Here is a 220,211-nt window from a genome sequence, read left to right on the forward strand (position 1 = left end):
CAAGGCCAGGGACTGAGCAGTGCCCCTCGAAGGCCACTGAATTCAGGAGGTCTCTAATTATGCCTGAGAGTGAGTCTTTCAAAGAGGAACTACCCAAGCCTGTTCTATGGAGATTGTTCAGGCGGAAGCCCATCTTCTTGACGAGTTTCATGTCCTGCTTTAGAAAGTGGTTCTTCAGGAAGTAACAGATAAGAGGGACTGTACTGGCAGAGCACAGAAGATGCAGATCTACCAGTCCAGCTTTAGTTTCTTCTCTAGAACCATGCAGGCCTCCAAGGCATACAACGTGTATCTGGACTCATATTGAGATGACTCCTGCTATTCTCAAAGAAGGCATGTCACCACACTGGTTTTGCAAGGAGGCATTTGGTGCTTTTGTGTTTACACCTTCCCAACTCACAGATGACACACATTGTTTAAAGTCACACTGTTTTGATTAAAATAATAGCCCAGAGAGAGTTAGGTGTTAGAGGTTTGCAAATGCAAGTCAGCCAGGTAGTGGATAGTGGTCCTGACCTCATTTCAATAATTCTGAAGTATCTGGTGCCTTTTCTGGATATAGGCACTAACCACAAAATACAGTGTTATCAGTGCTGTTAGCCAATTCTTTTGCCAGTACCACACTGTTTTGATTACTGTATTTCATAGAAAGACTTGAAATCAGGTAATGTCAGTCTGCTGATATTGCTCTTCTTGTTCAATATTGTGTTAGTTATTCTTGGTCTTTTGCCTTTCCATATAAACTTTAGTATCAGTTTGTCTGTATCCAAAAATAACTTGGCTTGGATTTTGATTGGGATTGTGTTTACTCTATAGATCAAGTTGTGCCTTCTTAAATATAGAGCCTTCCTTTCCATGAACATGGAATATCCCACCATTCATTTAGATTGTCTTTGACTTGTTTAACAGTTTTATAGTTTTCCTCAGATAGACTGTGTATATATTTTGTGAGACTTATACCTAAGTATTTTATTTTGGGGGTGCCAATGTAAATGGTATTGTTTTAATTTCACATTCCAATTGTTTATTCATGGTATACAGCAAAGCAATTGATGTTTGTATATTAACTTTCTATCCTGCAACCTTATAACAGTTTATTAGTTCCAGAAGTTTTTCTGTTTCTTTTTGTGGGGTCATTTGTTTTGTCATTTCTTTGGGATTTTCTACATAGTCATGTCATTGGGGGAAAATGTTTTATTTCTTCCTATGTCAGGGAAAAATAATATATCTATATATTTATACATCTAGATATATAGATATACACACATATACCTTTCACTGTCACATTGCATTAGCTAAAACTTCCAGTCAGATGTGGAATACAAGTGGTGACAGGAGAGATCCTTGCCATGTTCCTGATCTTAGCAAGAAAGTTCCTCATTATTAAGTGTGATATTAACTGTAGATTTTTGTTGTTGTATTTGAGTAAATTTCCCTGTATTCTTGGTTTGCTGCGAATGTTCATCTGGAATTATCTTGGATTTTGTCAAATGCTTTTTCTGCATCTATTGCTATGAGCATATGACTTTTCTTCTTTAGCCTGTTGATGTGATAGATTTCATTAACTCAACCAGCCTTGCAAACTTGGGATAAATCCCACCTGGCCATAGTCTACTTGTATATGGTCTTTATTGCTGAATTGTATTTGCTAAAACTTTGAGGATTTTTGCCTCTATATTCATGAAGAATATTGGTCTGTAATTGTGTTTTTACTCTCTTTGTCTGGTTTTGGTATCACGGTAATAAATTGGGGGGTTTCCCTCCTCTTCTATTTTCAGGAAGATATCGTATAGGCATGGTGTTAATTCTTTCTTAAACAGTTGATAGAATTCTCCAATGAAACCATTTGGATCTTAAGATTACTTTGTTAGATTTACAAAATTATAAATTCAATTCTCTTAATAGTTATATGGTTAAATAATATATTTTATATTGGATGAGTTCTAGTAGTTTCTATTTTTTGAGGAACTGCTTCATTTAAGCTAAGTTGCCCAATATACGTGTCGGTTATTTGCAGTATTCTATTATCCTTTTAATGTCTGCTGGGTCTGCAGTGATATCCCTTATTTCATTCTTCATATTAATAGTTTGAGTATTCCCCTATTTTTTCTTTCAGTTTTGTGAGAGGTTTGTCAATCTTTTGGATCATTTCAAGGAACCAGCTTTCTGTTTCATTTGAGTTTCTCTATTGATTTTTGATCTCATACTTCATTCAATTCTACTCTTCATTAATTTTTGCATTCCGCTTGAGTTTATATTGTCTTCCCTTAATTTCTTGGAACTTAGATTGATTTGAGATCTTTCCCTTTTTCTAATGTATACATTCAGTGACTTGAATTTTCCTTTCAGTACTGCTTTAGTTGTGTCCCACAAATTTCTATACATTTTTTTTTCATTCAGTTCAACATATTTTTCTTTTTTAATTTCCCTTGAGAACTAAATCCATGGGCTATTTAGAAGTGTGTTACTTTCTAAGTGTTTGGAATTTTTTCTTTACGTTATTGATTTCTAGTTGATTCCATTGCATCAGGGGACACATTTTATATGATTTCAATTCTTTTAAATCCCTTGAGGTTTGATTTTGGTCTAGGAATGTTCTTAGTATATATTCTATAGGTACTTGAAAAGATTGTGTATCTATAAGTGTCATTTAGATTTTGTTGACTGATGGGATAATGTAGTTGAGTTCTATATCTTCGCTGATTTTCTACCAAATTGTTCTATAATTGTTGAGAGAGGAGTTTTGAAGTCATTAACTGTAATTGTAGTTTTGTCTATTTCCTTTCGTTTCTGTCACTTTTTTTCACATATTTTGTGCATAAATATTTAGCATTGCTGTCTTATGGGTGGATTGACACTTTCATCATTATGTAATATCCCTCTGTCTCTAATACTCTTTCCTCTAAAGTCAACTTTGATATTAATATAGCTATGTCTGCTTTCGTTTGCAAGGTGTGTCTTGTATGCCATCCTTCAACTTTCAACCTACTTATTATATGTGAAGTGAGTTTCTTATAGAAACATTGTTCATTTTTTGGGTCATATGGCTTTTTATCCACCCTGCCAATATCATTTACATTTAATATCTTTATAGTTAATGTAACTATGATGTGTTAGTGTTTAAGTGTGCCATTATTTTTTATTTTCTGGCAGTTCTCTGTTTAACATTTTTGTTTTCTTTTCCTGCTTATTTGTAGGTTAATTGAGCATTTTTTAGAAGATTCCATTTTGATATATCTATAGTGTTTTTGAGTGTACTTCTTTCTATAGTCTTTTGAATAGTTGCTGTGGTATTACATTATAAATATATATCTTATCCAAGTCTATTGATGTCAACATTTTACCAGATTGAGTGAACTATAAAAACCTTGTCTCTATACTCCTTTACCTTCCCATTTATAATTGTCTTAATTATTCCCTGTACCTACATAAAAAACCACAATAGGTAGGTTTTATGTTTTACTTTAACAAATTTAACTTAGAAAACTGAAGTGTGTTGTATTTACCCATATTTTTATTCTCTATGTTCTCCCTGATGTTCCAAAATTCCTTCTTTTATTATTCCCTTTTTGTTTTAAAATTTCCTTTAGTCATTCTTTGAAGGCAGATCTGCTAGAAACAAATTCTCTTAGTTTACTTTTATCTGAGAACATCTTGGTTTCTTCTTCATTCCTAAAAGATATTTTCCCTGGATATACAATTCTGCATTGACAGTTTTCTTTCAGCACTTGATAAGTATTGTGCTACTTCCTTCTGGCCTTTGTTGTGCCTAATGAGAAATTTGTCATTTGGTTTGTGTATGTCTTACAGTCTATGTGTCATTTTTTGCTGCTTTTGAGAAATTTTCTTTTTATTTTCAGACGTTTCATTATGATGTGTTTTGGTGGGGATTTGGGGTTTTATCCTGTTTGGAGTTCACTGAGCTTCTTGGCTATCTTGCAAAATCTGGGATATTTTTAGAAATTATTTCTTCAAATATTTTATCACCCCCACCCTCTTCCTCTTCTCCTGATTTGGTTATATGCTATATATGTCCCTTGGGCTCTATTTATTTTTTCAGCCTATTTTCTCTCTCTTGTTCAGACTGCCTAATTTCTATTGCTATATCATCAAATTCTCTGACTCTTTCCTCTATTTTCTCTATTCCGCTGTTGAACTCATCCATGGAGTGTTTTTTAAATTATTATTATTTTAATTTCTGTTATTTTATCTTTTGGTTCTAAAATTTCCACTTGGGGGGTGCCTGGGTGGCTCAGTCACTTAAGCGGCTGACTAAAGCTCAGACCATGATCTCACTGTTTGTGAGTTCAAGCCCTGCATTGGGATCTGTGCTGACAGCTCAGAGCCTGGAGCCTGCTTCAGATTCTGTCTCCCTCTCTCTCTGCCCCTCCCCTGCTCGTGCTCTCTCAAAACTGAATAAATAAAAAAATTAAATCTCCACTTGATTTTTCTTGTATCTTCTCTTTGTTGTGACTTTTTCATTTATATCAAGAGTGTTTGTAATTGTTTGTTAGAGCATTTTTATGACAAGCTGAGATCTTTCTGGACCTTGGAATAATAAGTGATATTTCATTGAAAGTTGAGCACTTTGGATATTATGTTATGAGATTCTGGATCTCATTAAATCTTGTGTTTTAGCCCTTCCCCCCGATACCACTCCAGTTGGGAAGCAAGGCACTGCCTCAGTAGAGCCAAGTGAAGATGGAAGTTTGGGTTTTCCTCTCTATTTTGAGTGACATACAGAGAGAAGGGAGGCTCCTTGGCACTCCTGGGAAGAAGTTGGAGTTCAGGCTCCACCATAGGCTATGGTGACATAATTCTGGCTTGGAAGGGGAGCACCTTGTATCCTCACTTCCCCATGTATCCTCCACTGAATGCAGGATGGTGGGTGGAAGTGTGTGAGTGGCCTCACAGTTCTGAGAAGTGAAGAAAAGTCCTGACTCTGTTAGGCTTATTTGATCACTTAATGTGAAGGGGGAGGGCACCTAACAGCAAAGGGGAGTGGAGCCTCATTATTTCTAGGTGGAGGCAAAAGTCCAGTATCCTCATGTGTTCTCCACTCACACTGCACTGGGGAAAGAATCTCTTACAACCCACATGATTGAGGCACATTGTTAGAATCTGGAAAGGGTGGAAGTCTAGGCTCTACACATTATCATTGCTGGTACTGGCTCAGTTTTTTCTGTGGTGTTTGGCTAGAGTAGAGCAGTTATGACATAAAAGTTTTTTGTCTTGTTAGGCTGCCCCTTTCCTGGTCCTTTGTCTACAGAGAGCAGGCTTTTCTTGGGCCTTTCTTTACTTGCACTAAGAATTTCCAGGGAACTCACTACTGTATCGTTCCTTGGTTCCAAGGACTCCCTTAGCCAGTCTTGTCTTCTCTTCCACCTTTCAGTGTCCTCTTATGTTTGTTTTATGTATCACATTCAGGGTTTACAGCAGTACTTAGCAGAAAGAAAAGGGAAAAGTCTGTCTACTCCATATTTTGGAATAAGAAGGTCTTTCTCTATTATTAGTGTCAGGATACTGTGGTAATTAATGTTTTTTAGAAACATTGATTTACAGATGAAACAATGTCTGGGATTAACTTAAAAATAATTTGGGGGTGGGTAATGGGTAGAGAGACAAAGCAAATGAGATTAGCTATGAATTGGTAATTGTTGAAGATGGATGATGTATGTATGGACATTCATTACTCTATTTTATTTTTGTATATGTCGAAATTCTCCTTAAAAAGAAAACCATTTCCTGACCACCCAGTCTAAGTCATATTATAGGCTCTTATCTATGCTCTCCAACACAGTATAAATGTGATAAGAAGGACCAGTCTATCTTGGTCATAATTACAGCTCCAAAGCTTAAAAGTGACTGGCATAGAGTTGGCATTCAAATTACCATGTTTCCTCAAATATAAGATGCCACAGATGATAAAATACCTTTATTTTATGTATTAAAAAAACCCACAAGTTAAATTATGACATAGCATCAATTTTTAAAAGTATTTGAATTTCAGATGCTACAGTGTGGGGGAAAAATGCTCATTTTCTAATTAACGAAGTATGGCATTTGTAGAATAAAGACTCAGTGAGGTCAAGATAATGATGAAAATGCTTCACAAGTATTCAAGATGAAGGTATATTTCTGAAGGTTTAATCAATTTTGCAGTGAATATATTTCTTCCCAAATATTGAAAATTTATGTCCTAGTTTATAGGTTATGGTTACAAACTTTAACAGAAAATCCAACATTCTGACACGATGGTCTCCACCCTTGCACCACCACGGATCCCTTTTATTATTTTATCCCCAAGGTCACCAGATTTTGAAATATTTTGATATCAAGTAAAACTCATTCGCTAAGCTAATTTTCTTCATTTTTCATAGATTAAATGTGTAGTAGTCAAACGGAGGTGATATAATCTCAGCTAAAATAAAAGAAACTTGACCTTTTACCTACCCTACATGGACTCACTACAGGGAAAAGTACATTTCCATTAGGAAATCTGCCTTTTAGTTTCCAGTGCTACCTTCTCAGAATCCAAGAACTGGTGGAACTGAGATGGCAGGTGCTGGATGGCAGCTCCTGTATTAAGTCAAGACAGGATACTAAGGTAGCCAGCCCATCTTAATGTTACACTGTAAGTTAGCCCATTTGTTTACACATTTCTCTGACACAGGAAACTGTGTAAAGGAGTTCAATGCTACAGTGAACTGACATGGTGCAGGGTCTATTCAAGTTTCTAAACTGACAGCACAAAAATTCAATTGTTTTTTCTAGGATGAACTAGAACAGAGTAGTGAGAAGAAAATACAATCTGTGAAGTTTTAGATCACTTCCCTTTGTGTGTCAACTTAGATCTGAGTGCAGAGGGCAAGTCATTCATCTTTGCACCCTGAGCAGAAACTTCAGTGGATACTCACAGAAGACACCTGTGTCTATGAATATGTGAATGGATGGAAGGACAGTGGTCCTCAGAACCTTCAAGACATCTTCCCAGACCCTGATTTGAGCTCTCTTAGAAGATGGGAATTAGGAAAAGGGAATGTACACCGGGAAACATTACCTTAGAAACCTGGAAGGGATGAAAAACTAATGCAGCCAGAATTCTCTTTACCTTTGGAAAGTTCCTCATGCCAGTGACTAACTCTACATTCTTAACACCTAATGTGGAATAAACAAATCTATACGTAAAAATTTTCACCAAATGCCTAAGACACACTCTACAATTTTAAGAGACTCTTCTTTTTTTTAGTGTTTATTTATTTTTGGGAAGAGAGCCACAGAGAGAGTGAGTGCAAGCGGGGGAGGGGCAGAAAGAGAGGGGTACAGAGGATCTAAAGCAGGCTCCACGCTGACAGTAGAGAGACCAATGTGGGACTCGAACTCACAAACTGTGAGATCATGACCTGAGCCAAGGTCATATACTCAACTGACTGAGCCACCCAGGTGCCCCCAATTTTAAGAGACTCTTAATAATAGAGAACAAACTGAGGGTTGATGGAGGGAGGTGGGAGGGGATGGGCTAGATAGGTATTAAAGAGGGTATTTGTGATGAGCACTGGGTGTTGTATGTAAGTGATGAATCACTGAATTCTACTCCTAAAACCAATATTGCACGGTATGCGAACTAAAATTTAAATAAGAAAATAAAATAAGAGCATGCACATGAACATCTTAAATGTAGCATAATTATTTGAGAAAAAAGAGGTAGTAACAAGGGGGTCAGAATTTCTTTATTCTCATCCTACAAAAATCATGTAAACAATAGCACAGAGCTCTCCTTATTCTCAAGTTCAAAATCATCATTACATGGTAACCCTATATTTAAAATAAACAGTCAGGGAAAATAAAACCAGTTATCAGGCAAACACAGCAGTTTTGGATGTCTTGTATGGGAAACTTTCTCCTTTGGAGGTTCAGTAGATCTGTGTGGGAATCTGATGATGGGGGACAAAGGACACTCTGTCATAGGCACAGAGAACAGCGGTGGCTCAGTGGATTTTAGTAGTTTCTTCCAATAAGTATTCATTCGGACCCCATTCCAGCCCCCAAACAAGAACAGGATTATATATTTGAACTCAAGTGCCAGCAACGGCTGGTCTTTCCCTTACCTCCAAAAACAACGGATTGGAGCAGATCCACAAGCCTGAAAGAAGAAAGTACAGGACTTCTAAACTTTACTTATCATTAAAGCAGACATACTAGGATTCAGGTTTTCCTTACATCAGAAAAAAGCCATAAACATGCAGCCACACAGATTGGAAAAGACCAAACAAAACAAAACAAAATAAAACAAAACAAAACAAAAAAACAAAACAAAATAAAAAACAACCCCCCCCAAAAAAAACCAAAAAAAAAACAGGCGAGAATCTATACAACTGCTTCTCTTCCTGTTGAAGTTTTTAAGAACGCAACCCAGCTGATTTTTGCTCCATCATATTCTTGCAGTGGGACAGCTTAATCAGTATTTGGTTTCCAAAGCAATAAATATTGGTTAAACACCTGGCAAGGCAATAATGAAGCCTGGTTAGATCTCCTTTCAATCTCCCCTTTGAGTACCAATTTGGGTCTGCCTGCCCTTAATGTCACTTCAACCAGCAAGAAAAGAAATAATTCTCTCAGAGATATTTTAATGCACCCCACTGATAACGTCATTCATTATGAAGAATAACTTATAGTAGGAACTTGGTAGAGAACAACAGTGTCAGAGCCTTTGCTCAGTCAGGTCTCTGCCAGAGATGATAGAGTAAGTTTCCTTTCACAAAGAACTTCTGGAGGTTGAGATGATGGTATTCCCTAACCTCTGGGCATCTGTTAGTCCATTGGAAAAATGGGCTAAAATATGCAAAGCAACTAGCACAGTATGTTATTACATACAGTAATACATACAGGAGGTGCTCCATAAATGCTTCCTGGTCAACTATAAAGACTGAAATTTATTGAGTACCAACTATGTGCCAGACCCCACGAACACTTCTTTATATACACTATTCCCTAATAAGTGCTAATAGCCCATTTTCTAGATGAGTTAAATAAGGCTCAAATATTAAATTTATTTAGAGAATTAGCAAGATACATGGCTAACACTGGAACCTAGTTTGTCTGATTTAAAATCTCAAATTTTTTCCATGACTCCACATTGCTTCCTTAAACTGTTACTTCATTTCAGTGAGCTAGACAGAAAGTGTAAAGCAAGTGAGCTACATTAACAACATAAGAATTCTAAACTAAAAATACCATTTCATGCCTCAATAGATGAAAGGGAAGGTAAACAACATGAAGGAAACAATAAGCCCCTAATAAAAGAGAATAAAAAGGTGCAGTTAAATGTCTTAGAACAGACACACGTTAATTAGAAGTCTGATTTTTTCCCTCTTTTTATAGAGGGCATTCCTCCTGCCTCAAAAAATGGACATTAGTTCTCTTTACGTTCCCTTTGATTAAACTGTCCCAATCCCCGAATGTACTGGGACAGAGTGGGCAGGTCTTCTTCTTTGAAGGCCCTCAAAAGAGTGAGGCACTCAGGTAGATGGCCAAGTCACTAAGCCCGTTCATCAATAAGAGTTGAGTCTTAGAGTCTATGTTCTGGAATATTAGGCTGGGTGGTCTTACCTGGATTTAATGATTTCTCTACCACATGAACCATCCTATACTGCTCCTGTATTGTTTTAAAGAACTGTTCACTTAGTCTTGGAGCTGGGTAAGAGGAAAATGATATGGAGACAGAAAAAAGAAATGAAATATAACTATGAATGCTTAAACAAAGCTCAGAATGGGTTGGGAAGGAAAGAGAAGACTTTAGCATCAGTAGAAATAAAGCCAGACACCTTGGATTTAGGGAGATGTTTAAAAATCTTAGTACTATGGTAAAGAACTTCATTAATGACAAGTGGCTGCTGTCAGGTGCCAAATTCCGAATAAAAAGAGTTGCAGACATTGGCCACAGCCCCATATTTTCCTGCCAATACTGACACCAGGAGTTTGGACCAGCTACCAAAATTTCTTACTACTAGGATTGGACCTCCAATAGCGTTTTCTGACAGTTGACTATAAACTAGAACTTCAACAGTAATAGGTTAGAACTATTTTAGAAATATGAATAAGTGCTTTGTGATTAAACTCTACTCTCAAAACAGAATCGACTTTTATTGAAACCTCTGAAAGACATTATTATTTGTTTGCCACCAGCTTTAAATGGATACAACTGTAAATAAATGATTTTAAACAAAGCCCCTGATAAAGCCTAAACCTAATCATTTCCTATAATTCCAGTTTTATTAGGGTGTTATGTGCTTGCAAACAGACACACTTAAAGAACATATATTTATATACATATAAAATATAGATGATATGGGAGTTTCTGACAAATGACTTGTTAATGAAAATTTATTAACTATGTAATCATTGAATACCAGAGAAACTTTAATATATACAAACCGTGTGAGTTCTCAGTTCCTAAACTTTGGTTATATGAATATGCCTCTAGCACCAGAGAACAAACAATAATTCTAATTTGAAAAGAAAAAAAATCCCAAGAAACAAAAAAAGCCTTCAACTCCCTTTGTTCTTTTCTTTTTAAAATGCCATTTGGGGAAACTCTTTTATTCTACATTTCCTTCCATCTTGATCAGTTTCCAAAAAACAGTATTAATAAAAATTGAACAGGGAAAAAAGTATAGACAAACCATTTTAGATAAAGGTGATGTCTCAAAAGAACTATATCTGGAAATTATTCTGTCTTAAATACAAAATCGTTTTGATCTAGGAGATTTACATTATGTAACATGTATAAAAAAATCCTCAACTCTTAATTTTCAAAATTCAAAAACTCAGGCAACACAATCTTAACAAGAGTTGGGGGTGAAAGGCTTACAGGGAGATCTTTAGCAAACCCAGTTAAAAAAGTTCTTGGTTTTCAACTTCTTCCCTGGCATCTGCTAGCTGCAGAGGCAATGTGCATAATATATAGGCATCAAAAGAGACCTGATGGACTGAGCACAACCCTTCATGGGATTTCACAGGAAATCTGACGGGCAAAAGAAAGAAAAGCTGAAGAATGAAGACTGAAATAGAAAAAAATGGAAACAAAATATATCTAAGCATATGTAAGTTAGGATGGAGGGGGCTTACATGTACAAACTGACAACTGCATATGTGTGGAAGGGACTGCATCCTTGCCCACAAACTGGATTATATACACATTTATATTAAATTAAGTCAGTTCGTATATTACACCTGACAATTCAAACAGGATGTTTCTGGTGAGAGGTGGAAGGAGGTTCTATTTACTCAGTTCCTCAGGCCCCAGTCCTCTGTCCTGGCTGGCTGGTGGTCTCTGTACAGGACTCCACGGCATGGTATATGAATGGATAAAGCTTGATGTCTGGTCCGGGGGTCGAACAGTTTCTGCATTCTTCGTTGTAATACCGTAGCAAGAGCTTATACACTTCTCCTGGAAAGTAAAGGCCAGACCAAAACCCCCATTAAGGTACAAAGGTGGATAAAACTACTAAAGAGCACTCTAGTTTTCTCTTAATCTAAAAAACATATGCTCATTTTTGGCTTTTGAAAATAGAGTATGAATTTCATATGCCTGGAAGGCTTTCCTGACATAAAGTTAAAAAAACAACAACACATAAGTACCTTAAAGAAACTACTTATTAGTTCATGATTACAACAGGCTATACATGGTATAGGTATATGTGGTATATCGGCCACTTATCATTTTGGGAGTTTGTGGCAACTTTACTTCTACATTCAGTTCCCAGGGTAGCAAGGCCTTTCAGGCCCAGCTGAAATACAGAAATGAGCATGCTGTTATGTCTGATAAATATGACTCAGAGTGAGACCTCTTAGACCTAGACTTACCTTCCTACAGTATCCCTCTTTTAGTTTTCTATATGCATAAAAGTAAAAATGGATACTAAGCACCGGTTTCTTGGCCTTATTTTAATAAGCTGACATACTCATTCAAGATTGCAGATGAAACTTTGCCAGAAAAGGATTCTGCAGACTTTGCCCATCTAAGACTTTGTCTGCCTTTCTCAAAGTCATACTTTTATTTTTTCTTATCCACTTATCCTGGATGGTGGACAATCTATCTAGACACCAAGTGTCAAGACTATCTCCTACTTACCAATGGTTAGTTTCCTTTCAGTAAGGAAAGTGTGCATGTTGTAAATGTCTCTCATCAATTCTGAGTCCCCAAAGGTGAAATAAACCACATCTCGCTCAGCTACAGCAGCTGCCATTATCTGTATTAAGGCTGTAGCAAAGAGAAAAAAACACAGCTATGTTATGACACTTTCCACTAAGACACATTTAGTTCTTTCAACCAGCTAAATTATAGCTAGTGTCCCACAGCTTTATCCTGAATTAAAGATTTATAAACCTAATATAATATACACATTATTAGAAATGGCAAATACAGATGGGTATAAATCATCTATCATGTGACTTTTCAGATATGCTGCTGAGAATATCATGAAGCCACAGAATTCCCACACAAGCACCTTTGTGGGGAAATAAATAAGGGAAGGTGCATCTAAGGCAGCACAATCAAGGCACTAAGTTGGTTGTATTGTTTTTTTTCTTCTTATGTTAATCTGGAACTAAACTTTTTGTTTGCTTGCTTGATTTATTTTGTCTTATTACATAGTCACCAGTCTTTTGTATCAGATGAGTCTCTGTGAATTTTCCTGACCAATGCACTTGGGAGGTTCTAATGCTCTCATTAACCCTATAGCAAGCATTCTCAAAATGGGTTAGAGAGCACACCCTCATCCCTCCTGCACTCCCAATTACTACAGCAGAGAGGGAATGTTACTGAAAACATTGAACAGTAACTCTAGTTACTGCTGGAATGGGACATTCATTGAGAACCACTGTCCCCAGGAATCAGAGTTATAAATCACTGAGCCTGAAATATATTCCTAAAAGTTAATTTCCTTTATTACCTTAATCTCAATAGACAAAACTTATTTTATTTTTCATTTAAAAAATTTTGAAGACTTTACTAATTTTAATTCCAGTATATTTAACAGATAGCATACAATATAGTGATTCATCAGTTCCATATATTATTCACTGTTCATCAAGATAAGTGTACTCTTGGGGCACCTGGGTGACTCAGTTAAGCGTCCAACTCTCTTTTTAAAAAAAATTTTTAATGTTTATTTTAGAGAGAGAGAGAGAGCAAGCAGAGAGGAGAGGGAGACACAGAATCTGAAACAGGCTCCAGGCTCTGAGCTGTCAGCACAGCTGAGCCACCCAGGCACCCCTAATCATCCAACTCTTCATATTAACTCAGGTTGTAATCTTGTGGTTATGAAATCAAGCCCAGCATTGGGATCCACTCTGAACTTGGGAGTCTGCTCGGGACTCTCTCTCTCCCATTCCCTCTACCTGTCCCTGACTCGCACTTTCTCTCAAAATAAATAAACTTTTGAAAAAAAAGAGGGAAGCCTGGGTGGCTCAGTCAGTTAAGTGTCCACCTCTTGATTTCGACTCAGGTCATGATCTCGCAGTTTGTGAGACTGAGCCCCACAGGCTCTGTGCTGACAGCGGCATAGCCTGCTTGGGATTCTCTCTCTCTTAAAATAAATAAACTTAAAAAAAGAAAGATAACTGTACTCTTAATCCCCTTCACCTATCTCACCCAACCTCCTCCCACTACCCCTCTGATAACAATCAGTTTATCCTCTATAATGAAGAGTCTGTTTTTTGGTTTGTCTCTTTTTTCCTCTTTGTTTTATTTCTTAAATTCCACATAAGAGTGAAATTATATGATATGTGTCTTTCTTAACTGGCTTACTTTGCTTAGCATTATACTCTATAGATCCAACCATGTTGCTGCAAATGGCAACATTTCATTCTTTTTTTTTAATGGCTGAATAATATTATAAATATATACATACATACATATACATATACATCTTCTTTACCTAGGATACTTGGGCTGTTTCCATAGTTTGGCTATTATAAATAATGCTGCAAAAAACACAGGGATGCATATATACCTTTGAATTAGTGCTTCCGTATTTTTTGGGTAAATAACCAGTACTGTAATCACTGGATCATAAGGTAGTTCTATTTTTAATTTTTTGAGAAACCTCCATACTGTCTTCCACAGTGCCCATACTAGTTTGCGTTCCCACCAACAGTGCTTGAGGGTTCCTTTTTCTCCACATTTTCACCAACACTTGTTTGTTTTTTATTTTAGCTGTTCAGACAGATGTGAGGTGATATCTCACTGTGGTTTTTATTTGTGTTTCCCTGATGATGGGTAATGTTGAGCATCTTTTTATGTGTCTTTTGGCCATCTGAAGGTCTTTGGAGAAACGTCAATAGACAAAATGTATTTTAGATAACAGTAAAACTGAATATAGGTATAATAAATGCTTTTCACTAGTTACATATTTTTTCCTTCATAAAAGGGGAGATGGGAATCAAACTAAAACATTTTGGAAAACAACTTCTGTAGTTTTGATTCTTGAGAGTATGTTAAAATTCTTATATTAAAAAAAAAATTAAAACAATAGGAATGGGAATGGAAAGGAGCCTATAACTGTAAACAAACAAAAACAAATTAGCCTAATTTTATTTCAAAAGAATAACATAACTTCACTGAAGGGAAAAGAAAAAGGAAAGGATGGAAAAAAGAAATAACTAATCCAAGTAACTTATGAACATAATATATGACTAATATACTGCCAGCCTTGGGCAAGGAGAAAAGAATTACAAACAAATCCCAATTCTTTTTACTAGGTTTGCTTACCATAGTAGTTCAAGCAAAACAATTTTGAAACTAGTTTTGAATATATTACAGGATTGAGCAAATGAGTAAATGTGTTGACAGTGTTGGGAGCTGGGGTCATTACCATGACAGAGGGGACACACAGACATGGAATATGGGAAGACAAAAGTAACTGTAGAGATGGATTGAAACAGAAGGCACTACTGTATACTCAGAGACTTGTAAAATACATACATTTGTGTGTGTGTGCGTGTGCATTCTTAGCCTTGTCTGCTAAAATGCTTTAAAAGAAGACACCCCAGCAGCAATGAGCACATCTAGTGCCCAGATATTGATCTCTAATACCATTCCCCTTTAATTTTTTTAATATTTATTTTTATTTTTGAGAGAGCGAGCGAGCACGCATGACTTGGGGGTGGATCAGAGACAGAGAGGAAGACACAGAATCTGACACAGACTCCACGTTCTGAGCCGTCAGCACAGAGCCCGATGCAGTGCTTGAAATTATGAACCACAAGATCATGACCTGAGCTGAAGTTGGATGCTTAACAGACTGAGCCAGCCAGGCACCCCTTTAAAAGAAGACAGCCCAGCAGCATTGAGCACATCTAGTGCCCAGATCTTTGTCTCTAATACCATTCCCCCTTTAAAGGAGCTGGATTCCTCAGGGAAATGCCTGATTCCATGGTTAGGACAGGATAGGTACAAGATAAGCCCAGGATATTTTGTTGTACCAGAAAGTAAAGAAAGTGATCAGGATACAGGAGTCAGTTTGAAGGAGTTCCCACCAGCCAAATCTGGACAAGCTAGGCACCAAAATATTAAGTATAGTAAATAAATTGCAAACCACTGAAAAAGTATGAATTGAGTCCACATATAATAAATAGATAATATATAATAAATAAATGGAGAAAAAGAATGAGGGGCTCTTGCTCACTGGAGAACGTCAAAGATTAAATGGTAAGCATGGAGGAAGTGATAGCACAGGATAATCCTCCTTTGCAACCATCATGGTAAAGACCGGATCAGGCAAAAATCAGTAAAAATACCAAATCTAATGGAAATTTTGTCTTAAAGCGTCTTCCCACAAATTGCTTATTAGCTACAAGGGAGAGGAAAAAACTCAGTATCTGTACAGTGGAGAAAGCAGACAACACCTTGACTGGGTAATCAAAAATAGCATCACCAATGGGGTCAGATGGCCATCAGGTGCCTCTATCACCTATGCAGTGCTGACTGAGAATGTATAACTTCAACCTAATTATGAGGAAACAGCAAACTCTTTATTTTTTATTCTTTAATTCTTTTATTCTTTAAATATGTCAATGTCATAAAAGACAAAGAAAGGCTATAGAAATACTCCGAATTCAAAAAGAGGCTAAAAGACATGACAACTGAAGGCAATACCTGACCCTGGACCCTGTATTGGAGGGCAAGAAGGATATAAAGGGTTTTTACGAGGGCACCTGACAGAATTGGAACATAGATGACAGAGTAGATAAAAATATTCTATCAATGTTCATTTATGAGTTTAATAACTGTGATGTGTTTATATAAGAAAATATTTTATTCTTAGGAAACACACACTGAAGAATTTAGGAAAAGGAGCATAAAGTACATAAATAACTTAAGCGCAAATGGTTAAGAAAAATTATGCATGTGTTCATATATATAAACGTCCATATATGTACACACACACACACATGCACACACACACACAGGGGTATTTATTTTTCCTTTTGTAACTTTGTATATATGAAACTATGTTCAAATAAAAAGTTTTAAGAATTATGTAAGAAGGAAAAATATATTTAAGTTGAACTAGTAAACTTGACATAGTTGAGTATTCCCAAATTTGGGAAAGAATCTAAGACTTTATAATACACGTGAGATTCTAAAACACCAAAGTATTTCCTAATTTCCAAACTAATATTTATTGAGTATCCACAACGTGAGGTGCCATTACTAGGCCTCATTAATCTTGGAGTATTGAAAGTAATTAATCTCAAATAGAGATTAGTTTTAATTAAAACTACTCAACCAATTTATGCATGTGTTAACGCTTTGGTACACTCGATTTTAAAAGGTTCCATGGGGCGCCTGGGTGGCTCGGTCGGGTAAGCGTCCGACTTCGGCTCAGGTCACAATCTCGCGGTCCGCGAGTTCGAGCCCCGCGTCAGGCTCTGGGCTGACGGCTCGGAGCCTGGAGCCTGCTTCCGATTCTGTGTCTCCCTCTCTCTCTGCCCCTCCCCCGTTCATGCTCTGTCTCTCTCTGTCTCAAAAATAAATAAACGTTAAAAAAATTAAAAAAAAAAAAAGTTCCTAATTAACCTAAACTACATATAAAAATGGAAAAATGAATTGTCATTTTCCTCTACCATGAAGTACCATGTCTTACCTTCTAGTCTGAATGAAAATTTGGCTTTAAGTATTTCCTATTTAAAAAAAGAGAGAGATCCAAAGAAAAACACTTTTAGTCTTATTTTCTCCTTATATACAGAAATACTAGATCACTGGTCATTTGACCGTTAAGAAAATGAAATATGAATAAAAAAACTTTCACAATTTATCTCCCTATAGAATTTATTTTTAAAATGCTGGAGCTAAGCTTGACAGAGCTACCAAAAAAAAAGGCCAGATCATGGGGCGCCTGGGTGGCTCAGTCGGTTGAGCGTCCGACTTCGGCTCAGGTCATGATCTCACAGCTCGTGAGTTTGAGCCCCGTGTCGGGCTCTATGCTGTCAGCTCAGAGCATGGAGCCTGCTTCAGATTCTGTGCCTCCCTCTCTCTCTGCCCCCAACCCACTCACATTCTGTCTCTGTCTCTCTCAAAAATAAATAAACATTAAAAAAATTAAAAAAAAAAAAAAAAAGGCCAGATCTTAATAAGAGAAACCCATTCTCACCACATTTTTGGTTTCACATCCATTTTGGGTACACACTGCAATCTGAGCATGTGCCAGACAGTTTGGGACTACAGACTGGAGACCTGAGTTCAGTCCTTACCCATCTGCTAGCTATCTAGGATCTATGACTTTGGTCAACTCACTTAACTCCCTTGCATGCATTTTTCCCAGCTATGCTATGAAGGAGTTAGATCAGACGATCCCTAAAGACTCTTTCAGAGCGTAGAATTCCATAATCCCTGCTATAATTTTTCTCCTTGCACTGGATATTAGACTATAAATACACAAGTGAAATTTTCAGAAATATAATCTTGACTTTATATATCAGTAATCACTAACAAAAGATAATTTTAAACAGAACTGTTTTCAGACCTTATTATGTACAATATCCTCAGGAACTTTGCAAATCTAAATAATTAAGTCTCATGATTTAGGTGAATTCTCTTGCATCACAAGTTAGATGAGAATAAATCACAAATCTAATAGGGTATGTGGACCGATTCCAAGTACGATATAAAAGCATCAAATTCTAACTTCAAGCACAACTAGGTGCCAAAATAATCACTTAAATTAACCTGCAGGGAGCTGGGTTTTAATTTTCTTTTTGGCATCAATGTTAAGCTATGAAGAAAATTCAAATAAATATAAATGACATCAAAAAGCAATTCATAAGGTCCTCTTGCAACAAATGAACCAAACCAAAAATGAGTAAAATGATGGATATGCATACCACAGGTGTGGTTTGAGGCCATCAGCATGTAATATTGGTAACAACTGCTACCACCAAGTTCTTAAACATGCTGAATGGTTCTAGCGGCTTTAAAAAGCACAAACTCAAGACTTACAAGAATTAACTCAGTTAATCCTTACAAAAACCGAATAAGGTAAATGTAAGTATTACGTCCATTTTGAAAATAAGGCAATATAGGTATCAAAAGGTTTAAGCAGTTTGTCTAGGGTCACAGACCAAAAAGCAGTGGATCTGAGGGTTGAACCCTGGCAGTCTTGACTCAGACGCACTCCCTCAACCACTACTCTGCAAACCTGTCATGCCAAGTCATTCTGCTCTACTCCAAGCAACATACCATGTGCCAGTCCGAAGAATTTCCTCATGTTGTTTACATTATTTAAATGCATGCTGGCAAATAAACCAAATAGTATAGATTTGAAAGTGTTGCTGATGTTTTTCTAACGAAACCCAAGGTGTTTTTTGTGCTCTCACACCCAGTTACACTGAAAGCTCAAGGCTTTTTGCTCACTCTTTTCAGCCAACTCTTATTCTGTAGTTGAGGTCTTGTTCTCTGGCTACTGTTTTTAATCAACATCACCGGCAACTTCCACCCCCGCCCCCACCTGAATATTACTAAAGGCCCCATCGTTGATCCTTCCACCTGCTTTAAATGCACTCTCTCTTCAAGAATTCAACCATCTCTAGAATGGCAAATCCCAAATCCAGATCCAGATTCAGAATTTGTGGCCAATGAAGATTAAACAGCAAGAGTGCGGACACTGGGCTCTAGGGCATCAACCCTGGTTTGTATCCTAACATTGCTGCATGCTATCCTTGTGACATTGGGCTACTTACCTCTCTCTGCCTTGACTATTTCACCTATAAAGATAAAAATAAAGCTTACCTAATACATTGTTATGAGCTAATATATGTAAGGAAAGCACTTAGTATAACAATTTCTGGAACATAGAATGTTTGTAGGCATTCTCAACTAACAACAACAACGATACAACAACAACAACATACTGGTTTTTGCGAAAGGCCAAATGTGAATTTTGATTCTGACTCCTACTAGGTCTCTCTTTGGGCTTTTTTACTAGCCTCTTTTTGAACCTTGGTTTCCTTATCTTAAAAATGTGGCTACAAATTGAAGGGTAACCATGCAAACTAAAGGAGAGAATGTAGTCTTTCTTAAACATGGCTGATCATCAGTATCTCCCAGACAGTTAAAATTTCCCAAAGCCATTTCCCAGATCCACTAACTAAGTGGCATCTCTGAGGTGCTGATGACAACCATTCCACTCACTCTAGACACCTTGAATGCATTATCATGTACAAGACCCCATTCTAGACACTGGGCCCATAGAAGAGGACAATGTAGAAGTGTTAAGAAAGGAATATTCTTATTCAAGTGTGTAAGAGCAAAAGGCTGAGAAAGAAATGGAGTGTGGTGTGTTCTGACAGAAGGAAGCAAGGTGATAAGAAGCCTGTGGTAAGAAAAACTGAACTGGCCCATATTTCTATTCTAACCTTCCATTTTTTATTGACAGTCACCTCTTCCCCAGTTCTACAAACAGACCTCCCACAAACCCCAGCCAGAGGGATAGGCTGGGCCAACGATAGCATGGTAGAAAATGATTTCTCAGAACTGTCCAGGTTTTCCTATCTTTTCTAGATCAATGATTTTTCTGGAGTTTAGCTATCTTGATTCCAAAATAGCAAAACAACCAGTAAACACATTATTTAAGTTTGGTGTCAATGGGATATAAGGTATGAAGGAAAATAAATTTACAAAAAGTTTATATAATTTCAGAGAAATTTTCATTTAATATAAATATGCAATAAAAATCAACTGAGGGGCACCTGGGTGGCTTAGTCGATTAGGCGTCTGACTTCGGCTCAGGTAATGATCTCACGGCTTATGGGTTTGAGCCCTGCCTCAGGCTCTGTGCTGATAGCTCAGAGCCTAGAGCCTGCTTCGGATTCTGTGTCTCCCTCTCTCTCTCTGCCTCTCCCCAGCTTGTGTTCTCTCTCTCTCAATAATAAATAAACTTAAAAAAATAAAAAAAAATCAACTGAAAAACTTCTGAATCTCACTGGGCATGTGTCCATTGTTTACTGACTTGCTGACTACAATGATTTGGTTCAAGAGATAGGAAAGCGATCTAAGTTGGCCCAATTTTTAAATGGAGGAGTTCTCCTTTCCACTAGGGTCACTCAGTTGCAGTACTGTAAACCTGGAACTTTTGGTCTCCAGCTCCTGCCATGGAGAAATAACCAATGGAAATAGAAGAGAATGAAGCTATCATCTTCAGAGAAGCAGGCATTGGAGAAACCAACACACAAGAGGAAGTGTCTGATCCTAGGACCCAGTAATCCCTGAGGCCAAATCTACCCAGTCTTTCTCTGCCATATCAGTAGACAGTGGCCATTCAGGCTTAAGTGATTAGGTAGATTAGCGTATCTTAAAACTAAAGAATCCTAATACAGAACTTGGTTGCAGTGTTGGCAGTTGGGTATAGGTAGGACAGGAAGGAGGATCTTTGTGGAATAGTTAACACTAGAGTACTGTCTTTTTTTTTTTTTTTTTTTAATGTTTATTTATTTTTGAGAGAGACGGAGACAGAATGCGAGTAGGGAAGGGGCAGAGAGAGAGGGAGACACAGAATCCGAAGTAGGCTCCAGGCTCTGAGCTGTCAGCACACGGGGCTCAAATCCACAAGCTGTGAGATCATGACCTAAGCCGAAGTCAGACGCTCACCCGACTGAGCTACCCAAGTGCCCCAGTCTTTTTCTTTTCTTTTTAAATATTTATTCATTTTTGTGAGATGGAGAGAGACAGAGCGTTACCAGGGGAGGGGCAGAGAGAGGGAGACACAGAATCTGAAGCAGGCTCCAGGCTGTCAGCCCAGACCCTGATGCAGGGCTTGAACCCACGAACCTCGAGATCATGACCTGAGCCGAAGTCGGACACTTAACCGAATGAGCCACTCAAGCACCCCTAGAGTGCAGTCTTAAAGGAATATAGGGAATTAGGCAGATGCTAATAGGCAATTTCAGAAGAATGTGCAAAACCCTAGATTAATGAAAGGCATACAGGGTTGTTGAATAAATTTGTTAAAGAGAAATTCCTTGAGCATATTTTATTTGCAAATCACTTTTAGGTAGCGAAGGTAGGGAATGGGTATAGAAAAGAAAATACACAAGAGTACAACATCAAGATACCTTTAATTACAGTAAACTAGCAAAGGCATAATTTTCTCAAGTCAGGTAACACAGTATGGAGAGATATAAAAAATAAACATTGAAGGAAATGGAAGGAGGAATTGACAAAAATATAATAGAACTTTAGAGTACCACTCAATACCTTCACAAAGCAAGCAGACAAAATTAGAGGGATACAGGGTCTGAGCTAATAAGTATAGAAGCTCATAGACATAGAATAAGTTCTACATCATTCAGAGACATCTTTTCATGTACCAATATAGCATCTACAACAACTGTTATGCCACCAAGAGTAGCTCCAAAAAAAAAAATTTAAAAATAGGTAAAAGAGGGGAGCCTGGGTGGCTCAGTTAGTTAAGCATCCAACTTCAGCTTAGGTTATGATCTCACAGTTCATGGGTTCGAGCCCCACGTCAGGCTCTGTGTTGACAGCTAGGGGCCGGGAGCCTGCTTTGGATTCTGTGTCTCCATCTCTCTCTGCCCCTCCCCCAACTCATGCTCCGTCTCTCTCTCTCAAAAATAATTTTTTTAAAAAAAAAAGAGGTAAAGAAACCATTTTTTTTTTTTAAACCAACCATTTCAAAATGGTTTTAAATTATCTCCTAAAAATCTCATGGATATCTGGTGGTACCCTTAGAGCAGAAGCCCACTTCAGTCTCTAACTGAGATGCGATGAATAAAGTCACAAAAAGAAGCTACTTCTAACAATGAAAAAACGCCAAGTAACCTACAGAATCTTACACTCTTCCTGAGTCTACTAGAGAGCTGTGTTGTTGCAAGGCAATCAAAGTATGACAACCCCCTCCAAGAAGATACAAAACAAACTATGATCTTTGAAAGAGCACAGGAGACAGAGGTAAGCACCATACAAATGGGTAAGAATAAAACAGCTAAAACTTTAACATAAAATTTAAAAGCCAAGTGTAGACTGGGGGGTTATTTTGGAATAATCAGGAGCCCGAGAAATAGAGAGTTCACACTCACTCAAAAGTTCTTTTTCATAGGCTTCCACAGGGTGCTCAGAAAGATGAAGGGCCAGGAGGAGGACAGAGAGAGCCCACATGGTAGCACAGGCACGCAGGAGATGACTGGCTGCTGGTGGGCGAAGGGCACCAAACCCCTCCCTCTTCCCCATGTCCCTTCTTTTCTACCCTCTAGTTCTAGGGACATGGGCTGCTCTGGGGCAGAAAGTTGTTAGTAAATGTCTGTTGAATGAATGAATATATGAAAAATATTATCTTAACAGCTGTCAGCAGAATGTATAATGAAAACAGTTCAAAATTAAATTGTTGTAAATTGCAATCCTCCCGTATAGTTAGGCAGAAAGCATATTAACAAATATTTAGTCTTATTGCTAATAAAAGAAATAGAAGTTTAAGGATCTGCATATGCCCATGTTTGCTCTCCATGGTTTTTTTTTAAAAACTATCCTTCCTTCCTTCTTTCTCTATTAAGGTAGGGATAAGCATCTGATGGTTCAAAGAGTCTTCCTGAAAGGTTTGGTAAGACCTAGGGACAGATAAAGATGGCCAGTCAAGAAAAAGTTAATATTGGCTGTGTCTTTATCTGCTCTCAAAGGGTTTTAGCTTTCCAACTTTTCTAACCTTGTATCATCTCTCAATACTCTCAAGTGGACCATAGCTTCTTGATTCCTTTCTATGCACCTGCTCTACCTCCCTAATACCAGGTCATTAGCAAACATCTCTTTATTGGTACTCTCTTCTTTTGGAGATTCATCTAGGATTTAAATGCCCGCTTTGCCCATGTCTACTATGTGACTGATGAGAAAGTGAGCTTATAAAAGAGGAGTTTATAATGTCTTGATGGCTGTTTTTCTTAACTGAGATATAACTGCCATATAAAATTATGTAAGTTTTCAAATATACACTATGATGATTTGGTATTTGTACATATTAAGAAATGATTATCACAATAAGTATAGTTAACACCCATCACCACACAGTTACAAGATTATCTTTACTTGTGATGAGAACTTTCAACATCTACTCTTTAAGCAATTTTCCAATATGCAATACAGTTATTACTAATTATAGTCACAATGTTATACATTATATCCCCATGATTTATTCATTTTATAACTGGATGTTTGTACATTCTAATCCCTTTCACCCATTTCACCCACCCCCATACCCCACCTCTGGAAACCACCAATCTGTTCCCTGTATCTATGAGCTAGGTGTTTTGTTTTTGTTTTTGTTTTTAATATTCCACATAAAAGTGAGATATACACTATTTGCCTTTTTCTCTCTCACTTATTTCACTTAACATAAAAATGCCTTCAAGGTCTATCCACGTCGTCAGAAAAATTTTTAGTAAGACTTTTTATTACAGAAACAATATAAGCTTAAAACAGAAAAGTACAAATTAAAAAAAAAAATCTATTATCACTCACCTAAAGACAACCATAGCTAATCTTTGCACATAAACAGATGAACACAGAGAATCTCAAATTTGTGATATTTTATATTTATCATTTGATTTTCAGAACTGTTTATAATACATATACTATGTATTTCCCCCATTTGGCAGTATTCTAAAAACATACTTCCATGTCGGCAGTTGTATTTCTGCAATAGTTCTAATGTCTACATAATATTTCGTTACATAGATGTACCACAGTATCTTTCTTTTCAAAATCAGTTTCAGTAAACAATTCCCCACTAAAGGATAAATAACTACTTCTAATTTTTATGATTATTCAAGTGAATGAAGGAGAGGGAATTGTCAAAAGGTCACTGTTAAGTTTAAATCTCAATAATTGGGAAAATGAACTACATAATGAAACTCTTTGAATACTATGCTTGGTACTCACCAAGGGGAAACAAAACTGTAATCGGAGAAAAATATTTTTATGCCACAAAGAAAAGAAAGGAAAGGAAGACATTTATAAAGCTTCTCAAATTGTCCATCACAAATGACCAAAGCTTATGGCAGACCTGGTTTTTTGGATTGATGACACGAATCTACTCATTCATTTTACTTCACAGAAAAACAGCAAAATCGTCTGTCATAAGATCAATAAGCCCAGAATGAAAAACAGGTTTCCTCAAATTGAGGATGATAAATAATTTCATAAAACCTAAAAATTCTTTCTTCTATAGATTTTCAAAACACTGAAAATAATAACATGCAGGTTTTGTTTTTGATTATGAAAAAAATGTGGGTGAAAGCCTTTAGAATGAAGGAAAAGATTTCTCTAAGCATGCCACAAATATGTAAACACATAAAAATTAAGTCCACGTGACAACAACCCAACAGGCTGAAACAAATGAAAAAATACCTGCAACATAATATAACAATTAATGATATTTCTTTTTTTTTTAATTTTATTTTTAAGTAATCTCTACACCCAACATGGGGCTCGAACTCATGACCCCAAGGATCAAGAGTCCCATGCGCTTCTGACCGAACCAGCCAGATGCCCCAATACTTCCTAATATACAAAGAGTTATTACTATCCATTGAAAAGTCAAAACTATTTCCAAAGAGCTAAATGGGCAGAAGAGTGAAAAAAACAATTCACAAAGCAAATAAAAATGGCCAATAAACATATAAAAACTGTTGAACCTCAGAGAAATTTTAAAAATTGACAAAAATCCCTTGTTAGTGAGGATTCTTATGCAGGGAAGACAATAGAAATTGATATAACCTTTCAGAAGTATAACTTGCAACAAGTATCAAAATATAAAGTATATATGCCTTTGGGTTATTAATCTCACTTCTAGGAATTAATCCTAAGAAAATAATCATATATAACATATGTAATTATATACTGCAGTATTGCTTATAAGATTAAGAAAATAAACCAACTGTCTATAAAGGGAGAACCAGTGAAATAAATTATGGTAAGTAGAAATACATACAACAGAATACTATATAGCTATTAAAAATGTTGACAGTACATTTACATTTGTATGGTTTTCAAAAAGAAGAGGTCAGAGCATAGACTGGTGTTATGTTATTAATGTCAAATGGTTACACAGATTAACAGGAATATCTGAAAAGATGATCACCAAAAACGTTAACAATGAACTCTGATGATTTTTACACACTTCATAATATTTTTCTGGATTAAAAAAATAATAAACGTGACATTTTTACAAAAATAACATACTCATACATAATGACAGACTCAACTATTTTATTCCCAGAGAGGTAGATTTTTATCTATATCTAGTTTGGCTATCAAGGCCAGTTGGCTGTTTTCTGTTTTATTTTATTACTTTATTAACTGTAGTATAACAAAGAATTTCAAAAACCTCGGAATTTCCTGAATGTCTTTGTTATGCTAAGGAGGACTCTGGGTGAGCCCCTACATAGCTACAGGATTGGGATTTTCAGCCACTGACTTCCAGCAAATGGAAGGAGAGTTGAAACTGAGTTCAATAATGGGGCCAATGATTTAATCAGAAATACCTATATAATGAGGCCCCAATAAAAACTTTGGACATCGGGATGCCAGGGCCATGAGTTCAAGCCCCATGCTGAGGTGTGGAGCCTACTTAAAAAACAAACAAGCAAAAACACTTTGGACATCAAAGGTCAGTGGAGCTTCTTGTTGGCGAACACACTGATGTATGAGGAGAGAGATGTGCCCTGACACCACAGCGAGAAGGCATGGAAGCTCTGTATTCCCTCACAGATCTCACCTTATGTGTATCCTTTATAATAAAATGTAATAGCACCTTCCTGAGCTCTATGAGTCATTCTAGTGAATTATCAAATCTGAAGGAGCTTGTGGGAACCTCCTAGATTGGTAGCCAGTTGGTCAGAGATGTAGGTGGCCTGGGGACACCCTGCCCCCAGACTTGCAGCTAGAGTCTGAAGTAGAGGTGGTCTTATGGAGGACTTTGCCCTTAACCTGTGGAATTTGCACTAACTCCAGGTAGTTAATGCCAGGATTGTATTGCAGCACACCTAGTTGACGACAGACCAGTTGGGTTGACACAGAACAGTATCCTTCTTAAGTAATGATACAATACAATTTTCTACGACTGATACTTTTGAGAGTAAAGTAAATGTCATAATTTGGTAAATGGCCAGTAGCTTTGATCAGATTTTGTGATTTTTCTACCATAAACAATAAAATGTAAGAAATGTTTATCTTCTTGGGTACCCAAGTGGCTCCTTATCTATGTTATTCATGCAGCTCTCCCAAGCTGTACTCCCACATATGTGCACCTCTACTAAAGCATTCACTACTATATTGCATTTTCTATGCTTCTCTCTCATATGCCAAATTGTGAATTCCAAAGCAGGGACTACATTTTATTCACCTTTGCATTCTCAGAGTCTACCACAGTGCCTACAACATAGCGGATGCCTCACAAGTTTGGTGAATGAGTGAGTCAACGAAATTGCTCTATCAAAATCACTTCTGTGAAGGAAAGTGCTTAACGGGTACTTTGGTTTGAAACTTCATAGTCATTCTGGACTCTTCCATCCCTCTATTCAACTAAATACTGGTCTGGTAGACTAAAGAGATCTTTACAGGGAAACAGCAAATAAAAATAAGTATTCCTTTAAATACAATAAGGAAAAAGAGGATGGTGTCAAAAACTGTTTTTTTCTTCAATCTTTGTGGTCTCTTATTATATAAAACAGAACATTAGAAATCCAAGTTTGAAGGACTTTTTCTCTGTAGTCAAATGCTTATCATTCTTACAACAACTTATTCACTTACCTTTTAATCTAGCATCACCGCCAAAGGCACCACAGCCCCAGTTTCCTGTGGCTACTGCAGAAAGATTCTCTGAAGAAACTCCAGGACGGAGAAATCCACAGTAAGCCTGCAGGATGAAAGAAACATCACAGTGTGTGAGTGACTAGACACTAACAGTATTTCTGACTGATGTACTAAGATCAGTGGCTATTACCAAGCTTATGCTCTATTTTCTTTTTCTTTTCTTTTTTTTTTTTTTTAGGGGCCAAAGTAGAGGGAAAACAAGAAAACCCTGGGATTATAGAAGAGAGTAAGAAATGATCAATTCTAGTATTTATTTGTTTTGATGCTGGGCCAAAGCCCTTAAACCAATACAGACAAGTCTCAGTTTCTTTGTCTGATTCAAACAAATATAAATGAAAATATCAAAGGTATTTCAAGAACTGATGGGATCCCAATTACAAACTATCAGGAACTGAAGGGAGGAAAGACACTTAACATATTGCTTTATTTGAAGGCTTCTGAACACCATTTTTTCCATTAAGGTAAAGAGTTATCACCACTGTGCTTCCTTAACACTTGCTCTCTCAGTTACTGGGACTTAAAGACTAGTAATTGTGTATGGGATTCCTATACCTGGTTATAAAACAATCTTTAAGGTCCCCTCTAGCTCCAAGATTCTCTGGTTTCACAGCTCTGCTTTAAGCTAGAATGTTTTAACATTCGCTAGTCACTTTGAGAAAAGTATGATCTATCCTGAGGACACTGGCTAAGTCTTACTTAGAGGAACATTTAATTTTGTACATGAGAAGACTGCAGTTTAAGCCCCAAAGTTGTAGATTTCCATTTCTTTGCTGCCAGCCTAGTGGGTCTTTCTCAGTTTTCTGAAACTATCAGACTATATTAAGAGGTTTAATGTAATAGCAAAGCAAATCTCCCCTGGGTTCTCTCAAGTAGCAAACAAAGCCTAAAATATAGCTTATGTATAATAGTAAATAAAATAAAAAGAATGATCTGTGACAAATGTTCCTAGAGAAAAACCAAGGATAAAGAAAGATGCTTCCATGAAACCCACACATAGAAATATAGTAAATTGCTCTCTGAAGTTTCCACAAAGGTATAAAAATTTATTTTACACACTGTCTGGATAGATTAACAAGGCTATTCCTTCCACCCCCTCCTAGGCTGTAAATCCTGACAGATATTAATTATAAGTTGGTACCAGACCATTATTCAATGCTGTGGTACAGAGCTTACACTAGAACTCACAAATTACCTGTATAATCAGATGCATGGAGCTTCTGAAAATCTCTTTCAGATCAAAAATATCAAGAGCTCAGGTTTGTTTGGGGTTTTTTTGCAGGTTCTTAAAAGACACAGAGTCTCTGCCTTTATGCCAAAGGGGGAGAAAAGACTCTGTCAGAATACACATAACTTTGCCGCTTGCTTCCCTGTCAAATTCTCTTCAACAGGCCTACATGAAGATGATGATTTCTTAGCCTCCTGTTAGTGCCGCCTCTCTTTTACACTGTCAGAATGGCTTTAGTCTCTTCCTATTGCCATCTCTACATATCTAGGCTGACTCCTCTTTAATGAGCAAACATACCTTGGTGAAACCAGAGCCTAACAACAGAGAATTTGAAATATTTATATTATTAGAAGAAAAGTCTAATGTAAAGTGCTAACCAATTGTGCTAAAAAAAAAAACCCAAAAACTCCACAACTATCTTGAAAAGTGGCCATAACAAAAACAAACTATAAAACTGAAATTAACCGGCATTTCGTGTTTTAAGCAAAACAAATCAAATAATACTTTAAAAAGTTAATCAGAAATTAAAAGATATAAAACAATTCAGAGTAATTAGGTACAAACAGTAACTATTTGAGGTGTGTGGGTGGCTCAACTAGTTGGTTGAGCGTCCGACTTTAGCTCAGGTCATGATCTTGTGGTTCATGGGTTCAAGCCCTGTGTAGGGCTCTACACTGACACCGCAGTCTGGAGCCTGCTTTGGATTCTGTGTCTCCCTCTCTCTCTGCATCTCCCCTGTTCACGCTCTGTCTCTGTCTCTCAAAAATAATTATTAGGGTGCTTGGGTGGCTCAGTCGGTTAAGTGTTTGACCAGCTCAGGTCCTGATCTCACCTTTTGTGAGTTGGAGCCCAGCATCAGGCTCTGCACTGACAGTTCAGAGCCTGGAGCCTGCTTCAGATTCTGTGTCTCCCTCTCTCTCTGCCCCGCCCCTGCTCTCACACACACACACACACACACACACACACACACACACTCTCTCTCTCTCTCTCTCTCTCTCTCAAAAATAAATAAACATTAAGAAAAACTTTTAAAAATAAACGTTAAAAACTTAAAAAAAGAATAACTATTTATAGTGATTAAATGCAAAATTCTTTTATTCTGTTTAAACCAAGTATTTCCAAGGTCAGACATAAGAGAGAAGCAGCAAGCTCTTCTAAGTCTCCTTTAGAGGAACAACCCATACTTCTCCCTTCTGCAGTAAGGAGAAATATCCCTCAAATGCTAGAGACCAGAGCAGGGTCACTAATCACGGAATCATTTCCTTTTACAGCAGTAATGAGTCCCTACAGTAACAAATAAAGATCAGATAAGGATAGAGACCTCAAAAGAGTGGAGTTGCCAAGTTCTTACTTCAGAGGGAAAGGTACTAGGAGTTCTCAAGAGCTCCATGCTGGCAACAAATACATCCCTCCCCCCCCCACACTCACCGCCAGAGAACTTGAGGCAATTTATCAGAGCAGTAAGAATAAAAAGAAAGCCAGCTCAAACTCTATAGTCACATCCTGACCATAATCACTAATGACAGAGCTATTTATTTTTTATTAATAAACAACTTTAAAGAGAAAAAGAGGAAGCATTCATACCTTAGGACAATAAGTAGAGAATACCAAAGAACACTCATCTCAGAATGAGTTTTGATGGGAAGGGAAGAAGAGAAGGAAGACAAAGGTAATTCTAGTATCCTGAAGGATACAATGGGGAGCTTTGAGAAAACCAAGAGGCAGGAAGAAAATACTGGTACCTAGAGGTAAAAACTAGAGCCCAGCCAGAAAGTGATGAGATAAATACAGAGATACAGGATGGAAGCAAAGAAAGTGAAAAATAAAACCAAGAAAACAGTTGTAAAAACCTACAGGCCCAGAACTGGACCTGGGAAATAGATGGTACTCAAGGGAATAGTCACAAAAATCCATGCACACACATGCATGAGCACACACACTCTTAAGTAAGAGCTCAGGCTTCAACATCAAGTTTAGCAGGCTCAAGTAGATAAAATTAAACTATGTCTTTCATTATAAGGAAATAGATTATACTGTTAGCTAGAGTAATAATTTACAATTATTATTCCCAAAGAGTCACTTATTTGGAGACAATCTACCACTTGTCTAACTTAAATTAATACAAAGTTGGTACCACTGCTGATTTTCTGAGGTCTTATAATATTGTGATCTCTTAAAAACAAACATAATATAAAAAGATCCTTAAGAATCTTGTGGAAGAAAATAAAATATTATTAATCAAATTGTCCTTAGAGGGGTGTCTGGCTGGCTCAGTCAGTACAGCATGAGACTCTTGATCTCAGGGTTGTGAGTTCAAACCCCACATTGGGCATGGAGCCTATTTTAAAAAAAAATTATCCTTAGATTAAGTAAAAACGATTTTGCAAAATTTTCATCTTTTGTAAATTATTATTTACAAAATATTTGTTATTTGATTAAATAACAAAGAGGTTTATTACTACATTACGTGTAATGAGAAAAACTTGGGACTACCAAGTTATTCAAAAATAGTAGTTCAATTGTAGTACACCAATCCAACCAGTTTTATCGCCATTAAACAAATTATTATGATGATATTAGAAAATGTGAAAAATATTTACAATATATAGTTGAATAGGTAAAATACAAAGTTATAGGCAACTTTTGAACACATTTTTATGAAACTATTCATGTGGAAGGACGTACAAAAATGAAAACAACTATTTGAAAGGTAGGATCACGAATGACTTTTTTCTCCACAAAATAATTGGGGGAACCTGGGTAGCTTGATCCTGGCTCAGGTCAACAGATCGAGGCCCCTGTGTTGGGCTCTGCACTGACAGCACGGAGCCTGCCTGGTATTTTCTCTCTCTCTGTCCCTCCCCAACTTGTGCACAAGCATGCATTCTCTCTCTCAAAATAAATAAATAAATAAATATTAATTGTAACATTACTAGATAGACTAAATAAAATGAAAGAATTATGCAGACCTTAGTTTCCTTATGTGTGAAATCAAAGATTGGATTAGATTATCTATGATTACTCTGATTCTTTATATTAAGAGATTTAAGAAAAAACTCACTAAAAATGACACATTTGGGGCTAATATTTCTGAAAAGTAAAGTGACACATACAACTGACCCTTGAACAAGGTGGGTTTGAATTGCATGGTCCACTCACATGCAGATTTTTTTGATAAATACACTAAAGTATTGCAAATGTATTTTTCTCTTCCTTGTGATTTTCTAAATAACATTTTCTTTTCTCTAGCTTATTTTATTTTAAGAATACGGTATATAATACATAAAACATACAATCTACGTGTTAATTAACTCCTTATGCTGTCAGTAAGGCTTCCAGTCAATAGTAGGCTATTAATAGTCAAGTTTTGGGGGGGGTCAAAAGTTGTATGTAGATTTTCGGCTATACAGAGGATTGGCACCCCCAATTTCTGAGTTGTTCAAGAGTCAACTGTACTTAAGAAAATATTATTAATGATCAGATGTTGAACTCCTCCTCCAGTTTAACACTCTCTCAACTGGGCTATCTAGGCTACCCCAGATGTTGAACTTAGAAATACCAGCATCTAGGGGCACCTAGGTGGTTCAGTGGGTTGTGACCAACTTCAGCTCAGGTTATGATCTCAGGGCTCATGGATTCAAGCCTCATGTCTGGTTTTGCGCTGACAGCGTGAAGCCTTCAACGGATTCTCTGTTTCCCTCTCTCTCCCTGCCCCTCTCCCACTTGCTTCTCTCTTTCTCTCTCAAAAATAAATAAACATTAAAAAAAAAAAAAAAAAGAAAGAAATACCAGCAGCCAGTATTGAATGGTTTTGTTAATTAAGCCCTGGTTTAATAACAACCTCTTTCCAAATCTGTTGATGGGTAATAACAAAAAAATCCATAAACAAAATGATTTTAAAAAGGGTAAATGGTGGTGATTTCCTGTTGGGGTGGTCTGTTTGCTTCGTTCAATTTCTGATCCAGAAACCTCTACGAAATGTATTCATTACTTAATATTACTTGAATGAGTCTAACATGGCTAAATACAACTTTTCACAGATGATTTCTTTCTTCCCTTGCTGAGCTATATGCCACTTTTGCAAGCTAGAGTCATAAATCCTTCCAACTACAAAGATAATTTTCCTCTACAGTGTCACCCAGCTGATCCCTCACAGAATTAAACACTGCTTCACAGTATCAGTTAAATAAAAGACAACAGACTCTTCCTTTTAAAAACCAACTCTGGGGGCGCCTGGGTGGCGCAGTCGGTTAAGCGTCCGACTTCAGCCAGGTCACGATCTCGCGGTCCGTGAGTTCGAGCCCCGCATCGGGCTCTGGGCTGATGGCTCAGAGCCTGGAGCCTGTTTCCGATTCTGTGTCTCCCTCTCTCTCTGCCCCTCCCCCGTTCATGCTCTGTCTCTCTCTGTCCCAAAAATAAATAAAAAACGTTGAAAAAAAAATTTAAAAAAAAAAAAAAAAAAACAACCCTGTCCAATAGGACAGGTGGAGCCTAGACGGAGCAAACTGTTTCCAAAGGGAATAAAGCACTTTGTGGGATTGCCCTTTCAGTTCGACCTGACGACTAATGCCTAAAAGTAGCAAAAGAGCCCACAGAATTCAGAGATCCACATTGAATTCTGATGGTGAAAACTGGTCTTATGCTCTGTTGCTTCCTAGATAAAATGAGTTTTCTGTTCCTGCCCACTTTCTCTCTGGCATGAAAAAAAGTTGAACTGTACAAGTCACCTTTAGAGTAATTTAATACAGACTCTTCTGCTTTAAACCCAAGTTTATCAAACACAGCAAGGTGTAAATCACTTAATATTCTCTCCAAGTTGTGTTGTCAGTTTATGTAAAACCCTGCCGCCATACTAAAATTCATAACTCTATTTTAATAGGTAAATGTAACCAATAAATGATGGAATGCTTTTATTTAGAAGACCCAAAGTTATTTAAATTAGTTCTCTAATTAACTTGCCAATGACATTTAACAAAATCATTTACTGCTTTCTTTTTTTCCAGTGAAAGAATTAGAAAACTAATTCTCAGGGGCACCTGGGTGGCTCAGTCAGTTAAGTGTCTGACTCTCGATTTTGGCTTAGGTCATGATCTCACAGTTTTGTGAATTCAAGCCCAGCGTTGGGCTCTGCACTGACAGTGTGGAGCCTGCCTGGGATTCTCCCTCTCTCTCTGCCCCTCCCCCACTGTGTGCGCACAGATCTCTTTCTCTCAAAATAAATAAATAAACTTAAAAAAAAAAGAAAGAAAACTCAATCTTGGCTAAAAGAGAAAATGTTTTGGAATACAGCAGTGAATGAAAGAACATATATTTATCAAGTGCCTTCCTGTGTGCCAGGCCCTGAACTAGGTGCTTGCTCAATGTTAGCCCATGTGCTAATGAGCTTACTCTACACCTGTGCTATTTTCTTGTCTTAGAGAATTTAATAAATAGGCTGATGGGGGGAAAGCCTTCAAAGTTCCTTTAAAAAGTATATCAAACAATAAAGGATACGGAGAAAAGCAATCAACTGGAAGCTTGCTCGCTGTTTAGGATTGTGATTTTAAGAGAAGAAAGAGGTAACCAAGGACATATATGCTTGCAGGAGATTGTTAACGAAATGCAGAGAATATTCTCAGTGATTTAAGATGGAAATAGGTAAAAAGTCTGGAAAGAAACCTAGTTATAGTAATATCTATGTGAAAGGAGTTACATTTTTTTTTTTTAACATTTTTTTTAACGTTTATTTATTTTTGAGACAGAGAGAGACAGAGCATGAATGGGGGAGGGTCAGAGAGAGGGAGACACAGAATCCGAAACAGGCTCCAGGCTGTCAGCACAGAGCCCGACGTGGGGCTCGAACTCACGGACTGCAAGATAGTGACCTGAGCCGAAGTCAGCCGCTCAACCGACTGAGCCACCCAGGTGCCCCAGGAGTTACATTGTTAAAAAGTAGTTTGAAGTCAGGGGAACCTGGATTCAAGTCCTGACTTCATCACTGCCCAGCTGTGTGACGTGAGGCAAGTTATTCAACTTCTTGAGGCTCCGTTTATGATCTCTAAACTGGAGACAAGAAGAGTATCTACACTTCCCTGGGTGGTTAGGATTAAATCAGACATCAAATTTAAAGTGCTAAGTAGAGTGCCTAGCATGTCATATGCAATCATTTAATGTTAGCTATTATTTTCACTATTGCTATTTGTATAATTAAAAATTTTTTCCACCACTATTTGACCGCAAAGAACCTTTTATGAACTATAAATTAGACTTACTTGCATACTGATATGAACAATGGCAGGTTGAAACAGAGAACTACATACTATCAATCCATCTGCTTCATATGGTTTCATCTATTCCATACTTGAATGGAAAGTAGACTTAGAGGCTTTATCTGGCACGTGAAGAATATTTAGGAAATATCTATAAATTTGTAACATTTTCAGTGATTTAAGATAATGTAATTATATCTTAAAAGTTTATCTTAAAAAACTGTGTTAGTAATTTCTAAGAAGTTTAATGTATCACCAACTAACGCATTTAACAAATATTTTTGAGAAGTTCTCATAAGCAAGGAAGTGCGCTTGGGACTGACTGATTTGAGTCAAATAAAACATCTACTGTTGCCAGGTTAAAGGCTCATTCTTTTTGTATGAAGTGAGTTTCCTAAGGACTCTACATTCTACAAATACTTATATCTAACTTAACCTATTCACATACACCAAGGTTTCATATCTTTAGCTTTCTGCTGTCTTTAAGGAGAGGCAAAAAGTTTAGTGCTATATAAATAGGTAAATGTAGAGAATACCAACTGGCCATGGGTAATTAAAAAAGATTTATTTATGCCCAGGATTATTTTTTAAAACTATATTTGCAGATAATTTCTAAATGTCTACCTCCAACAGAAAAGTATTTGTGAGAATATAAATTTTTATCCATAAGAATAAATTTTTATCCTTTAAATTTTTGTTAATGTGGGGCGCCTGGGTGGCTCAGTCGGTTAAGCGTCCGACTTCGGCTCAGGTCATGATCTCACGGTCCATGAGTTCGAGCCCCGCGTCGGGCTCTGTGCTAACAGCTCAGAGCCTGGAGCCTGTTTCAGATTCTGTGTCTCCCTCTCTCTGACCCTCCCCTGTTCATGCTCTGTCTCTCTCCGTCTCAAAAATAAATAAACGTTAAAAAAAAAAATTTAAAAAAAAATAAATAAATTTTTGTTAATGTATGATTATGGTTAAACACATTCCCTTTACACATATTTCTTTTTCAAACTACCTACTGCTTACATAAATGTCTTCTATTATCAGTGACCATGACCATATGACAAATTCATATGTGTTTAATAAGGAAGGAATATCTGATGAAAATCTAAAGATAAATCTCATTCTACTTGATATGCTATATAATAAAAATATCATGTATTTGGAAACAGGAATTTGGAATAGTGAAAGGCTTACATTTAAAATGTGCCGAACATAATAAAAGATATTTTGTTCTAGAATCTCTGACTTTCAGAATCAGGTAAAGGAGAGAAATTATACCAAACAACAGTCTTTCTGCATAGGTTTTCTGAGAAATTACTTTAAAAAAAAAAAAAAGAAAAAATATATACACGTGATTATCAGTTACCTAAGTTTAACTTTGGAAGATAGTGCATTTACTTACTTTTCAAAAAAAAATTTTAAACATTTTTTCAAGTTTATTTATTTGAGAGAGAGAGAGCACATGCGCAAACGGGAGCAAGAAGGGGAGGACAAAGAGAGAGGGAGAGAGAGAAAATCCCAAGCAGGCCCTGCACTGCTAGTGCAGAGCCAGACTTGGGGGCTCGGTCCCACAAACCATGAGATCATGACCTGAGTGAAACCAAGAATTCGACACTTAATGAACTGGGCCACCCAGTTGCCCCTACTCTTTAAAATTTTTAAGAGATCCTTTTGAGAACTGTAAACATTATAATAACCTAATAGATTACGTATGAGAAAACATTCAACAATTAGATTCTCAAGTAGATCAGAATACAAGATAATAAATGTATTTACACTCAAAATATATACCAATTTGTAAGAGTAGTAAAAGCCGCTGTGGATTATTTGGTTGTTTACTTTACTAACTATAAGAAGGGCAAGGTGTTTGAGCTAGGATAAGCAGAGTACCACAGAGAGGCCATTTCTGTGGTAAGACCAGGCAGAAACTGTGACAAGGATATACTTAATGCCAGAAGTGCCAGTCCCAGGGCACTCCCAATCCCCTTGCAATTGTACACTCAGTCTGCTGTCATAATCAAAAGTCTATGTAGGGACTGGCAATGTGTAGCCATGCAAAACCACAGATCTCATTATCTTAACAAACAATCTCATAACAATGTGAGTTAAACAATGGTTTTCAGAATTGGGTCAGTTTCCTTGGCTGTTAATTTGAGGATCTAAAATTATCAATTATTTTGGTAAAGCCCTAAATCTAGAGAACAGAATCAGTACTCTACTGTATGATAAGAGTTTATTTATATGGTTAACAGAAGTGAAAATCTGAATAATAGGTATGGCTCATTTTCATATTTCTGTAATACAATTAGACAAATGATTGTAGTAGACAGCACTGAACATCACAGAATTCTATCATAAATATGCCAAATTATCTAATCAATAAACAGTTTACAAGTGAATCTTACCTATAATAAAACTTAACTTTTATGGCTTATCTGCATCAATCCTAACAGCATACCTTTGCAGAGACATCATTGAAAGGTGTGAAAAAAATTTTTAGCACTCATTCACTTCTATATGGTTTTAAAATAATAATGTTCCAAAGCAAGTAAAAGTACTTGATGAGCTAAATGCATGTGTGGGGCTCAATATCAAGCAACAGTCTATCTGGCATCAGTAATCAAGCAATTACGAAATGGAAAGTACATCTTGTACAAGCTGACAGACCCATTAAATCAGGAGAGCTGTGGGCAGACATACTGACACTGCAAGAATTACCAGAAAGCATTAATTTCAGCATTAATAAAATGGCAGTAAATAGATGACAGTTGCCAGACGAACTAAGAAATGAGGTTACTGGCCTTGTTAAGCTCGCGTCTGATTTTCTCAGGCACAAACTGGTCGAGGTAGCGTCTGAAGTGAAGGGCATCAATGGCGACGATTTCGGTGCCACGCCGCTGCCAGGCGTCCCTGGGGCAGGAAGAAAGGGGCAAGATGACTAAGGAAAGACACTCACAAGGTATAACCTTTGTGAGGCCAGGTTTCTGAGAATTTGGCAGGGTTAAAATATTAAAAATAAACGAACAAACCAGTAGCCATAGGTCTCAGCAAAACAGGAGGGCAGAAAACACCATTTTATTCTTAGATTTCAAGACATTCACGTTATAGACTGTTAGGCATTAAACGGTAACATGAAAAATTATCAAGAGATGACAAACATGACCTATTGTAAACAGGTACATCATTTACAGTGAGTCTCAGAAGTTAAAGGATTTAGGGGCCACACAAAAGGAACTTAGCTCTTGGTTTTCCTCTAAGACTAACGAGACGTCATTTGTATCTTGACTAACGCCAAAAAAAGGGAAAAAAAAAAAAAAAAAAGGTCAAAAAGCTCATTCCTCCCTCATTCCTCCTTGGCTTTCAAAGACCTGCTCTTTGGGGCTTGGGTTTATAACATTGCCATGTATCACTATCATCCAAAACATAACCCCAAGAAGTCAAGTGTTACAAAAAATGTGTACTGTGCACAACTGCAGACAGTGCAAAACTATTTTTAAAAAGACAAACACAGTAAAGCAGACAGTAACACATTGCCTGTGGAAATAAGGACTGGGTGAGATGATTTTGGAAACGTGAAATTCCAAATATTCCAATATTCTCTTTACAGACTTACATAAATTGACATGCCAAGCAACTTTTTCATGCTGAAGAATGGCAACAGAAACCTTCATGTTAGTCTGTAAGTAATTATCAGCAATTAAACATCCACATAATTGTTGCAACCAAATATTTTAATCAAAACAACGAGAGAGAGACCAGGGGTTGGATTTGAGATATTACGAAGAATAAGTTTGCAAGGGTAGGTGGGCAACAGCTGATTCTGAAACAATGGCTCTTTTTCATACATACACACACACACACACACACACACACACACACACACACACACTTACTTTCAGGCACCATTTCTTTTTTCTTCCTTTCTCCAAATTTTTATTTAAATTCCAGTTAGTTAATATACAATATAATATTAGTTTCAGGTGATTCATTAGTTACAAACATCACCCAGTGCTCATCACAACAGCCCTCCTTAATCCCCATCACATATTTAACCCATCCCCCCACGCATTTCCCCTCCAGTAACCCTCAGTTTGTACTCTATAGTTAAGAGTCTGTTTCTTGGCTTGCCTCTCCCATCCCTCCCACCATGTTCGTTTCTTTTGTTTCTTAAATTCCACATATGAATAAAATCATATGGTATTTGTCTTTCTCTGATTGACTTATTTCACTTAGGATTACACATTCTAGTTCATTCGCGTTGTTGCAAATGGCAAGATTTCATTCTTTTTGATGGCTGAGTAATATTCCATTGTGTGTATATATGTATGTATGTATGAATGATGTATGTAGGTATGAATGTGTGTGTATATGTCAAATCTTCTTTATCCTATGACCCAGCAATTGCACTACTGAGTATTTACCCAAAGGATATAAAAATACTGATTCAAAGGGATAGATGCACCCCAATGTTTACAGCAGCATTATCAACAATAGCTAAATTATGGAAAGAGCCCAAATATCCATCAACTGATGAATGGATAAAGAAGGTGTGGTATATATATACACAATGGAATATTATCCAGGCGCCATTTCTATAAAAGTTCACCCATGTTAAACCAATTTTGTGAGGAAGCAAAAATGGCAAAGTATAAAAATATTTTTCAGTAAGAAATAAGGAGACAGGAACAGCAAAGTTTACTGCTGTTAACTGTTCTGTGGCATTAGGCAAGCTTTCTCAACATGTTTCCCCACCGACTTAATCTCACAGAAAAATTCAGGATAACTAAATAAGCCAGTTAAAGGCTTTAAGCTCTAATAAGAACTTATTCTAAATAAGTTTGGCCTTGGAAGTGAACCTCCACTGACTGCTTACAACCTGGAAGCTGAGAGGTAAAGAACAAGAGTCCTGGGGTGCCTGGGTGTCTCAGTCTGTTAAGCATAGGACTTCGGCTCAGGTCATGATCTCACGGTTTGTGGGTTCGAGCCCCACATCAGGCTTTGCACTGACAGCTCATAGTCTGCAGCTTGCTTTGGATTCTGTGTCTCCCTCTCTCTCTGGTCCCTCCCCTGCTTGTGAGCTCTCTCTCAAAAATAAAATAAACATCAAAATTAAAAAAAAAAAAAAAAAAAAAAAAGAACAAGAGTTCTGCCCTTCTTGTTCTTGGCTTAGACTTTTGGCTTTTATTTCTCTGTTCTTCTCTTTTGTATATGGAAATGGTAATACTATTTTAACTATTAATGAACCTGTAATACTGAACATAAAAAGGCAGTTACATTTCTGAAATAAGAGTAGATGGGAGACAGAATGTACTAGGTCAAGCCCACAATCCTTAGCTTTTGGTCAAGTGATACTAAAGTCAGAAATGAACTCACCTTTCACTCCCATCTTCGTGACTTCGGGCCCAACGATACGTTTCAGCATAGCCTGTGTATTCACTGTACTGTTCGGTACCTGAAACAAATAATCTGCCATTATTTTTTAGAAAGATTTTTCTTAAAAGCTGCATGTTCTAAAGGGTCTTGTTAATAAACTTACTTCTCCTTTCTAGAAATACCTTATTGGCAAATGTCAACTGAAACAAAAACCAAAAAACCCCACTGGTCTTAATGACTTGCTATTATTTTCTGTAAGGAAGAAAATGATACCTATAAAAGCCACTGCAATGTTTATTGTACACAGATAAATGTCTCGATCAACAGAGAAAACAAAATATGCTCTGTCATATTAATCTCTTTCATGAGGGATGCCTGGGTGGCTCACTCGGTAAAGCATCTGGCTCTTGATGTCAGCTCAGGTTATGTATCACAGTTTTAAGTTCAAGCCCCACATCGTGCTCTGTGCTGACAGCACAGAGCCTGCTTGGGATTCTCTCTCTGCTCTTCCCCCACTTGTGTGCTCTGTTTCTCTCTCTCACAAAATAAACTTAAAAAAAATTTTACATAAAAAAATTTCTTTCGTGAGGAGTGCAGTGACTTTTATAAAAGTTCAATGTCTTCAATATTAGTAATCTGATGGTAATATTTAGTTTGTACTATTTTTTTTTTTTCAACGTTTTTTTTTTTTTTTTTTTTTTTTTTTTTTTTATTTTTGGGACAGAGAGAGACAGAGCATGAACGGGGGAGGGGCAGAGAGAGAGAGGGAGAGACAGAATCGGAAACAGGCTCCAGGCTCCGAGCCATCAGCCCAGAGCCCGACGCGGGGCTCGAACTCACGGACCGCGAGATCGTGACCTGGCTGAAGTCGGACGCTTAACCGACTGCGCCACCCAGGCGCCCCTAGTTTGTACTATTGAGAAAGCAATTTTACATAACGACATTCCCTGCTAAGAAAAGAGTCATTAAAATTAAATCTAGGACATGCCTATCAACATGCAAGTGACTTCAAAGGGCATTTTAAAACCAGTATATTGTGATATGAGAAAGGGAGGGGAAAAAAGCATAATTAAAATTCACTTGATGAGAATGTGCACCAAGGCTGCCACTTAACAGAGATTTCTACTTTTATTTTTAAAAGTTTTTATTTATTTAAGCATAATCTCTATATCCAATGTGGAACTCGAACTCATGACTCTGAGATCAAGTTACATTAAGCTCCTCTGACTGAGCCAGCCAGGCACTCCCAGAGATTTCTACTTCATCAGACCTGAATGTCAGGAGGTATGGTGCCAAAGTGTCCTATTATTTAACTAAATAAAATCATTCCAATTCCTATGATCAGCTCAGTAATCACTTAATTTTCAAGAATCAACAAAACAGTAAAACGAAAAGCTGAAAACCCTGAGCAAGACAATACTTTTCATAAAGAAAAAAGAAATTAACAAAAAGTAAACAAGACAACACTGACAACTAATATTAGTGACATTTTTTTAGTCCAAGTGCCTTAATTTTGCCAGTAAATAAAATGCAAGCAGACTGACTTTTTCAATTTTTTTAAAATGCTTTTTATTTATTTTTGAGAGAGAGGGAGGGAGGGAGGGAGGGAGGGAGAGAGAGAGAGAGAGAGAGAGAGAGATCACCAGAGAGGCATAGGGAATGAGGGGATACAGAATCTAAGGCCGGCTCCAGGCTCCAAGCTATCATCACAGAGCCCGATGTGAGGCTCAAACCCGTGAACAGCGAAATCATGACCTGAGCTGAAGTCAGACGCTCAACTGACTGAGTCACCCAGGTGCCCCTGACTTTTACAGACAGCTAGAACACTATTTATTAACAAATGACTACTCATACTATAAAGGCCCAATACTGAAGATATCTGTGACAGACTTAATATTCAGGAAAAAAATGTTATTAGAATATACAATATTTCAGAAAAAAATATACTTTATAAAAATAGAAAAGAAGGAGGGGGCATCTGGGTGGCTCAGATGGTTGAGCATATGATTCTTGATTTTGGCTCAGGTCATGATCTCACTGTTCATGAGACTGAACTCCGTGTCAGCTCTGTACTGATAGCAAGGAGCCTGTTTAGTATTCTTTCTATGCCCCTCCCCCGTTCTCTCTGTTTCTCTCCCTTTCTCTCTCAAATAAAGATTTACCAAAAAAAAAAAAAAAAAAAAAAAGGAAATGGGGTGCCTGCCTGGCTCAGTTGGAAGAGCACGTGACTATTGATCTTGGGGTTGTGAGTTCAAGCCCGACGCTGGGTGCAGAAATTACTTAAATAAATAAACTTAGCGGCGCCAGGGTGGCTCAGTCAGTTAAGTGTCCGACTCTTGATTTCAGCTGGTGTTACGGTCTTGTGGTTCATGGGATCGAGCCCCGTGTTAGACTCTGCACTGATAGTGCAGAGCCTGCTTTCGAGTCTGTGACTCCCTCTCTCTCTGCCCCTACCCTGCTCTCTCTCTCAAAATAAATAAACTTATAATAATAAAATAAACAAACTTAAAAAAATTGAAAACATGTTTAATAAAAATAAAAATAACTTAAAATCAAGTCATGACATGCTAATTATGAACTGTCAATTCTTCATCCAAAAGAAAATTAATTTCATTTTGAGGGTCAGGTTAACTTCTAACAGGTTACTTAAACAACCTGAAGGTTTTATACACAAAGAGTAGTAAATGTTGTGATTAACACTGCAAATGGCCTCTACATTTAACTATTAATTTACAGACAGAGAACAGAGAAACATGTTAAATACCACCATGAAAATGTAATCAGCAACATTTAGACCATGGGAAACTCTATAGGACCAATAGTCTAGGCTGCTTACAAAACATTCATAAGGAGAGTAAAAGAGAGAGGAACCTATGAATTAAAAGAAGCAAATATGACAACACTAATCATAAGAAAGTGAGAGCAGTTATATTAATATTGGATAAATCAGACTTTATGTGAAGGAGTATTATGAAAGATAAAGAGGAATACTTCATAATGATAAAAGGGTCAATTCACCAGAAAGACATAACAATTATGCTTTTATTTTGAATTCACATTTGAAAAATTAATGAAATTCATCACATTAACAGATTAAAGAACCCCACATAATCATATCAAAAGTTGGGGAAAAAATAAAATTCAACATCCATCATGATTAATATTTTCAGCAAAACTAAGAATAAAAAAAAAAAAGAACTCCCTCAATCTGATTAAGGATCATTACATAAAAACTTACAACTACCTTCATACTCAGTGATAAAAACATTCCACCTAATTCAACACTGTAGTGAAGTCCTAGCGGCTGCAATAAGGGAAATAAATAAATAAATAAAATAAAATAAAAATAGAAAGAAAAATCACAAAGAGAATAAAAAAAATAAGACTATCCCTATTTGCAAATGTTATGACTGTTCATGTAGCAAATCCTAAGGAATCACTAGGAAAAGAAAGAAAGAAAAGTTACGGAAAAGGAAGAAAAGCTCGTAAATAAATGCAGTAAGATCAAAGATAAGTCTATATACTAGCAACAAACAATGGGGAAATAAAACTTAAAAATCCATTAACCATAGCATCAAAAACCATAAAATACTTAGCAGTAAATGTAACAAAAGATGTAGAAGACACCACTGAGAAAAAGTAGAGAAGATTTAAATAAATGGCGACCATGTTCAGGGGCTTGAAGACTCAATATTGTATTTCTCAATACTGTAATTGCAAATTTTCCTCAATCTTGTTAATATCCTTAGCAGGCTTTTTTTTTTTTTTTTTAATAGTAATTGAGATGGTGATTCTAAAATTTGAATGGAAATGCAAAGAACCTAAAATAATGAAAATACTTGTGAAAAAAGAACAGAATTGGAGGATTCAGCTACCTGAGTTTAAGATTTACTTAGTTGTGACCTAAGGAAAGACCAATAGATAGATCAATGGAAGTAAATAGAATCATAGATAAATCCACACTTGTATGGTCAACTGACTTACAACAAAGGTGCTAAAACAATCCATTGGGGAAAGGATCATCCTTCCGATATGCTATTGCAATAATTAGATATTCATACAGAAAAATATCATAAACTTTAACTGCTACCTCACACTATGAACAAAAATCATTTTGAGATAAAATAACAGGCATCAACATAAAACCTACAGTTATAAGACCTCTAGAAGAAAACACAGGAGAATGGCTTTAAGACGTTGGAGGTACATAAAAATTTCTTAAATAGGACAAAGAAAGCAGTAACCTTAATAAAAATTTTAAAAGACTAGATTAGGTCAATATTAAAACACTTTTAGGAAAATGCTTAGGCAAGACTGGAGGAAAAATATTTGGAAAACAACTATCTGACAAAAGACTTGTGTTCAGAATACTGAAGAACTCCTAGAAGTCAATAATAAAAATATACAAACAACCCAAACTAGAAAAATAAGCAAAAGACTTAAACATCACAGAAGAAGATACAAAATTGGCCAATGACTACATGAAATACTGGTGAACATCACTAGTCCTAAGGGGAATGCAAATCAAAACCCCAGTGAAATACCACTATGCATTTAGCTGACAGAACAGCTAAATCAAAAAGAATGACAAAACTAAATGTGGACAAGGATGTCAGCTTAACTCCACTTAACAGGTTTGCTTTTTGCAGTGGCAAGGCTTAGAAGTTATGAAATCACATTCTGTGTATTCTATCTAGGTTTATGCAAATGAGAAAAGAGGAAGGCTAGAATTTATGCCATGATGTTGGATGGCAATGAGAGGTACCCATAGGAATTCATGGTTGTTTGTTGGTATGTGTATGTGTGTGTGTGGTTAAACCATATACCTCCTGGCTCTGATGATGAAGGCATGGAAGCAATCACTCTCTTCATAGCAATAAGGAATAATCAATTCAATTCCTGATTTCTAAAAATTACTCTAAATCCAGGACTCCTTGGAGAAATGGCTGAATCTAGGGGCAGGGAATATACAAGATTGAGTTTAGAACATCTTTTTATGCCAAAAAAGAAGAAAGTGCATTAAAGAATGATTGGCGCATTGTCAAAGGAACACAATAGCCAACTGAAGGGGCTCTCACTGACCAAATCTGGAATAATTTAGCATTAAAACAGATGACAATAATGGATTATAACACATTGAATAAAGTAAGAATCCATGCATCTATAGAAATATTAATATACATAAATAAGAGAGAATGGAAAATCTCCCTTACAGTAGAGCGCCAACTACTAAATGCAGAAGGAATGATGGGAGTTAAGAAAATGGGTGCTAAAATTAGTGGCCAAATGTTTGATGAGGACAGGATATTTACACTTTCAAAGTATGTAAAATATATAACTACAAATTAATTAGAAAGGGAAAATACTAACTTATCAGTGGAGAACCTAGCACATCCTACCTCAACCAAGTCCTGACACTTAATATCACAGACACTGAAACAAAGTGGTATTACTATTCTCAAAGATACATTAGAGCAGGACACATCATTTCAGTAGGATTCCAACTAAAATGAATAAACTGAATCTAGTTACAAAGAAACATTGCGCAAACCCAAAATAAGAGACAATCTACCAAGTAATTGGTTTATATACTTTAAAAATATCAAGGTGAACAAATACCAGGAAAGGCTGAGAAACTATCCTGGTTGAAAGGAGTCAAGATGTGATCCACTACCGGAGTAGACTGGGGGGAAAAAAGCTACAAAGAATATAATTAGGTTAACTGACAAAATGAAAATGAAAATATTGAGTAGGAATTAACTCATAGTTCTTTATTAATGTTAAATTTCCAATTTTTATAACTTTGCTGTGCTGATTTAACAGAATTTCCTAGTTATTAAGAAATATACAACAAAGTATTTGGGGTAAAAGGGCACAAAGTTGGGGCACCTGGGTGGCTCAGTCAGTTAAGTGTCTGACTTTGGTTCAGGTCATGATCTCATGGTTCGTGAGTTCAAGCCCTGCGTCGGGCTCTGTGCTGATAGCTCAGAGCCTGCAGCCTGCTTCAGATTCTGTGTCTCCCTCTCTCTCTGTCCCCAACATCCCTGGTCACGCTCTGTCTCTCTTTCAAAAATAAACATTTAAAAAAATGGGGGGGGAGGGGAGTCATAATGTCTCCAACATACTCTTGGACAGAGATGAGGAAAAGAAAATAGAGAAAGAATGATAAAGCAGATGGGGAGAGATGTAAACTGGTGAATCTGGGTGAACAATATATGGAAGTTCCTTATATTACTCTTGTAATTTTCCTGAGTCTGAAGTTTCTCATACACACATAAATATAAAAATATCTATACAATATAAATATCTAAAAAGCTATGAAATACTCCGTTTTCACAGATGATTAAAATTTCCCATAACAAAAACTTAAAAGATTTAAACTCAATACTAGAGTTTCTAGTCTATTACTTAGCATACTGCTTCTTAAAAATAATTTTTCAAAAATTTAAAATAATGTATACTTAATTCTTATAAATTCATCTAGAATTTTGGATAAGATACTCAGCTACAAATTAAGAAAATAAACTACAGAATTCATGTTTTTTGTTAAGCCTTCCTGGACACCATAAGTAAAGTTGGTGGTCCCTTGTCTGTGCTCCACAATATTCTGCACAGAACATCAGTAAGGAACTTAGCATGTTAAATTGCAATCTGAAAGTCAGTTATATTTCTACCCAGTAGCAATGAACAATCAGAAACTGAAATTTTAAATATACATTTACACAGCAATAAAAAAATATGAAATACTAAGGAATAAACCTGAGAAAATGTAAAAGTATACAGTGAAAAGTATACTACTGAGAGAAAGTAAAGATGACCCCAATAAACAGAGATATCTCATTCATGTGTCAAAGACTAAATATTGTTAAGGTGTCAATTCTCCCCAAACTGATCTACAGATTCAAAGCAGTCTTGACTAAAAGTCCAGCAAGCTTTTTTGTAGATATTGATAAACTGATTCTAAAATTCACCAAAACAACTCTGAAGAAGAACAAACTTGGAGGGCTCACACTACCTGATTTCAAGAATTATTATAAAGCTACAGCAATCAAGACGGTATGAAAACAAAAAGAATAAATCAGTAAACTGAATTTCAAAATTACAAACTTCCATTCCTTAAACATCACTATTAAGGTCATGAAAAGACACACCACATATATCTAACGAAAGACTTGTATCTGGGGCACCCGAATGGTTCAGTCGGTTAAGCGTCTGACTCCGGCTCAGGTCATGATCGGACAATTTGTGAGTTCCAGCCCCGCGTCGGGCTCTGTGCTGACAGCTCACAGCCTGAAGCCTGCTTTGGAGTCTGTGTCTCCCTCTCTCTCTCTGCCCCTCCCCCACTCACACTCTGTCTCTCTGTCTCTCAAAAATAAATAAACATTAAAAAGAATTTAAAAATAAATTAAAAAATAAAAAGAGAAAGACTTGTATCCAAAACATATAAAGCATTTTCAAAAGTCAATATAAGAAAACAAACCCAATTAAAACATGGTGCAACAGTTTCATATATGTAGCCATATGTCAAAACTTCCCTAACTGTAAACTTTAAATATATAGTTTACTGTATGCCAATTATACCTCAATAAAGCTGTTGAAAATGTAATCTAACTCCCTCACTAGATTACCAGTTTCTCAAGGGCAGGATTATAAGTCATTAACATTTGTGTCTATATTAGCATTTTGTAACGCAAGTATATAAGATGCAGGGGTTGGCCCAGTTGGTGGAACATGCGGCTCTTGATCTCAGGGTCGTGAGTTCAAGCCTCACACTGGATATGGGGCTTACTTTAAAAAAAGAAAAAAAGAAAAAAGAAAAAAGAAAAAAGAAAGAGAGAAGAAGAAGAATATAGAAGCAATTAAGTACTTGCATAAACGTAATTATTAACAAACAAAACCGGAAGAACATTATATTAACTGAGGTTAAAATAATAAGTCCAGAAAGTACTATGCAATTGACACATATAAAAAATTTCACATTTACAAAGACAGGGTGGCATGGTAAAAGGAGCACCACACTGAGATTAGGAAACATGAGGGACCCAAAGTGAATCCTTAAGTAACCAAATTTCTCAGGGGACTTCCATTTCAGCATATGAAAATCAAGCTGGTTAATAATTTTTGTTTTGTTTATGTCATAGAATTGCTTGGAAAGCCATAGGAGTTTAAAAGTCTTCAAAACCATAAAACAGTTAGTATTGGTGTCATCAAACTTAACTTTATAAAGAGGTAGAGAAACCAAAGACACGTGATTTCATTTATGTGAAGTTTAAAAGCAACCTGGTCTCCTGACCTGACTGGAAATAAAGACAGCTATGAATAGTTCTGTTCCTTTCTAATTTTTGTCCAGCAGTGGACAAGCTCCATTTTCCTTATTTATAAAAAACAAAACAAAACTGCCTGCTCTGATCTCTTAACTACGAAAACAAACACCTATTCTCTCTTTTCAAAAGAAAGTGGTTGAAAAATATAAAATACCAATTATTATATTTCTATTTTAGGTTAAGATGATTTTAGTCTTCCTTCCTAAAAGAAACAAGATTAGATTTATTTCCTTCAGGTATGGGAAATCAAAGATGCATATACAGATGCTTTTGCTCTAAGAAAATTAAATCCTAGTTTTTCTGAGTAGACATCCTTCAAAATTATATCAACTGTCTGTTCTGAAAAACAGATACCCTTGTTTTAAATTCAAATTTATTGATAAACTATGATGAAACACAAAGGTAAATAGCGATAATAGCAAACAAGAGAAGACAACTGAATGACCTTTGTGGTAGCTCTCTGTGGGTATAGCCTATAAGACTTCATGCTCACAGACAAATCTTCACTTAAGGAAAAACGAGAAGGAACCCATTAAAATCTGTGCAAGAGCTCATGACAGACTAATGAGTTTTTAGATTTGGTAATACATGTTCTTATCTTCTCTTACAAATAATGAAAAATTTATGAAGAACTAAGGAAAAAATATTTGGAGACTGAAAAAATTCTATATCTATGGGTTGTGCTCTTGGAAAGAAGGTTTATATGAAAGCAAAGCCATCTACCCTGCTTTTCTTAGGAGCACTCATACAGTGGTGATTATGCAGGAGATAGAACATTCTTGACTTTCATTCCCATGATCAATAAAAATGAAGAGAGGCTAAACTCAAACTGAGTTTGGATCCTTCCCAGTGAGCTGGTATCATTTAGTTAGCAATGGGCTGTTTTTGTAGCGATGGGCCTTCAGTGTTGTTGTTCTATAAGAAGCATCAATACCATAAGCAGTGGTATCCACTTTTCTACTTTCTAGCAGATCTGCTGACGTTCACAAAAGATGTTAAGAATCTGTGATATCTGGGGCAATTCTCTTCACTAGAGGGCAGGTTTTATTTTAAAGGTACTAACATTCTGTTCAGTAAGTTTTATGTCTAGGCACCTGCTTTAAGCGCTCACCATACAGAAACAACAAAACAAACTCCCAGAACCATGATAACACCCTTTGGTAGTAAAGCTATTTTGCTAGATGAGGTAGAAGAACATGAAAAAGGGTAAAAAAGGAAAAGGTTGGGGCGGGGGGGGGGGGGGGAGACTGCAGTTTCTTTCCTTCTATCTGTATTTACTGAAAAGTTTTACCCATGGCTGCCTCCAGGGAGGATCACAGCAAATAGAGGGATAACACTATCTGGATAAACACTATTTGCCTGTTTGCATGACCTGTTTCATATTCATTTCAAAGTCTGATACCAACCAGATACCCCACAATGATGATAAATTTAATTTATTTCTAATTTCTCAAACTCTTCTACAGATTCAGGCAGCATAGTCACAGCCATTAGCTCATTGAGCCTGGATGAATCATAGAAGCAATGGAATTGATCAGGGAGATAGATTGCAGTGCATGGTTAAGAGTCTCCTAAGAAGGAAGATGGCAGAAATCCAACATCAAATAGATGATGAAATGGCCATTTCCATTAAGAGAACATCACATCACAGATATTAATTAGAAGGCACTATAATAGAATTAAGTGGATGTGAGGGAAAATGCTGAGTTAAAAGTCACCCCGGATGTCCCTAGCCTGAAGTAATTATAGATGTGAAGGTGAGTCATGGATCTGCAATTTTCCATTCATTTTACAATAGCTGTAGGTAAGGTAGAGAACAGATATAACTCCATAGTGATGATCCTTTTTTAGACAGAGGACAAACTATCTTTAAAAAAAAAAAAAAAAAAAAAAAAACAATTCTAGTATTTTCCTTTTACTATTCTCAGGAAAATTACATTTTTTATTTACAGCAACATTAATGGTAGATGATAAGAGACTTACTACTTCCCAAGTAAAAAAGAAATGAAGCAAATGAAACAAATTAGCTTTGAGTTTAAATGCCCAGCATTCTACCAACTTTTTTATTTTAAGGATGGAAATTCATCTTTAAAACTAAGGAGAGATTCTGTTCTGAATCTTTGGTTCAAATCTCATTTAGCTGCTAAAAATTAAAAATCTTTTAAAGTATTATTTGACACACCCAAATGCTGGAGGCAGTCACATTCCAGACATTAAGAGCTCTCTAAAACATAATGAGACTAATATTTAAAGTATCTATTGGCTTTGGGGCGTCTGGCTGGCTCAGTCGGTTAAGTGTCTGACTCTTAATTTTGGCTCAGGTCATGATCTCATGGTTCGTGAGATGAAGCCTTCCATCAGCCTCTGTGCTGATGATAAGGAGTCTGCTTGGGATTCTCTCTCCCTTTCTCTCTGCCTCTCCTCCACTTGCTCTCCTTCTCTCTCAAAATAAATATAACAACAACAAAATATCTATCGGCCCAACAATGGATTTAGACAGTTTAATTTTTTTGTTCTGCAATTCCTGTACTTTCTTTTCCCCTAATACATTCCAACTGCATCCTTTCTATCTGCACACATGATAAACAATAAATGCAGACAGAGGACCAATAAGTGAGTTGAGACAACAGTGAAAATAAAAGGTTTTTATCTTTACATTTCAGTATAATCTGGATCACAACCTCAGAATTCCAGATGAAATACTTCAGGTTATTAACTTCAAATAGTTGAGTTTTTATCCAAGAGGAAGTTTCTTTGCTGAGGCTCCATTCTTAATTTCCCATATAAACTTAAAACATTTAACAATTTACCTTACCTCACCAAAAAGCAGAATCACAGGGATATTATAAAAATAATAAGATATCCAAATACTGCACAATAACTTGGTGAAAGCCTTTTTCTTTTAACCAACAAAAACTTACAAAATATAAGGACACATCAGCAAAACTGATTAAGTAAAAACCTCTGAAAACTTTCTCCTCCATAAAAGCAATGAGAACACTGGCAAAAATTGTGAGAATCAACTTTTTATGAACTGTGGTAATAACCAAAGGCTTGTAGCAGTCTGAGGAGGGTTTATTAAAGAAAATTGGCTGAATCTTGGAAAAAACAATGAGTTTTATGATGTTTTAACTTTCCTTATTCTTATTCAACTCTTGCAAGCTCTAGAGTAGCCTTAAAATCCAACAGTCTGCTATAAACATTGGGGTACAAGTGCCCCTATGCATCAGCACTCCTGTATCCCTTGGGTAAATTCCCAGCAGTGTTATTGCTGGGTCATAGGGTAGATCTATTTTTAATTTTTTGAGGAATGTCCACACTGTTTTCCAGAGTGGCTGCACCAGTTTGCATTCCCACCAACAGTGCAAGAGGGTTCCTGTTTCTCCACATCCTCTCCAGCATCTATAGTCTCCTGATTTGTTCATTTTAGCCATTCTGACCAGCATGAGGTGGTATCTCAGTATGATTTTGATTTGTATTTCCCTGATGAGGAGTGACACTAAGCATCTTTTCATGTGTCTGTTGGTGTCGCACTCTCAACAATAGCCAAATTATGGAAACAGTCTAAATGTCCATCAACTGATGAATGGATAAAGAAATTGTGGTTTATATACACAATGGAGTACTACGTGGCAATGAGAAAGAACGAAATATGGCCCTTTGTAGCAATGTGGATGGAACTGGAGAGTGTGATGTTAATAAGCCATACAGAGAAAGACAGATACCATATGTTTTCACTTTTATGAGGATCTGAAATAAGCCATACAGAGAAAGACAGATACCATATGTTTTCACTCTTATGAGGATCCTGAGAAACTTAACAGGAACCCATGGGGGAGGGGAAGGAAAAAAAAAAGTTAGAGAGGGAGGGAGGCAAACCATAAGAGACTCTTAAAAACTGAGAATAAACTGAGGGTTGATGGGGGGTGGGAAGGAGGGGAAAGTGGGTGATGGGCATTGAGGAGGGCACCTTTTGGGATGAGTACTGGGTGTTGTATGGAAACCAATTTGACAATAAATTTCATATTTAAAAAAAACCAAAACACCAACAGTCTATAATCACAGTGAAAACCACCTAAGGGTTCAGAAAAAGGTTGAAGCTCCTTCAAAGCCCCATTCTCAGAGAACTGTCATCATCTAACCTATCTGGTGGTTCCCTGGAAGACCTCACTCACAAAGCTGCCTTTATTTTACCTGACTTGGAATTTACCCAGTATAAAAAACCTAATCCCCAAGGTTGTTCGTTGAAAACAATTACATGGAATTGCTTAGCAGTATGGCTGCCTGAGGCAGTAGATATCAGTTAGGGCAAGTAATAGCCTTATCAAAAAGTTTCAAAAGAAAAGCTGAGGAATGAGATATCTGTAAGGGGCTTTAAAAAGTTCTTAGTATTCCCAGGAATCTAGAAGTCTATATGTATGACCATGTCTGTGCACATGCTCAAGAAAGACCTGAGAAAGTCCTAAGCTCACTCCTCAGACCTTGAGGCTCTGTGCAAGCAGGAAGTGAAGTGTGAAGTACAAGCAGGAAGGAAGTGTCATTGGCCTGGTTGAGTGCTGAAGGTGAGCCCCAATGTCCACATAGAGCCCTTCACTAAAGACTGAAAGACTTATTGGCTCCAAACATTTAAGCAATCTTCGTCCAATCATTAGTTAACCACTAACCTAACCCAGCAGAGACTAATGGTCACATATAAAAAAAGAATACAGACTTTACAGAATTAGTTTAGAAAGGTTACGAAACAACAAGAGCAAACAGCAACAAAAACAAACTCTAGGCAAAGGGGAAAATCTGATTTTGAGAGTTGCTACATTATTCAAATGTGTGGTTTTCAACAAAAAATTGAGATATGCAAAGAAAAAAGAAAGTAGGCCCATACTCAGGGAAAAAAAGGGAGTAAACTATAACTGTACCCAAGGAGCCCAGATGTTAGACTTACTGAACAAAGACATTAGCTATTTTAAATATATTCAAAAAACTAAGGGAAATTATGTCTAAAGAACTAAATTAAAGTTTGCAAATAATGCTTCACAAATAGAGAATCTCAAAGAGAGAGAGAGAGAAATTATTAAGAAGAAAAAAAAAAAAAAAGAACCAAATAGAAATTCTGGAGTTGAAAAGTACAGTAATCAGAATAAAAATTTCAGGGGCACGTGGGTGGCTCAGCTGGTTGAGCATCCTTGACTCTTGATTTCGGCTCAGGTTATGATCCTATGGTTTGTGAGATCAAGCCTCATGTCTGGCTCTGTGCTGTCATCACAGATTGGGATGCTATCTCTCCCTCTCTCTCTGCCCCTTCCCCCCAACCTCAAAATAAATAAATAACCATAAGAAAAAAAAAGTTATAAACATTTTTCACTGGAGGGACTCAAAGGCAGTGAAAGGAAGCACAAAAAAGAATCTGTAAACTTGAATATAGGTCAAATGAGATTATCCTGTCTGAGGAACAAAAGAATAGAGAATGAAGAAAAATGAACAGAGCTTCAGAGACCAATAAGACATCATCATGTATACCAACATATGCATAATGGGATTCTCAGAAGGAGAAGAAAAAAAGGGACAGAAAGAATATTTAAAGAAGTACTGGTCAAAAATTTACCAAATTTAAACATTCAAGCAGCTCAATGAACCCCAAATAGGATAAAATCAAAGAGATTCTAAACACATCATAATCAAAATGTTCAAAGACAAAGAGAAAATCATGACAGTAAAACATAAGGAACAAAATGTTGATACTCTCTTGAAGGTTGTCTACAAATATATCTGAGACAAAGAGAGTGGCTTCAAGAGTAGATCTCAGAGTCTTAGTTCAGACACATACGTCTTTGGAGGTAAATTAGTTGAGTACAAATTTTATGTAACTCCTATGGAATGGTTTTGCTCTCACTGTAATTTTTCAGAATAACAATCAACCAAATTCTCCAACCCAGTTAAATATTTAGTTTCCCACACTAATCTCAAAGCAGCAACAGATTCAAAAAGGATAAGAAATCTTCTTTTGCAGAAAGATAGAGGCATCAGCAGCTGATGACTGATTATGGTTTTTATGTGGGAATGTTCTTTTAGGTACCTGAATAAAAGACTTAACTTATGTATAGTGGCTGATTAAGAATTTGAGAGGTGGGGGTTAATCACTAAATTTTTGGTAGCTGATTCACAAGAAAATACAGTGATATAGTTGTATCTCAAGGTAAAAAAACTTAAGAAAAAAATTTTAATCTCAATAATAGATCAAAAGTATAAATTTTACTATATTTCCCTCTCTCCTCCTTCCATATTAACTTAAATCAAGAAGAGGCATTTAGATCATCACACTTTTTCTCTCAGGATTAGAAATTAGGGTAAACATAAGGTTCCTGATTTATTACTATTCAATGAAAGCTCTCTGTTGTACTCTCTTTGAATACTGTAAGTATGCTTTTTAAATGTATATACATCTTCATATTGAAGTATAACAAAGCAATTTGGAAACATAATGGAAGAATAATAACAGAATACATGGTCAAAGACACATCACTATCCTCTTTTTAAGGGCATAACATAAAATTTCAAACTGGAGGGTAGCTTTTACCCTTGTTCCTCAGATAAAGATGTCAAGAATGAAAAGGTGGGTATCAAGTGTCTTACTCAAGACTAGGAAAATAGAACTGTAACAATTTCCAAAAAGCAAGAATAAATTAATCAATAAAAACATTGGGACTAAGGCCAGTGATAGAGAAAAGCTGTATCTGTGTGGCCTCTAGTCTTCATGATAGATACTCATAGGTGGGGAAAGCTACTTTATTGTACAGACTTCCCAAAACTAACCTGTAATGATAAGACATTCATTGTGATCCAGCACCTCAGTGAAGAGCCGTGAAACAATTAACTCGGGGTTAATTAAAAAGCGGATTTCTTCTTGCACAAGTCCTGCACCAGTTACACCACCTCCAACAAAACGGTTTGCAAAATCCACCTATTTGGAAAAATGTGGCATGTTAAATGATTATCTAAAATACCTACATATATGATAAAGAAGCACTTTCTCTCTTGCTTTCGTTTCCCGTATAAATCAATCCCCAAATTAGTAATCTTCCAATGGAGAACAGACTGTGGTTGACTGCACTCTTTCCATCTCACTCCAGGTAACATCTTTGCATACTTCTTTAGATTCCAAAACCTTAGAAGGAACCTGGAAAATGGAGCTTTTAGGCAAAAGCCTCAGTGTAATCATACAGACTCTTATTTACAAACCTTATATGTACTATAAGGGCCACAAATCAAAGGAAACTTTACCTGGAAAGGTTTCAAGATCATTTCCCTACCATTCACTACTCAATTTCCATTTATGGATTTCATATGACTCGAATATAATTATATCTTTCTTATATAATATGGCAATCAAACATTTGTCCTTAAAGAACTGAAAAATTTAGTCACTGCCCTTTTTTTTAAGTAATTGCCCTTTTTTGGATAACCTTTTTCTTCTGTGAAAGAATAAAGAGATAAAATTTCACCCTAAATTCAGATGCAAAGCAAACTACATGAACATTACAAACTGTTTATTTTTACTATACCTAAGGAGAAAAAAAAAAGAAAACAGGAAACCTAGTTTAACAACAAAGACTCATAAAATTGGCTATTGTTGATAATGCTGCTATAAACATTGGGGTGTACGTTTATGGAAAGAGCCCAAATGTCCATTGACTGATGGATAAAGAAGATGTTTTATGTATATATATACACATACACACATACACACAAACACACACACACACACAATAGAATATTACTCAGCCAAAAAATAGTATGAAATCTTGCCTTTTGCAATGATGAGAATGGAGTCAGAGAGTATTATGCTAAGTGAAATAAGTCAGTCAGAGAAAGACACATACCATATGATTTCACTCATATTTGGAGTTTAAGATACAAAATAAACAATCACAGGGGAGGGAGAAACAGAGGCAAACCAAGAAACAGACTCTTAACTATAAAGGGCAAACAGAGGGTTACCAGAGGGTAGATAGGCGGGGGGGGTGGGTTAAATAGGTGATGGGAATTAAGGAGTGCATCGTGGTGATGAGCACGGGTTGTTGTATCTAAGTGTTGAATCAAAAATTGTATAGCTGAAACTAATATCACACTGTATGCTAACTAACTGGAATAAAAAAAAAAAGTTAAAAGAAAAACCCAAAGGGGACACCTAGGTGGCTCAGCCGGTTGAGCATCAGACTTCAGCTCAGGTCATGATCTCATGGTTCATGAGTTCAAGCCCTGTGTCAGGCTCTGTGCTGACAGCTTGGAGCCTGGAGTCTGCTTCGGATTCTGTCTGTCTGTCTGTCTCTCTCTCTGACCCTCCCCTGCTAACACTCTGACCCCTCTCTCAAAAATAAACATTAAAACAAAAACAAAAAAAAGATTCAACTAAATTAATATTTCCAATTTAGTTTAAAATTACTCATAAGCTTTCTGTGGAGTACTATAATGGGATCCCCAAGCTCCTATTAATAAAGATGAGTTACACAATGCTCTAGACAAAGCAAATTCTACCTGTCAGTATTATTTGTCTTAAACTTACTAAGCACTCCAGCATGTCCAACATTATGTGAAGCTCTATGGGGCAATATGTAAGAAATGGTTTCCAACTTTTAGATTACTCTATTTGAGGATTTAGATTACATACGTACATAACACGTTGTATACATACATAGCCACCCACACCCACAAAGATTTTAGTAAGGCAAGAGAGGTTTGAATACTGTACAGAGAAAATACTCTCTTTCCTCTACTCCTACAGTACTACCACACTCACAACACGTCTGATGTCAGATGTATGGGTTTCCACACATAGAGCAATTCTGAAACACCAGCTGGGTGTCCTATAATTCAATTCGGTTCTGACACCATCTACCAGGAGTTAGCATCAGATCCAACAGGCTAATAACAATTCAGTCCCACAAGACTGCCCCACTGCAGACACCAACTGCACCTAGAAGTACAGTTGATCGGCTATAAATGGGGTTCTCATAATCTGCTCTTGTGGTTTGATAAACTCACAGAACTCAAGGTAACACTTACTTATGTTTACTCATTTATTAAAAAGGATATAATAATGGACAGAGATGAACAGACATATGAAGTGATAGGGCGTGGTATATGGTAAGAGGCAGAGAGCTACCTCTCCCTCTCCCCATGTTCACCAACTTCCACATGTTCACCAACCTGGAAGCTCTTTGAATCCCATACTTTTGGGTAGTTTGGTGGAAGCTTCATCACTTAGGCAGGATCATCAATCATTAGCACAGTCTCCAGTCCCTCTCCTTTTCCCAGAATATGGGGAGTAGAGTAGAAAGTTTCAAGCTTCTAATCATGGCTTAGTCTTTTTGGTAACCAGCCCCCACCCTAAAGCTCTCCAGGAGCTCACCAAAAGTCACCTCATCAGAACAAAAGACACTCCCATCACCTAGGAAATTACAAGGGTTTTACGAGCTCTGTGCAAAGAATAAGGGGCAGACACCAATATAGATTTTTTTCTATGATTTTACATATACTTTCAGACTACTGTCAAATGTAAGATTTCTTAAAACCTGTTTGTATTCTCAGGGCACCTGGGTGGCTCAGTCGGTTAAGCATCCGACTTTGGCTCAGGTCATGATCTGACAGTTTGTGAGTTCGGACCCTGCACTGGGCTCTGTGCTGATAGCTCACAGCCTGGAGCCTGCTTCGGTTTCTGTGTCTCCCTTTCTCTCTGTCCCTCCTCCTCTCCTCTCTAAAATGAATAAACATTAAAAAAAATTTTTTTTAAGTTGCTTATGTCTCTAAAGCAATTGTAATATTAAACAATACTTTGAAGCCTATTCTACAAAAGAGTAAAACAAGAATATGATTTTTTTTATATATAAAAATATATGTGGAAAGACAGAAACTAATAGAAGGTAAAGCAGTCTTCTTTCATTAGAAAAGAACTTAGAAAATACTGAAAAATATGACTGGACAAGATCTTGAAATGAGTTATCACAGAATCATATATAAGTTTACATTCAGACATACTAAATCAACACTAAAAAAAGAGTAATTCTGTAGCTTATATAGAAAAATAATTTTGATTCAACAAGTCCATTGATTAGAATTATTTACAACATATAAAGTCATTATGCATTGGGTGATTTATGACTTAAAATATTCAACAAATATTAACTGAATATTGTGCTGGGGACCATAAGATACAAAAATAAGTAAGACGTGGGCCCTGGCTTCACAGCATTTGTAATCTAGATGAGATCCCAGCACATAAGCAGAATGAAAAAATGTTTATTAACGAACCTACTAGAATATATTTGATCCTTTCCAAATAATAAAATTAACTAAAACTGGAGCATGCGGAGGAGAATAGGGGAGTTTACAAGAGGAGATGATATTCAATTTAGATTTTGCTGACATTCAGGCAGAGGGAATAACTGCACAAACACATAGGAAAAACACAGAGCTGTAAGCAGCTCTATGAAGAGTGATAAGCATGTTCCTCACGCCTATCTGCGATGTAGAGTATGTGAAGGATTATGGTTGGTGATAAGGTATTCTTGGAATGATTATAAAAAGAAAAGTTACAACTGGGCCTTACACAGGGTCCAGTTGTAACTTTAAACTCAGTCTAGAGTTTAAAGAATGAATTGGAAAGGTGTAAAATTAAAAGCAGAGAAGCTGGTTAGGTGACTACTAAATAGGTTTGACAAGAATTACTTAGGCCTCAAATAAGTCAGTGGGAAAGAAACTGAAGAAAAGAGAGGTCCAGCAAAAAATTAAAACAGACAGCACTTGAAAACCAAGAGACTAGCTACGTAAGTATAATGGTATCGTGAATACAAATGAGAAACAAAGTTTGAGATCAGCTAAACTTAATTTTTACTGGAACAAGGTACATAACTAAAATAAAAAGGAAGTTCTATATAATTTATGTATAACTTGGTAATGATAAATGAAATACATTCAATGTGCATACTATTATTCATTCTTTGAATAAAAGGCCAACATTTATTACTTGAAAGGTATGCATAGAAATAAATACGTTATACTAAACTCAATATGCCCCTGAAGGCAGGGGTCTTTTAAAAAAATCAAACTTTCCACTACTTAAAAAAGTTCTTAATAGAAGGCTTTCTATTACAGGTGAGAAACCTGTTCCAGAACATGAACACAAGCATATGAGTGCTTATTTTTAGCGATTTTCCAACTCACTTCACTTTAAAGCTACTTGTTCAGATTATTCAGTTTCTGAATTATAACTTGATGAAAAGAGAGAAATGATAACAACCCTTAGAGAGGTCTTGTTGTTGCCATTCAGCATAATGTAACTTATATGCTACACAAGGAACTTTTTAAGTTGCAATACAGTATTCTCCGATCTCCTGGGGATACATAGCATGGGTAGGGAGAATAATTAATAGAAGTCTTTATGGTATTCTATTAATCTACTGAGGTTTCACATTTCACCTATAATATATTCTAGAAAAGTGGGAAGAATCTCACCCTTGAATGTTGTTAAATAATTCCTTGCTGAATTGTATTGTGATGAAAGGTCAGCATTCCCACAGCGCTAACTAGCAGTAGCTTTGTTTATTTCATGTGTATTAAGACTCTCTCAGTCAATCTATTACTTTAATGTAGAAAAGAACATCATCAAAATGGAAATGTGGGGGAAAAGTAACATTCATTTGAAGTAAATTTTAAGCCTATTTCAAAATTATTATTTAACAAAAAAAGTAATGATTAAATACAAATTAAAAAAAATTTTTTTTAACTACCAGACAAATATTACTCCAGTTATCCTAAGTATTTCTATTTATAATCTCAAAAAAATCACTGGGAGATGGTGATTTAAAACAAAACATGGTTTGCCCCTTTGAAGATTTTAATTACAAATGTATCTTTTAAAAGGCCATTCTAAAAAGAATCTCAGTTTCATTAAGCACTTAGAGTATAAATATATAATAACTAGGCAAATGCAAATCAGTCTAGTAATTTTACAGTATACATTAAGTTATTCAAACAAGTTAGTCCACTCTCTGGAACCTGATTTAGATTCTGACCCAATATAAGCACCAAATAAGGATCTAAGAAGAAAAATCAGCAATTCCCAGAAGTGAAATGATGTATAAGCATCTTTCAAAGAAAACTGACATTGTGATGCTCTCATAAATGGGATAAGAACACAAATCACCAACATTTTGCCTCAGATTACTGATTTTTGAAAAAAGATCAGTATCACTACAAAGCAAAAGGAAAACATGTGTTAAGTGTTACAACAATTTAAAGCTAGATACACAGGGTGTTTTCTTTGTTAACTCCTTTTTCCAAAAATATATGTTTTTAAAGTGAAGGCAATGACACAGATAAATAACAAAGACTGAGAGATGGACAAAATAACCTGCTCTGAAACGGGGAAGAGACAGCAAGCATAGCTGGCTCACGTACCTAAAACTGTTACATATGGGAGAGACGACTTTCTTATCAATCAATTTTAGATGTCTGTGTCCTAAGACCTAAACAAGGTTGGTGGCAGAAAAACATTTCAAGCTGGTCATCATTTGGGGGCAGAGCAACAGCCTTTAAAGAAAAAGAACAAAACTGCCTAGTGATGGCTTGTCAAGACCATACCCTGGGAACTTTCCTCCACTGTCAATCTACAATCAATGTCTGAACTAAGAGGCCTGATGTTGTCCAGATCTTAAGATTTTCTGTCAAAGGCTTTTTAAAGAGGCACACGTAAGAAACAGTACACTGGCAAATAACAGCTCTACCAAGGCTGTCAAGATGATCTGTTTGGTGTTTTTCTCCATTCTGCTATCATGCTTCTTTGCATTAAATCAGTTTAGGAGATGAACAATAGGTTTTCAAATTTTCTTTGCTGTCACTCGATAAGAGAGAGTCCCAAACACACACACATTGTGATTCACCTACCTGTAGCATGCCTTGACCATTTCCTTCTATGGTACCTTCATAAGTGACATGCAATCGAGTCAGGAGTTTGTCACATCTATAATTTAAAAAGATAATCCTTTACTTTTAATGACAAATACTTCACTACAGAAAAATGTGGAAATATAGATGAATATAAAAGACAAATTGAAACTGTTTCGAATCTTAAAAGCCAGAAACAGATGCCTGGTTAACATTTTTGATATAGACGCTCCCAAACTTGTTCTTATTCAAATATTAAATACACATATTTAAATTAAAATGGGATAATATGCTGTTCTGAAACCCATTATTTCTCCTATAAAATATCAGTTTCTTTTCTTTAAGAGTTGAAAAACTTCTCAAAATATAAAAAAAATTTTAAGATCTATGAAATGTTATTATGCTACAGTTGGCAACCCAAAGAAAAATACAGAAAAATTTAGCAATAAATCATATATGATGCTAAGATAGGGTCTATTTTCACTAGTTTGATAAACATGAGTGTGTGTGGCAGGGGTATCTTGATGAAAATACATGCCACAGAAATTCTGATCTATTGTATTTTTATATTAATAAAATTGATGGATGAACCTAGTACCTCTAAGTCACAATTATTTTCTTTCCCTTTTATAAGCCATGGTCACTGAGGTCATGCCACCCTAAAACATGACACCATGGCCTAACAAATATTTTAAATTTGAGAAAATGGCAGAAACAGGAGGGTCACTCTGACCTCCCCTCCTCACAGTTCTTCCCTGTAATAAACCCCTCATGTGCAAGGTGCCCACCCTCTATCTGGAGGAAAGCAGTATCCTTATCTCCAAAGAAGAAGGGGTATCAAGAATCTAGCAAACAAGCCTTGCTAAGTTTCCCCCAGTTTACTACAATTACCTCATATTTCTTAATCTGTCATATTCCTTAGAGATGTTCACTCTTTATCAAACCTAGTATAAAGTATGTGGGTCTGTTTCTTTGGGCTTTCATTTCCTTAAGAAGGCTCCTGCGACATGTACAATTTATATTAAATAAATTTGTATGCTTTTCTCCTGTTAATCTGTCTTTGTCTGTTTAATTTTCAGACCCAGTCTGGGATCCTAACTGGGTTAAGAAACTTTTTCCTCCCTTACTGTGTTTACCTGTCTTACATTATATTAAACAATCAATTCCATTTTATTAATAGTATATGATGACGACATTTTTTGCTAATAGACTCTCCCCATTACTTACTTAATAAAGAATATAAGTTATAAAAGAATATAACAGATGAAATCCAAATCTCTAACTTACATAAGGGTGGCATTCATGTGGGGGGAATTACATATTTTTTATAATAATTACACATTTTTAAAAACAATTTAACTGGGGGAGTGCTATTTACTTTTTGGGATTTACATTCTTCCTGATTTCAAGGGGTCCAAATACATTTCTGGGGAAGCTCCAGTCCAGAAGACCGAGAGCCTTAAACTCAGCAGGCAATTCACTACAGATTCTAAGAGCTGCATTTGCATTAAACTCATTTAATCCTGATAGCAACCCCATTACCATCTCCTTTTACAGATGGGAAAACAAGACACAGAAAGCATTTAAGTAACCTAAGTCTCATAAATGAAGCAAAACAAAGATTTGAACCCAGGTAACCTAACAGTGGTCCAAACTCTTAACCAGTATGCTACACCTTTAGAAAAATTACTTTCCAAATCTCTTGTAGAAAGTAGTGACACAAGTTTGATTTTTTTTTTAACTTCCTTCGTTTGTTTTTTGATCCTATTTTCCTAGCCATTTTATGCTAAGAGAGACTATCCATGAGGATACTACTGAAAAGACAAGGAAGCACGATCCAGAAATCTCTAGTTTGTCAGCCAGGACTTCAAAACAAATCTCATCTGACATCAACTATTCTCCATGATGGAAGCTGTCAACATATAGTACAGCTCTCAATAAAATTATGAAATTGCTAGCCACTTTTTAAAAAAGCATCCTCTGGGGCGCCTGGGTGGCGCAGTCGGTTAAGCGTCCGACTTCAGCCAGGTCACGATCTCGCGGTCCGTGAGTTCGAGCCCCGCGTCAGGCTCTGGGCTGATGGCTCCGAGCCTGGAGCCTGTTTCTGATTCTGTGTCTCCCTCTCTCTCTGCCCCTCCCCCATTCATGCTCTGTCTCTCTCTGTCCCAAAAATAAATTAAAAACGTTGAAAAAAAATTAAAAAAAAAAAAAAAAAAAGCATCCTCCAACTTCCTGACAGGTGTCCCCTTTTGGCCCAAGCAAATCTTTCATACCACCGCACTAGGAATCAAAGACAGAGGACTGTAACTCTCTGTGATTAAGTAAGCCCAGCTAAGGTAGTCACTGGTGACTGCTGGGTTAACTGTAACATGGCAGAAGCTTGGAAATCAGAAAAACCTCCAACTTCCTGGCTCTCATTTAGCCCCTTGCTGTTTGGAACACCAACAATCCTCATCTCTTCTTTATCCTCCCTCTTAAAGTGAATGCATGTTTCTGGTTCTGTGGAATCTGGGAGATTGATTAGTTACATTCTCCAACTCACTTACGAAGCAGCTAAAACAAAAAGAGATCAATGAAACAAAAACGTTAGAAAAGTTATCAAGTCAAATTGTGCCTATCAAAGTTAAGGGGAGTATCTTGATCTTACTCAGTGGCAAATTTATCTCACTGACACAGCAGCCTTACCAATTGTGGTTGCATTTTGACCTATCCCTTCTCTCCCAGATGGTAATGTACAAATGGGTGTCCTTTCCCCTTAGTGCCAAATGAATGTCAGATGAAGAGCTGAGATCTACAGCTGAATTAAAAACAAGCCCTCTGCATGATCTATAAAATCTACACCAAAGTGAGATGAACAAAACGTTTGTATTCCTGTCAGATACTAACACAAAAGCTAAGAAAAGCAATCTGTACCCTGGCCTGGGCAGATAGCAGCAAATTGTTACTTTTAGTTGTAGACACCATATTTTAAGAGAGACCAATGGCCTGGAGTAGATCAAGAACAAATATAAAGGGTTTAGAATCCATATTATATGTGAAACAGAGAAAAGAGTAAGTTTAGTGTGTTACCTATGTGCACTGTTAGAGATGGGGGTGGGTCAAGAAAGCATTATGATGTTGAACGTCAACAATGGGACACACTGAGGTGAAAGAGTGAATTTCCCAACACTGAAGCTGTCTGTCATCTGTCACAGGTAGAGTTGACTGATACTACTGTAGACAGCTAGACCAGATGATTTCTTGGGGGTCCCTTTCATCTCTAATATGCCAAGACTCCAAAATGCTGTACATGTTCTCTTCCTTTCTGGCTCAATTTTGTTTTTGTTTTTTGTCTTCAGGTTGTTTAAACTTTTACCCACTTCCCTCTATTAATAGTCATCTCAGCCATGCAGTCAGCTCCTAATGTAAGTTTCTTTGTTTTTTTTTCACCTCACAAATAAACATCTTTGATGGATAAAAAAAAAGACCACAGGAAAGCCACTTAAGCAGATGTGTTTTACCAAGTTAACTTCCTTAAAAGTAAGTCCCTTTCGTCACTAATTCCAAAGGAAATAATTAAAAGCTATGATAAAAATTATGGGAAAATGAAAATGAGAGGCACTGGTCAACACGAATGCATATGCAAAATATGCATTTAGTATGTTTGATCATGTTCTCATGTGCAATGGAAAAGGTGATCTATTCCTCTTTAGGTGATATGGGGACCTGCTCTAGACTAGGGAAAGTATTGACTAGTTCAGGGCCCCAAGGAACTTACAAATCTGAATGAACTCAGATTGATTATTATTCTTCTCAATTATCTGTAGGTAAATAATAAGAAAAAAAGCCCCAGTAAATTAGCAACTTCCACAAAATCTGCATGTGAATAGCCAAACTTCAAAATTCTTGTCACTGAGACAAATTCTAAGTAATTACTATTTACATTTTAGTTTAGTGAAAAAATTTTCCAACATCTTGTCCTCCAGAATGAAAAGCCATAAAATACATATATACTAACCAAAAGAGGAGGTAAGACTGAACATTATATATTGGTTGTTCTAGTTAATATTAGTGTCTTCACACACAAGCTCCTTAATTCTAAATAAGATTTTGTTTCAGAAAACAAAAATAAAAAACAAAAACAAAAAAATCCACTAAGGCAAACAGTAGAAGTCAAAGGCTTGCAGGCCTTGATTCAGAAAGCATGGCCTTTCTAACAACGAGAGCTATCGATGGATCATTTATGATACGAAACTCCCCTAGCATTAGGGCAACTAAGAGGTTGGGAAACCATTTTTCCTGAGGTTGTGAAATAGAATCCTTGCATGGTGAAAGAGTCCTTCTAATTCTAGGATTCCCAGATTATTTTTATTACTATTACCTTTCCCACTCTGGAAAATCTTCAAGACTCTGTCTTGTAAATGTCACCAAGCCAGTAGGTTCTACAAAAGCAATAAAAGAAAAACACACCCAAAAGAAGTTTTGATTTTGAAAAGATTATATACATTCAGTAAAAGAATGGATCTAACAATGGTTGTAAAACGAATCAGAAAATACCAAGCTTAGTGTTAGAATACAACAGAAGATCGATTTAAAATAATATTATCCTTATAGTAGGAACTCTTGCTATAAAATCCTTACTGAAAAACAAAACTACACAAACAACAGCACAACAGTTGATACTTACTGGTAAAGTTTTCTAAACTGAATATACTTGTGAAAAATCATTGGAAAAAAAAGGTGCATTAATGGGTGTAGCTTATACAATAAAGACAAAACTGAATTTTAACCTATAGACTCCTTTTCAAAGAAAGGTCTTGATCCTACACCTGAAGATTGATGAATGTATACACATTTATGCATTTTATAATAAAATAAAATGTCTGCGATTAAAAAACAAATTGTTGGCATGCCCTTTGGAGTTGACATGGTTAAATCCAGGGTTTAGATGATATGCAATCGCTTTACTTACAAGGCACCTTAACTGGAAGGAGGAATTGCTTTGTTCTAAGAGGTTAGAGAAAAGAAAGACAACATAGTTGTCAAGGAGGGATAGATAGGAGGGGGATCAAAATGCAGTACATGTTAAAGGAGTATGATCCTTTTCTGTTAAGTTTACTTTTTTTTTTTTTTAAACTAGTGGCAAAAACAACAAATAAATCAGCAGGCCAAAAGTAATTTGATTCAAATCGAAGAACAAACTAAAAAGGCCAAGCCACTTCTGTTTTCTTCTGTTAAAAAAAAAAAAAAAGAAAGCAAGAAAGAAAAAAGCTCTTAAGCAAAGAGATATGTCAGGAACTATTAGTGATAATGGTGGTAGAGGCCCAATGAAAGCTTGACGATCGTTTCATTCCTCTGTATGATTCCACATTTCTCTGCTCTCAGTCACAAGCAGTAACAACTCAAAAATCATATGGAGTAGTTACTGTAGAAAACAGAATTTTGTTAATATGGGTTATAAATATTCTTAAGATTTCCTTAAGTAATTTCTCTAAGGCAAATGGATAGCATATTTAAAACTCATAAGTATGAGATCAAACAATTCAAACACCAGAGAAGCAATTCTATTTATAAGACAATAATGTCAGTATTATCATTCAGCAAATTAGCAGATAAATATGAATATTAAATGTCCTTCACATATTAAAATCCTTCATATATTAAATGTCCTTCAGATATATTAGGAGATCCCAAGAGAAATTCATAAATGAATATTGCTGGGAAAGCCAGAAAAAAGGTAGAACATGGTTCCTTAGATATAATTAATATCAGAAATACCTTGAGAGCATTCTTTTTACCTTTCTTCCATAAAAAGGTAACTTTTATGCTAGGTTAGTTTGATTAATAAAATATTTCCCTTAATAAAATCACAATATATAATGCACATGAATCCTCGATTTTTAAATACTCCATCTATAAGATACTTTATCCAAAACTATATTGAAATTATTTCAGAAAGCCCTTGAAAATCTTTAAACCTCAAGATCTCCATTAAAATATAAAATATAGTGGCACCTGAGTGGCTCAGTCGGTTGAGCATCCGACTCTTGAGACCAGCTCAAGTTGTGACCTCGCAGTGGTGAGATCGAGCCCACATCAGGCTCTGTGCTGACTGTGGAAACTGCTTGGGATTCTGTCTTCTCTCCTTCTGCCCCTCCTGCACACACACACCCTCTCTCTCTCTCTCAAAATAAATTAAATAAATAAATAGATAGATAGATAAATAAACAAATAAATGAAAGATAGACATCTGACAACATTGAAAAGTTGGTCCTGACAGAATTACATTTTATCAATTCTAAAAGGCACATGTTTTTCATGTACTAAACTTCTGAAACTGGGATACAGCTTTCATAATGGAACGTATCTAGCCTTTGCCACTGGTCTAGATTACAGTTGAATTTTTCCAGAGAAAATGTGCATCTGCTTCTTAGTCATCTGGGAGCAACACCAACCTGATCTAGATCTGAATTAAGTCCTCTGTTGCAGGCTTTTGTGGATCACACTGATAATATGACTTCAGACCCCACACTTGAGACTTGTGGTTCAAATTCTCAGGGGAGATTTTTTTGTCCTTTCTCTAGCCAGTGCCAAGGTTGGCACTTGCAGTTCCTTTGTTGTCTCCTTTTTGCACAGCCAGGTACATTTCTCAACTATCCTTACACTGAAGGTACAGACCTTTGGTGTATCAGCTTTGTAAGAGAGGTCTCCTATGACTGCCCATCCTGAGTGTTTTTTCCTTCTTAGTGGTACATAACATGACACTTTTTACCATCTACGATATCCTAGATATGATGAAATACAGTACTTTAAATAGGTTTTTACAGTTTCTATTCGGTAGACTTCAGAACTTCTTTGTAAGGTAATCCTTAACTTGTAAACCTCTTTTATACCACTACTTCCTCCTGAAGCCTGTAGCTTTCCATCCTAAAAACTTGTAAGATGTTTCATTACATTTCTACAAAAGACTAAATTACCATGTACAATGAAAAAGCCAGAAAATAAAATGCCTAATTATAATTTATTTTTTCAGCCTAATTTCTAATATTTATGATGGTTTATAAATTTCTAGTTGAAAAAACAAAATTTTAGCTTTTTCCCTCAAATAAATAAAATCCTAAAACTTAGGCAAATTAGTGTCTAGAGAAGACATACATAATTTGACTCCAAGGACAGAAAAGTAAACTCTGAATTACTTAGGTATAATAATGGAATTCATTCTGTTTAGCACAGTAAATTTATAATAGCAAAAATATACTCATCTTTCCAAAAAATTATTACAAATTCTAATTTGGCTTTATGTCTCACAAACACAAATGAGCCTTCATTTCCTTAATTATTTTATTCAGTATAATGAACAAAACTAAAAATAAATAAGAAATAGATAACTCTCCAAAGAAGCATGATTTTTTTCCTTAAATACCAAAATCCTGATAACTGATTTATTTCCAAAAATCTGAACAATGTTCAACAGCAATACCTTCAAAAAGAAAAAAATGCCAAGTACACTATAATGTGAGATTACATACTAAAGGAAGAATATGAGAATATTGACCTTAAAATGATTCAGTGATGTGCTTTAAGGCAAACCAACAACTGAATGGCCAGAACTGAAACTCATTTCACTTGACCAGAGTTGACTTTCTCTATGTAACAAAAGCAAACTTTGGGATGCTCTTGTTTCTCTTATAATCAACTTTTAGAAAAGGCCACCCACTGATAATAGCTAACATTTATTATTAAGTATGTAACTTCTCATTTAATATTTACAACTACCTTATGAGGTAATTATCATTATTCTTTGATTTTAGAGGTCAGGAAACTAAGGCTTAGAGGTGTTAAGAAACTTGTCTGGGTCACCCAGCTCCTAGGGTAAGAGTGCCAATACCAATCTATTATTAGCTGGTCGCTACCAGCACTGGTTATACATTTACCACTATTGCCTCAGGTGTCACAATTAGTATCTGGGAAAACAAGATTGTCAGGGTCCAACAGAAAAAGACAAACATGTAAACACTAAGTACAATACTGTTTTATAAGAATTCTATAGTGTGTAAAGGGGCCACAAAAGAGAGGGATGAGTAAGCAGGCAACAAATTGGCTGTCCTCTGCAAATAAACTAATTGTTAATAGTCAATGCTTCTTTAAATAAAGAACACCTGGGGTGCCTGGGTGACTCAGTCGGTTGAGCATCTGGCTCTTGATTTCGGCTCAGGTCATGATCTCATGGCCCTGGGATTGAGCCCCTCATCATTGGGCTCTGCAATGACAGAGCAGAGTCTGCTTAGGATTCTCTCTCTCCCTCTTTCTGCCCCTTCCCCACTTGGGCGTGCAAGCATACACTCACTCGCTCTCTCTCTCAAAATAAATAAACTTGGAAGGAAGGAAGGACGGATGGACGGAAGGAAGGAAGAAAAGAAGGAAAGGAAGGGAAGGGAAGGGAAGGGAAGGGAAGGGAAGGGAAGGGAAGGGAAGGAAGGAAGGAAGGAAGGAAGGAAGGAAGGAAGGAAGGAAGGAAGGAAGGAAGGAAGGACACTCGAAATGTATTTTTTGGTCAATATATTTTCTTTTCAAAGTACTAATTTACTGTTTTTAATTCATGAAAATTTATTAAAGTATGTTCCACTGTTCTAATGTCAGAGTATATAAAAGTCACACATATTCATAGCACACATTTAATGTACATACATAGCATACGCATAAAATCTGAATTATAATATTGAATTATTTGGTCTGGGCAGGAAGGTGTACTTTGAACACAAAATGTTTCTGACCTGTCACTCAATCTGAACTGTCCCCATCAGTGATAAAAATTATATTAAGAATGAAAGAAATTTACTTTTCTCTGTGACTCTTCTAAAATAGCAGAAGAGTGTCTTAAGTTTCTCTGGTTTCCTTGATGAACGTCCTTCAAACAACCTGAAAGAGATCAAAAATAAAGAAAATAAAAAAGGGTGGTTTAAAATGCCTTAATGAAAATATAAATATAAATAAATAAATACCTTAATGACCCACAAAACTACATCTACATTGCTACTAAGTAAAGGAAGGCAATTCTGTAATGACAGAAAACTGGAAAACTGGATTAGAACAGCATCTGGAAAAGACTAAAATCAACTAGAACTAGGCTTCTTAAAAGTTGTTCAAGTCAGATGGCACTCTCTAACAACCACATTTCTCCAATCTGTCCTTCTCCAGGGAGAAGGCACCATCTGGTCCCCCAAAGTCAATTAGGCCAGTGAGTAAATGCTTATTTTCCCAATGGCAAACACTAATAATTCACAATATTGCTAGGTAGTTAAATGACTGAACAAAAATGGTACCTGAAAAAAAATCCAAAGGATTGTATTCAGGGAGGGAGGGCAGTGGGTGGTGACAGTAATGACAAGCAGGTATGACAAAGTATTTGGGGCCTGACAGTCTTTGGTAATTAAACAGATACACCCTTTGCATAGTGACCAAAACAGTGCCTACTCATCTAGTTTCCAGTAACCTGGACTTGCACTACTTAATTTAGTTTCCTTTGAAATGATGTGGCATTGTTAATGGTAACACATAATGCAATTTATCCTGAGGAAAGAAAAGCAGGGCTTTGGAAGCATATGACCTGAATAAGTAGTTCACTAAAGGATTTCAAACACAAAAGCATGCTTTTGGGCATAAGATCAAGCTTTCCAAAGGCATTTAAAAATTATAAAGCAATTCTGAGCTATAAATGATGAGTTATTATTTATCTGCCTCTAGTCATATACTCTGGCTTTACAACCAGAAACCCTTCAAGTAAAAGTTCACTTTAATAAGTGCCGAAATGGGTGAAATTTTTCATGATTAGGAAAGCAGGCTTATGTAACTATGCAGAGAGGGAAAAGTTAATTCCATGAGAAAATCCTATTGAGCAACTGAAATAAATTAGGAAAAGGGAAGGAAATGTAGATTTCAAATGATCCTGCTTTCAATGACCTGAAATTCTGTATTCAGGGTCAAATTTCTGAGAAAACAATTTATGTGAATATTTATTTCCTGAAAAGAATACTAACATCAGAAAAGTATTTTAACTAAATTTAAAAGTGAACTAATTCAAAAAATAAAGTACAATAAAATTGAGCTGATTTTTAAAAATAGTTTAAGAGAGCCTATATGATCATTTTCACTCATTTGAAAGAACTTACTTTTCTAAAATGTTTATTACAAATACTCTTAAAATCCAGTTGCCTGCTGAAAGAAAGGATCTTTGAGAGAGCAGATTTCAGCTTGGTTTCTTATGCAATGTGTCAACCAGGATAGAGTTTATTTAAATCAAAATGATAGTCAAAATGAAGAAGCCACTTGGCAGTTTAATTAAACATCCAGTATCAAATAAATGTGATTTACTAAATGAATATCTTGGGAACCATTGCAAAATCCCTTTCTAGGTTTACTACTTAGTAGAGGGAAACAGTATGAATACAAAGGCAGCCACCATCTATTCTTAGAGATGAACTGATGCACTATGTGATTCAATTAAAGTAAAAAAGTTTCAATTCCACAGAACTATTGTGTAGTAAGGAGAAAATAGCTGTTGTCCTTAAGAAATAATTCCCCCAAACATAAAAAAGGGTCCCTTGCTTCTATTTGTGGTCAGTTGTTTATAAAATTGCATAGAAGTTCACATATTTCATAACCACAATGACAAATTAGTAACTCTAAGAGACTGTTGGGACTATAGATTTACTACCCTAGCAATACTGACTTTCCTGGAAGATTGTATGGCAGTCATTATCACCTACTACAAATGAGCACCACTGTTTATTTATTTTTTTTAATGTTTATTTATTTTTGAGAGAGAGACAGAATATGAGCGGGGGAGGAGCAGAGAGGGAGGGAGACACAGAATCGGAAGCAGGGTCCAGGCTCCGAGCTGTCAGCACAAAGCCCGACACGGGGCTCGAACCCACGGACTGCGAGATCATGACCTGAGCCGAAATCGGACGCTTAACCGACTGAGCCACCCAGGCGCCCCTGCTTATTATTTTTTTAATGTTTATTTATTTTGAGAGAGAGAGAGAGGGGGAGAGAGAGAAAGAGAGACATGGCACGAGCAGGGGAGAGACAGAGACACAGAATCTGCAGGAGGCTCCAGGCTTTGAGCTAAGAGAGAGAAAGAGACAGGGCACAAGCAGGGGAGAGACAGAGACACAGAATCCAAAGAAGGCTCCAGGCTTTAAGCTGTCAGCACAGAGCCTGGCATGGGGCTTGAACTCACAAACGTGAGATCATGACCTGAGCCGAAATCGGACGCTTAACCGACTGAGCCACCCAGGCGCCCCTGCTTATTATTTTTTTAATGTTTATTTATTTTGAGAGAGAGAGAGAGAGGGAGAGAGAGAGAAAGAGACAGGGCACAAGCAGGGGAGAGACAGAGACACAGAATCCAAAGAAGGCTCCAGGCTTTAAGCTGTCAGCACAGAGCCTGGCATGGGGCTTGAACTCACAAACGTGAGATCATGACCTGAGCTGAAGTCGGACACTTAATCAACTAAGCCACCCAGGCGCCCCAAGCACTATTGTTTATTTTGCAGGTCCTAACCTTAAAGGTACAAAATCAAAGAGAATCTCAATGTATTCTGTTTATTTGTCGTTCCAAGCCTAATTTCAAATCACTCTGTAACCAAATATCTGGATGGAACATGAAGTGCCATGTGACGTGGAAGGAATGAGAGACAAGAAGGAGGTAGGAAGTCAGGAAAGATGAAATAGGTTTAAAACCCTTGCATGAAGTCTAAAATTCCACAACAGGGAAGTCTGAAAGAACTATGCATAGACACCCAAATAAAATGAATTATCCTGGTATGAAAGCAAGTGAAAATCACATAAAAACAAGGACAAACAACATAAGCGAAAGTCACAAGAATGAGAGACAGAAATGCACCAGAGAGAAAAGGCACCCACAGAGAGAGAGAGACTCAGAGAGAATGAAGACCTTCTTATAATAATCAAGCACTTTCAGATTTTTTAACTTCTCAACACCAATTTCTTTTTATAGGTTTCCAAGTCCTGGGTGTGTATATTTGAAGGCCTATTTTGAGCCAGGAGGCATGCATATGAACATGCACATAAACTAGACCACAATAACCCCTCTACATGTAAGGAGGACATTTTGACATTTAACTGAGTGGTAATTAGAGAGTATTTAAAAAAGCAAGCAGGGGAGCCTGGGTGGCTCAGTGGTTAAGTGTCTGACTCTTGATCTCAGCTCAGGTCTTGATCTCAGGGTTGTGAGTTCAAGCCCCATGTTGGGCTCCATGCTGGGGATGAAGCCTACTTAAAAAAAGTTAAAATAAAATAAAATAAGCATACAGAAAAAGCCAGTCAGACAACCTCACTTTTTGTTATAAACAAAACTTTTTATTTTCAAGGAAATAAGTCAATTGAGGGTCAGATGCTTATTAACTATTGTTTTTCTTTCCATACATATAAGGAAAATCATAGTTCAATAAAATCTTTCCCCGAATAGAACATTGATAACATTACTGGAATTGGATTCTAGACACACACACGCACACACCCATGTGATTTCGAGTTAAGGATTAATCCCATTAGCACACAGTAAATCAAACCCAAAGCACTATAACTTCCACTTTAAAATGGATGCAAATAATAACCTGGAACCCAGCCACAAAGTCATTCTTGGCTTTTCTGTGAAGCACTCTGCCATATGGCCCCAGAAGCACTTTCAATCCAGGGAAGAGGAAGATGTAAAAGCCTCCTGGGCTGACCACTGCTGCAACCCACAATTAATCTCTGACCATCAGTTTCTAAGCAATCTCAGAAACATCAATGCTAATCACATTGGAAGCCTTTATATGAATGTTTAGGCCCTGAAAGGCAAGCAGGGGAAAAGGTCAGGGGTATTTAACATAACTAAGCAGGGCTGGAAGAACACAACAATAAATAAAAACAGGAAGACTTATTCAATTTATTGACATCAGCCTCCTACCACATACTCTTAACCATTTTTCTTATTCAATCAACTAGCTAGCCATAGCTCTTTTGAGGCTAAATACACTCACACACACACAACTCCCAACTGCCAGAAACTATAATCATAAATAGCAACTAGGCCAAAAAGAAAACACCACCACAACAAAATGCTCCATAATCAGCTTACCAAATGGCTCATCAAATTAGGTACTTGATCTTTCATAAGTCACATGAAAAAGGGGAACTTTTGGTTGTTTTCCATCTCTGGAGCATACTCAAGAGCATTTTGCTCGAGAAGCGAGACATAACGAAAAGAGCATGGAGTCTGATGGAAGACAGTGTCCTGCTTGTTCTGCTGACAAGTCATTTACTTTCACTGAACCTATTAGTATAGAAGATTCCCTACCTAGAAACTTCCACAGATAGAATCAAAGTAAGCTGTCAACAGACAGCATCAATGATCATGTATAGTCATCATTCCTGCTTTTTGCTAGTTTAGGTTTATTAAACACATACCATCTCAGTGAGAGCCAGGTGCTGCCAGGATTCCTTAAAACAATTGTGGTTAAGCCATACAGAGAAAGACAGATACCATATGTTTTCACTCTTATGTGAATCCTGAGAAACTTAACAGAAACCCATGGGGGAGGGGAAGGAGAAAAAAAAAAGAAGAGGTTAGAGTGGGAGAGAGCCAAAGCATAAGAGACTCTTAAAAAATGAGAACAAACTGAGGGTTGATGGGGGGTGGGAGGGAGGGGAGGGTGGGTGATGGGTATTGAGGAGGGCACCTTTTGGGATGAGCACTGGGTGTTGTATGGAAACCAATTTGACAAATTTCATATATTGAAAAAACAAAATAAATAAATAAATAAATAAATAAATAAATAAATAAATAAATAAATAAATAAATAAAATAAAATAAAATAAAATAAAGACTTATAAAACAATTGTGGAAACTACCACAGGCTTTACCTGCCCAACATTCTGGTGATCAAAAGAACATCTATCAGCCAGAAGACAAGAATATGCCTGGTTTCAAATCTCCAATGGATTAAACTCTCATTTTCTGAAAATACTATTGGGATACCATAAGTTTAAATCCCTCATGATCTCACTCCGGACTGATGAATAGTTTTGGTTCATTTTACAGACCAAGGATTATTTCTAAGGGTAGTTCTAGTTTCTGATTAGCTATGAGTTAAGAAGTATTAATCTGGTTCATTCAAAGGGAGGCTGGATAGCAGAATGGTTATGAGACAGCTTCTCGAAGCCAACTTTATCTTGAGTTTGAATCCCAATTGTACCAGTTAACTTGATGAAGTAATCCTACCCTCTCTAAGCCTCCATCTCCTCATGGGAAAAATGAGAAAACAATACCTAATTTATAAAACTGATGCATCAAGTAAAAAATAACAGCAAGGTGATTAACACATAGCAAGTACTTAATAAATATCAGGTATTGTTATTAAGAAATGGGGCACCTGGGTGGCTCAGTTAAGCATCCAATTCAGCTCAGGTCTTGATCTCACAGTTCAGGGGTTCGAGCCCCGGATTGGGCTCTGTGCTGACAGCATGGAGCCTGCTTCAGATTCTCTGTCTCCCTCTCTCTCTGCCCCTCCCCACTCGCGCTTGCGTGTGTGAACAATAAAAAAAAGAATTACTCATGCAAAAAAAAAAAAAAAAAAAAATCCAGATAGTGCTGAGATCTCAAGCAGAGATACTTGAGATGAAATAGGGCATTACGTAATGCCCAGCAAAAAAAATCCACTCATTTACATAAAATGCTTATATTGTTCAAATCTATATTCCCTTCATTAAGAAAAACTCCTCAGCCTCTTTTTCCATCAAGCCTAACAAGCTGACACTCAGAGCCAACCAGCTCAGCCTTCAGGAAAAACACCCATGCACAATGAAAAAGATAAACACGCCTTTGCCAAGACGTTCCAGCATTCTCCTGTCAGAAGTTTAGCTGAAAAGCAATGATGCTTTAAAATCAAAACATGTATTAAAATTGATATAAATTCTGGTAATAGCGGCAGGAAATGGGATGTCACAAAAGCCAAAGCTTCCCAAGACTTCTTGACTTCTACCTGTCAGCCGTTCCAAACCTGAGGTCCACATTACTGTTGAGAAAAGAAGGCTGCTAGTGTAGCAGGTGCCCAGCCCTCAGAGGGCCCTGTGGACTTGTGCTTCTTTCACACGCTGACTGTACACTGAGGGTGAAGGGGGGTTATGATACCCTATCTATGGGGTTATAGAAGGGAAGGAAGAAGCTACCCACATTAGCTGTTTGGGAAAGGCTCAAAAAATCTGTGGGCTTCCAACCTCAAAATCAAAGTACAAAAATCACCCATTCTTTTCATTAACTTTGATGATTGACTTGTAACTATTTTTCTTCTGATTATAAAAGTAATATATTCTTGTTAAAAACAATTTTAAAAATACAGTAAAGGATGAAGTAAAAGCATTAAATGTGTTTCTCTCACTACCCAACGGGAATCATACTTTAATTCATTTTCTTGTCAGTCTACTTTCCATGCTTATACATGTACTGATGTGAACATAGAGGTATGTTAACAGATACAGGTATTTTAACATAATTGAGATCATATTCTATACATAACTTTTCATTCCTTGTGAAAGCCTACAATTGCTAATTGAAATCATGCTTAATCTTCTGCTCTCTTTCTGTGCTTTTTCTTGTTTTACCTGATGAGGAATGTGTATTTGTAGTCATCCACAGAGAGCTTAAAGCTCTTAAAGAGGCAAGGGCTATAAACATTTAACCATGATACAGGACTAACATTATCTGTGAATAGTTTAAATACTAACTCTTTTTTTTTTTTTTTTTTTTTAAGTAAACTCTATGCCCAACATGGGGCTCAAACTCATGACCATGAGATCAAGAGTTGCATGCTCTACCAATTAAACCAGCCAGGTGCCCCTAAATACTGAATTCTTTATGGGTGAAACTTAACATCTGAAATTTGGTTATACACACACACACAGACACACACACATATAAAGTGGGGTTGGATAGGTGAAAATGGAGCAAAATAAAAAATTCTGGTTAGTACCAAACTTGGGTAAGTAAACATGGGGTCATGATACTGTTCTCTTTATTTTTTAGCATGTTTGAAAATGTCTGTAACAGATCTTCAAAATAACTTTTTTGGAGAAGAGTCTCTCTGAAAGAACCTTAACTTAGGAAGAGAATGCATAGCTCTTATCTAAAAAAGAAATTTAAAAGGTATATAATTAAGTCAAAGAATCAATCTGAGAAAGCTTATAACTAAGATATCAAAGGTTTATCTGAGGGACAATCAAGAAACATGTACTAGCTGACTACTCATCCTGTGGAAACAAACTATAAGTGGCTATGGAAACACTAACTCTAAAGCATTATTAACTAGACCTACTTCTTACCAAAATCAAAAATCAGAAAAACACAAAACCACTGGATCGGCCTTCAGAATTTTGGATAGAAATTTGAATAATTTACAGCATCCCTGGTGATCCTGGAGCTAATCAAACATTTATTCCAAATAAACAGAGAGACTACTTACTGTATGGAGATTTATAAATATAACTAATACTCTTCATGGAAACAGATAATTACATTTCTACAGAATTAAATTTCCATTGTTTACTTACATACCAAATTTGTCCATTTCCTTTTCTGTATTAAAAAGGAAAATCTGCAAGAGATGCATAGCCCTTAACTACAAGTGAGTAGAAAAAATTCTTTAACAATTTCTCAAATAAGCAAAAAAAAATTATATTTAATAAACAGGTTCTTTACACAATTGCAATTGCAGATACCAATGCTGTGTTTTCTCTCAATTCTATCCCAAATGCTAAAGAAATCAAAGGCAAAAACTTGAACTATATATGGCTTAAAAATAAAATATCTCCTAATTGCTAAAGATGAAGTTTGAAAAGTAAAAGACAATAGACTAAGAATGAAGGATCTAGTTTTAATCGTAACACTCTTCCACTAACCAGTCAATTTCTCAAACATTTCATCTATAAATTTTATTTTCATTCACTCAATGTGGATTTATTGAAGGCCTACAATGCATGAAATTTAATGAAAGATTCAGATCCCACTGAAAGGATTAAACAAGCAATTATAAAGAAGTAGGGTAGGTGGTACAGCAGGAAAAGTAGAGAACACAAAAGGCACATGCCTAGTTGTACAAACCCAGAAGAACCCTGGATGCCTCTCTTCACCCACTCACAGATACAGTATGTCACTATCACACTGACTTGTTCTTCAAATATCATCACACCCCTACCCCCACTGCTACACTATCCCAGCTATCAACCTCTCCTTCCTAGTGCATCGCAATAGCCTCTCCAGCTGGGTAAACTCACTGTACTTCGGCCCCTCTCCACTCAGTACCCACATGTAATCAGAACAAACTTTTGAAAATGTAAATCTGATCAGGTGCATCAGCTTCCCCCTCCTCCCATACCAAATCCTTTAATGACTTTTTATTACCTTAGGAGGGCCTTGCAGGCACAGTAGGATGGCCTACTGGCCCCCATCCCCTGCAGCCTGTCCTCTCTCTGTGCTGCAGCCACACTGGTCTTCTCTCAGGCTCTGGGCATGTCATGTCCTTCTCATCACAGTGTCCCTTTGAACATGCTGTACCCCTCACCCAGAATGTAATCATCTCTCCTTTCCTCCTTGGTAAAAACTCCTACTCACCCTTTGTACTTAGTTCAAAAGTTATTTCCTCAAGAAAAAATTTTACTAAACTATATTAAACTATTATTAAAGTATATTAACCTTTGTCAAACAATATCCTTCTATAATAGAGTATCATAATGCTATGTACCTCTTTTTTATAGAATAGAGGTACCTATAGACCATCATATGAACCCAGGGGAATAACAAACCTATCCTGGCAAGATCAGAGCTATCAGAAACAGTGATACTTGAACTGATGCTCGAAGAAGGAATAAAAGCCTCGTGGAAAGACACAGAAGTCAGAAACTGGTTTGTCCTTTCTCTTATAAGGCACTTAACACACTATGAAGAATACTGAAATTGCTTACTGTATATTTGAACTAAATGACTAAATACTATTCTCTTAAAACAAACTTAGCTAACGTACTGACTCAAAACTAGGTTAACAACATGTCCCTCACAACTGGCATTTACACAAAGAGAATATGGTATAAAATGGGTATCTCCTATTGGGATTTTAAATAAGTTTTCTTATACAAATGACATTGTTTTTCATTGTTTCCCCATTCCTTTCTAGTGTTGATAATGGAGAGTAACTATATAATAACAAAGATTTTCATTGAACTTTAATGATCTTGCCTACAAAATGGCAAAAATACCACTTAACTCACTGCATTATAAAGATTAAATTAGATAATTGGACATAAAATGTTTGGTCTATGGCAAATCACTGGACAAATATTAGTTCCTTCTACCCTTCTCTATTTCACTGTTTAAGAGGTGTTCTCTGAAAACATACCGATTGAAGTTAATGTCTGGGTAGCTAGAATACTCGGATTTCATCTTAGCATTTCGCCGTGGAAATGTGCAGAAGAAAGCATTAGCTAAAAGACTGGCAATCTGTTCCTGTGACATTGTGATGGAATGATTCATCTTCTGTTTCAGGAGCGGTATTGGCTGATAGAGGAAACAAAATATACAGACAAGAAGAGCCATAATTAGTTTAGCAATTTCAAAAGCAGAGGCACCAAATTGCATTTGCTAAATTAAGGCAGGAATAATTTCAGGCCACTCTTGAGTTCTTAAATCAGCAACACTGTTGAAGTCAAGGGCAGTTCATCAAGGATGATTGGAAAAGTGTACTTGTTTGACAAACTGCAGATTTCTAATCAATAATGATGATAATGAAGAGAACACAAAACATTACTTATTAGTGGAAAACAAGATTGTTTTAGCAAGTAAGAAATAAATACACATTATCCATGTAATGAAAAATTAAAACAAAAGATGAAACGGGAAATTGCAACACCGAATGGAGCTATTATAGCATATGCTAAATTTTATTCTCACTCATATTAAATATTGCTGGACGGAGCAATTTTTCTATTGTAGTCCTAAATAAAATGATGCTAAGGAAAATAATTCAATAAATAAGTCTTTTCTTTCCAATTCTGAATCACACTTCACTTTGACAATTTCTTTGAGACCTAAATCTAATTTTATTAAAGCAATTAATAGGACATGTGTATACACAAGTATGTATAATGTGTAAGAAGATAGGTATTTCCTTTATAATCATTTTAAGTCAAGGAAGATACAGGACATTTTTCCTTCAAATTTTTTATGACTGAAACGTCTTCTAGTTGTCCCAAACCCAAATTCACTGATCTTTTCTTTTCAGTAAATTCACAGGACCTAAGTATTGTATTCAGTGGGTTTTATTCTACTTTAAATGTTTAAAATATATGTTTTTAAAGATATGATAGTAAAGCCAAAGACCAACTGCCAGTATACATGTCAGTTTTTAAGTTTTAAAATGCTCCAGCATAATATTTAAGGATGCTTTTCTTTCTACCTTTCAGTAAGACCCAGAACTAAAAATCCTGGATATGTGCATTCATCTCAAACCGGTATACTATACATAGACGACTGTCCTGATCATACTTCAGCAATCAACACCAAAGTGAAACAGAGGAAAGGCAGGCAAGACAAATCAAAAGTACAATGATGTAGCAACTTTTTTCTAACAGAAAATGTACATCAATGCTCGACTAAAAGTTTCCTAGAAAAAGGTTAAATTTGCAGTTCAACTATTTCCCTTGTGAAAATACAAAGGTAAACAAACAAGGGAAACCTAAAGAATCATTATAGTTTCCAAAAATCTCTCCTTTTAGGCCTTAGCAATTACCATTTCTAAGAAAGAAGAAACAGAGACCTCATATTGATTTCCATTTCCCACCCTATGCATTTATTTACAACTCAGAAATGCGTTTAGAAAAGGTGACAATGTATCAATGATTTAAAGCAAACTGTTAGTTTTAGCTAAAAATGAGCTTTTAGGGGAGCAAGGGTGGCTCAGTTGGTTAAGAGTCCAGCTCTTGATTTTGGCTCAGGTCATGATCTCACAGTTTGTGGGACTGAGCCTCATGTCTGGCTCTGCGCTGACAACACACAGCCTGCTTAAGATTCTCTGTCTCCCTTTCTCTCAGCCCTTCCTCCCAGTGCATGTGTGAGCACTCTCTAAATAAACAAACATTAATTTTTTTTAAAAAAGAGCTTTTAACTACTATTTATGAAGTTATCCATAAAAAGGAGTTTAAAAATTAATGGTGATATTTTAGGCTTAATGAATGATAAATGCAAACATTCTTCACCCCCAAATAATCAACAGTATGATTTTAAATAGAATAACTGGGGCACCTGGGTGGCCCAGTCGGTTGAGTGACTGACTTCAGCTCAGGTCATGATCTCATGGTTTGTGAGTTCAAGCCCCACATTGGGCTCTGTGCTGACAGCTCAGAGTCTGGAGCCTGCTTCAGATTCTCTCTCCCTCTCTCTCTGCCCCTCCCCCACTCATGCTCTGTCTCTCTCTGCCTCAGAAATAAACATTAAAAAAAATTTTTTTTAATAAATAAATAGATAGAATAACTGATTTCTGTTTTCTTAGAGGAGAAATCCTAAAAAGTCATACTTGGGGAAAACTGAAGGATGTAAATTTTTTTTTTTTTTTTTAAATAGGCTCCATGCCCAGTGTGGAGCCCAATAACCAGGCTTGAACTCACCACCCTGATATTAATGCCTGAGCTGAGATCAAGAGTTGGGTGCTTAACCAACTGAGCCACCAAGGCACCCTAGAAGATGTAAATCTGATTATCAAATGCTTAGCTAGATAAAAATAAGAGTGGTTTAATATGAACCAAGATGTTTCAAAAAGTTCATGTCCAAAATGTGTTTCCTTTAATTTCCTTTTTAGAAATCTAAAATTTACCTTTTAGATTTGGTCTAGAGAATGTTGATGTGATAAGTCATTAAATAACAACATATGCAGCTCAATTTGCCAAAGATATACTTTGATATCAAACTGAAATGTTAATTTTCACAGCAGAGATTTACTTTTCTTTTTTTTAAGATATTTTTTAATGTTCATGTATTTTTTTTTTTAATTTTTTTTTTTCAACGTTTTTTTATTTATTTTTGGGACAGAGAGAGACAGAGCATGAACGGGGGAGGGGCAGAGAGAGGGAGACACAGAATCGGAAACAGGCTCCAGGCTCCGAGCCATCAGCCCAGAGCCTGACGCGGGGCTCGAACTCACGGACCACGAGATCGTGACCTGGCTGAAGTCGGACGCTTAACCGACTGCGCCACCCAGGCGCCCCTGTTCATGTATTTTTGAGAGAAAGAAAGCAGAGCACGAGTGGGGAGGGGCAGAAAGAGAGGGAGCCACAGACTCCAAACCAGGCTCCAGGCTCTGAGCTGTCAGCAGAGCCCGATGCAGGGCTCGAACCAACGAACTGCAGGGTTATAACCTGAGCCGAAGTCAGACACTTAACCAACTCTGCCACCCAGGTGCCCAGCTCATGGTGCTTTCAACTTTTAAAAATGAAAGAAAGAATCTGGTATTAATCAAGAGTCAGTTAAGTGTCCAACTCTTGATTTTGGCTCAAGTCATGATCTCACAGTTTGTGATTGGAGCCCTGTGTTGGACTCTGTGTTGGACCCTGCACTGACAGCACAGAACCTGTGTGGGATTCTGTGTCTCCCCCTTTCTCTGCCCCTCCCCTGCTTGCCAGCTCTCTGTCTTTCTCTCAAAATAAATAAATAAACTTGAATTGTTCTAAATCCATTAGTATGTTTTGGGATAATGACCTCTTTTTAAGTTAGAGACTGTTTAAACAAAAAGAGAATAGGAAGTCTAAGTAAGCAAATATCAACAGAGTAAACTGAAGCTCAGAAATTGAATGCTGCATTTTTAATGTCCTTTTGCAGCATTCCCTCTAGCCTCTAACCCTTTCTTCAGTATAGCAAACTCCTCATACTCTTTGACACAAACTGTTTCCTATCTCTCTCTTCTCTCTCTTCGACCCTGACCATTAGAGTTTAAAAGAAATTCAGTTGTGAGTCTCAAGAAAGCTACTGGGGAAAAAGTTATTTCTACTAACCTGGGTGCAAATATTTGGCAAACAGAGTGCAATTTTCACCATGTCAGGCAAAATCGACTGATATAAATGTTGAGCTTCTGCTTCTTCAAGTACCTGAAAACCAATAAAATATTTTAGTCAATAATAACAAATGAACAGATGTTTATTATGAAATTAAATTACATACCTGCTTTTCACAGGATCCCATAACATACATTATCAGTATCATCAAACTCATGTAAAAGTACACCAATATGAGCACTAAGGTGAACTCAGGTAAACTTACAAATTCATTTTCAAATATATGTAATTTACCTCAATAACCTCTGAAAACTAATTAAGTATCCCAAATATCACATCTCTCTCACATCAACATTTATAATTAAATAAAACACTTGCAAATAAAAAACAGTACATCCTGCCCTTGCTTACAATTAAAAACTGCTAGACCAGTAAGGATTCTCTCAGAAACCTCAAGAATCCATCTAGCTTCAATAGTCTATAACTTAAAAGAAATCACCATAAAAGCTATAAAAATTATTTCAGAGCACAGTATAATTTTCAAATCAAACATACTGGGTAGTAAACAATGAAGTTTCTGATGACCTTAGAGTTTTCCTTTTCTAGGCACCCTTGGGAAGTTAAAACTACAATTCCCATATCATAATGTGATGCACAACAAAGATAACATTCACAGCCCGTTTTACTTTTATAATTTCCCATCTCTACAGGCTTTAGAAATTAGGTCTTTTAATCCAATTTCTCTCTAAAAAGTCAGGGCATTTCTTTAAAAGTACTAAAAATGATAATACTGTTAATTTGGAAATTAACCAATTTGGAATTAACTAACTAACCATTTGGAAATTAATTTGTTAACAGTCAAGATTAAAGTAAAACATTTCTCTACTTAAAATTACATTTGAACTAAAGAAAGTCTCACTTATTATCTAGTCTGATTCTGTCATTATTACTGAGAAAAGAAAACTGAGGCCAAGGAGGTTACCTGACTATCCTAGATTGAGACTGTCAATTAGTAATTAAATCAAAACTAGAACCCAAGTATTCTCACCTCTACTCCACTGCTCTCCCCACCTCTCTATGTGACCATGGGATTACTGAGAATACAGACTCTTCACAAACCTATAGATTTTCTTTGCTGTAAACTAGAATAAAGGAATATTCATTCGCCTATCTGCAGCTGTACAAGGTATGTGTGTAAACAGAAAAAGTAACAAGTTATTTTACTCTGGTTTTAGAGGGAATTTCTAACACTAAGAATTTTCTTTATCCAGCGCTCTAAAAATCAAACTACACTTACCTCCCTCTTTAAATTCGGACAGTAGAAAAACTAATATTCAAAATGAACAGAAAGATATTTACAATTCAGGGAATTTGGGATTCAATTAATCACAGATACCTAGAAAACTAAGTGAATAACACAAGACAATTATTAATTCTGGGAAAAACAAAAAGTTGTGCTAGAAAAGCAATCATATCTTAGATATGAACAGTGTTTTTACCACCCTGGTTTAAAAAACAGAATATTGATCTTAATTGAAATGAATATGATAACTATAGTGGGAAATGGGAAGCAGAAATAACGCTTATGTTAACGGTGAAGGGGGAAGTGAATGATAGCTAAATCCTAATCCTCTATAATGGGAAGTTAACACATTAAAAAAAAAAAATGGTTTGAAGTGGTTCAATGGTTGCCTCTGCATTATAAGCCTCTTTATTATGATAAAAATAAAAACTAAATTGAAAAAAAATACAGTCATAGAAGTCATCCTATTTTAGAGGTACACATTAAAGATACTTGCTTTCCTTTGCCTGAAAATGCAGAAAACATTAACACATTTGTTTAAAAATTCATTTTTCGTACTTATAATTCATCCTTTTGCTTCTTAAAACATATTTTGAAATAATTATGGATTCATAGGAAGTTGAAAAAATAGTATAGAGACGTCCAGTTTACCCTTGACCCAGTTTTGTTTAATGGTTACATTTTACATAATATCAAAAAAACAGAAATTAATACTGGTACAGTGTGTATCAGTCTATGCTATTTTTTATCACATGTACATTTGTGTAACCAACAGCAAAATCAAGATACAAACCTTTTTCTCTATAATCTCTCTCTCCTGCTACCCATTTATTCACCCCCCTCCTTCCTCCAACCATTCCTAAGCCCTACCAACCACTAACCTGTTTTCCATCTCTACAATTTTGTCATGTTATATAAATGGAATCAAACAGTATATGTCGTTTTAAGACTGAATTTTTGGGGGCGCCTGGGTGGCTCAGTTGGTTAAGCGTCCGACTTCGGCTCAGGTCATGATCTCACAGTTTGTGAGTTCAAGCCCCACGTGGGGCTCTGTGCTGACAGCTCAGAGCCTGGAGCCTGCTTTGGATTCTGTGCCTCACTCTCTCTCTGCCTCTCCCCTGCTCAGGCTCTGTCTCTGCCCCAAAAATAAATAAAACAGTAAAAAAAATTTTTTTTAAAAAAAGACTGAATTTTTCATCCAGCATAATGCCCTTAAAATCAACTGAAGTTGACACAAGTATCAATGGTTAATCCCTTACTGCTAAGTAGTATTCCATGGTATGAATATACTACAATTTGTTTAACCATTACTCACTGAGGGACATTTTGTTTGTTTACACTTTTGGGCCGTCACAAGTAAAGCTGCCTTTTACTTTCAACTTGCCTATATCATTATGTCTGAAATGATTTCTTATAAACAACATACAGTGCATCTTTTTTATTCACTTGGTAAATCTCTTTTTTCGTTTAATATTTATTTATTCTGAGAGAGAGAGTATAAGCAGGAGAGGGACAGAGAGAGGGTGACAGAGAGAGGGGGACAGAGAGAATCTCAAGCAGGCTCTGCCCTGTCAGCAGAGCCTGACATGGGGCTGAATCCCATGAACCACGAGATTATGACCTAAGCCGAAATCAAGAGTTGGATGTTTAACCAAATGCTCCCACTTTGTAAATCTCTTTGAATTGGTAGACTTAGATCACTTAATTTACATTTAATTTAGGGAATATTCATTTCATTTTTTATTTTCTATTTATCTGTTCTTTTTTCTTCCTTCCTCTGGGCTACTTAAACATGTTTTAGGGGCGCCTGGGTGGCGCAGTCGGTTAAGCGTCCGACTTCAGCCAGGTCACGATCTCGCGGTCTGTGAGTTCGAGCCCCGCGTCAGGCTCTGGGCTGATGGCTCGGAGCCTGGAGCCTGTTTCCGATTCTGTGTCTCCCTCTCTCTCTGCCCCTCCCCCGTTCATGCTCTGTCTCTCTCTGTCCCAAAAATAAATAAAAAACGTTGAAAAAAAAAATTAAAAAAAAAATTAAAAAAAACATGTTTTAGAATTCCATTTTTATTTATCTAAAATGTTTCTGAGTACATCTGTTTGAATAGATTTTTTCTTTATTCGCTGTTCTAGGCATTACATTATATATAACTTACGACAGTTTACTGGTGTCAACATCTTACCAATTCCAGGACAGAAATTTTACCTTAGTTCAAGTCCCTTTATCCTGCCCCATTTATAATTTTCAAATTTCCCTACATAGAAAGAACCACATTAGACCATACTATTTTTGAAAAACAGTTAAAGATAAAATGTCAAACACAATTTAAAATACTCAAGAAAAATCTATTATATTGACTACATGTTTACTCTTTCTGTTGTTCTTCTGTCCTGATGTTCCAAAATTCCATCTTGTATCATTTCCTTTCTGTTTCAAGAAATTCCTTTAGATATTCTTTTAGGATAGGTCTACTAATGACAAAGTCTCTCCCTTTTCCTTCATCTAAACATCATGGTTTCCCCCTTTATTCCTGAAGAATATTTTCATTGGATATAGAATTGTGGGTTGACAATTGTTTCCTTTTAGTCCTTTGAAAATATTTTATCACTTCCTTCTAGTCTCCATGTTTCCTGATGAGAAATCCACTATCATTCAAATTGTTTTTCTCCTATAGGCAATGTGTCATTTCTCTCCTAAAGCTTTCAAAATGTTTTCTTTGCCTTTTCAGAAGTCTGACTTTTAGGAAGTCTTGGCATGGAACCCCTGTTTGGGGTTCACTTGTCTTCTTCACACTGCAGGTTTATGTCTTTTGTAAAATTTGAGAAATTTTCAGCTATTATTTCTAGTTTTAAGCTACTAATTCTTCTATTTTTTCAGCCTTGTCCTCTTTCTCCTCTCCTTGTGGTACTAAAACGACATGAACATCAGATCTTTTGTTATAGTCCCAAAGGTCCTTAAACCGGCTTTTTTTTTAACATGAAATTTAATGTCAAATTGGTTTCCATACAACACCAGTGCTCATCCCAACAGGTGCCCTCCTCAATACCTATCACCCACCCTCCCCTCCCTCCCACCCCCAATCAACCCTGAGTTTGTTCTCAGTTTTTAAGAGTCTCTTATGCTTTGGCTCTCTCCCTCTCTAACCTTTTTCTTTTTTTCCCCTTCCCCTCCCCCATGGTCTTAAGTTTCTCAGGATCCACATAAGATTGAAACCATATGGTATCTGTCTTTCTCTGCATGGCTTATTTCACTTAGCGTAACACTCTCCAGTCCCATCCACATTGCTACAAAAGGCCATATTTCATTCTTTCTCATTGCCAAGTAGTATTCCATTGTATATATAAACCACAACTTCTTTATACATTTATCAGTTGATGGACATTTAGGCTCTTTCCATAATTTGGCTATTGTTGATCGTGCTGCTATAAACATTGGGGTACAAGTGCCCCTATGCATCAGCACTCCTGTATCCCTTGGGTAAATTCCCAGCAGTGCTATTGCTGGGTCATAGGGTAGCTCTATTTTTAATTTTTTGAGGAACCTCCACACTGTTTTTCAGACTGCACCAGTTTGCATTCCCACCAACAGTGCAAGAGGGTTCCCGTTTCTCCATATCCTCTCTAGCATCTATAGTCTCCTGATTTGTTCATTTTAGCCACTCTGACTGGTGTGAGGTGGTATCTCAGTGTGGTTTTGATTTGTATTTCCCTGATGAGGAGCGACGTTAAGCATCTTTTCCTGTGCCTGCTGGCCATCCGGATGTCTTCTTTAGAGAAGTGTCTATTCATGTCTTCTGCCCATTTCTTCACTGGATTATTTGTTTTTCGGGTGTGGAGTTTGGTGAGTTCTTTATAGATTTTGGATACTAGCTCACCAAAGGTCCTAAAACTGTTTTTTATCCAGTCTATTCCCTTTCTGTTGTTCCAAATGAATAATTCTGTTGTTCTTTTTCAAGTTCACCATTTGTTTCTTCTGTCATCCCATTTCTCCATTGAGCTCATCCACTGCATTTTTTAAATTTCCGTTATTCTATTTTTCAGTTCTAAAATTTCCATTTGGTTTTTCTTCATAGCTACTATTTCTTTGCTAGAACTATTTTTTCATTGTTTCAAGCAGGTCTATAATTGCCCATTGAAGCCTTTTGTGATGGCTGCTTTAAAATCTTGTTAGATAATCCTAGAAGCGCCTGGGTAGCCCAGTCAGTTAAGTGTCCAATTAAGGCTCAGGTCATAATCTTGTAGTTCATGGGTTCGAGCCCTGCATTGAGCTCTGTGCTGACAGCCCTGAGCCTGAGCCAACTTCCGATTCTCTCTCTCTCTGCCCCTTCCCCACTCATTTTCTGTCTCTCTCAAAAATAATCATTTATAAATACATACATACATACATACATAAATAAAATCTCATCAGATACTTTCAATATCTGTTTTATATTAAGGTAGGTATCTATTGATTGTCTTTTCTCATTTCAACTCAGATTTTCCTCATTCTTGGTAAGGAGTCATTTTTGGTTGAAATCTGGATACTGTGGGTATTATGTTGTGAGATTCTAGATCTTATTTAAATCTTATTTTAGCAGGTCTTCTGTAACAGGGGAAGGCAAGAGCTGCCTCATTACTGCCAGTTCAGAGTAGAAAGTCAGGTTTTTTACTTGGTGAAGAGTGGGGGAGGCATCCTGTACTACTCAGTTGGGGGTAAGAGTTAGACCTCCCCACCAGGCCTCTACTGTATCTTTTCTAGGGCCCCACAGACCCTTGTTGGTCAGTCTTCTCTCCACCTTTCAGAGTCTTCTCATATTTATAAAAAAATTTTTTTAATGTTTTTATTTTTTTTTTTTTTAATTTTTTTTTTTTCAACGTTTTTTATTTATTTTTGGGACAGAGAGAGACAGAGCATGAACGGGGGAGGGGCAGAGAGAGAGGGAGACACAGAATCGGAAACAGGCTCCAGGCTCCGAGCCATCAGCCCAGAGCCTGACGCGGGGCTCGAACTCACGGACCGCGAGATCGTGACCTGGTTGAAGTCGGACGCTTAACCGACTGCGCCACCCAGGCGCCCCTAATGTTTTTATTTTTGATTGAGGGGGAGAGAGAGAGAGAGAGAGAGAGAGAGAGAGAGCACGAGCAAGGGAGGGGCAGAGAGACAGGGAGACAGAATCCAAAGCAGGTTCCAGTCTCTGAGCTGTCAGCACAGAGCCCAACATGGGGCTCGAACTCCTGAACCACAAGATCATGACCTGAGCCCAAGTCAGACACCCAACTGACTGAGCCACCCAGGCACCCTGGAATCTTCTTATGTTTATATAGTGTCCAGGGTTTTTAGCTATATTAAGCAGGAGAGATGGGGAGAAATGTCTACCCAAACATTTTTAACCTCAAGACATTTAACCTTATGTGTCTAACTGGGCTGACAGCTGCTTCTCCTTTGGGCACCTGTCCTTGTCTTTTAAAATTGACATATGAGTAGTTGCTGCCATGCTTTGCTGACTGTCACAAGCTTTAAAATATCACTTATTTATCTGATAAAGCATTTTTGTACTGGACTTCCTCACAACTGTCAACACTTCAGAGCTATGTCTAAAGCCGCTTTGGAAACAAAAACAAGAACATAAGAAACGTCATTTGAGAACATAACCAACCCAACTACTGCTTGAGACAGAATGCATAATTTAAAAAGCTACCTTGATCTCAAGCCCTCTCACATATTATTATTTTTATGTGAATGTTACCGTTTACAAATTATTATTTACTATTAATCTGTACACTGCAAACCAAGATACAAGTGGTGAAAGGTTTTTAAAATGTAAATAATTTCGGGGCACCTGGGTGGCTGAGTCGATTAAGCATCTGACTTCGGCTCAGGTCATGATCTCACAGTTTGTGGGTTCGAGCCCTGTGTCAGGCTCTGTGCTGACAGCTCAGAGCCTGGAGCCTGCTTTGGATTCTGTGTCTTCCTCTCTCTCTGTCCTCCCCTCCTTGTGTTCTCTCTCTCAAAAATAAATGAACGTTAAAAAAATTTTTTAATTAAAAAATTAAAATGCAAATAACTTCTTCACTTGCAGAGTAACAAGAACCTTAAACAATAAATAAGTTATAATACATCATATATTATGTTTATTTATAATAATGGTGATGATGATTATAAGGAAAATAAACATAAGATAGTAAAAAGGAGAGCTTCATTAAATTTTCCCAAAAGTAAAGCCCTGCCCTCTACTGGAAAGTCTGCATAGATAATTATATGTAGCAAGTGTTTCTGCATATGAATGTGTGTGCGTGTATTGTGTTTTTTCTAGTCCCACAAATCCATTATGCATGTCTCAATTCAAAATTGACACGAGTTCCAAAATTATAATACTATTTAGTTCATTGCTTCTTTTTAAACTTTAAACCTGCTTGTTAATTCAACTGGCCAATAAACAAAAATCTTGAGTATTTATTATGTGCCACTGTGCCAGGAATGAAGACAAAGCTCTATGCTCTCTCTGTGACCCCCTCAATAGGTCAGCCTTAACCCTGAAGGGCAGTCATCATAGTGACTGTGGAAAGGCTAGTCCTTTAGCAGACAGAAACATGGACAAACTACTAAAATAAAGTAACTGATTTGCCAAATGCCAAAACATTATGAATGATTTAAATATCTAGAAGAATGCAAATAAGAGATGTTTACTTATTTCTTCTTTCACAGAATACTTGACCAACTAAAACCAAATCTGTGAAATGTGCTCTAACACTACAGACATATTCATATGTGCCTAAGTACAGTATCTAGCACACAGAAAGTATTAAATAAATAATGACTACTGAACTTTGAGAGAATAAGTGAAATCTGTAGCTGATAAAATCAGGAAACTACCATCATTTTACTAAAGGAGGAAGTTTCCATAGATATACTTCTTCAAACAGTTCATAGCAAACAACTTTTAAAAAGTGTCCAGTCACAAATCAGTGAACATAATAAACACCTTAAGCCATTCCATTTTATCTACTGGTCTAAACCTAGTTAGATCCCAGTAAAATTCTGAAATTACTAATAATCTACTTTAATGAAAATGTTCAAAAAAATTTTATATGTAAGGTCTAGACTACATATAAATAATTTTATTTAATTATTAAATTAAATTTTAAATTTTATTAAATAATTTTTCAAAATAAAAAGTATTATCACACCCCAAAATCTGAAGAGGAAAAAACTCATAATCCTATGACTCTGAAATTAAAATAACTGCTCAACTTTGTTAGTTTTTAACTAAATGGTATACTGTATTTTTCTGTGGCTTGTTTTTTAGCCATAAGAGAAAGCCATAGAAGTCCTTCCATGTAATAGAATGATAAATGCTACACAGTATTCCATAGTATAGATGTATAATTCTCTATTGATAGTAACTATTTTTCCCAACATTAAATGAAAATTTTAAAAATACAGCAAAGGGGCGCCTGGATGGCTCAGTTGGTTGAGAGTCCAACTCTTGGTTTCAGCTTAGGTCATGATCCCAGGGTCATGAGATCAAGCCCCGTGTCCAGCTTGGCACTGAGATGGAGCCTGCTTAAGATCTGTATTCTCTCTCCATCTTCCCCTCTCCCCTCTACCCCCTGCTCCCACTTACTCTCTCTAAAAAACAAAAACCAAACAGCAAAGTTAAAATAACTATACACTGAATACTCATACACTCAGTAGTTTCTATGATTACATTTTTCTACATTTACTTTTGTCATATATCTACCCATCCATCAATTCATTTTTAAATGCATTTTGAAGTAACTGGGGACATCAGTACTTTCATCACTTCAGCCTGCATGTCAGTAAGCAGTATAGTTTAAAATTTAATATTTAGTTTAATATTTATTTACAGTTTTCTTTCCTTTGAGGTAAAATTTACATACAGTGAAATAAGCTAACCTTAAGCAGTATACTTAAGTGGCGTATTACCATTCAACAAATTTTTACAAGGGTATACACCTGCATAACCCAGACCCCTACCAAGATATAGGACATTATCAAAACCCTAAAAGTTCTCTCATGCCCCTTCCCAGGAAACTCCTATCCCCACACCTGAGGGACCACCATTGTTCTAAATTTGTTCTATTATAGATTAGTTCTGCCTCTTGTAAAACTTCATATGTTGGAAACAAAGGACCTGTTCTGTTTTATGGAAGGCTTTTTTCCCCCTCAACACAATATTTTATCAGTGATTTTGTTCCCTTTTATTATTTTATTCCATTGTATGAATACACCACCATTTGTTTATTCATTCTCTTGCTGATAGACAACTGAGCTGTTTCCTGGTTTGGGCCAATAGGGAAAGATGCTATAACTTTCTTGTATAAACACAAGACTTTTTGTGTACATACTTTCATTTCTCTTGGGTATAGAAAGGAGCAGAATTAATGGGTCATAGGGTAGGTAAATGTTTAGTTTTCTTTGTTAAGATTTTTTAAATGCTTTTTATTTATTTTGAGAGCGCAAGCACACATGAGCGTGTGCAAGTGGGGAAGAGGGGCAGAGAGAGGGAAGGAGAGAGAATCCCAAGCAGGCTCCGAGCCTTGTCTCAATCCCACAAACCGTGAGATCATGACCCCAGCTGAAATCAAGAATTGCTTGTATAACCGACTGAACCACCAATGAGCCAACCAGGCGCCTCTAAAGGTTTAGTTTTCTAAAGAACTGCTACACCTTTCCCACAATATAACATAGTAGTATCATTGTACACTCCCAACAACAAAGTATGCGAATTCCACTTGCTTCACATCTCTACTTACAGTTGGGTCATTTTAGTTTCAGCCTTTCTAGTGCTTATGTATTAGTATTTAGGATACATAAATACAATTCATTTATTTGTTAGGTAAACTTGTTGCAGATATTTTGCCCTGTTTTTAGTTTGTCTGTTCATTTTCTTAATGCCTTTAGGTGACAAATATTCATTAATTTTTTTATGGCTAATGCTGAGTCCTATGAAATCTCTGCCTAAGTGATAAAGATGCTTTCTTCTAGAAGCTTTATGGTTTTAGCTTTTGTATTTAGAATTATTTTCCATACATGCTGTGTAGGGGAAAGTATATGTATATCCCCCATGCATATATCCAGTTTTTCCTGCACCATTTGTTAAAAAGAGGTTTCTTTTCCCCCATTCGATTGCTTTGGCACCTTTGTTGAAAATCAAATGATTATATGACCATGGGTTTTCTTGGCTGTCCACTGAGCCATTTGCTTCTTTGTTACATTTTGTTTTTATTGAAGTTTAATTAACATACGATGTTATATTAGTTTTAGGTATATAATATAACGATTCAACAATCCTATATTAGTGCTTATCACAATTTGATTCTCATGCCACTGTCACACTGTATTAGTTTCCTTAGGCTGCTAAAGCTAAGTGCACAAACTGTGTGGCTTAAAACAACAAAAATTTCTTCTTTTACAGTTTTGGAGGCTGAAATCAAGGTGCTGGCAGGGTCGTTCGCCCTCTGAAAGCTCTAGGGAAGAATCCTTCCTTGCCTCTTCCTAGTTTTGGTAGCTACCAGCAATCCTTGGGGTTCCTGGACTTTTAGAAGCTTTCAAGAAATCGTAGCTACGATTATGATGATACATATTTTACCTTCTTACTTGTTTAACATTCTACTACACTTAAATGACTAAATATGCAACAAGACTTGGTTCATGTTTCCCTGTGAAGCCTTCCCTGGTTTTCCTAATTGCTCCTTCTTCTGTGACTCTATAGTCACACACACATACCTGTATTATAGCACTTATTATAGCTTATTATAATTATTTACATGGTTTTTCCCTCTCCTCTCATCTGTGAAACACTGCAAAGGCAGGGAATGTATTTCATACAGCTTGTATTCCAGTACCAGGCACAGTATTTAGTATTCATTATTTGCTGAATAAAGAGTTAATGAAAAGAAAAACATCACATTTTATCTTGAAAGTATCGCTGAAAAATAGAAAGCATAAAAACTCTAAAGAAACTATAGCTCAAAGAAGGTAAAGCAATTTCCCACACTCACACTTAGTGGCATAAATCAGGACTAGATGCCAGGGCTTTGTCTGCCAGGTTTTAGAGTACAGAGCACTGGCCAAGAAACTGGTAGACTATAGAGGTGCAGATCTGCACTTACTCTCTGTGTTAACAAAAAATTTCTCAATTCTTTCTCAATTTCCTCATCCATAATAAGGATCATTCTAACTCTGTTTAACTTACAGAGCTATGAAGGCTCAGATGTAACAGTGTTTTATGAATTCTAAAGCCCCACACACAAATGCAAAGTAACAGTAATAATCATAATCTAATGCGCCAGTAAATCACTACCTTACTAGAGCCTCCCTCTTTCTTCATCACCCCCACATCAATTAACTGCCAAGTCCTACTGACTGATCCAGCAGGAACTTACATATTCATTACCTCTTCTTAATCACTGCTACTACTAAGCTACCCTGACTCAGCCCCTCATTCAATCTCCCCAAGAGTGCTATAACAATCTAACTGCTGCCCTACTGCTGGCCACCTTCAGTTTCTGCCCAAGTACACCCAGGTGTGTCCCTGCTCCACTTGAAAGCTTTCAATGCTTTTCAATGCCTTTACAATACAGGGCAAACTCTTTGAACTAATAACCAACTATTTGGCCCTAGAATGTTCATCTAGTCTCGTTTAGCACATGCACACACCACCTTCTGGGCATTTTACATACCAGGCAACTCAGCAATTTACTCACCACTAGCACCTACCTGTGCTGCCACAGATACAATTTGTGCTACACCTGTATCTTTCTTACTCAAAAATTTTTTTAAATGTTTATTTTTGAGAGAAAGAGTACGAGCAGGGGAGAGGCAGGGAGAGGGAGACACAGAATCCGAAGCAGGCTCCAGGCTCTGAGCGGTCAACCACAGAACCTGACCAAACTCCCAGACCGCAAGATTATGACCTGAGCCAAAGTCAGGCATTTAACCGACTGAGCCACGCAGGTGCCCCTTTCCTACTCAACTTTAAAACTTACCTAACCTTTTGATGTCCTGCTTAAACAACATGTTGCTTCAAAGTCTATCCAAATTTATTCACCAGGTAGAAGGTAACTCTCCCTCTTACAATTTATCTGTACTTTTTTTTTTCACAAGACACTTAAGACTTTCTGCTTTATATTGTAGTTATTTATGGATATGCCTACTCGTGCTTACTAGAAGTTCCTTTAAGACACGATTTATGTTGGGGCGCCTGGGTGGCGCAGTCGGTTAAGCGTCCGACTTCAGCCAGGTCACGATCTCGCGGTCCGTGAGTTCGAGCCCCGCGTCAGGCTCTGGGCTGATGGCTCGGAGCCTGGAGCCTGTTTCCGATTCTGTGTCTCCCTCTCTCTCTGCCCCTCCCCCGTTCATGCTCTGTCTCTCTCTGTCCCAAAAATAAATAAAAAATGTTGAAAAAAAAAATTAAAAAAAAAAAAAAAGACACGATTTATGTTGATTCACTATGCCTAGAACAGTGATATTCATATGTAACATTATGTAACATTCTCAATAAAAATATTTGTTAAATTAACTGACATTTTGTATCATAGTTAGGTATTTTACAAATTTTCCTCTTCCTCCTCTCTACTGTCTATGAGAATCTCCACTGCTTAGGGCAAATACTAGAGTTTCTTTCTTTCTTTCCTTCTCTTTTCTTTTCTCTTTTCTTTCCTTCTTTCCTTCCAAAGAAAAATAAATTGGAGCACCTAGGTGGCTCAGTCGTTAAGCATCCGACTTCGGCTCAGGTCACGATCTCACGGTTTGTGAGCTCCAGCCCCTCTTCCAGTAAAAACACAAGCTCCACTTTGGGTGAGCCCTGCTTCTCTTTCCCTCTCTCTCTCTCTCTCTCTCTCTCTCTCTCTCTCTCTCCCTCTTCTTCTCTCTCTTTGCCACTCCTCTCTTTCTGCCCCTCACTCACTTGTGGCCTCTCTCTCTCTCCCAAAAAAAGAAATTAAACTGCATATGGATTGAGCTTTCTATAATATACCTAAAACTTTTTATCTGTAATACACTTAAAACCTACTGGAGCTACCTCTAGAGCATCCCAAATCTGAGAGACAGGTTCATATTTCAGAAATTAAAAAGAAATCACTTAAGTCAGAATTATCAAGATCTTTGAGATCCACCTATTCTTCAGGGACGTTTTTAGACTATAAATTTAAATGTTAGAGAGAAAAAAAACAATTATAGCACTAAATTATGTAAGAGTAAAAAATCAACTGGAGAAGGTGAATGTTTCCTACATTTATTTGTGCATGACTCAGGCTGACACTTTGAAGAGAAGAATGTGACAGCTTACAAGAAAACAAACTCACTCACTCCCCTTAATTTCTGAAGGCTCATGCAAGTCTGACAGGCCAACCACAGGGTGATCTCTCATGTGTATCATCCATGACAATTATGGCTTCAATAAAAATGTTCTCCAAATTTTAATAAAGCCCAACTGGTTTTCAGGAAATAGCTAGCCTAATCTCTTCATATTTAAGAAAGCGTATTTCAGAAATTAGTGAACTAATTTGTGCACCTAATTAAGGCTGTCTAAAAATTTTATCTTAAAGCATGAAAAGAGGTATGAAATGAATGCAGTGGAGGAGGATACGGTGATATGAAAGGCTGAGCGCTAACAGGGGTCAGTGTTGGTGGCACAGGGTAAAGAGCTACGCTGAGAGGCCATCCTGCCTCTCTATCACCTTTGCTGGTTTTCCTCTTCAAACAGCAATTAAGAGTTTCCCTGTGAATTTTCAAAGTGCTGTGACTAAATGTGGGAAGCACATTTAAAAAAATCACAGCTCATTATAAGCATTTGAAATGATTTAAGGATAATACAAAAGAGGTCTTAGAGTATTTACCTTGCAACATACACTGGAAATAATCTGTACCTGTCATTATATTAATTTGATAGTTGTTTAATATGGGGAAAATCAGGCTGCTATAGACACTTCCTATTCTTCCCTATCATTGGTTATCGGGAGCAGAAGGGGGAAAAAAAAAAAAAAAAAAAAGGAAAAAGATTGCTAAGCAGCGGAATCTCATCTTATTCTGAATCTCCAAGCCCAAAGCGGAGCTCTAATTAGCCAGTACAGGGAAGAGGAAGGAGGAATGAAGTGAGAAAGAGCTTTCCTGGGGATCCTCACAACTCCATTTCCAGTCTCTCCCAGTCACTGTTCTATTGCTCAGGACAGAACTCTGCACTGGTTTCTTACACCATTCAGAAAACAAGCCACCAATGTCTTAAAATTCATGCATTTTTGTAGATGGGTGTGGAAATTTCACCATTATATACTCCTAAATCGAAATAATTAACAACTAGTCTGGGAACACAACCAATTTGGGAGGAATATCTTCATCTAATTCTTAAAACAAAATATGCCTCTAATCAAAAACAGCCACATCATTTCCTACACAAATCTCATTAGATTATACATGAATAGGATTGTGTAGGTTTATGAAACATAAAGGAAGCTCTTCTCTAAACAGTATTTACTGACAATGACAATCTTTTTTCGTGCTAATAATAAAATGCACAGAGTATTCTTACCTTAGAAAGGACAAAATATAATAACACAACCTCATTATCCTCTGTCTCCAAAGAAGAATTTACTTCTCAGTACTGTTATGGTAAATGATTACTCTTTAGGGAACAATCCCACACTAGCACAAGATACTCTGATAGGTCTTTCTCATCTCTCACTCCTATTACCGTATGACTACATGGCCATATCCATCAATCATGTTAGCAAACACAACCAAACCACAATGCTATTACAGAGAAGCTAACACATATTTTCAATACCATATAGTCACACTATTATCCATCTTTCATAGCCAGGCAATCAAACTGAACATGACAAGATTTCAGACAAATAGCTAATGGTAATATAAGTTTTCTTCCAGTCCTGGAAGCAACATGAACTTAATTTGTTCAACAAATATAAGTTCAATCTTTTTTTTTTTTTAATTTTTTTTTCAACGTTTTTTATTTATTTTTGGGACAGAGAGAGACAGAGCATGAACGGGGGAGGGGCAGAGAGAGAGGGAGACACAGAATCGGAAACAGGCTCCAGGCTCCGAGCTGTCAGCACAGAGCCCGACGCGGGGCTCGAACTCACGGACCACGAGATCGTGACCTGGCTGAAGTCGGCCGCTTAACCGACTGCGCCACCCAGGCGCCCCTATAAGTTCAATCTTTTACTATGGTTTATATTTTTAAATTTAACAAGAATATTTTTGAACTATAAGAAATACTTTAAAATTACTTATTTTTATTTAAAAAAATTTTTTAATGTTTTTATTTATTTTTGAGGGAAAGAGCGCAAGTGAGCGAGCACAAGTAGGAGAGGGGCAGAGAGACATGGACAGAGGATCTGAAGCAGGCTCTGCGCTGACAGCACAGAGCTCTACACAGGGCTCGAATTCATAAACCATGAGATGATGACCTGAGCCGAAGTTACACACTTAACTGACTGAGCCACCCAGGTGCCCCTTACTTATTTTTACTTTTAAGTAACTTTTAAGGTAGTTCAATGATAGCTTCTCACACATGACTGGAAAAATAATTTGCCACATAAACCAAGTAATGTGCATACATAAAGTGCATACATATATATGACAGTGTTTAATTCTTAATTTAATTCTTAAATTATACCGTATGAGTCAACAATCAATATTATAGTACAAACTTCACTCTTACTAACAAAAGGCTGAAACGCATGATTTTCCCACAAGGTGTGAGGGTGCCCCCTGGTGGCAGATTCCTTGCAGAAAACAAAGAAATGTATTAACAGAAAATAAACACTATTGCAATGAAAATATCCTTTAAAAAATTTGACCAAGTTCTACTCAACAACTCAGTTATTTCAGGCAATACCCAATGTAGAAAAAATTCAAAATGTGATCAAAGAATGTTGAGAAATCTCTGAAGTTCACTGTGAAAACATCTGACCAGCAGCGATTTCCAAGTAGCAAGACCAACAAGGTATCTAACACAGAAGGAATCTGAGAGATGACTTCAGCCAGCACAGAACAAAACTTTCTAAGCTGTCCAGGATGGTAGCCACCAGCCACATGAAATGACTTAGCATTTGAAATGTGGCCAAGTGTGACTGAGCAACTGAATTTCATATTTTATTTCACTTTAAATTTTTTAAAAATGTTAATTTATTGAGAGAGAGAGAGGAGGAAGGGGCCGAGAGAGAGAGAGAGAGAGAGAGAGCATCCCAAGCAGGCGCTGCACCTGTGCTTGGGCACAGAGCCCAATGCAGGGCTCAATCTCACAAACCATGAGATCATGGCCTGAGCCAAAGTCAAGAGTTGGGATGCTTAACCAACTGATCCATCCAGGCACTCCTATTTCACTTTAAATAGCCATCTAAGGCTTTGGCTACTGTTTGGACAACACAGATCTAGTCCTACTTGCTACTGCTACTCCATTGCAGAGAAAGTCACCAGAGCAATCCAAGGAAGAGTCAAAGTTTCCAGACATATGTAGAAAAGGATGGTACAAACACATATGACTAAACCTTTACCTTTTGTTTGGGGATATTTATTTATTTATTTATTTGAGAGAGAGAGAGAGAGAGAGAGCGCGCACAAGCAGGGGAGGGGCAGAGAGAGAGAGGGAGACACAGAACCCAAAGCAGGCTCCAGGCTCTGAGCTGTCAGCGCAGAGCCTGACATGGGGCTCAAACCCAGGAACCGCAAGATCATGACCTGAGCCAAAGTCGGTTGCTTAATCAACTAAGCCACCCAGGCACCCTTGTTTGGGCATTTTTAAGTACAACTAATTTAACTCAATTGCACTGAGCTACTTTTGCTAACTGCAATTCCTCTTAGAATACAGAGGAGTCTAAAAATGGCCCAGTATTCCTTCTGAAATAATTCTGGCTTTATAGCCTATATAAAACTGAAGATATGTGATGACTTGTATAGCATTTAGCTACAAGAGTTTAAGCTCAATTATTACCTGGAGTATCCATTCTTTTCTTACATGTAGAGAATAAAAAGGCAAATGGGTCCCTGAACTGTGGATTAGCTGAGTTCAGGAATCCAAAAAGAGAACAGCCCAGGTGGCCCCACATCTACTTAAGTACTCTAGTAGTATGTTGCTGTTTAGTTCAAGCACCTATTGAGTATTCACTTGGTCTGGGACAACACATTGCGCACTGTGAGGGATAAACACAAAGGCAGACAACGCAAGGTGTCTGCCCTCCAGAAATTAACTACTTTTTAGGGTAAAAATGGCACACAAACAACCATAAGGGTTTTATGTGTGCTGGCCTTACCTTTTCTTGATACCAACTGCCAATCCCAAGTGATCAGCTATCACTTTATATAAATAATTCCTAAATCTTCCATTAACAAGCTGTCACTTAAGACCCATATCCCACATTTTTTAAAAGTTTATTTATTTACTTTTGAGAGACAGCACGTGAGTATGCATGCGAGTGGAGGAGGGGCAGAGAGAGGACAGACAGAAAGCCAGGCAGGTTCCATACTACCAGTGCAGAGCCCATCCTGGGGCTCAAACCCACGAACCGTGAGATCATGACCTAAGCCGAAATCAAGAGTCAGATACTTAACTGACTGACTGAACTACCCAGATGCTCGGACCCACATTTCTGTGTGATCTACTCTCCTTGACTATCTTGAAATTAGTTTAAGAAACATTTACCAAGCACCAGCCATAAGCTAGAAAACACTAAGATGCCCTGGAGAAGTTCAGCCTCAGGAAGGACACAGACATTTAATAGATCATGCGTTATGCGGCAAACGCATGGAGGTGCATGCAGGACTACTGAAAGCACAGAGAGAAGTTTTTAGTAGATACTAGCAAGAGAGGAAAAGAGTTCTTGGAGGAGATAAAGACTGCTGGGTCTGAATAGGTGGATTAAGAGCAAGCAAACGGCATGCCAGGGAATCACAAACAACAGTCATTAGAATATCAGGTTTGGAGCAGGAAAGTGGCAAGAAATGATGCTGGAGTAGTGGCAGAGGCAAGGCCATGGAATACCATAAATATAAGAGTTGAAAATAGATGAGGTGCCACATAAGGTTTGAAGATATATGCCTCAGATAGTTCACTGTGTGTGAGCAGCATGAAGGATGGATTTGAAGGGAGCAACACTGAGCATGGGGCTCAGCTGGATGACTGTTGCAATATACCATCTGAGTCACGACAATGGCATGGATTAGACAAGTATGGTAGAAATAGAGGTGAGGCTCAAGAAGTGTTCAGGAAGTAAAATTATGGTGTCTTAATATAAGAAGATGACAGAGAAAAAGAGCTAAAGATTTGAGTGTACCCAGCATTAAGTGGTATTTAAATCTCTTGACACTAGGTTAAGAGATAGGGACTTAACAAGGAACAAATCAAATCACAGGAAGGTAAAGGGACATGAACAAGGACAAAGTCCATGACAGAAGTGACAGCTACACTAGCACTAAAGAATCAGCAAGGTTAATCAGGCCTTTGGGAGAACGGTGATGCCAGAAAAGATATAGTGACATAAGTACCCTAAGGTATAATTCCATTTTGGACTTGCTGAATTTAAGGAATGGAATAAAACTAGTGTTTCCTTTGAGATAACAAGAAAGAGACGAATAAGGAATATCCTGTTCATTGGAGGATGCTGAGCGGTATCCACAGCCTCTATCCATCAGAGGCCTGTAGCACCTTCCTTTCTGTTGTGAGAACCGAAAATGTCTCCAGGTGCGGCCAAATGTCCCCTGGGAAGCAGAATCACTCCTGAATGAGAACTACCACAACCAACTATAGCAGTTAAGAGCTAAAACTGGAGTGAGAAGCACCTGGGTTGAAATCCTAGCTTTATCACTTGAGCAAGTTACTTAATCCTCTAAGCCTTCATTTTCAGTTATTTGTAAAATGGAAATGTTAGTGTTTACCTAATGGGGTAGTTGTGATAACTAAATGAGATAAAACATACCACTCACACTGTACTTAGTACATAGTAAAGCTCCCAGTTATAAGGACCTCCACTGTCTCCACCACATAATCAAACAGGATGTTGTGGCAAACATCAAGGAGATCATCTACAGGAGGAGAGGAGGGGCGGAGGAGAAGGGGTTAAGTTTGGGAGGAAATAGGGCTAACCCTGAATGAGTAGGAGTTTGCAAGTGAATTGAAGCTCAAATGGTCTCCAATTTAGGATGTCCAGGCTCAAAGAAGGAAAGGATTATAAAGGAAGATGGAAGTCAACTACAGGGAGAGAGGTTGAGTATTTGGCTGCTAAACCAGTGAGCTGTGATAGTAATTAACTTTCCACTCCCAATGGAAGATGCCTTTGTGCTACAGATTGAATGCTTTTGTCCTCTCAGAATTCGTATGTTGAAACCTATTCCTCCAATGCAATGGTATTTGAATGTGGGAACTTAGGGAGGTTAATTAAGTCATGAAGGTGAAGATGTCATGAATGGGATTAGTGCCTTTATAAAATATAAAAGAGACCTTAGAGAGCTCCCTTGCTCCTGCCTTGTAAGACAGCCATCTATGAAACAGCAAGCATGGTCTCACCAAACACCAAATCTGCCAACACCTTCGTCTTAGCCTTGACATCCTCCAGAACTGTAAGAAATAAATTTCTGTTGCTCATACACCACCCAGTTTATTGTATTCTGATATTAGCAGCCTGAATGAACTAAAACACCTTTTTCATATCTGAGCTGGGCTTCCCAGGGTGGAAGTGGATCAGACCAATAGCATTACTTGGGCCTTCATTTGAAAATATTCCATATTTCACTATGCTGGAAATGGTTCTTGTTGCAGAAAATGTCTTTTCATAGTGCTTTTCAAGTAATCAAAGAGCATCTGAGGCAACAAGGTACTATGCCACTAAGCTTACTAAAAACTTCTTTAACACTATAAAGAATTATTGCTCAGACAGCTTAGACCCTAACTGCCTTGTGCCGTTAATCTTTACCTATCATTTACCATAGTAATAAGTCACAGGTACAAACTTTTTACGACTAGTACCAACAGTAAAATATGGAGAAGATTATTAGCTCAGTCCTCATTAGATGCAGCTACAATACTCTGCTGCTACTAAAGAAGTACTCCCTGAATCAAGAGGACAATGGACCTATTTAGCCCTTATTACCTAGTTTACCACACTGTGTATATAGATTACACATTGAAACAGTATATAAATTTGAAAAGCAGGTTGACATTCTGTTTTTATTTCCTTTTATCTTTATCTTCAGATATTGCATACCACAAAAATCCTTCCAGTTGTTAAATATGACCTTACATGTAAATAAAAGTGTTAGCAGCTTACTTAAAAGAAATACAGGGGCGCCTGGGTGGCTCAGTCGGTTGTGCATCTGACTTCGGCTCAGGTCATGATCTCGCGGTTTGTGAGGTCGAGCCCCGTGTTGGGCTCTGTGCCGACAGCTCAGAGCCTGGGCCTGCTTCAGATTCTGTGTCTCCCTCTCTCTCTGCCCCTCCCCTGCTTGTGCTCTGTCTCTCTCTGTCTCTCAAAAACGAATAAATGTAAAAAAAAAAAAAAAAAAAATTTTTAAAAAGAAAGAATTTATTTTTATTGAGTAGGAGAATAAGAAGAGTAAATGTAAATTAATTTAGTAGGAATTATAAATCAAGGCATTACGGCCAATTGAATAAAAACAAAACAAAACAAAACACACTTCAAGCTAGTTGAGAGAAATATAAATCATGAAACAGATTAAAACACGGAATTATTATCACCCCTCTACCAGGTAATAAAATCAATGCCACAGCAGCATTGAAAAGCAATGGTTTCCATAGTTATTTGAACCAAATGATTAAGGCTGGAGTTACAGGACATTAAAGTACTAGCTTTATTTCATTATTAGGATACAGGAGAAATTCTACTGAATAGATTTTTACTTTTAGGTATCTATAATTTTCATCTTCCTTGTCCTCTACACACACAAATACAATACAGTGTTTCACAAACACAAAATAACAACACTAATTTCATCAATGACCCATTGTATGGAAGGTTCAACTAAGACTGATTATTCGTAATAACTCAAAAAGTTTATAAAGCAAGGTGCCTCATTCCAACTGGAACAATTAGTCCTATGGAATATGCACTATTTAAAATAAATCATGAATTTTATACCCTCAATGTATGCTCCAATCCAAAAGCATACCTTAACCACACCAGGGGGGAAGTCCACATATTTCACATGAGTCTAAAATTTAATATTTCAGTGACTACGATTAGCTCTCTTTTGGCTCTTCCAGTTCTCATGAATTAAATTAAGTCAAGCTGTAAAGCAATGCAGACCGTATTGATTCTAGAGACTGTGAGTCACCAGGGGAAGAAGCCCAAAAAGGCTAAATTTCCACTGAACTCCAAATCAGAGGTTTGAAAGTTAGAGAGATAAAGACATTAGCTGTAGTCTTATGAAACATTCAAGGCTGCTTTCATTTGATTAGGAATTTGCTACAGGCTCTTTATGACAAATATAACAAGGACACTTTAAATCTTTTAAGCTTTGAAGAAAGATCCAGAAAACAGATTAGCTATGAAGAACTGCATTTAATTGGAAACCAATGAGTAATGTGTTTATATACATTCATGAATTACTTCTGCATTACCAAAAAAAAAAAAAAAAAAAAAAAAAAAAAAGAGGCTATCGTTGCCACAATCTTTATTGGTTATGGGTTAAAGAAATTTGCTCTGGGGGCGCCTGAGTGGCTCAGTTGGTTGAGCGGCCGACTTCGGCTCAGGTCACGATCTCACAGTCTGTGAGTTCGAGCCCCGCATCGGGCTCTGTGCTGACAGCTCGGAGCCTGGAGCCTGTTTTGGATTCTGTGTCTCACTCTCTCTGACCCTCCCCCGTTCATGCTCTGTCTCTCTCTGTCTCAAAAATAAATAAACGTTAATAAAAAAAATTAAAAAAAAAAAAAAAGAAATTTGTTCTGATCTGAAATGGTGATTATGACAACCTGTTGCCTTACGTCACTATTTCCCAAACTATCCTAGAAAACACTAACATTCCATGAAATGTTTATAGAGCTGGGCGGGGGGGGGGGGGGGGGGGGGAGGAGCACTGTCAAAAGAGAAAAAAGAAAAAAATCCTCTAATATTTTTGTTCTAAAATTTTTAACAGAGAAAAAATACTAAGCATATCCAACATAATTATTAAATAAGCTGTCCTTAACAGTAAGTATGTCATGCCCCAGAAAGCCAGGAAGCCCACAAGATATCATTTATATACAAATGTACTGATGCTCAAGTGATACATAAACATGCTACTATTGTGTTTTATGCTATGCAATGACAAGTGACTTATGCTATGATTTTTGCCTAATAACTTCAACATATCTTAACTTTCTATCACATAAAAAATCTATGAATCAAAACTTAACAATTTCTTCCAGTCATGACATCATATATGTAAGATAAACTTTTTCTGTAATCCTATTTTTTTTAATGTTTATTTATTTATATTTTTGAGACAGAAAGGAGAACACGAGCAGGGGAGGGGCAGAAAAAGAGGGAGACAGAGAATCCCAAGCAGGCTTGCACTCTCAGTGCAGATGCCAATGCAAGGCTTGAACCCACAAACCATGAGATCATGACCTGAGTCAAAACCAAGAGTCAGACATTCAACCAACTGAGCCAGCCAGGCACCCCTAATATATTTTTTTTTTTTAATTTGAGAGAGAGAGAGAGAGCACGCACATGCGTGCAACCCAGGGAGAGGGGCAGAGAGAGAGAGAGACAGAGAGACAGGGAGAGAAAGAGAGAGGGAGAGAAGAGAGAGAGAATCCCATGCAGGCTCCATGCTTAGCACAGAGCCCGACATAGGGCTTGATCCCACCACCCTGGGATCATGACCAGAGTGGAAATCAAGAGTCAATGTTCAACTGACTGAGCCACCCAGATGCCCCTATAATCTAGTTTAATACAAGCTCATCTTTGTTTTTTGAGTTTCTATAATTTTTTAAACTATCAGTAATTATAATTTTTAACGTATTGTTCACACACGTTCAAAATATTTTAAACGCAGATATAACAGTATATCCCTCAATCTTGGAAATAATGAATTCTAATGTACTTGTCTTTAAAATTTTAAATTACAGGGCACCTGGGTGGCTCAGTTGGTTAAGTGTCTGATTCTTGATTTTGGCTCAGGTCATGATCTCATGGTTTGTGAGTTCAAGCCCCACACTGGGCTCCATGTTGTCAGTGTGGAGATTGCTTGGGATTCTCTCTCTCCTTCTTTCTCTGCTCCTCCCTACCCCTCATGTGTGTGTACACCCTCTCTAAATAAATAAGTTAAGGGGCGCCTGGGTGGCTCAGTTGGTTAAGTGTCTGACTTTGGCTCAGGTCATGATGTCACAGTTCATGAGTTTGAGCCCCGCGTCGAGCTCTGTGCTGACAGCTCAGAGCCTGGAACCTGCTTCAGATTCTGTGTCTCCCTCTCTCTCTGCCCCTCCCCAGCTTGCACTTTGTCTCTCTCTTTCAAAAATAAATAAACGTTAAAAATTTTTTTTAAATAAATAAGTTTTAAAAAACTTTAAAACAAAACTGGTTTCCAAAGAGGAATATATTACTAGCCTAATCACGGCAACAAAACCTCTCTACTTTAAAGTGTAAGTTTTTCCATCTTTTATTTGTAAATGTCTACTCATTCCTGTACTCCTACCTCTCACTCTCTACTTTAGCAGTCACAGATGTAATAATAATAATCATAATCATAATCCCCTCATTTTGTTATTTATGGCAGCCTTTATGGATAAACCAACAGAAGTGAGGAAATAAGAGGCCTATTCATTCCTATATTTTCTATCCAGACATAAAATGGAACATGGATATGAAAATAAAATAATCACTAAAAACTTTGTTTCCTTTCAGCAACTAATCCATTTGCTGAAAAAGTTTGCTGCTTAAGTCAGTTTTAGAATTTAAAGTTCTTTATATTGAATAAATTAACATTTACATTTATTGTGAAGTGTATTTTCAAGAAATACATAGAATACATATATATATATATACATATATATATATATATGTATGGTCTAATGAATATTCATAAAGCAAACATCCATTTTTTAACTACCACCCAAGTCCAAACACAGAAGCCAGGATCACAGAAACAGAAGTAGTCTCTCTTAAACATACCCCCTCACACATAACCCTCTGGAATTACTGGAGCGTTAATGTGTCATGTAAATTACACAAGTTAACTCACTGAGAATGAAAAGAAATAGTGTCACAGATGTTCTAATATGGAAGTATTTAAGACATCTCTAAAATGCATTAATGGAGAACCTTTTCTAATATATAGGACTTTTTGTTAAATTTTCCTGTGAAAAAAATGCTAGTAATGACAATTTATTTAGAATATAAATTATAGAAATGCTTGGATTTAATTTCGTGGAACACCACACAGGAGGACCATAAAACACAGATTATTTGTTCCTGGCACTTTCAACAGCTGGCAATGAGGAAGACCAATATTAGCACTCAAGATGCAAAAAAAAACACTAACTAATGGCCATTTCAACTCACTAGCATCTAAATATCTAACTGTAAATTACAAAATAACACATAGATCTCTGTGATCTTTGCTAGATTCTGACAGAAGTAAAAACTCACTCTCATCCCAAATAAGGATGCTCACATAGAAGGATTAGCAGGATTCTAGGTCTTTTACTTCGTGCACTAAATACTAGTGTAAATATTAGGTAAAACTGTACCATGAAATGACACTAAATGACTGTGGATATTAACACCTCCTTTTATAAAGGTTTAGTTGCAAAATCAAATATGCACAGAATTAGCCAAAGCAAGGTTTTATTAACAGCTCCAAAATAAACTTAACTTTTGCAGTTAAAATATTAAAATTAATATGTTAATTTCAACTTTATTTTTTTCCTTACAAAGCAAGGCACTCAGAGTTCAATGTGACATTTAAGTAAACAATTTCCAAAAAACTGCTAATAAACAACATTTAAGAAGCACTCCTACTCTAAAATGTGGACACAGATAATACTAAGCAAATATAATTCATTTATAATTTAAAACCTAGCCAACAATTGTTTCCCTTGCATTGAAGACCTCATTTTCCTCCTCCAATCCCATTAGCACATATGTCTAACATTTCTTCTCACTAACCACTGCGGGCCTGGGCAATGTTATCTCTGTGGGCTGTGACATGGGAAAGATCTAGGTTATTAATATCTTTGGAGATTTGATGGACAGAAAAACACACAACTGTATTAAACATCCAAGGTCTTCCATTAAGTACACTGATGACAAGAGAATAATAGTCACAACAAGGAAGAACATCCTTGAATCTTCAGATAAGCTTTACACAAACAGATGTCCTTAAATCCCTAACACTGGAATGGCTGAGCAAATGATCTATCAATTTAATGGAGTATTATACAACAATTAAGACTAAAGATGAGGAGGAGCACCTGGGTGGCTCAGTCAGTTAAGCATCCGACTCTTGGTTTCAGCTCAGGTCACGATCTCACGGTTCATGAATTCAAGACCCACATTGGGCTCTGTGCTGACAGTGCAGAGCCTGCTTGGGATTCTGTGTCTCCTTCTCTCCCTTTACCCCTCCCCCACTCACACTGTCTCTCTTCTCAAAAATAAACTTAAAAAAAAAAAGACGAAAGATGACGGGCACCTGGGTGGCTCAATCAATGGAATGTCTGATTCTTGGTTTTGGCTCAGGTCATGAGTTTGAGGTTCATGGGGTGAGCCCCACATCAGGCTCTGCACCAAAAGTGTGGAGCCTGCTTGGGATTCTCTCTCTCCTCTCTTTCTGCCCCCCCCCCAAAGTAAATAAATAAACATTAAAAAAAAAAAAAAGACTAAAGATCAGTTGAGCATCTTTCTTTCGCTCAGGTCACAATCTCATGGTTTGTGGGTTCGAGCCCCGTGTTGGGCTCTGTGCTGACAGCTCAGAACTTGAAGCCTGGTTCGGATTCTGTGTCTCCCTCTCTCTCTCTGCCCCTTCCCTGTTCACACGCTGTGTCTCCCTCTCCCTCTCTCTCAAAAATAAAAATTAAAAAAAGTTTTTTAAAGACTAAAGATGATAAAAAACTATGTAACATAATTTTATAATATATCCTAAAATATCTTAAATATATTCTTATATCTAAATATAACTACAAAATATTAAATATATATACAAAGACTTGAAAAAAATAAATGAATATTTGGTGCAGTTATAGGGACTCCTCCAACTATCTGCACATTTACAAAGTAAAAAAAAAAGCAGAAGGTCAAAAATGCAATACCTCCTCTCTCTAAAGAACTGTAAAACTATCATCAGCACCTTGGTAATCACCTCATATTTATGGTCTACACTAAACACACCAAAACTTGCTATATATTACCCTTACAGGAATGCTTCTGGGCAAGGTCACCTGATAAAGGGGAAACAAGGTCCTGTCTGACTACTTTGATTAAGAAGAGAGATAAAAAAAAAAATGACTACTTTACCTCATAGCAAGGTGACAGGTATTTTAATCAATGGCATGTTTTACTGCCATCATAAAATGTCAGATTTAACATTACTTCTTACCAAAATTAACAACTGTATCCAATTTAAACCCAGAAAATTACAAAATACAAATAAATCATGTATATATGACAATTGAAGTGATAAAGATGATATCAGTTTGGTCAACTTTGCATCAAAAATGAGATCTCTGTAAGAGTAAGAGATACATAGATTCAAGGATATTCTGATAGCAGCATTAAGTCTTCTGTTACTTAATTTATGCCTGCCGTTTAACTGACCGAGCCACCCAGGCGCCCCATATGCCTGCCATTTAGTATCACACAGGTCAAAAACTTGATAAGGTAACCCTCCCTGTATTACTGGTCCTACCTCAAAATGCAAAATTGGTTTGGATCCTATTAATATGATAAAAATTGGCGTTCACAGCTAACTCCTTGCAGAAATTAACAAGCTGACCCTAAAATTCACGTGGAAATGCAAAAGATCCAAAATGGCCAAAACAAACTAGAAAAGGAACAAAGTTGGAAGATTCACACTTCCCAGTTTAAACCTTACTTCAAAGTTTAGTAATCAAAACTGTGTGATAGGGGCATAAAGACAGACATATAGATCAATGGAACAGAACTGAGAGCCCACATAAATGTTTATGGTCAATTGGTTTTTGAAAGAATGCCAAGAAAAATCAATAGGGATAAGAACAGTCTTTTCAACAAATGGTTGTGGGACAACCAGATATCCACATACAAAATAACAAAATTAGATCTCTACAATATATGAAAAATAACACAAAATGGGTACCCATCTGCAAAACAATAAAAGTGGGCCCCTAATTCATACCATATACATATTAACTCAAAATGGGTCTTGGACCTTTAGCATAAGAGCTAAAACCATAACATTTGTGGATGTAGGGGCACATGGGTGGCTCACTTGGTGAAGCACCTGAATTTGGCTCAGGTTATGATCTCAGAGTTCATGGGTTCAAGCCCCGTGTCAGGCTCTGTGCTGCTCAGAGCCTGGAGGTTGCTTCAGATTCTGTGTCTCCATCTCTCTCTGCCCTTCTCCCACTCACGCTCTGTCTCGCTCTCAAAAATGAATAAACATTAAAAAAAAAAATCATGGAAGAAAACAAAGGAGTAAATCTTTGTGACTTTGGATTAGCTTTTTATTTTTTTTTTTTTTTTTTTTTTTTTTCAACATTTTTTATTTATTTTTGGGACAGAGAGAGACAGAGCATGAACGGGGGAGGGGCAGAGAGAGAGGGAGACACAGAATCGGAAACAGGCTCCAGGCTCCGAGCCATCAGCCCAGAGCCCGACGCGGGGCTCGAACTCACGGACCGCGAGATCGTGACCTGGCTGAAGTCGGACGCTTAACCGACTGCGCCACCCAGGCGCCCCAAGGATTAGCTTTTTAGATATGACAACAAAAACAGAAAAAAAAATCAGAGTTTGTCAAATTTTTAAAAAATGTATGCTTCAAAGGATACAAGAAAATGAAAAGACAACCTACAAAATAGAAAATATCTGCAAATCATATTCTGATAAGGAACTTAAAACTTACAGGACACTTATAACTCACTAATAAAAAAACAGGGTGCCTGGGTGGCTCAGTCAGTTGGGCATCCAACTATGGGTTAGGAGCCTGCTTCAGATTCTGTGTCTCCCTCTCTGCCCCTCCCCAGCTCAAACTGTCTCTCTCTCTCTCTCTCAAGAATAAACATAAATAACATAACATAAAATAAAAAATAAAATAAAATAAAATATAAAATAAAAAACAAATAATTAGGGCACCTGGATGGCTCAGTTGGTTAAGCATCCCACTTCGGCTCAAGTCATCTAACTGTTTGTGAGGGTTTGAGTTCGAGCCCCGTAAGGGGCTCTGCATTGGTGATGTGGAGCCTGCTTGGGATTCTTTGTCTCCCTCTCTCTCTGCCCTTCCCCACTTGTGCTCTCTCTCTCTCAAAATAAATAAATAAACTTAAAAACAACAACAAATAACCCAATTTTTTCAAAAGCACAAAAGATGTGAATGGATATTTCTCAAAAGAAGCTATACAAATGGCCAATAAGCACATGAAAAGATGTTTAACATCAGTCATTAGAGAAATGCAAACCAAACCACGCTGACATACTTCTTCACACCAACCAGAATGGCTAAAATCAAAAGGACACACATTAACAAGCAAGAAATCCTTGTGCATTGTTGGCATGATTATGTAACAATGTAGCCACTTTGATCAACAGTCTGACAGCTCTTTAAAATATGAAACAAGTTACCACACAATCCAACAATTTCTAGGTATACATTCAAGAGAAGTGAAGAAATATGCCCACACAAAAACCTACACATAAATGTTCACAGCAACACTAATGATAATAGCCAAAAAGTCAAAACAACCCAAACATCTATCAACTTATCAATGGATAAACAACATGCGGTATACTCACACAATGGAATATTATTCAGCAATAAAAAGGTATCAAGTATTTGATACATGTTACAACATAGGTAAACCTTGCAAACATCGTGCTAAGTGAAAGAAGTCAAGGGATTTCACAGACTATTTGTGTAATATATTTCCTTTAACTATCTCTCCTCTATACATTTTACACTCTACCACTCAAATATCATGTCCTCTATAATATCTGTCCCGTGACCCAAATAAAACTCTCTTCCCCTTCCATGACCCACTAGACCATATTATAGTCATCTATGGCCATGCTTTCTGATGATTAAGACTGTCAATCAATTCCCCATCTTTAATAATACAATGCCTTCTATATAAGAGTGTTCAGCGTTCTTTAAAGGACAAACACCATCACAATACAAAAAACACAGGCCTTAAAGTCTAAGAGTCCTTCGTATATTCAATGAATGGTTACTGGTCAGCTATTTTGGCTGGAACTGAACTGAGCTCAAATCTAGATTCCCCAAGGGGCACCTGGGTGGCTCAGTCGGTTAAGCGATCAACTTCAGCTCAGGTCATGATTTCATGGTTTGTGAGTTCAAGCCCCGTGTTGAGCTCTGTGCTGTCAGCTCAGAGCCTAGAACCCTGCTTCAGATTCAGTATCTCCCTCAATCTCTGCCTTTCCCCCACTCAAACTGTCTCTCTGTCTCAATAAGTTTTTAAAAATTAAAAAAAAAATCTAGGGGCACCTGGGTGGCTCGCTTAAGCGTCCGACTTCAGCTCAGGTCACGATCTCACAGTTCGTGAGTTTGAGCCCCGCATCAGGCTCTGTGCTGACAAGCTCAGAGCCTGGAGCCTGCTTTGGATTCTGTGTCTCCCTCTCTCTCTCTACCCCTGCCCCGCTCACACTCTGTCTCTGTCTCTCAAAAAGTGAATAAACGTTAAAAAAAATTTTTTTTAAATCTAGATTCCTCAATACTTCATTGGTGAATTCATTCAATATTTGTATAATGTTGACCAAATTACTTAAGCTCTCTAAATCTACTTTCCTCTCTAAATTGAATGTACTATCTATATTTTACAAAAATGTTTGAGGATTAAATTCAAAAATATATTCCTTTTGGTAATATGTCTTCAATAAATACTGTTTCCTTTTTTCCTCCTTTCCTCAAAAGTAGCTGAACACATTTCTTCCGGTCTATGAAAAAATGTAATATTTAGAGGATATACCCAGGAAAAAATGATCTCAAACTTTAAAAGCAAGTAATTTCAAATTTATAATATGTATTATAAACCTCATGTTTTATTAGTAAAATTACCTGCTTAGAGTCTGAGAAGTAATGTCATTTCAACTACAGTTCTCATTCCCATAATACCACTATAGTTGCTAGAAAATTACTTTATCCTAACCAAGAGTTACTCTTCTAAGAGGCTTGAATTATCTTATAGGAACACTTTCCTAGGCAACAAATTTAGCAAACATAGTAAGACTCTGCAGAAGATACTATACAGGGTGCTTTATGTGTTAATCACACTTTGGAAGTCTAAATATACTGAGGGGGGCGCTGCACTACAGGACTCACACATTGAGAGGAGAACTGAAAACCAACACAACCTTCTAGAAAGGTGAATCATTAGTATGTATTGAAGGCCTAAAAAACCAACATACCTTTTGATCCAATGACTATATTTCTATATCCTGAGGAAATAATCACTGATACAAAAGATTCAGGCACCAGGATGTACACTGTAAAATAATATTTTTAAAATCCATATTTAGGGGTGCCTGGGTGGCTCAGTTAAGCATCCAACTTCAGCTCAGGTCATGACCTCACAGGTTTGGTTTGTGAGTCTGTGCCCCAAATCTACTTGAGATTTTTCTCTCTCTCTCTCCCTCTCTACCCCTTCCCCACTCATGCTTTTTCTCTATTCAAATAAACAAACTTAAAAAAAATCCACATTTAATATGCACAGGTAGATAAAATTACATTTTTTTTTTTTAAATGTTAACAGTGATTGTTTCTGGGAAGCAAAATCATGGACAATTTTTATTGTTTTATTGTTTATTTCTACAATTCAGATAGTGTTAATGATATAAAAAAAAAAACCCTTTTTTAAAAGCAGTAAAACAAACTTTTCACAGGTAAGAAAGTAATAACATATTTGATTATTGCTCCAGAATTTTAAGTGATTTCAGATACATTAGTCAGCTAGATCCTTAAAACATGACATTAAGGTAGAGTAGGTGGTTATTTTGTTAACAAATAAGGAGACTAAGGCTGAAGTCACGTGGCCTGCCCAAGTTTATACAGAGTTGAGACTAAGAACCCATGATTCTCTCTCTTTTTTTTTAAGAGCCATTTTTTAAAAATATTATTTTTGAGAAAGCACAAGTGGGGGAGGGACAGAGAGAGAAGGACAGGAGATCTGAAGCAGGCCGAGCAGATGTGCCCAATGTGGGGCTTGAACTCAGGAACTGGGAGATCATGACCCGAGCCAAGCCAAGGTCAGAACCTCAACTGACTGAGCCACCTAGGTGCCCCCCTATGATTCTCATTTCCAATTCTATGATCTTTTCTGCACCAGTGGTTCTCAAAGTAAGGTTCCCAAACCAGCAGCAACAATATCACCTATGAACCTGTTAGAAATGCAAAATGTCTCAGGTCCTACCCCAGACCTAGTTAATCAGATTCTCAGGATGGTGGGCTACAATCTGTGTTCTAACAAGCCCTCCAGGATTCAGATACATAATAAATCTGAGAGCCACTGCTGTATATCATGCTGTCTCATTCTTTATGAGATAATAAAAATATTTCTGGAAAAAAAAGGATGGTGGTATTATTTATACCACTGTCAATTGCATTATATTTTTAGGCTCTTCCAAATTAACAGGAAGTAGTGACTACACGGATTGACAATAGTCTTAATGTGTAATTACTGACAATGTAATTAACCACTTTCTTTTAAATTACCAGCAACAGTCCAAAAGGACAGACAGATCTTCCATATAATAACATCACAAGAAATGAACTGATAAGAACATTGGAACATCACTAGCTAAAAATGCTCAGAAAAGAGTCTGTTATATTTAGGTATGTTGTATGCATTACAGGATATAGGAGCAGGAATCGGAAAAACATTTTTTATTAATTTGAACCATTACTTTTTAATAGTCTCCTGACTTTGGTATCCCTGAAAACCAGTATGACTACTTGATCTGTTGAAATCCAGTCTATAATACTTAAGGAGCACTCACTATATGTAAGGCATTGTGTATGTGCTACAGGAAACACAAAACTAAGAAATGACACAGTCTCTGTTCCACAAAACTTTTAATGTCGTAGAGGATGTCAACATCTCATCAAGAATAAAGCAAGGCAAAGAGAGAGTGCCACAAGATAAATTTAAAAATCCACATGGAAATTCAAAGAAAGGGACACCTCATTTTGGAGGGATCAGAAAGGAAAATGTGAGTCTGGGGAGACAGAATTTCAACAGAGATAAGTGGCATATCAGTCTTTTATTACAGAGAAAATGAGGCAGCAAGTAGGAGGGAAGGATGTGTGCCGAGGGATATCATATTCTGATTGCAGACAATAGTGGAAAGAACACTGCTCTAGTTACAGTATCCTGTCATGAACAAACTATGTCACTTTGGCCAAGAAAGCCCATCTCTAAATCGCAACCACTCATTTATGATAGGAATAACGATGATTATGTTATTTGCCTCAGAGTCATTTATCTGAAAAAAAGGCCAAAGAGGGAAAGGCCTCAATATAAAATACATAGAACAAGTTCAAAGTTCAATATTTATTCTCTATTAGGTAAGAAAGAATTGTGTAAAACTGAAAATATTTCATTCAAAATGTTCCCGCTCCAAAATCAGTACTAATTATTAGTAAATGGAGCATAAGTAATATGGATAACTAAAAATAATGTGAGCAAAAGAATCAAATTGTACAAACATAAGAAAATGGACTCTATATACAAGTTATCTTTCTTTGGGGGGCTTACTTACCTAGCAAAAGTAATTAGCAGTTTCTTCTAAAACTAAAAATACATTTATCAAACAATTCAAAATCACACTCTTGGGCATTTATCCCAGAGAAATGTTCATGCACTATGTTCTTACAAAAACCTGCACATGAAAGTTCTAAGTAGTTTTAGTTGAAACAGCAAAAAACTGGAAACAACCCAAATGTCCTGAAATCATCTATAGTTAAAGTGTGATACATCCATATCATGGAATGTTATTTAGCAATAAAAAGGAACAAACTATTGGTGGATTCAAAGGAATTATATTGAGTGAGAAAAGGCAATTTGAAAAGGTTACACACTGTAACCTTTCTGAAATAACAAAATTATAAAGATGGAGAACAGACAGTGGTTGCTGGAAGTTAGGTGGGAATTTGTGTGGCGATAACAGGCAGCACCAGTGAGCACTGTGGTGATGGAATAGCTCTGTACCTTGACTGTGGTGTGGTTACACAAAGCTACGGTTATATAACTACACTCACAAATGAGTACAGGTATAACTGATAAAATATAAATAATCCTTTATGTCAACTTCCTGGGTTTGGTAATGTATTGTATTTATTTAAGCAATTGACATCAGGGAAGGTGGGATGAAGTGTGCACAGGACCTCCCTGCACATTTCTTTGCAATTTCACATGAACCTATCATTATTTCAAAATAAAATGTTAAAAAAAAAAAAGGTATACTCTTATTTTTTCAAATAGCAGTGGATGACACCTATTCTTCTAACACTACTATGAAAGTGGTATTCTTACCCATAGAAGATGGTATACAAAATGACTACAATTTCCTGTGGAAAATAATTTTACAACATAAACCCAGAGCCATAAAAAGTTTTGTGTCCTTTGACCTAGCCATCTACTTACTGGGAATCACCTAAACAAACAATATCAAATCTGGGAAAACATATATATATATATATATGTATGTGTGTCTGTGTATATGTGTGTGTACACACACACACACACACACACACACACGTAAAGATGTTACTACACTGTAATTGAGAACAGAGTAAAACTGAATGCAACCTTGATGTTTCTAATCATGACATATCATGTAGCCATTAATAATGATGACTGTACAACAATATAACAGTATTCTCTTCATGAGAGAAAAAAGAAAAATTCAAAATTAGCAGCTAAAATATACATATAACAGGAAATATTTTTCACAAAAATAAAGAATAGTAATTATGTTAGTGCAAAAGATTTATGGGTATTTTTCTCAAAATTTTTACAAACTTACATCATTTTCATAGTTAAAGAAATAAGCACACTTTTACCTTATCCCAGAAATCAACCAAAGCTGTGAAGTCCCATTTCTTAGAATATGCCACATTATATTTCAAAATAGCATCCTATGGAAAAAGCATAAACAAAACCTCATGACACAGTCAAGTAATTTATCTATGAATAACCTTTCTCCTTTATGAACTACTTCCAGTAAATTTCTTAACCAGCATTAACCTTCCTCCTACCATTAGCTACTCCACATCAGTAGCTATGAACAAACAGAATACACACTAATTTGTTATTCACTTAAGAAAAATGAGATTAGAGGGGCGCCTGGGTGGCTCAGTCGGTTGGGCGTCCGACTTCGGCTCAGGTCATGATCTCACGGTTTGTGGGTTCGAGCCCCACATCAGGCTCTGTGCTGACAGCTCAGAGCCTGGAGCCTGCTTCGGATTCTGTGTCTCATTCTCTTTGCCTCTCCACAATTTGTGCTCTGTCTCTGTCTCTCAAAAATAAATAAATGTAAAAAAAAAATTTAAAAGAAATGACAGCAAAGGTTCTTTAAAAAAAAATGCGATTAGAAACGTCAAGTAATAGGAAAAAAAAAAATCCAAACTCTTAACGTTTACATTATAAACAGAAGTGATACACTCTCAGTGGACAAAAATTGGATCTTGGAGATAAAAAAAATTTAAATATTATAATGATTGTTGGCTATCAATAGGCTTACACTATACATGCAAATATATAATGTACTTGTAGTATTAACATTTCATGGGAACAGTACTTTCTGGGAGAGATGGCAATAATGAAATAAAGATTGAGAAACACTGCCCTAAGGCATAAAACTGGTTTTTTGCCTTTTTCAGCTATTTTTTATAAGCTACATATAAATGGTTATCTTCCCCCAGCAGTTCATATAAATTACTTATTTATGTAGTGAAAAGTCAAAATAGCACGCCATCTACTGGTGTAACATTTAACTGAATAGGCAGTACTTTTTTCTTGTTACCAGCAATACAAACAAAACAGGTCCCAAAAGGAGTCGCTTATGCCACCAACCAGAGACAAAACTTAATTAGTTTCAGCCTCTCCCACAAATGGAATCTTAAACCAGTCAATGAGGAATCAGATGGTCAGAACTAGTTAATCAGCCTGACAGAACTCTGCCATCCCCTACAGGAAGGTGACCACCACAACTACTCTATTTTTTCCTAATATAATTTCCTTGCTCCCACTCACTTCTGCCTATAAAAGTCTTTCATTTCCTACAGCTTCTTAGAGTGTCTTTCCATCTGCTATATAAGATACTGCTTAATTAATAAATCATTGAATAAAAGCCAGTAAGATCTTTAAAATTTACTCCGATGAATTTTATTTAACACCAGAGTGGGGTACGCATAAGACAATCCAGTAGTCATGCAGAAAGAACTATTATAGTGGATGCAGGAACAGCACAAGGATTGAAAATCTGTGTGTAACTTCTGACTCCCTCCAAAATTTACCTACACTAATAGCCTGTTGTTGATCCGAGCCTTAGTGATAACATAGTTAACATGTTTTGCATGTTGTATGTATTATACACTATATTCTGACAATCAAGTAAGCTAGAGAAAAAAACATTATTAAGAAAATTATAAGGAAAAGAAAATACATTTACAGTACTGTATCATCAAAACAATCCACATGGGAGACTGGTACAGTTCAAACCTGTGTTGTTTGAGGGTCAACTGTATATACAATTATATTTTATCTCATCCTTTTAAATTTCTACTTTGGTTATATTTTATAATGTATATATTATATTAACAAAATAAACATGTAGAATTTATAAACAACTATTTGTATTTATAGTACATGCCCCCAATTTTGTTTTACTGAAGGTGTATGTAAGTTTGAAAAATAGTTACATTATTATAAATCTTCTAAATTTCCTCAGAAGTTACTGTTTTTCTTAAAGTTTTTTTTTCTTAACATTTATTTATTATTGAGAGACAGAGAGATAGAGCATGAGCATGGGAAGGGCAGAGAGAGGAGGAGACACAGACTCTCCAGGCTCCAGGCTCTGAGCTGTCAGCACAGAGCCCAACGCGGGGCTCAAACTCACAAACCGCAAGATCATGACCTGAGCCAAAGTTGGACGCTCAACCAGCTGAGCCACCCAGGCGCCCCCATAAGTAACTGTTTTTAAAAATTAATACTCTGCCAAAGAGTTTCCTGAAAAATATTTCATGCCATATAAACAATCACCAAGCATCCAGATTAAAAAGTGAGTCAACAATGCATATTATTACTTGGATTCAGGGGATATCCAAGTTCCTTCAAAAAGGAAAAGCATCAATCATAAAATAGTATGGTAAGAAAAAGCTTTTATTTTTCTCACAGCCACGATATAAAATTTTCCATTAAGAAAGAGAAAATTTTAAGGATTTTTTCTCATCACTGGTATCTGACTTCAGAACCTCATACAAGGTATTAAATAGCAAAGTCTATTATTAATAGAGATTAAAAGGACAAACAACACATGTACTGCAACAAACTGTTGACATACTCAACAACATGGATGAATCTTGAAAGTTTTCATTCTGAAAGAAGCCAGAAATACTAGCATATGTACTATGTGATTCCATTATGTAAAATATAAACTAATCTCCAGTAAAAAAAGAAAAAAGAAAAAGGCAGATCAATACTGCCCGAGGACAGTTCAGAAAGAGGAATCAACTGTAAAGGGATTAGAGGAATCTTCGGAGGTGACAGAAATGTTCTGTATCTTGATCAGGGTGGGGGCTTGACGAGTATGTGCGGATGTCAAATGTCATCAAATTACATACTTTAAAAGCATGCATTTTCTTTTATGTAAATGATTCCTCAAAGTTAGTAAGAAAAAACATTTTACACTCTAAAATTCATACTCTAATTCTTTTATGGGATTTATAATTAGCAATAACTCTTGACTAATATTTACTTTTACTTTAGTCTTCAAGTCTCAAAAGTAGTCTACCACAAGGTCTCCTATTAAAAACTGGATGCTATTCTGTATTCTCAGCTATCACCTATTGAGGTTTCTTTTAATTTATAATTCATAATAAGCATAATTAAAGCACGGACAGGTCCATTCTTTGTAAATCATCAGACACATCATTTATAGAAATATTACTGTGTAAACTGATTTTTAAGGAGACAATTCTTTTAAAAATTGTTAACATTTCTAACCTCACTTAACTCAATATCAATTAAAAGTGGCAAAAAGATTATTATACTCAGTAAGAGAGACTTAATGTTCCTCCCTCCATAGTGTTCTTTCAGCAAAGAAAACAATTACCATAAGCAGATAGAAGAAAATCTCAATGGATTACTCTGTTCTGGTGAATCTACCATAAACTAAACAAGAAAAGGAAATTCAGAGTAAAGCAGTTACCCCTTCCTAAAGTTATCATTGGCACACTAAGGAAATGCTAAAGAGGTGAGCAGACAAGGTAATTTAGAACACTATGATTATTCTGCATTCATGCTTAAAAGAAAAAATATGAAATTTTAAATAATGCTGTTTCTAAGGCCGTAAGGACCTAACACAGTGTTTCTCAAATGGAGCATAGATAGTACTCTGGGGTGGTCTGCTTCTGTTTTTGTGAGTTTATAATTGTGGTTTTAGAATACAAAGGACAAAAGACACGGTAGAAACGATGGCTGGTGCTTTAAACAGATACAAATGGTGAAAATTTTGAGCCATCCTAAGATAAACTGCAGTTCAGGACTGTCAAATTAGAAAGAACCTGGACTACAATGCTCACTATTATATTTATTTGCAAGCTGATGTTCTCCATACAGATCCCATCTTTGTATCTACCAACATCCACCAATTGTTTGTGATTAGTAAGTAGTAAAAACAAAATGAAGAATTTTTTCTTTCACAGTATTTTTAATTTTTTTTTTTACATTTATTTATTTTTGAGAGACAAAGACAGAGCACAAGTTGGGGAGGGGCAGAGAGAGGAGACACAGAATCCAGAGCAGGCTCCAGGCTCCGAGCTGTCAGCACAGAACCCGACGCAGGGTTTGAATTCACAAACTGTGAGATCGTGACCTGAGCCAAAGTCAGACACTTAACTGACTGAGCCACCCAGGCGCCCCTCTTTATATGGTATTTTTAAAAGTCTCTCAGCATACTATTTTGAGGTTCACATCAGCGGTTAAAAACTTTTGTGCAAAAAGGGAATACTGAATACAAACTGTTTTCATTATGACAACGAACACAACTCAAGTGATGGTTCATGATGCTTAAAATGGAAAAAAATCAACTAATATAGCTTTAACTGTAAGTATAGTTTATATTTAGTTTCATGTTTGTACATATGCAGTTAACATTATTCTAAAAATAAATCAACAGATCCTGGCACTCCCTGATAATTTCTTCCATTTAAAAGAAGTACATTACAAGATTGAGAAACACTATCTGTAACGAATGAAATTTTCAAAATACATTATGGTACAACTTTTTTCAATATAGAGAAAAAAATAGGAGCTATAGAGACATATGGAACGTTTAAGAACAACTTGTTAAGTATAAATGGAAAAACAGTATAAAACTTGAAGAAACTTGGGGAGCCTGGGTGGCTCAGTTAAGCATCCGACTTCAGCTCAGGTCATGTTCTCACAGCTCGTGAGTTCGAGCCCCGCATCGGACTCTGTGCTGACAGCTCAGAGCCTGGAGCCTGCTTCAGATTCTGTGTCTCCCTCTCTCTTTGACCCTCCCCTGCTTACACTCTGTCTCTGTCTCTGTCTCAAAAATAAACACCCATTTAAAAAAAAAAAAAAAAACTTGAAAAAAACACTGAGAAACTGTGCACAACAAACTAAGTCTCTCAAAGAAAATGAAACCCATTTTCACACAAGTATAGAAAAATCTGTTACGGTTTATAGTTATAAAAAGTTTAAAAGTTTACATGGCTATAGTGCCAAAAAACATATACTCACTCATATTTTAGATATTAGAAAAATAATCTAATAGTTGCCCTTATAGTCTTAAGTGAAATATTGAAAAAAAATAAAAAATGAATGATTGCCAAAATGTAAGATTAATAAATAATCAGACTGCTAGAAGCTATATTAACAGCAATACAAAACAGAATGTTTAATGTATACTTTAATCATTAGGAAACTCAGTTCCCTTTGGGCAAATATAGCTGAAGTCATAATTCTTCCCTGATTTACTTTTAAAGACATTTCAGAAACATGATAATTCTAAAAAATAAAAGAGAAGCTTGGTCGGAAGGAAATTGGATGGGGAATCAAGAAACAAAGGTCTTATTCCTGGTTCTCCAAATTATTCTGTGTGGCTCCAGGCAAGTCATTTACAACTCTCAATTCTTCTACTGGTTTCCTAGTGATGGAATGGAAACCAAGAATGTCTCTTAAGAAAGTTCCTCAGGAAACAAGCATTTTGCATACCAATAATGCTGTCACCTGAGTCTATTAAAGATCAGAAAATGTCTTGGAGGGAGATACAGGGCCCATCTCAAAGAATGACAAACCTGAAGCAAGAAGAGCAAAAACAACTACCTTCAGGTTTTGGGGCCGTGTGAATTTGTTGAGAAGTGCAGTCTGAATGAGCTCCCACCGGCTCCCTGCAGTTCGCTCACCATTCTTTAAGGAAAAGGAAAAACAGATTAAATTATCTGTTGGATCACTGAATCAGCACTCAAATAAGCACACACTAAACTGATTTTCAAAGACTAAAACAACATCTGTTCTGTACTTACCTCATCTTCCACAGGGTACAAGTTTTGTTCTGAACAAGGCATCTTAACATGCTTATTGTCCCACAAATCTTTAAAATGTGTTGGAAAAGGTTTAGGAACTTCTCCTGCTCGCAAAAGGTCTACCTGAAAGAGAGGGAAACAAGAAAACTCTAAGTGCATAAAAACTAGGTATATATTGCACAAAACAACCCAAAGAAAGCAGCCAAAGCAAATGCTATGAAATACAGACCAGCTCCTAGGCAAGAAATCTCAGAAGCCTTCTTCAGCTGTTCCTACTCCTTATCTTCATTTGATCAGCTTCCAAATCATCACGTTTGGTCATTCTAGCTCTACCCCTTCTAGGCCCCTGGTCCTCATTATTGCTTACCTTCTAGGCCCCCATAACTCCAGCTGCTCCCAGACACATTCATCCCCGATTAAGCCCTCATCCCCACTTGGGAACATTATCTTTCTAAAGTATTCCCAGGCTTCTAATCCTACAATGGTTCCCCTCTATGATTCCAAATGAAGTCCCCAGTTTTTAACATCCCCTCTTACCCATACACCATCTGGTTAAACATCTATCATGACCTTCAACACTCAGCTCAATTTTCATTTTCTTTAAGAACTTTTCAAAACTTTTTTTTTTTAATTTTTTTTTTTAACGTTTATTTATTTTTGAGACAGAGAGAGACAGAGCATGAACGGGGGAGGGGCAGAGAGAGAGGGAGACACAGAATCGGAAGCAGGCTCCAGGCTCTGAGCCATCAGCCCAGAGCCCGACGCGGGGCTCAAACTCACGGACCGCAAGATCGTGACCTGAGCTGAAGTCGGACGCTTAACCGACTGAGCCACCCAGGCGCCCCTCAAAACTTTTTAAGGACAGTTTACTCCCTCTTGTTTTATTAGATCATTACATACCAGATCACACCTGTTTTTCCTTCTCCCACTAGACTATAAACTTCTTGAGAATAATAACCATATTAACTGTGGATTCGGAATATTTATGATGAAACCTGACTTATGTGTTTCTGTAAGTATACGTATAGAAATATATACATATGTAAATATATACGTATGTGTACACATACACATATGCTGCTTATAATAAGCATTAAGTAAACGTTTGAGAAATGCGATATTTGAAACATGAAAAATTATACATTTTACTTATTCTGGACACTTCATATAAATGGAATTATACAACATATGGCCTTTTGTGTCTGGCCTCTTTGGCTTGACGTAATGTGTTCAAGGTTCATCCGTGTTGTAGCATGAATTAGTACTTCACTGCAAATAATCAAACCATCACAGTAATATAAAATTTGAACTCTAATATGTTATGAGTGAAAGGTTCGTGGTGTATGAGAATCTATTTCAGACAATTCCAACTTACCGGTGAGCTTAGAGAAGGTTTCCTTGGGGTGCCTAGGTGGTTCAGTCAGTTAAGCATCTGACTCTTGGTGTTGGCTCAAGTCATGACCTCACAGTTTGTGAGTTCAAGGCCTATGTCAAGCCCTTTGCACTGACAGTGCGAAGCCAGCTTGGCATTCTCTCTCTCTACCTCTCTTCTGTGCCCTCAACTCATGCTGTATCTGTCTCTCTCAAAATAAATAAACTTGAAAAAAAATACTAATAAACTCATCAAAAAAAAAAAAAAAAAAAGACTTCCTTGAGGAAATGGCAATTGAGCTGAACTCCAAAGGATAAAAAGAACTAGGAAAAAGAAGAAAGGAAGACTGTTCCTCAAAAAGGGAACAGTTTATAGAAAGGAAGACTATCCAATAAGCACTCAAGAGAAATAAAGTTGTAGGAGAAGACCACCCAGAGAGAGAAGAAAACAGGACCTATGGAAAAGCCTTGAGGAGCTCTAACAATTTTTAACACATATGCCAGAAAAACTAAAGGAATATAATAAATGGCTAAGGAGACAGAAAGAAAACTAGGATTATATGTTATCATAGAAGCCAAAGAACGAGAATAGTCAGAGGAAAGAATTGTCAAGAGTCAATAATTATGCTAAAAGTATTTTCAACTCCAGATGAAGTCCCCAAAGGCGACTTTGTAAAGATATCCCATGTAATCAGAGGTGACAAAACAGGTACCAGTCCAGCTCCACAGACAGGGGAACATATCATATATATGAAAGTATGCTTTGTGTGTGGGCATCTGTATGTGCATATGTGTGTGTATATGTGTTTGTGTGCCTGCATGTGTGTTTATCATGTCTTTAAAGATAATCAAGCACCAAACGACATGCCCCTGCAATTTCAGACTGCCTTTTAAATTTTTTTTAACGTTTATTATTGAGAGACAGAGAGACCCAGAGCATGAGCAGGGGAGGGGTAGAGGGAGAGGGAGACACAGAATTCGAAGCAGGCTTCAGGCTCGTGAGCTATCAGCAAAGCCCCTGACGTGGGGCTCAAACTCACAAATCACAAGATCATGACCTGAGCTGAAGTCGGGTGCCCAACTGACTGAGCCACCCAGGCGCCCCCCCCTTTTTTAATGTTTATTTATTTTGAGAGAGAGAGCACGCATTCAAACATGTGCTAGAGCGGGAAAGGGGCATAGAGAGAAGGAGAGAGAGAATCGCAAACAGTCTCAGAGCTGAGGCTCGATTTCACAAACCACAAGATCATAACCTGAACCGAAATCAAGAGTTGGATGCTTGGCCGCCTGAGCTAACCAGGCGCTTCCAGACTGCCTTACATTTCTAATGGTAAATATCAGCTTTACTTTACTACTTTAAATTTCATAACTATTAATATCTGGCATCTTGGAAATGTAACTTGGGCTGTTTATTTAATAACTATTAATTACATATATATCATATTACCATATTCAGAAAAAAGAATCTAGAAGTTAATCCACCAAAATTCTGAAACAGGACTGAGAGACTTGGATTTTGAGTTATATACTATCACATGAGACCTGCATCTTTTTTTACAATGACCTTGTACTACTTTTATAATAAAAATAAAGATTTTAAAGATTCTAAAAATTCAAACGTCATTGGATATCTAAAAATAAACAGTAATTACAGAGATTAAAAAATGACAGTATAGGATAATTTGGGTTTTCTTTATGGGCAGTGGTATAAAGAAAGGCAGTAAAGTCAAAATATCACTTACCTCCCCAATCTCTTCTCCAAATTTTCCACCAGTAACATCTTGTCAGTCACTCGGCCTTTTCTTAATTTTACCTGCATTTTCCCTCTTCACCCATATTTAAGAATTCACCATATCCTATCAATTTTACCTCAAAACAAAGCAACCAACTATTTTCTTTTTTATTTCCACATTACCCTATCTCAATGATTTTCAAACTTTCTTAAATAGCAGGACTCTTTTTCCCCCTAAGAAATCTGACATTAATTCATTATATTTAAATCAAATAAAACTATTATAATTTTTATAATAACTTTTACTTATGCTAGCATCAATACATGAAATTGAGACTAAGAAATACAAAATTCGAAATTGAAAGCTAGGGATCACAGCTAAAGCTTGTATCAACCTACTACTCAATTTACACTTAAATCTTTCTCAGTATTGGGAATGCAAGCTGGTACAGCCACTCTGGAAAACAGTATGGAGGTTCCTCAAAAAACTGAAAATAGAACTACCCTACACCCCAGCAATTGTACTACTAGGCATTTATCCACGGGATACAGGTGTGCTGTTTCGAAGGGACACATGCACCCCCATGTTTATAGCAGCACTATCAACAATAGCCAAAGTATGGAAAGAGCCCAAATGTCCATCGATAGATGAATGGATAAAGAAGATGTGGTATATATATACAATGGAGTTATTACTTGGCAATCAAAAAGAATGAAATCTTGCCATTTGCAACTATGTGGATGGAACTGGAGGGTATTATGCTAAGTGAAATTAGTCAGAGAAAGACACATATCATATGACTTCACTCATATGAGGACTTTAAGAGACAAAACAGATGAACATAAGGGAAGGGAAACAAAAATAATATATAAACAGGGAGGGGTACAAAACATAAGAGAATCATAGATATGGAGAACATACTGAGGATTACTGGAGGGATTGTAGGAGGGGGGATGGGCTAAATGGGTAAGAGGCACTAAGGAATCTACTCCTGAAATCAGTATTGCACTATATGCTAATTTGGATGTAAATTTTAAAAAATAAAAAATAAAATTAAAAAGAAAGAAAGAAAGAAAATCTCTTTCACAGTATTAAGAAAATTCTATTCACTAACCTAAATAGTTTCAAATGGTAATTTTTTTTTGTTAAAATATTGTTGTTTTTTGTTAAAATATATTAAGCATTTTCAAGTTTGAGTGTGTTTGTTCTTTTATTACAGGTTTTTCAGTTAAAAATATAATTTAGAAAACACATGTTGTGTCAAATTTCCTAAGAACCCCTGAGCCACTTTAACGCAGCACAATTTGATAATTATAGTCCCCTTCCTTTTCGTTTCTTACCTGCTAGCTTACTTTCTGTAGTTTCTTTTTTGAAGAAACAACTTCATTGAGGTAGATAAAGTTTACCGATTTTAAGAGCTCTTAACATCCCTTATCTGTTTCCAATGGATCCTCACTTCCATTTTCCTTACACACAGCTGTGTGATTAATCTTGCTACAGTAATAACTATTGTGTGCACAGACCTTTTATCAATTTCCAATACCTACAGACTCAAGTCCAATTCCTGGCACTTGAACCCCTCTATGATATGGACCCAATCCACTTTTCAAGTCTTTATCTTCCACCATTCCCCATCCAAACTCTAAGCTCTAACAAACCAATTATTTTCAATGTCTAAAACAAATAGTTTTTCAACCACACAGAGCTGTTTGTTTTTTTTTTTATTTTTATTTTTGAGAGAGAAAGAGAGGAGGGGCAGAGAGAGAGGGAGACACAGAACATGAAGTAGGCTCCAGGCTCTGAGCTGTCAGCACAGAGTCTGATGCTAGGCTCGAACTCACAAACTGCAAGATCATAACCTGAAGTGAAGTTGGGTCCTTAACTAACTGAGCCACCCAGGATCCCCACTACATAGCCCTTTTTTATAAAGGTTATGTATCTGTCTTGGAATTCTCTTGACTTACTAACTCCCCCTCAGAAATGTCTGGTCATCTTTTATTTATTTTTTTTTTAACTTTTTTAATGTTTATTTATTTTTGAGACAGGGAGAGACAGAGCATGACCGGGGGAGGGGAAGAGAGAGAGGGAGACACAGAATCTGAAACAGGCTCCAGGCTCTGAGCTGTCAGCACAGAGCCCGACGCGGGGCTTGAACTCACAGACCGCAAGATCATGACCTGAGCCGAAGTCGGATGCTTAACCGACTCAGCCACCCAGGCGCCCCTGTCTGGTCATCTTTTAGAGCTCAGTTCAAACTCCACAACCTGTTCAATGTTACTTCCACCTATAACCATGAAAAAGAATTCTATACTTCAAAATATCTAATCACATCTAGACTAAGTTGTATAATAGCAGAGATTTTTTAGGTAGTTCCTGTGAAATCTAATATAGAGACTAAAAAGTGAGATGACTATTTAAAACGACCCAATGAGTGACAGAAATCTAAAATTGGATTATAATGATGGTTGCCTAACTCAGTAAATTACCTAAGTATCACTGAAATGAGTGAGCACTTAAAATGGGTAAATTGTATCTACCTCAATAAAGTTGTTTCTTCAAAAAGAAGCTACAGAAAGTAAAAAGAGGATACCAGGGACTAGTGAGAAATGGAAAGTTATTGTTTAGCAGGTACACTTTCTGTGTGGGATAATAAAAAATTTCTGGAAATGAATACTGGTAATAATTGTACAACATTGTGAATGTACCCAATGCCATGAAATGGACACTAAAAATGGCTAAAAGGGTAAACTGTATATTATGTATATTTAACCACAATTTTAATTTTTTTTTTTTTTTTTTTTTTACTTTTGAGAGTGAGACAGGATGTGAGTGCAGGAGGGGCAGAGAAAGAGGGAGACACAGAATCTGAAACAGGCTCCAGGCTCTGAGCTGTCAGCACAGTCAGACGTGGGGCTCAAACCCACAAACCGAGAGATGACGACCCGAGCCGAAGTCGGGAGCTTAACCGACTGAGCCACCCAGGCGCCCCTAACGACAATTCTTAAAAATGAGGTTGGTTTTAGACATGTTGAGTTCGAGACACCTCTGGAATAGTGATGGTGATGCCTAGAATAATCTAGAGCTCAGAAAAGAGGGCAAAACTAGAAAATGATTTGAGGATACTGAACCATACACAATTTTGAACTTTAGGGACTAACCCATTAGAGATTAACCCACTACCTAACAAATAGTGGGTGCTCAACAAATACTGTCAATTGAATTTAAAACAAAAAGAAAGAAAAGAATCCAGTGACTTAAAAAAAAAAATACTGAAAAAGTCAATTGCCTTATGACCTGACAATAATTCATCTTATGGATGTATTAAGTACTGCATTAAGAAAGCTATTGTTATATTTCTCCAATCTATAGACTTCTTGGTACTTTGTGAAGAAAAAAGAAACAGTTTCTGTGCCTTGGGCCTGTTTTTCACATCAACAAGTACTGCAATAAATGAAGACTAAAGAGTCTTCTCTCCTTATAGGTAAGAGGAAATACCTACCCGAATAGTTACTGTATGATTAGCAGATGGTCTCAAGAGAGGCAGCCGGTTCCCACACCGAGGCATTCTTCTCATATCCTCAATAGGAGTTCCAAGCCATTTCTTATCTGGAGAAAGGTGAGGTGGAATGTATTTAGGTATCTTCCTTTCTGTCCTTTGATGCTTGATTTCACATTGTTCTTTTCTAAGGTCAAAACAAACGTATTCAGTCACAAATCTGCCTATTTAAATTTCCTTAGGTACACAAGTATAAAACTTACCCAGAATGTTATTGTTTAAAAACGTCCCAGACTTGCTATCTCTCCTTGGTATTTACAATCAAAAGAAAAACTAATAAAACATAGTAAAACTGAAGAGCTTATTTTCAAGTCTATGGAAGCAATTTATTTTTAAATTTTTTTTTCAATGTTTATTTTTTTGAGAGAGAGAGAGACAGAGCACAAGCAGGGGAGGGGCAGAGAGAGAGGGAGACACGGAATCTGAAGCAGGCTCCAGGCTTTGAGATGTCAGCACAGAGCCCAATGCGGGGCTGAAACTCATGAACCATGAGATCATGCCCTGAGTCAAAGTTGGCTGCTTAATTGACTGAGCCACCCAGGCACCCCACGAATTTCTGAACACATAAAATCGCCTTCCAAAAAAAACCTGACCATGTAAGAATATGAGCACTGCCAAATGAGGCACGGTTCACAGTGTCAGCTACTTCTCAGGTCTCTAGACAACAATTTTCAGCAAAGTGAGCTTATTGTGGCACATGTGATAGAAAATATCACAAATTATGGAGATTAAGATTCCAAATGGAATAACTGCAAAAATGTAAGCTTTGTAATCAGACAGACTCAGCTTTAAATCTCAGCGTTACTACCCACAAGTTATAATTTCAGTGAATTCTCTAATTCAAATCTCAGCTTTCTCATTTATGAAGTACAACATCACCTGCCTGCACATCAGAGCATTAGAGGAGAAAATGCAGTATTAATGGCCTAGAAAAATGGCTAAACAGAAGCTACTATCAACCTCATATTTTTAAATTCTGATTATCCCCACAAATTTCAGAAGGAAGATCATGAAACTAAAAAAGTCCAATTAACAATATTTATTTACTTCTTGTTTTCTGTCCCTGATCTTTTTGAATCTAGGTTTAAATTTAGCATTAACATGGGGTGTCTGGGAGGCTCAGATGGTTAAGCTCCCAACTTTGCCTCAGGTCATGATCTCATGGTTTTTGAATTTGAGCCCCACATTAGGCTCTGTGCTGACAGCTCAGAGCCTGGAGCCTGCTTCAGATTCTGTGTCTCCCTCTCTCTCTGCCTCTCCCCTGTTCCCAACTCTGTCTCTCTATCTCTCCAAAATAAACATTTTTAAAAAATTACGTATTTATCGTAAAGTTAAAAAGAAACCAACTATTTCTTTGCTTCAATCTAAACCATAACTCTGTTAAACCCCCTTACAAAATTATAAAATGTATTACACTATTGGAGACACTCTTGTGGAAAAAAATTACCTTTTGTCATCTACTTTAGGCAGTCTCATGAAATGATCTGTGATTTTAGTATCCTTTTTTCCATGTTGCTTGGAATTCCTGCATTCTACATTTAGGCTAGAAATACTTCCAGATGGTTTGGCATTTAAATCATTCATTCCACTGCGAGTCTCTCCTCCTTCAAATTGAAAATGTAATTGAATTTCACCTCCTTTAGAAGAGGACAGTTTCCTCAATTCAGTGTCGGCTTCTCTTGCTTGGAACCTTGAAGGTTTACCAGCTGTTTGGGAGGAATTGCTATCTTCTTGCTCATCAAAACCTGGACTTGTCTCTTCATCTGCCTCTGAGTCCTGACAACTATTTTTGGAATTATCTACATCCATTGGTGACTCAGGTTCACTTTCTTTCTCAAATGGAGGAGAATTTCCTAAGCTACTCTCCTGTCTACTCAATTTGTTGACATTTTTCAGTCCACTACCAGCATCTTCAGAGCCGATGTCTGACAAGGGACTCTCTGGCACCACATCTATCTCTTCCGGCTGACAACCTGCACAGTCTTCTACAGGATGGCAAGACTTGCTGCACTTCTGGTGGCTTCTGGCTTCTCTGGCCTGTTCATCTTCTGTGGTCTGCTTTGCATTTGCAAACTTTACAGGTGTCAAAAATTGCTGATTATCTCTACTCTCCTCACTATCTGTGTCACTGTGATCGTTTCGGGGTGACTGATCATTAGCATTACTGAACTGCTCTGGTATCAGAGTTACTGTCGAAGATTCACTTTCCAAAAGCCGCTCTGTATGTTTCCCTTCATTTTGCCACTTACACATAGCTGCAGTCTGATGCTGGTTCAAATATTGTGTACTTTTTTCAACAGGTGATTTATCAAGACTTAGTTGAGAAACATTTTCTAATTTTTCCACATTATGTTGATAAAAGTTATCTTTTTGTACAGAACTCATCATGGATTCCAGTCTTGTGTTATTGTTTTCTTTACTGTGCAAACTACAACAGAATAGAAAGAACTAATGAGGCAATAGAACTTGATACAATAGAAAGAACTTATAAAAAAATCACTTATCCAACCACACAACCACACTACCACTACCATAGTAATAATTAAACTACTTGTGATTACCTAAACACAGAACATGCTCTTTCATGACTCCATCACTTGGTACATATGCCTGTAATGCCCTTTTCCCAACTCATGCCTGGGAAACACCTACTCTTCCTTTAAATGTTAAACTGGACTCACCTCCTGGCAGGCCTTCCTGCAAAGGTGAAGCTGATTGTCCTATATACTAACTACCACTGTTCTGTTTATATAAGACAGTCAAGTCTTATTTATCACACTATGTAATGATTGTGTATTTTTGAGTATGCCACCACCACTATACTCTATCTTAGAAACAGAGACTATTCCTCTTTCATCTTTGTATTTCAAGTATATAGGACAGTCCCTGATACATTAGACTCTAAAACACTATTATTTGTAATCTGAAAGAATGAATAAATGTAAAGAAAAGTGGGATCAAGCAAGGAGAAAAAGCATGAAGCAAGATAAAACATTCATGTATCATGTTATTCATTTCTCTGTATAGGTATGTTTCTATACCTTTCTGCTTCAGCTGTCTTGATTCCTTTAGTGTCCATCCAACTGGTAATAGTCTTTTGTTTGAAAACTGTAAAAAAAAAAAAAAAAAAAAGACACACACACAGACACACACACACACACACACACACACCAAAACAATTATGTATATGCATACATGCCTTCAAAGAGAAAATACCTATAGCAGCATTTATACACATAAGCCATTGTGCTAGGTTCTGTGGGTTAAACAGAGATTAATCATTCCTGCCACACTCAAGTAATGGGAGATAAGACAGAAATATTATATAAATGCATCTGGCATAGAGTAGTAAGCAACATGCCCCTAAAAGAGCTGGTATGGACTAATGGGTGAGAATTCAGGCTCTGTAATCAAACGACTTGGATTCAAATCCTAGTGCTCCCATTAGATTCCTAAGCAACTTTGTGAGGAATCATTTTTCTGTGTCTCAGATTCCTTATTTGTAAACATGCAAATTAACAGTACCTCTCCTGGGGTTATTATGAGGTTTAAATGAAATAGCATGCAAGATGTTTAAGGCACAAACTGGTATACGATCAATAAATAGTTCTTAACTAACTTAAGTTAGTTCTTAACTACCTTAGTATTAAATGAGATTAAAAGGAATTAAAGTATTTCTGAGAAAAGACTTTAGGGAACTAGAATAGGTAGAACAGTCTGATAAATAGGGGTTGAATTGTGCCTTGAAGAATAAATGTAGTCACAAAGGGAAATCATAAGCAAAGGCATCAATGGCAAGGAAAAATAAAGAACTTAAAAAGAAATCAACACAAAATATGATTGAAAAGTCCGCTACCACAAAGAGGTATGAAAAAGTGTTAAGTTACACTCAGAGCTGTAATTCCAGAATTCAAATCTAAGAGGCTGTCAGTCATGCATGATAGATAGCCTGGAGCGCAAATCTGAAGGGGCAAGAAGGAAGACCCTATTGATAGAAACCAGCAAGGAAGCTATTGGTGTTAAGTCAGAGGTTCCCAAACCATCTGAATCATCAACGGGCTGATAATTAATGGATCCCAGGGCTAGACCCCAGGCCTACTGAATCAATCTATATATGTGATGATGGAGTCAACAAAAGAAGCTAGAATCTGTATTTTTTTCAAAAGGTGACTCAGATGATCAGCAACTAGGTTGGAGAACTAATGGTCAAAGGCCAAAACTAGTCCTTGTGAGAATAGAGAATAAAAGTTGAGAAATGAGAGTCATTACAGACTTCATAATGATAGAAGTTAAAGGTGACACTGAGCTTTAAGTTTGAGAGACTTAAAAGATAGTTACAGCATTAAGTAAAAATGTAGGAAATATAAGACAACTGGATTTAGAGGAAAATATGATTTGGTCAAATGTGAACATACTAAATTTGAGATGCTGAAGAGCTGACTAGATAGAAATGACCAGCAGACAATAGCAAAGGTAGAAGTGGTAACTCAGTTGAAGAAATGCAACACAAATAAATGTAAACCACAGTTTACATAAGCATTAGAAATAAGCATGCTTTCAAAATTAACTAAACTATGGATTAAATGTATGTAATATTTTAGAATAATAAGATATAAAATCTTAAACATTCTCAACTATTCCCCAAACTGCAATGTAAGAATCTAGGCACCTTAAGTCATAGACTCATTTTTATTTGCTTAGGTCTTCTCAAATACCATAATGTGAGCAAAACAGATGTTGTCCTAAATATATGAAAATATACAGCTTTATCACTATATTTGAGTCCCATATAATTCATTCCTTACATAAAATACTAACATTCCAACTAAAATTCTTCGATTAGCATTTTAAAAAGTTTCTATCACAAAAAGTATTATATTTGATATTCCTTATTAAATACCACTATTTTAGTGCTTTTATTAAGTTAGCACTTCTACAGAAAATCAGGCTTCAGACAAAAAATTGGTTTCAATCAGAAGAGGATGAACAACTTGATTCTGAGACTTCTTCTGTAGTTCCATCTTTCTCTATTTAATTTCATTATATCAAACACAAGTATAGAATATCCTCAAATTACAAACCAGCAGGGAGCCAAAACTTCACTTTTTGAGTCAGTGTAGAATTTAAAACACCTTTTGGGGCACCTGGGTGACTCAATCAATTAAGCATCTAACTCTTGATTTTGGCTCAGGTCATGATCTCATGGTTTGTGAGACCAAGCTCCGTGTAGGGCTCTGCGCTGACAGAACAGAGCTTGCTTGGGGTTCTCTCCTTCTCTCTTGCTCTCTTTCTCTCTCAAAATAAATAAATATTTAAAAAATAAAACATCTTTCTCCATAAATATAAGGATTAAATGGTATGCAATAGCTAGGTTCCTATAATAGACATAAACACAAAGCATAGCACTATAAAGGCAAGTCTAGAGAACCGAAAGACTACATACATCATTTCATAAGAAACTATGAAGTGTTCTCCTACAGCTCTGACATGAGAATGTATTCTCTCTCCAGTTTTAAGTTTCCTAGTATAAACAAACTGAGGGTTGATGGGGGGTGGGAGGGAGGGGAGGGTGGGTGATGGGTATTGAGGAGGGCACCTTTTGGGATGAGCACTGGGTGTTGAAACCAATTTGACAATAAATTTCATATATTGAAAAAATAAAAAATAAAAAAATAGTTTCCTAGTATAATTCCTGAAGCCTGAGAACAGGATAAAAGAGGAGCAAGAGGTGAGGAACCAGTATTTCCTGATAATAAAACATTCCTTAATCCTTCTGAGAGCCCTACTTCTCTTTCCAATACCACTACTCTAGCTTCCAAAGGTTTCTTTTGCAAAATTTCACAGGACTGCTTCAGAGTTTTACCCATTATTACCAAAATGAGCATAAAATTATGCTTCCCACATTACCTGGGAACTTCTTTCTTTTTACTAGAAATAATCACAGCAAGCAAAAAGGAGGGTAAAAGAGGTGATGAAAAAGATAAAAGATCTGGAGTCAAGATCTTGGACTGAGATCTTTGCTCAGTCACTTAACTGGTACTTTACTTCTTTGGGCTTCACTTCTATTTCCTCACCTATTAAATAGGATTAACAATAAATACGTACTTCCAGGCTTATGTAGATCAATGAGAGAAAATATGAAGTGTCCAGTCTCACAAAGTAGAAACTCAACAATTCACCCAATCTCATTTTCACGGATATCAGCAGTCCTCCAACTTTATTCTGACTTCACACCATTTACACTTAATCTCAGAACATCACTCAGTAACCACTGTGTTAGTGTCAATTAGCATATCAAATAGGTGCTATAGACACAAGCAAAAGACACAAAATGCTTTGAAATTCACCTGCATTTCAAAGGAACACCTCAAAAGTCTCTTTATCAGCAGCAAGATAAGGTATGGGAAGGAAGGGTGCGGAGAGACCAAAAAGTGATGGACAGGGGGAGTTCTGAGATGAGGAAAGAGGTCTGATGATGCTTTTGACAGCACTGAGGCTGAAGGAATGATTCAAGGGAAGGGAGACAAACCAGCTCCAGTCCCCCCACAACCACCACCACCCATCACTGACCTACACTTGGACCATGCCTGGAGCAGGGAGAGAAGCTCTAGGTAGCTATAAAAGGCAGAAAAGGGGAGCTGCCATCAGAATGTGAATAGCACCCTGAGTTCTATGCAGGGTTTGCAGTTTTCGACCAATAGAATATGCCCAGGAAGGTAAATAACACAAAATTTAAAGATGTTGAACGAACATCCATTTCCTTTTCTCATCTACTTCTCCTAGGATGACTATATATTAAAATTTTAAATACCACATTCCTAAAGAATTCCAAATTTGAAACAGTAGTTTTTGTTTAGACTGTGAACATTTGTTAACTGGTGTCCTGTGCCCAGTATACACAAATAGTAACACATAATAAAGTACAGCCCAAGTTTTAATTTGGTTCCTCTTCTGCAGAAATCTGCAGGAAATAAGAAGATTCAACCAAGAGGACTGACTGCCTCCCTCCACTTGCAACTAACTCTTCCACCTTTATATGGAAATCAGCCTCTCAGATAGGTTCAGATACAGTACTTGGAGGTCACCCTCAGTGCCCCTCCCCTCCACTCTCCATCACCAAGTTCCCTGAAATCTTCCTAAATCTTAAATCCATTCCTTCCTCTCCATCTTCAAAATAGCACCAATATCAAAAGAACAGGTACATCACTTTGGACAAGAGTATTTATTTCCTATAACTGGTCTCCTGGTCTAGTCTTGACTTTCTCTAACCCAGTGTTACACAAACTACAATGGACTTTTTTTAACAAAATACATACAACATAAGAATGCATCATATATAATAGGTATTATTTCATGAAACATGTTTGTAATAAATATGGCATATTTACTCAGTTCATAGATTTCCTACTGTTTGTACCAGGTGAAATTTATACAGCAGACCGCAGTCAGAGAAGTCCAAAGGCCACTAAGGCCATCTTTTCTAAAATACTCACCAAATGTTATCTCCCTTCTTAAAAGCTTTTTAGTGGCCCTCCATTAACCACAGAATAAAGTCTAAACTTCTTGAAATCGCACTAAAGTTTGTCCGTAACAAGCTCTGCCCCTCTTCTTGGACTCACCTCCAGTCACTCCTGTCATCCTGTGCTCCAGTCCTACCACTTTTGCACATGCCATTCCCTCTGCCTATTTAATTCTTTCTCTCCTTGATCTACACGGTAAATCCTGCTTATCCTTCAATATTTAGTTCAGGTGTACTCCCCACTGCCTCTAAGTCCTGAGAAAACTAAGTTTATATCATTCACCTGAAGACTGCCTGATCTCTGTCCAGTTGACCAATGCATCACTGTTGAGCAATGCATCCTTTTTGAAATGCTCTTTCCTGCAGGACACAACAAAAGCCAAGATTTTCTCCTACTTTTCTGGCTACTTCTCTTCAGTCTACTCTTAAATGATGGTGTTCCTAAAGTTTCTGTCCTAGGTCGCCTTTATTTTCTCTACATGCTGTATATGATCTGATCTACTTCCATAGCACCGATCACCACGTTTATACCAAGAATCCCCAAATCTGTATTTCCAGCAAGATATATTTCTTATGAGATACAAAATACATATCCCATTCTCTCCGAATCCATCCACTTCTCCCCTTTCCTACCGCCCACAACCAAGTATAAACCATCATTATCTCCCACCTACACTAACTCCTTTAGTCTTGGGCCTGCGCTTCTGCTCCCTTTCAATACATGCTTCATTTTCTACACATCAGCCAGAGACCTTGAAAAAAGAAAGAAAAAAGGTGTGTGTGTGTGTGTGTGTGTGTGTGTGTGTGTGTGTGTGTGTAAACATGCATGCACACGCATGTGTGTAAAGTCACTCCCCTACTAAAAACCCATTAAAAGCTTCGGGTTGCCCTCAGAGATAAAACCCTTAGCATTCAAAACCCTTAGCATTACCTGTATGTCCCAGTGTGATCTGATCTTTGCCTACCTCTCTGCAGCCCTATCTCTCACTACTCTCCCCTGTTGACAGTATGCATCAGCTATACTTCAGGAACCCTCCCTTACTTCCTCTTTTTTAGCTAACTCTTCAACATTCTTCACTCTTCAAAATAAGCATTTCATCTTCTGGGAGAATATCTTTGATCCCACAGACTGGATTAAGTACTTCTGACTCTTGGGGTGCCTGGGTGGCTCAGTTGGTTAAGCATCTGACTTCGGCTCAGGTCATGATCTCGTGGTTCATGGGTTTGTACCCATGAGCCCTGTACCCGGCTCTGTGCTGAGAGCTCAGAGCCTGGAACCTGCCTTGGATTCTGTCTCTCCCTCTCTCTCTCTGGCCCTCCCTCGAGCTCTGTCTCTCTCTCAAAAATAAACATTTTTTTTAAAAGTACTTTTGATTCCTAACCCTAACCATATGTCCCTCACCTATCAGCACAACCATTACCTCTTGTTACGTGGACTTCTCACAGAATTGTCTATCTCTACTGATGGATTTTAGGATCTGAAGACAGGCCAAGTTCAACAATGTATGCCAGAGACAAGTACAATGCCAGGTAATACTAACAGCCCTGCACCCCGGGGTGAATCAAGAGAAATTGTGACCTTCTTTGCAGCTTTCTTTCCATCTAGAGGTTGAAGCTTCACATACACAATTAGACCTCCTTAACAAGGCAATTTCTCAGTCAAACCCGAGGAAAGCAAACAGGTGGAGCCTACTACCATTTTCGGCCTTGAGTGACTGCTCATCAGGGTTTCTCACCCCACCAATGCAAGTGGGAAAATGTGGCCGCATTCCCCCACTAAACGGCCTTAATGACTCGGCAAGAGGGCCTCAGAGTAGTGCACACAAGACCGGAAAGGGGACGACTGGAGTTCCTGGGTCCTCAGAGACCAAGAAAAGGTTTGGGCCAAAGGGAAGGACAAAGATCTTTATTTCCCCACGTACCAAGCGAGGTGGCGCTGCCTCTGTGCGGTCCCGCCCGCCCCGGGACGCAGCCTGACGAGGACGGTGGGACCCTGAACTGCACGGGAGCGTCCTTGGGATCGAGAACGCGCCTCTGCCTGCCGGGGAAACTCCGGGCGTCCGAGGCGGCCGGCGGAGAAGTTGCAGCGGTGCCCCAGCGGGGTCGCTTGGTGCAGGGCTCACAGCCGGGGCCCGCACTCATGCTTGGGACCCGCAGCGCACAGTCCCCGGGCCGGCCCGGGCGGAGAGCCTCATTCACTAACCCTGAGAGGGACGGACTGCGCCTCCTCCTCGGCGCCTCCCGGCACCATTCCCTCTCTGCCGTTGCCTGCTTCTGCAGTTGCTGCTCCGCTGGCCTCCCGAGCCAAGCCCTAGCCAGTCGCCTGCCTTCCCTTTCCACAGGCACCCCCACCTGCCACAGGACGCGCCGCTTTGATTCTGGCTTGGTTCACTTTCCCACCACCGGAAGGCGGCCGTCAGGCGCTTCCGACTTCCGGGACGTACAGTTGTCGCAAAGCGGAAGTGCAAGGATTAGCGCGTACCGGCTCCCGGAAGGTCACCGTGTGAAGGAGGCAGTGGTAACGCGGGTCTCCCCGCTGTTACTGGGGAGCAACGGCCCAGCAGAAGAACCCAGCCTCAGGTGGCGGGGAAGAGCAGACGGGCGGTTTGCTGCAACATCATGGAGAGCGGCGGGGGAAGCGGGAACAAAACTACAGGGGGGTTGGCCGGCTTTTTCGGAGCCGGTGGGGCAGGTTACTCGCACGCGGATCTGGCCGGCGTCCCGCGTGAGTATCGGGCCTAGGTTGTGAACATTTCTCAGCGGTTCTTGCGACTCCGCCAGATGTGTAGCGTGTACTGTTCCTTTTTGGGGGCTGACGTTCACAATCTTAGTACCAGTGGTGGGGTTAGTGTGTTTGCGCTGCCTCTTTCAAGATTGAACCAGTTTTTGGAGCCACGGATCCCCGAGAAGATCCGTTTGGGTGACCTGGACTCAGGAGATGTTGCATGTTCTTTTTATATCCAAGCACGGTGCCTCATTTTTCCTCCCGCACATTCCTTGTGCGTTGGTCTGTGTGCTTGGCTCTAGATTAAGAGGAGAGCCCAGCTCTGCAAGTAAATGCATTCCAAACAACGAGCCTGTAAATAACTTTTCAAACACAAAGTTCTGTGTTTCGAAACCACACAGTAGCCGTCAGGGCAAAACATTTAATAGTGCAAATAGCCAAGAAAGAAACGGGAGTCGAGCCTGCGGGAGGAGCTGAGAAGCGAGCTGCGCTTTAAAAGTCACTTACGGACTTGAAGAAAAAAAGTTAAGAATTTTAGGAAAGGAAATATGCAAGATCGAAAGTGCAGAAGCATGAATGTCCTACCTGTGCCCTTTCAATCCTGTGAATATGTATTCCAGATGTCTGTGACTTTGTGGGTGTTCAAATGGATGAACAGAACTTGTTCTGATTCTCCAGGTACTTTGTGCTCAAGAACAAAAGAGCCCAGTGTCACCTCTGCCAAAACTGAATCTGGAACGCATTTTACACATACGTCTTCGGAGGTCTGAGTTTTGGAGCACAGAGGGCACTACCTTAATGTGACCAAGCATTGTTACGTTAATTTGATTAAGATTTGAAGGTAAATTGAGAAATGGAGGGATGAACACCATTCACTGAGCACCTGGGATCAACCAACAACTTTTCTGGATAGAGGACTACCAACAGTTAGATGACTGCTGCGTTGAGTGAACTGAGCCAAGTAACACAAATAAACACATTTCAGTTATATGTATAAGTGTACATAAAGCCATCAAAACCGGGTCATGAGATGGTGATGGGAGCAGGATGCCGTTTGAGAGTGGGTCAGAGAATGCAACTAGAGGGTGTTGACATTTGAGCTGTGACCTGAATATAGTATAGATCGGAGGTGAGGCAGGTGTACAAGGGAAAATAGTCCAAATGCCCTGAGAAAAAACAAAGTTGACATGTTTAAGGAACAAATGATGGGCCAGTGTGTCTATAGAGTTGCAAGGGAGTTGGAGTAGTAGGAGATAATGAGATGAGGAGGGCAAGGAATGACCACTAATGCAGTGTTTTGTAAACCATGGTAGGAAGTTTGGATTTGATTACAAGTGTGAATGGAAGCCATTAAGGCTGATTTCCTTTTCTTAAAAAAATCACGTTAGTTGCTATATAGGAAGTAAATTGAAGGGATTAGAGCAAGTGAGGAGTCCATTTAAGTAGGAGATTGTTACAGTAGTCTAGGTGAGCTTTAATGGTTGGACTGAGATGGTAGCAATAAGGATGGTGGTAAGTAACGAAGTTCAAGATACTGAATATAGAATTCATATTGATGAGAAGACTTGAGTATTTCATAGATTGTGAGCAGTCAACTGAGGTGCACAGGATTCAAGGATTAAATTTAAAATATGAGAAAGCTGATTTTCTTTGACATATTTTTCTGTCATCAAAGTTAGTGGGATTCAAGTGTGGCTGTCTGTAAGTTTCCATTTTCTTTTGTCATGACCCCCATGCCTATGGTGATAACCTGAGAACCCTCTACACTGCCACAGCAAATCTACTCTGTCAGCAGCTGTCAATAGTGCTGAAGGAACTGCCTTAAAATATTTATATACAACACATAACCCCAAGCACTGTTTTTCTCATGGAATTGATTGGTCTCTTGTCAGTCTTATTTTGCAATTTGTATAGATGTCAAGCATCCTTGTAGCAAAGTTGAGAGAAATTAGCTTTATAATTGACCTTGGCTATGCTTCCTGCTACTTTGATTATTTAATCCACATTATTGCCGATATCTTCTTGGTATGACAGCCTGAACTCATACCATTTTCCTAGTGTAAGGCATGGTTTGGTATTCAGGACCTCAGGAGGAGGCAGCCTCAAAACTGCCAGACAGGATGAGCATAGAAAAGGAGAAATTTTCATATTCAAGTGAGCCTATAAATCAAAATTGGAAAACAAATGAAACAGTGTAATTAACACTAAATGAAATAACTTTTTAGAATTTCATTGCAATATGCTTTGTTTTCTCTCTAGTGACTGGTATGAACCCTCTGTCTCCTTATTTAAATGTGGATCCACGTTATCTTGTGCAGGTAAGATTAAGACTAGTCCTTTTATGAATTTACTAGTTTGGTGTGTTATCTTACTGTTTAAAAAAAAGTTTCTTACGCTAACTAGATCTACGATACATACTTCTGGAGGCACCAACTCTGGTCTCCATCCACCTTTTTTCTTTGTTCTGAAACTCTGGGGATTTGGCTTGCGTCTCCCTGATACTATCCCTTTAAAGGGTTTTTGAGGTTCAAGGTGTGTCTTTTTCTCCCTATTTAAACATTTGTAAAGTATACTAACATAAAATTTACCATCTGACCCATTTTTAAGTGTACTGTTCAATGTTACCAAATGCATTTATAAGATCAGGCAACAATTACCACCTACCATATACATAACCCGTTTCATCATGTAAAACAAACTGTGCCTGTTAAAAAAATAACTTCAGGGGCGCCTGGGTGGCGCAGTCGGTTAAGCGTCCGACTTCAGCCAGGTCACGATCTCGCGGTCTGTGAGTTCGAGCCCCACGTCAGGCTCTGGGCTGATGGCTCGGAGCCTGGAGCCTGTTTCCGATTCTGTGTCTCCCTCTCTCTCTGCCCCTCCCCTGTTCATGCTCTGTCTCTCTCTGTCCCAAAAATAAATAAAAAACGTTGGAAAAAAAAAATAATAACTTCATTCCACCCTCCCTCCCACCCATCCCATGGAAACTACCCTTCTGCTTTCTGTTTTTGATACTCTAAGTACCTCAAATAAGTGGAATCGTACTGTATTTGTCTTTTGTGATTGGATTATTTCATTTAACATAATGTTCTCAAGTTTCATCTATATTATAGCTTATGTCAGAATTTCTCCTTTTTTAGGCTGGATAATATTTAATTGAGTAATATTCCATTTTGCTTATCTGTTCCTGGACACTTGGATGGCTCCTGTATTTTAGCTACTGTTGATGTGAACGTTAGCATTAGTGTACAAATGTCTTTTCCCAACTCTCCTTTTAATTCTTTTAGTTACATATCCAGATGTAAAATCGCTGGATCTTAGGGAAATTTTATTATTTTCTGAGGAATTGCAGCTATACCATTTTACATTTCACTGGATCTCATAAATTTTGACATGTCGTTTTCTTTTTTATTCATCTCTTAAGTAAAGGGTGTGTTATTTAATTTCCATGAATTTGTGAATTTTTCAGTTTTCTTTCTGTTACTGATTTCTAACTCCTACTGTTGTGGCTGGAGAGGATACTCTCTATGATATCTTTTAAAATCTTTTGAAACTTAATTTGTGTCCTTACATGATCTATCTTGGAAGATGTCCCACATGCACTTGAGACATATATCTGTGCTATTATTGTTCGGCAGAGTGTTTTGTGTATGTCTGTTAGATCTGTTTGCTGTTTGATTTATTGTGTTAAGTCCTTATTTTCTTACTACCTTCTGTCTGGTTATAATGGTTGCTATCCATTATTGAAAATAGATTATTGAAGTTTCCAGTTCTTAGTGTAGAAATTTCTATTTCTACCTTTAATTCCATCATTTTATATTTAATGTATTTTAATGGTCTCTTACTAGTTATGTTTATAATTTAATCTTTTTACTGAATTGAAACTTCTTAATATTTTTATGACCTTTTATTATTATATAAAATCTATATTTTCTGATACTCATATGTTCACCCTGTTCTCTTTTGGTTATTATTTGCATGGAATAATCTTTTTCTGTCATTTCACTTTGAACCTCTTTGTTTTTGGAACTAAAGTAAACCTCAGTGTAGTTGGATCATGGTATTTTTATCCATTGTGCTGATCTTAGGACCTTTGCTTACAGAGTTTGATCCATTTATATTTAAAGCGATTACTGGAGCCACCTGGATGACTCAGTCTGTTGAGCATCCAACTCTTGATATCAGCTCAGGTCATGATTTCAGGGTAATTGGATCAAGCCCCATGTCTGCCTCCTCGCTGAACACAGAGCCTGCTTGGTATTCTCTCTCTCTCTCTCTCTCTCTCTCTCTCTCTCTCTCTCCCCCTCCCTCCCTCCCCCTCACATGCACGCTCTTTCTCAAAATAAATAAATAAAAACTTTTAAAAAATAAATTAGGCATTGATTTCTTAGACATGACACCAAAAGAATAAGTTACTAAAAACAACTGATAAATTGGTTTTAATAAAAATTTAAAACTTTTCTACTCCAGACTACACACTTAAGAATAAGGAAAAGACAGTTCACAAACTGAAAGAACATAACTGTAAATCATTTAATATTTGATAAGGACTTAAATCAAGAATATGTAATTTTTTAGAAAACTCTTAAAACTCATTTATAAGAAGTTTAAAAGTGGGTAAAAGATCTGAACAGACATTTCTCCAAGAAGATACACAAATGTTCAATAATCACATGAAGCATGTTCCATATCACTTACTAGAGAAATGCAAATCACAAAAACAAAGTGAGATACCACTTCACACCTGCTATAGCTATAGTTAGAAACACAGGCAATAACTGATGTTAGTAAGGATGTGGAGAAATTGGACCTTCATGCACTACTGGTGGAAGTGTAAATTGAACTAGCTGCTTTGGAAATAGTCTCACAGTTTCTCAAAATATTAAAAGTAGCGTTACTGTATGACCCAGTAATTCCACTCATAGATATATACCCAAGAGAACGGAAAACATATGTCCACACAACAAATTGTACATGAATGCTCATATCAGCTTTATTCTAAATAGTCAAGAAGTAGACACAATCCAAATATCCAAATTAAGAATGGATAAACAAAATGTGGCATCTCCATGCAAAGAGATACCCTGTAGCAATAAAAAAAGAATGAAGTCATGATGCTTGCTACAACATGGGTGAACCTTGTAAACTTACTAAATAAAAGAAGCCAGTCATAAAAGACCACATATTGTATGATTCTATTTATATGAAACATCCACTACTGATAAATATAAAGAGACAGAAAGCAAATTGAGTAGTGGCTGCCCAGGGTAGGGGATAGATGGAGAATGACTGCTAACAGGTATGGGGTTCTTTTTGGGGTAATGAAAATGCTCTGAAACATTATAGTCTTTGTTGTACAATTGTGAATATACTAAAAACTCAAAACCACTGAATTATACACTTTAAATAGGTGAATTATATGTTATATGAATTATATATCCATAAATTGGGTGGGTTTTAAGAGTAATGGTTAAGACTTTTTGTTTCAAGATGAAACACTAAATATTTGACCTTTGCATTTCTTGTTGAGTATGTTGTTTTTTTTTTAATGTTTATTTTTGAGAGACAGAATGCGAACAGGGGAGGGGCAGAGAGAGAGGGAGACACAGAATCTGAAGCAGGCTCCAGGCTCTGAGCTGACAGCACAGAGCCCAACATGGGGCTTGAACTCACCGCAAGATCATGACCTGAGCCAAAGTCAGAAGCTTAGCTGAGCCACTCAGGCATCTCTTGTTGAGTGTGTTTTGAATAGAAGCAAGTTGATTAGGACTTCTTTAAAATTTGTTTTTGCTGGAAGTGTTTGTCAAATATTATCTACACTGTAGGTTTATTGCTTTTATTTCAAAAGTACCTCTCTGTCAGTATTTTACTCAAAATTTCAAAACTAATCAAATGTAGTTTGCTTAAATGTTGGATTTAAGCTTAAAGGTTATACTGTAGCTCCATTTAAAAATACAGTAACATTGGGACCCTGCATTGCTAGGCAGGGCCAAAAAGGTTAGACATCAAAGAAAATTCTGTATTTTAAAGAAATTGTGATTCTTGCTTAATCACACACATTTGTAGTGACATCTCCCATTCAAATGTTAGAGGGACTTCAGAATTGAAAAAGTTTTCTCGTCTCATTGTCTGTTTTTATAAAAACCATGGAAAGCCTAAATTTAAAAACTGTACCTTAAGTAAATTGCATTTTGTGGAACATTTTTCCATACTTTTGAAAGACAGACATGTTAAGTACTACTTGTGAACTCACCATATACTGATTTTTGGCAACAGCTCTTATTTGAGGCACATTTGTGGTTTCTCTTACTATCGATTTGTGTTGTCACCACTTTTGCATCCTCGCCAATAGGTTAAATATTATATTAAGTAAATAGTCTTCCTCTTTGTTAGGCCAGAGGAACATCCAGTATAAACAAGGAAAATTTGGGGATGCCTGCGTGGTTCAGTCAGTTAAGCGTCCAACTTTGGCTCAGATCATGATCTCACAGTTCATGGGTTCGCGCCCTGTGTCTGGTTCTGTGCTAACAGCTCAGAGCCTGAGCCTGCTTTGGATTCGGTGTCTCCCTCTCTCTCCCTCTCCCCCGTTCATGCTCGCTCGCTCGCTCTCTCTCTCAAAAATAAATAATAAATAATATTTTTTCAAAAAACAAGAATTTGAATATTTCTGACATGCAGTTGAAATATAAATATTTCACATAATCTCAGCCACCTGACTATTTTATCAGGTACACTGGTGCCCATCCTTGGATTTGTTTCTTTTCTGTGGTAGTAAACAGTGGTATTGGTTATCTTTTAGTGGTGCTAGTGTCCTACCCTGTCAGCAGCACAAGTTGAACTTGAACTTTTCAGTGTATCTTCCCTACATACATTGTATAAAGATACTTTGAGATCAGCCTTGGTAAGTGGTTATTTTTTGCAGTTTAAATTTGGCTTGCAGAAGTCTTTTTTCTATAACATCATAAACTGTTAATCCTATTTTGATAGAAACCAAAAGCCTTAATTTTATGGAGATTAATATAATTTGGCCAGTGTCCCCTCCCTCAAAATATCTTTGGAAATTTTTGTTATATGACACAGTTGAGATTAATAAGCCCCGGTGACAGTTAAGCATCAGATTGTTTCCAGGTGGCTCTGGGTGTGAATTGATGTACATTTGCCTTCATCCTCATAGTACTTTTATCCCAGTTGACCCTAGCAAAGAGTGAGTTGGAGATGACATGCACTTGTGCTTATTAATGTCCATCCTGACGGTTTTCTTAGTTTCCTGTTTGTAATGCATGATCCATTTCTGGATTGAAGAAAAACGTATCTTATTAAATCACATGGCATTTCTAAAAACCTCAAGCCAGAAGCACAGCTTATTTTTATTTTTATTTTTTAAGTTTAATTACTTATTTAGAGAGAGAGAGCCTGAGCCGGGGAGGGTCAGAGAGAGAAGGAGAGAGAGAGAATCCCAAGTAGGCTCTGCACTGACAGCGAAGAGCCCAACATGGGGCTCAAACTAATGAACCATGAGATCATGACCTGAGCCAAAACCAAGAGTCAGGCGCTTAACTGACAGAGCCACCCAGGCGCCCCTCCAGAAACACAATTTAATTTTTTTTTTTTAACGTTTATTTATTTTTGAGACAGAGAGAGACAGAGCATGAACGGGGGAGGGGCAGAGAGAGAGGGAGACACAGAATCGGAAGCAGGCTCCAGGCTCTGAGCCATCAGCCCAGAGCCCGATGCGGGGCTCGAACTCACGGACTGTGAGATCGTGACCTGAGCTGAAGTCGGAGGCTTAACCGACTGAGCCACCCAGGCGCCCCCAGAAACACAATTTAAAACTAAGTCATTAATATAAAGGTCAAGAAGCACCCCAAATTCGCAAAACTGTATAATAGATCATGACCTAGGATCTCTTCAGAGTTTGTTTGTTGTTGCCCACCAGACCATTTGTGTGATGAGAGTAGATGTGCTTGCTTATTTGTGCATTTTTTGCTGAGAATGTATGCACAAGCCAGAAATACAAAGCCAGTGCAGAGCTGTAGCTCACTGAAGTTCCATATTTGGTAAAGGGATGTTTCCTTGTTAGCAAGTCGCCAGCAGTGTTTTAACCATTTTTGTATAGAAAGTTTGGCAATTATGTATTGAATGTGTTCTTTATAAGAGTATATTATAGAATCATGGGGCGCCTGGGTGGCTCAGTTGGTTAAGCATCTGACTTCGTTTCAGGTCATATTCTCACAGCTCGGGAGTTCAAGCCCCACATCAGGCTCTGCTGACAGCTGAAAGCCTGGAGCCTGCTTCAGATTCTGTGTCTCCCTCTCTTTCTGCCCCTTCCCCACTTGAATTCCGTTTCTCTCTCTCTCTCTCTCTCCCTCCCTCCCTCCCTCCCTCCCCCCTTCTCTCAAACCTTAAAAAAAAATTTTAAGAGTATATTATAGAATCAATCATATACTCTTACAGTAGCATTTTCAACTTAGGATTTTTGGGTGACTCAGCATTCGTATCAAGTTTGTGTATGCATTTACTGGAAAGAGAGACGATGGCTTTCAAAGATTATCAAAAGAATATATGCTCCCCCAAAGAGTTAAAAATTATTTATTAAGGGACACCTGGGTGTCTCCATCAGTTAAGTGTCCCACTGTTTGTTTTCAGCTCAGGTCATGATCTCACATTTTGTGGGATTGAGCCCTGCTTCGGGCTCCATGCTGACAGTGCAGAGCCCGCTTGGAATTCTCTCTCTCCCACTCATACTCATTCTCTGTCTCCCCCCCCCCCCCCACTCCGCTTGTACACATGCATCTCTCTTTCAAAATATGTAAAAAGGAAAACTTAAAAACAAAGGAGAATTAAGGGTGCCTGGGTGTCTCAGTTGGTTAAACATGACTTCAGCTCAGTTCATGATTTCATGGTTCGTGGGTTTGAGCCCCACATGGGGTTCTCTGCCCCTCCCTTGCTTTATTATTTCAAAAATAAACAAACATTTAATGTATAAATATAAATAAAATTTTAAAAAGGAATTATTTATTAGGAAGGTAATTTTGCCCTTGCATAACTGATCCAAACTTTTGTGCTTTTATACTTTCTGCCCTTTCTCTTATTTCATTTGGTTTTACACATGGTAAATTGTGCTTGATAAATAGTAGCTACAGAATGAGAGTTGCTCTTTTTCTTTTTTTTTTTTTTTTCAACGTTTTTTATTTATTTTTGGGACAGAGAGAGACAGAGCATGAACGGGGGAGGGGCAGAGAGAGAGGGAGACACAGAATCGGAAACAGGCTCCAGGCTCTGAGCCATCAGCCCAGAGCCCGACGCGGGGCTCGAACTCACAGACCGCGAGATCGTGACCTGGCTGAAGTCGGACGCTTAACCGACTGCGCCACCCAGGCGCCCCAGAGTTGCTCTTTTTCCACGCTGGTTTATTTCAATCCAGTAACCTGTGACTTGTCATACCTTTCAGTTTCCCTTTCTCTAGAGCTGTGCTTCCTAAACTCTCTAGCACTGTTACTTCATATTCATTATTAAGTAAGGTAAATTAAATTGATTACAATCTGTCAGACTTACATTAAGAAACTAAGTTCCAAATGAGAAAGCCTCCCTAGAACTAATGAGTATAATTGTATATGTTGTATATTTCATTCCACTTTGATACAGGGGTTGCTATTGCACAAAGTTTTATTTTGGTTTGACTAAGTATAGTTGGGTTTTAGTTAATTTAAGGGTTTACTTTTTGTGAAAAACTACTTAGACAAATGAGGAAACATTTTGCAAGTACTGGGTCTTGAGGAGAGCTCAACTCAGTTTTCATTATTACTTTTTTAGGATACAGATGAGTTTATTTTACCGACTGGAGCTAATAAAACCCGGGGTAGATTTGAACTGGCATTCTTTACCATTGGAGGATGTTGCATGACAGGTGGGTATGATGATTTTTTGTTTTTTTTCAGCGTCCTCAATCCACATAGTCAAAAATGCTTAAAATCTGGGGCGACTGGGTGGCTGAGTCAGTTGAGCATCTGACTCTTGATTTGGGCTCAGGTCATGATCCCAGGATCATGAGATTGAGCCCTGCATTGGACTCTGTGCTGAGCCTGGAATCTGCTTAAGATTCTGTCTCTCCCTCTGCCCCCTCCCCTAATCGCACACTTGCTGTCTCTCTCATCTTTTTAAAAGTGCTTAAAATCCAAAGCAGTTCAAATATTGGTTTCAGGGTTTTAAAGAATCATTATTTAGGGGCACCTGGCTGGCTCAGTCAGTAGAGCATGTGACTCTTGATCTTGAGATTGTAAGTTCGAGCCCCACATTGGGTGTAGAGATTACTTAAAAATAAGATCTTTAAAAATAATAACAATAAATAATCATTATTTTTGTTTATCTTTGCCTATTAAAAAGTAAAAAAGAATCAGAAGTGCAGTTGTTTTTTAATACAAAGCTGCATTATTTGGATGAATTGTTACTGTGATTTACTAGGGGCTGCATTTGGAGCAATGAACGGTCTACGGCTAGGATTGAAGGAAACCCAGAATATGCCCTGGTCCAAACCAAGAAACGTACAGTAAGTCTTATGTAATCATCTAATGTAGTGATATTTGAAAATTAAACTCTACTTTGTTGGCTTGATGAACACAGCCTTGAGATGACACGTTTAGAGTATTGACATACGTTTTGATCAATTTTTTTATTTTCTTACTGAAAATAAAAGAAACTAAGGAATCAAGTTACTGAGACTAAGGTTTTTAAAGGAGTGATTTTTGAGTCAGTGTCCCTCAATTAGCTGGTGCTACCCTATCCTAACTTCTACACCTTTTTCATTCTGCAGTTCTGAATAACATGCTTTTCAGGTTGTTGAATTGCTGGTACATTATTTGGATAGTTCGAGGGCCTGCAGAACCATAGGACATGATAGTAAATTAGCACATAAAAGTGATTGCTGGATCTGCTCTCATTCCAGTTGAACTTTTTATTGATTTTACTCTCAATTTCTGAAATGGAGGGCTAACGCAAAGTTATCATGAAATTCTTAAAACTTAGTGGTAGTTTCTGAATCTTCTCAGGAAATTGAAGTTTGTGGAAAATGGAAAGTAGTACATCTTCACCCTGCCTAAAAAATAAACGTGACCAGTCCATGTAGATATTCCCTAAATAATATATGAGTGGAATCACACAGTATGTATTCGATGGCTCATGGTCTTGGTTCAGGACACATTAAGCTTTATCTTCTTTATATGTTGTTTAGCCAGCAGATGGCAGCAGGTGTGCTAGAATTAGACCTTGGGAATCCTGAAGGCTTGTCAAGTTTTTCATATTCCTGTTACTATGGATCTTGCTTTACTAGGCCAGATCCTTGTATATTTTTACATTTATATTAATATTTGTCCCTTACTACAATAATTTTTTTTTTTTTTTACTTTTTTGTGTTATGGAGAATTTTGAAAATGTACAGAAATAGTAGTACAGTGAAGACCCATGAACCATAACCTCTTCTCAACAGTCAACCAACCAGGATTGGGACCAGTTATGCACCATCTCATTCTCCCCTCCCATATTACTTTGAAGCAAATCCCTAACATACCATTAAATACCAATTTGAAGATGCGGCACCTGGGTGGCTTAGTCGGTTAGGTGTCCGACTTTGGCTCTGGTCATGATCTCACAGTTTGTGGGTTCGAGCCCTGCATCAGGCTCTGTGCTGACCGCTTGCTCAGAACCTGGAGCCTGCTTCAGATTCTATGTCTCCCCCTCTCTCTGCCCCTCCCATGCTCGTGCTCTGTCTCTGTCTCTCAATAATGAATAAATGTTAAAGAAAGTTTTTTTAATACCAATTTGAAGGTGAAGTTCTCCTAGAAAAGATAACCTTTGTCTCTTAAAACAGTGACAGTATTGTTTGGGCAGGGGGTGCAGGGAGAGAGTCGCATTTGCAATTTTTAGATCAGATTTTTTAAATCTTCTGTATTACTTTTTATATAACCATTCTGATATTCCTGGGTAGGAAGCATTTAAAATAGGAGACAGCCTCAGGGTTAAACCTCCGACCTTGATTTAGGTCAGCATCTCATGGTTCCTGAGTTCAGGCCCTGCCTCAGGTTCTCTGCCCCTCCCTTGTGCACTCTTGCTCTCAAAAATAAACAAACATTTAAAATAGGAGACAGCCTGTAAAAATTGAAAGGACAGGGTTTGGGTCCAGACAGATCTATATAGCTTCAAAGTCTAGTTCCATTATATACTATTTTTTGGTCTTAGGTAAATTTTTTTCTACCTTCTGCCTTTAAGGGTTATTAGGTGATTAAAGTTGCTAAGGGCCCAGTAAGTGGAGATATATTACCCAAATTGCATACCAAAGAATTTCACCAATTTGCAGTGTTAAACAGCCTTTAGAGATAATACAAATTTCTGTTATTGGGCATTAATTTAAATGAGTTCTTTAACTCCATTAAATGAGTTTTTTCATTCTTCGTTATTATAATTTCATAATTTCCAGCAGTAGTCAGCTGTCCGGATAGAACCATTCCGGTGATGGTGTTACACTGCTGGGAGAGGAAAGTCCTGTCTTTTTCCTCCAGTTGCCTCTGTCACTGTTCTGGTGGCGCCTGGCACTGGTGTGAGGCAGAACTGTGCTTCCTTGAGAGTGTGCTAAGCGTTCACTTGGGCCGCTTAGTTCTAGTCTGGGAGCAGACACAGCATGTGCTTTCTCCACATATTCTAATTAGATGGTTTTTTCCTTCTCTTTGAATACTTCCCTGTAATTCTGCTGTATTCTGTAACAGTCCACGCTTTGATTCTATTTAATATGTTGAGTATATTCTTCCTCCAAAAAAATTTAATTGTAAGCTAGGTTATCCATTAGAATGGTCTTTTTCTTTTTTTAATGTAGATCAATTACTGTAAACTTCTCTATAAAATACATTCTAGGCTATCATTCAAAGCCTTTCTATATTTGATTTATATTTATTTATATATTTTTTTAATTTTTTTTAACGTTTATTTATTTTTGAGACAGAGAGAGACAGAGCATGAACAGGGGAGGGGCAGAGAGAGAGGGAGACACAGAACCGGAAGCAGGCTCCAGGCTCTGAGCCATCAGCCCAGAGCTCGATGCGGGGCTCGAACTCACGGACCGTGAGATCGTGACCTGAGCTGAAGTCGGACGCTTAACTGACTGAGCCACCCAGGCGCCCCGATTTATTTTTTTTTTTTAATTTTTTTTTTTTTTTAAGGTTTTTTATTTATTTTTGAGACAGAGAGAGACAGAGGATGAACGGGGGAGGGGCAGAGAGAGAGGGAGACACAGAATTGGAAGCAGGCTCCAGGCTCTGAGCCATCAGCCCAGAGCCCAACGCAGGGCTCGAACTCACGGACCGCGAGATCGTGACCTGAGCTGAAGTCGGACGCTTAACCGACGGAGCCACCCAGGCGCCCCTATATTTATTTTTAATAATAATAATTTTCCTTACTCATTGCCCAAAAATGTTGGAAGTTTAACCTTCATTTATATTTGTATAAAGTAAAAGCCAGCCTTACTAAATTCTAAGGAAGTATTAAGGTATCTTTTAAAATTAAGAAAACCCTGGGGACACCTGGATTAAGCATCCAACTCTTGATTTCCTTTTCAGGTCATGATCTCATGGTTCATGAGATTGAGGCCCTTCGCTCTCTCCCTCTCTGCCCCTCCTCCACTCGCACGGATGTACTTCTCTCCCTCTCTCAAAATAAATAAATAAATGTTTTTTAAAAAAATAAAATTAAGGGGCGCCTGGGTGGCGCAGTCGGTTAAGCGTCCGACTTCAGCCAGGTCACGATCTCGCGGTCCGTGAGTTCGAGCCCCGCGTCAGGCTCTGGGCTGATGGCTCGGAGCCTGGAGCCTGTTTCCGGTTCTGTGTCTCCCTCTCTCTCTGCCCCTCCCCCGTTCATGCTCTGTCTCTCTCTGTCCCAAAAATAAATAAAAAACGTTGAAAAAAAAAATTTTTTTTAAAAAAAAAAATAAAATAAAATAAAATTAAGAATACCTGAGTGTTGGGTTTATACGTTGTAAATAGCTACAATTATGGTTTTTCAAAGTGCTAGAGAAATAATGATTCTAAGTACAGATTCTTTCTCTTTCTGCCCTGGTAGGATTTTGAACATGGTGACTAGGCAAGGGGCACTTTGGGCTAATACTCTAGGTTCTCTGGGTAAGTAGAGATCTCACTTAATAATAAATCATTAATGCAAAGGATATATATGTATCATGAACAATTTGACCTGCCAAAATTCTGGCCCTAGGATATTAAAAATTGTATTTGAATCTACTCTGATGAGTAATGTAGGTAATACTTAGGAAAAGACCATGAACAACATAACAATAATTCCAGATGCTAATACCGTTTTTCAGTGTTTTAAGTCTTTTTAGATATTACATACTCTCCTGTCCAAGCAAGATACCAACCCATGTTTTAGGTAGATATGGAGTCCACATAATTCAGGTCCAAGTCAAATGCCTTTGTATGTTAATAAAGGTTCAAGGCCCTGTAGTAAGATACAGATTAATGCAACCCTTTTGCTATGTTTTCCTAATAGCCTATTCAGCATTCTGTTTACCTAAGTAGGTTTCCCAGACTGAATTTTCAGAGGTGTTATAGGGCCTTTGTAGATAATGAAAACATTTGCAGTTCTGAGCAAGGGGTAATTTAGTAGGATTTAAGACCAAATGCTTTAATATTATACTATTTATGAATATTTGACTCTCTTGATTATTCATAGCATATAATAAATGTACCTGTGGTACTTATGCTGTAAGAACCAAGAATTTCTTTGTAACTTGGTTGAAAGTCTGAAAATCTTTTAATTGTGGCAGATTAAGTAAGGGAAATTTTAAGTATCTCATTGAAAAAATAGAAAAAGCATCTGTTGTGAAAGAATAATAGCCTAGCTTTGTTGTGGGATTTGGAAGCAGTACATTTTCACACTGTAAGGTCAGATTGACATTTGAGATCCTAGTAAATTATTGCCTCCATATGCTACTCATGTCCTCTTTGCCCCCACCCCATATACAGTCACCCTCCTTTGTTCCTGTTTGGTTGCTTATATATCTCTAGAGTGAAAAGCCATCCTGCTCTGCCCAAGGACTTTCTTAGTTTTAGCATTGCAGGCAAGTCTCAGTCCTCGGAAAACTGGGATGGCCAGTTGCTTTGTATGTTTCTGATGTAATAGAAGTTCAGTTTCAATTAAATAAGTTGAAAGGGTAAGAAGAGCCTTTATAGAAATATAAGAATATCACAACAGAACGGTTGTAAGGCTGAGTTTGGTGTAACATTAAAGGGTCAAATAAAGCATAGTTTCGAGAAAGGTAAGGAAAAGGATTAGTAGGAATCTTTACAGGTACAAGAGATAGATAGTTTTGGGGAACATCTTGTTAAAACTAAATAAAGCTAGTGTTACAGTTTTTGCCTGTGCCAGAACCAAACCTCAATTTTTTTTTTTAAGTTAACATTTCTCTTAGAATAGAAATGCATGTGTTTTTGTTTCTAAATTCAAAGTATAGCTATTAAGAATAAAATAAGTGAAAATTTTAAATATTTTTCCTGAGATTCCAAGAAAAATGGAACTTTTTGTAATTAACTACTATTGGTGTTTCTTCTGAAGCTCTTCAAAAATTTTCTTTGTATATCCTGAGTTGTACACACATGTGCCCGCTTTACAGGCTAATGAATATAGTTTTTCCTACTTTTTGTTTGGAGTATGTATTATTCCATTATATGGAAAGTCCCTTTCTGGGTCTATCTGCTTTGATGGGCATTTTATTTACAAGCTTTTGCTGTTACAAATACTGTTCTAGTGATCATTCTTTTATATCTTTGAATGCTTATAGAATGTCTGTAACATAGATTTATCTAAATATAATTGCTTTACTGACTTTCAATAACTTTTTTATTAGTAATCAGTCCATTTCCCCTGTAGCTTTGCTCTATAGTGCATTTGGTGTCATCATTGAGAAAACACGAGGTGCAGAAGATGACCTTAACACAGTAGCAGCTGGAACCATGACAGGCATGTTGTATAAATGTACAGGTAGGTACTGTTGAATGAAGAGCTATCTCTGAATACACTTTGAAGTATGCTTTGAAAGTGAAGTATCCACAGATTTCAGAGTACACTTAACACATTTTTTGCAGTGTAATGGAGTGTTCTCTAAAACCTCATGGGTGTTCGGGGTTTTGTTTTTGTTTTTTTATTTTGATAAAGTACACGAAACATAAAATTGGCCATCTGAACCATCTTTAAGTGTAAGTTTAGTAATGTTAAGTATATTTACATTGTTGTGGAGCATTACCTTCATCTAATTCCAGAACTTTTCTTCATCTTGCAAAACTGAAACTCTGTATCCAACTTCATTTTCCCCATCCTTTAGCCCTTGGCAACTACCATTCTGCTTTCTAACTATGAATTTCAACTCTTGAGTATTTTAGGTATTTCATGTAAGGAATAATAATACTGCATTTGTCTTCTTGTGACTGGCTTATTTCTTTTGGCATAATATCATCAAGGTTCATCCATGTTGTAGCATGTTTCAGAATTTCCTTCTTTTTCAAAGATGAATAATACTCTGTTTTACATATATACCACATTTTCTTTATCCATTCATCAGTCAGTGGATACTTGGATTGCTTCCATCTTTGACTACTATGAATAATGCTCCTATGAACATAGGTGAACCATTCGATTTTGAAAAAATAGAACCCTAAGAGTTGAATCAAAATGACCTGAGTGAAGATCAAATATCAAATCCTTCTCTAAGATGGAAAAGAAATTAGCATTCACTGCGTTATACCCCCAGTTATAAGCACTTAATATAACTTATTAAGAAGTGCCCCGGTGACTCGGTTGAGCCTCCAGCTTTGGTTTAGGTCATGATCTCACAGTCAGTGAGTTTGAGCCTCACATCAGACTCACTGCTGTCAGCACAGAGCCTGCTTCAGATCCTCTGCCGCCCCCAACCCTCCCGCCGCCCCTCCCCCCCCCCCCCCCCCGCTGCTCACACATGCTCAGTCTCTCTCAAAAAAGTAAAAGTTGAGATATACATACATACATACATATATACGTATATACGTATATATATGAGACTTATTTTATTTAAAACTGAACTGATAATCATCACACCCCAGTTTTATAGATAAGCACAGTATTAAGAGGACCTCTTTCAAAAGGTCCTAATTAGTGATGGGCCCAAATTTTTTTTATCACATTTCTGCTTTAAATGACTTAATTAAGCTACTTATACTCATGCCTCTGAAAATTACTTTTGTTTGATTTTTTAGACATTAGACACTTGATTAACTGAGCTAATTCTTATAAATTCCTCCATCAAAATTTCAGGTAGCCATTTTTGCTAGAAAGAGAAGTCTCAACAGGGTTATGAAATCCAAGATTTCCTGATATATCTGAGAGTAAGAGGTTTTTTCTGTATTGAAAATGGATCACATTTGGGGCGCCTGGGTGGCTCAGTCAGTTGGGCGACCGACTTCGGCTCAGGTCATGATCTCGCAGTCCGTGAGTTCGAGCCCTGCATCGGGCTCTGTGCTGACAGCTCAGAGCCTGGAGCCTGCTTCCGATTCTGTGTCTCCCTCTCTCTCTGACCCTCCCCCGTTCATGCTCTGTCTCTCTCTGTCTCAAAAATAAACGTTAAAAAAAAAAAAAAAAAAAAATTAAAAAAAAAAAAGAAAATGGATCACATTTGGAATTTTATCCCTAAGAGCTCACAGTACTTCTTACTTGTGTATATGTACTCATGTAAACAGAGCTCCCAGGTGGATTAAGACATTACATACCTTTTATGTCCATGAAGATGTTACCTTGACATAGAAAAATCATGTTAAAAATACTGGGGCATCTGGGTGGCTCAGTCAATTGAGTGTCCGACTCTTGATTTTGGCTCAGGTCATGATCTCAAAGTTCATGGATTCAAGACCCACGTCAGGCTTCGTGCTGGTAGTGCAGAGCTTGCTAGGGATTCTCCCTCCCTCTCTCTCTGTCCCTCACTCATGTGCATGTGCTTGCTTGCTCTCTCTCAAAATAAATAAACTTTAAAATATTTAGATATTAGGGGCGCCTGGGTGGCGCAGTCGGTTAAGCGTCCGACTTCAGCCAGGTCACGATCTCGCGGTCCGTGAGTTCGAGCCCCGCGTCAGGCTCTGGGCTGATGGCTCGGAGCCTGGAGCCTGTTTCCGATTCTGTGTCTCCCTCTCTCTCTGCCCCTCCCCCGTTCATGCTCTGTCTCTCTCTGTCCCAAAAATAAATAAAAAACGTTGAAAAAAAAAAATTTAAAATATTTAGATATTAGAGTAATTTAAAAAATGTAAAAATACTTCACATTGAAAATCTTTAGGGTCAGACAAAAGAATTTAAAACTTTAACTGCAGCACAAGGGTTCACTCAGCAAGAGTTTACTTGGCCCAAACTATGCTTACAAAAGATCAAATTAATATTTGAGAAACAGATTTCACAAAAAAATATGGAATTCCAGCTTCTTTTGAATAAATGAAAGATACCAAGCTTACATTATTTGTGTTGGCAAATGGCTGGGGTTGAGTGGGAGCTGCTGCTACACCAGTTGATGGGCATTGAAGTTCTACCTCAGTACCACTAGTCCCTGACTTCTTACTCAGGGTAAGGCGCTGTGGCGTTTCCTCTGCTGAGGGCATCCCTGAATATAAGAATGTACTGAATTACCATCTTAAGACATATTATGCACATTTAAAAGATAGAAAAGGCTGAATTCTTGATATCGAAAGACATGGGAGCCTAGCTATCTGTGTCCGGGACTTCCTTGCAGTCATAGCATGACAGCATGACTGTCCCACAGGGTGGGACACCTTCAGCTTAAATTATGAAAGAGAAAGTTCTTGGCTCAGAAGAAAAAAAGCAAAAACAAATTGATTCTAAGTCAGGTGACATGTAGATTTCATTTTCCATTGCAATTGTGAAACAGATGAAGTATCTGACCCAGAATTCCAACGTTAGCTCATAGTTTCCTGGCCGAACAATTTAAATTTAGCTCAGCACATCAGAATCCGTATACAAAAGCAGAGCAGTATCTTTCATTGATTTCTGGTTTAAAATAAACCTAAGACAGAGCACAGAATTAGGAATTTTGTGTGGTAGGAATACAAATACAACTTCAGCTTCTAGATTCAGGGATTTAGAAAAGGGGTGAGACACTCTTTTGGTCTAGAGCCAGCCCAAACTGTTAAAGACACAAGTTTACATTTAGGGAATGGCTAATTCCTGCTGACCAAAAATATTTCCAACTCTTCAACAATGGAAATTAAAAAAGAGGAAGTTTGAAATTAAAGTAGTATAACTCAACTTAGATTTGGAGCTACTTTCGTGGAAAGAAAAATCATGGGGAAAAATACATGAGAAAATGGGTAGTTGTCAGAACAAAAGGAGGCTAATTTAAAGGAATATTTCTGATGGGATGATTTTAGCTTAAATCCAATGTTTAATGAGTTTAAATATTTTTCAGAGGGTATTCAGAGGGTCATTAGACTTTCTGTGGCCTGTGAAAATCTGTTTAGTAATAAACAGTATTCTATCAGAACAAGAACAGCTGTAGTTTTGCTCTTGTTCATAAGCTTAGGACTAATGTTTAAAAGGCCTGGTCACTAATCTTCAGAAACAAGGCATCAGCAACCAAAAGATATGGGTCCCCCCTTTCCCCTCACAAAAAGGCCCTGACCTTTTCATTCTGTGCCATCCATAAGAAAGTCATCTTAGAAAAGCAAACTTAAAGTTAAAAAGACCTACAAATCCATTTCATCGTAATAAGTAAATGTAGGGCTTATTATTGTTAAAAGGTACTATTTATCAATAGGTTCCAGGCCTTCAGAATTAAACCGTATATGCTAACCATACTTTTTTGATGATTTCTTTATTTCTGTTACTGGCAGCAGTATTCTTCCAGTAAATTAAGACAGATGTAACATATATTACAGTTATAGGGCTGTAATATATAAAACATTTCGACAGATCACTTAAACCAACAATCCAATTAAAAAATGGAGTAAGGATTGACAGAACACTTCATGGAAAAATACACATCACCACTAAACAATAGAAGTCACTAAATCTTACAGGCAACCAGGGTAAAGCAAAATAAACCATTAAGATAATATTTTTCACCAAGTATCTTTTAAAAAGTGATGATAGGTAACTGATATTTACCAGAGGGGAAGTGACACCTAATACTGACAGAGGTAAGCAAGCAGTCAACATTAGTTATTAATATTTTAAATCTGTAGATCTTTGCTCAGCAATTTATCCTACAGCATACTAAGGCATACACACAAAAAAGGGGTCTGGACCACCATAACCACCACAGGAAAGCAACCAAAAAGATGAAGAATCTGGTGGGAAAAATCGTCCTAAGAGGACAGTAATATGGGGAGGCAAAAACAGCAGAAATAATTGAATGCTTGCATGGAAGAACCTGGGTTGCTAGGAAGGGACCAGTGGGGTGGAGGTGGTCCTGAGGAAAGCCCGAATGTCAGCTGCTGTGCTGTGACAGTCACACGTACTGCTTCCACTCTAACGAAGCAAAGAAAAAAAATAGGGAGGCAGGAAACGTCTGTTCTAGTGTTCCGGGTCACCTTTGGTTTCTGCCCTTCTGTGTCCCTTCACTTCATCATTTGTGAAGTTCACTACCTAGCACCTGAGTTGCCTTTTCTCACAAGGCTGAACTTCTGTAACAGTATTTTTCATTAGCCATTTTGACTTTGGGCTTCTACCTTCAGTCTGTCTTATCTATTCACTATTTCTGGTTTATCTTCCAGTATGGTTCTAATTCTAGTAATCACTTTTCAAAAACCTTTGATGATGACACACTGTGTTTCAGCCTAAATTTAAATTTCTCGTCCTAGCCTTCCTTGCTCTAATCCTCTCCCATTTTCAGACTTTTCTCCCACACTGTTATTGTGTATGTTATATGACCAAATAGGTAAATTTGAAATCCAATCCATCCATAAGGCCCAGTTCAATTGTTAATACCTCTTTCAATAGATTTCCTTTTTTTTGGGGGGGGGGGGGCGGTGATTGAATTTTATTTAGTTTTGGGTTTTTTTTTTTTAATTTGTATTTATTTTCTTAATTTGCATCCAAGTTAATTAGCATATAGTACAACAGTGATTTCAGGAGTAGATTTTTTTAATGCCCCTTACCCATTAGGCCATCCTCCCCTCCATAGCCCCTCCAATAACCCTCTGTTTCTTCTCCATATTTAAGAGTCTCTTATGTTTTTGTCCCCCTCCCTGTTTTTTATTATTTTTGCTTCCCTTCCCTTGTATTCATCTTGTTTTGTATCTTAAAGTCCTCATATGAGTGAAGTCATATGATATTTGTCTTTCTCTAATTTCACTTAGCATAATACCCTCTAGATCCATTCATGTAGTTGCACTTGGCACGATTTCATTCTTTTTCATTGCTGAGTAATACTTCATTTTATATATATATATATACACACACACACACACACACACACACACACACACACACACCACATTTTCTTTATCTGTTCATCCATCGATGAACATTTGGGCTCTCTCCATACTTTGGCTATTGTTGATAGTGCTGCTATAAACATGGGGGTGCATGTGCCTCTTCGAAACAGCATCCCTGTATCGCTTGGATAAATACCTAGTAGTGCAATTGCTGGGTCATAGGGTAGTTCTATTTTTAATTTTTTGAGGAACCTCCATACTGTTTTCCAGAGCGGCTACACCAGCTTGCATTCCCACCAGCAGTGCAAAAGAGATCCTCTTTCTCCACATCCTCACCAACATCTGCTGTTGCCTGAGTTGTTCATGTTAGCCATTCTGACAGGTGTGAGGTGGTATCTCTTTGTGGTTTTGATTTGTATTTCCCTGATGATGAATAATGTTGAGCATTTTTTCATGTGTCGGTTGGCCATCTGGATGTCTTCATTGGAGAAGTGTCTATTCATGTCTTTTGCCCATCTCTTCACTGGATTATTTGCTTTTTGGATGTTGAGTTTGATAAGTTCTTTATAGATTTTGGATACTAACCCTTTATCTTCTTTGCAAAAATCTTCTCCCATTCCATCGGTTGCCTTATAGTTTCCCTGATTGTTTCCTTCACTGTGCAGAAAATTTTTATTTTGATGTCCCAATAGTTTATTTTTCCTTTTGTTTCCCTTGCCGCCGGAGAACGTGTTGAGTGAGAAGTTGCTGCGGCTGAGGTCAAAGAGGTTTTTGCCTGCATTCTCCTGGAGGATTTTGATGGCTTCCTGTCTTACATTTAGGTCTTTCATCCATTTTGAGTTTATTTTTGTGTCTGGTGTAAGACAGTGGTCCAGGTTCATTCTTCTGCATGTTGCTGTCCAGTTTTCCCAGCACCACTTGCTGAAGAGACTCTTTATTCCAGTGGATATTCTTTCCTGCTTTTTCAAAGATTAGTTGGCCATACGTTTGTGGGTCCATTTTTGGGTTCTGTATTCTGTTCCATTGATCTGAGTATCTGTTCTTGTGCCAGTACCATACTGTCTTGACGATTACAGCTTTGTAATACAGCTTGAAGTCTGGATTTCTTTTTTTTTTTTTTTCCTTTTTGTTTTTAATCTATCTTGGAGGCGATTCAGTATGGTGAAAAAGACAATGGGCTTTGGCATCAAATGGGTTTGACTTGACCAGCACTAGGTCACTAAACACCTACATCAAGAGAGTAACTGTCTGAATTTGTCTATAATACGAGAGCAACCAGTATTCCCTTCATAGACTCGTAAATGAAATCACCTATAGAAAGCAAGTGACTTACCTCCTACCATAAGCACATTTTATACCATTCTTAGAAGGCTTAACACAGTTTTCCTGGTAGGAAGTCAATAGGCAAAAAGTAAGATTGAAAAATCAAGAACTAGCAAGATAGTTTTGTTTTTTAGAAACAAGATAAAGAGCAGAGAATGAAAGTAGTTGCCTTTGGAAATAGAAATTAGGGTGAGGATGGTGAGTGCGCCACATTGTTGTGTATCACTAAAATCTTTTAGCACTTTTTAAATTGTTTATATGGACTACTTTAATAAAAAGCGAAAGTGAGCAAAGACCTTCATCAACATAATAAAAATGAGGTATTTGGGGCGCCTGGGTCGCTCAGTTGGTTAAGCATCCGACTTTGGCTCAGGTCATGATCTCATGGTTGATGAGTGCGAGTCCTATGTCCAGCTCTGTGCTGACAGCTCAGAGCCTGGAGCCTGCTTCCGATTCTGTGTCTCCCTCTCTCTCTCTGCCCCGCCCCTACTCGTGCTCTGTCCTCCTTAAAAATAAACACTTAAAAAATTTTTTAAAATAATAAATAAAAATTAGGCATTAGATTACAAGGGTGGAGTGGGGAGACACTGTTCAATGGGTACAGAGTTTCAGTTTTGCAACATGGAAACAGTTCTTTGGAGATGGATGGGGTGATGATAGCACAACAATCCCAGAAAACCTAGTGCTGAACTATACTATTAAAATGGTAACTTTTATATATGCTTTATCTCAATTTTTAAAATAAATTCAATAAAATTTTGGAAAGTATTTAATAGCCATGACAGTGTGTAAGTAAGGCAGTTCCTCCAAAGTAGGGGCCAAGAACACCTGCTGGCCAAATCCCTATCTGTTCACTGTCTTGAGGCTAAGAATATGTTTTGTTTTTAAATATGGTTGACCTTTGAACTCCGTGAGGTTGAACTGCACAAAGTTTTCTTTGATCAGCACAGTACTATAAATGTGTTTTGTCTTGAGATTTTCTTAGTAACATTCTTTTCTCTAGCTTGCTTTATTGTAAGATTGTAATACATAATTCACATAACATATAAAATACTTACTGATCAACTGTTTACTAAAGTTCTCAGTAAGGCTTCCAGTCAACAGCAGGCATTAGTAGTTAAGTTTTGGGAGGAGTCAGAAATTGTACTTGGATTTTTGACTGTGGGGGGGGGGGGAGTCACATCCTTAACCCCATGCATTGTTAAGGGTTGACTGTAGTTACATTTAAGTGGTTATATAAGTATCTACATAATAGCCTTTGGGCCCTGAAAGCCTAAAATATGTACTTTCTGGCCACTGTAAGAAAAATATTCTGATCCCTGCTCTAAAGTAATTGTCAGTTCAGTATGTTAGCTCTACACTATCCAGCTCTATACCCCACAAACAAGGTACTTAAGTATTCTGGGCCTTATTTTCCTATGTTTAAAAGAGATAATATTTGTCCTTTCTGGAAGAGTTGTGTAAGGACCAAAAAGATAGAAGGTAAAACTGAAGCACCTGGCTCACATTTGTTTTGCTTTATAGACATTGACCGTTGGCCTTCTTGCTCAAAGCAAGAATATTTGCTAATCAACTTCCTGTGCTTAGTTGGGCAAAAGTTGGTTACAGAAAGCCTAAAGGCAAGGCCCTCAAATGTTTAACACAACCAGTTGGAAAACACTGGAATTAATAGAAAGTTAAAACTAAAACATGGCTTGGTATGTGGTAAGAGGCTAGCCTTGAATCAGAATCAGCTGTGCTTAGTAAGTCAAACACTGCCTATGTTTAGCATCTACTTGGTGGAAATAACTTTTTTCTAGCCTTCAAAGAAGTGACATTTTGGGGCGCCTGGGTGGCTCAGTCGATTCAGTGTTGGACTTTGGCTCAGGTCATGATCTCATAGTTTGTGAGTTTGAGCCCCGCATCAGGCTCTGTGCTGACAGCTCAGAGGCTGGAGCCGGCTTCAGATTCCATGTCTCCCTCTCTGCCTCTCCCCAACTCGTGCTGTCTCTCAAAAATGAATAAACATTTAAAAAAAATTTTTTTAAGTGACTTGTTTGAACTAAGTTTCATTTTGGTCAGAAAGTAGAAAGCTTTCCGGGGGATCATAAGAGACACTTAATGTGCCACTGATGTCCCTAAGGTCTTAGTCTTGTAGTTCACAGTTTCATTATGTTACCCCTAGTGCCTCTGCCCAGGGAGGCTCTTTATTTGATAGCTAAGAACTAATGTGAAAATCCTTCCAAAAGTAGAAATTAGGACACTCAAAGCAAAGGACCAACCATAAGGAACAGTTTACAGCTATTTCCAAACCAGTGGGCAGAGTTCAGAGCCCGGTGGATCTGTAATCAACTAAAGATCTAGGGGAGTTTTCAATGTTTAGTCCCAGGAAAACATCTGCAAAATCATTGTGCTTTCAGTTATCTGCCCTGCATCATTTTTCTGCTAATAAACAGCAGTGAGACCACCTTTCTTTTGTGTCGACTCAGAATGGAGTACTATATAACCTGCTTTAAAGAATCCTCATTACACACAAAGTTTAGATTTAATAACTGAGCCATACTGATGCTGTTGCAAATATCATTTATTCTCCTGTGCTTCATAGTTTATTTTCCTCATTTTAGTCATTTATCTAATTATAGTTTACTTTCAGCCCCTAGAACTTTTTGTTGACTTACTAGTCAAAGACATGAAGTAGATTTTTATTAAACTGGGTAGATTGTTTTTGAGTTAGCAGGTTGAGTGTATATTACATTTATAATTTTCCAGCTGCATTGAATACAGGTGCAAAATCCAACTGCCATACTTCGTCTAAACATAGCAAGAGATGATGTGGGATTCAAGGAGAGAGCTCCCATTTAATTTTTTTTTTTAATTGTTTCTGACCTCTCCTCCCCACCCCCCCACCCCCTCACCCCCCCCCGCCCCCCCCGCCCCCCCGCCGTATTTGACAGCTGTTTATAGATGATGCCTGCAGCTTCTGTCTGTTTAAGAGAGATAATTAGGGCACTTCATGTTGGAAGCCTACACAGGTCAGCTATCAGACATCTTCAGACTAGAGAGGATCCTGAAGGGAGTGGCCCTTTAATCTATCGGCTGAAGCCATCTGGCAGGACATTCATTGCAGGAATGCTTGGTCTGTTTCACAGAATTTACTGGTTTATACCCAGAGGGCCTCTAGGAAGGTAATCACAGGACCACAGCTCCGTTCCACCTTTGCCTTCCTAACACAGGACTTAAAATGAATACTCCATCGGTACAATGTAGGCTTCCTGACATCTATGGTATCAACTTGTTTGTAAAACCATAGAACATCAAATTATTTCTTAAAAGCTTATTTCGGTGCCCCTAGTCCTCTTACTAGACTTGGGGACTGTTTTCAGGTAACTGATGAAAACGTTTTTGTTTTTGCATTTCAAGTGTAATCCATATTGCTAATCTTTTTTCACATGAAAAAAATTGTTTTGTTAAGCAAAAACAGTTCAAAGTCTAATCCTTGGGTGGTTTTTCAGTAAGTATAATGCTGCTCGGTGCCTTATTGCTCATTAGTTGTAGATTGTCTGATACGTCAATGTAGGAATGGAGGAGGGGGGTGGGGGTGTCAGTACCTAACTCAAAGCTTGATTATAGCCGTCTTATCACCACTTCTTGAGTCTTCAAAGTTAACAGAGGACCTGTCCAGAGTCCAAAGATAATGTTAATACTGTTTCCAAAAAGGGTGTCACCTTGTTTATATTGTAGCTGTAAATCAATTGGTGGGGCTTGTGGGTTCTAAACAATATGACTAACGGGAAATTATTGCTTTGTTTGGGACTTCAATAATATGCATGAGATCTTGTCTGAAGTGTGGGAACAAGTGAGATTGAGAAAAATCAAATTATTAATGCTCATGATCTTAGCTACAAATTGTAAAATTAAAAGAAAAAATGGTTGTGAATGAGAATACAGTGTATGTATTAAACTGGTGATTTAGGGATGTTTCTCTTGAACCTGTCTTGGTTTCTTGTGTTAACTTTAGGACTTCTGTTTGAGATGGAATATTTACATATAAACAAATCGTGTGCCTCAATTTCATGATAACATTATTTAATCCTTTGCTGCTAGGACACTGTGTAATACAAGGCTGTTTTGTTTTTGTTTTCTTTTCCTTTCCCAGGTGGTTTTCGAGGGGCAGCACGAGGTGGGCTAGCAGGACTGACGCTTACCAGCCTCTACGCACTATATAATAACTGGGAGCACATGAAAGGCTCCTTGCTCCAACAGTCACTCTGAAGATTTGCCAAGTTGTGAATGGAGGACACTTTAGTAGCATTCCAGATCAATTTATAGGTCAGTCTGGAGTTACTCTTTCTTCCTACAATTAGTTTGAAAAATTGGAGATACCAGTTTGCTGTGGCGAAGATCATGGTTGGTTGACCGGGACTGGCACTCTTTCCAGCCCAAGCTGAAGCCAAAACCCTCTGGTGGCTGAGTAATGTGGTTCTCCCTTTCCCTGGAACTGGAAAACTACTTACTCACAGAATTCACATCGTGATGGTTGTCGATAGTATATCACCGCATTTGTTTATTTAATGATCTGAAACTGTAATGTTCCCTTGTATTCCCAATAAAAGGTGAAAACAGAACTAAAGTCCTAACTCCAGTGTAAACACAGTGGGTGTCTCCATTTAAAACATTTTTCTGGGGGGACCTGGATGGCTCAGTCGGTTAAGCATCCAACTCTTGGTTCCAGCTCAGGTAATAATTTTATGGGATTGAGCCCCATGACAGGCTCTGTGCTGACACTGCAGAGCCTGCTTGGGATTCTCTCCCTTTCTCTCTGGAAATAAACATTTTTAAAAAATAAAAACATTTTTCTGGGCATAAAGCGAAAAGTGACTCTTAAAAGCATTTCTGTCTGCCCCCACTAGGCCCAACAAATTTTCATGGTTGTGTTGAAATGAAGGGATACTTGGCACCATTAACAGCTAGGTTACAATTATTCTGCCATACAACTGACACTCAACCTCAAGATACTTGAGATCTAATGAGTAGAATAGTCTGTCCAACATTCATGCTTAATTCTTTACTCATTAACTCCTCTCCTTAGGTAATTAGAAACAGATAATTAGAGGAAATAGACAAGAGCTACAAGGGTTTAAGGAAACCTTGGGAAAGCTAAAGGAGGTAAGGGCAAGTCACTTAATTTTCTGAGTTTTGTCGTCTATGAAATGAACTTAAATAAACTGTACTGCATGTTACACATATACACAATAAATACAGAGCAACTAGTGGTTATTATGATGGGAAAGAAAAGAGTAAAGGTGGGGCCTTTGGCATGCACCTAGTAAGGAATTTGACAGGAAAGCACTGAACCTTGGCTGAAGGCCTCTGGTTTTTAAGAAAAGTGAGTTTAATATATTTCATACAGAACAGGTTAAAAATAAAAAAGAGTAGATCTGAAGTCTTCAGGAAAAGCCTAAAAATGAAGTTAGTAATATACCTATCTTTTGCTAATTTTGTTTCATAAAAATACACTAATATTTAAGTGAATACAAAAACCAATTTATGTTCAAATTTTTTAGCTATACTCCTAACCAAAGCTTAATGTGGTAGAATATTTTGTGACACGGTAGTTTTTACAAATACACACAACACCTCTGGCTGTTATGCTTTTAATGGAGGGAGGTACAAAATGCATCAATGCAAAAGAATGTTTTACATACTTATTAACATAGTGATGAATGTAAAATCAGGAATACATTGTTAAACCTCAAAAACTACAAAGTTTCCTGCAACCTAAGATAATGGAAAAGGCTCCTTAAGTTTTTACCTGCCACTTTTATTAAAGTTCTAAGTGGTATGGGGGGGGGGGGGGGGGACCAAAAAATAGGTTCTTTTCAGCTGTGGTTCAAGCCTAACAAAGCTGTATGGCAAGGACTATGGGACTGTGAAGTTTCCCTAAAAGGACTTTCTAGATGACCACATCACAAACTTTAAAAGTTAACGATAACACAGGCAAGCTGAGTGGCCTAACAGTTTAAAAGCCTGGAAAGCAGCTAAGTTAACTCACTTTAAAGAATTTAAAAACATTATAAATCCCACTTCCTACAGAGAAACTTCATAAAGCATATATGTGACTTTTAAGGATACCGAGAAAACATTAAGTTTTCATAAAGCTTCATAAACACCCCAAGGCACAAGTGTTCAAAACAGCCTGTTCACTAAAAGGGCACTGCATTCTACTCTTGGAGGTATAGAGATGCTATGCTTGCAGTGAGAGGACACTTAATCTATCCCTAGTTAAAAGCACCAGGTGTCAAGCTCAGCTTCCATTTACACAGGACGCACCAATAACCCTTAGGATAGCAAATAGCTCAAATACTGCATTTCTAACAGGTCTTGCCTTTTGCTCTTTTGACTAGTCAACACTAGGGTTCTTTTGCCTGGAGTTAAGAGTATTTTGAAAGTGGCTAGGACTACCCTGAATACAGTCTTGAAGCAATGTGGAGCTCTTCTAAAAGCTCGGGAGATAAGTCAGTAACTTAGAAAAGGGAAAAAAAATTTGCAGTAGCTGAGTCTCTCAAAAGGAGAAAAATAATGTAGAATCTGACATGTAGGCTAGTTTTATAATGTCAAAAAACGCCCAGATTGTTAATACACATTTTGGTAAGAAAACAATCATTATATTGGCAAAGTTAACTATTTGTGTGAAATATACTATATTAATTAAACAGAAAAATCATTACTTCCACCACCAACGGAAGAAAACCCACAGCAAGGGAAGCATCTAAAGGAGGGCAATCAAAAGGTTAGGGAAGTTTACTAGTAGCTTTTGAATACATCGACACACCTTGATTATAGAACTATTTCATTTTTAAAACTACAGTGTTTTAATGTACTTCTAGTAACAACCCAATCTAAGGAGCTGTAGAGGCTTATGAAAAAGACCTATCCACCAAGATGCTGTGTTTCTAGTGGAGGGGTGAATTTAAGTTAATACTTCTGTAAGAAGGAACTGAATCACCTCAGCATCAACAAACAGCCTTTTTCTTTTACACAGTAACTCATAATTTGATGACTTATTTCTCTTCACTAGTTCAAAGTTAGGCAGGAAAGGAATGAAGCTGACTGGACAGACCCAGAAACACAAGGATTTGGCAAGCCGCACAGTCACTCGGCTCATGGAGGTGTGATAATCTGCAGAAGTGACTCCAGTGTTCCATCCTTTCACATCTGTAAAGAAGGCCCACAGATTAAAAAATCAACTATAGGATAAAAGCAAATCTCTTCCCACCTTAAAGCGCTAATTTCTCAATAAGCTATTAGAATCCACACAGGCTCTGAAAATTCCCGACAGCTGTATCCTCCTGAAAGGTCACTTTCAAGTGTGTCCTAGTTACTTCGTAAAGCAAGTTCAAGTGAAATACATGAAACCGCTATGATCCACCCCCTGACCCTCATCTGCCTAATACACATACCATTCATAGGAAAGGGGTTCAGTGGGCAAAGTATGAATTCATACAGAAGACAAAACATTTACAAGCAGCTAAAATCTGTAATTTTTTTTTTTTTTTTTTACACCAGGGACATGTACACCCACCTGTAGAGGAGTTCGATACAACCACTTTTCTTTGTCAACTTTAAGCTGCATACAGGCAAAGAGATCACAAACTGCTGGGAGGCCATAACGGTCTTGGGGAAAGTTATGTTCCTCCTGCAGGGGTGAATTAAGTAATACTTCCTGCAAGAAGACAAAAAGGGCACGTTGTTACATGACAATTGGGAGGCAAGAGACCAACTTAACTCATTTTCCAAAGACTAGCATCTATAAGGAATAATGTTGGCCATTTTGTAATAACATAAATGTTGGCCATTCTCTCTAATAAGCAAAAGCAAAGGTACAAATGTTTAATCTCTTCCATAGACAGCCAATAAAAAGGCTGGTGGGTTGTTTTTTTGTTTTTTTTTTTCTTTCCTGCAGGATGGGGACTGGGGACCTGGAAAATATGTAAAAATCTGTCTGAATAATTATCACAAATCTTCCATTCTGTTCTAACATGGCATCAAAGTTAATACTGAGGCCAAATAATACTACCATATTTAAGGATCTGGCCCGTTTGCAAGGTTTGGGATTAATTAAGAAAGTATAAATCTATTAAATACATTTAAAATGGTGTTATTCTGATGCCTGTGCTCACCTTGGCCTTCTTTCGAAGTAGCCACTTGTCTTCCCCTGAGGATAACTGGCTGAGGTTTCCCATCTTGTTTCCTGGCAAAACCCAGTCAGCTGTGGCCACGGGGTTCACAAGCTTTTGTTTGCCAGCTCTGTCCTCAGTAATAGGCACTTCCTTGGGACATCCTTCTTTGCAGGAGGGTGTGATGAGCCACTCTGACAGGGGACTGCTCCTTATGACTTGGAAGGAATTAGCAATACTAGAAGGAGCCACTGCCTTTGATGTCTTAGCTTGTTCTGTTGCCTCTTTTCTGGAAGGACAGAGCCACACACTCAGGGAATCTATACACTTGTCAGGCTCAGGATTTGGTTCCACAGGCACACCATTTTTATCTTTCCCTTCTTTCTTCAGAAGCCACTTACACAGAGCTTCCTTCTCACAGTTTTCATCACACACACACTCCGCAAAGCTCGTACAGGGCTCATTGGCTCTGCACACCTCCTCTACTTTATATGGCTCCTGATGGTTCTGGACAAGCCAATCCTCAGTAATCACACTGGGAGTGGACAAGGGTTTCTTAGCCTCTAAGTGGTCATTCAGGCACTTCAGATTGCCCAGGTTTTCAATCTCCACACCTTTGGGCTGGTTGCCCCGACAATTGGTGCAGGAATCGGGTTTGAGAAGCCAATCACTCACACTATAGGGCTCCTGGAACACCTGAAACAGGAGCTTAAACTTCTCACTGGCTTCACAGCTGCCTTTGCCGGGCTTCTCCAGCTTCTGGGATTCCTGAGGAGTCACCAGCCAGTCAGAAAGATCCATCTCATCTTGATCAAGCTCCAGATCTCCAACCTTTTCAATTTCAGTGGAGTAAGAACTGGTAGTAGAACGGCTATTACACTTTTGGTAAGTTGGTTTTTCAGGGACCTCTTGTTGCTGACTCTTGTGGAGCCAGTTTTCTAAGCCCTTCAGGTTGCCCCAGACATTACTGAAGAAATTGCAGGCTCTGGCAGAAGTCTACATAAAAAGTACACAGTATTAGTTCACCAGTACATTATGACTGCATATAAGAGTTCTATACGCAAATTTATTGCACTGCCCAGTGTTTACAAATTTAAGTATGTAAGGTCAAGACACAAAGGATTTCTCTGTTGGGATACTGAAATATTGAAGAACATAAATTTATTTTCTATAGCTTTTAAAAAACTGAAAAATACTAAATACCAACTATGAGAAAGCATCTACAGCATATTTGATAGAAGAGAGGCTAGCAGTTCTACATAATATGCTTTTATGAATAAAGAAGACAAAAATGAACAAACGATGATTAGGCAGGTCATCAAAGGCCGAGAAACGTGAATAACCTCCATAATCAAAGAAACTTCAAAACAAAAGTAAAATGTTACTTTGTATCAAATTCAAAGAAAACAAAGAAGCTTATAAATGATTACCACTATTAGAGAAGTTTTAGGGAAGGGAGCACCCTCAATATATTCCAAATATTCTTCTGAATATAAATTGCTTATCAACTTCCTGGAAAGCCAAACTGGCAATACTTATCAAAAGTCTTGAAGGGTATGCAGAATTATAATCTAGAAATGCAATTTCTAAATTTCTAGGATTTTACTCCTAAGGAATTAATCAAGAATGAGCATAAATTAACTCCTGGCTGTTCAGAGGAACTTTATACCCAGAAAAATTGGGAGTTTAAGTTACAGCCAATCAATAAGATATACTATTAAGGATTTTATGGAAGAAATTAAATGAAAGAGAAATATATTCATGCTCTACTAGTGAAAAAATAAAAAATCTGCTAGCCAAAACAGGATTTACAGATTTAAGTATATGTACGCATAAAAAAAAAAAAAATGGAAGTATACAAATAAAAATGTTAAAACAGTTATCTCTGCATGTGGGGGTTATGGGTTTGTATTTCTTTACAGTTCTGTTTCCTAACCTTTCTATCCATAGTGAAGAGGTATCACTGTTGTACTATAAAGTCATAAAAGTATTTCAAGACTAAAAACTAAAAGATGTACACTAAGAGTTAAAAACTAAACCCATCTACTACTGCATCTACTCAGAAACAATAAAAGCAGCAACACACCTGACTATTCTCCAAGGTCTGCTTCTGGGTAAGCCACTCCTGGAGGTTGGTGCTGGGTATGTAAGGAGCCTGCCGACCAGTGGCGGGTTTGTTTCCAAGGAGCCATTCGCTGAGAGGGACAGCCATGGTGCTGGATGCTGACTTCTGCTAATCACATGATACTTCACTGCTTAACAAGGCCATGCCAAATGCCGTCAAAAGTTCACCAGGAAAGGAGACCCAATCTTTCTAATTTTGGCTTCCAACTGACGGCACAAGTGACACGACTTCCCTAAGGCTCCATCTTACAAGAAGTATATCTCATCTCCAGGGTTCTTCTCCACTCAAAACATCTAGCAGCCTATATTCACACCGCCTTAAGAAGTAAATCATCTCTATCAATTATGAAGAGAAAGTTCCCCAAGAGAGAACCACCCCAGACAGCTAATGATAATTTCTTATGGGTTGCTAACAATGACTTTCTCTCTTAACATCTATAAAACCTCTAAATTTCTATCTCTCATTCAGTCTCAAAAGGAGCATTTAATTGCATAAACTAACTCAATACCACTTATGCCTTTTTACAAATAAATGATAGCAAAAAAAAAGAAAGTGATTTAATCAAAACCCAAAAGAAATATAAGCCAAGTAATAACTTCGTTACCAGAAAAAAAAAATGACATTTTACCTGTTCTGGCAATGGGATATAGCCTCTTTTCTCCAGGAAGGACCCAATATTTGATGATGAACTAGCATGAGCCATCAGGTGCTCAGGAATTTGCTATAAAATAAAAGCAAATTAATCTTTGAAATGCAAATTATGCTTTCATCCCAAAAAAGTCAAACTGTAATTCCTAAATGTCAAACACAGGAAGCCAAGCATTACCATTTCACTAAAATAAATATTCTTTATACTAAACTTGATGACCTACAAATAGTTATGAAATCTGAGAATTCTCTATCACATAACTATCATCATACAAGAGAATTCACCAGAATTGGTAGTATTACTGCTTTTAATAAAACCCAACCAAGTGAGAACATGTTTGGTTCCTCAGACTAAAGACCATTCAAGGTGCACCTGGGTGGCTCAGTCGGTTAAGTATCCGACTTGTGAGTTCAAGTCCGGCGTAGGGCTCCTCACTGACAGCACAGAGACAGCTCGGGATTCTGTTTCTCCCTCTCTCTGCCCCTCACCTGCTCTCTCAAAATAAAAAACTAAACTTAACTGGGGCACCTGGGTGGCTCAGTCGGTTGAGCGTCCGACTTCAGCTCAGGTCGTGATCTCACAGTTCGCGAGTTCGAGCTCTACATCGGGCACTGTGCTGACAGCTCAGAGCCTGGAGCCTGCTTCAGATTCTGTCTCTCCCTCTCTCTCTGCCCCTTCCCGCTCATACTCTGTCTCTGTCTCTCAAAAATGAATAAACATTAAAAAATAAATAAATAAATAAAACTAAACTTAAAAAAGACCAAGAAATATTCTGTAAGAAATATGTCAAAGTATTTAAAAAAGGGGTGGCTGGCTGGCTCAGTTGGTAAAGCATGCAACTCCTGACCTCAGAGTTGTGAGTTCAAGCCCCACGCTGGGTGTAGATTACTTAAAAAAAAAAAAAAAAAAAAAAAAAAAAAATATATATATATATATATATATATATATATATATCTCCAAGTTACTCAAGGACATACAAGACTGGGGCGCCTGGGTGGCTCAGTCAGTTAAGCATCCAACTCTTGGTTTCGGCTCAGGTCATGATCTCTTGGTTCAGGACATCAATCCCCATGTCAGGCTCTGCGTTGACAGTACAGAACCTGCTTGGGATTCTCTCTCTCCCTCTGTCTCTGCCCCTTCCCCGCTCACTCAACTCTCTAAGATAAATAAACTTAAAAAATAAATAAAGAGGGGGGCACCTGGGTAGCTCAGTTAGTTAAGCGTCCGACCTTGGCTCAGGTCATGATCTCATGGTCAGTGAGTTCGAGCCCTGCATCAGGCTCTATGCTGACAGCTCGGAGCCTGGAGCCTGGAGCCTGCTTCGGATTCTGTGTCTCCCTCTCTCTCTCCCCCTCCCCTGCTTGTGCTCGCTCACGCTCCCTCTCTCTCTATCTCTCAAAAATAAAATAAAAAGCAGCACCTGGGTGGCTCAGTCGGTTGGGCATCCAACTTTAGCTCAGGGCATTATCTCATGGTTTGTGATTTCGAGCCCTGCATCAGGCTCTGTGCTGACAGCCCAGAGTCTGGAGCCTGCTTCAGATTCTGTCTCCCTCTCTCTCTTCCCCTTCCTTGTTCGCACTGTCTCTCTCTTTCTCTCTCAAAAATAAGTGAACATTAAAATATTTTTTAAAATTTTAATAAAAAAATAAAGAAATACAAGATGAATTCTGGCGATTATCCATGAATCAATACCACATTCCAAGAACTACCACAGCCTAATGCTCACATCAACTTATTCAGAACATGAAACTTCTGAAGTTTTATCAAATTCTCAAGAAAGCCACTATTCATAGGAAAAATGTGATGTTTTTAAGACCATCTGTGAGTCCACAGATCTGAGAAGTGCACTATGAATTATCTGAGATCAACAACACTCACAATGGTCTTGAGGGATCCAAATGTGGTGATGGCCTGGCGCAGAGCAGTTGTGTCCGCTTCAAAAAGTAGGACAGTCGAATCTTCAGGTTTGAGGGTCAGATTGCCCAGTCTGGAGAAAAAATAAAACCTGGCTTTTTTAAGAAGTAACTATTTAATCCAAAACAAAGCCAAACTGTGAGTAATCTGAAATGACTACTTTTCTAAGAAATTCATCACAGGTAGATGACTTAACTACGCACCACCCAGTATAACATTAAATATATAAAGTAGGATGACCTTATCACAGAAAAAAAGAAGTTAAATCCAAGACATACAATGAGTTACAAAATTGACTTTTTTAGCGGCGCCTGGGTGGCTCTGTCAGTTGAGTGTCCAACTTCATCTCTCAGGTCATGATCTAACAGTCCGCAGGTTCTAGTTCCACATTGGGCTTTGCACTGACAGCGCAGAGCCTGCTTTAGGATGCTCTGTGTCCCTCTCTCTCTGCCCCTCCCCTGCTCTCAATCAATTTTGACTTTTTAAAAAATGTATCAAAGTCAAAGAGCCAAAAGTCAAAACAAGCAAAAAACATCTTTACCTCTCTAGGCACACAGAGACTTGATTGGCTAGATCTTTGTTTTGGGTGCACTCCAGTTGATGAATAAGACAATTGAACTGGCCCAGTAACTGTAAGAAAAATTGAAACCGTCTAGCCACACTGAGTATATCCAAGTTAACAAACAGCACTTGAGATTAAACTTTTACCTGATCTATATTAATGCTACATTATAGGAAAGGCATTCTCTGGAAACCAAAAGCCACAGTCAAAACCAATTACAGCCTTGCAACCAACCACCTTACCCAGTAGAGCTGTTGGGCCTGCTGCTGAAGTGTCTCTTCTTTAAGCTGATAGATGAGATCCACCTGTTCATACAGCCACACCTCACGGCTTCGAAGGCATTCCAGGTGACGGCTTATGCAGCTGTGAATCTGGGCTTTGACCTAGGAAATGCATACCTGTTAGCTTCACTCCTGTTATAAGCCCAAAGAATGGTGTTACCCACAGAATGGTGAGGTACTTAAACTTTGGGGGGGGTCACACATCCTTTTGGTTATCCAATGACATCTATGGAGCATCTCCCCAGAAAAACACATACTATATACTCAAAATTTTGCCTCTAATTTCAGGGTTTAGGGTCCCGAAGTCCACCCATGAAACCACCAAAGCCCCATGGACCCAGTTTAAGAATTCCAGACATAAAGACATTCACAGGCTCAAAAATCCTCATTCAATACACCCTCCCTCTGAAGAGGAACCGGCTTATTTGGGTGGCCTAAAGTAATCAAGAGAAAATAAATGATATGCCATGTAACACTGATCCCCCTCAGTTTTCCATATAATTTGAAAACCTATAGTCTGACAAATTCATCAGTGGAGTAAGATAGGAGTATTAACTTAATAGCTAGCCCTTATCTGTTTTCTCACTCTACAAATGAGCAATCCATTTACAGTAAGCCAATTCAGTAAAGAGATGTGCCACTACATGTCAGTAGCTACAAGACCATTAGGGCAGACAGTTTAAGTAAAACTATAAACTAAATGTTTCTGGAAGCATAAACGGCGATTCAGAAAAGGACAAATGTAAAAATCCTAAGGAAAGAAATCAAAACAGCCATAAAATCTGAGAATTCACATAAGAAACGATTTTTAAATAAGTTTTTCTATATAATAAAGTTTTATTTCAAAGTCATGTAATACTTGGTCTTCCAAGTATTGGAAGTATTCCAAGTATTGGTCTTCACCAACACGGTAGTAGGCTAATGGAACAAAAAGATTTCATTCTGGCTTGCTCTAACAGATAAAGTTATTTACAGAACCATGCCACCAACAAAACCATGCCACCACCAAGTTAAAGGATGGTAGGGGACATGATGAAGTGCCACCCTTTATGCAACAAGGACACAGCTGAGCAGTAGTGCTCATTCATTTTGTTATGTTTTATTGATGGCAGTGCTTGGCACAGGGACCACACACAATGCATGCAGAACTCTTTACGGTGGTACAAGGTTTTCCAGACTCTTCTACCATCTGTTTAATTTCCCTTGGGGATCAAAAGCATTAACATTTCAGGCATACCGTGCAAGGCATGGGGTGAAACTTTCTGGATGGCACTGAGAAGTCAAGCCCTTGGCCATGCTCTAACCAGCCCTGTGCTAAGAGCCCAGACAAGGGAAGAAAAAAGCGCACATCACACCTCTCGCAAGTTATCTTTAATTTGCTGTTCAGCCCGGAGAACTCCACCAATAGCAAGCTCCAAGTCCCTCCGTGCATCACAACACCTCAAAAGGGGTTCTCTATTACTGGAGCAGCCACTCTGGTCCTGTGAGGTACTCATTCTGCTCACTGTTCCTTTGAAAGAAAGAAAGAAAAAATCTAAATTGCACTGTAATTGCAACCAAAAACCACCTTTCAATCATCCCCCAACTGATCATTCCAACCAGTTCCCAATAACTAGCATAATTAGATTACTTCCAACACATGACCCAGCACACAGTATACTCAAAAAATACTGCTTCTTCCTTCCTGCTCAACACTACTGCATTCCTGACATATAATTCTAGGCATCTAGGTTAGTGACACTTTGAATGTGAACAAACTGTTCCTAAAAAACACCAATTTTCCTGAACTGATAGGGCAATTATATAGCCTCCAAAAAGTTAAAAGAACACTGGAATGTAAATTTCTATTTATAACACATATAAAATCATAGGAGGCATGTGTTCTTATTTTACAGATTTAGAGGTGAAGACTAAAAGGTCTAGAAAGATCCATAATTATTTTGAAAAGTAGCGACAAACCAGTAATTGGTAAACAGAATTTAGAACATAGTTTAGATCTGGCATTTGCCTATATTTATTGAGAAAGAGGAAATTTTAATGTATTTCCTCTTTTCTCTTTTAGATGGGACTTTTTTTTAAATTTAGGAAGAACTAACTTAGGGATGGTTTCATAGCTAAGAAGTTTTCAAGAATGTAAATCTAACAAAATACTTTCACAGGATTCTGATAAGGGAAATGCTTACAGGCATTGGTGTGGGCTGCTACAGGAATTTTCTACAATCCTAGGTTTACAAGAGATAAGAAACAGAAGTGGAAAGAACAGCACATAACCAATGACATAATATGAGACTGAGACAGAAGCATTGGAAAACAATGAAGGAAAAGCTTAACAAAAACCGCTGGAAGAAGTTTGTGTCTATCCTGGAAAGATCTAGAATCAGAGATCATTTGTAAACACTTAGAAAAAAGCAGTAATCAGTGTAGCCCAGCATGTGTTCACTAAGTCACTAAGCCCTGTGATACCAAAGTTTCTTCCTTCTTGAATAGTTTTACTAAACTGGCCACTCAACGTAATCCTGCAGCCACAATCTATCTGGATGCTCGACAGTGCGGCCTGTGACAAGGTTACATACGGTCTTCGAGGACAAAGTGAATATGAGCTAAACAGAACTACAACTAACTGGATTATTTTTTACAAACAACTCAAAGGATAACAGACTGAAGCCAGTGTGTGAAGTTTTTAGAGGTATGTTTTCCCCTATTACTCAACTGTTTTCCTTAAGTACCTGGATAAAAACAGAAGACAGACATTAAAGTTGGGGTTAACACAGGACTTTGACAAAAACAGATTCCAAAACAATCTCGACATAGCTGTTAAATCTTATAAAACAGAATGTAAATTTTTAAAACTTGAATGGGGGAAGATAAAGTAAAAGAGAATAAAATGTTTTTAAAAGGATGGAGATTTGTAATTGAAAGTATAGCTCTACATGAGTTAGCACTGTGCAGGGTCTAAGAAAAATAACAAACTATTTGCATTTACCAACAGTATAGCATTTGTCACAGGACTAATCTGTTCCATATTTATTACATTAAATTTGAAATTTTTTTTTCTGAATAACACACTTTAGAAAACGCATTTAAAAAAGGGAAAGGGACTCTAAAAATATGAAAAATTTCTCTAGGAAGGGAAGCTGTTCACCCTAGATAAGTTTCTGGGAGGACATGATTACTACACTCAAATACTTGGCGACCTGTCAAAAAAGACTTAGATTTGTTCAGAATCACCTACAGGGAGTAGAGGAGGATTAACATGAGACATCTGAGACCATATATAAAAGAACTATCGGTTCTGAAGGCAAGGACCTTCTGAGAGATGGCTGCTCTTGGCTCAACAGCAGTCTACCCAGTGCAGAGTCCTCCAGATGACTGACACCTCATCTGAGACAAAGCGAACTTTGGCCTAGACTGCATCTCCATGCCTAGGTTTAGGACCAGATAGCTAGCTAGAAACTAGAAAGGGACAAAAGCAGTGTGATCCCCACCCTCAGAAATAAAATGATGGGGGGGGCACCTGAATGGCTCAGTCAGTTGAGCGTCTGACTTTGACTCAGGTCATGATCTCACGGTTGACAAGTTGGGAGCCCTGCGTTGGGCTGTGTGCTGACAGCTCACAGCCTGGAGCCTGCTTCGGATTCTGTGTCTCTCTCTCTGCCCCTCCCCCATTCATGCTCTGTCTCAAAAATAAAATAAACATTAAAAAAAATAATAATAGGGGCGCCTGGGTGGCTCAGTCGGTTAAGCGTCCGACTTCAGCCAGGTCACGATCTCGCGGTCCGTGAGTTCGAGCCCCGCGTCAGGCTCTGGGCTGATGGCTCGGAGCCTGGAGCCTGTTTCCGATTCTGTGTCTCCCTCTCTCTCTGCCCCTCCCCCGTTCATGCTCTGTCTCTCTCTGTCCCAAAAATAAGTAAAAAAACGTTGAAAAAAAAAAATTTTAAAAAAAAAAATAATAATAATAAATAAAATAAAATGATGGGAGGAAGAAGCCTAACAGGCTTTCTTTTTACCATCTCAGGAAAAGATCCAAGTGAGGAACTAGAGATCCTATAAGAAACTGAAGGCAATTCAGGAAATTTCCAATTGTTTTGTTACCTTAGTCTGTTTCCCCATAATGACTTTTTTTTTTTTAATTTTTGAGAGAGAGAGTGCGTGGGGGTGGGGGGCAGGGAGAGAAGGGCAGAGGAAGAGAATCTTTTTTTATTTTGAGAGAGAGGGGGCACAAGTGAGTGAGGGGCAGAGAGAGGGGGAGATAGAGAAGTGGGGCTCACCCGATACGGGGTTTGTGAGAGAGAGACAGAGACAGAGAGACAGAGAGAGAGAGACCTAAGCAGGCTCCACACTCAGCACGGAGCTCAATCCCATGACCCTGGGATCATGACCTGAGCTGAAGAAATCAAGAATCAGATGCTCAACTGACTGAGCCACCCAGGCGCCCCTCCCCATAATGACTTCTAAAAAGCAAGGGCTTCCTTAACTAAATTTGAGAGGAATCGCTGTGGAAAATTTTTCCAACCCTCAAAACACCAACACCAGCTGTAAATACTTTGCTAACTTTTTTTTTAATTTAATGTTTACTTATTTTTGAGAGAGAGAGAGAGAGACAGAAGGTGAGCTGGGGAGAGGCAGACACAGAATCCAAAGCGGGCTCCAGTCTCCGAGCTCTCAGCATAGAGCCTGATTCGGGGCTGGAACTCAGACCACTGAGATCATAACCTGAGCCAAAGTCAGACACTTAACCGACTGGACCACCCAGGCGCCCCACTACTTTTCTAACTTCTTTTTCACACTGGAAGCTGCCATGTGTTACGCATAGGAATTAGTGTACACTTGGTGCACACTGTAGGGACTCTGAAAAATACAAGTGAACACAACACAAGTGCAACACAAGTGAAACGCTGGCTCATACTTGGAGAGCTGGAGTCACCTCATTACCACAAGTTGCTACACTTTGCACTTAAGAGTTCTATGCAAGGCATGTTTAGTTGTCTTTCCAATTATTAACCAAATTTCACCTGTGCCAAATTTCCCATTCTTAGGTCCTCACCATTTGTGTGGAATGCCACAATGCCTGGCACAGTATAAAATTTAATCAATAAAATTAAACTAGAATGCACTTCACAATGTCAAAACCCGAGCTCTACATCATATGGGTGGCACATTCAAATGCATTTAAGTGCTGACTGTTATTACTAGATCCCTATAGATGTTTTCAATTCAATCACAAGTACCATACAACTGTCTAATGAGAACAAAACATGGCAAATTGGTTTTTCTCCTTATCAGCTATGGACAGAAGGCAGGATGAGATTTAAGTTACAAAACTGATTTTTCCCACATATTTATCACATGTTTTCAAATTAAAATGAGTGTTATCCTTCAAAACAGTCATCTTGTTAAGAATAAGGATCTTTAGGGGCGCCTGGGTGGCTCAGTCGGTTGGGCGTCCGACTTCGGCTCAGGTCACGATCTCACGGTCCATGAGTTCGAGCCCCGCGTCGGGCTCTGGGCTGATGGCTCAGAGCCTGAAGCCTGCTTCCAATTCTGTGTCTCCCTCTCTCTCTGCCCCTCCCCCGTTCATGCTGTGTCTCTGTCTCAAAAATAAATTAAAAAAACATTAAAAAAAATTTTTTTTTTAAAAAGAATAAGGATCTTTAGAGCCCATTTGTCAGTCGCTAAGAAAACCTGTTTCATTTCCTTATGATCAGTCCCAGAATGCTTGTCTCTCTGCTGCCTTTGGCGGTCTCCCCCACCTCCCTGTGCAGCAGTGGAGGGGACAGTCAGCTTCTATAGCCTAGATCCCAAGAAAGTAGTTATGCAAAGGCTTCCCTTTTTGTACCACAGTGAGGAGGAAGCCCTCAGAATGGAAATCAAGAACACTACTACACAGGTGAACTCAAATCACAATGAGGGGAAGACTGACCTAGCTTAATGAAAGCTTTATGAAATGTCACATCCAAAGAGACATGTATGAAGTAACTAGTGCATATGGTCATTTTCAACAATCCACCATTTGTTTCAGGTTTGAGAGCCTATTTTGCCTATTTTCTTACCTGTAAAAAGACTGGACCAAATCAGCTCTCAATCTAAAATTCCAATCAATTAAAGACTATTAAAAATGTTCTTTTTTGGGGCACCTGGGTGGCTCAGTTAGGCGTCTGACTTCGGCTCAGGTCATGATCTGACAGTTTGTGAGTTCAAGCCCCACGTCAGGCTCTGTGCTGACAGCTCAGAGCCTGGAACCTACTTCAGATTCTGTGTCTCCCTCTCTCTCTGCCCCTCCCCTGCTCGTGCTCTTGTCTCTCTCTCTCTCTCTCAAAAATAAATAAGAATTTTTTGAAAAAAATCCTTTTTTATTCATCTTTATAATCCAAAATACTGCCCTACCACCTTCAAAAGAAGACTGCCTTAAATGTATATTTTTTGAGACAAAATCTAAAATTTAAGTGCTTCTAAAACTTCCCCGCCTCTAGGATTCCTGTCCTAGGTTTGAGGGTAGGGGGAAGTAGGAGGGAGAGACACACATACCCCTAAAATAAAGCTCCCAGAGAACCCAGAACTCTCCCAAAACAAGAATTCTACAAACTATATATGCCATCTTTGCACAGTGGTTGGCACAAATCTAATTATAAAACCCAAAGACCTTGAAACCAGAATTGAGCAACTAACCACAAATGAAACTAAGTCATTATCATATGATTTAACCATAAAATTTCCAAAAAGCAATAGCCCTCTTGTGACCAACACAAACCACAATTTAAAGTTGAAAAACCCGGGGGCACCTGGGTGGCTCAGTTGGTTGGGTGTCCAACTTCGGCTCAGGTCATGATCTTGCGGTCCATGGGTTCGAGCCCCGTGTCGGGCTCTGTGCTGACAGCTCAGAGCCCGGAGCCTGCTTTGAATTCTGTCTCCCTCTCTCTCTGACCCTCCCCCATTCATGCTCTGTCTCTCTGTCTCAAAAATAAATAAACATTAAAAAAAAATTTTTAAGTTGAAAAACTCTTTGCCATCTCTTTGGTAGACTATTCTCATTGTACAGATGAAACCACAAAAGCCCAGACAGTTTAAATGATCCATCTAAAGGACCACAGCCATAACAGGTTTGGGTTTAGAACTGAGGTTCCTAAGGTCTAGTCCGGGATGCTCTGTGACCAACTTGTTCTTCTTTTAGTGTATTATCACTCACAAATTATTTTTATTTACCAATTCTAGAGTCTGAAATTAACATTCCAAAAACAACAAAAAGAAATTAACATTCCAATAGAATACTATTGTACTACTGAAATAACTTACATTAAGATTCTGTCCATTTTCATAGTCCTCAATAAATTAAGACAGTTTTTCAGAACTTTTTTCCTTAAATAATGCTAACAAAATAAATAATGCTCGTGCACATCATGACAGGTTCAGAATAATCAAAACACTGCCAAGTACCAGTCCCAAGCAAGGAGGACAGGAGCAGCAGCCCTGGATCTGATCCCACATCTGTATCACAATCACTCAGAGTTCCATCCGTCTGTCTGAACAAAGGCTTAAACCAGGTCATCTCTAACTGCACCTTCCAGTTCTCAGTGTTTGTCACCCTTCCCACCTAACCTCCTCTCCACTTTTTAGTTATTTTCCTGGCATCCAAATCATTGCTAGAAACCCACACACTAAAAACCAATCCATAGCATACATCTATGTTTTATTGACTACTAAATTTGAAATACTGACAATTTAGTTATCTTTGGTGAGACAATATATAATAGACGGTTGGTACAAATTTTCAGGAAAAAAAAATTATGAAATAATAGTCCACATTCCATTTCACCTTGAGACATTTCTTCACATGTTCTTTCTTCTTGTTAAAAAAAAATTTAAAGGTTTTTTACTTCACAATTCATTACCTCAAAGGCTATATATCTTACCCTAGCCCCAGCCCACTTTTAATTCTTTATCAAGAAAGTATTTTTGAAATTCAGGATCTGATTCTCCGTAATTTTTTTATACCTGGCAAATAAGGTTAATGCCTGAAGAGACTTACACAAAATAAGATAACAATGAAATCTCCATAGCATATTTTAAGATTACAACTTCAGAGCTTACTGCCCTAGGATCTGTCTACCTTCATACACGGAATTACAGTCAACCCCAGCACATCAAATTTCCGAAGCAGTAACTGAAAACTGACCACAAAATTCCCCACCTAAAGCCAAGACTTTTCTAGTTCAAAAGCAACAATGACTCATGCAACTTTCCAGGTTCCCCCACACTTTCTAAGAGCACTGTAGCCGGTATGAGCCGCAGCCCGCAGGGTCACCTCTCAGCACGCATGCGCGCAGCCAGGGCCACAGAGACCCTTCCTCTGCCCAGCGCGCCGAGTCGACTCAGAGCGCTCCCGCTGCGGCCCTGGGCTGCCCGACGTACCCCGCAGGCCCAGTCTCCGCCGCGCCACCTGCCTGGTGAGCCGGAGGCCCCTTTATCCTGGACTCAAGGGCCGAAGGTCCCCGCGGCCACGGGCCCCGCCCCGCCCCGCCCGCTAGTGGCAGCAGCCCACAGCGGCCGGGAACGCGCACGTCGGCGCCAGGGGCGGGCCTGGAGGACACGCCCGCTTGGACGCCCCCATCCTGCCCCTCCAGCCGGAGGCCCCCCGCAGCCTCTCGCAAAGCTCCACCCCCTCCCCGCCGCTTCCGGAAGCCAGGGGCCCACAGACACCAGGGAGCTCCTCTCCAGTGTCCCCTCCGCCCTGCTGCTCCAACTCTTAGCCTGTGTCCACCTCGCTCTGTGCCCCAAATCGTCGAGACTTTGAGGACTTAAGGGTTTTGCTGCTAATCGTTACAGAGAAATAACAAACGTGGGTCAGTCAGAAGGCTTACGGAGTTATTCTTGGAATGTCCCTTCCCAGTAGCTTACGCTTCCAGGGATCACCCCTGTCAGCCCAGCTGGGGTTCGGCCCTCGTCTTTTGTTCCAGGCCCTCTCAGACATCCCCTCATATCTGTGACACACCTCTACCTGTACCCTAGTGTCTGTCTCTCACAACAATCACATGCTCGCACACAAGCCACACACAGTCCAGTGCCGCTGTTAAAAGTCATGAATGCTCTTCATTCAGAAAAAGCTTGCTTAGAGCACCTACCAGATGCCAAGCACTATTCTAGGTGCTGAGAATACGAAAGTTAAAATGAGAGCCCTACCTAGAGAGGCAGTAATACAAAAGAGAATGGACTCTGGAGCTAGACCATTTGAGTACAAAACTTTGCTTCCCACTTAGGTGCTGTGTGACTACAGGCAAGTCACTTAACCAATCTGTGCCTCAGTTTCCTGGTCTGTAAAATGGGGACATAATAATGGACCCAACTCAATGAGAATTACATGAATTGATACATGGAAAATGTTTAGGACGCTACCTGACACAGTATTCCTGTATGATTATCATGCTAATGGTACTTCTAGTCTGGTGCCTTTTTCCCCAAAAACAATCCTTACAGTCTGCATATCCAATCAGGCCAGAAGACAAAATCTAGACAGCACAGTCATTCCCTTCCAATCAATTATATTAATGCAAAATACTTGCTCTTGTCTATGTATATGAAATGATTTTTGTAAATAATAAAAGTAAAGAAAAACCACATGACAAAAAGCAAACACAAAAGGTCATCACCTTCAATTACGCATCCCTCAGGTTTCAGATGAACAGAGTTTGTGGAGGTGCCTGTTTTATCTATCATGCACAAAGTTTCTGGGATCAAATTTGAGACATTACCAAAAATAATGAGAAAACAATTTCTTAAAGTTTTTTTTTATTCATTATTATTTATTTTGGGCAGGGATGGGGAGGGAGAGAGGGAAAGAGAGGATCCCAAGCAGGACCCACACGCTGTCAGCGCAGAGCCTGACACGGGGCCTCAATGCCATGAACCATGACACCATGACCTGAGCCAAAATCAAGAGTCAGATGATTAACAGACTGAGCTACCCAGACACCCCATGACCCTTTGTACTTTAAGTCAAATGGTTAGAAAGGAGGAATTCTCAGCCTATCAAAACAGAACTGACGTCAAAACTTTTTATCTTTTAGGTGTCCCTATAAAATACTCACAATGTAAATACAATAGAAACTATGTTGACCATCACCTACATAACTGATAAGCCCTACACTCACTCTAAAAGATCCTGACCAACGCCTCTACACCCTAAATGCTCCAGCTCTCCCTCATTTGAATTCCCAAGTTACAGTTACTAAAAGTCAGTGTTTTATCAGCTTATGACAACTTTACTACAATGATGTGATTTATTAAGTATTACATAAACATAAGAAGACTGGGGAGGAAAAAAATCATAAAAATCTAGAAGAATTCTGCATTCAAACCACTTTGCAGGCTCCTCTTTACTCCCTTAAGCTTCATTATTTGCCCTTGCATCTTTATACAATGTTTACGTTCTAAAGGGTATTTTACTCTCTTCTGCTTCAAGATTTCTATGCTTGCTATCTCAGAACAAGTGAACCATCCACTCCCAGTAGATCATCTCATCTAAAGAGAACATAAACTATAACTTTCCAATGACTCCCCACTTACCTACAAGATACAGTCCGAATTTTGTATAAAGGCAATAAAGTTCTCTATTTTCTTGTTCCAACATGGCTCTCCTGCTGTTTCCCCAAAGGAACCCCCACACCGTGATCTGTTACACAGCTGTTCCATGAAAAGTCCAGGCTGGTTCACCTTGTCCAGCTTGGCTCTCCCAACTCTCTCTGCCAGCAATACCAGTTCCCTTCTCCCCACCTGTCCACTTTCTAACCATGCCCAAGTCGCCACTACTGTGAAGCCTCTCCTGACCAAGCACCCCTGTCCTCAATAGTTTTAGCCAACAGGGTTAGCTGCTGCCTCCTCTGGATTCACTACATTCTCAACAGGTTTCCAGTATGACACCTGTAACATGCCACATTATTACACATTACATGCCTGCCTCCTTAGCTTGAAGATTCCCAAGAGAAGGTATCATATCTTACTTGGCTTTGTTCACTCTAATGCTTAACAGATAAGCCCGGTAAGGGTGTCTTGGCATTAACCCCCTTCCACTCTACACGCTCTACTGAATTGACTTAAAGAGAATGGTGTTCCTGGAGTTGCACAGTACTGTGACCCTAAAGTCAACAGAGGCTTAATATATGTTTGATAAGTGGATGGATGAATGAGTGATAAACAAATGTTCAAGTTCAGACTTATATAATAAGTACAGTATAGTTCTTCTTTAAACACAGATAATCACCTTGATGTGACACTAAGGCCTGCATTAATTGAGAAAGGTTTTTCAGAGGTGGAAATGTTTCTAGCAGAAGGCTTAATTTTAGTTTTCTTTCAAACAAGACAAAACTGGCAAGGGTATTGCTACCGAAACCATGATCCCAGGATATACACAGAGAAAAAGTATCTTTCCTGACACCAGATCTATCAAAGCTCAGCTACACAGATCCACAAACATCAGCAAATCTGTAAGTTAAAGGGGAAATATTAACTATATTTACAGCCAACTCTGGATATTTTTTTTCCCCTCAAGATTTTGCAGTACCACAGAAATTCTAGCTGACACCACAGAAGTTTGGTAGGCTTTCAGAACTGAGGCCCTGCCCTATTTTCAACTTGAACCTTCTGGCCATAATACAGTCAAGGATACGAAAACATGTTACTTATCCACTATCGCAGTAATACCATTTTATCCCCGATTTTATGATAAGTATCTTGTGGTTTTTCCCACAGAAGTGAACATGTGATATAATATTTTCCCTTCCCTAAAGCTTGTGGGACTAGCAATAATGCCAAAGTCAAATTCAAAATATACCTAAGGTTATGTTCTTATGAAATCAGTAATTGTCCAAGTATTAAAAGACTTAACTTCTTGGGGTGCCCGGGTGGCTCAGTTGGTTAAGCGTCCGACTTCAGCTCAGGTCTGATCTCGCCGTTCGTGAGTTCGAGCCCCCGCATCAGGCTCTGTGCTGACAGCTCGGAGCCTGGAGCCTGGAGCCTGCTTCCGATTCTGTGTCTCCCCCTCTCTCTGACCCTCTCCCTCTCACACTCTGTGTGTGTGTGTCTCTCTCTCAAAAATAAACATTTAAATTTTTTTTTTAAAAAAAGACAACTTTTCTATGACCTTACTGACAATCAAAAACCTTTTAAACTATTTTGTCAGCTATTCACTCCTTCAATGAACCAAATTATCACATTTGTAGAGGACTCTAAGTAATGCTGGATAAGAGGACTGGAAGCCTCAAAAGTGCCCCCAAACATACTTCTACCCCCAGAGAAGAATATCTTGATTCCACTGAATAATCAAGTCAGGCAAAATCAGGGATGATGGCTTGGGATAAGAATGGCTAAGAGAATTAGAATGAATCATTCATATCAGAAGAAAAAAGAGTGCTCTCAAAATAACAATTTTATTCACTTGCCAGTGAATCTACTGAATTCAAAGAGAATAAATACCATGTCAGACTCCGAGGTACTGTAGGCTAGATGGGATGTTATGACTGAATGTTATAATTTAACAAGCAAAGACAAGCTGAGAAGGACTATATGGCAGCGCCTTTAACTGATAAGCACAGAAACACTATTTAAAGGGACGCAGTAGAGTAAAAGTGCTCAACTTGGCCCCCAGATCAGCCTAGGCCACTGGCATTGTTTCTGTGCTCTATGTTGAAACAAAGTATTCAGACATACTCATAACTGAAACAAAGCCTAAATGAAAATGTGGACAAAAGCTTTATGAAAACTAAAAAGTAGCAAGAAGAGTAACAAAAATGTCATGGACATCTATAATGCCTTCCTGAAAACTGTGCTTAAGCCAATACATACACACTGGTTCGTGCCTTATGGTCACTTTAGACTTGCAACCTAACTGGTATATAAACAGAGACAATGATTCCACTAATTTCAGCAATGCCTCAGAAAGTACAGTCTGAACCAGGAACACATTCTATTGTGCTCATCATGCATAGTGACAAGTCTTAATTCTCTGAGGCTCAGTATACTTCTTTCAAATAACTCAAAGATTAATATATTTTAATTTATTTTTTAAATTCCAGTGTAGTTAACATATAGTTGTATTAGTTCCCAGTGTACAATAAAGTGATTTAACAATTTCATATATTAACTCAGTGCTCATCAAGATAAGTGTACTCGTAATCCCCCAAAGATTGATATATGTAAAGCACTTAGAATAATGCCTAACACATAGTAAGAGCTATATAGGCATTAAAGTTTCCCCCATTATCCAAAAGCAGGGCATTCTGTGCAACCTTTCGTAAGTTGAAATGGCGTAAAGAAGCAATTACCATTAATTAATATGGAAAAATTTTTGAGCATTTCCAGGCCCCAAAAATAACCTCTCTGAGGATTTTCTGATGCCTTACAACTTATCTTTCTAATGGATGCACAAAATAAATTGACACAAAGCACTAATGCTCACAGACACAGTTCAAAGCTGTGGTGGCTTGCTGCTGAGATGCTGAGTGTAGTTCCCAGGGAAGGAGCTTGGTGGCACCACTCTAGCTGCTGGGGAGGCACGCCGCCTCTACATCGGCTCACTGCAAAATAAATGCTGAACGCTATATTCCCTTTTCACTGTTTTTTGTAAAAGCAAAACTCCTCTTTGGATTTCTTTGGTTAGCAAAAAAAAGATAACGAGTGCAGGTCTTTTGTAAAAGCAAAGTGGTATAACACATGCTTTAAAAAATCAAGGGATATCTGCAGCTACTTTTATCACTCTTGGTCAGAGAATGGGGTATGATAATAAAGAAGACATTTTATTATGTAGCTCGTATATTCAATAAGTCACCATCATCTCTCTCCAGTATTCCTGCAGAAACCTCATGACTGCTGCCCACCCCACCCCCACCCCCACCTACTCTTCTCTTTGCTGGCTCAGTCCAGCCACCATTGCTTCCTTGCTGCTCCCCCAGCATACCAAGGATGCTTCCACCTCCGGGCCCTTGCACTTTCTTCCAGAGAGCCTCATGTCCACTCTTTCACTTCCTTAGGGGATCTGATCACTTCCTTAGGCTGTCTTCCCAGTGAGGCCATTGCTCACTATCCTATACAGACTAAATCTTCCTTCCACAGTCACACTTAATATATTTTCTTTTTCTCCATAATACTTACCACAATCTGACATGAAGAAACCATTTATTTTCTGACCCCACTTCAGAAAACACACTGAAAGGTAAGTTCCACACAGGAAGAAACTTTGTCTTTTTGTCCACCATTATACAGTAGGTGTTCAATAAATATTCGTTGAATAAATTCAGTAAACATTTAATATATCTTTGTGCCAAGGCTTTCTTTTACACATTATCTCATTTAGTCCTCACAAATATTTAAGGTACATATTATTGCAATTTTAAAAATAAAGAACCTAAGGCTTAAAAAACAAAAAAAAAGAAAGTAAGGATTGAGGGAGTTAAATATATTACCTACAATCACAAGCTTCCAAGTGGAGGAACCAAGATTTAATCTTTAATCCCAGGTCTGAGTCATAACTCCTTAGCCACACAATGTATGTTAAAGGGGTCATTTAGGCATTGAGATTTTATGTATTCATTCAACAAATATTTACTGTGTGCTTAAGCTGACTATACTTATGATAGTCCCTGAAGCCACAACGGTGAACTTGCTATCTAGAGGAGAACTGTGCCACTGAGTCACCAAAAAACTCAGCAGAAAATACTAATTATTTGAAATAAGAGACAGAGTTAAAAATCCATCAGCAGCGGCAATGACTGGCTCTGAATGTTCTCCAGTATGGTAACGCTTCCCTTACTCTAGGAGGGGAATTATTATAAAACATTAGCCAAGAGGCTTTTGAATGGGGGTAGGGATGTGTCAGAATATCCTGCACGGTTTTCTGAAGCCCCTACACAAGTTCCTGAGATTCTAGTACAACTAAGCCATTTAATAAAATGGGGTGGAGTGGGAAGTCCTACCTAATTCTAAAATAAGATCGCTCCGCCCCCCCACCCCCCACCCCCACCCCCGGAGAATCACATTTTCCTTCCCTTACATAGCTCACCATGCTTTTCCACTTTTGAAATACCTGTTTGACCAACCGTGATAATGTAATAACAGAGGTTTATTTAAACACAAGATACCAGGAGCGCCTGGGTGGCTCAGTCGGCTGAGCGTTGGACTTAGGTTCAGGTCATGATCTCATGGCTCAGGGGTTCCGGCCCTGGGTTGGGCTCTGTGCTGACAGCTCAGAGTCTGGAACCTTCTTCAGATTCTGTGTCTCCCTCTCTCTCTCTGCCCCTCTCCCACTCGTGCCACGTCTCTGTCTCTCGAAAATAAACATTAAAAATCTTTTAAACACAAAATACCATAGGGCTGCTCTGATGGCTCAGGCGGTTAAGCCTCCGACTTGGGCTCAGGTCATGATCTCATGGTTTGTGGGTTGGTGCCCCACATGGGGTTGGTTCTGTGCTGACAGCTCAGAGCCTGGAGCCTGCTTCGCATTCTGTGTCCCCCTCTCTCTCTGCCCCTCCCCCACTCACGCTCTGTCTCTCAAAAGTAAACAAACATTAAAAACGCAAAATACCGTAAAACTTTAGACCCCTATGATTTTCCCTAGGGACTCAAAGACAAAAGTCTCATAAAAAGGGGGAAAGGAGAAATAAAATGTGAGGGATATTACGGGGCTAGACCTTACATATATTATCTCATTTATTTATCTTAACAACTGGACAAGCTAGCAAACATCCCTAAGAGCAAACCAAGTTAACTTCCCTAAGCCACAAGATACACGCACCACCTCCCACTTCCACTGTACCATCTGGTAAGTCTTCCTCAAAGAGTCTGACAGTCTTTAAAGTTCAGAAATGGCATGCTAGGACCCCAGTGCAGAAATGAGCCAACTATGATCACCCGTCTCACCCTCACCCCAGGAAGTTATTCAAGAGACCTTACAACCACATTTCCAAATTACCAGATAGGTGGTGGAAAGCTAAATCTGTCCAAAGACAGTTACGCTACGGTGAACCTTACCCTGATTAGAAAATACCGAAAAATGCTACTGTGAAAAAAGCTCTGCTTTTGTGACCTGACAGCTCTAGCGCTCTGACTGCTGTCATTCTTGATCGCATTATCCCTGGTTGTATCACATGGCACGAAACGCTGTTTTATATCATTGTTGCCCCGCCACAGGAATTTAGTTTCACGAAAATAAACGCTGTGCCCCTTTGTTTTCATTGCTATAGCCTTAACCCCCTGAACACCTAGGCAATGAATAAATGATTGCTGGTGGAATGAATCAAGGAATGAGCAAAACTTGCTCTTCTCATCTGTAAAAAGGAGAGGATCAGGCTGCCTCTCGGGCTGTGAGTATTACATGAGATGTGCTGGCACTCAGAGGGCTGAAAAAAACATGACCTTCCTCGCGTTTCCACCCAGCAGTGTAGGAATGGATATGCCTCCGGGCCCATTCTGGAGAAACGGGAGTCTCTCTGCCCCCATGAGACCCTGGCGAGAGCAAGCAAAACCTTGCAGCTGTCACTCCCGGGGCCAAGAGAAGGCGGGCAGAAAGAAGGTGGTGGCCCCCGGGCAGAGTGTTGAGGCCCGGGGAGAGCGCAGCCTCCGGCCGGCCGACAGTCAAGAAAAGGTGACCCCCGGACAGGACGGGTCGAGGGAAACGCTGGCCGGGAAAGGCAGGCCCAGGCCCGGTGGGCAAGCGGTCATGGCGCCCTGGAACAGCCCGCGGTGTGAGGGCTGGAGGAGTCGCGCCGGCCCGAAGGGCCACTGTGGTTCTTACCAGCTCCAAGCGCAGCGCCCGGCGACCGGAGTGGATGCTTCCTCGGAGAGAGACCGGCCCGAACAAGTAAAGGGCCGAAAGGAAGAGTTCTCGCGAGAGCACAACCTTCCTCCCACGCCTCACGCCACACGTCTGACAGTCTCGCGAGATCTCTCCTCGGGTCAGCCCAAAGCCCTTGTCCGCCCTCTAGAGAGCACAGAGCGCAGGCGCACACTCGCCCCCGGCGCTGGAGGTCCGCGTCCTTTCACCGTTCCTGAGTAAGTCAGGTTAAGTGAAGCAAACGTGTTGAGGGCAAACTCTGTGCCAAGGATGATCCTAAGTTAATGTCTCGTATCAAATGTCCTCATAGATAGATTTTAGTTTTAATAAACAGATGCAAAAATAAATCAAAACACAAAAGGACAAATCTTGTATGATTCCACCCAACATAAGATACGTTGAACAGTCAACTTACAGAGACAGAAAACGAAATGGTGGTTGCCACAGGCTGGGGGAGAGGACTTATTGTTTAATGAGTGCAGACTTTCAGTTTGGGGTGATGGAAAGTTCTGGAGAATGAATGCTAGCGATGGCTGCACAACAATGTGTATGTAATTCCACTCGACAGTAAACTTAAAAATGGATAAAATGGTAACTTCTATGTTCTGTATATTTTGCTTCACTTTTTTAATTTTAGTAAATAAATAAATGTCAGAGTCAGATTTCAAACCGTATCATCTGAGTCCAAAGTGTATGTTTCTTTGCACCATATCACACTACTCTGCACACCCCATGACCCTGTACCACTTCTCAAAATTTGCCCAGTGTGGCATTACCCACATTAGAGCTTTTTTGTTAGTTTGTGACCAGATATAAATACAGGAATCTTTCTGTGGTCGGTTTTGACAGAGGCCCCCAATACTTAGCTCTCTGCTCCCCATGTTTGCCAGCAAGGTGAAGGACCATCAAAGTAGGTCCCACCCAAGAGTGACAAGGGGCAAGGCAATCTAAGCAGAAAGCAATGGGAAATGTGGGTTCAGATGCAGAAGCTAAAAGGCAGTCAGAGCCTGTATTGGAGCTTTGGAGAAGGAGGAGTAAGGCATGTTGGAGCAGCCCACAAAAGCCCCAATGAGGAAGAAAATCACCGTAAACACTGCCACAGGCAGAAGGAGCCAAGACTGTCCCTGACCCTTAACTCTCCTGTCCCCCTCCTCAATTCAGATGCAGACTCTGGATTTATACTTTTTTGTAACTACAAGTGACCAAAGCACTTTTTGATTACCTTAGGACCAAAATTCTCTTCAGGGCCCTACCTAGATTGCTCAACTAGTCCACATAGCATATTTAAACAGATAGGGTTAAGGGGCAGAGGAAAAATAAAGCTCTTTACCGACTGCCCACAAATTGTTCAACAGAGGACTGTTTGCTTGTTTGTGATCTGTCACGTACACACAGGCACAGGACTCTAAGCCCCAGGGCAATGGGGACCTTGTCTCTCTTGTTCATTGCTGTAGCCCCAAGCCCAGAGCATTACCTGGCCCAGGCACTCAGTAAAGACCTATTGAGTAAACAAATGTTCTCTAACACAGAAACAGCAAGAGATGATCAACAGTATCACTGTTTTAAGTTCCTAAATTTTGGGGTGGTCTGTATGCCGCAAAAGATACTACAGCTCTGTACTCAAGCCATTTCCATCTACAGAGCAGAGTGCCTGGCCTTTTAATACCCCATCAGGATGTGTGTGGTCCTGGAGGCACTTCTCCCAGGCTGCCCTGCTCCAAACTGCCATAACCTCGGGGTGCCTAGCTGGCTCACTTAGTAAAGTATGGGACTCTTGATCTTGGGGTCATGAGTTCAAGCCCCATATTGGGCCTAGAGCTTACTTAAAAAGACAAAAACAAAAATGCAAAAAGCTGTCCTAGTCTCAAGCAAGCACAGAGGTATATGAGGGACACGGTATAGAGCATGGTCTCTGAAGAAGAGGAAGGAAGGATAAACATGAAAAATGTTTCTCCAAGAAAATGTGGGATCCGATTTCATCTTGAAGACACATGTATTTTTTGGATTGTTCACCAGATAGCTGGATACCAGGGCGGCACATTGCAGACACATTAGAAGTGACAGTCGCAGCAGCGGTGCCCCGAGCAGGGGACATACGGTGATCTATTGCAGTATACGTTATAAAAACATAACTTCTATTCACATTTTCCATCTCCTTGCAACGTTTGCATGCTTTATAATACATGTAATTTATAAACTAATGCATACATAATTTATGAACTAAAAGCATACACAGATTCAAGTGTTTTCTCAAAACCTTTTTTACGGGTAGATAAGGTTACACAATCATAGACTGTTAGAGGCCAAAAAGAACAAGGCCTGGCCTGGGAGAACATGGGCCCTCTCAGGCTGGAACCCCTAGGCCCATTGGAAGCACATTACATTACAGGACAATACAGGTCCTCTCTGGATCATTCTGTTCCACCACCTTATAGCTGCAGATCTCCTTGTTGAAGATTTTCTGGCACTTGGTTTTTGTCATAATGCACGGTTGTAGCAGGGCTGTCATTGAGACAAGAGCAAGGCCTGCTGGAAAGGATAGGATGCCCAGCCTCCCCAGGACCAACTCTGTGACGGAAACACCCACACTCCAACTGTCTGGGATACCCCTCAGCAACCTAAGGTCACTCTAAAGTGCCGCCTTTAGAAACCTAGACCCAAACACATAGAACCTGGACTAGCAACCCATAGACCATCCTTGGAATCATTCCTAAATTCCATCCTGCTTGCACAGGAGGACAACAGTAAGTTCTGACAGGTCCAGAAGCAGATCTGGGCCCCTGTGGGGCCCGGCAACTTGTGCCAGCCTGACTCTGCTTGCCCTCCCTACTCAGGAAGTGCCTGCAGTACTGATGTTTGAGTATGGGAAGGGAATGGTTGTCCCATCCCTGGCATGGAGGCCATTTAGGTAGGAGCTGGTTCAGCCAACAGGAACAAAGACTCACTCCAGGCAGGGATCATGGAGCTCAGAAAGAATCTGATGAAACCTGGATGTCACCAGACAGAAAACCAGTTCTGAATTCAAGCTTGGAGGCTTGCTGCTCTGAAATCAATACTCAAAAGACAAGTGACGGTGGGAAAGGAAAAGCTGCTTTATTTAGAAAGCTGGCAGGGTGCCTGGGTGGCTCATTAGGTTAAACGTCCGACTTTGGGTCAGGTTATGATCTTGCGGTTTGTGGGTTGAAGCCCCCTGTCGGGCTCTGTGCTGACAGCTCAGAGCCTGGAGCCTGCTTCAGATTCTGTGCCTGCCTCTCTCTCTGCCCCTCCTCTGCTCGCGCTCTGTCTCTCTCTCTCTCTCAAAAGTAAATAAACAATAACAAAAAAAAAATTTAAAAACAGAAAAAAAGCTGGCAACCTAGGAAGATGGTGGACTAACACCCCAAACACCATCTTCCTTGTCCATGTGAAGCCAGAGAGGATTTTTTTTAATGTTTATTTATTTATTTGTCTAGAATTCACAAACTGTGAGATCATGACCTGAGCTGAAACCAAGAATCGGACACCTAACCGACTGAGCCACCCAGGTGCCCCGAAGCCAGAGAGTTTTAAAGGGGATAGTGAAGGACATGAGGGGGGACACCGTGTGCAGGAGAAGCTGGTGCTCAGGTGGGTCATCGTACGCTGACATGATGCTGAACAGACATGCTACCATCAGTGCCAGCTGTTTTCAAGTGCAGTCAGGACTTACCTCCGGGGAAAGTCTGATCCTTCATTCCTCAAGGCCAGCCAATTGTCTGCAAAATCTCAAGGAAAATAGTTTGGTTCTGCTACAAATCAAGGGGCTTAGGTCAGCAAGCAAGCAGTGCATAAGCTTGAAGCAAGTTAACTTTTTTTTAAATTTTTTTAAATGTTTATTAATTTTTGAGAGAGAGAAACAGAGTGCGAGCTGGGGAGGGGCAGAGAGAGAGGGAGCCACAGAAACTTCAGCAGGCTTCAGGCTCCGAGCTGTCAGCACAGAGCCCGATGCAGGACTCAAACCCACGAACCATGAGATCGTGACCTGAGCCGAAGTCAGACACTTAACCGACTGAGCCACCCAGGTGCCCCTTGAAGCAAGGTAACTCTTAAGACTGATTGGTGGGCTATTACATGGGGACCATCTCCCTGGGAAAATCCACCCACACATTCAAAGGTGCAAACAATTTTAGGGTTCAATGCCCTCTGGAAATACACCCACAAACCTCAGATTTAAATTGCCCCTCCCCAAAGTGTACACAGAAGAAGCCCCCATGGCTCTTTGTGATGTTTCCATCCAAAAAGTGACCCTTGACTTATTTTAACAAAAGAGAACTTTTCAATACTCTCTCCCAAAGAGTAGAAACCAAAGTGAGAACTGAAAAAAGATTTTCCCAGGGCACCTGGGTGGGGGTCCTGGGCAGTGGGGGGGAGACCAGGGCAGTCTGGGCCTGGGCCTCCTACCTCAGGCTGGATCGTGCTGGGCAGCTTGAGATCTGGACAGCGTTCCCCTAGAAAATACAATAGGCCAAAAAATTCTCCCAGATAAAATGTAATCACACCCTCTATTTTGCTATAGCAAAACAAAAACAAAAACAAAAACAAAAACTTCATGAGAAAAACTCAGTAGGCTGTGAGAAAATTACAGGGAAAAGGAGTTGACTCTGAACAGTAGGGAGAAATATAGAACAATGTGCCCAATGGGATAGGCAATGTGGCAGGAAGGAGGGGAGGCTCACCTTGAGCCCAGACTAAATGTCAGCTACTGACCCACAGTCAGGGAACACAGAACCAGCATAGAGAAGGCATTAAAATATTGAGTCAATTAATGTATATGCAAAAGCTATTTAATATTTATACTCACCTGATTATCCCTATTTTATAGTAAGTAAACTTTTACAGGCTCAAAGAGATTAAGAAACTTATCAGGGTCACACAGCTGCTTTACAAGAAAATGGAGATTCAGACTCAGTTCCTCTGGCATCAAGGCTCTTCTCACTTCACTCTTTTCTACACTAGGTAGGTGGGAACCTGGGAAGAGGGTCGTATTGGCATAGCTGTGATGATGGAGCGCTGGAGGCAGGAGAGAGTGCCAAATCTGGGGGACATGGATGCATTGGCCACTTTGGAGATGCACTCTTATGTCAGAGAGTCATTAGCCCTTAACCTAGTCCAAAACAATCACACTCCAGAGTCACACTGACACTTGATACAAAGACAACGTCAAATTTCTGGAAACACAAAACCAAGGATTAGCTGTAATATGCAGTGACCCAACCAAGGCAATACCTGGGAACCTGCTTCAGCTAGCCAGCCAGTCAGTCTCCCAATCCAATATCCCTCTTATTCCATTAAGCACTTAGCATAGGGCACACTCAGTAAATGTGTTTGGAACTATCCAGACACTTAACTTCTGTAGCACACTCAAGTATTTGATTTAAAGTGCTTATTTCTCTACTCACTGGTGGTGTCATAAGACTCCCTGAGGTACTTGTGTTTTGTGGGGTTTTTTTTTTAATTTTAAATTTTATTTTAGAGAGAGAGCGCATGTGAGTGAGGGAGATGGCGGGGGAGAGTGAGAGAGAGAGAGAGAGAGAGAGAGAGAGAGAGAGAGAGAGAGAAAGAGAGAGAGGCTTTTAAGCAGGCTTCACACTGAGCGTGACCTGAGCCAAAATCAAAAGTCAAAAGACAAGAATCAAAAAAATCAAAAAACACTAAACTGACCCAGCCACCCAGGCACCCCAGGCGCTTGCTAAATTTCAGATTCCTTATCTCCTACAGATTCTGATTCAGTAGGTTCTGGGATGGGCCCCAGGAATTTGTATTTCATCAAGCTTCTCAGCTGAGTCTGTGATCAGGCAAGTTTGGGAAAATGCTATTTATGCCAATGCTTCTGTCATCAGAGCTGCTCCTGTTCTTGCAAAACACTATAGGCCAAGGTTGGCGTGAAGACATCAGGTGGATTGCAGGGGAGGGGTGTGGAGAGTGGCTCTTATGGATATATCTGCTGAGGAAACAGGAAAATTAGGGCCACAGTGTGGGTACTCTCTATCACCCCAAGCACCCTACCTACCAGTAAAAAAGGTTTTGAGCAAACACTTGAATCTGTGTATGCTTTCAGTTTATAAGTTATATGTATTATAAAGCATGCAAACATTGCAAGGAGATGGAAAATAAATGTGAATAGAAGTTATGTTTTTAAATGTATACTGCAATAGACCACCGTATGTCATACGTGTGTCTTCAAGATGAAATCAGATCCCACATTTTCTTGGAGAAACATTTTTCATGTTTATCCTTCCTTCCTCTTTCAGAATAGACACTTCAAGAAAAAAGAAGGCCCTCCTCTTTAATCAGACAGCTATTGTGAGCCTGGGGCCAAGTTTTTTGTTTTGTTCTATTTCTGTTGGATTATCTCTGCATAAATGCCTCATTTCTCCACTTTGCTTTGGTTCTGATCCCCAAATGCACATGTGAAACATCGTGAGTATTTTAAAATTTATGCCTGGGCCCCACCCCAGAACAAAGAGATCAGAATCTCTGAGCATGGGGTCCAGTCTGCCAAAGTTTTAGAAAACTCCCCGAGTGATTCAAATGTTCGACCAAGGGTGAGAGCCACTGCTTTAGATCCTTGGCGATCCCAGTGTGCTTGAGGAGTGGCATCAGCACCCCCTGAGGCAGTATTACACATGCCAACCCTCACTCCCACTCCAGGCCCACAGAAACAGAACCTGTATTGTAACGAGATTCCCAGTGAGGCTGCATGCACATTACAGTTGGAGAAGCACTGCTTTGGAATAGTTGATGGTTTTCAACCCTGGCTGCATGGAGGAGTTGATGAAGAATCTTTTAAATGCTCAGCTCTGGGGCTCCTTGGGGACTCAGTGAGTCAGGTGTCCAACTCTTGATTTCGGTTCGGATTGTGATCTCACCGTTCGTGAGTTCCAGCCCCATGTTGGGGTTTGTGCTGGTATCGCTGAGCCGGCTTAGGATTCTCTCTCCGTCTCTCTCTGCCCCTCCCCTGCTCATGCTTTCTCTCTCTCTCTCAAAATAAATAAACATTGAAAAAAAATTTTTTAATGTGTAGCTCCTACCCCAGAGATTTTTTTTTTTAATTTTTTTTTCAACGTTTTTTATTTATTTTTGGGACAGAGAGAGACAGAGCATGAATGGGGGAGGGGCAGAGAGAGAGGGAGACACAGAATCGGAAACAGGCTCCAGGCTCCGAGCCATCAGCCCAGAGCCTGACGCGGGGCTCGAACTCACGGACCGCGAGATCGTGACCTGGCTGAAGTCGGACGCTTAACCGACTGCGCCACCCAGGCGCCCCAACCCCAGAGATTTTGATTTACCTGGGATGGGGCCTGAGCACTGGTAAGTTTCAAAAACCCTCCAGGAAATTCTCAAACAGCTAGGGTTGAGAACTACTGTCTTATATAAATGGCATATTGCAATCCCTCATTTTATTTTTTCTCTATCTGCCCTAACCCTCCTTCTCATCTGTAGACTCAAAGGCCTTCATCTGCCAATGGGTTACACCTACCAGGCTGCAATAATATAATAAACATTGAGAAGCCAGGACTTACCATTAGATAAACCGCCTGGAGTGTTCTTATTAGGTATGACACAGCACTGAGCATTGCATAAAGTCACAAAGTTGGCCAAAACCCTGAGGCTGCCCAGAAGAACGTTATGCAATGTAAAGCAGAGGTGGGAAGGAGAACCAATGAATTCAGATGGTAATCACTGAGTGAAGTGTCCTGTACCAGAATCCCAGCTGGACTGTGGCAGGTGGTTTAAAGGTGGAGCTCAGGCAATCTGGCAAAGGAATAATACTCAGGATTACCCTCAGGTAGTCTAGCAGAGGAATAAGACCTAAATGTATTACTTAAAATAAACTGGAGAAAGAGCTAAAATGTGAGCCCCAAGTCATAGAAAAATGAGAGTGTGCTATTTTATTACAGAGAAGGTTCAAGAAACCCTTGTGGATTAGTGATTTTTTTTCAGAGTATGTATAATTGAAAGTATAGAAATGAGGCAGTAAAGGGACTTTCAAGAAGATGATAAAACACTGACAAAGATACAGAGACAAAGAAAACGCAGTAGGAGACCTGATGGCGCTAACTGGGTTAGCCAAAGTTCTCAGACCATGAGGCTAAGAACCTCATTTCCAGAAAAATTTTTTTTTTTTATTTTTATTTATTTTTGAGAGCAAGAGACAGAGTGTGAGTGGGGGAGGGGCAGAGAGAGAGGGAGACACAGAATCCAAAGCAGGGTCAGCACAGAGCCCGACACGGGGCTCAAACCCATGAACCATGAGATCATGACCTGAGCTGAAGTCAGATGCTTAACTGACTGAGCCACCTAGGCGGCCCTTATTTCCAGAAAATTAAGGCATCTTGAGGGCTGCAGGAATGTATCAGTTCATCTAGGCTGATACTCTTATCTGTGGGACAAAGAAAAGTATCAAGTTGCTTTTCTCAACATTTTGAGATGGGCAAGCTAGAGAAATGAATTTTAACATGAGAGTTTCAGGAACCTTTTTAAAAGTAAGATGGGCTGAGGGTCTTTGTTCTGTAAAATGTATAAAATTAATTATGAACTGATGCTTCTTAAAGTAGTGCTACTGATACAAGAATAGAAAGACATAGGGAACAAAAATAGAAAACCCAGAAAATGTATTTATAAATATATGTTAAAGTTTAACTAAAATAAGCTTAGCCTTTGAAATCTGTACAGAATGATTATTCAATAAATGGTATTTGATAGAAGAAGTGGTAGACTATTTGGGAAGAAACAAAACTAATTTCCTACTTTATTTCCCACAATGAAATATATTCTAAAAGGATTCAAAGGCTAAATTTTCACAATAAGATCATGAATGAACCCAGGAAATACAGATATTTATCTTATTCTAAGGAGAAAAGAAAAATAAATAGGTTTGAATATGTAAAAGTTGTGAGTCCATAAACAAAATTGGAAAGCAATGAATGACCAAATTTGGAGAACAATTTTGTTATATGAAGACTTTCTGTATATCAGTGGGAAAAAAGAAAAACATCCTAGCAGAAAGATGGCAAAGGAAATAAAGCGGCAATTCACACACACACATGGACCCAAACAGAAATGATGACCAAAAACATGAAAAAGTTCAACTTACAGATAACACAAGAAATGTAAACACATTGATAAAATTGAACCATATGGGGTGTCTGTCCAATTGGATGAGGCCCCCAAATGTGGGTCCATGATGGATAGGGTGAAACTGGTGAAAGAATTCGTCTGAGGCAGAACAAAGGAGATAGGAATTTATTGAATACACCACAAGGGAGCTGCAGGCAGGACAGCCGAGGAGAGGCTGCCTGCAAGGAGGCAGTGGGAAGGGGCAGCTTTTAAAGAGGGAAGATGAAGGGTACTTGGGTGGCTCAATTGGTTAAGTGCCTGACTTTGACTCAGGTCATGATCTCGTGGTTCGTGGGGCTCTGTGCTGACAAGTCAGAGCCTGGAGCCTGCTTCAGATTCTGTGCTTCCACCTCTCTCTGCCTCTACCCCCTCCCCCTCTCAAAAGTAAATAAACATTAACAAATTTTTTTAAAGAGGGAAAATTTTTAAAGAGGGAAGATGAGGAGGTATGGCATTCTTCCATTCTCCCTTTTTTGGAATTCTCCCTTTTTTGGTAACTAAGCCTGGTAGTAAGCAGCCCATTGGTCAGTTAGAGTTTATGGACATTTTGAGGTGGGTCACCTGATGGGCTTGTCTGTATTCAGCCTGGTGGTGGTCGCTGTGGCCCCTTTCTACATTCCATCCCTCAAGCCTGCTTGCCTAAAAGTAACCTCTACACACAACAGAATAGCAAGAATAATTATTTAATTTCTAATACCCAGGGGAAATAGAGGTATCTATGGGAAGTGAAATGCACAAGGATGGTTTCTGTAAGAGCAAATTTCCCAATGACTGGCACAGTGCCTGGCACGGAGCAGCCTCGCAGGATAGGATGACACCAGGGTTAATACAGGTGTTCCAGAGCAGGAGAAAGATCCTGACATTGTCACTCAGTGCCATAGTTAGAGAGAGCTCATCTGCCACTGATAAGGTGCTGGCAGGAAGGTTATTCTTCTCCCCACCCCCTCATAACCCCCACTCCCCCACCCCCCCCACCCCTCCACCCCCCCACCCCAACCCCAGGAGCCTGAGTGATGGGAAAAGGATGTTGTGAGCAGGGGTGAGGAGGAAAGAAAACAAAATGAGCAGTTCTCCTCAGATGTCTTGTAGCCAGCTCTGTCAGATTGATTTTCAACGTTTGCTCCTATTTCAACTTTCATCTTTATAGCCTTAGTTTTCCCTTTATTTTAAAATTTATTTCAGATGCACACATGCACACATACACACACACACAATTCACACATGTGATAGAAACAAAGAGAACGTGGTGATGAGCGAAAGAAAAAGTTCTGCAGTTGTACTGTCCAAAGAGAACTACTGTTAGCATTTTGGAGGAGTTCCTTTAAGAGCTTTCTAGATATATTTCCATGTAGCAAAGGCAAGAATCACATGCACGTATCCCCAAGTTGGGACATCATACATATTGTTATACATAGGCCATCACATATTGTTATACACTCTGCTTTCCTCATTTAGCAATGCTATGGCTGTGTTTGCATGTCAATAAATACAGGTCTGATCACTGTTTCAGTGAGGACAGTTTATTCCATGGAATGGCTGAGCCCACATTTATTTGGTCAAGCTCTTGTTGAACACTCAGTTTGTTTCTTACCTTTTTTTTTTTTTTAATTTGGAACATGAAATTAGGAATTTTCTCCCTTAGATTTTATCCTTTAAATAAAATTTTCTTCACACTTATGCTAATTTTCTTAGGATAAATTCATAGGGGTAGAATTTCTGGGTTAAAGGTATTATTATTTCATTATTTTCTAATGTGGTAGATGGAAAATGTATTTTAGTTTTAATTTACTTTTCCTTGATGATTGGCAAGACTAGACATTTTTTGGTATACTTATTGGCCAACTGTATTTCTTCTTTTTTGAGTAGCCCATTCATGTGTGTACTTTACCTACTTTTCTGTTTTGGGGTGCTTATTTTTTTTCTGGCTTTACTAGTCTCTTAATATTTTAAGGATATTTAATTTTCAACTGTTACAAATGTTACCAATAATGTCCTCAACTTTTCATTGACAGAACACCGATTCTGGAGTTAGACCTAAGGGATGAGAAATTTTCCTTGTTTTTGATTTTTACCTTGAAAATTATATGTTTTGACATACAGAGATTTTAAACATTTATTTAGATTTGTAAAGTATCTATTATGTGGCTCCTGCCTTTATTTATGTATTAGTTCATGGTTAGAGAGGTCTTGAGGCCTCTTTTGGGGGTTTATCACATTTTGAAACATTCTAATTCTGAACAACTAATGTATGCATAAGATAAACACATTTTTTAAAATACCTTTCTTACACCTGTCTCTCGGTCTTTCAGTTTCTCTAGATGGGTCTCATGGGTGTTGCTGATTCTACCTTTCTAGAGATGGTCTGCACATATATGTGCGTGTGAATGCTTTGTAGAGGATAATTCATAGGGCATTATGCACACTGTTCTGCATCTTGCTTACTCCTCTTAGTGCTCTATTCTTTTTGTGTTCCCATGCCTTTAAGCCTTACTCTCACTTTTTAAAAAACTTTTTATCTTGAAATAATTTAAGACCCACAAGCAATTGCAAAAACAGTACAGGGGGTTCCAGTGCACCGTCACCCAGCTTCCCCTAGTGAGAATATCTTAATCATAGCACATTTTCAAACCCAAAAACTTGACATTGGTACAGTTGTGAAATAGTGTAACTAAACTGTAGACTTTATTCTGATTCCATCAGGTTTTTTTCAGGTGTGTCCAAATCCCATTGAACACTTTTCACTCGGATGTCTGGGCCTTCTCCACCATGTTACTTTTTTTTCCCCCAATATTTATTTGTTTTTGAGAGAGAGAGAAAGAGCACAAGCGGTGGAGGGGCAGAGAGAGATGGAGACACAGAATCGGAAGCAGGCTCTAGAGTCTGAGCTGTCAGCACAGAGCCCAATGCGGGGTTCAAACTCATGAACCATGAGATCATGACCTGAGCCGAAGTCAGATGCTCAACTGACTGAGCCATCCAGGCACCCCACCACCATGTTACTTTTGAAGCAGGGTGAGGTAATTGGAGAGACATGTGACATATCACATTGGCTCTGTCACTTGCCCAAAGTAACATCAGACATTTCCTAACGTCTTCACAATTAACAACCTCCACTGGATGGCTTTTATAAAAGTCCTTGATACATTTTCGTTTTATGTCTTTGTGTGTGTGTGATAAATCTGGTGTAGTAGGAAAAGTCTAGGATTCATACACTTTTAAGATCTTTTACGTATTTGTTCCATACCTTTTCCCATAAAGGTGGAAATAAGGAAATATAAACAGATGTAAGAGATCAGTGCAAGGAAAAAATGATTTAAAATTGGCCAGCTACTCCATGGCTTCCTGGGTGTGTGATCCTGGGAATGCAGGTGAAAGGAGTGGCAGGAATTTCCTCAGTGTCACCTGGGGAGTACTTAGCATGGCAGGCTTTGCAGGCAGACAGACCTGGACTAGAATCCTGGTTCCAAAATGTTTGCTATACGATCTTGGGCAAATGACTTAACCTCTCCGTGCCTAATTAATAATCTAAAATGGGGATTATAATAGCACCTATTCTGGAGTTGCTCTGAAAATAAATGAGATAAAACATGCTAAAAGTAAAAAGTCAGATCAGGTCTCTACTCCACCAGTTTTTCATTTCGCTCAGAGTCCAAGCTAGAGTCCTTCCATGGCCTGTCAGCCCCTCCAAGATCCTTCCTTGCCCCCTCATCCCTCTGGCCTTGTCTCATACATTCCATCCCAGCTGCCCTCACCCTCCTTGTTGGCTGCAGACACCCCGACCTTTACTCAAGTGTCACCCTCTCCATAGGCCCCCTCCTGAGCAACCACACAACATCACACCCACATGCCAGCCCTCACACTACCTTCTTCCTCACCTTCCCTCCTTTATGTTTCTACAAAGCACAGATCATCACCTACCTAAGGCACAGTGATCTGCTCACTCGTCATTGTCCGCCTCCCCTCAGCTACACCATCAGTCCCTTTAGGGCAGGCATTTTAACTCTTTTGTTCATGGCTTTATTCCCAACACTCACAAAAGTGCCTGGCACATTGTAGGGGCTTAACAAATACTCGTTGAATGAATGAATGACCAAAAAGTGCTTAGTACAGTTCCTGACACCCACCATATGCACTGTAAATGGGAGCCACAGCTTCATTGCTGCTGTTGTGTAAACTGAGAACAAGGTCACAGGCATCAGGCCTTCAATGAGATTTAAATCAAGCCATATAGAGGTGCTTGGGTGGCTCAGTTAGTTAAGTGTCCGACTTGATTTCTGCTCAGGTCATGATCTCAGTGTTGTGAGACTGAACCCCCCATTGGGCTCAGCACTAGGCTTAAGATTCTCTCTCTCTCCCTCCCTCTCCCTCTACCCATCCCTCCAGCTCTCGTGTGTGCATGTTCCCTCTCTCTCTAAAATAAAATAAAATAAAATAAAATAAAATAAAATAAAATAAAATAAAATATTCATTGTAACAAACTGTATTATAGCTTTTAAGCAGCAATGACTGTAAAGTAGCATCTGACAGCTGGAATAGCTCTCCCAGGATTGTGTGCTCTGGCTTTACAGACAAGGACTGAGACCGGCCGGGGGGCGGGGCGGGGGGGGAGATCGAGTGATTAGCTAGTAAATTGCAGAGTTCCATACGCTGCCAGAGGGAAATGACTATAGTCTCAGGGGACAGGGCAAAGGATGGAGGAAGAACGAGGGTGGGTGCACTTCACATCATCATCCAAAATATAGAAATAGTGGTACCAGGCTGCTTCCCTCCCAGGGGCTATCATGAAGACTCAGGGAAGTGACAGATGGCAGACCGAACACAAAACACCCTATAAACTAGACTTTCCTTGCTGTAATTATAACAAAGAATGCTCAGGAGTTTTCTAGTAGACAGCTATTGGTCTAATTTTTAATCTCGTGGGATGAGATGAGCTGTCTTTGGAATGGGAAGTACTGTTTTGCCGGCAGAGTCTGAGTCTTGCTAACACTTGATTGATCAAGTGGCAATGGGAGAGAATATGCCATCCTCTATCACCACCTAAAACCTAAAAGCTATTTTCTAATGTTTATTTATTTTTTGAGAGAGAGAGAGAGAGAGAGAGAGAGAGAGCATGCACTCAAGTGGGAAAGGGACAGAGAGAGAGAGAGAGAGAGAGAGAGAGAGAGAGAGAGAGAATCCTACAGGCTCCATGCTGTCCCTGCAGAGCTGGATGCAGGACTCGAACTCACGAACCATGAGATCATGACCTGAGCCGAAACCAAGAGTCTGACTCTTAACTGACTGAGCCACCAGGCGCCCCTAAAGGCTGTTTTACGATGGGCTTTACAAAGCAGGCTTCGAAATGGAATCTTCATAATGGACACTGTTCCTATGGAGAATTTCTCATGGAACCTATAAAGCCAGACAAGAATGATCAAGGCACATTTTCCCACTGTGCCTCAGGCATACCTTACATCTTCTCAGTGGCTGTTTCCAGGAATTGGGACTACAGTGAGAAGTGGTGTTACCTCACCTGACTGCAGTTTGCCATACAAAGGAGTATGGACTCCATAGGATGTCAACCAGCATGTGAGCTCCTCAGCACCCCATCTATCACTGTGCCCACACAACCCCTACCTGCCTCAGCTCTACCCCATAGAGCTGGCTCAGCAGTCCTAGAGCCACATGGCCAGCTGGGCCCCCCTTGGGCTGATGCCACATCAGGGTTGGGTTCCTAGGATTAGCAGAGCCCCCACTCGCCAATCTTCAAACCCAATACTTGTTTCCCATCGGGCACTCTCCCATCCTTTTCAAAATGCTCCCAGATTGTTATCCCTTCTCTTAAACCTCACGGCCACCTGTGCCTTCTTTACACCCAGAAGATACCCTCACTTCTTATCTTAAAGAGAACAGAGATGAGAACCGCCCCTCCCATCTGTTCCCTGGGCTTTCCCTCCAGGTCCCTTGCTCTGGATCCCATTCCCCCTACACATCTTCCCAGGGACTTCCTCCAGCCTCCCTCATGACAAGTGGGCTCAAAGGGGCAGATGGAAAAACATCCAGTATGGGAGAATTGCCGAGTTCCCAGCCAGGGAAAGAACAACCCTCCATGAAGGTCCACCCAGCCCCCTGTCAGTTTTTCATTTTAAGGCCTGTGATGCCCCATGGCAAGACCAGCTTCTGTCTTAGTCAGGATCTTGTCAGCTGTGTTAGAAAAATGAACTCAGGGGCGCCTGGGTGGCACAGTCGGTTAAGCGTCCGACTTCAGCCAGGTCACGATCTCGCGGTCCGTGAGTTCGAGCCCCGCGTCAGGCTCTGGGCTGATGGCTCGGAGCCTGGAGCCTGTTTCTGATTCTGTGTCTCCCTCTCTCTCTGCCCCTCCCCCGTTCATGCTCTGTCTCTCTCTGTCCCAAAAATAAATTAAAAACGTTGAAAAAAAAATTAAAAAAAAAAAAAGAAAAAAAAGAAAAAGAAAAATGAACTCAAATGAGCACAGGCAAAAGGAAGTGTTTTGGTTTCAAGTGTTCAGTCCAGATGTGAACTAGCTTTCGTATGTAGGATCTCAGACTGTGTCAGACCTTATAGTTTTCACTCTCCAGAAACCAGAAAGATGGAGGCCGACCCTATTCCATGTGTTAATTTATGCAAAATGAACATTTCCATTTACTTTTCAAAGACAGTAAGATAAAGTCCCTTCCATGTGCCCAAAGATGCAGCAGAAGGTGTTTTATAGCATCAGGAATGCTGTAGGGTGAACCCCTCTCTACATTGGGCAAAGGCGGCAGTGGGACAGAGATTCTGCAGTTCCAAGAGAACCCCACGGTGTGGCTGTGAAGCCACTGGAAGAAAGCAAGTGGGGTGCGTTTCCAGGGCCAGCGGGGACACTGAATGCCATGAACCATGTCTACCAGGGGTAGGTGTCAGAAGAATGTTTGAGGCTAACAAGCCCGAGACCAAGAAGACTGCTGGTAGGTAATCTTTTTTTCCCCTGGAAGGCAATTAGAAAGCTTATCAGAGGAATGTGAACACAACAGATAAAACGCTGAAGCAAAGAGGAGGAGCTAAAGCGAACAGGTCTGGGATTAACCACTGAGAAATCCGGGAAATGAGAAACCAGGTTTTGCTCCAGACAAAGGAGGCCCCAGGCATTCCCTGGGAGCCTCAGAAATCTTGTTGTCAAGTGGATTAAAGGCTATGTAGTCAAGGGTTGTGTGTTTACAGTTTAGATCAACTGCACAAAGACCCTCAGGAACCACTGCCTCCCTGATCTTGATGGGTGTTGTCCCAAAGACAGCACCCCGTGTGAAGTCGGTGCTTGCCTCCTTATGAGGATAAGGTGATGACAGTAAGGCTCTGGTAATGGACAGTGGTTCCTTCTTTCTGGAGTGCTATTCACAATGTTGAACAACAGGCGTGACTCAACCACTAACCCATTGGTGTGTCTGGGGGACCCTGCCGTGCCAGGTATTACCTCTTCCACTTCTGTCTGGTGAGGTGTGAAGGGGCCTAGATACCCTGAATGGTGAGTGGAGTCACACAGGGGGTCTCCACCAGTAGCTCTGAACTGACGCATGCCAGCATCGTCAGTCCTGATCCCCTCTTGTCAAAGCAAATGTGGCACCAGCGCAAGAGAGAAGACAGTCACCAGCAGGCTTCACAGTCTCATTGTGAGCACTGCTGTCCAGAAGCCCCACAGGATAGAGGGCTAAGAGGTAGGAGTGGAGCAGAGCCAACCATGAGGACTTTCACAATTGCCTGCATGCATCACCTCCCCGAGTTTGCGCTAACTGCTGCACTGCAAAACAGGTATTCACACTCCCATTTTACTGGTGGGATAACTGAGGTTTAGATGGATGAAGAAATCTCTCCCAGGTTTTCAGGTGGTGAGAAAGAGGCAGAATTTGAACCCAGGCCTGTTGACTCAAAGCCTGTGCTCCTTCTACAGCCTGACGCTGCATCCCTCACACACCTACCTGACGGGCCCGCAACAGTTGGATTCAAGTGAAAAGAATTAAAGAACCGTCGAGCTGGAGCACCAGGATGGCAGCTGCCACCTGGATGGGGCCTTCAGGCCAGGGCATCCACTGGCCTCCTCCTTCCCCTCCTCCTCCCTTGACAATGAATGTGAGCCACCCATGACCTTTGGCATTGGGGAATTCCAATAGATGCCAGCGAGCCTAATAACTTAGGAAACAGCCTACTTGTTTTCATTTTTATTTTTCAAACCATCTTCCTTTAAAGTTTATTTATTTTTTTTTGAGAGGGAGAGAGAGAAAGAGAGAGAGAGAGAATCCCAGGCAGGCTCCTCCCTGTCAGCACAGAGCCCATCGTGGAGCTCGAATTCATGAATTGGGAGATCATGACCTGAGCCAAAATCAAGAGTCTGACGCTTAACTGGCTGAGCCACCCAGGCACTCCAAAACCACCCTCCTTTAACAGGTGTTCACTAGCAATATAAATGCCTGTCGGATATAGTTACTAATCTTTGCCATGGTGGTCCAGGTAAAAAGGAACATATACTGCTAATTCAATGGGAGAACTTGGGCAAGTTGCCCACCTTCCCTAGGTCTTGTTACCAGGCAGAGAACCAGTTCTGAGCTCCGGCTCTGCTGTTTGCCACTTGAAAATCAACACTGAAGAGATAAATGACAGTGGGAAAGGAAAGCTTGCTTACCACTTAACAGGCTTACCACTACCGGATACTATTTTATGTATTTGTTTATCACCGGCTTATCCACTGAAATGCAAATGCCATGAAGTAAAAACTTGACATATCTTGCTCATCACTGTATTTCCGGCACCCAGAACAGTACTCAACAGTACTCACGAAGCTGGCAACCTGGGAGGATAGTGGACTAACATCTCAAAGACCATCCTCCCCACTGGTGAAGCAGAAGGGCTTTAAAGGGGAAGGCCCAGAAAATGGGGGGTGAGGTGTAGGGACCTACGTGCAGGAGAAGCAGTGCCCAGGCAGTTAGTCATATTTTGACATGACCCTGAACTGACTGCCTGGCATCAGTGGCATCAGCTGTTTTCAGAGGTGTTTATGCATTACCTTCTGGGAAAGTCTCAAGGCCAGTGGCCTGCAAATCTCAAGGAAAGTAGGTTAGTTCTGCTACAGACCAAGAGACTTAGGTCAGCAAGCAAGGAGCACATAAGCTTGAAGCAATTTAACCCTTAACTCCCGGTTGGAGTGCTGTTACTGTCTCAGATTCCTCTTTGGCAAATGAAGGAGTCAGCCCTCTATTGGGGTGGCAAGCTCAAATGCTTACACAGCCAATCAGGTAACATAACAAATGAAGAAGAGACAACTTCCCCCAAGCAAATTCGCTTTCTCTCATTTTCCTTGAAATGCATGTCACCTCTAGTCTATTTCACTTTATCTCAATTTTGACAGACATGTGTATAGCAAATACATTTTGATGACCTTAAAAATAAAAGTTATTTCACCAGCAAAAATGGGCTTACTCAAGAATAGTAGAGAATTGCAACTTGGGACAAGCAAGCTATGGCAAAAACCATAGGCTAGTCCAACAAAGGAAAGGAATGTTACTTTATGGAGAAGGAAGAGGAAGTTGGGAGGGGGTGTTTTGAAGGAAAGTCTCTTGGAGAAAAGCAGGAGTACAGGGTAATGACAGTTTTTAACTGGCTTTGTTGCTGATGTAGGAGATGCAATGTACATTTCTCCCGTTGGTGCTCATAACTGATGATTCTTTCCTGTTGACAATTCTGTTGGGGTCTGAACTGACAGTTCTTCCAGTAATTGATACAGAGTAGTAGGACTGGAGAGCTCCCCCTGCTGGCCTCCTGGCTGCATTTTAGTAAGCTTTCCCTTGATCAATTTTCAGTTTTTACTGTAAGAGGGAACTGGGCAAATATGGTGATAAATGCCTCCTGACACTCAGCACAGTTTTTTTTCTTGTTTTGTTTTTTTAATGCTTACTTATTAATATTTGAGAGCGACAGAGAGAGCACAAGCAGAGGAGAGACAGAGAGAGGGAGACACAGAATCTGAAGCAGGCTCCAGGCTCTGAGCTGTGAGCACAGAGCTCAATGTGGGGCTTGAATGTGAGATCGTGACCTGAGCCGAAGTCAGACGCTCAACCAACTAAGCCACCCAGGCGCCCCTCAGCACAGTTTTCAAAGACAGTAGGGATGGTGGACATGTGCTGGCCCAGGAAGAAAACTCTCACCCCTAGACTGTGTACTTATGCTCTCCCTTTCTAAAATGTTCTTTCCCTAGATATTCATAGGCTCACTCCCTCACTGCAGGCTGTAGCTCAGAATAGTCTTCTGCTTGCAGTACTCTCTTCTTCCACACTGCTTTTTATTCATAACATTTACCACTACCGGATACTATTTTATGTATTTGTTTATCACCGGCTTATCCACTGAAATGCAAATGCCATGAAGTAAAAACTTGACATATCTTGCTCATCACTGTATTCCCGGCACCCAGAACAGTACTCAACAAGTATCTTAAATGAATGAATGAATGAATGAATGAATGAATATTAACAAGTTACTTTCAGGGTAAAAGGTTGGAACACTGAGGGGTGGAGGCTTTACTTTTCATTTTACACTTTCTGTACTATCTGAACTGTTCTCATCTCTTGCATATATTACTTTAAAACAATTTTTTTTTAACATTTATTTATTTTTGAGATACAGAGAAAGAGCAAAAGCAGGGAAGGGGCAGAGATAGCGAGAGACAAATTTGAAGCAGGCTCCAGGCTCTGAGCTGTCAACACACAGCCCCACGGGGGGCTCGAACCCACGAACCATGAGATCATGACCTGAGCTGAAGTCGCACATTTCATTGACTGAGCCACTCAGGAGCCCCTCGTGTCAATTTGATTCTTAATCCAGCTAGAAGGACCCTGGAAGGGGACAGGAATTCTTGCTCCCTGCCAGGAATAAAACCTACACAGCTGCTACCTTGATCTTGAATTTCCCAACCTCCAGAACTGTAAGAAATAAATTTCTATTGTTTAAGACACACGGTTTGTGGTATTTTGTTATGGCAACCCAAGCCGACTAATGCAACAGGAAAGAAAACAATCCAAATACAGTAAGTTCATTTTAAAGTCCCATTCATGTTTGAAGTAATTAAGTACACTATCCATAAAATTCTAGGTGAAATGAAAATGGTATTAGATTTCTGATGTATTTATAAATGTATTACATTTATTGCACAATAAACATACCTAGGTTGAGATGATATTTGAGGTCATGGCCCCTATCCTCCTCGGTTAACCTCCCACTGGTTGGTCAGCACACGTGCTATCTTCCCAACTACTCGGAAAGGTCCCTCTCTTTTCCTTTCGACCCAGGTACTCTGTTTCACAAAGCCCAAGCTCACACCTCATACAGGATCTAATTCCATATTGCTTTCTCCAGTCATCTTTACTTTACCCTTATCTCCCTTCCCACCTACTACATTACAGAAAAGAAAACTTAAAAGTGAATAAAGATATTTTCTTATCTGGTTTGTCCTGAAGTTAAAAGGAAAGATTAAGTTAGATAAATAATGATAAAATTTAAGGTAGATAAACATACAGTCCTGTGTCTATTTCCCTCAAATCAACTGCACAATAATGGGATGGTATGGACAAATATCAGCCAACAAGGCTTGCCCCTTCCTCCCACCCTATTCTGCTTCCTGGTACCTCTAGACTGAGGGTAGGGTACTTTGAACAGTAATTCAGGAAGAAGTGACTCAATGCTGAACTGTTAATTTCAAAATGGACTTTCATAGCCCATGGCGGAGATAATAGCTTTAAGAAGAAAAAGGTTTTGGGGGCCATTAACGAAACCAATTCTTAGCCTGAACACTAGGCACAGAAAAATACCTACCACCAGCCAAACTAGATGAAGATCCCATAGTCCTGGGAAGAAAGAGAGGTGGAGAGGGGAGTAATAGATTGAGTCACTGATGGGGGTCCCTGAAAGGGAGCTCTTGCCCTACCATTTACCCACCCAGGCAGGTAGCAGAGGAAAGGGTGATGGCCATAGAACCCTCAGGTAAGTGGGACAGTCTTTGAGTAGGAAAGGAAAGTTGTATTCCCTTCTTGTAGGGCCAAGGGAGAGCAAGCCAGGTCTTCAAGCATCCCCACAACAGTGCACGTGGTGACAGCAGCACTATGGACAACAGCTGCTCCGTCTCCTGTGCTCCCAGCATGGTGAGGGAACATATCTAAAACAGGCCCTGTGGCCTCTTAGAGGATATCAGGCCTGCAAGATCCTTGCAATAAAGACAAACAGAACTTCTAGTGCATGGAAGGATATTTTTGGAAACATTTCCAATATGTTTTTCTGTTTTGTAATTCCTGTTGCCTTATGGCTTCCCACCCATATGTCAGGGACAAGGTGGCTGCCACCTGGAACAAAGGGTCATTGTTCCATTTGGGGCCTCAACTGCTGGCTTCCCACCCATATGTCAGGGACAAGGTGGCTGCCACCTGGAACAAAGGGTCATTGTTCCATTTGGGACCTCAACTGCTGGCTTCTGTTTTGAGTTCCTACCCAGACAATGATCTTGAAGGTCAGGCCTGTTTCAGAAAGAGATTCAAGGTTCCTTAAGATTAGGATACCATGTATCTGGGTTTATATCTATTATCTCACTTTTTAAAAAAAATCTATTTTCACATTTTAAAAAAAGTTTATCTATCTATCTATCTATCTATCTATCTATCTATCTATCTATTTATTTTGGGAATGCGTACATGCACCTGAGCAGGGGAGGGACAGAGAGCGAGAGAGGGAGAGAGAGAATCCCAAGCAGGCTCCCAGCTGTCAGTGCAGAGCCCAACTCATAACTCTATCCCATGAACCTTGAGAGCATGCCCTGAGATGAAATCAAAGGTTGGACGCTTAACCAACTGAGCCACTCAGGCGCCCCTATTGTCTCACATTATGAAGAAGAGCCCCCTTTGGCCTTTTGGGAGCAATGGGAATGTTCCAAATTTTTATTGTGGTGGTTATGTGACTACTCATTTGTCAAAACTCATACAACTGATGACTCAAAATAGGTGAATTTTACTGTATATAAATTATACCTCATAACTGATTTTTTAAAAAGGCACAGGATGCTGAAACTAGCAAATGGAAGTTGAATGAGGAACAGAATACTGTATCAATTCAAAGTAACCCCTCTAGATTGCTCATTAATTACAATTGAAAAAAGAGCAATTTCGATAGAGCCTAAGTGATACTACCTAAAAAACAATCCAATCTAATTGCCAACAATGGGGTTAAAATAAGCCTCTTGCTATGATGCCCTAAGGACATTCCTTGGTGGAATTCCTGCCAAAAATGCATATCTTTATCTAACCACAAGGAAATATCACGTGAACATGTTCTACACAATAGCTGGCCCATACCCTTCAAAATATCAAGGCCATGAAAGATGAAGAAAGGCTAAGGAGCTGTTTCAGATTAAAGGCAACTAAATAAATATGATCGTGGATTGGATCCTGGTCTCAAATCTAGACTATTTGGACAATTGGTAAAGTTCAAATATGGAGTGGATTAAGTCATTATTTTATTGGGGCGTGTGGGTAGCTCAGCCAGTTGAGCGGCTGACTCTGGATTTTGGCTCAGGTCATTATTCCAGGGTTGTGGGATTGATCTTTGTGTTGGGTTCTGGGCTGAGCATCCTGGAGCCTACTTAAGAGTCTGTCACTCTCCCCTGTTTGCACTGTCTTTCTTTCTCTCTCTAAAAAAAATAAATAAATAAAAATAATTATTTGATCAAAGTTAAATTTCAGGATTTTGGAGTGCCCGGCTGGTTCAGTTGGTGGAACATGTGACTCTTGATCTCAGGGTAGTGAGTTTGAGCCCCGAGTTGCATGTAGAAGATTACCTAAAAATAAAATCTTAAAAAAAATGAAGTTTTAGAATTTTGAGAAGCGTACTGAGGTTTGTTTGAGAAAAAAGCCATTGTTCTCAGAATAGTGACACAAATATCCAGGGTAAAGGGGCATGATGAATGCAAATTACGTTCAGATTGCTCAGGCAGAGACAGAAAGATGAAAGGAGAGCTCAACTGGGACATAATATTAACAGTTGGTGATTCTGGGTGAAGGGTATACAGGCTTTTTAAAAAACGATTCTGTAACTTTTCTGCAAATGTGAAACTGAATTTTAATTTCATTACAAGTTTATTTTTTTTAATTTTTTAATGTTTATTTTTGAGAGAGAGAGAGAGTGCATGTGTGCCCGTGTAAGCGGGAGAGGGACAGAGAGGACGGAGGATCTGAAGCAGGCTCTATGCTGACAGCAGAGAGCCCGATGTGGGGCTCGAACCCATAAACCATGAGAGCATGACCTGAGCTGAAATTGGATGCCCAACCAACTGAGCCATCCAAGGCACCCTGAAATTAAAAGTTTCAAAAAGTGTCCTCTTAACAGTCAATAAGCACATAAAAAGTGAGCACCACTTTATGCTCACTAGGATGGCTGTAATCAAAAAGATAAAAGCAAATGTTGCCAAGAATAAGGAGATATAGAAACTAGATGCAGTTCTTAAAAAGTCAAATATTAGAGTTACCATTTAATACAGCAATTCCACTCCTAGTGTTGCAGGATTCTTTACCTCAATACCTGGGATTTGTTGTCTCGCCACTTCGAAGAATGAATAGGTGGACAAAAAATGAGCAGTAGGCAAGTTTCTTAGAGTAAAAGATCAGAAAGTAAGAATACTACGAAAGCTCTCTTTACAGAGAGGGGACACTCGAAAGTGACTATAGGCAGGGGTTCTTGTTTTATAAGGTTCTGGTTTTCCCCCCCCTCTCCACCTCCCCACCCTGGCTGTTTCCTATTCAGCTCCTACCCTCATTGGCTTGATAACTCTAGGTGCAGGTTTGTCCATTCCTGATTGGCTCAATTCCATTGTATGAAGGGTGGTCCTATGGCCATATCATTACTTGTGGGTCTTAACGTTTTATGGCCTAGTACTGATTAGCCCTAAAGTTGGCTCTTTTGTCAAATTCCTGAGGGAAACCTGAAGGGGAATAGGTGGTGTCTGTTACATTCTTTAGAGGAACCTTATATCTGAGGGGGTTTGCTGTGGTCAGACATTCCCAGAAGCTTCCAAAATATGTATTTTTCCCCACCCAAGGACTTCAGGTCCTAATCTTTCCCTCTCTGCCTATTTTTATCCTATCTTTCCCTATCATACTAGGTAGATACCCAAGAGCATTGAAAACAGGTACTCAGATATATACTTGTACTCAGATATATTAATGTTTATAGCAGCATTATTCACAATAGCCAAGAGGTAAAAACAATAGGTAAAAACAACCCAAATGTACATAAACAGATGAATAGATAAACAAAATGAAATAGAACAGTATTCAGCAATAAAAATAATGAAGCATTGAAAGAGGACTTAAATCACCTCCATCTTGACCTCAGTCAGTGCTTTCTAAATCATTAATTCTTCTTTCCAGCTTATCTCTTAACTCAGAAAAAAGACCTGGAGGGCAAAGCATTCCCTTGATGGGAACCGAAACCATCCACTCCAGCAATAAGGACTGCCCTGAGCCAGCAAGCCTTTTGCATGATTGACTCCCAGACAACCTGACGGACCTCACCTTTATGTCCAACTGCACTCACACACCAACCTTTGTCCCATATTTTCCTTATATAAACCTGGAAGTATATTCAGCAGTTTAGAGACAGTCTGTGAGATGTTAGCCTGCTCTTTTCCCAGTGTCAGCCTCACTGAAACACATTCCTTTCTTGTTTCCCCACCATTCCTCTCTTGCCCTTTGGGTTTTGTCAGTGGCAATTGGTTGAACTTGGTCCGTCTGGGACCCCTGGAGCCAGGTGTTCTTGCATCCCAGTGCACTGGCTATGATCCAAAGAGACTACATGACCAGAGACAATGAGTATCTCCTAGAAACAGGAGGAGACAGCAGATTGAAAACCACATGGGCAACCCCTCCAAAACTTTGACTTTGTGTAATCCCTACAACCTAGGCATGCGTTGGAGAACAGAAGAAAATTCCCCAAAAGGGATGAGATGGAATTATCTACCATCCCAGTGCGATGGGAGCTTGAAATCAAATTTAAGTCGATGTGTACAAAGTAACAAGATGGGGTACTGTAATATTGTGATTTATAATAAATATATATTAGGTCTTCATCCCTATGCCTAGAACAAAGTTCCTGGAACCCTAGGGACTTCTTAAATGATAAGAGTGATAAAGGTGTTTTCTGTTATTCATAACAAGCCCTTTTCCGCTAAATCTGAATTTATGCTAATGAGGTGACATTTGAAAGCCCCTCAGTGTGGGGATTGGTTGCTAGCAGAAACAATTTTGTTATCAGAGGCTTGACCTCAGGGGAAGGGAGGGCCTGGAGGTTGACTCAATTACCAGTGGCTGTTTTAATCAACTATGTCTCTGTAATACTGAAGCTTCCATAAAAGCCCAGTGGAGTTCTGAAACCTTCTGGGTTGGTGAACACTGGGATGCGCTGGGAGAGTGGCACCCAGAGAGGGCATGAAAACTCCACTACCCCTCTCCACATACCTTGCTCTATGCATCTCTTCTATCTGGCTGTTCTTGAGTGGTATCCTTTTATGATAAACCAGTAATCCTGTAAGTAAAATATTTGTCTGAGTTACATGAGCCACTCTAGCAAATTAATCGACCTGAGGAGAGAGTCATGGGAACCTCCAATTTATACCTGTCAGTCAAAAGCACGGGTAACAATCTGGACTTGAGATTGACATTTGAATTGGGTGTGTGTGGGGGGCGGGGGACAGTCTTGTGGATTGAGCCCTCAACCTGGGGGATTGGATGATATCTCTAGGCAGAAAATACCCTACCCAATGACACACACATTTGGTGACCAGAGCAGAAATGAAAAAGGCCAAGGGCTCTTTTAGCTCTGGAAAAAATATGTTAATGAAGCATCTCTTCATAATTACATTTATCTTCCTAATTTTATTAAGTTTCTTTTTTTATTCAAAAATAGATTTTGCATTTTCTCACATCCTTTATGGCAACTCTTGAGATGATTCTACGGTTTTGCTTTTTTGACTTTTTTCTTCTTTTTATCCTCTTTTACGCATTTTGCCCACTCCCACCTCGCACCTCTGGCTACCAGCAATCTAATTCATCTGTTTTC

The 220,211-nt window shown here is 38.5% G+C and overlaps 4 protein-coding genes and 1 non-coding gene across 17 annotated transcripts; 2 read left to right on the forward strand and 3 right to left on the reverse strand.

The window, feature by feature from the left end:
* Positions 1–7,712: 7,712 nt before the first annotated feature.
* Positions 7,713–140,362, reverse strand: PARG (poly(ADP-ribose) glycohydrolase). 7 transcript variants are annotated; one of them, XM_058697014.1, is made up of 20 exons: positions 139,875–140,362; positions 133,475–133,541; positions 131,881–132,861; positions 130,373–130,560; positions 123,774–123,892; positions 123,574–123,657; positions 118,065–118,139; positions 83,551–83,643; positions 79,908–80,065; positions 70,292–70,371; positions 65,834–65,894; positions 61,474–61,549; positions 55,345–55,492; positions 40,214–40,292; positions 37,642–37,750; positions 27,317–27,422; positions 12,134–12,262; positions 11,287–11,449; positions 8,109–8,143; positions 7,713–7,959 (listed from the first exon to the last, which is right to left on the reverse strand). In XM_058697014.1, the coding sequence occupies exons 1-18, from the start codon at positions 140,092–140,094 to the stop codon at positions 11,295–11,297; spliced, it is 2,928 nt and encodes a 975-aa protein (XP_058552997.1). In that variant the 5' UTR covers positions 140,095–140,362; the 3' UTR covers positions 7,713–7,959; positions 8,109–8,143; positions 11,287–11,294. The 7 variants fall into 7 exon arrangements, with proteins under 7 accessions (XP_058552997.1, XP_058552996.1, XP_058552998.1 ...); XM_058697013.1 differs by having other exon boundaries at positions 7,713–8,143; XM_058697015.1 differs by having other exon boundaries at positions 7,713–11,449; positions 140,156–140,362.
* Positions 140,363–140,425: 63 nt separating this feature from the next.
* Positions 140,426–168,071, forward strand: LOC131493003 (mitochondrial import inner membrane translocase subunit Tim23). Of its 2 annotated transcripts, none has more exons than XM_058697025.1 (7): positions 140,426–140,677; positions 142,937–142,995; positions 150,488–150,581; positions 151,136–151,220; positions 154,775–154,833; positions 156,599–156,709; positions 167,591–168,071. In XM_058697025.1, exons 1-7 carry the CDS (start codon positions 140,572–140,574, stop codon positions 167,704–167,706), a joined length of 630 nt encoding a protein of 209 aa, XP_058553008.1. In that variant the 5' UTR covers positions 140,426–140,571; the 3' UTR covers positions 167,707–168,071. The 2 variants fall into 2 exon arrangements, with proteins under 2 accessions (XP_058553008.1, XP_058553009.1); XM_058697026.1 differs by lacking the exon at positions 140,426–140,677 and adding an exon at positions 141,235–141,518.
* LOC131493753 (small nucleolar RNA SNORA74) lies at positions 153,139–153,342 on the forward strand. Its single transcript, XR_009252841.1, has one exon. It is a non-coding gene; the product is annotated as a small nucleolar RNA SNORA74 (small nucleolar RNA).
* Positions 168,072–169,074: 1,003 nt separating the features above from the next.
* Positions 169,075–194,048, reverse strand: NCOA4 (nuclear receptor coactivator 4). Of its 6 annotated transcripts, none has more exons than XM_058697024.1 (10): positions 193,917–194,048; positions 178,498–178,652; positions 177,104–177,244; positions 176,841–176,929; positions 176,264–176,372; positions 174,365–174,457; positions 173,698–173,844; positions 171,615–172,607; positions 171,017–171,157; positions 169,075–170,649 (listed from the first exon to the last, which is right to left on the reverse strand). In XM_058697024.1, exons 2-10 carry the CDS (start codon positions 178,636–178,638, stop codon positions 170,644–170,646), a joined length of 1,860 nt encoding a protein of 619 aa, XP_058553007.1. In that variant the 5' UTR covers positions 178,639–178,652; positions 193,917–194,048; the 3' UTR covers positions 169,075–170,643. The 6 variants fall into 6 exon arrangements, with proteins under 6 accessions (XP_058553007.1, XP_058553005.1, XP_058553004.1 ...); XM_058697022.1 differs by lacking the exon at positions 193,917–194,048 and adding an exon at positions 185,549–185,667; XM_058697021.1 differs by lacking the exon at positions 193,917–194,048 and adding an exon at positions 185,442–185,463.
* Positions 194,049–196,338: 2,290 nt separating this feature from the next.
* MSMB (microseminoprotein beta) lies at positions 196,339–201,644 on the reverse strand (the record flags this gene model as incomplete). Its single annotated transcript, XM_058696044.1, has 3 exons — positions 196,339–196,584; positions 198,153–198,421; positions 201,497–201,644. Coding segments are annotated over 3 exons (663 nt in total), but the record flags the coding sequence as incomplete, so codon positions are not given.
* Between the last annotated feature and the right edge of the window lie 18,567 nt (positions 201,645–220,211).

This window comes from Neofelis nebulosa, chromosome 13, assembly GCF_028018385.1.
Source record: "Neofelis nebulosa isolate mNeoNeb1 chromosome 13, mNeoNeb1.pri, whole genome shotgun sequence".
In the NCBI taxonomy this organism is placed as follows: Eukaryota; Metazoa; Chordata; class Mammalia; order Carnivora; family Felidae; genus Neofelis; species Neofelis nebulosa.

Coding starts and splice junctions, on each gene's coding strand:
- NCOA4 (XM_058697019.1), bottom strand. Junction 176,930..177,103: donor AGGCCCAACAGCTCTACTGG/GTAAGGTGGTTG, acceptor TTTTTCTTACAG/TTACTGGGCCAGTTCAATTG. Junction 172,608..173,697: donor AGACCTTGGAGAATAGTCAG/GTGTGTTGCTGC, acceptor CTTTTTATGTAG/ACTTCTGCCAGAGCCTGCAA.
- LOC131493003 (XM_058697025.1), top strand. CDS start 140,572: ATGGAGAGCGGCGGGGGAAGCGGGAACAAAACTACAGGGGGGTTGGCC. Junction 142,996..150,487: donor ATCCACGTTATCTTGTGCAG/GTAAGATTAAGA, acceptor TTACTTTTTTAG/GATACAGATGAGTTTATTTT. Junction 151,221..154,774: donor TCCAAACCAAGAAACGTACA/GTAAGTCTTATG, acceptor CTGCCCTGGTAG/GATTTTGAACATGGTGACTA.
- PARG (XM_058697014.1), bottom strand. CDS start 140,094: ATGAGTGCGGGCCCCGGCTGTGAGCCCTGCACCAAGCGACCCCGCTGG. Junction 132,862..133,474: donor AAGACAGCTGAAGCAGAAAG/GTATAGAAACAT, acceptor ATTCTGTTGTAG/TTTGCACAGTAAAGAAAACA. Junction 123,658..123,773: donor TGTACCCTGTGGAAGATGAG/GTAAGTACAGAA, acceptor TTTTCCTTAAAG/AATGGTGAGCGAACTGCAGG.